The sequence below is a fragment of the Podarcis liolepis genome (genome assembly GCF_965112155.1).
Source record: "Podarcis liolepis genome assembly, chromosome: 15".
Classification (NCBI taxonomy): domain Eukaryota; kingdom Metazoa; phylum Chordata; class Lepidosauria; order Squamata; family Lacertidae; genus Podarcis; species Podarcis liolepis.
This window is the reverse complement of record NC_139566.1, coordinates 32131501-32401554: the sequence shown is the minus strand read 5'-3', so window position 1 is coordinate 32401554 and position 270054 is coordinate 32131501. Positions and strand designations below refer to the sequence as shown.

The 270054-nt window shown below is 45.6% G+C and overlaps 7 protein-coding genes and 1 long non-coding RNA gene across 9 annotated transcripts in view; 4 read left to right on the top strand and 4 right to left on the bottom strand.

Annotated features, from left to right (window-relative positions):
* Positions 1-60177: 60177 nt before the first annotated feature.
* Positions 60178-185633, bottom strand: LOC310695094 (septin-2). 2 transcript variants are annotated; one of them, XM_083479069.1, is made up of 13 exons: positions 185622-185633; positions 116127-116178; positions 115235-115334; positions 111659-111745; positions 108093-108216; positions 102003-102137; positions 100599-100716; positions 94687-94788; positions 94131-94276; positions 91712-91795; positions 89041-89098; positions 71328-71419; positions 60178-61440 (listed from the first exon to the last, which is right to left on the bottom strand). In XM_083479069.1, the coding sequence occupies exons 2-12, from the start codon at positions 116151-116153 to the stop codon at positions 71351-71353; spliced, it is 1050 nt and encodes a 349-aa protein (XP_083335195.1). In that variant the 5' UTR covers positions 116154-116178; positions 185622-185633; the 3' UTR covers positions 60178-61440; positions 71328-71350. The 2 variants fall into 2 exon arrangements, with proteins under 2 accessions (XP_083335195.1, XP_083335194.1); XM_083479068.1 differs by lacking the exon at positions 185622-185633 and adding an exon at positions 125279-125406.
* On the top strand, positions 150205-152287 carry CLDN5 (claudin 5). The gene has a single exon (XM_083479115.1). It carries the CDS (start codon positions 150371-150373, stop codon positions 151034-151036), a length of 666 nt encoding a protein of 221 aa, XP_083335241.1. The 5' UTR covers positions 150205-150370; the 3' UTR covers positions 151037-152287.
* CDC45 (cell division cycle 45) lies at positions 176884-199872 on the bottom strand. The gene is made up of 18 exons (XM_083479055.1): positions 199551-199872; positions 196633-196692; positions 195709-195801; positions 194956-195093; positions 194476-194616; positions 194087-194142; positions 192783-192831; positions 191437-191498; positions 189624-189674; positions 188679-188798; positions 187208-187339; positions 184468-184566; positions 183078-183239; positions 182708-182846; positions 181954-182037; positions 180203-180321; positions 178880-178956; positions 176884-177255 (listed from the first exon to the last, which is right to left on the bottom strand). The coding sequence occupies exons 1-18, from the start codon at positions 199599-199601 to the stop codon at positions 177191-177193; spliced, it is 1698 nt and encodes a 565-aa protein (XP_083335181.1). The 5' UTR covers positions 199602-199872; the 3' UTR covers positions 176884-177190.
* An 844-nt stretch (positions 199873-200716) lies between these two features.
* On the top strand, positions 200717-215582 carry UFD1 (ubiquitin recognition factor in ER associated degradation 1). Its single transcript, XM_083479093.1, has 12 exons — positions 200717-201086; positions 202916-203048; positions 204319-204351; positions 206739-206860; positions 207441-207571; positions 209391-209463; positions 209746-209814; positions 210652-210717; positions 211122-211169; positions 212729-212817; positions 214500-214581; positions 215458-215582. Exons 1-12 carry the CDS (start codon positions 201084-201086, stop codon positions 215530-215532), a joined length of 924 nt encoding a protein of 307 aa, XP_083335219.1. The 5' UTR covers positions 200717-201083; the 3' UTR covers positions 215533-215582.
* Positions 204959-206007, bottom strand: LOC310695123. The gene is made up of 2 exons (XR_014519935.1): positions 205528-206007; positions 204959-205123 (listed from the first exon to the last, which is right to left on the bottom strand). It is a non-coding gene; the product is annotated as an uncharacterized lncRNA (long non-coding RNA).
* A 2017-nt stretch (positions 215583-217599) lies between the features above and the next one.
* On the top strand, positions 217600-223042 carry LOC310695113 (synaptic plasticity regulator PANTS). Its single transcript, XM_083479122.1, has 3 exons — positions 217600-217747; positions 219925-220092; positions 222798-223042. The coding sequence occupies exons 1-3, from the start codon at positions 217703-217705 to the stop codon at positions 222921-222923; spliced, it is 339 nt and encodes a 112-aa protein (XP_083335248.1). The 5' UTR covers positions 217600-217702; the 3' UTR covers positions 222924-223042.
* A 2395-nt stretch (positions 223043-225437) lies between these two features.
* MRPL40 (mitochondrial ribosomal protein L40) lies at positions 225438-230201 on the bottom strand. The gene is made up of 4 exons (XM_083479116.1): positions 230042-230201; positions 227581-227664; positions 226440-226595; positions 225438-225965 (listed from the first exon to the last, which is right to left on the bottom strand). The coding sequence occupies exons 1-4, from the start codon at positions 230110-230112 to the stop codon at positions 225656-225658; spliced, it is 621 nt and encodes a 206-aa protein (XP_083335242.1). The 5' UTR covers positions 230113-230201; the 3' UTR covers positions 225438-225655.
* Positions 230202-235174: 4973 nt separating this feature from the next.
* Positions 235175-270054, top strand: part of HIRA (histone cell cycle regulator) — a 61522-nt gene continuing 26642 nt past the window's right edge. Inside the window, exons 1-11 of the mRNA XM_083478993.1 lie at positions 235175-235440; positions 249357-249419; positions 252857-252967; positions 255550-255640; positions 256388-256482; positions 257456-257551; positions 258528-258688; positions 260560-260727; positions 262449-262562; positions 264875-264945; positions 268505-268610. Coding sequence (XP_083335119.1) covers positions 235404-235440; positions 249357-249419; positions 252857-252967; positions 255550-255640; positions 256388-256482; positions 257456-257551; positions 258528-258688; positions 260560-260727; positions 262449-262562; positions 264875-264945; positions 268505-268610 — 1113 coding nt within the window. The 5' untranslated portion in view covers positions 235175-235403. The remainder of the gene's footprint in view (positions 235441-249356; positions 249420-252856; positions 252968-255549; positions 255641-256387; positions 256483-257455; positions 257552-258527; positions 258689-260559; positions 260728-262448; positions 262563-264874; positions 264946-268504; positions 268611-270054) is intronic.

Sequence of the window (270054 nt, the reverse complement as noted above, 5' to 3'; positions counted from 1 at the left end):
GGCGGTTCCATCATTGCTAGAAGTGAGGTTACAGTGAACCAGGCAGAGGGCCTTCTCAGCAGTGGCGCCCGCCCTGTGGAACACCCACCCATCAGATGTCAAGGAAATAAACAACTCTCTGACTTTTAGAAGACAGCTGAAGGCAGCCCTGTTTAGGGAGGTTTTTAAGGACTGGGGTTTTTATTATGCTTTTAGATATGTTGTAAGCCACCCAGAGTGGCTGGGGAAACCCAGTCAGATGGGCAGGGTATAAACACTGGCGGAGGAAGAGGAGTGCGGGGGGAGTGCACCACCCCCGGCAGCACGATCCCAGTGGGGTGCCATCACGACTGCCCCCCAACCCGCTCTGGGCACCACGCCCCCACAGGCGGCACGTCACGCCCCTGGGATGTGCACCAGCCCCGCCCCGTCTGCTCTCCACCCCCCATGAAGCTCCACCACTGGGTATAAATAATAAAATTGTTGTTGTTGTTGTTGTTACTGACAGGAATAGACTAATCTGTCAGTTTCATTTTCTCTCTCCGTTTCTCATTTTTCCACTCTTAAATACAGTGGTCCACATTTCCTCATCAGTTTGCAAAGTAAAATAAATAAATAAATAAATAAATAAATAAATAAATAAATAAATAAATAAATAAATAAATAATACAGAACTTTAGTGTGAACTAACATACACATTTTTGCAAAAGCAATCCCTCCTTAGAGATTTTTGTATACTATTTGAATGCATCTATTCATGTGTGCACCTCTATGCACACTTTCCCCTGGTACATGCGTTTCTGTACACATCACTTTGCTGAAGAACTGCATTGCAAAATTCAGAGAAGTTGTGAATCTCAACCACTTTGCTCAAGAACTTTTGCGTCCGGGTTTTCGCTTTCTGAAATATGGCCGCCCTAAAGAAGCGAACACCAGTGAATTCCACTCCTGTTTCCATTTTCATCAGGGTTCTGCAACATCCCTAAGAGGAAGTGAGTTTTACACAAAGAAGAAGTCTGTTTGCAAAGCAGGCCAAGGTTAGAGCTGCAACAGCGTGCTCACGCCAGAGCAAGAATTTCATTAGGTTATAAATCTAAAAGGGCTCAGGCAGCTGTTCTAATACATCTGTAAATGTCTCTCGTCAACTAATCTGCTTTGGGATGTAGTTGTGGACCTCCAAGGCACTTGCCATTTGGCTGATTGGTAACCTGGCCAAATCGCAGCCTGTAAATTCTCCTTGAAATATGACAGGAGCTTTCACAACACCATCTATTGTCCAAAGCAAACAACATAATCACATCCCCTCCCAGCCCAGCCACACCAACGCATGAAAAAGAGACACAGAGAGGAGGTGAAAAGAGGACTAAATAAGATACACAACCAAACAATGTTAGAAACTGAGATATATAAGGTAAAGGTAAAGGGACCCCTGACCATTAGGTCCAGTTGTGATCGACTCTGGGGTTGCGGCGCTCATCTCGCTTTATTGGCCAAGGGAGCCGGCGTACAGCTTCCGGGTCACGTGGCCAGCATGACTAAGCTGCTTCTGGCGAACCAGAGCAGCGCACAGAAACGCCATTTACCTTCCCGCCGGAGCGGTACCTATTTATCTACTTGCACTTTGAAGTGCTTTCGAACTGCTAGGTTGGCAGGAGCAGGGACCGAGCAGCGGGAGCTCATCCCGTCACGGGGATTTGAACCGCCGACCTTCTGATCATAGAATCATAGCGTTGGAATAGACCACAAGGGCCATCGAGTCCAACCCCCTGCCAAGCAGGAAACGGCAAGTCCTAGGCTCTGTGGTTTAACCCACAGCACCATATAAACTAGGTGCCAAATGGCTCCTTAAACCAGGCTTGCAGTCGCCCAAACAGAACGTTTAGTTGCCATTTTGGGGCCAGACGGCTTGAAATGGCAAAACATGAATTTGTGTTGTTGTTCCTGAAATACATTCTGATTGTGCAGATAAAATATAACTGATAGGATTCCAACGGATGTGTTGTTAGTATGTGAAAACAGACAAGATACAAGGATCCCCAGGGAGACACCTTCAGATGGTGGCACCCAGGCACCTGCCGAATTTCAAACACTGCAACCAATCACAGGGAGTAATGAATATCCAGCTGGCACTGGTACATTGTGGGAAATCAGAACATGAGAAGAGACTGCTGGATCAAACCATCACAGCCTAGCACCCTGTTCTCACAGTGGCCAACCAGATGCCTCTGAGAAGCTTACAAGCAAGACAGTGCTCTACCACCTGAATTTTCCAGACGGCCTCCAACAGTGGAGGTAGAAGAAGAGTTTGGACTTGATATCCCGCCTTTCACTCCCCTTAAGGAGTCTCAAAGCGGCTAACATTCTCCTTTCCCTTCCTCCCCCACAACAAACACTCTGTGAGATGAGTGGGGCTGAGAGACTTCAAAGATGTGTGACTGGCCCAAGGTCACCCAGCAGCTGCATGTGGAGGAGCGGAGACGCGAACCCGGTTCCCCAGATTATGAGTCTACAGCTCTTAACCACTACACCACACTGGCTCCCATAAATACATACATATCATGGCTTGTAGGCACTGACAACCTTGACCTCTATGAATTTGCCGGTTCCTCTTTTAAAGTCACCTGAGGTGATGGCATCTTGTGGGAGCTAGTTCCATACGTGTTGTGCGAATAAGTCCCTCCGTGGGTCTGTTCTGAATCTGCCAACACTCAATCTGCTTCAAAAGAATGGCCAAAGGCCACCGAGTTCTCTGTCCTGCTGTCCCCAAATGCAGAACACAAAACACAAACTCACCTCCTACCCACTGAGGGGAGAGCTTGTTGGAAAAAGCAGGACCCAGCCAGTGGCACCTCTCCAGGGCGCTTGGGGCCAAGCAATGACCCACTGCTGGTGCCCCATAGATCAAGGACTTTGATGGGGAGTCTGCCCTGGGTATCGTCTAGGTCAGCGTTTCTCAACCTGTGGGTCCCCAGATGTTGTTGGACTACAACTCCCATCATTCCTAGCCAGCATGATCAGTGGTCAGGGATGATGGGAGTTGTAGTCCAACAACATCTGGGGACCCACAGGTTGAGAACCGCTGGTCTAGGTGCTTTGACAATCAACCCCTCTTCCCAGGGAACTCTGTGAGGAGAACAGGGGCCTCCTCGCCATTCTCTCCTCCCTTAACAAACTGTGCTTCCCAAGTTTCCTTGGGGGGCTGACAAAATGGTACAGGGGTGCTTTAAATGCAGGGTGTGGGCCTAGTTAACTGGTGACCTGACTCAGAATGGGCTGAAGAACACAGCATCTCCTAAGCCAGGTGCTCCTATAGCATAATTGCAGCAAATCCCAGCTTCTAGGGATTTCTGATACAGTGGTACCTCGGGTTAAGTACTTAATTCATTCCGGAGGTCCGTACTTAACCTGAAACTGTTCTTAAGCTGAAGCACCGCTTTAGCTAATGGGGCCTCCTGCTGCTTCCGCGCTGCCGGAGCACGATTTCTGTTCTCATCCTGAAGCAAAGTTCTTAACCTGAAGCACTATTTCTGGGTTAGCGGAGTCTGTAACCTGAAGCGTATGTAACCTGAGGTACCACTGTACTTGTACAAACTTTAGAGCTGAAGCGAATTTCTTGTAATTCAAGCAAGCTGTTCGGTGCTGTGAATCAGGAGAGGGTAATTATGTGATGCAACAGCTGTCATGCAAGAGGAAGTTCCTGGGTCTTGGAACACTTCCCAGATCCCTTCTCCTTTCCTACTTCTGAACAGCCGCTCTAGCTCCATAAAAAAATAGTCTATTTTTAACCTCCCTGATGATGTGTTGTCAGGAAAGACCATTTTGCCGGCGTTTTGGCTTTCTCTCCTTCCGACGCCTTCAACCCCGTCTCCATTCACAACTTTTGAAATCCAGCTTTCGTAAGGGATGGCTTCCCAGGAGTCGAGAGCGATGGCTCCCTCCAATAGCGAACAAGGGTGGTGAGTGCCGATGGACATGGAGGCAGAACATGTTTGATGACAAACCAGAGGGCCGTATCAAGCAGGCTGCGAGGGAGGGAGGGGAAACACCCGAGATCAAAATCTAATGATCTCTAAAGGCAGGAAGCAAAACTGCCCCACTAAAAATAAAAACAGCCCAACAGGACTGAGCATTCTCAAGAGCCACAAAATGTTGCCAATTGGAAAAGGAAAGTGGGAAAATGGGAGGGTGTAGGAATGGAATATTCTAGAAAAGGGGCATGGCTAGCTGGCTGGCAGAAACCCTGAGCAGGAAAACTCCCATAAAGTGTTATACAATATAGAAGAGCATTTCATGTAGGTTTCATTTGTGACATACCCAAAATACTGCAGTCGTTGGCAGTGTCCGGGCAGAAATCAGCAAAATGGCTTGGAAGATTCGGACGTTGGACGTATGGCAACCCAACTTTGCCCAAAAAAGCTCAACAACTTTTGTGTACAGATTTTCACTTTTTGAAATACCTTGGAAGTCGAACGGAATCCATTCCGGGTCATGTGGCCAGCATAACTAAGTCACTTCTGGCAAAGCAGAGCAGTGCACGGAAATGCCATTTACCTTCCCACCAGAGCGGTACCTATTTATCTACTTGCACTTTGACATGCTTTCGAACTGCTAAGTTGACAGGAGCAGGGACCGAGCAACGGGAGCTCACCCCGTCGCGGGGATTTGAACCGCCAACCTTCTGATTGGCAAGCCCAAGAGGCTCAGTGGTTTAACCCACAGCGCCACCTGCGTCCCGCAAAATATAAATTTTGTTAAAGAAAACAAATATGGTTTTCCAGACCTCTCCTTAAAGGGAGGCTCAAAAGATGGTGACAAAAGAGAGGGCCTTTTCAGTTGCGGCTCCCCATCTACTAGAGCCTGCCACCTGTGCTTGCATTCCTCGCCAACCCCATCAGACCCCCACCAAACTCAACACCCCTCCCTTCACATCTCCCCCAAGCTCTCTTCCCCTCACAGTCCCTTAAAGCCCCCACAACTTATTCAATCCCCATCCCCATGTCCTCACAGTTCATCTGTGTCCCTCCATCCCTGATCTATTCGAAACTGTTGTTTAAAACTGCCATTTTAATACCTGCCTTCCCACTTGCTCCCCCGCCCAAATCCCAGATCGTGATGCAGCACTACAAATCCTCCAGTGGGGGGCTACGTGACGACAGCCTTACAGTTTTTTATATATAGGAAGATATGCAAGATAAAGATTGGAGGTGTTGTAGGAAAACGTTGGTGCTTTATGTGCATTTTCCTATGGGATGATGTATTTATGATTATTGTTTTTAAACATTACGTTGCTTGGAAGGCTGTCAGGTAAACAAAGGACTAATAAATTTAATAAATAATTTTATTAAAAATGTAAAGGGGTGAGATGAGCGTACTGCCTCTCCCCGAATGACCTTAGGCTACAAAGAACACTGCACTGTTATTGTTATTATTATTATTTTTATCCCAGCTGCTTTTGCCCCACTTGGTACCAAGCTGATTCCGTCTCGTGCATCAGATAATTCTCTCTAAGGGAGCCCTTTGTCCACCGAGTCAGCAGCTGCCTCAAATGGAGCGGGAACAATCCAGGCATTCTGCCCCAGCCATCTTAAAAGGACACTCACTTCCTCTGAGTGCAAAACAAACCAGTGGGTGTGTCCAGCAGTTATTTTCTTTTCGGTCCGAAGTTATTGGGTTGTAGTCTATGCTAGTCCTACTCAGAGTAGACCCACTGAAATCAAGGGGATTAACCTAGTCATGCTCATGACTTTCAGTGGGTCTACTCTGCATAGCCACAAAGGCTACGCTGTTCCTCCATGGTTAGAGCAGTGATGCCTCTGCTGGGAATTACAGGTAGGCAGTGTGCTCTTGTGCCAAGAATTGTAGGTTGGAAGGAATTCAGAGGGTCATCTACTCCAAGACACTGCAATGCAGGAGTCTATGGTTCTCTGTTCCTATTTTGGCAAAGTAATAATCATAAATAGGTAAAGGTAAAGGGACCCCTGGCCATTAGGTCCAGTCGTGACCGACTCTGGGGTTGCGGCGCTCATCTCGCTTTATTGGCCGAGGGAGCCGGCGCACAGCTTCCGGGTCATGTGGCCAGCAGGACTAAGCCGCTTCTGGCGAACCAGAGCAGCGCACGGAAACGCCGTTTACCTTCCCGCCAGAGCGGTACCTATTTATCTACTTGCACTCTGACGTGCTTTGGAACTGCTAGGTTGGCAGGAGCAGGGACAGAGCAACGGGAGCTCACCCCGTCTCGGGGATTCGAACTGCTGACCTTCTGATCGGCAAGTCCTAGGCTCTGTGGTTTAACCCACAGCGCCACTCATGTCCCAATAATCATAAATAAATAAGAATAAAAATGTGCACCCCACCACTGAAACCATTCCATTGTAACTACCCAACCTCCCAAAATTTCAACACCTCTCACAATGGTTTGACCACTTTCCGTTTTAACAGTACAAATTCTACAAACAGCCTCCATATCTCCTCAAAATCATTTCTCCTGCATATTCCCCGTCTTACCTTAACGGCACACGTGAATTTGTCATTAATAGCTATATCCCACACCTCTTTATGCCATTCTTCCATTTTATATTCACCTTGCCCCTTCCACTTCCTAGCTATAACAATTTGTGCAGCTGTCAATAAATTTGTGAGCAGGTCCTTCATAGCCTGCCAACCTTCCACCCCATCGTAAATTGATAATAATGCTACCTCTGGACTTTTGGTCAGCTTTAACCCAGTGATTTCTGTTATCTCCTCAAATACCCTTTGCCAAAATAATTGTACACATTTACACCCCGACCACATGTAAACATGTGACGCAGGTGGCGCTGTGGGTTAAACCACTGAGCCTAGGACTTGCCGATCAGAAGGTCAGCGGTTTGAATCCCTGCGACGGGGTGAGCTCCCGTTGCTCGGTCCCTGCTCCTGCCAACCTAGCAGTTTGAAAGCACATCAAAGTGCAAGTAGATAAATAGGTACCGCTCTGGCGGGAAGGCAAACCGCATTTCCGTGCGCTGCTCTGGTTCGCCAGAAGCGGCTTAGTCATGCTGGCCACATGACTGTACGCTGGCTCCCTCGGCCAATAAAGCAAGATGAGCGCCGCAACCCCAGAGTCGGTCACAACTGGACCTAATGGTCAGGGGTCCCTTTACCTTTAGCTTTTACACATGTGAACATAATTCCCTGTTTCCTGACATCCCCCTCCTCCCTGGTTATGTTATTATTATTATTGTTGAAGATATTGTATACATCCCAGCATACTAAGGGGCTGTTTGTGGTTTTCAACCCTTTTTTGCTTAACCCGCCCCCCCCCCAAAAAAATCCTGTAATCTGTTGCAGTAGAACCGCCACCCGCTCTCCCTGCCCCCACACAAAATGAGAAAGAGAAGAGAGGGGGAAAACTAGTAATTCATTTAACAGTTGCCACATTTCGAATTACAAAACTTCCCAAAGGGAGGCGGAAAACCTCCAGCTTTAAACAGACCAGCTGATGATGAAAGCCCACATAATATTTCAACAGAGCAGATATATAAGCATACAGCACAGGCGTTCTCTGCACAACAACATCTACCATCCAGGAAATTGGATAAGGAAATGAGAAAGTAGCCAGGAGCTCACATCAGGCTACTGACTTCTCAGGCAGACAGGCCTTCTCACCTCCCTAAATGTCACTTTTAATACTGGACTCTGGTGCTCATCCCAAGAAGCAACCAATGAGTTTTAGCCCTGTGCAAATTAAAAACCCTCTCCCTTTTTGCAGAATTCTGTTCTTCCACTAGAGGGGTGCACCGGACTGCAATACAGACAGCTAACACCTCCCCGTCCCTTGTCAATCTTCCTTCTACTAAATTAGCCAGACCATTGTTTGATTATTTTCCAAACAGGGTTCTGTGGAAGGCTCCCCAGGATGGTCTGCTAGCTAGGGATCATGGGGGTTGTAGGCCAAAAACATCTGGAAGGCCAAGTTTGAGGAAGCCTGCTCAAAAGTAATCTTACATAACACATCTGCATCTATACTTAGTGGAGAGGAAGCAGCCAGCCTGCCTTGTTGCATAGTTGTTCTGTTGGGATTTTTAATATACTTCAACTGAGAAAATGAAAGCTCAGCTGAGTGATTTGTGACCATTAATGTTAAAAATCCAGCAACGGGGAATTTCTGCAGTGCCCTCCTTTCCCTGATGCCCAAAGCACATGCTTATTTTGCTTAATGGTTAATCCAGCCTTGCATCTAACCCTATATTATCGACAAAGACTGGCAGCAGTTCCCCAGGGGTCCAGATGCAGTCCTCTCCCAGGTGGGGATTCAACCTGGGCTCTTTCGCCTGCTTTGCCACTAAGCCACTGCCCTTTCCCCGTAGCTCCTCTGACAATGATGCAATGGCTGGCCCAGTGCTGGATATACGTATAAGCTAAACAAGCTGTAGCTTATGGCAGAATCCGAGACCAGGGAGAAGAGTCGGTGGAAGAAGACTGGAAGAAATTTAAAGACTATCTACAGAAATATTGTAAAATTAATGAATGATAGAATGATGTTGGATAGCAACTAAGGGGTTTCCAGCTGTAACGATTTAAGGGAATATGAAAAAAGGGTTATAAATGGGTTCAAAACTAATGGTAAGGATTTGCTGAACCAATAAATTGAAGTGGAATACAAAAAAGGGAGGTATGAGGAGGTCCGGGAAATAAGTTAAAAGAAAATAAGTAAAAGGAAAAATGTATGTTTTTAACTGTTTTTATTTTGTATTTTTCTTTTTTTCTTTTTGTTTTTTACTGTTATATTCTAAAAAAAAATTAATAAATATTTTATAAAAAAAATAAACAAGCTGTAGCTTAGGGCCCCACTCTCTTGGGGGGAGGCAAAAAAATTAAAGGGGGAAAAACTGGGTGTACATTTCCAAAATATAACATTAAAAACAAGTAAAATAAAACCTACATACAGCAACAGTGTTTTGTGTTGTGTAGGCGCCTATGATGTAAGAAAGGGTTCCTCAAACTCAGCCCTCCAGATGTTTTTGGCCTACAATTCCCATGATCCCTAGCTAGCAGGACCAGTGGTCAGGGATAATGGGAACTGTAGTCTCAAAACTTCTGGAGGGCCGAGGTTGAGGAAGTCTGATATAGGTAATGTGCCCCCAATCATTTTAAGTTAGAGCTTATTAATTATTTCACTATTAATATATTTCTTCTTAATTGTATTTCACTATTAATATACTTCTTTGTATTTCAGCTCAACAATTGCTTTGATAAAATACATATTTTGTTATGTGCAAATGGCTTTAGAACTTTTAGGTCCATAAATTACCATTTAGCATGTATTCAACACAAAAATCAGCAACAATTTGTTGTTGACAAAAGGACAGCTGGACACATAAAGGGCCTCATTACCTTAAGTAGCTTAGGGCCTCATCAAACCTAAATCTGGCCCTGGACCATAAAGAAGGCTGATCGCAGAAGAATTGATGCTTTTGAATTATGGTGCTGAAGGAGACTCTTGAGAGTCCCATGGACTGCAAGAAGATCAAACCTATCCATTCTGAAGGAAATCAGCCCTGGGTGCTCACTGGAAGGACAGATCCTGAAGCTGAGGCTCCAATACTTTGGCCACCTCATGAGAAGAGAAGACTCCCTGGGAAAGACCCTGATGTTGGGAAAGATGGAGGGCACAAGGAGAAGGGGACGACAGAGGACGAGATGGTTGGACAGTGTTCTCAAAGCTACCAGCATGAGTTTGACCAAACTGCGGGAGGCAATGGAAGACAGGAGTGCCTGGCGTGCTCTGGTCCATGGGGTCACGAAGAGTCAGACACGACTAAACAACAACAGCTTAGGGCCTCATCAAACCTAAATCCGGCCCTGAGCAGGCCCAAGGCAAGTCATGTATTCCAATTTCCACGGTGGAGATGCAAAATAGAGTTGGGTTTTTCCCCCCCTTCAAGGACTCCACAAGAGTTGGCCTCCCTCCAGCTGAAGCTGCCCGTGACCTCGAGGGGAACAAATTTTGGTATGAAGTGACAAGTATTATGTTCCTGAGCCAGCAATATCAAAGCAGCCGAACGACAACAAAAAGACACGCACACTGAGGCCCGGACACATAATACAAACGTGGATCCTCCTTTCCGATCCAGGGCAAAATGAAAACAACCGCCCTTTTGTCTTCTATCCTTGGCAGAGTGAAATCAAAGGAGCCTGGAAGCGCTTTGTCTCCATCTGACATGCTGAGTGCAGACATGTTTGGGAGGTGGCAGTTTTATGAAAGGGTGAATTATTTTACCCAAACGAGCCGTCGGTCAGCTGAACTGTACACTTGAGGCCCTCAGTTCTGGGAGCACAAGCCTTATATTGAGTCTTTCAGGCCCTTGGGTCCAGGGAAGGGCTGGAGCTCAGCGCCAGAGCACATCACATTGCACACAGAAGGTCCCAGGTTCAAATCTCGGCATCTCCAGGTAGGGCTGGGAACGTCCTCTGCCTGAACCCCTCGGAGATCTACAATTTCCAGAGTGTTTTATCAGTCAATGCCTCTTCCCAAGGAATTCTGGGATTTGTAGCGATTTAAGAAGAATAGGGATGCAGGTGGTGTTGTGGGTTAAACCACAGAGCCTCGGACTTGCTGATCAGAAGGTCGTCGGTTAGAATCCCTGCGACAGGGTGAGCTCCCGTTGCTCGGTCCCTGCTCCTGCCAACCTAGCAGTGCGAAAGCACGTCAAAGTGCAAGTAGATAAATAGGTACCACTCCGGCAGGAAGGTAAACGGCGTTTCCGTGTGCTGCTCTGGTTCGCCAGAAGTGGCTTAGTCATGCTGGCCACATGACCCGGAAGCTGTCTGCCGGCTCCCTCGGCCAATAAAGCGAGATGAGCACCACAACCCCAGAGTCGGTCACGACTGCACCTAATGGTCAGGGGTCCCTTTACCTTTACCTAAGAAGAATAGAGTTTTCCTAACAACTCTCGACACCCTTAAGAAATTACATTTCCCAGGGGAATAAGCTCTGACTGTTTAAAGTGGCGTGATGGTGCTTTAAATGTATGGTGTGCCATTTTGAATATCATCATTGTTTTCTAACATAAATCTCTCAAGTTTCTTCCACCATGTACTCGTTGCAGCCCACATGCTCTTAGGGTTAATCAATAAATAAATCTGAACAAGACTGGTGAAAATTTAAGGAACTTTGGAATAGTAAACAGAAGACAATTAACTACAGTCTTTCTGCCATTTTTATGAGAAAGTATGGCATCTTAAAAAGCAGAGACATCACCTTGCCGACAAAGGTCGTATGGTTAAAGCTATGATTTTCCCAGTAGTGATGTGTGGAAGTGAGAGCTGGACCATAAAGAAGGCTGATCGCCAAAGAACTGATGCTTTTGAATTATGGTGCTGGAGGAGACTCTTGAGAGTCCCATGGACTGCAAGAAGATCCAACCTATCCATTCTGAAGTAAATCAGCCCTGAGTGCTCACTGGAAGGACAGATCCTGAAGCTGAGACTCCAATACTTTGGCCACCTCATGAGAAGAGAAGACTCCCTGGAAAAGACCCTGATGTTGGGAAAGATGGAGGGCACAAAGAGAAGGGGACCACAGAGGACGAGATGGTTGGACAGTGTACTCAAAGCTACCAACATGAGTCTGACCAAACTGCGGGAGGCAGTGGAAGACAGGAGTGCTTGGCGTGCTCTGGTCCAGGAGGTCACGAAGAGTTGGACACAACTAAACAACAATGGCTTCACCCAAAATGATCAACATTTTGAAGCTCAGAATAGCAATATTAACTTTATCATAAGTTCACTTCTTTTAATAGGTATTTGTTACTCCACTTCTGTACTTAATATTATTTTAAAAGATTTGGACAAGGATTTATCCACAGGTTATTTTTAATAACATTATGTTATTCTATTTCGCAGGAGTTGCATTCTCTTAATCTCCAAATGAAATACTTTTTTAAGATAACAATAAAGGCAACCAAAATGGGGAAGGTCTGTGCCTTCCTTCTCGTCGCACTTAACATACAAAAAAAAAATGAAGAGTGTGTCGCTCCCATGGCAACCATTTGCTTGCTCCCAATCTCAGCGTGTGCCTCTTATTTGGCAACCGCGCCTCACACTCCTCCTAAAGAACTAAGCCCTTGGCACTGCCAACAGATGTCAAAGGCTTTGGACTGGGCTCCCTCGCTCTGCGTTACACCAGCGACCCTGTTTGCCCTCCAGAAAGGTCCACTGAAGGCTCAAAAGGAAGATGGCACTCTCTCCAGTGTTGCCTCGGTGTCAGCATGGCACTGACAGTTTCCCTGGGTGCTGGGTGGGCACGCTTGGCACACAACTCTAGAGCTAGCAATGACCAGACTTAAGCCACATTCGCACCGTACGTTGGATTTCCCCCCCAAAAATTCTGGGAGCTGTAGTCTGTTAGGGGTGCTAAGAGTTGTCAGGAGACCCCTGTGTTTCCCTCACAGAGCTACAATTCCAGAGCACACTCGGAAGAGGGGTTGGTTGTTAAACCATAAGGGTTTGAGGATGGGTTAGTCTACGCCAGTGATGGCCAAAATTGGCCCTCCAACTGTTTTGGGACTACAACTCCCATCATCTAACAGGAGCAGTGGTCAGGGATGATGGGAATTGTAGTCCCAAAACAGCTGGAGGGCCGAGTTTGGCCATCACTAGTCTACGCTTTCTCCATCTCTTTTTCTTTCTTCGCCTGAACTGCAACGGAAATCATCCTTCTTTCTCAACGCCAGAATGTCACAACTCTGCCAAGTCTGTTGCTCAAGCCCGCTTCATTTGGGGTCAAGAAAGTTCTCCTTTCTCAGTATTCGCCGTTCCTCTTTCATTCGAGCATCATCTATGCAAATAGCTATCTGAATTCTGCAAGAGCCCAAGGTTTCTAGAAGCACAAAAACTATTTTTACGGGGATGGGAGTGCAACTAAGCAGGAAAGCAACTCCTGAGCAGCCCATTGGTGGCAGTGCAGGGCCAGTTGGCATGGAATTGTGACGGACGTTTGGAGTGGTGGAGGCAACGGAATGGAGTATCCTGAAAGAGGGTGGTGACTGACCAGTGCAATAGCAGGTCAGGAAATGCAACAGCTGTATACTGTCTGTACTTTGTTATAGAAGAAAAAAAGTTTGTCAGCAGCCTGGAGGACTTCATTGATCGACAAAAGAGAAATGTCATAAATAAAAATAATTAGTGACATGGAGGCTTTTTAATTAAATAGGAAAGGGTGGTGATCTACAGCCCCCCCCCAAAAAAAAAATTATTATCATTGGTCTTAGTATTACATTTGTAAGTTGCTCTGGGTCACTTTTGTGAGTAAAGCAATTAATAAATATTATTGATAATAATAATACCGGAGGCCTTTCCAGTGTGTAAAAAAAGGGCTGAAAATGGACTCGATTCCAATACACATATAATTAGTAGAAGAAGAAAGAACTACCAGATGGAATTAGTTTAAGGAAGCTCATTTCCTAACAGCTAAGCAGCCTAGAAATTCCAAATCTCCAATGTACGAATATTCAGCAGAGGCAGAACATAAAAACATCATGGCTGGCAGCCAATGATAGCTTTAAACTCCATGAATCTGTCAAATTCTGTTTAGAAGAGCTCTGGTGGATCAGGCCAATGGTGTCTCTAGTCCAGCACCCTGTTCTTACAGTGGCCAACCAGATGGAGAGGCCAAAAGCAGGACTTGGATACAGCAATTGTCCTCTTGCCCCTCGTGATTCCCAGCAACTGTTAGTCAGGGGTCTACTGCCTCCGATAGGGGAGTTGGAACATCGCCGCCCTTGTGGCTGCTAGCTATCGGTAACCTTCTCCTCCAGGAATTTGTTTCACCCTTGTTTTGGAAGCCATCCAAGATGGCGGTCATAGCGACATGGATGTCGTGGATGCGAATTCCATCGTTTAACTCTGCGCTGTGTGAAAAGGTCTGTCCTTCTGTCTGTCCCGTCTTCCAACGTTCAAGTTCCTTGTATGGCTCCAAGTTCCAGTGATTTGAGAGAGGCCTTTCCAGAATTATAGGGACAGAACTACCAAAATTGTATAGAAACTTATTCATGTATGTGGCTATAGCAGTAAGAATGTTACTTGCCCAAAAAATGAAAAGAAGAAGTCCCAGTGAATGAAGAATGGGTGCAAAAACTGAAGTGAATTTGGATAAGCAGAAGATATTAAAAATGAATTTAAGTACCGTATTTTTCGCCCCATAAGACGCACCGGCCCATAAGACGCACCTAGATTTTTGGGGGGGAAATAAAGGAAAAAAAATTTATTTCCCCCCCAGGTGCGCTGCGCTACACCAGGAGCTTGGGGCGTGCGGAGCTCAGCGCGCCCCAAGCTTCTGCGTGCAGGCAAGGTCTCCGCTAGCGTGGGAGAGCAGGGCGCCTCTCCCAGGGCTAGCGGACTCCTGTGCTAATCCAGAAGCTTGGGGCAAGCTGAGGTCAGCGCGCCCCAAGCTTCTGCGGGTGTGATGGCCTGGGATTCCGATTCGGAGGATGAAACAGAGGAATCCCAGCCTGCACAAGAGTCCCCGCCTCCAGGGCCGGCTGAACTGGGGCAAGGCCTAGATGCTGAAGAACCTGCACCTGTGGCAGTGCATCAGGAGCTGGCCCCAGGTGAAACCCTTCTGGCCCCAGAGAGGCTTGACGACTCAGTGGCCACAGGTGAGCCTCCTCCAGGGCCCAGTAACCCTTCGGCCTCTCCTGATCTGCAGAGGCTTAGGGCAGAGAGGCGAAGGGAACTGGTTGCCCCCAGGAGGAGTGCTCGCCTTAAGGCCAGAGGAGGCGGGGCTCCTGGGGGCCGGGACCGCCCCTGGCCTTAGAAGAGGATAAAAGCCCAGTCAGCCCGGCCCCAGGTTGCGGGAGCAACGTCATTGTTGGCTTCGGACCTTCCTGTGTTCCTGATCCCTGCTCGGCCTCCTGTTCCTGACTATCCGGTACTCCTGTTCCCTGCTCGGCTTCCTGTTCCTGACTATCCGGTACTCCTGTTCCCTGCTCGGCCTCCTGTTCCCGACCACCCGGTGTTCCTGCTCCCTGCACAGCCTCTTGTTCCAGCGTTCCTGTTCCCCGCCCGGCTCTCTGCCTCGGACCTTGCCCCTCTTCGTGTGGACTCTGCTACACCCAAGGTACCTTACCCCCGGGACCAGCACAGTGTGCCGGCAAGCAGTCCGCTAGCCCTGGGAGAGCCGCGGGGCTCTCCCAGGGCTAGCGGATCGCTGCACTATACCAGGAGCTTGGGGCGTGCTGAGCTCAGCGCGCCCCAAGCTTCTAGGTGCGCGCAAGCAGTCCGCTGCCGCCCCAAGCCTCGCGCACCCGGCAGGAGGTCCCACCGGGTGCGCGAGGCTTGGGGCGGCAGCGGACTGCTTGCGCGCACCTAGAAGCTAGCAGTCCGCTGCCGCCCCAAGCCTCGCGCACCCGGTGGGACCTCCTGCCGGGTGCGCGAGGCTTGCAGACACTCGCCCGAAGCAGGGGGAGCCCTCCCGAGGGCTCCCTGTGCTTCGGGCGACAGGCTGCCGCCCCAAGCCTCGCGCACCCGGTGGGACCTCCTGCCGAGCGCGCGAGGCTTGCAGGCATTCGCCCCATAAGACGCACCCCGATTTCCTCTTCATTTTTAGAGAGGAAAAAGTGCGTCTTATGGGGCGAAAAATACGGTAATCGCAGAAAGAGAACGAAGGAAGTCAAGTTTTTAAATGATTGTAAAATCAGTGAAATGTATATATCTGAAAAGTATAAATAAAAAAAATAAAATAAAAAGAGATGTTTTTGGTTGGGAAGTGAGTGAGGAGAGGAAAAGAATTTGGTTCAGTTCACATTCCAAGATGAACCTACCAAACAGACCATTTCTGAAACAAAACACGATCTGAAGCACAGCCATCCTTCAATGTTTGCTCTTCCCTGGATTTGCAGTGCAGTTCTCAACCCAAGTAACAAGTGCAACAATGCATCTACTGGGGTAAATTGTGCCTAAAAAGGCATATATTCATGACAATAACATACAAAAACGTGCTGTGCTAGGGGGAATTGCGTGCAAACAGGAGATTATTGGGAGAAATTCGCCTAAAAATGCTGGTTAATTTTCATGAGGACCTTTTTTTAAAAAAAAAATGCAGACTGATGTGGAAATGTGGAGAACTCAGCTGCAGATCACAGACATCCTGCCTCCAGCCCAGCCCAAGCAGACAGAGGTTATTATGTGCAAGCAATAAATAAATCTGTATTTAGGCAAGGAGCCTAAATACATGTTGCAGCAAAGTATTTCAGAGGAGGCCTGCGACATACCCTCCAACATTTCCCTGATGAAAATAGGGGCATCCTATTTAATAATAATTAATTAATAATTAACGGGTGGCGCTGTGGGTTAAACCACAGAGCCTAGGACTTGCCGATCAGAAGGTTGGCAGTTCGAATCCCCGCGACGGGGTGAGCTCCCGTTGCTCGGTCCCTGCTCCTGCCCACCTAGCAGTTCGAAAGCACGTCAAAGTGCAAGTAGATAAATAGGTACCGCTCCGGCGGGAAGGTAAACGGCGTTTCCGTGCGCTGCTCTGGTTCACCAGAAGCGGCTTAGTCATGCTGGCCACATGACCCGGAAGCTGTACGCCGGCTCCCTCAGCCAGTAAAGCGAGATGAGCGCTGCAAGCCCAGAGTCAGCCACGATTGGACCTAATATTCAGGGGTCCCTTTACCTTTATTTAATAATAATAATAATAATAATAATAATAATAATGGTAATAACAATAATATTTATACCCCGCCCATCTGGCTGGGTTGCCCCAGCCACTCTGGGCAGCTTCCAATATATATAAAACATAATACAGGGCAGCCATATGTCCAGAATTTCCTGGACATAGCCGGTATTTGTCCGTCGAAAATAGTGTCTGGGCGGAATTTTCAAAAATCCAGGCGTAAGGCAGCCCATATCAGAAGTGTTGATTTTTTTGGTGAATTTCCCAGAAAAATAGCTTTAAAGAGCTCAACAAGTTTGCGCACACACACGCACACACACACACACACAAAGCTTTGGTGTCCGGCTTTTCACTTTTTGAAGCATGGCAACCCTAACATTACAAAACATTAAGCATTAAAAAACTTCCCTAAACTGGGCTGCCTTCAAATATCTTCTCAAGGTTGTATAGTTACTTATCCCCTTGGCTTGGGAGTCGGATATTTCCACACCCCCATATTTCTCTGATGAAAATAGGGACATCCTAAGGAAAAAAAGGACACGGGTGGCGCTGTGGGTTAAACCACAGAGCCTAGGTCTTGCCAATCAGAAGGCCGGCAGTTCAAATCCTTGTGACAGGGTGAGCTCCCGTTGCTCGGTCCCTGCTCCTGCCAACCTAGCAGTTCGAAAGCACGTCAAAGTGCAAGTAGATAAATAGGTACCACTCCGGCGGGAAGGTAAACGGCGTTTCCGTGCGCTGCTCTGGTTCGCCAGAAGCGGCTTAGTCATCCTGGCCACATGTACGCCGGCTCCCTCGGCCAATAAAGCGAGATGAGCGCCACAACCCCAGAGTCGGTCACGACTGGACCTAATGGTCAGGGGTCCCTTTACCTTTACCTTTAAGGAAAAAACAGGACATTCCAAGAACAAATCAGAATACTGTTGAGGGCAGAAGAATGCAATGGAATTTGCAGCCCCCCCCCCCACTCTGCAATGTTTTGTTGTGAGTCTCACTTGTAAGAATGCAAGAGCAGCCCCACCGGATCAGGCCAACGACCCATCTAGTCCAGCATCCTGTTCTCACACTGGCCAGTTAGATGTTTATGGGATGCCGGAAAGCAGGACCTGGCTGCTACAGCAACTCTTCCCACGTTGCTGGGAATTGCGAGGCATACTGCCTCCGACAGAGCACAGCTACGTTACCCCGTTTCTGTGGGGCAACTGGGGGAGCGGGCTGTTGCCTCCACGCTCTGCTTGCCAGTTTCCCAGGAGCATCTGGCTTTCCACTGTGGGAAACAGGATGCGGGACTTAATGGCAACTTGGCGTGATACAGAAGGGCTCGTCTAATATTCAAAATTCCTAATGCAAGCTGAGTTGCATGAGAAAGCGAGCTCACCACAGCCTCAAGAGCCCCTCAAGAGTCAGCACGTGAATCAATCTTTTCACATCGAGAGAGTGTGGGTGTGAGGATGCATCGGTTTAACACATTTATATCCTGTCGTTCTCCTGTCACAAGTGGGCTCTGCAACAAAATGTTGCAGCACGACAAAAATGAAAACAAACAACAACAAACACAACAGCAGCAAACAAACAAACAAAACTGTAAATAGAAACAACATCAAATCCATAAAATGGGATTCTCCGAATCCCTTCACTTCCCTCCCCTGGTTCCTTAATTTTCTTTTTCAACTGCATAGCATTTCTACTCCAAATTATTTTTCTCCCTCACATTTCTTACACTATTTCTAAAATTACAAGTGTTCTTAAAATCCTGCCAGCGTATTAACCTGTTTACAATACTTTTGTAAGTACATAACAAACATTTCCCATTCTTTTTAAACTTCTTGTCCTCTTCATTTCTGAGCTTTCCAGTTAATTTAGTCCATCTAAAAATAAAAATAAAATGTTGCAACGTGAAGTGCTGCAGTTCTGCATTCTAGGCACTGAATTCTATTCCCGTACCTCCATCTTAAACTTTTACTTTCTCCTCCTGCTTAAGCCCCATGAAATCCGCGCTTCCATCTCCATTCCCCCAACAAACACCTCTCGAGGCCCCCAAATATATGATCTGACTGGCATCAAGAGCGTGAACAAAGTCTGCATGCAACTCTGGAAACTCAGAAGTCAAATTTTCTTTAGGTGCGGGAAATTGTCAACAGAGCAGAAGGGAAACATAAGCGCTTGCACACTTTCCAAAGATCTCATGTTGCGCAACTTATTTTACCCGTTTTTGCCAAGGAAGAAAAAGAGACCTTTCAGAACGTCGCTTGGTCTGCCTGCTATAATTATTACTTTAATCTGGTTCAGCAAGGCCAGTGAAGTTCATAGCTCCCGGGTTCGGAATACAAATCTGTCCAGCTTGAAACACCCGGTTACATCCAGTGTGAACAGAGTGCCATTTTCCTGAAACAGTTCTCCAGTGTCATGGACTGGCTGGACACAGAGGGATGGTGGAGACGCTAGCTGGGCCACCCCCCAAGGGATGAAGGCTCAGAGCCCAGGGATTGGTCGTGCAACAAGGATGAGTGGTCAGAGGGAGAAGAGGGAAGGAGCAGACTGGGAGGACAAGGTATCAGAAGTGGCAACAAGGTTTAGTGAGCAGGAAGTGGCTGTGGCAGAGAGACCTCCAGAATCAGAGGCAGAAGTGGAAGCATAAGAAGAGGGAGGCTAAGAAACAGAGAGGAGTCAGGCTGGTGAAGAAGCCAGGGGGTCTCCCCCTCCTGCTGCAATCAGCTCCCTTTCCACCAGCCTGCCAGAACCAGAAGAGGTATGAAGAAGGAGGAGCAGAGGCAGGTGCTCTGGCAGAGTCTCAGATTGCTTGGGAAGGACCCAGGAGATGAGGAGGCTTAGGCAGCTGTGGGAAGGTGTGGACCTTCATGTCATGAAATTCTACTTAGTATTGATCCAGAGTAGATTCCAATGTATATTTAGCAGAGTAACAACTTAAACAAGTTGCAGGATTCCCATGTATTTCATCCAGCAGAACTTTACCGCTACTGAAGGCAAATGAGCATAATGGTTACAAGTCCAATACAGTGGTGCCTCGCAAGACGAAATTAATTCGTTCCGCAAGTTTTTTCTTCTTGCGAGTTTTTCGTCTTGCGAAGCACGGTTTCCCATAGGAATGCATGGAAAATCAATCAATGTGTTCCTATGGAGACCGTCCGGGGACAGAGGGGAAGCGCCGCGCACCTTCCCCTCTGTCCCTGGACCTGTTTTAAAGCAAGGGAAGGGGCAGCGGGGAGAAGATCACTTCTCCCCGTTGCCACCCCTTGGTTCAAAAGGGGTCCAGGGAGAGAGGGGAAGGCGCGCGCGCCTTCCCCTCTGTCCCCGGAGATTGCGGGGCTGGCAACGGGGAGAAGCGATCTTCTCCCCGCCGCCCCTTGTTTCAAAAGAGATCCGGGGACAGCGGGGAAGACGCGCTGCGCTTCCCTGCTGTCCCCGGAGCTTGCGGGGCAAGCTTCGTTTTGCGAAGCAAGCCCATAGGGAAATGCGTCTTGCGAAGCGGCTAAGAAAACGAAAAACTCCTTCGTCTAGCGAGTTTTTCGTCTTCCGAGGCGTTCGTCTTGCGGGGTACCACTGTACATTCAGGATTGGCACTGCCCATAAGAAATCCAGTTGCAGCAGACTTAACTTAAACTTACAATAACTTACAATAAGTATAAACCTTAACACTAAGCATATTGTGTACAGAACACCACACCAGAAGGCAAAGAGATAGAAAGAGAACATGAAACCCAGGCTCCTTCTGGTCCTATTTTTATAGGCAGCATGACCTTGATTAAAAGAGATAACAGAACCAGTTTAAATCAGCTGCACTTGGCTTCTCTGAAGGAATAACCAAAAAATCCTGAACCTTCTGCTTGCTCCTTTCACACAGAGAAGCTTCCAGAAACCTCCAGAACCCGCTTGAAATCAGAATAGGAAAGATCTCTACACATCAGATCAGTACTTTCTGCACTAAGAAATGCAAACTGACACTTCAGTCCCCATAACTGCCTCATAGGCGCAAGAGCTTCCGGGAAAAGTTGCTCTGCTCATTCGGCCTGGCACTACTGAACAGCTTTGTTTTGCCTAATAAACAGTTAACATCACTTACTCCGTGTGATTTATTGCTGGCTGGCTCCTGGCATCCAGCTCAGAACCTCCAAAAAGAATTCATGCTCTGCCCATGTTCAGCAGACACAATGCCCTTTGTAGGTGCAAGTGGGAAAACATTTTTTAATGCTACCCAACAACTCTCAGTGATCACTGTGTAGACTACAGGAGATGGCCACTTCAGCATTGTCCTCCCCCAAAAAGAAAATGGATCACCAAACAAAAGAGAGCACAGATTTGCCTGTGCTGATGTGGGAAGAGAGATGGGCATTTAGAAATAATCAGTGTGATTTATACAGAACTGCAAAACTTTGCTCCCTAGTGGGGAAGACTATGTCCAGGTGACCTGCTCAGTCTGCTGACCAGGTGCAGCTTTCGTTAGGGGTCCTCAGGGCTTTTTTTCAGCCAGAACCCACCGGAACTCAGTTCTGGCACCTCTCAGGGGGGCACCATTGCCATCACAGTCGTACCTTGGGTCCCAAACGCCTTGCGAGTCAAACGTTTTGGCTCCCGAACGCCACAAACCCGGAAGTGAGTGTTCTGGTTTGCGAACAGTCTTTGGAACCAGAACATCTGATGCGGCTTACACAGCTTCTGATTGGCTGCAGGACCTTCCTGCAGCCAATCAGAAGCAGCACCTTGGTTTCCGAACGTTTTGGAAGTCGAACAGACTTCTGGAACGGATTCCTTTCGACTTCCGAGGTACCACTGTATAAGAGAACAAGGGAGGTGTCCATGGTGAATTCCAGCACCTCTTTTTCTAGAAAAATAGCACTGCAAGTCCTTTATCTTGGATCCACCAGTTGCTAGAAACAACACAATTCTTTGGTTCTTTTACCGGTGTGGCACCTTGCCTGAACTCCCTGAGATATTGACCTTGGACTGACTATGTCTGTGGACCACATTTGGACAAGCATATTGTCAAGGCAGAGACATGGGTGGCGCTGTGGGTTAAACCACAGAGCCTAGGGCTTGCCGATCAGAAGGTTGGCAGTTTGAATCCCCGCGACGGGGTGAACTCCTGTTGCTCGGTCTCTGCTCCTGCCAACCTAGCAGTTCTAAAGAACATCAAAGTGCAAGTAGATAAATAGGTACCGCTCCAGCAGGAAGGTAAACGGCGTTTCCGTGCGCTGCTCTGGTTCGCCAGAAGTGGCTTAGTCATGCTGGCCACATGACCCGGAAGCTGTACGCCGTCTCCCTCAGCCAGTAAAGCGAGATGAGCGCCACAACCCCAGAGTCGGCCACGACTGGACCTAATGGTCAGGGGTCCCTTTACCTTTATTGTCAAGGCAGCTATGGCAACAGCTCGCCTCTCCAAAACAGTATGGGAGAATGTGATGCTAATGGCCAATACCAATATGAAGGTCAACCAGGTTTGCGTGCTGAGCATGCTACTTTATAGTAGTGAGACGCGGGCAACTTACACCCCCCAGGAGCGATGCCCCCACCAGCATGGCCGGTGGCTGAGGATCATGGGAATCGGAGTCTAACAACATCTTGGAGGGCCACAGATAAGCCATATCAGAAGAGGAAACAGCAGAGTTCGTGGAAGGGTCATCATTGAAATAATTGATTTTGATTTCCCAAAAATAGTCTGAAGAAAGACGTTGAACTTGGAGCGCCCGGGAGGCGAGGCGGCGATTGCATGGCAGAAAAAGGATATGACAGCCACAAAAGACAAAGGCAAAAGCCACATCCAGAATGAGAGATAAAGAGAGAGGGTGAGATGCACTCAAAGAAAACGGTGTGTGCCAGATTATGTTTTGCTAAATGGCAACCCTGATGGAGAAGAGGGGAAGATTCAGAAGTCAGCACACTGCTGGAAGGAACAGCCCCGTAAGTGTGCTTAATTAGGGAAAGGTCTCTCCATGGCACCTGCGTCAGAGAGATGGTTGTATCCGAAGCGACAGAATCAGGCTAGCTAGGAGGAAATAAAAAGGGCGTCAATCACGGCATGTCAGTTTGGGGCACAATTCTGAAGTGGTTGAGGGCTTTTTTGCTAACAGGGTGCATATCACCATTAAGGTTTTTCTTAAAGTTTCTTCATGATACAATATAGGAAAGTGATGTAAGTAAAAAAAAAACCAAAAAACAGCTTCAAAAAGTAAAAAATAATAATAACAGAGTAAGGAGTCCTCTCTTAATGGCAGCTCTCGCCACCCACAGTAGGTTGTATCCCCTCACAGGTCTTATCTGGGATGTTTCCTTTCTCCTCTCAGTCTCTCACCATGGGGTACCAGCATTTTCCTGCCTCCCACCAAGGCCCCTCCATCAATCACTTACCACCTCCATGAGTGTACAATCCCTAGACCCTAATAAAGGCCCTGATCAGAGGTCACCAAAGTAAGAGATGAGGAAGCGGAAAAAGAAAGAAAAAAAAGAAAGAAGCAAGAAATCAGAGAAACGAAAAGAAAAATAAAATTCAAAGCACAATTCAAAGTGTTGGTGCTGATCTTTAAAGCCCTAAACAGCCTCGGCCCAGTATACCTGAAGGAGCATCTCCACCCCCATCATTCAGCTGAGGTCCAGCTCTGAGGGTCTCCTGGCAGTTCCAGACAGAGGGCCTTCTTGGTAGTGGCGCCCGCCCTGTGGAACGCCCTCTCATCAGATGCCAAGGAAATGAACAACTATCTGACTTTTAGAAGACATCTGACGTTTTATTTATTTAGGGAAGTTTTTAATGTTTGAAGTTTTATTCTGTTTAATATTCTGTTGGGAGCCACCCAGTGTGGGCGGGGTTTAAATTATTATTATTATTATTATTATTATTATTATTATTATTATTATTATTATTTATTATTATTAATTATTATTATTATTATTATTATTTAAAAAACAATAAAGAAAAAAGCGAAATCTGGGAGTTATAGCTCTGGTAGAGGAACTGGGGATCTCCTGATAACTCTTGGGCCCTTTAACCAACTACAGCTTTGGGTCTTTTCAAGTGCGTTGCCATATTTCCAAAAGTGAAAATCCAGACAAAGTTGTTGGGGGGGGGGTTGCAGGGGGAAGAGTTGTTGAGCTGGAGAGGCCCGGCCAGATGGGCGGCGTATAAGTAATAAATATTATTATTATTATTATTATTATTATTATTATTATTATTATTGGTTTTTTGCAGGGGGAGTTGTTGAGATTTTTTGTTTTGCAGGGGGAAAACATCTCCCTGGAAAAAAAAGACATGTTTTGGGGCTTTGGGGGGTTTATAATGCATTTTCAAAAAGAAAAATCACACTACTTGCCATATGTTCAGGTTTTTCTGGACATTTGGCTGATTCAGCAAAAACCCGCCCAGATGCCATTTTGCAGCCCAGATGTGTCCGGCAAGACCCAGATGTATAGCAGCCCTAGGTATGAGCCCACTTTAAATGTCCAGTGCAGATGAGTCTGTGGGCTGCAGGTTCCCAACTTCATCTTAAACCACCCCTGAGAGATGGAAAATGAAACCAGCCACACTCCCCCCTTCTCCCTTCCTCCCGCCTGCCACAAGAAGTCCGGAAACAAACACCTCAAAGTCCAAAATGCACATGGCACAACACAGTTTGAGGCCAAACATGCCTGTTCTGAGTCTGTCCAAAGTTTTCCCTGGCTGAGTAACAGAGAAGCCGTGTAATGGCTGATGGGTCTTGAGTTTGAGCTTTCTTGGCAAGTGTCAAAACACACACGCCCCTTTGCTATATATTTTGGCTCTCCCCCTGCCCGGGACGTAAATGGCTGCGTTCAGATTCAAGTCCACACCCTGGCTGCTGGAACATCTTAAAAAGCATTCAGTTTGCCTTCCTTATTGGAAAAACAAAGTTAGCAAGGTGCTGCAAACTCTTCATTGAAAGAGTCTTTTCTGTGCCTTTTCCAGCTTTTGTTGATGGATTGACCAAAACTGTACCAGTATTCCCCATAAGGCTGCACCTTAGCTTGTCTCTCCGGCTAAGAGGGAGCCCTGAAGAGACTGGAGGTGTTGAGGTACTTTGTTTACGTTGCTCAGGCTCCCCGCTTAACAACTGACGCACGCAATAGCGCATCAGCCGCCACTTTTCTGCACAGCCAGCCCCAGAGCTTCAACTCTAGTTGAGAAGAGAGTTGCATGGAAAGAGATCAGGAGAGAGAGCTGGAGAGCGGGGGATGGGTGTTTAGAGGCTTTCTAGAGAGTGCTTCCCACTCACGCAATTTTCACTTATGGTCATGGGGTCCTGAAACATAACCCCTATATAAGTTGGGGGGTAATTTGCAGCCATCTCCTGCCAGGATGAGGCCTGCAAGCTGCATGCATAGTCTTTAATATAAGGAATAATAATAAAGAATAATAATTTATTACTTATACCCTGCCCATTTGGCCGGGCCTCCTCAGCCACTCTGGGCAGCTCCCAACAGAATATTAAAAACACGATAAAACATCAAACATTAAAATCTTCCTGATACAGGGCTGCCTTCAGATGTCTTTTAAAAGTCAGTTAGTTGTTTATTTCCTTGACATCTGATGGGAGGGCGTTCCACAGGGCAGGCGCCACCACCGAGAAGGCCCTCTGCCTGGTTCACTGCAACATCACTTCTCGCAGGGAGGGAACCGCCAGAAGGCTCTCGGAGCTGGGCCTCAGTGTCTGGGCTGAACGATGGGAGTGGAGATGCTCCTTCAGGTATACTGGGCCAAGGCTGTTTAGGGCTTTAAAGGTCAGCACCAACACTTTGAATTGTGCTCGGAAAGGTACTGGGAGCCAATGTAGGTCTTTCAAGACTGGTGTTATGTGGTCTCCCTGCAGTCCCTAATCACTTAGCTATTTGCCCATCCTAAGTGGGAATATGTGCCACCACCCATAGAGTCTTTTATTCCTCCCATCTATACACAAAGACTAAAAGGAAAAAACAACAGCGCCTGGGAGCCACCGCTATAGTTGTTTACCAAGTAAACGATCCCGCTATGTCCTGATATCTCCCCTCGATGGAGCAGCCAGGAAGCATCAGGGGGGAGAGAGGTTTGGAGGAGAGAAAGAGAGAGAGCCCATCAGCAATTCAAATCGAGCCTCGCAATTAAAAGTCCTGGTACTGGCTGGAGCCTGCAAGCAGCTGTCCAAAAGGACAAGGCCTCCAGCCTTAAAACAGGAAAGCCTTTCACTCGCCGCCAGTGTGGGACGGCTTAAAATAATACTGCCACACAGCATCTCGATGGCATGCAGCCCTGCTCAGTCACACACACCGAGCAAAGGGGGGAGGCACTGGAAAAGACAGCCGAAGAGATGAGGAAAGCTGGGATCTTTCTTTTTCCCTTTTTCTTTTCCCCCTACTGGGCTTTGTTTATTTAAACAGTTTTTATATGCGGAGTCAAAGCTCGGGAGCTTTCCCAGAGCCTGAGTGCGCATGGCGGAAGGGCGGAGGTTTCATCAAAGCTGCAGAGGGAGGGAGGCTTGTTTTCAAAAGATGACAACATCCCCGCCAGTCTTCCGAAGACAAAAACAGGGACACGCTCAGAACGCCCTGATCCTCATACTGAGCGTCGCTGCTCAAGCCTCACCCTTCGCTGTCATACATTGCTGAGGTTTGTTTAGGGTTCCTTAAGCTATGGCTCCTCCTCTTAAATACAAAAAAGGATGAGGATGCTAGTCCTCATGGTTCTAAATAAAGGGTAAAATAAATAAACAAAAAGGGGCGCGGGTGGTGCTGTGGGTTAAACCACAGAGCCTAGGGCTTGCCGATCAGAAGGTCGGCGGTTCGAATCCCCGCGATGGGTGAGCTCCCGTTGCTCGGTCTCAGCTCCTGCCAACCTAGCAGTTTGAAAGCACATCAAAGTGCAAGTAGATAAATAGGTACCACTCCGGTGGGAAGGTAAATGGCGTTTCCATACGCTGCTCTGGTTTGCCAGAAGTGGCTTAGTCCTGCTGGCCACATGACCCGGAAGCTGTCTGCAGACAAACACCAGCTCCCTCGGCCAATAAAGCGAGATGAGCACCGCAACCCCAGAGTCGTCCGCGACTGGACCTAATGGTCAGGGGTACCTTTACTTTTACCTAAATAAACAAAGGGGAGAACATTGCAGTCCAAAGTCATAGGGACTTACGGATGTGTGTTATACTGAGCCACATCACTGGTCCATCTAGGACAAGCAAGACCAGGAAGAAAATGTATTGGTGTGGAACAGCTGAAACAAGGAGCGCTCTGTCACTAACCAGGAGACTTGGGGACCCTGGGGTGCTGCACATCCCTGCCTCCCATAAAGGGTAGGGAGACCAACCTGACCCCATCCATCTGTCAGTGAAAGAGGAGCTGCTCTGCTGCTCGCTTTCCTCTTCCCTCCCCAGTCCTCTTTCCTTTCATACCATGCCTATCAGATACAAAGGTTGCCTTAACTTTTAGCATATGTGCAGCACTTGGAAAAATTTAGGGGCTATGTGTTAAGCACTTAGGAGTGCCTGTCGCCAGCTATCACTGTCCCTGGATCAAGTCAGCATGGGCACTGTTTTGCATGCTGACGTAGATTCCCATCTTGATTACTGCAATGATTTCTACATGGGGCTACCCTTGAAGGCAGTCCTGGAACTGCAGGTAGGGCAAAATGCTGCCACCAGAGTATTGGCTGGCATCTTGGTGTCATAAAGCACTTATTTTACAGTGTCAGAACCGGCTACCTGCATGCTCCTGGGCCCAGTTCACGGTATTGATGCCCTGAATAATTTAGGACCTAGATACCTGGGAGTGGGCCTTACCCGGTATTAGCCAGTCCAGGCTTTTAGATCTGCAGAGGGAGTCCTTATTTTTGACCCACTGCTTTGTTTACCATATTTTTTGCTCTATAGGATGCACTTTTTCCCCTCCAAAAATTAAGGGGAAATGTGTGTGCGTCCTATGGAGCGAATGCAGGCTCCTTGGCTTCAGCGATAGCAACGCGAAGCCTCCGAAGCGCAGAGGGGGCGCTCCCTCCGTGCTCCGGAGGCTACACGTTGCTTTCCCTGAAGCCTGGAGAGCAAGAGGGGTTGGTACGCACTGACCCCTCTTGCTCTCCAGGCTTCAAGGATAGCCGCCTGAAGCCTTTGGAGCGCAGCGGGAACTCACGCTGCGCTCCAAAGGCTTCGGGTTCCTTTTGCTGAAGCCTGGAGAGCAAGACTCTCCTGGCTTCAGCAGAGAGGGAGAGCTTCGCAGCGTCCCTTCCGCGAAGCGGGAGGAGAAATGGAAGGGGCTCCATTTCTCCTGCCACTTCGCTGAAGGGGCGCTGAGCAGAGAGGGGGAGAATTATTTTTTCTTGTTCTCCCCCTCTAAAACAAGGTGCGTCCGATGGTCGGGTGCGTCCTATAGCGCAAAAAATACGGTACTTGCTCAAGTTGTCTCTGAGCAGTTTGAGCATTCCTTCCAGATCTGTTTGCACAAAGCATACATGGAGGTTAGATTATATCCGGTCTTTAGTGAGCCTTCGATCTCATTTTCTTCTGGGGTGCTTGTAGGATCAATGAGCATGGCTCCTGATTTTGACTGCGGGGTGTTTATAAAACTTCCCACTTGTCATTTGTTCACCCAGCATTACTCAATGCATTTTCCCGTTGCTTTCCAAACTGAGTATTTTCTTAAGAAGTGGATGTGTTGGGAGATCTCTCTGCTTTGCTCTTGAATTCCTTCCGCCAGATAGTGACAGTTCGGAGACAACTCAAACATTGCTTGCTGGGTGGGAGGACACAGGATTCCCAAGACTCTGGAGATGCTCACAGATGCTTACATTACTGATGAGCTTCCGTCGCTTAATTAAAACACATCTGTTCTCTCAGGCTTTTGGAGGGCTTAGCTTTCCGAGAGTGGCTTGTGTGATTTATTGGTGCTGCCGATTTGTGCCTCAGCTGCCATTTTGTTTTAAACGCTGTGTTTTATTTCCGGGATGGAGACACAGCCCTCTGGTTCTCCATCTGCAGTGAACGGCAGCCTACAAAATTTATAACTGCAAGGACATTATAAAAAGGAAGGACATTAAAGTCCGCAGGACTTACAGCCCCTCCAAGTGTCCCTATTTTCCAGGGACAGTCCCAGATTCACAGAAGCCATCCCAGTTTCTGATTTGATCCCAGAATGTCCCACTTTTCCTTAGGACATCCGTATTTTCATCAGAGAAATGTTGGAGGGTAGGGAGTTATGCGACCCCTGAGCCAAGGCGATAAGTAACTACACAACCTTTAGAAGACAACTGAAGGCAGCCCTTTATTGGGACGTTTTATAATGTTAAATGTTTTAATATATGTTGGAAGCTGCCCAGAGTGGCTGGGGCAACCCAGACAGATGGATGGTGAATTATTATTATTATTATTATTATTATTATTATTATTATTATTGAATAGGGTGTCCCTATGAAATCAGCCCTGTGTGCTCACTGGAAGGACAGATCCTGAAGCTCAGGCTCCAATACTTTGGCCACCTCACGAGAAGAGAAGACTCCCTGGAAAAGACCCTGGTGTTGGGAAAGATGAAGGGCACAAGGAGAAGGAGACGACAGAGGGCGAGATCGTTGGACAGTGTTCTCGAAGCTACCAGCATGAGTTTGACCAAACTGCGGGAGGCAGTGGAAGACAGGAGTGCCTGCCGTGCTCTGGTCAATGGGGTCACGAAGAGTCGGACACGACTAAACAACTAAACAACAACCATGTTAATCAAAGAAATGTTAGAGGGTATACATATACTCTAAGGTAATTGTGTAGTGAAGGCTGTACCAGGACTCTGTACCGAACTTAAAAATGGAAAGCGTAATGCAGTTGGTCAACAAAAAAGGTTTAAAGACTCTCTCAAGGCAAATCTAAAAAAAGTAGTATAAACACCGACAACTGGGAAACACTGGCCTGCGAGTGCTCCAGTTGGAGAACAGCCTTTACCAAAGGTGTCATATCTTTGAAGACGCTCGAACTCAGGACGAAAGGGAAAAACGTACTACGAGGAAGGTATGCTTGGCAAACCCTCACTGTGATCAACTCCTGCCCAGAAACCAATGTCCCCACTGTGGAAGGACGTGTGGATCCAGAATTGGCCTCCACAGTCACTTACGGACTCACTGCTAAGACTGTGTTCATGGAAGACAATCTTACTTGGCTACGAGTGATCGCCAAAGAAGAAGAGGAATAGCAGGAATGGGGACACTCAGGCCTAAAGTCCATGTGTGGCCCTCCATATATTTCTATCTGGCCCTCAAGACTCCCCACAGCCACATCCCTCTTTGTACTCTTCTTGGGTGTTTCTGCCCAGTCAGGATGTGTCCCCAAACTCTGATAATGCGGGATGGTGTGTAGAAAATCGCCAAGCATCCAAAGGCAAAATTTTCACTTGATTTCCCTCCCACCCTTGCCTCTGGCCACAACTGGTATGTGGCCCCTGCAAGGCTGCCCAGACGGTTGTGTGGCCCTCAGACTGAAGAAGTTTTACCTCCCTAAGAGTAGAGGCTTAATCCATTTGGATGTTGAGTCCATTTGACAGTTTGGGAGGAATACTTCTATACCTGCTTACTTGGGAGTACAACAGCAGGCACTGGGGCTTACTTCAGAGTAGACATGCCTAGGGTTGTACTGTGCCTCTCTCTGAAGGCATTTTGAAGTAATAATATTAATTCTCACCCAGGTTATATTCCAACCAGCCCCAAGCCGTTGTAATAGGGCGGGTAGACACTCTCAGAGGCACTACATTTCATTCTCAAAATTTCTGTTTGGAAAAACTGGAATATAATTGCCTGCCTTACCAGTAGAACTGAGTGAGGATTAGCACTCAGCGCTTTAATAACTGCTGATGAAAAGAGGACGTATTATAGTCACCATCTTCAGAGGCATCATCATCACAAACTTGCCTAAAGCGTGAGCAAGATTAAAATTAAGAGTCGGAGCTGATTCAGTGAATCTGTCCATTTTCATGCCTCACTTTTCCTGTCTTAAATTCAGTTTCTGCATCAGGTTTTTTTAAAGCCCACATGAACATTTCTCTGAATTTTAGGGTGCATTCATTTCCCCTAATATATCCATTTTTTTCTGCAAGCAACTCCTCTCTCTCTCTCTCTCTCTCAGCTTTTACATTTCTGTCCCACCTTTCCAAGGAGCTCAGGGTGGCATCCATGGTTTTCCTCTTCACCATTTTTATATGCACAACAACCTTGCGAGGTAAGCTTAGGCTGGGAGTCTGTGACTGACCCAAGGCCACCAAGCCACTTTTATGGCTGAGTGGAGATTCGAACCCTGGTCTCCCACGCCCTAGCCCAGCACTTTAAATGCTGCACCACACATAATGCGTATCTGTACATTATTTGCACTAGTATGTGCATTTGTGTGTACACTTTCTCCCAAACAGGGGTGGCAACTGGAAGAAAGGATTGTGGGGGTCTAGGTAAGCCACGCCCTTCTTAATCGATCACATAATGCAGTGCACACACATCCGTTGAATGGCGACGCCCATCAACTTGGGGGTGGGGCCTCAAATACTTTATTGTGGGGGACAAAGCCAGAGGGCTGAGCAATATCTGGTTTTCAACATCACAGTAAATCACCAGCTAAACATTGTGATTTACTGTTATAGCAAAATGTCTGAAATCAGGATGGAGCTCTGTAGAGGCACGGGCTGGATTCAAGGTTTTTCCCACGTTGCGATTTTATGCATAGAACCAGTGTCGGATTTACGTACAGTGGTGCCCCGCAAGACGAATGCCTCGCAAGATGGAAAACCCGCTAGACGAAAGGGTTTTCCGTTTTTGAGCTGCTTCGCAAGACGATTTCCCCTATGGGCTTGCTTCGCAAGACGAAAACGTCTTGCGAGTGTTCCGATTTTTTTTCCGCTTCCCCCCCCTTTTTTCTAAGCCACTAAGCCGCTAATAGCCTTTTAGCTGCTAATCCGCTAAGCCTTTAATAGCCGCTAAGCCTTTAATAGCCGCTAAACCGCTAATAGCGCTAATCCGCTAAGCCGCTAATAGGGTTGCTTCGCAAGACGAAAAAACCGCTAGACGAAGAGACTCGCGGAACGGATTAATTTCGTCTTGCGAGGCACCACTGTATAAGCTAAGCAAGCTATAGCTTAGAGCCTCACTCTCTTGGGGGGCCCCCAAAAATTTAAAGGGGAAAAAACTGGATGTACATTTCCAAAATATAGGATAAAAAACAAATAAAATAAAACCTGCATACAGCAACAGTGTTTTGTGCTGTGTAGGCTCCAATTTGTTGTGTGCAAATGGCTTTAGATACCTATTAGGTCCATAAATTACTATACAGTGGTACCTCGGGTTACAAACTCTTCAGGTTACAGGCTCCGCTAACCCAGAAATAGTACCTCGGGTTAAGAACTTTGCTTCAGGATGAGAACAGAAATCGTCCTCTGGCGGCGCAGCAGCAGTAGGAGGCCCCATTAGCTAAAGTGGTGCTTCAGGTTAAGAACAGTTTCAGGTTAAGAACGGACCTCCAGAACAAATTAAGTACTTAACCCGAGGTACCACTGTATAGCATATATTCAACACAAAAAACAGCAACAATTTGCTGTTGACAAAGTACAGCTGGACATATGAAGAGCCCCATTACCTTCAGTACCTTAGGGCCTCATGAAACCTAAATCCGGCCCTGCACAGAACATACACTCACCCATGATTCGCGATACAGCGCCGGGTCGATAATTATGACACCAATATCCCGATACGGATTTCAAACCGGTTTGGGGCGATATATTGCCCAGCCCTATTCCCTGGAGAGAAGGATTGCTAAACCACTGTGAGGATTGGAGAAAACAGTTTCCCTTGAAGTTCAGCAGCACGAAACAGAACTCGCCCGCCATTCTCTTGAAACTGAACTCCTTATGGTTCCTACATGCTTAGCTTTGGAGCATACAGATCAAATCAAATCAAATATCTTTAATACGGTCAGTGACCAGGAAGCAATTTATAAAATATGACATTAAGAGTAGTATTGTGCTACAAGTAGCAGTAAAAAAATATGGCCAATTCTCAGAATTGGTGCTTATATTTATGACCAGGTTTCGAGTTTTAAGTTTTTAAAATTCTGTTCAGGAGTCGCTACTGTTTATTATCGTTCCTTCGATGTTTACAGTTTGGACTCCTTTGTAGAGATCATTGCTCGTCTTATTCTTGTTGCAATGTAACAGTACTTTGCCACGGACCTGTTAATTTCGGGCTCTTTGTCAGCTAAGAGGTGTCTGATATAGGTGTCGTCTGTACTACGAGGTATTTTCCTCAGAATCGGTTCGATCAACTCTTTTCTTGAGTCTCGATATAATGGGCAGTATAAGATGACATGCCCAATGGTTTCGACTTCATTGCTGTTACAGGGACACAATCTTTGTTCGATCGGTATTTTATTGTATCTTCCCTCTAGAAGAACTGAAGGGAGAGCGTTAAAGCGGGCCCTGGAAAATGCCCATCGGTGTTTAGCGTTGTCTAGAACTTTGAGGTAGTTTGCTAGATGGGGCCTTTGGGAATTGTATAGAAGTTTATAAGATATCGGAAGTTGGTTAAAGTCATACAGAATTCCTTCTCAGTGTCCTTCTGCAGAGTGACCTTAGGAGCCAATCCTGATTCACCTCCTTTCATGCTTATTGGCTCCAATCAGGGCAAAGGGGAGGGAGAGACTTTTCAGTGGCTAAAGTGCTCCCTTTTGTGCTAACTTGTGGTTCTAGGATGCTGGACACAGGACCCCTGCTACAGAAATAGTAAGGGGTCTTCAGGCCACTAGAACCCCAAAGCACTACACCTTTGATTCCCAGGCCTGACCTAAAGGTAAAGGTAAAGGGACCCCTGACCATTAGGTCCAGTCACGGACAACTCTGGGGTTGCGACACTCATCTTGCTTTACTGGCCGAGGGAGCCGGTGTACAGCTTCCGGGTCATGTGGCCAGCATGACTAAGCCGCTTCTGGCAAACCAGAGCAGCACATAGAAACGCCCTTTACCTTCCCGCCGGAGCAGTACCTATTTATCTACTTGCACTTTGACGTGCTTTCAAACTGCTAGGTTGGCAGGAGCAGGGACTGAGCAATGGGAGCTCACCCCGTAGCGGGGATTCGAACCGCCAACCTTCTGATCGGCAAGCCCTAGGCTCTGTGGTTTAGACCACAGCGCCACCCGCCTCCCTTAGGCCTGACCTATTACAGTGGTGCCTCGCAAGACGAAAATAATCCATTCCGCGAATCTCTTCGTCTAGCGGTTCTTTCGTCTTGCGAAGCAACCCTATTAGCGGCTTAGCGGATTAGCACTATTAGCGGTTTAGTGGCTATTAAAGGCTTAGCGGCTTAGCGGCTAAAAGGCTATTAGTGGCTTAGCGGCTTAGAAAGGGGGGGGAGCGGGAAAAAATGGCAAGACTCGCAAGACTTTTTCGTCTTGCAAAGCAAGCCCATACGGAAATTCGTCTAGCGAAGCAACGCAAAAACGGAAAACCCTTTCGTCTTGCGAGTTTTCCGTCTTGTGAGGCATTCGTCTTGCGGGGCACCACTGTATATGTTATTGTGTGAAACCAAACCTTTGCCTCCGGGAAAACTAACCAGTGGAAGAAAAACCAGGCGGACCTCTCTGAACCAAGATTTTGCAGGAAATGTATTTCCACTCCTTTGCCTTAAATTTCTCTTTGGGATGCTTGTTCAGTTCACGCCTTACCTGTTCTACCGGACCTAGAAGCTCAGAACAATACTCTTTCAGGCTACAATCACACCCTTCTCTTTGTTACTCCCACAAAGTTTCAGGTCACCTCCACACCCAAAATCCATCCCCAAAACAAAGTTTCCTTCAAGTTGGGCAAACAGAGTTTCATCTGCTCTAAGGCACCATCTAATCCTTATATAGTTCACTCCACTCAACAACCATATATCATTGATTCATTTGGTTTATCCGTCTGCAGTCAGGTTCTCACCCTGGCCAATCAAATCCTTCAGCTTCCAGCTACCCTCTAAGACAGGGATGGGGAAACTGTTCTGGCATCCCATGACTGACAGGTCAAAACCCAGGCAGGCAGCTGTCAGGTGCTTGGGAATCGCAGCACAGGAAGGATTTCCTCCCTCCCACACCATTGCCCATCACAAAGGATATTCCAAACACTGAGCAAGCATATTCCCCTGGTTATCAGCTGGCCTTTACCAAAGACAGAGCCGTTCGTGTGGCAGGCCCTGCCCCGTGGAACTCCTTGCCACTAGAAGTTTGTCAGGAGTCCTCCCCGTTTTCCCTTAGCTATCTTCTGAAGATTGTTCTGTGACAAGAACTTTTGTAATAGCACGTTCAGACGCTGTTGCAGACCTTACTCTGATGTACCGGTACTTTGACTGCATAGTTCTGTATCCACTACATGCTTTCTATAACTCAATAAAAAAATCATTTACCAAGCAAAAATTGTCCTCCCCACACAGGCCTTTGGATCGGGAATTTTTATCAGCTGGTTTTTACTGCTGTTATTGTAGTTGTGTTCTGTTTTTCAGTTACACACATACACACACACACACACACACACACACACAAAAAATGTTGTTTATAAATACAGTCAAATCTTGCTTCTCGAACACCTTGGCACGCGAACATTTCGGCTCCCGAACGCCGCAAACCCGGAAGTGAGTGTTCCAGTTTGCGAACGTTTTTCGGACACTGAACGTCCAACACGGCTTCCGGTTGACTGCAGGAAGCTCCTGCAGCCAATTGGAAGCCACGCCTTGGTTTTTGAATGGTTTCGGGAGTCGAATGGACTCCCAGAATGGATTAAGTTTGAGAACCAAAGTACCACTGTATTTAAATTAAAAAAAATAGATTTCAAACTCATTTATTTATTATATTTCTACACTGCCCTTCATCCAAGAATCACAGGGCCATCCACAGTATAATAACACAGAAATACATACCATAGTAACAAACAAAAAGAACACCTCTCTCCACCAACAGTTTAAAAGGCTGCAGATTGTTTAATTAGCCCAAGGCCTAGTTGCAGAGGAATATTTTTCCCTGGCACCTAAAGATATGTAGTGAAGGTGCCAGGTGAGCCTCCCTGGGGAGATCATGCCACAAACAGGGAGCCACCACAGAAAAGGCCCCGCTCTCGTGCTGCCACACTCCAGACATCTCACAGAGGAGGCACAGGCCCTGAAGCAGGGCCTCAGATGATGATTGCAGGGCCTGGGTTGGTTTATATGGGGAGGGGCTGTCCTTGAGGTATTGCGGCCCTGAGCTGCTTCATATTGCAAGCTTGAGGGCAGGCAATGGTCATTATTCCTGGTATTTGCAATTGGTGTCTTTTCTTAGCGGCAGGAGCAGGCTAAGTGCTTTAGAGACAATAAAATGTGCCCCAGTTCTATGCAGAGCACAACCCTGAGATCAGCAAAGATAAAATCTATCCTCAGACCCTGAAAATAGCAGAGCCGTCGCAGAGACTATGGTTGGGAAGTTATCAGGAAGCAAGTTAGAGAACCTGGTCAGAGCCTTTCAGCTCTCGACGTGCTGAATCTTGCTCTCGCGCCATTAAGATGACAAGCCATGTGAATCACATTAGGACATCTTTGACAGTTGAGGGACATTTGCAAAAACCACCCTTCCAAGAAGAATGTGCAACAGTAAACAGGCAGCGCTTTTTTTTTCCTTTCTTTTTCTCTTCCTCCCTTTGCTTCGAGGCTAAACATAGTGCTGACATTTTAAAAAAAGCAAAGAACACACAGACCACATTACTGACCACAGGGGAATTACGCTGTGTACTGAGGAACTCCCTGTCAACATGTTCTCACACACACACACACACATACACACATCCTGATGGGTTTTGAATTGTAGATGTTGGAAGGGACACCAAGGGTCATCTAGTCCAATGCAATGCAGGATAAACATGAGTTTCTATTTTGTTCTTTTACAAATTTATAATCCGCACTTAGTACAACGTATAACTATAAAGCCAACAAAAGATTCCCCAAACCTCACCCAGCTGTCAAGTGACTGAGGTCACTGATGTTTTCAACTGACAGGTGGGAGGGCAGGGTTCAATCCTGCACTGGCTGTGCGATCTTGATCCCAGCGAAGAACAGGATCCTGAAGCCAAGGCAGCAAGGTTTAATCGCCACTCATCATCTGAGAAGGGATTAAAGCCCTGTGCAAAAGCACCCTTTGAAGCCACTCTCGTGAGAGAGCTACTTCAAATAAGCTTCAGCAAAGGGTTTCAGACAGCGCCTCTGCTCCCATTTGCTCAAACAGGACTGCGGAAACCGTCTTAAAGCTGGTTGCCAAACCGCTCTCAGAAACAACCTTTCCCCACCCCACCCACTTTAAAAATTGGGGGGAAGTCTCGAGATTTAGAGAAATCTCATTTTACGGATATGTATTTGGTATTGTAATAAATTTATACTTGCATCTTAAAAAGCAGAGACATCACCTTGCCAACAAAGGTCCGTATAGTTTAAGCTATGGTTTTCCCAGTAGTGATGTATGGAAGTTAGAGCTGGACCATAAAGAAGGCTGATCGCTGAAGAATTGATGCTTTTGAATTATTGTGTGGCTGCCACAAGCGTGGCAATGTCACTCCCCCCTCAGGTATGGCACCCAGGGTGGGCCGCACCCACTGCACCCCCCCTTTCTCCGCCTCTACAAACAAAAGCAATAATCCCCCCTCCCACAAACACATTTAAAAAGGGTATAGGATGTTAATAGGCCAAAGGCCTAGTGGAAGAGGAATGTTTTCGCCTGGCGCCGGAAGGTGTGTATTTACGGTTGCCAGGGCCCTGGGGTCTTCTGCATGCAACCACTGAGCTATGACCCTTCTCCTGAAGTATCAACGAGAAACCTACAGCCTTCAAAATATTGGACCCCAGCTGCCATTATCCCCAGCCAACACTATAATGGGAATTGAATTGATGCTTTTGAATTATGGTGCTGGAGGAGACTCTTGAGAGTCCCATGGACTGCAAGAAGATCAAACCTCTCCATTCTTAAGGAAATCAGCCCTGAGTGCTCACTGGAAGGACAGATCCTGAAACTGAGGCTCCAATACTTTGGCCACCTCATGAGAAGAGAAGACTCCCTGGAAAAGACCCAGATGTTGGGAAAGATGGAGGGCACAAGGAGATGGGGACGACAGAGGAAGAGATGGTTGGACAGTGTTCTCGAAGCTACCAGCATGAGTTTGACCAAACTGCGGGAGGCAGTGGAAGACAGGAGTGCCTGGCGTGCTCTGGTCCATGGGGTCACGAAGAGTCGGACACGACTAAACGACTAAACAACAACAAAATCAAATAAAAAATGTGTTTTTTTTAAAAAAAGGAATAAATGTATAAACGGGCGAGCATTTTGCCTGAACCCACCCCCTTTGAAAGGATGCTTACAAAAGGCTACTTGAAAGTGACAGCAATCACCGCTTCAAAGACATGAATCACTTGACATCACTATGACATCAAGTGACTGACAATTGAGCAGCCCCACCCACTTGCCCATTTTGGCCCAATAGGGGTTGGGAAGATAAAGATCTCACCCTCCAGCCTGGAAACAATCCCCACCTCTGAATGTAGACCATACTTTGCTCAATGGACCAATGGTCTGACTCAGAATTCTACGTTCCCCCCAAATGTATGCATCTGAAATTGCTGGAGAGGACAGAACGAGGAGAGGCAAATAATGGAAAATCCAATTAGGGTAAAAAGTACTTAGAGTTTATATTCTGCAAACGGTTGGGTCCCATGTCAACAACACAGAGCATGGACGAAAAGCTTCTTCCCCCTCCCTGTGGGCCGTTTTATCCATTTGCCGGATTAATAATTCAAGGGAGAAGAGCCCAGCAGTGGCTCCACGATGCTGTTGGCAAGGCTTTGATGAGCAGGCCTCCAGCCGCTGTGACATGCATTTCCTGACCTCCTTTTTGCCACCGACTCAAAGGCAGCAGAGGACAGATATTGTTGAGGTGCATTTTCCACTGGGGGGGGCGGGAGAAGCCTTCCCATGTGCCTCACACAGGCCATCTGGCCAACGACAGGGGCTTCTGCCGCAGAGCCGCTTGGACAGATGTGCAGAAGGAGGTGAAGCTGGCCGAGGTTGAAAACCTTCTGACCTACACCTGACCCAGCCTGGCTAATATCCCAACTGTTGTCTTGTTCTGAGAGGCAGAGCAGACAGGCAGGCTGCATTTGGGCACAAGGAAGCCAAACAGGCAGTTTTCCAAGAGAGAAGGAAGATGCATTTTTTCTTTACTTTTTGGTGTTCCTCTCTGACCTAGAAGCAGATGAAGAAGAAGCAGCAGTAGCTCTGAGCTTTGGGAAGGGCCGATAGCCAAATCGTCTGACCGAGTAGAAGGCAGATTCTTGTGACAGGCTTTCCCCCAGAGCTTTGCAGAGCTAACAGATGACTTCTCTGTGGCCAGAGTCCAAAGACCTACTTTGTACAAATATTCAGGAGTTTTCACAGGCCTGGGCCAAGCAGGGGCTGGAGAGGGCATATGCCCCAAGCAGGTTATGGGGGCAGCAAAACAGCATGTAATATCAAAAGCTGCTAGGAGATCAGACACCCCAAAGTGTCCCTATTTTCCAGGGACAGCCCCGGATTTATGATTTAATCCCGGAATGTCCCGCTGTTGCTTAGGACGTGCATATTTTCGTCAGAGAAATGTTGGAGGGTATGGAATTATGTGACACCCTCAAAGCCAAGGAGATGAGTAAACTATACAACCTTTAGAAGACATCTGAAGGCAATCCTGTATAGGGAAGTTTTATAATGTTTAATGTTTTATTGAAGACAGGAGTGCCTGGCGTGCTCTGGTCCATGGGGTCACGAAGAGTCGGACATGACTAAACGACTAAACAACAAACAACAGTGTTTTATTATGTTTTTATATATGTTGGAAGTTGCCCAGAGTGGCTGGGGCTACTCAGTCAGATGGGTGGGGTATACATGGAATAATAATAATAATAATAATAATAATAATAATAATAATAATAATAGGACATCCCTATTTTTATTCAGTGCCGGATTTACGTATAAGCTAAACAAGCTATAGCTTAGGGCCCCGCTCTCTTGGGGCCCCCCAAAAAAATTAAAGGGAAAAAACTGGTTGTACATTTCTAAAATATAAGATTAAAAAAAGAATAAAATAAAACCTACATACAGCAACAGTGTTTTGAGTTGTGTAGGCTCCTATGATGTAAGTAACCAGGAAAAATAAATACAGTAAATGGACAAAAGTGTAAAGATTCACAAAATGTTTAGGGGTATGTGTGTCCCTGCGTACCCCCAGAAAAAAGCACTGGATAGATAGATAGATAGATAGATAGATAGATAGATAGATAGATAGATAGGAATATATATATATATATGCATGCAATGGGAAAATATGGAATGGCTCACTGATGCAACATCATCTAAGCTCCCCACAAACAATTCAGAATGGATGCTCCTTAAACAGTCAACATCGTCTAATCTCTTTGCAAACAAATCAGAATAAATGCCCAAGGCACAGGTTATCTGGAAGCACCAGTGAAATCAGACAACTTTAACTTCCAGCCTCTACCTCTTCAACCAGCTGCTTCCAAACCTCTAGTCATCTTCTCCTCTGCTTGCTGCAAAGGCAACAGAGAAAAATTGTCCATCTGAGACCTTGTGGAGCCACTGGCATTCAGTGCACACAGTATCCTCTAAGGTAGTCCAATGGCCTGGCTTAGTATAAGGCAGTTTCTGAGGTTCCTAAATATTGCCGCTAATAATAAATCAAGTTCCTTTGTCTAGTATAAGGGGAGCAGTTTTCAGTCTCCTTGCATTTAAAGGTTTGTTCCAAGCTGACTTCTGACACCTAAACACAACCTTAATCTTTGCCCGCTGAAAAGGGAGCAATGTATTTATCACATTACTCTGGGGAATCCTGAGGTAAACAGCTGGAAGCTTGTCCAAGCAGAGCACATCTGTTGTGGCTTTCTGTCTCTCACAGCTGCTTCTTCTAGGCCAGTCACTTGAAGAACGCAGAGTCCAGAGAGAAAAGAAATCCTAATAACTACTTGCCTCTGTGGGGAGGGAATTCGCCACTTGGGGCTGCCAAAAAAATACCCTCTACCCTGGAATACTCTCACCTGCTGCCCAACTTCTGAGGACAACCAAGAGGGTCTCCCCTCTGCTGATGTTTACACCCAAGAGGATCTGTAGGGAAGGAGGGGATGTTGCAAATATTTGAGGCTTAAGTCATTTAAGGCTTTAAACACTAGTGTGAGTACCTTTAAAAGGTCAAGGGACCCCTGACCATTAGGTCCACTCATGGACGACTCTGGGGTTGCGGCGCTCATATCGCTTTATTGGCCGAGGGAGTTGGAGTTTGTCCACAGACAGCTTCCGGGTCATGCGGTCAGCATGACTAAGCCACTTCTGGCGAACCAGAGCAGCACACGGAAATGCCGTTTACCTTCCTGCCAGAGCGGTACCTATTTATCTACTTACATTTCGTGCTTTCGAACTGCTAGGTTGGCAGGAGCAGGGACTGAGCAACGAAAGCTCACCCCGTCATGGGGATTCGAACCACCAACCTTCTGATCGGCAAGCCCTATGCTCTGTGGTTTAACCCACAGCATCACCCGCGTCCCTTGTGAGTTCCTTTAGGGCTGCCATATTTTGAAAAGTAAAAACCAGGACACCCTGAAGTTGTGAGCTTTCCCCCCCCAAAGACCCCAATGTTGTTGAGCCTTTCACAACACAACCAGCCTTTGAAATCTACACTCCTCTTAATTTTTCAAATAATGTGTACTCTAAGTAATGCATACAAAAATACATATATTGAAAGAAAGTGCTTTGCAAAAATGTGTATATTGGGCAAAAATTGCACCAAACATGTATATATATGAGCAGAAATTAGCAGAAATATATTAGCACTAAAGTGCTGGTGAATTTTCACAATAACTTTCTCTTTAGAAAAAAAAGAAAAATGCAAACTTAGAGGTGCCTTAAAATGTTCTCCCACCTAATCCTAAATAAAATCCCACTGGGAGTAAAACTAGGACAGCAATAATGTTTAATGACCTTAAAAAAAATAAAAAAGGTGGTACTTCACTACTCATTCATCATTTTTATAAGTTTTCTTCAAAAGTGTAATTGTTCAAAAGTGTGAATTTAATTTAGCAAGAGATAAAGTATTTCAATGCTCCGGCCATGAGCCACTGATGATATCATTAAATAAAATAAAAAGCAGAATATAACTACGCTAATATTTACATTAACAGTCCTACAATCCATAAAAACCCAAGGATCGATCCCTGCATTTCTTTAGCCTATAATACCGTTCTTGAGATAAGCCATCTCACAGACGGTTCCCCAGATGGTCTATGCAAAAGGCAATCCTTTGATGGCATGAGTCATCGTTACAAAGAGTGGGTAGATCTTGCAAAAAGGGGTGGAAAAGAAGCCTCTCCAAATATAGAGACAGCCCTGTGTCTAATCAGGAGGCGCAGGAAAGTGGGACACACCGATAGTCAGAAGTTCAAGGCTAATTGGGAAAACAAAATCTACTGCATATTTCAGATGCCCACAAAAGACAACAAAGCTTGTACGGCAGAGTTTGTGGAAGCAGACATCGCCTCCCCACCTTCTCCTGACAACTCCGAAATTTAAATACATGTTACTCTCCTTGACATTATTTTCAAAGTCATTTTTTATACAGTCATACCTCATGCTACGTCCGCTTCATGTTATGTTCTTTCAGGATACGTCCCGCGGCGACCCGGAAGTACCGGAAAGGGTTACTTCTGGGTTTTGCCGCTCGCGCATGTGCAGACATGCAAAATGACATCACGCACATGCGCAGAAGTGGCAAATCGCAACCCACGTGTGTGCAGACATGCAGCTGCAGGTTGCGCTCTTTTCATGTTGCGAACGAGCCTCCGGAACAGATCCCGTTCGCAACCAGAGGTACCACTGTAGTGTCACATGCTTCTCCGCCGAAACACAACGGACTAGCTGCCCGTTCCAAAAGGAGTGGTGCCCTCTCTGGGCATACCAAGGCCCCATCTGCGCTATACATTTAAAGCAGTATCATACCACTCTAAGTAGCCCGCCCAAGGAATCCTGGGAAGTGTAGTTTCTTAAGGGCGCTGAGAGGCGTTAGGAGACCCCAGTGACCCTTCAGAGAGCGAAAATTCTCAGAGCGGTTTCACAGTCAATCCCTCTTCCCAGAGAAATCTGGGTATTATTGCTCTGTGAGGGGAAGAGGGGGTCTCCTAACGACTCTCAGCACCCGTAACAAACCACAGTTCCCAGGATTCTCTGGGGGAAGTCAAGACTGTTTAAAGTGGTGGGGTGGTATGGATGAGGCCTTTGTCCGATGCTGTTGATGGGACAGTCTCTTCTGTGGCACTTGAGGGCAAGTCAGCCCATGGAGGGCAGGTCAGGTGGGACACACAGCTTGGTACGTCCAACACATTGCCAAATCTATCTAGATTTATGTCTGTAAGATCAGTGGTGCTTCTTTCAAAGAAAAGGCTTTTAATACTGCAGTGCAGTATCTGAATTTTAATAGACCTGTTTTTTAAAAAAAATATTTTATATGGTTTTAATTATCTTCTATTTCAACAGTGGCATTTTCAGCTATTGTCTTTTATGGGTTTCCAGCGTTCTGTATTTTATCCAGGTTGTCCTGACTTTGGTAAGCCACCTTGAGTTTCAGACTGGAGAAAAGGCAAAATATTATTGATATTAATAATAATAATAATAATAGGATTGTTGTTATTCAATAAGGCCTCTCCCTGAACACTGGCAGAGGAAGAGGGGTGCGGATCGCCCCAGGTGCCATCAATGGGGGGAATGTGACAAAATGCAACTCAACACTGCCTGTGGAACCAAGCATGGTTCAAGTCACGACGAGATGTGTCCCCTTCCCAGTGATTGGCCAGGCTCTCCCTGCCCATCCTGTCCATGTCCCGCCCTTGGGGGAGGACCCTGCCTTGCCTAGTGAGCAGAGGCACAGCTTCGAACACGGCCACACACAAGCACACACACACACTGAGGGGGGTGGCATTAGGCACACTGCCCTCCTGCCTGCGACTCCCAAGTCTACCCCGGGCCGCCGGGGAAAGGCAGGGAGCTGTGCTGCTTTGCCAATGGCCTTCCCCCTTCTTTTGACAGCTTGGGGGGGGGTTGGGAGTCGCGGGCAGGCGGTGCACCATTGCCCAGTGCGCTCCCAGGCTGCTGGAGGAGGGCAGGGCACGGCTCTCTTTGACAGGGGGGTGGAGAGAGGAAGGGGGAATTTCAATGTGGGGTGGAGGTGACAAGGAAATTCTGCCCCGGGTACCACCTGACTCTTGCTATGCCACTGCCCCTGACTTTTGCCTATGCAATGTGAGCATGGCACATAAATCTACCCAGCAATTCTGCACAATCTCAGGGTGTGTTCATATTGCCACTTACTCTGCTTCCAGTCCGACTGGAAAACTGGACGCAGAGGAAGCCCTAATTTGAACATACTCTTTAACAGTCACCGCACATGCGCAGATGAGCACACATGCGCATGTGACAGCTCAGTGAATAGGAGCAGGGAAACCCAGTATGCATGACATTTCAGGGCACTCCTGCCCTCTCTCAGATATGAACAACACCATGCAAATTCAGCTTGAAACGCATCAGGGGAGAAATGACCTCGCAGCATTTCGAGCTGCTAATATTAACGTGCCATCATGCTCCCTAATTGCCACACAGACAGGTAGTCACACATATTATTGTGCACTGTTTCTTCCTTGAAGTGCATCTTGAAAGAGTACAGATGCCGGGTGTTGCCTAGCTACAAGACTGGTTGCAGATGCAGAAAAATGCCTTCTGTCTCTAGCAACGCTGCTAAACCTATTCTGATCCCACCAAGGCTTCGTGTTTCTCTGTGACTTACTAGCTCAATCCCATTGTCCGTGCCTAGTTGACAGAGGGCCAGTTCTCAAGTTACACCTGTGTAAGCAGAATTAGTGGTGACCTTTCTTTTCCCCCTGAAGGCACACAGGATGGAGGCACACAGGACAGCAGTTCTGAAAAATGCAAGGTCTCCATATTGGTCTGAAAAACAACAGATCTCCCCGCAAAACATTCTGGGGTAATATTGGCATTTGATGTGCTGACCTTTCTGGCAGAGTCAGAGAACCTTTCTTCTGTGTAGGGCCGTTGAGCCAATGGTGCGCAGACATCACAAGATTGTACAGATCTCTGTGAGCCACACAGTCTCTGTGGGTTTCATGAAATTAGGGTTCTTGTGCAGCCTATGGGTTGCAGGTTCCTTACCCCATTGGTCAAATCCAACATGGCAGACATATTGAGGGTGTGCCTAACTGAACATTAGTTGCAAACATAGGTTTCGTTTCCCCCCCCCCAGGCATTTGAGGAGGGGGGATTTAGAGCAGCAGAGGTCCCAACCCTTTCCCATCCACTGTTAACTCTAAGTTGCCCCATCTCAAGAAGTCTCCTTCGCAAAGTTCCCGAAGTGCATTTAGCAAGATACATATGCTTTTGGAAGAAGAAGAAGAAGAAGAAGAAGAAGAAGAAGAAGAAGAAGAAGAAGAAGAAGAAGAAGAAGAGTAGTAGTAGTAGTAGTAGTAGTAGTAGTAGTAGTAGTTTGGATTTGATATCCCGCCTTTCACTCCCTTTAAGGAGTCTCAAAGCGGCTAACATTCTCCTTTCCCTTCCTCCCCCACAACAAACACTCTGTGAGGTGAGTGGGGCCGAGAGACTTCAAAGAAGTGTGACTAGCCCAAGGTCACCCAGCAGCTGCATGTGGAGGAGCAGAGACGCGAACCCGGTTCCCCAGATTACGAGTCCACCGCTCTTAACCACTACACCACACTGACTCTCCACTACACCACACTGGAATTCTAATGGAGGGCAGGAGAGAGATTTATGTAGAAGAAGCAGTAACGATAGCATCATCAATTGGTTCGTCTGACTCAGAATTGTTTATTCCATGGGTGGCCAACATTATCCCCTTGAGATGTTGATAGACTACAGCTCCCATCAACCTCACCCAACATGGCCAATGGTCAGGGGCGAAGGAAACTGTAGTCCAGCAACACCTGGAGGACCACAGGTTCCCCATCCCTGCTCTAGAGCAACCTTCTCCATCCAAGTGTCCTCCATTGACCATGGAGTCCAATGACATCTGAAGGATATCATGTTTGCTACTCCTGGTATGTAGGATACCTATCTATCTTGGTTGTGCCTAAAATGTAGACAGCAGTTACTTTGGGAGCATGTGTGCCTTTAATTGACTTATTTATCCCAGCACATAATTTGAGAATTACTGCACCAAGAACATGGCAGCAGCCCAGCTGGATCAGACAGAAAAGGCCCATCTTGTCCTGCTTCCCAATTTCCACTATGGCCAGGCAGTCACTCCTGGGAATATAGGGTGTTGCTATAAAAGGTAAAGGTAAAGGACCCCTGGACAGTTAAGTCCCGTCAAAGGTGACTTTGGGGCACTCACTTTGCTTCAGGCCTAGGGAGCCGGTGTTTGTTCACAGACAGCTTTCCAGGCCATGTGGCCCACAGGACTAAACCGCTTCTGGAGCAGCAGGACACCGTGACGTAAACCAGAGCGCACGGAAATGCTGTTTACCTTCCTGCCACCTATTTATCTACTTGCACTTTTTGGCATGCTTTCAAACTGCTAGGTTGGCAGGAGCTGGGACAGAGCAACGGGAGCTCACTCCGTTGCAGGGATTTGAACCGCCAACCTTCCGATCAGCAAGACCAAGAGGAGAGGCTCAGTGGTTTAGACCACAGCGCCACCCACGTCCCTGGTGTTGCTGTATGCCAAGTCAGACTAGTCGGCCACCTATCTCAGTATTGTCTACAACCTTTTTTTTTCTTTTTTCATAAGGGCCACGCAAGCTTATAGCAGGTCAGACTATTCATCCACCTTACCCAGTATTATCTACCCTAGTGACAGTCAACGTGTTGTCCTGCAGATGCTTTGGACTACAACTCCCATCATCCCTGATCATTGGCCATACTGGCTAGTGCTGGTGGGAACTGTAGTCCAACAACATCTCGAGAGCACTATGCTGCCTGCCCCTGGTCTACCCTGGCTGACAGTGGTTCTCCAATTTCCCCAGAGGTGCCAGGGATTGAACCCAGCCATAGGAAGCTGCCTTCATACCAAATAAGACATTTGGTCCACATACTGCAAGAAGATCAAACCTATCCATTCTGAAGGAAATTAGCCCTGAGTGCTCACTGGAAGGGCAGATCGTGAAGCTGAGGCTCCAATACTTTGGCCACCTCATGAGAAGAGAAGACTACCTGGAAAAGACCCTGATGTTGGAAAAGATGGAGGGCACAAGGAGAAGGGGACGACAGAGGACGAGATGGTTGGACTGTGTTCTTGAAGCTACCAGCATGAGTTTGACCAAACTGCGGGAGGCAGTGGAAGACAGGAGTGCCTAGCGTGCTCTGGTCCATGGGGTCACGAAGAGTCAGAAACGACTAAACAACAACAACAAGCTCAGCATTCTTCACCAGGCATGGACAACCTGTTCCCCCGTCCAGATACGGTTATACTCCAGCTTCCATGATCCTTGGCCATTGGCCATGCTGCATGAAGCTGATGGGAGTTGGAGTCCAGAAACATCAGGAATTCCAAATCTTGATCTCGATCATGCTGGAAGAACCTCAGGCCTCTCCTCTGGCCATCTTCCTTGGGCTGTGCCCTCCACAACAGCTGGTTCTGGTGCCTGCAAGCCATGCCTTCAGTGAGGATCTTCCTTTGCAGCTTGAGTCCAAGCCAAGCCGCAAAGGAAGAAATGAAAAAAGGGGAGAATGCACGTTCCAGATTCTTTCCTTTGAAGTCAGGTCCCCGAAGACCAGGGTCACAGCTCCTCTGGTTGGTTCCAAAACCAACTGCTCTAAAGCAGAGTCATTTAGCATCTCATAGAAAGTTTGCCTCTTGACTGGAACAAGCGATTGCCCCAGTCTAAGAGAAGGGAATTGAAGTCACCCCTTTCTCTGCTTCCTGGATTTCATCCTCCTTCTCTCAAGAAAGTGCAATAGCTCAGTGGCTGAGCACACAGAAAGTCCCAGATTCAATGAGCATCAGCAAACCCACCACTTCAAGTCTGCACTTATCTGCCGTCAGAAATGATTAATAACCAGGAGAGTTGAAGCATCGCCCCATTCACTCCCTAAGCCAATTGTGACGGTAATTGCAGAATAATAATAATTGCAGAATTGCAGAATAAACTATCTTCTCTCTCTCTCTCTCTGTGTGTGTGTGTGTGTGTGTGTGTGTGTGAGAGAGAGAGAGAGAGAGAGAGAGAGAGAGAGAGTCCGGTTTATAATACCAAATACCGGAACAAGCTTTTCTTTTCTTGCAATTCCTTTAACCTCTGGATTTTCTGTCCCACCAAACCTCGAACACCAAGCCAAGAGACATTAATTCAACTCTTCCTGTATCTCCATTGAGAATGATTCATGATACTGGAAGGCCAAGCCAATCTCAGTTCACTCCCTGGGCTGATGCTGAAGCTTAATCACCAGGAACAAAAAAATCTTTCTCATTAAATACACAGAGAGACACACTCCCAGGCTTCGGTTCATCCTAGAACGCTGAATAGCAAACCCACATTTTAAAAGGCATGCAGCTAGATCAGCCACACACACATATACCATTTTCTGCTAGATGCTAGAAATACAAAGGCGCAAACGAAGCCACAGATAAACAAGTCTTCCTTGATGCGTTCTAGTTACATCACCCCTTCCAAGCTCACATCTCCAGAGAGACGTGTACCAAAAGGATGCTGAAGAGGTGTGGACCACAGCAAGGAAGGGAAGTATCAAAAAGGAAGACAACAACAGCATGCTTTTAATGTCAAAAGAAGGATCCCAGAGAAACGCGGGCTGACTGTGCCATCTCCACCTGCCTGGCCTGTGGTCCTAAGTCTAGATGCATTCCAGTTCCATCATCCCTGGCCAATTGGCATGATGGTGGATGCAACCCAAAAACATGCTGGAGAGGTCACAGATTTCCCAGTCGTGCCCTAAAGCACCACGAGGGTGACCAAGTCGGGTTGTCTGACCATCCACTGGGTGTGGAGCCTTGCTTCAAAACACATGCACCCGCCATGCCATCGCCAGCATCACACAGAGAGTGGATGCCACCAGAATCCATCATGGGATTTTTCTTCCAGCCATTAAAGAGGAAACAGAGCTCCTTCTTCTCCTCCCTGCCTTCCCCAGTGTCAGCTATCGACACAGGCAGACTGGTAGCAAAATACGCACACAAACACATACACTGAACCTTCCACAAGTCCCTCAAGATTAGGGGCTGACAAAGAGGATGAAGGGGGTGGGGGTGGGGTGGAGAATCGGTCCTTCCTTAAATCAGCAAAGAAAAGGGATGCGCCTCTTTTTCGGGGGGAGGCAGCCTGATTTGATATAGCATCCTTTGGGAATAAAAAGAGCCACAACCGAGAAAATAAAATAAAAATCAAAAAAATCAGCCTCACCTGTTTTTCTTCTGCAAAGGGACACGTTGGGAAGCGGCAAGAGATGTCCAGGAGGGGGTCGGAGAGGAGGGGAATAAAACGGGAAGGCATTAGCAACGTCCAGCATCAGTCCCAGTAGTAATAATAATAATAATAATAATAATAATAATAATAATAATAATAATATAGACGCATGAATGCAAACGCACCCATTGCAAACGCCTTACCTGGGTTGACCAGCTTGCTTTTGTATCGTATGGCCGTGCTCATATTTCTCTCTTAAGGGATCAGAGGGGATTGTACCAGATGTAGCTTCCTCCGGAGAGGCGAGCCACCCTCTTTTCCGATCTGCTGCTCTCCCTCCGGTCCTCCCTCCTGACTACAAAAAGGTCTCTCTCTCTCTCTCTCTGCATGCGCCTGTCAGCCAGAATCTGCTGCTGCCGCTGCCGCTGCTGCTGCTGCATTAGAGAGGCTGGCCGAGGGAGCAAAATTAAAAAAAGGAAGGCGGGGCAGGATGCGGCCCAGCCCTGCCCACAGCCCTCAGCCAATCAGAGCCTCGCCCTGAGCCACCCTATCTGCATCCCCCGCCTCCTTTTCCAGCCTGCAAGCGAGCGGCCAGGGCTGGCCGTGTCTCCAGAGCATCCTCCGTTCTCCCTTTTGTTATTAGTATTACTCTTTCGCAGACATCAGATGGAAAAGAAGGGGGGCGGGTAAGCGAGGAGCATGGCTCTGGGCCTCCCTTCCAAGTTGGAAGCCCTCAAGCAGCTCGCAAGGAAACAGGGTCTTCTGCATGTGTGCGTGTCTAGCTGTTGGGTGGTGATAGATGATAAAGTGTGTGTCTGTGTTATATGTGTTTTTATGACACATACTTGCATGCCAGTGTGGAGTAGTGGTTAAAGTGCTAGGACATTGGGACGCGGGTGGCGCTGTGGGTTAAACCACAGAGCCTAGGGCTTGCCGATCAGAAGGTTGGTGGTTCGAATCCCGCGACAGGGTGAGCTCCCGTTGCTCGGTCCCTGCTCCTGCCAACCTAGCAGTTCAAAAGCATATCAAAGTACAAGTAGATAAATTGGTACCGCTCCAGCGGGAAGGTAAACGGCGTTTCCGTGCGCTGCTCTGGTTCGCCAGAAGTGGCTTAGTCCTGCTGGCCACATGACCCGGAAGCTGTATGCCGGCTCCCTCGGCCAATAAAGTGAGATGAGCGCCGCAACCCCTGAGTTGTCTGCGACTGGACCTAATGGTCAGGGGCCAGTGTGGTGTAGTGGTTAAGAGCGGTAGTCTCCTAATCCGGTGAACCGGGTTCGCTTCCCCGCTCCTCCACATGCAGCTGCTGGGTGACCTTGGGCCAGTCACACTTCTGTGAAGTCTCTCAGCCCCACTCACCTCACAGAGTGTTTGTTGTGGGGGAGGAAGGGAAAGGAGAATGTTAGCCGCTTTGAGACTCCTTAAAGGGAGTGAAAGGCGGGATATCAAATCCAAACACTACTTCTTCTTCTTCTTCTTCTTCTTCTTCTTCTTCTTCTTCTTCTTCTTCTTATCTAGGACATTGGGAGGTTGGGGTTCAAATTTGCAGCCAGCCACGAAGTCCACTGGGTGACTTTTGGGTCAGTTACCCTTGCACGGCCCAAACTGCCTCACAAGGTTGTGAGGGTAAAATGAAGAGGGAGAGAAGTGTGCCTTGGCCTCTCTGGAGTGGGGAGGCTGGATATAAATGTAAGAATAAACAAATAAACTGCTTTTTGGTAAACCGCTCTGAGGTTGTTTCTACAATTGAGCGGTATATGGATTTTATTAAGTAAAAAAAAAAAAAAGCAGTGTAAGCCTGTGCGCGATTTTTAAAGCATCGCAAGTCTGTTCTGAATGTTTGAGCGATGATGTGTCAGTCACTAAAACCATCTATTTACTACAGTGACAGACAAAGCAGACATTATGGTCTTAAAGGCAGAAGCCAAAGCTTTAATATCTCTGTTTTGCTAGTCATTGTAACTCTCTCTCCCTCTCTCTCTCTCTCTCTCTCCCTCTTTGTGTGTGTGTGTGTGTGTTTGTGTGCAAGAACTCAAGATACACACAAATGTATGGAAGTTTTTTTTGAGGGGGGGAAATATTGATATTAGAATATAAGAGGATCAGTAAATGAGTAAAGAAACTAACTGATTGCAACAGCCTTATGCAGCAGGGTTGCCTGGGAGTACCAAGTTTCTCTGAATTCAATGAGGCTTACTTCAAAGTAGACATAAAAATGCTCGCAGTGTTTGCATATTAATATGATTATTAAAGTTAATTCATCAATTGCTTTTTAAACCACTGTCTCAAGGTGATTTGCATCTCTCTCCTTTCTTTGGCGATCCCTTGTAGCCGAGTAAGATTAACATGAACAAGGTCTTAACAATGAGTCCATAAGTGACTGTGGAGGCCAATTCTGGATCCACACGTCCTTCCACAATGGGGACATTGGTTTTCCAGGTGGGAGTTTATCACGGTGAGGGTTTTCCAAACATGCCTTCCTCTTAGCATGTTTCTGCCTTTCGTCCTGAGTTTGAGCATCTTCAAAGCCCATGACACCTTTGGTAAAGGCTGTTCTTCGATTGGAGCATTCGCAGGCCAGTGTTTCCCAGTTGTCGGTGTCTATACTACATTTGCATTGAGAGTGTCTTTAAACCTTTTGTTGACCACCAGCATTACAATTTCCATTTTTAAGTTTGGAATAGAGGAGTTGCTTTGGAAGACGATAATCAGGCATCCACACAACATGACCAGTCCAACGAAGTTGATGCTGAAAAATCATTGCTTTGACACTGGTGCTAAAAGGCTCTCCTAGTCACTGAAGACACCTGTTCCTCCAGTGACAGAGTTGCATCTAAGAGCATCTCCAAACTACACACCTGGCAGAGTGTGACCCCATCCAAGGTAGGTCACTTACCTTTCCCTGAACAGTACTTGGGCAGCAGCACTAAAACAGCCCTAGAAGACCAATGTGTGTAACCTAGGTGAGCTATAGGTGACATTTTCAAAGAAAAAATACATAGGATTGTATGAGACTAAGTCATAGAGTAGACCCACTGAAATTAATGAAACTGAGTTAGTCACACTCAACAGTTTCAATGGGTCTACTCTGAGTAGGACTAGCATTAGATACAACCCAGAGGTGCCTGAACTTGTTTGGAAACGGATCAGAGCTTTTATGGGCCTCCACATTGGAAATAAAACTATCTCCCCCTGGAAATAAACTATTTTCCCCAGTCAAACCCTCCATCAAATTAGCAAGGGTTGGTTTCTCCACCTTGGGCAATCTTGCAAATGGGCTATTGGGTTTCAACTGCTTGCATAGGGAAGGGAGATTCTGGCAAAAGAAAAGTGTATTTGGAAAGGGACTTGACTGGCAAGCTTGCTCCTAGGACAAGTCTTGAAGGTATAATATTCCCACACACCCCCACTCCGGTGTAACAAGAGTGGAGGCTGGGAATCCAGCAGCCCTGTACAACTGTGCTCTCCTGGACGCATGGCATGCCAAGTCTATTTTTAAGGCTGGCAGCTTAATCATTTCTAAAACTCAAGCTTGGAAAGGAATTTGCCGCCTCCTCCTCAAACCTGTATTTGCCGAGTGTCGGCAATGTTGACTAGAGCTGTACAGAACAGCGGGTCTTTTGTACAATTCACCTTGTGGGGGGTAGGGGGGTGTTTGACAGCCCTCAGCACAGGTTGGGTTTACATCAGCGATCTGTTGGTAGATCATCTGGGTGACCCATAGGAGATCATCAAGGGTTGCTGTTTCAGCAATAGCAACAAATCCACTCTTCTGCACCTAAATTAGATTTCTGAAATGAAGAAGGCTTGTGGGTAACCAGGAGGGGATATGTGTGTGTCTGTGTTTTTAAGGACTGTGAGCTCAGCTCTGGTACTGAAAATGAGATTGCTAGGCTCAAGATGTGCTCAGAAGCACCCTGTTCTTTAATTGTAACCACTGGGGGCCAGAGCTCATTGGGAATGGTAGGGCAGAGGTCCGGGTGCCTGTTAGTGGGTGGAGCCAAGGAAATGGGGGGTGGAGCCAACTAATTCTGGTTTTGTCGCTATCCTCTCTGCTGAGTTCTACAAAGGCAAACCTGAGACCAAGGAAGATACCCTGATGCAGGGGTAGGCAACCTAAGGCCCGTGGGCCGGATGTGGCCCAATCGCCTTCTCAATCTGGCCCGCAGGCGGTCTGGGAATCAGCGTGTTTTTACATGAGTGGAATGTGTGCTTTTATTTCAAATGCATCTCTGGGTTATTTGTGGGGCATAGGAATTTGATCATTTCCCCCCCCAAAAAATATAGTCCGGCCCACCACATGGTCTGAGGGAGGGACGGTGGACCGGCCCACGGCTGAAAAAGGTTGCTGACCCCTGCCCTAATGGATCGACCTCCACTGATTCTAGCCGACTTCCTTTTGCAGCCCTCTCTGATCGGTAGGTCTTGGAGCTGTAGTAAAAAGAAAAAGGAAAAAGAAAAGTCGATCTACGAAACCTGTGGTGTGCACATCCCTGGCCTGCAGGACTCAGCCAGCCAGTTTTGCATTTTAAAACTGGATAGTGCTGTTTTCTGTTTGTGAAAACAAGGGTAGGCCTGGGATAGCTGTCAGTAAAGCATGAGACTCTAAATCTCAGGGTTCAAGCCCCATGTTGGCGAAAGATTCCTGCGTTGGAACCGGTTTGGCTAAATGACCCTTATGGTCCCTTCCAACTTTATGATTCTATCAGGCACTCAGAACACTTTCCAAGTCACATATAGGTGCCATGACCCTCAAACCAGGACTAATAACAGTTCCAGGGGAGGGTGGAAAATGAGCTGGTCACCTCATGGAGAATCCCGTGAGCCTGTTTTGATTCTAAGGCTGCTGCAATTCTGCACATGCTTGCCAAGGAGGAAGCCCTACTGAAGAAGAAGAAGAAGAAGAAGAAGAAGAAGAAGAAGAAGAAGAAGAGGAGGAGGAGGAGGAGAAGGAGAAGGAGGAGTCCCAACTCAAGAGCAGAGCACTTTGCTTTGCATGCAAAAGGTCCCAGTTCAATCTCCAGGATCTACAGGAAGGACTGGGAAGGAGCCCTGTCCGAAACCCTAACAATAATTGAGTTTCTTGGATCGCAGCTCGGCGGCAGGGCATCCGATTTTCATAACAGAATCATCACAGAATTGTAGAGTTGGAAAGTTACAGACTCTGCTAACCCAGAAATAGTGCTTCAGGTTGAGAACTTTGTTTCAGGATGAGAACAGAAATTGTGCAGCAGCAGCAGGAGGCCCCATTAGCTAAAGTAGTGCTTCAGGTTAAGAACAGTTTCAGGTTAAGAACGGACCTCCAGAACGAATTAAGTACTTAACACGAGGTACCACTGTACCTAACATTTAGAAGACATCTGAAGGCAGCCCTGTTCCAGGAAGTTTTTAATGTGTGACGTTTTGATGTATTTTCAATCTTTGTTGGAAGCCGCCTAGAGTGGCTGGGGAAACCCAGCCAGATGGGGGGGGTACAAATAATAAATTATTATTATTTATTACTATTATTAGTAGTAGTAGTAATAGTATATACGTATATTCATGCAGGAAACTGGTGTGTTCAAGTGGTTCCTGCCATAATCAAATACCACCTTTTTGAAGTGATGCAGCGATTACTGCAGGCCTTCTTCCGTCACCTCTTCCGCATAAAATGCTTCCCTCACGACGAGGCAAAGAAGAAAAGCTCAGAAAGTTGGCCTGTCGCAACAAATGCATGTAACCAAAGCTGCTTGGAAACCTCTCGAGTTCTCGGTTCAACTCAATCAATGGGGGTGGGGTGGGAAAGAAGAAATGGAGTCCATATTGGCATGATTTTTTAAAGGCTAGACAACCGCAAAGCCGTTTGAGTCTCTGCTGCGCAACAAAAGGCAACCTCGCCGAGTCAGATCTATACATTGTTTGACAGCCTGCCACCAGAAATTTAAGTCGGATACAGACTAAATGGATAATTCAAAGCTTGTTCAGGAGACTGTGTCGTGGTGGGTTTCCTCCTAGCAAAACACCACAGAAGGAGAGGCCTGCTGCCTGGATCCAACCAAGGGTTCCTCTAGTACAGGAATGGCCAAACTTGGCCCTCCAGCTGTTTTGGGACTACAACTCCCATCATCCCTAGCTAACATGGCCAGTGGTCAGGGATGATGGGAATTGTAGTCCCAAAACAGCTGGAGGGCCAAGTTTGGACATGCCTGTTCTAGTACAGGACAGGTAAAGGTAAAGGTAATGGGACCCCTGACCGTTAAGTCCAGTCACAGACGACTCTGGGGTTGCGGCGCTCATCTCACTTTACTGGCTGAGGGAGCCGGCGTACAGCTTCCGGGTCATGTGGCCAGCATGACTAAGCCGCTTCTGGCGAACCAGAGCAGCGCATGGAAACGCCGTTTACCTTCCCGCTGGAGCGGTACCTATTTATCTACTTGCACTTTGACGTGCTTTCGAACTGCTAGGTTGAAAGGAGCTGGACCGAGCAACAGGAGCTCACCCCATTGCAGGGATTCGAACCATCGACCTTCTGATCGGCAAGCGCTAGGCTCTGTGATTTAGACCACAGCGCCACCCGCTCTAGTACGGGACAGAGGGAGGGGTAATTTGCAGCTCTTGACTTAATCTCAGAAGACGCCTGCAAGAGATCATTTCAGAGCTATCCTTCCCTCTCTTGGCAGCCTGCTAGATGGGGAGTGAGAGGGCTAAAAAGAGAGGGGGAAAGGGATTGTCCCACCTACTTTTTGCTCTAGTCCCACCCACTTTGGCTTTGGTCCTGCCCACTGCTGGTTTTAGTCCTGCCCACCACTAGCATGTGTTTCCAGAGCGAGAGAGAAAGGCTCCTTCTCCACCACCAGATGCTTGTGAAGCAGATGCTCCCAGGATGCTTTGGGGGAAGTCATGTGTCATGGACTGGCTGGATGCAGAGGAGTGGTAGACATGGAAGGCACCAGCTGGGGAGCCCCCAAGGGAAGACAGCTCCGAGTCGGGGGGGGGTGGTTGGATGGCGAAGAGTGGTCAGAGGGAATAGACTGGGAACAGGAGGTGTCAGAAGGCGAAGAGGCAACAGGATTTCATGAGCAGGAAGAGGCTGGGGCAGAGAGCAGTCCAGAATCAGAGGATGGTCAAGAGGCAGAGTTAAGAGGCTGAAGAAGACAGGGAATCTCCCCCTTCTGCTGTGACCAGCTCCCCTCTCCACTGATCTCCCAGAACACTCAGAGAGATGAAGAGGGCGGAGCAACGAGAGACAAGACGATGGAGCTTCAGATTGCTGGGGAAGGACCTGGGGATGGAGCCTTAGAGAGCAGTGGGAAGGCATGGACCTTCAGTCCTCGCAACTGCCTCACTGGGGCAAGACCAGGCTTCCTCAACCTCGGCCCTCCAGATGTTTTTGGCCTACAACTCCCATGATCCCTAGCTAGCAGGACCAGTGGTCAGGGATGATGGGAATTGTAGTTTCAAAACATCTGGAGGGCCAAGGTTTAGGAAGCCTAGACAAGACCTACTGGGAAGAGTTGCTGTGATCACTAGGTCTGTGCTGTTTGGGTTTCTTTGAATAAAGAGTTCACTGACACTAGAAATTTTCTTGCTGACCTCCCCGTGACTCCAGCTCCTGACATGCTTTTTTAAAAGTGCTATGATACTGCTTTGAATGCATAGTGTGGATGTGGGCCTTCAGACAGAGGCTGCAAAGCCTGTGAGCCAGACCTGGGCTACAAAGCCATTTGCAATGGCTCAGCAGTTCACCACCAACGGCACAACAGGGAAGAAAATCTCATCCCCTCCTCTCTTCCCTGCCAACACCACCAGCACCAAGCAGAATCAGAGCACTCAGGAAACAGTCTATGGGAAGCTTAGAAGAGTTTACATTACTGTGAAGAGAATGACAGCTCATTTCCTCATCAGTGATAGTCCACAGTTTTAATCTACATATCTTTCTTGCCTTTATGGACCCTTTGATTCAGACCGTGGCTGAAGTTCTTCCCTTATAAGGCTGCATGCACACCATATTTCAAGCTCATCCCTCTTCCCCAAAGAATTGTGGGAACTATAGTTTACCCCTCACAGAGGCTACAATTCCCAACCCCCTTTGAATATATGGTGCATATGCAACCTAAGAAATTGATTCCCCACTGACATTCCCTGGGAGTTTAGGGAACTATTTGTATGCTCAGTGTTTAGGTAATCAAAGACAGTGACTTGTTTTTTCTCCCATTGGCAATCCATGCCGAAGATCAACCCAAACTACCACATCAATTTCAATTTCTGGATGCAGCCAACACCCGGCAAGGGTTTCCCCCATGAAAACACAGTGAGACAACTGTATTCCTTATGCACATTTATTTGGGGAAAAGCTCTGGTGAATACAGATTTGCTCCAGAACACGGGATTGGGCTGCAGCAAAACTACAGAAGGGTGCCATCACTTCCAAAATGAGCAGGGGAGAGCAATTGCCTTGCATATCCCATTTCCAGGGATGGCTGGAGCCCATTTGGACTGGTGGGACGCAAGGCCAGGCAGCCCAATGGTAGATGGAGCAACAGGCAAAGCCAACCATTTCTGGTTTTGCCCCCATATTCCTCCTCTTTGCTGAGTTCTACAACACTGAAACTTGAGAGGAGGAAGCAAACATTCCCTCCCCTCTGCGCAGGTTGTAAGGAAGATGGCAAGACAGGTGGGGGCTGGTTGAGGTTGGTGGGGCAGAGCCCAATTTGCCTCAAGGACCAGCCCCAGCTGCCTACTTGTGGGCTTCCTAGAGGCATCTGCTTAGCCAATTGTAGGGGGAGATGATGCTGGACTAGATTAAGGTTATCAATTTTTTTTCAATGAATCCAGGGACACTAAATAAATACATACATACATACTACATGTTCGGGATGTTGATGCTGCAGCGATGGTGGTGGCAGAGCAGCGGCCACCACCTTGACCTCAACCATGTTTCCCCTTCCTCCGAGGCTCATATCGGGCAGCCCCCGAGTTATTGGTTCGGTGGTGGTGGTGGCGAAGCGGTGTGTGGTGGGTCAGGCATGGAAGGTGGAGAAGGAGGGCCAGAGCGGCGGCAGTGAGGCTCGGGTAGCGCAATGCCTCCCTTCTCATCGGAGCAGCCCCAATCCCATTCCTACCTGCGTGCAAGCAGGAGGGGGCGGGGATCCCTCAGCTGGGAAGGGAGGCTTCCCATTGCCTAACTGAGAGATCCCTGCCCCCTCTGCTTGCACGCAAGGTCTGATAAGCAGCGTGAAGCCTCCCTTCACAGCTGAGAGATCCACGCCCTGCTCCTGCTTGAACACAAGTAGTTGGGAGGCTGCTCCGATAGGCAGCATGAAGCCTCCCTTCACAGCTTAGTTGCTGGGGTCAGGGAAGGTGGAGGCAGCCCAGAAGCTGCATCTTAGAGCCCCTTCATATGGGGACTTCCGAGCAGCTCCTGAAACCAGCCCAAGCCAACTGCTCCAGGCTACTGAGACTGCCGCTGCTGTTTTTCCCGGGGACATTAGATGAAATCTGGGGACATTCCGGGGATGGAATTTGTCTGGGAACTTATTTGCAAATCTGGGGACTGTCCCCGGGAAACGGGGACATCTGCTAGCCCTAGACTAGATTGATACTTAGCCTGATCCAGCCAAGTTCTTATACCAATCAGTCCCAGTGACTTTCAAGTCAGAATTAGGTTGCTGCAAAGCTGCACAGCAGTCTCTTCCTTGCAAGTATCTAAGAATGATAATAGGATTTAAGGTGGGTTTGTTTTTACACATTTGTGTTTTATTTTGATCAGGGCTCACCAACGTTTTTGCTAACCGGTGAAAGAGTTGTGGATGCCATACACACAACTGTGCATACTTGGGGGGTGCGGGTGGCGCTGTGGTCTAAACCACTGAGCCTTTTGGGTTTGCCGATTGGAAGGTAGGCAGTTTGAATCCACATGATGGAGTGAGCTTCCATTGCTCTGTCCCAGCTCCTGCCAACCTAGCAGTTCAAAAGCACGCCAGTGCAAGTAGATAAATGGGTACTGCTGTGGCGGGAAGGTAAACGGCATTTCTATGCGCCCTGGTTTCCGTCAAGGTGTTCCGTTGCGCCGGAAGCGGTTTAGTCCTGCTGGCCACATGACCTGGAAAGCTGTCTGTGGACAAACGCTGGCTCCCTCAGCCTAAAAGCGAGAGGAGTGCTGCAACCCCATAGTTGCCTTTGACTGAACTTAACCATCCAGGGGTCCCTAAAAAAGGTAAAGGTAAAGGACCCCAGACAGTTAAGTCCAGTCACAAACGACTTTGGGGTTTGCCGTGCTCATCTCGCTTTACAGGCTGAGGGAGCCGGCGTTTGTCCGCAGTTTTTCCAGCTCATGTGGCCAGCATGACTAAGCCGCTTCTGGCACATTGGAACACCGAAATCAGAGCAGTGCACAGAAACGCTGTTTTACCTTCCAGGCGGAGCGGTACCTATTTATCTACTTGCACTTTTTGGTGTCCTTTCGAACTGCTAGATTGACAGGAGATGGGATAGAGCAATGGGAGCTCACTCCGTCACAGGGATTCAAACCGCCAACCTTCCGATCGGCAAGCCCAAGAGGCTCAGTGGTTTAGACCACAGCACCACCAGCGTCCCTAGGGGTAACCTGACCTTTACCTTTTATACTTGAACACCCCATGCTCATGCCTAACCAGTTGCTGGAAACTGCAGGAGAGGAGAGTACAGTACTCTTGTGTTTGGGCCCTGCTTGCAGGTTCCCCACAGGCATCTGATTGGTCGCTGTAAGAATAGCATCCTGGCCTAGATGGGCCATTCTCCAGCAGGCTCTTCCTACGTTTTTACTAGCATTGTGTTACCATTTCCCACCCCCACCCCACTGACCAAATTTTGGGGGAGCAGGGTCAGCGATTTTCCTGGAGACTTCAGCTGGAGAGGGGAGAGCGGTAGGTATCCTGTGGTCCTCCAGATGTAGCTGAACTTCAACACCCATCTGCCCTAGCCAGTGTGGACAATGGTCAGGGGTGATGGGAGTTGTAGTCCAACCACAACCGGAGGGCCATAAGTCCCCCATCCCCGGGTCTTTACAGATTCTGCCGACGTATTTTGTTTAGTGAACCAAAATAGAAGGATTTAAAAAAACACACGCTTTACTTCCCCTCGTGTCTGTTCAATTTATTACAAAACTGCAAAGGGACGTTTAGTGTCATGATACAATATAAAATAATTGTGAAAATACCATTGTTCTTTCAACCGAGGAAAAACAAAACCTGTTCCAATAGAAAAGGCTGCTAATTAGTACCTGAAAAATTCAAGGCGGATCTTCTAGGAGGCCTCTGAGAATATTTGGCATGTTAAGACATTTGCATGATTTTAAGGCATCGCGGGTAAAAGGATGGCTCATCCTCCCCCATCACTTTAGTGTTCTGTACCGTTTATTTGTATTTTTATAATAATAATAAAAAAACCAGGAAGCACCAAGGAGAATTCTACCCCAGAGAACCAAAGCACGGGTGACAACACAGCCTTCACTGACCTAGCGCCTTCCAGATGTTTTGCACTACAATTCCCACTAGCCCATTGGCTCGGGCTGGTGGAAACCGTACGCCAATACATCTGGAGGGTGTTAGGTTGGCAAAGACTAGCTTACAGAGACAGACATCTTTTTTTAGTGAGAGGAGAATGTTGGTCCCATAAGCACTCAAAGTAGCATCATTCCATTTTAAACAGTCATGAGTTCCCCCAAAGAATCCTGGGAACTGCGGTCTGTTAAGGGGACCGAGAGTTATTAGGAGACTCCTATTCTCAGCACCCTTAACAAACTACATATCCCAGCATTCTTTGGGGGAAGCCGTGACTATTTAAAAGTGGGGTGGTACTGCTTTAAACATACAGTGCGGACGGGGCTGTTGTAAACTAGCAAAAAGTTACACAATGGTTACACAAAGCCTAAACAAAATGTAGTTAGGAGACTGAAGACATTTATGGTAAACAGTTCACCACGTCTTTTAGTAAGAAAGTTGCCACACACACAAAAAAAAGGTATCATGTTAGCCTAGCTAAACAAAACGAAACATGGTTCATCAACCTACTCTCAAAGCCTACTGCATATAAGATGGCATGTTTGCTTTTGAATTAAAAAAATGGAGAGAGGGAAAGATAAGGAAAAGTAAGTCCCACATTATAAGCACGAGCATATTATTACCAACAGGGTGATATAAGCAACATGATTAAGGAGAGGTATATATATATATATATACGGGGAGAAGAAGAGAAGCTGCTTTCCAATATGATCTTCAAGACCGCCAGCTGCTCCTCGTAGCATCCAGCCCTGCGTCCAGGCATGATCCATTGGCGTTTCACTAGTGTCACCGTTCAGTTTCAGATAAAGCACTGACCCATTTTAAGAGCATTGAGTAGCCACTGTAAGAAAAAGAAGAAAAGGCCGTAGACTTCCTTCCACAGGTAGATCACCCTGTGCAAACGAACACAGCACAGATCCATTCTATTGAAAGAAACAGAAAACTTTCCCATGGACACAATTCCCTGGTATTGGCTTTCGTGCTCTCAATGCAGGACATGCCCTCCCCGCTGAAATACTAGAGCTCCCCGCCATCAGGGTTGGCATGCCGCCGGCTCCAGAAGACTCACCTGTTTACTCAAGCATTTCCCTGAACGGAACCTGCAATTTTACGGTTTTGACAGTTTAAACATTTTATTTTAGTTTTACTCTTTGTTTTATTGTAATTTTAATTAAGGATAGGTTAAAGCCCCGTTGGATCTGTAATTGCATATTTTAATTATGTGTTGACTTAATTATGTATTGATTTGATTGTGCATTGATTTCATAGTTGCAAACTACTTAGCAGCCATTCTGGCATCTAAATTAAATAATAATAGAAGTTACTAAACATCCGAGCAGTTCAAACATACAAAGTTTTGCACATGCAGTCTGCCTCCAAATCATGCGAATGATACCAGTGTGTGTGTGGTTTTTGTGTGTGTGGGTGTGCGTAAGCTGCCTTGAGCCCCAGTCTGGGGAAAAGGCAGGATATAAAGATTATCTGTTATTGTTATTATATTGTCAATTTAGTCCTTTCAATAGTTAGGCACCACATACATTTTTATTTTTATTTTAAGAGGAGGAGGAACCTGAAAAAAACCCTATCCTGCCAATTTCCTGGAAGCAGACTAAAATTAAGGGAATGCTACCTAAATTTGCTCCAGGGCAGATTACATTTTATTAGACACAATCCAGCAGCAGCAGCAGCATCTTGTTTTTCCAGTTTCTTTGAGAAAGTGCCAGTTGTGCTGGGTTAGGCACTGTGTCCTAATTGAAAAACAGGGCAAGAGCAAAATGGGAAACGAGGAATCTGAGTCCAGAGATCTTTGGCAAGGGAATTAGGCCAGGGAGGGTCTGAAGAACCGTAAAAAGAGGGAGGGCAGGGCTGCAGACCCACCCTCCCCTCGCCCCGGGACTATCTCAGGTTTCCACTTTGAATTCCCAGATTTGAAAACATCAGCCTTTTTATCCTTCTACTTGGGGAAATATTTTTTTTGAAAGCAGGCTGGCCATATTCTGCTAAATTACTCACCAAGGCATAGTGCAGTTAGAGAACTTTAAGACGGGGTGGGGAATGTCAGGCCCAGGGCCCAAATGCAGCCATCCAGGCTTCTCTATGTCAGCCGTAGAGTTTTAACCAAGCCATACCCTGTTCTCCCCAGAACCTCAATGGCCCTGCTTCACACACCCTGGGGGTGATGAGCGTTTTAGTCTGCAACATCTGGAGGGAACGCTCCCACCCCTGACCTAAACCACTGCTGTTGCTGTTTCAAAGGACCTTTGCAACAGTACACTGTGGGCTCAGCAGCTGCAACCAGCTCTAAATTCTGCTCTCTGTAAATGTTGCAGTCCTGCCTTGACACTGCTGGTTTCCCCAGAAGAGTCGTATTTTTAAATCAGACGTTACACACTGACAGATAAGTGCTGGAACGGCAAAGTTAAGAGGTGGACACCTTAACACGCCTTTATTTATTGCCGAGGCCATGAAAGGACAGGAAGCAGCAGTCAAGCTCTGCCCCACTATGCCTGGATCCAGCCCCAGTTTAGACTCTAGACTCCTCCCAGCTACCAACTGCCATGGCAGAGGTAATCAGAGGGAGAAGCTGTAGCAGCCCCTCCATGGTGCTTACTTCCAGATCCTATGACCTGCTGAATTACTGCCTGCCATAATTCAGGGGAGGGATTTGGGGAAACAAAGTTAGGCTAATGACCATCCCTGGGGAAAGTTAATAAAAAGCTGATAAAACTAGTCAAAACTAATTAAAACTAATAATTCCATATTTTGATGTTAGAACAAAGTTTGCGAGGCACCGCAGCATGCAAAAGAGAGTGCTGGAGGTGGGTAGTCTAAAAGCTAGGCCAGCGTTTCCCAAACTTGGGTCTCCAGCTGTTTTTGGACTACAACTCCCATCATCCCTAGCTAGTAAGACCAGTGGCCAGGGATGATGGGAATTGTAGTCCAAAAACAGCTGGAGACCCAAGTTTGGGGGGAAACTAGGCACTTAAGTTGAGGAAAAACTTGAACCCGCAGTTAGGTCCTCCTTAGGTTAGGGCCTTCCTGTAGGAATCTGGCTGGCCACTGTGAGAACAGAGTGCTAGACTAGGATGGGCCTTTGGTCTGATCCAGCAGGATTCTTCTGTTCTCATCTACTGAACTGCAGCCACAAGCCTTGCAGTTACTCCAAACAGGTTTCACTTTCAGATGAGTACCAGGGCACTCACTGGTCTGAAAGCCCTGGGTTTCTCCTTTCCTAACAGGTTAATAGCTATCCCATCTGACATCTCCACTAAAGCGAAATAAATCTGCTTTCTTCAACCTAGTGCCCCTCCAGAAGTTCTGGACTATAACTCCCATCAGGCCCAGCCAGCAGGGCTGTGCCGACTAGGCCTGGCAGGAGGTGCATTCCAAAATACCTGGAGGGCACCAGGATGGGGAAGTCTGCTTGCCCTGCTTCGATCCAAATCCGTTAAGCTGTTTTATAACGTGACTGAATTGCAGAATTCTGGCAGGAAGCCACTTCATACCCTTGTCTATTTATGCAGCTGTGCTGGGAACATAGTTGAGCAGTCCAGGTAAGAGCAGAGGAAGATGCTAAAATATTTGGGACATTCGCCTCAGAGGCAGGATCGACAGAAAACCAGGGGGCTTACATCACAGCAGGTGCAAGGGTTTGTCACGAATCTCTCAAGACCTAGCACAAGAGGCCAAAACAAAACCCTTGGTCCACTGCAACTGAGTATTATGAATGTAAACGTCATAAGAAGCCCTTGGGATAGAAAAACATACTTGCAGGAAGCGGTGTAGATCAAGCTAAATTGGCTGCCTCTTCGTTGATGAGCAAGGGTTAAATCCTGCTCTGTTCAGCACTCTTTCAGGCTAACTTCCTACCGATTCAGGAAGCTGTTTGCTACCACAATCCCCTGCTAAAACTGATTCCACCATCGCCCCCCATTATTTTAGTAGACCAGTCCATGCAAACCTGCATGGGATCCCCTGCTAAAACAATGGAAAGCTCCCTTTTAGCAGGGGATTCCAAAGCCCACCCAGCCCTGAATCACAAAAATGAAGGCATTGGAATCTCTTGCTAGAACCGGGGGGGGGGGGGGGTTCACCTGCTAAAATGAGAGAACCTTTCCCTTTTCGCAGAACCATGCAAGGTGCTTTGAAGCCCTGACTTTGGGATTTGCCATTATGATGCCATTATGGCACCATGTGATTGATAGGTGGGGAACCCCGCCCACCTTCCAAATTTGGCCAGTGAGTCCAATTCCAATTAGGCTCTGGCCCATGGAGTCAAAAAGCTTCCCCGCTCCTGGCCTAACCTCTCCCACAAGGTTGTTGTTCCAGCTGTCGAACCCCACTCCCTTGCCTCAGAGGACATCAGTCAAAGCTGTTGTCTGGTAGGGAGAAGCAGAAGGGGAACATAAGGGAGGAACACAGATGAGGATAGCAAATGAATAAATCCTGGCGCCATGTTGTTTCTGTCCCCAATACCAGAATGGGGCTCTTTTTATTGTAATAATCGTTCGTAAGCTACTTTGATCACCTCTCAGGGTTATAAAGGAGGATATATTAATCTAGATGAATGAATGAATAAAATATTTTGTAAGGATAAAGTGAAGAGCGGAGTGGGGGGACTACAATCATGTACATCACCTTGAGATCCTTGGCGGAAAGGTGGGGTAGAAAAGAAATTGATGGGTTAATGAATAAATAAAATGATAAGATTGCTAGCCTCCTGTTTGTTTACCAACACAATTCTCCACGTGGGTTGCAAGTGTGGTGCCATCAAGAGAAAATGTGAAATCTGGAAACATTCCCTTTGTACTGAACACATCAGTGACACTGATTGATGTACTTCAATCAGTCACCAACATTCTAGGTATTTTCACTTCCTTGCATTTACAAAATAAAAAGGGGGGAATTTGCAGGGTGAAGCTTACAGAAGTCAAAAGGATACACCACAACTCCATCTGGAAAAGATCACTGAAAAAAATTGTGAAATGACACTAACACCAAAAGGAATAGAGGAGACAAAGAAGCCACCGTTTGTGGAGCCAGACTTTCACAATCATTTAAAAACTGGCAGCATGAGGAGAAATAAAACATGGATCACTAGTCATAGGATATTACTTGTTTTGGCTCTTTCTTTCTTTTTTAAGCACTCCTACTTGAACGGTTTGTGTTCTCTCTTACCTCAAGGATTAAAAGCTTAATACAAAACCCAAATCCTCTTTTAGCACAATATTAGTTATTGTACTTTTAAAATCATACAGCACCTTCCTCCCCCCACTAGCAATGCAAAGATGTTAAGAACACTGACACATGGGCCACAAATCTGGAGCATCGTTTCAGCTTCCTGAAGTATCAGAATGCAACCCTCCAATCTTTAAATGGAAAGAAGCAGGTTCCTAGTCCTCATGATTATGATACAGTGATAAAACTGATGAATGGACAAAAATCCAATGAATAAAAGGGATTTCAGGGCTCTGGGAGGGAAACCTTTTACGCCCTAGATGATTCCCTGCCTTTTTCTACACGGATGCTAACTATCTCCTATGACTCCTACTGCTACCCCCACCATCAAGGTGGCATTGAGATAAACAGAACAGAAAGAACAGAGATAGGGGAGGTTATCCTCCCCGTTTCCTTTACTCCTCCCTTTCATACCGCACCACTTGCCCTCCGGATGAGCAACCAGCGAAACACTACTCATGAGCTCCACTGGAAACTCCATCCCAACAGCTCAATATTTCATGCTTCCCAAAATACTGTTCAACAGTGTTACTTGTTGCCAGCGCCTGTGGGCTAAAGGGATACAGCACAATCTTCCCCAGAATCTATTCGCTGGGTTCTTCATTATCTTCTGAGCTCGGGCAGGTGGCTACTGGCAAGAGGGCCTTCTCCCCAAACAAACCACAAGTGGTTTGTTGTTTGTTAGAAATAAACCATGAGCCACGAGTCGGGCCAACGAGAAGAGCCTCATGGTTTGTTGCTCCCAGTGAGAGGTGGGTAGGAGCAAATTGTGGGATTTTGAGCAGCATGAACTGCTTGTTCGTATTAAAATATAGTTAGGCTATAGAATAAGGAAGCTGTAGAGTTGGAAGGGACCCAAGGGTCATCTAGACCAACCCCCTGCAATGCAGGAATATGCAGCTGTTCTAGAAGGGGATACAACATGCAACCTTGGCGTTTATCAGCATCATGCTCTAACTAACTGAGCTATCTAAGACCTGAGATTTACATCAGGGGAAACCCACTCAGCCGTAAAAACTCAGTGGGTAGCCTTGGTCAAGTTGACACTCTCTGTCTCTGTCTCTGTCTCTGTCTCTCTCTCTCTCTCTGCCAAGCTTACCTCATAGGGCTGTTGAGAATATGAGAGTGCAACATACTGAGCCTCATGCTCCATGGAGGAAAGGCAGGGTGCACACAAGATTAATGAGTTAAGGAGAAAAAGGGTTGCTCCCACCTCACCGGAGCACGCAATGACCTCATGTTAAGGAAGATCACTACCATGTGAGCGTAATCCGCAGATCCAAGCAACCACAAAACACCCAGAAAAATCTTCCCTCTTTAAAAAGCCACAAATCTCTAGGTCTTCACAGAGCATAAAAAGAACCGGAATTTTTCATTATTTCAGCATTACCCTTCGAAAAGACGGAGGAAGCTTCAAGAAGCAAGTGAACCTCATCGGAGCAAATCCCAACACATTTTCTGCAGACGCAACAAAGCAGACGGGCCAGCGTGACTCACGGCGAGGCAGGGGAGCCAGAGCGTTGGGGCAGCTCACCCTGCCTTGGTTAGCAAAACACCCCGGAGGCTACAAGGTGGTTGCTCCAAAAAGGCTAGAATTCTGCCTAAGCTTCACATTCCAGGCATCAGAAGCTACAGACATAAATACATCCTTCCTCCCCCACTAACCCCCCGAGATGACTTTTCTCATCACATCAGTTTGGCATTGGACCATGATTAAAGTCTGGTTGCTAGGGCAACGCCACACATATTTTTCTTTTAGAACCCCACGTATCCATTATTGTAGGGAGTGGGCTGTTTTTCCAGTTCTGTCAGGAGCATGACTAATGGTTTTAAAAGCAAGATAAACCACACGTTGTGATAATACGGTCAAGTTAGGCGAAAGTAGCTCAAGACGCCCCCACCCCCTTAAAAAAAAAAAAGCCAAACACAATAAACTCTTCCATCGTTATGCAGGAACATTACAAGATAGGTGGGATGAGTTAATTGTCACAGTCTTTTCCAGAGTTTAAATTCTTGACTCTGTCCCAAAGACACCCCAGTTGCTATGTTAAATCAGCCTTCCTCAACCTGATGTCTCAGACAACAACTTCCATCATCCTTGACTACTGGGAATGCTGGCTGGGGCTGATGGGACTTGGAGTCCAACAACATGGGCGGACAACAAGTTAAGGCAGACTGCCCTAAACGAACTGAGCAGAATATGAAGGCAATCCAATCTTGCAAGTTTTTAGTTTAGTGATGGGAAATTATTCTTTGCCAAAAAAATCTGGAGGGGGAGGCAGATTTATGTTGCTAATTCTCATTTCCAGAAAGAAAAACAGAAAGCCATCTCTATCACCTTACCGCAGCTATTTCGGCAACACAGGCAGATTGAGATGCCATGAGTTATAATAATAATAATAATATAAAGCACTGGTCTAATTTGGAAAACTCAAAAAAGAAGAAAAAAGGCTTGGGATTGTTTTATTGGAGCCCGCTGCCAAAAAAAAGGGAAGCCTGCAGAGTTGAGAAAGAGATGGAAATCCATCAGCCGACAGCGTGATTCTCTGCTGTGCTGTGCAGACAGGACTGCGCTTTCTGGGCTGGAGGTTGGGCTCCCGGATCCAGTGTGCCAGGAGACATTCCCAGTCTTGCTTGCACTGGTGCTGATGTGCTCATCCACACCCACTCCCAGTGCTCCTATCAGCTCAAAAGAAGTCTGTCAAATGGTAACAGAGTAGGCAGAGGGAACAAGAGTAAAAGCACATCTCAGGCAGTCTGAAAACAACATTCTGGCAGGAGTGGGGAATCTTTTCCATCCCAGGGATGGAAAGCCTGGCTTTGGATGACAAAGACATCCACAGACAGGCTTTTACATCCTCACATACAGACAGGGACATTCGAGTGATGCTTCAGTTCTACTGACCCTAAGCAGGGAAGGGCTTTTCAAGTCAAAACCAGCACTCTGAATTGGGACCCCAAAAAGACAGAGCCAGTTCAATAGGCATTAGTACCAGCTGCTGAGAAAGACTGCCTGTCCCAAACCCTCGCTACCAGTAAGAGTTGACAGCACTGAGCTAGGTGGGCCAATGGAAGGACTTGGTGTAAGGCAGCTATCTATGTTCCTGCTTGCCATCTGTGTTAAACAATTCAGTAGCCTGTAGGCTGCAGTTCGGCCTGTTAATGCTAAACACCCCCCTAGAACAGGGATGGGGAACAGATATTGCTGAACCTCCATCAGCCTCAGCCCACAGATGCTGGCTCCGTGGGCTCCTGAGCACCCACAAAATTCTCCATGAAGTGCCCGGGCTCCCACAAATTTCAGCGCAAGGGCCATGCACGCTGCATGGCACCCACGGCCCAGGGCACCCAAAGTCGTGGGGCAAAGCTGGCACTCCTACCTCAGCCAGGGTGGTCAATGGTCAGGGATGATGGGAGCCGTAGTCCAACAGCATCTGGAGAGCCAGAGGTTTCCCATCCCTGCTCTAGAAGAACACAAGCTAAGGTGTGGCCATGGATAACCCTTATCCAGGCTTCCTGCTACAAATTCTGAAGGATGAATGGTTTCCCACATTCAGCTCTGTGTGTGTGTGTGTGTGTGTGTGTGTGTGTGTGTGTGTGTGTCTGTCTGTTTGTGGATCCTCTCACAGTCACACAATTCTGTAAACATTTCAGTAAGGTTTTGAACAGACTTCTCAAAAGTGCACTACCAATTATTAGAAGTGGGCTTCTAAACACAAGCGGGGGGGGGGGCAAGGCTTTCTGAATACTTTCTTCCATTGAATAGTTTCCAAAGGAGTAGCTGTCTTAATCTGCCCCCCCCCCCGGGGGGGGACACAGGAAGGAGTCTCGTGGCACCTTATTATGATGGCATAAGCTTTTGTGGACTAGAATCCACTTTATCAAGATGTGGACCACATCTGATGCAATAGCATGTCATCCACAAACACTTATGCAAGCGTAAATTTGTTAGTCTTTTTTAAGATCCTCTGGGTTTTTTTTCTTCCAGTAAAAACACTCCTAAGAATTCTGAAATAGCTTGCAACTTAAAAAGAGGTTCTTAACAATGCTACAGGTTTTTTGGTCTTTTGAATACACACAAAACCCCTGTTGTCTTTCTCAACCTTCACTGTATACTAGTCAGAAAGAAGCAAGTCAACTTTGAAAATAGGCTTCCTTTTGCTGGAAAATAGGCCACATAAGGAGGTGGACAAGGCTTGGACTGGATGATTGAATCACTTTTTCAGAATGCCAAATGCTGTGGCGTTTAGACCTCTGATAGCATCAGTGTTGTCTTAAACAGAATTCCAGCTGGTCCTTAACTACTTCCTGGCTGCCATTGTAAGCAGATGGGTTTGATTTTACAAGGTAGCGGGCTTTGGGGTTTTTTGTTTTTAAAGTGTCTTCTTTTATATTCAAAAGCAAGTTTGTGCTCCCCATGTTGGTAGAAAAGGGCTTTTCATATTTTAAATGCAAAAGCAAATGCAGTCTGAAAATAGCTCTGAGACTGGAAGGATTCATGAAGGTCCATTCAAGACCAGGTGGACAGATGCTTCCAATCCTCATACGTTCATTCATAAAGCCCAGCACTGCCTCCCTTGCCTTCACTTGTTCCCTGAATCCTATTTCTCTCCCCGCAACCCCCCTCAGTTACCATGATTATCTTGGAGTTTGGGGAAATAGTGCAGGTGCCATTTTGGTAAAGGACGTTATTACCATTGCTGCTAAAAGCCTAACTTTGTTCCTGTCCAGTAATTTGAACAAAAAACCCCCTAAGTGTTCTTAAACCGCATCAACTGCTTAGCTTCTTGGTGAAATGGCAGGACAGGCTTCCTGAATTGTGGAAAGTGGTTTGTAGCTAGCGAAGATGTCTACAACAACGTAGAAGGGCTGTGTGCGTGTGCTTTTAATGCAAACAGGAAAAGCAAAGGTTCAAGTGGAGGCAACAAAAAACTCCTTATTTAAGGGCTGGAATGTTGGCAGCTTGTCACGCAGTCATAAGGTAGAATATAAACCATTTTTACTCAGGCTTTACATTCCAGAGGACCAGAAAACCAAAGCTGGGTGTCTTAAAATTTGAGCATTCAGCAACAGTAGCAACAAACTTCGTGTGCTTTCCCCCCCCCCCCCCTATGTTTTCGATTTCCATAGTTTAGGGGGAAAACATGAGAAGTGTACCTACCTTTCTGAAGCCAGAAGAGGCCTCCAGGCAGGGCTCGTTCCTGCCAAGCTGTGCAATGTAGCCCGATGGCCCCTCGAGGACCAAAGGAGCCGTATACACAAATCCATTTATTACAGAAAGCTGGAATTTAATCTGATCGTACTGCTTTGCATTTTCTCGTTGACACAAAACTGCCAGCCTAGTCATTCCTCTGCGTGCTTACGGTTGTTGCTCTTTTATTTTCCAAGGAGATGTACCCCCACCACCACTGTTTTTTCATTGCCGCTGCTGAAAATTGACCTGCATGAACTTTTAGAGCCAAGGCCTCCAAAATGTGAAGTGACACCTACCGTCAGTGGCCTGATGAACCGTCTTACTCGTCGCCAGGCTTCAGCCTCATCTGGGCTTGCATGTGAGCAATCATCTCCTGCATGCGACGCAACTGTATGGAGGCAGGAAAGGAAAGAGAATTCTAAATGCCCAGCACAATTTAAACAAGTTCCTAGCACAGTTAAAACAAATGCCATGAAAACCTATCCTGCAGGGTTTGATTTGGCCGGGTTTTTGCCTCTGCTTTGTCAACTAGAGCCCTGGTTTTCAACTAGCTTAGGGGTGGGGGTAACCTGTAGCCCTCCAAATGTTGTTGGGACACCAGTTCCCCAGGCCCACCAACCACACCCCAGCAGGGCCAGTACAGAATCTGGAGGGGCAGCAGGCTCATCACCTCTGAACTGGTGGGTTAGCAAACTGGTGAGTTGCAGCCTGGCCTAAGGCGTGTCATAACAGAAGCCCTAAGGCAGAGAGGTGGCAGTTGCGTTGCCTTATCCTGCTGCAGCCGCTTCTTGCATTTTATCGTGATGGCTCTTAAAAATTACTAACACTTAAAGGAGCTATAATTCCTTGTTTTATTATTTTCATAAGCTACCTTAACTGTAATTCGTCGGAGATCAGGGATATAAAGACATTAAAAATACAAATAGTCAGTAGGGAAAGGAATTCATGGGAGGAAAGGCAGGGGCATTTATAGGAACAGAAAATAGAGAAGGCACCCCGCACATCAAATCAACAGGACTGTCAGCCGTTTTACATATATAATATTAAATCGGGGCTATCAGGAGCACCTGGCATCCTCAGAAAGCTGCCACAGCTTCATCGGGGCATAAAACTAACATGAATAGTTAAGTAAGTAGCACATGAGACTCTTAATCTCCAATTGAGCAAAAGATTCCTGCATTGCAATGCTTGTTTAACCTGGAGGTAGGCTGTCTGAATTGTGCATTGCTTTGTAACGATTTGTTGGGTCTCTGGACCGTAATAAAGATTGATTGATTGATTGATTGATCGATCGATCGATTCCTGCATTGCAGGGGGTTAGGCTAGAGGACCCTCGCGTTCCCTTCCAACTCTACAATTCAATGATTCTATGTTCTCTAAGACACTTTTTTAACAACAACCACAACAACCCTTTTCAGGCAGCTGGGTTTAGCTGCCATTCAAGTTTCCCAAAAGGCTCCCAAACCACAATACAGTGGTACCTCGGGTTAAGTACTTAATTTGTTCCGGAGGTCTGTACTTAAGCTGAAACTGTTCTTAACCTGAAGCACCACTTTAGCTAATGGGGCCTCCTGCTGCAGCCGCTGTGCCGCCGGAGCACAATTTCTGTTCTCATCCTGAAGCAAAGTTCTTAACCTGAAGCACTATTTTTGGGTTAGCGGAATGTGTGACCTGAAGCGTATGTAACCCGAGGTAACACTGTACTGGGTCATTGTGGGAAATGAAAATGGCAGTTCGTCTCAGTCACCTATCATTGCTGCGACTCACCACTACCAGATACATTTTTTCCAGGGTGCTCGGGCAGAGGAAGGTCACTTTGGCCAAAGCCTCCTCAGACCTGGAGCTGGCCCTAGCCAAAGCCCCACCTCTTTTCTCCAAGGGCACCAAGGCCAGTGGATGTGTTCTTTGCCTGCCTGGCAGGAGCTGGTGGGAGTTGTAGTTCAGAACACTGAGAAGGCACCAGGCTGGTGGATAAGGCTGCTGCATGTATTTATACACAAGACTTAATTTCAGTGACCCCCAACAAGGTTGCATTGAATGCACTCTTGGGGGTGGGGGGACACATTTCCTTCGGGAATGAGCAATCGTTTTCAACACTCTAAACTGACAGTATCATTAAAACCCATCTGCTCAGCGGTGCCGGCAGGAGCTTTTCAAGGCAGACTGCTCATTCTACGTTCCATGTAAAGAACTGAAATGATCTGGCCTCGTGACATTTACCTTTACCAGGAGGAAACAAAGAGACTCTCATAAATATTCAGGGCAGAAAACGAGCTCCCTTTCCCCTCTCTCCGTGTGTGTGTGTGTGTGTGTGTGCGCGCGCACACACACACACACACACACACACACTCTCATGCTGGCTGGCAGAAAGTAAAAGCAGCAAGCTCAGCCATCCACAGGAAAGGATGTCTGCTTCAACTGATTTGAAAAACAGGCCGAGGAAAGAGCACGTGAGCAGCCATGATTCAGAGCCCGTGTCAAGGCCCTGCTCAGGGCATCTCCACCAAATGAGATAGAGGCAGGTGATTGGTGGTGGATTGATGGCACTGCTGATGGGGTCCAAAGGAAAGGAAAGCAATATATTCGGCACCAGCTTGGCTGCAGGAGTAGCTGGGAGGCGGCGTACAGGGCGTTATCCAAGAGTCTTGAGGGACTCCGCTCTGGATTTGTGTAGGGTTTAATCCTTCACCTTTTCTCCCCCCAAATATATCCCACAAGGCAGCAGAGGTGTAGGATCAGAGTTTTCCTTCTCCTAGATCAGCAGTTCTCAACCTGTGGGTCCTCAGATGTTGTTGGACTACAACTCCCATCATCCTGAGCTCTGGCCTTGCTAGCTGGGGGTGATGGGAGTTGTAGTTCAACAACATCTGGGGAGCCACAGGTTGAGAAAGGCTGTCCTAGATGAGCTACCTTCCCAGGTTGATGAGCCTCATCTGCCCCTCACCTCCCTTTACAGCTTTCTTGACCCTTGGGCCCACAATCTGCCAGGGGCTGTCTGCGCTTGCAGGGGAAGCCCCTAACTCACTGAGGGTTTGAGACCCATCAACTACCCTCACCTGGTTTAGCTGGCTAATTGAAGCCATTCCTGGGGTGTATCCACTGTCACATGCTGACAGCTTCTAGAAGCCACAAGTGAGAACCGAGTGCAAGGCACCTCCATCGTTCTGCCCGGACACTGAGGTCCAGATGGGCGGAGTATAAATAATAATAATAATAATAATAATAATAATAATAATAATAATAAGGCAGACAAACTAACCCAGGGGCATGACGTGCCCCCCACCAGGGGTACCACCCCTCCCCTAACACCCCAATAATGGGACTATATGGTGTATACAGTGGTACCTCGGGTTAAGTACTTAATTCGTTCCAGAGGTCCATACTTAACCTGAAACTGTTCTTAACCTGAAGCACCACTTTAGCTAATGGGACCTCCTGCTGCCGCCGCCGGAGCACGATTTCTGTTCTCATCCTGAAGCAAAGTTCTTAACCTGAAGCACTATTTCTGGGTTAGCAGAGTCTGTAACCTGAAGCATATGTAACCTGAAGCATATGTAACCCGAGGCACCACTGTATTATAAAACATTCAAATAAACTGCATGCATTTCTAGTCTTATACATCATGGGTACAAGCGGCTATTTTTCGCTCTATAAGACGCACCAGACCATAAGACACATCTAGTTTTTGGAGGAGGAAAACAAGAAAAAAAATTGTGAATCTCAGAAGCCAGAACAAGAGGGATCGCTGCGCAGAGAAAGCAACGATCCCTCTTGCTGTTCTGGCTTCTGGGATAGCTGCGCAGTCTGCTTCGCTCCATAAGACGCACACACATTTTCCCTTACTTTTTAGGAGGGAAAAGGTGAGTCTTATAGAGCAAAAAATAAGGTATTTGATGGAGGGCATGTTTTGACTAGTTGTCCAGCACAACTGAGCCACAGAGATTCCTCCAGTAGCTCATACAAGGCCCTACTATGGACAAAAGGAAAGGAAAAAATAGGAGACAACCAGGACCGCTGCGGAGCCTGTCAGCCGTTTAGCCAACTAAAACTGAGAGAGACAGAAATAGCCACCTCTTAACTAATAAAACCCAGCAGAGGATTGCAGGATGAAGGACCAAGAGAAGTTTCAGGGCCGTGGAGAAGCAAATAACAGGAAGACGTTCCCACGATGCTAAATGCACTCTTTGGTATTCAAGGTATTTTTAACTAGCCACTAATCTCGCTGCGCACAGGCCAAAAAACCCACACACAATCAGAAGCCAGTTTTAATGCTTATTTTTTTCAAGTCTCCCGCGGGAAATGTTTTTTTTCCATGGGACTTCTTTGGGCATCATAAAAGAGACATTCTTCAAGTGTGACAAGCTGCTGCGCCCCAGCTATTTATGGACAACAGATTTCTCCCCCATCTTTGTATTTAGAACAAGTTGAACAATAAAGGACGCAAAATTATTGTCCCCCTTCTCCCCCCCCCAAAAAATTAACAAGAATTTAGAAAACCTGAAAATAAGCCTTCTGTGGGGCAAGGCAGGGGGAATCTAAGAACTTTGAACAGACAACTCAGAAAAGTCCCTTGCTACATGAGAACCAATGCAGAGATTGGACGTTTTTGCCCTGTACCATCAGGTATGAAAGACAGCAGGCCACCAAAGACTCACTGAAGCCAGTGTACTCATGTCCTATTCTGGGCTTCCCAGAGGCAACTCGATGGCCACTGTGGAACAAGGGTGGCTAACCTCACCCTCCAAAAGGGCTTGGAACTGGACACTGAGGTCCAGCTCTGAGGGCCGGTCTGGAGGTTCACTCACTGCGAGATGCAACGTTACAGGGAACCAGGCAGAGGGCCTTCTTGGTGGTGGCACCCGCCCTGTGGAACGCCCTCCCATCAGATTTCAAGGAAATAAGCAACTATCTGACTTTTAGAAGACATCTCAAGGCAGCCCTGCTTAGGGAAGTTTTTAATATTTGATGTTTTATTCTGTTTTTAATCTGTTGGGAACCACCCAGAGTGGTTGGGGGAAACACAGCCGGATGGGCAGGGTATTATTATTATTATTATTATTATTATTATTATTATTATTATTATTATTATTATTATTATTATTACTGCTACTGCAGCTTAAGCTGCAACAGCAAGGAATATTTTTATTTTGTGAAATAAGCACAGTGATCGTGTGGGCACCTGCCTATTCAGCCCAGTTCTGTAACAGGGACAGAAATTTCCCCCACCCTGATAATCTACATGGATCGCCTAAGGAGGAAGCGTGTGGATGGGCATGGGGAGCTCACACCCAATTTGGGGCATACCCAACAGTGGCAAGTGGCCCCCGGAGGGCTTGGCCAAGGATGAATGCAGCCCTCGGGCCAAAAAACGGTTAGCCACCCCTGCACTTTAAGACAGACAAATGAGAAGGCAAAGGCGGAGGACATGCTGTGGTCCAGCCTCCCATGCTGGCAGCTTTTAAGCAGATCTGGATCTTGCTAATGATAAGCCTTGTTCCATGCATTCTTTGAACACTTGCAAACACAGTGTGTGTTCATGAGCAGATGTGCAGGCGCCACCCCCACTATGGATGTTGGTGAATTCTGATGGGGGGAAAACGGGAGAGGAAATTACCAGTGGGTTGCTTATTTGTCCCGTCTGGAACAGTAATAATCTACCCAGCAAACACCATTGGTATTTGCTGTTGCGTTTTCTTCAGTCCACAAACAATACATAAATAATTGCATAAATCACTTACATAATTTCACCATGGAAGACGATTAACATGGGTTTTGGTGGAAGATGAATTGCAGCAGAATGGAAACAGCGCTGCATGTGATGACTACAAGGCAGAACAGAAAACGATGCCTTCCTACATCCCTGTCCCCTCTGCCCCAAGAAGACACCTTCAGACTGGGAAATAACTTTGGAGTACAGCAGGCACAACAACCAAGGTGTGTCCGTTCCTCCTACACACTTTATGCCCACACCCTATCTTTTGAACTCATGGAAAGGGTCACAGTCTGCCAGGACTGGAGAGTCCCATAGCTTCTAATCCCCAGGTTCTGGTTGGCAGGCATTTCTCAGAATTAGCAAGGTTATCTTCTTGACCCCACATCCTAAGCAGCAGAATCAAATCAACATCTCTCATCCATGCAAACAAGAGAAGAAAGTTTCATTGCACCTCAAAGACTTACAGATCAACTGTGGCATGAATGCTTTGTGCAACTGTAAATGTAATAATCAACTGCATTTCAAAAAGCAAGCCCCCTAAACTTGTTAAAACCAGCAGAGTCATAAATGTACCTTGGAGATCTTGTTGTAACAGACTAACACAGTTAACTCCTCTGTTATTCATCTGTTATCAGTGCTAATTTCTCCAAGGGTGAATAATTTCACTTCACATTGAACTTTTATATTTGTGCCCCTGCTCTGCTTACTGCTTCGTGTTAAATATTATATTCTGGCTTTCCCAAATTCCTACATTATCTACTTATTTATCAGCCCTTGGGGAGTTGACAGCAGCCAAGCCTGTACCACATTACGCCCCCTTGTGGCTTCCTTAAGTACAGGCTTGCGTTTATTTTGGTTTAATAATCTGCAATATAAAAAAAGCAACATTTCTAGAAATAGGATATATAGTGAGGCCGAAGAGGGAAAATAGAAGTTGACGTGCACACAGTACAGCCATGCGTGTTAAATTACAGAATATGTTTACTGCTAGCTAAGCACTGTTTATTTATGAGCTGCTCTACATTACTTTAGAATGTCGGTTATTTTCCAAAACGAAGACCGCTTTAAGAAGCTAATGCAGCACAGAGCAAGAGAAAATGCTTTAAGCTAGACGTATAAATGTTGAGCAAGAGACATAAGGTCAGTCTTCAGATCAAAGTGCTATAGGATGATACCTTTTGACCACAAACTTGACATGAGCCAACAGTGTGACGCAGCAGCTAAAAAAGCCAATGCAATTCTGGGCTGCATCAATAGGAGTATAGCATCTAGATCAAGGGAAGTAATAGTGCCACTGTATTCTGCTCTGGTCAGACCTCACCTGGAGTACTGTGTCCAGTTCTGGCCACCACAATTCAAGAAGGACACTGACAAACTGGAACGTGTCCAGAAGAGGGCAACCAAAATGGTCAAAGGCCTGGAAACAATGCCTTATGAGGAACGGCTAAGGGAGCTGGGCATGTTTAGCTTGGAGAAGAGGAGGTTAAGGGGTGATATGATAGCCATGTTCAAATATATAAAAGGATGTCACATAGAGGAGGGAGAAAGGTTGTTTTCTGCTGCTCCAGAGAAGCGGACACGGAGCAATGGATCCAAACTACAAGAAAGAAGATTCCACCTAAACATTAGGAAGAACTTCCTGACAGTAAGAGCTGTTCGACAGTGGAATTTGCTGCCAAGGAGTGTGCTGGAGTCTCCTTCTTCGGAGGTCTTTAAGCAGAGGCTTGACAACCATATGTCAGGAGTGCTCTGATGGTGTTTCCTGCTTGGCAGGGGGTTGGACTCAATGGCCCTTGTGGTCTCTTCCAACTCTACGATTCTATGATTCTATGATTCCAGTAGCGGCCTTTGAGACTTTCTGTTCTAGTTCAGTGGTAGCCAATATGGGTCCTCCAGATGTTCTTATACCACACAGGATAAAGACAGTTTCCTGCATAAAAATCAAGAAGATCTACAGAAAGGAACTGTAGACCCAATTGCTGAACAAAGGAGCGTAATAGACATTTTGAACCTTTCATTTGGACAGAACCTTCCACCACCAACAGAGGAGGAACAACAATTGGGAGCAGTTGGAGGAATACCAGAAAAATAACAAGATGGCCCTGCAATTCCTTAGCTGGAATTGTAATGGGATGAACATGCCTTTGAAGAGACGACAAGTATTCCATATTTTGTATAGAGAACAATTGGACGTGATTTGTTTACAGGAAACTCACATAACCAGAGCCCACAGGAGACTGCTTATGAATAAAAAATTGGGACAAGAATTTATCTCGTCGGACAAAGTGAAAAAAAGAGGAGTTGTGATTTATGTAAAAGAGAAGTGGGCCCCAAAAATGATTTTTAAAGATGAAGAAGGAAGATATTTAGCGGTGGAGATTCAAGCACAAGGAGAAAAATTTTTGATAATTGGGATTTACGCACCAAATGAAGGTAAAGCAGAATTCTTCAAAAAAATTCATGAAACCCTGACGGACTACTTGGAATATAATATGATAATCATGGGAGATATGAATGGTGTAGTTTCTACAAACATGGACAAGACACAAAGACTGATACTTACTAAAGAAGGGAGACTCCCGAAGACTTTTTTTGAAATGACTGAAAACATGGACTTAATAGACATCTGGAGAACAAGGAACCCTCTTGAAAGAGAGGGAACCTTTTTCTCCCAAGCAAAGATGACCTGGACCAGAATTGATCAAATCTGGATTACTAGTGGAATGGCTCCGAAGATTAAGAAGGTAGAAATCTGCCCAAAAACCTGCTCCGACCATAACGCCGTGAAGATGGAAATGAAACTTACAACAACTGGTCAGTTTAGATGGAGAATGAATGACACCCTATTTCGAGATAGAGAGTTCCACTTGAAGGCCCAAAAAACCTTAAAGGACTATTTTGAAATTAATCTAAGGGGCGATGTGGAAAGAAGAGTGATCTGGGACGCAAGTAAAGCTGTGATGCGAGGGTTTTTGATTCAACAAAATTCAATAAAGAAGAGAAAGCAAAAGGAGAAAAGAGAAAAAATTTTGGAAAAGATAAAAGAAGGAGAGAAAAAACTAAGGTCAAAACCAAAGTCCCAGGAGATTTTGAGGGAGATTAAATTGTATCAAACACAATATATGGAATTGATGAATCAGGAGATAGAGTGGAAAATAAAGCAAATGAGACAAAAGACATTTGAGTCGGCAGACAAATGTGGCAAGCTCTTGGCATGGCAACTCAAGAAAAGACAGAAATTAAATACAGTTTCAAGTTTAGAAGTGGATGGAAGGATCATATCTAAACCAAATGAGATAAGAAACTGTTTTGTGAGTTACTTCAAAAAACTTTATTCCCAAGGATTACAAAATGAAGAAGACATAGATAAATTCCTTAATAAATATGGATTACAAAAAATCTCCGCTCAAAGTAAGGTGGATTTAAACCAGAGAATAACAGAACAAGAGATAGAGGGTGCCATTCAGGACATGCAATTGGGCAAATCTCCAGGGCCAGATGGACTGACTTCCAGATATTACAAATCGTTAAAGGAATGGTTGATACAACCGTTAAAGGATGTCTGTAATGAGATCTTAGAGGGAAAAAAGGCACCTGAATCGTGGAAAGAAGCATATATTTCACTCATACCAAAGACAGAGACTGAAAAGACTCAATTGAAGAACTACCGCCCAATCTCGTTACTCAATGTGGATTACAAAATTTTTGCAGACATTTTAGCAAAAAGATTCAAAAGAGTACTGATGGAAAAGATTCATAGAGACCAAGCAGGCTTTCTCCCAAAGAGACACCTCTCAGATAATGTTAGGAATATAATAGACATTTTGGAAAAGTTAGAGGTGAACATAAATACTAAAGCAGTTCTGATATTTGTGGACGCGGAGAAAGCCTTTGACAACATCTCTTGGAGTTTTATGAAAAAGAACCTTCATGGGATGGGGGTAGGCCAAGGATTTGAGAACGGTATGGGTGCGATATATTCTGAACAAAGAGCTCAGCTGATTGTAAATAATGTAATAACTGAGGAACTCAAGATAGAAAAAGGAACACGACAGGGGTGCCCAATGTCCCCATTGCTCTTTATTTCTGTTCTGGAGGTGTTGCTGAATATGATTAGAAATGACCAGCAGGTTAAAGGTGTACAGGTCGGAGCAAAGCATTACAAGTTAAGGGCTTTCGCAGATGACTTGGTTCTAACTTTACAAGAGCCATACACTAGCACGAAAAAAGTGTTGGAGATAATTCAACAATTTGGCCAGGTAGCTGGATTTAAATTGAATAAACAAAAAACTAAAGTCTTAGGGAAAAACCTGACAGATATGGAGAAGAATAAGTTTCAAGAAGAGACAGGTTTGATGGTGGTTAAGAAGGTGAAATATCTAGGGGTTAATTTAACATCTAAAAATTTGAATTTGTATAAGGACAATTATGAAAAATGTTGGTCAGAAATTAAAAAAGATCTAGAAATATGGTCAAATTTGAGATTATCAATGTTAGGCCGAATTGCAGTAATTAAGATGAATGTATTGCCTAGAATGTTATTTTTGTTTCAAACTTTGCAGATTATTGACAAGATGGATTGTTTCAAGAGGTGGCAGAAAGATATTGCGAAATTTGTCTGGCAGGGCAAAAAGCCCAGAATAAAATATAAAATACTAACAGATGTAAAAGAAAGAGGGGGATTTGCCCTGCCGGACTTAAAGTTGTATTATGAGGCAGCAGCATTCTGCTGGCTGAAAGAGTGGATGCTCCTCGAGAATACAGATATCTTGGACTTAGAAGGTTTCAATAATGCATTTGGTTGGCATGCATATTTATGGTATGACAAAATCAAAGTGCATAGTGCCTTTAAAAATCACATTGTAAGGAAAGCGCTGTTCAATGTATGGATGAGATACAAAGACCTGTTGGAAAACAAAACCCCTAGATGGTTGTCACCCTTAGAGGCGAAGGCCCATAAGAAAGTCAATATGGAGGTCGGATGGCCAAAGTATTGTGAGATTTTAGAACAGGATGGAGAGAAACTGAAATTAAAGAGCCATGAAAAACTAAAACCCAAAGTACAAGATTGGCTCCACTATTATCAAATAACGGAGGTTTTTAAACAAGACAGGAAAATTGGCTTCCAGGTGGAAAAATCAAAACTTGAGACAGAATTGCTAGAACCCAATACTAAGAATTTGTCAAGAATGTATAACTTGCTGTTGAAATGGAATACACAAGATGAAATAGTTAAATCAGCTATGATTAAGTGGGCACAGGACATCGGCCATAACATTATGTCAGCTGACTGGGAAAGGTTGTGGAACACCGGAATTAAATTTACGGCATGTAGTGCCTTAAAGGAAAATGTGATGAAAATGGTATATAGGTGGTACATGACCCCAGTCAAGCTAGCAAAAATTTACCACTTGCCGGACAATAAATGTTGGAAATGTAAGGAAATTGAAGGTACTTTTTATCATCTTTGGTGGACATGCCCGAAGATTAAGGTTTTCTGGGAGATGATATATAATGAAATGAAAAAGGTATTTAAATATACCTTTCTTAAGAAACCAGAGGCCTTTCTCTTGGGCATTGTCGGCCAATTGGTGCAAAAAAAGGATAGAACTTTCTTTATGTATGCAACAACAGCAGCAAGAATACTGATCGCAAAGTATTGGAAGACACAAGATCTACCCACCGTGGAAGAATGGCAGATGAAAGTGATTGACTATATGTCATTGGCGGAAATGACGAGCAGAATTCGGGACCAGGGAAAGGAGACTGCGGAAGAAGATTGGAAGAAATTTAAGATCTATCTTAAGGACTACTATAAACTTGAGGAGGTTTAGAATGTCGAGATTCTACAGAGAGAAAGGGTTGCAGTAATATAAGATTAGAATAAGAAAGGACTATGACGAATTAGAGTTGGAAAAAATATTTATAAGTTGCTATAAAATTTGGACACGAGGATGCAGAAAGGGGAGGTATGGGGAAGTCCGAGGAAAGGAGTCTATGAAAAGACATTATGAAACTATACTTGTTTGTTTGTTTGTTTTCTTTTTTGTGTTTGTTTGTTATAAAATTTTTTTTGTAAAACTAATAAAAAATATTATAAAAAAAAAAAAAAACAAAAAAAAAAAAACAGATGTTCTTATACCACAACTCAATCACTGGCCATTTGAAATGCTGAGGAGGCTTGATGCAAATTACCCAAGAACATCCAGAGAACACCACGCTGGCTACACCTCTGTCCTAGTTCAACCTTCTCCCGATGTTCCTCAACTACAATTTCCATCATCACCCCTGGCCACTGGCCATACAAGCTGCAGCTGATGGGAGCTGGAGTGCAAACACCTCAAAGGCACCAGCTTGGGGAAAGCTTACCTAACAAGTGTATGATCTAACAGGTGAACACGCCAACATGTGTGGTGCCATGGTGCGTGCACACAAAAACACCCCCCAAAAAATGTTGGTAGGACTTCACCTAGAAGAGTTGCTCTGTCTCTGGTAATGTGGATGAAGAGACCATTTGAAGCACATCTGTAATGGTCCTAAAGGCAGGGGGAGAGAAGCACTGGTGTGGAGAGTCTCCCTACAAAAGGTGCAGATCCGAACAGCAGTAAAGTGGAACCTTAGAGAAGCCATGGGAATGGCTAACACACACAAGGATTTTCAACACTTAACGTTCAGTCAGACATAAACAAACAACCCTATTAATTTTTTTGTTGGGGGTGGGGGAATAGACTAATTGTAACAAATAAGGAGGCTAATTGTTTGTAACACAAGGACAGTAGACTGATTGTAAGACACAAGGACAGTAGACATAGCATCCTATGGCACAGTGAAGACTAACAGGTCTACAGTAACAGAAGCTTTTGTGGACTGGCATCCACACTGATGGAGGCATGGATCTAAAACAAACATTGGTGACATCTCATGGTTAACAGTGGAGGCTAGTCCATAGGGTGACTGGGGCACTGCACCACTAACCTTAGTCTGCCCTCAGTATGCCAACACCTGCTTCCTCCTCCTCCTCAGTCTCAGCCCTTGTAGAACTGAGGTAGATGACAACAAAACCAGAATGAGTTGGCTCTGCTTGTCATTGACTCTAGCTACACTCATTCATGCTCTAGTTCCTCCTACTGTTGGTCACCCTGCCAGTCCCAAATAGGCACCAGCCACCACTGGTGGCCACTGAGGAGCCATCTTAACTCTGAGAACTAGCTTGGATAAAGCCAATTTTGGCTTAGCTAAACCTAGCAGTAAGGAGGTCCAGGGGGTACTCCTGTCCCGGAGCCCACACACTTGTATGCACTTGCTAAACCAGGATTTGGCCTACTGTGTCATGCAAAGTAGCTCAGTATGTATATATAGAATAAGATTGTAAACAGGCCATGAAATGCAAAACACACAGCTTGTCGTATTTCTATTTGAAGCTGAAATATCCTTCTTAAAGTGACCAAAGGAGGATAGCAGAAATGTGCTTGATGGCACCTTGAGATCCGCAGAAGGGTAGTCACACTACCAAGTCTCCCTATGAATATCCTTCTTTGCAGACACAACTAGTTTTGCGTCTGGAGAAAAGGCATTAAAAAGGCAGTTCCGAAAACAAAAGCCAGCTGCTGGTGGGAGGGCAAAAAATAAATCTACACATGTCCGAAATGATCTTGCAACACGGTCGAAGAAAGCAGGCAAGAGATTAATGGCTCCAACCAGCCAAGCACAGTGTCCTTTGATAAAATCCATAATGATTATTTAGCAGAAGTGATGTCTTGATAATGGTGGACCGGGCACCTGCCCAAGACTTCATCCCCCACCCCCCACCCCCGAGGTTATGTAAACCTTGCAAATCTGTAAATAGAACTTCAAGCATCATTACTGCTCAGAATGTAAAAACAGAAAGGGAAATTGATGTTTGTGTTCTCAGCAAAGGCCAAAGAATGTAAGCCCATTTCCTCTGGTTTGCCCCCTAACCCCCCCAGTCCTCCCCCAACTCGACTCCTCAGCAGACTGCTTTGGAGATAAAGAGATTTCGTGCCACCTTATCTACACAAGACTAAGCAAAGCCTCTTCGGTCCTTAACAGAAATGACAGACAACAGGAATTCAACAAACATTTGTTTTCTTGCAATATCTGTCCAATCCTTCCCAACTTTAAAACAGCAGCTGTTTAGGGCAGGCCTATCTCACAAGGAGATCACCCTCCAAATACAGCCAAAAGCCTTCAACGTATATTTGTATATAAATTCAAAACTAAGGCACAGAGGAGGTCACTTAATCCCTTCCGAAAAGAAACATTAAAATGCACTGGCCTCATTCCTGCAACGGAATCCTGGCTTAATAAGGCAGGATATACATGAGTAGCATGCACCCATATGCCACTCCATTGCTGTCACTCTGCTTGAGCAGCAAACACACCACAAAGCAGCAGCTGACCACGGTTTCCCATTACGCGCAGATTGGAAACCATGGTTAATGGCTTCCTAACAATTCCAAAATTCGAGAGCCAACTTCACTACTTACACTGATATTTCTGGGTACCCAGATGAGTGCCTACCTGCCAGTTTAGGACAACTATTCATGAAGTGGACTTAAAAAACAAGACTTGGTCTGCTTCAATCCAGTGTTTGCAACCAAGGTTAGGAACAGAAGTAGTGTTAGCCACCAACCAGGCAAATTAACCAAATAGGGGATTAGACAAATCCAATGGAGAAGAAGGCTATCAAGAGCTACTAGCCACTATAGCTATGTTCTACTTCCAATGTCGGAGGCAAATAGCCTCTAAATATTGCTAGGAATCACAAGTGGGCAGAGCGATGGCAGTCATGATGTTCTTCAGCTTCCAAAAGCTTTCGCCACAATAAATTTGCTAGTCCCTTAAAGGTACTGCAAGATTCTTTGCGGGCTTTGATACGTCACTGCTTGCGTGGCACACGACACTATGCGAAAACGGGTCACCTTATGTCACAATTGACAGGGAAGCAGACTTGCTTACCTATCAAACTTGTTCTGCGGGAGGTGTGAGCAATACAGATCCAGGGTGCTGCCTAGATCCAGTTCCCCAGCCCCGATTTGTCCACACACAATTATACACGGCATTCCAACCATAAGGTCTAGAAGTCTGCTTGCTTTCAGTTTTAGTTTTCATAATGAAACTTTCGGGAAAGTGGGTGTTGTGCCTACTAACACAAGAATGGGAGGTCTGTAACCCTCCAGATCTTGCTAGACCAGCACTCCCATCATTCCTGACCATTGGCCATGCTAGATGGAGTTGATGGAGGGATGGCAGCCCAGCAACATTAGGAGGGCCACAGATTCCCCACCCATGTTGGGGAAGCTGCTCGCTGTCTGCACTAGTGGGTAGCTGTAGAAACAGGATAAGGGAGCCGACCATCTCACCAAACGTCCTCCCATTCTGCATTTGCACATTAAATGTGCATTCTTAACACGCTCATCATGTTTCATTGTACATTTTATATTTATACAACAAAGAGGCTTGGAAATACATTCGCGAGAGTTCAAGAGGGGAAAAGGACGGGTGGTTTGCTTCTCTGTTGTTTTGCTGACAGTTGCCAAATACCCTGGAACAGGGAAACTCAGCAGGAAAGAGGAGAGTCAACATCAATATTATCACGGCATCTTGCGTGGTAGGTTAAGCTAACAGCTGCTACGTTCACCCAAGACTCAGACTCCGCTCAGAAGTCAAACTCTTGGCAAAGACTTTTTGAGAAATCCACCCAAGGAAAAAGCTTCTAGCCTCTTCCACATTTCAGAATCAGCACTGACTCCCCTATGTGTGGACAGCCAAAGTGGTGTAATGGTTAGTGTTGGACTGGAACCAGAGATAACTCAGGTTCAGCGCCTCTGGCGACCGTGAAGTTCACTAGGTCACCTTGGACCAATCTTGGTCTAATCTACCCCACAGGGTTGCTGTGCAGACAGAGGGGGAAGGAAGAACCATCTGCATCACCCCGAGCAACTATGAGGAATGGCGGGATTAAATGTGATACAAACAAACATGACATCGTTCAGGGGAAGCTAGCAGGCTCGAAAGAAAATAAGAGCCAACACTCTTCCAGTTTACAAAGGCTTCCTCCTACAAGACCTCCTGCCATTAGCAGCCCTTGACAAAATCCTGCTCCGTAAACTACGCAAGAAGCCAAGCTTCCGAGAAATTTGGAGTGCAGTTTTGGAACTAATACCTACACAACCAGAAGCAGTGGGAGAGACAATGCAGGGATGGTGATGTCTCAGATGTAATAATGGTTGTTCATCTGGGACCCCAAAACGGCACTAACCCTTATCTGAGCATGCAAGCCTGACATGCCAAACAATGAACAACCAAAGTGGAAAAGCTGTGATTAAAAAGGGAGGGGGACACACACACAAGGGCTGAGGGAGGTAGAGGAACTGGGAGGCGGACAGGTAATAAGGGACCGCAATATTTTATTTTAACAATGTGAAAATCCTAATCAACTACAGTGGTACCTCGGGTTAAGTACTTAATTCGTTCCAGAGGTCCGTTCTTAACCTGAAACTGTTCTTAACCTAAAGCACCACTTTAGCTAGTGGGGCCTCCTACTGCCACTGCTGAAGCACAATTTCTGTTCTCATCCTGAAGCAAAGTTCTTAACCCGAGGTACTATTTCTGGGTTAGCGAAGTCTGTAACCTGAAGCATATGTAACCTGAAGCGTATGTAACCCAAGGTAAAACAAAGGCTTCCCCACTGATTAACTGGAGGCCAAATTCACCCAAAAATAGCTATTAACAAATTTGTCTCAGGCCTCGTTCTCAAACCTGAATCTAGTCTTAACCACTTCACCCTGACAAAATGTTCCCGCACCTTGTTGGGGGTCAGGGGTGGGGAGAAAGGGGAGGATTCCTACAGGGGGGGAACCAGCATGTCAAAAATTAATCTGGACTGCAAGACTTTTTCTCTGCTAACATGCCAGCTTCCAATGTGAAAGGATTTACATATTTGAAGTAAGGTGGGGAACAGATAGATGGCTGTGACAAGTAGAAACAGCCAGCAGTGGGCGCCAGATGTTTAGCTATCAAACAGAAGCGGAATAATATACAATGGGCCACACTTTTGAAGCGGGCAAGGATATGGGATACCGTGCACAGATCTGGTGGCTGCACTAGGAAAAGTACATCATAGAGCTGGAAAAGATGCTGTAAAGGACAACCAAAACGATTGAGAGACTGCAGCTCCCTTATGAAAAAAGAGGTGCAACATTTGCAGCTTTCCATATTAGAAAAAAAGCTGAATAAGGTGCAGGGAGGCGGACGTGACACAGGTGTGTTAAAATAGGAGTGGTGTGAAGAAAGCAGGTAGGCCCTCACTCACAAGACTAAAATTAGGGGATGATCCAATAAAGCAGAAGAGAGGGCACTTCAGGACAGGCAACAGGAAGAACGACTTCATAGAGCACATAGTTGTAACTGTGAGGTTCACTTCCACAAGGTGTATCAATGTCCACCAACCTGGATGGCTTTAAAAGGGCAGGAGACAAATTCATTCATTTGTATGTGCTTGTGTGTGTCTTTTTATATAATGCTGTTTTACTGGTTTCAGGTTGTGCTTTGGTTTTTTTGTGATATATAGTTTCTTTTTTTAGACTGTACACCTCTTAGAGTTATTCAAAGTATTAAAAGGTAAAGGGACCCCTGACCATTAGGTCCAGTCATGGCCAACTCTGGGGTTGCGGCGCTCATCTCGCTTTATTGACCAAGGGAGCTGGCGTACAGCTTCCGGGTCATGTGGCAAGCATGACTAAGCCGCTTTCGGGCGAACCAGAGCAGTGCACAGAAACGCCGTTTACCTTCCCGCCAGAGTGGTACCTATTTATCTACTTGCACTTCGACGTGCTTTCGAACTGCTAGGTTGGCAGGAGCAGGGACCGAGCAACAGGAGCTCACCCCATTGTGGGGATTCGAACCACCGACCTTCTGATCGGCAAGCCCTAGGCGCTGTGGTTTAACCCACAGCGCCACCCACGTCCCATTCAAAGTATTAAGCGTATATAAATGCTTTTAAGTAAATAATGTGCCTCTGAATACCAGTTGAAAGAGGACTATGGTGCTCAAGTTCTGTTTCTGGACTTCCCGGAAGCATCTGGTTGGCCACTATGACAACAGGATGCGAGACCAAGATGGGCCTTTGGTCCGATCCAACAGGGCTCTTCTGACGCCAGAAATAAGGATTGTACTCAAATGGATTTATTTTTATTTGCACTCATTCAGAATGTCATCAATTCAGCCGAGCGCCTGCTAATGAGATGTTAACTTAGTTTTGCTCGCAAGCTTACCTCCGCCTCCTTCTGCTGAAGGATCCTGTCTTTGTCCACAACTTCTTCTTCAACAGGCCTGTCAGGTACAAGAAATGCACATTAGCATCACAGGCGCTAAAGGACAAGGGTTCAGATCTTGAGCAGAAACATAATGCAGCCAACTAGACAAATTGGTTTTATTAAAAATAATTTGTTCAGCTGGAAAAGAAACCTAGCTCCTTTAATCAGACAGATTTTTTTTAAAAAAATACGTGTTTTCAATGCAAGTTCTTACAAATATGCAGGTGGCAAAAACCGTCTTAGAAGAGGAATTTCCTCCTTTACAGGTGGGAACGTCTCTTCTGGGATTAAGCCCTGCATTATCTAAAAACAGGGATGTTGTTAGACTATAACTTTCAGCATCCCAGATCACTGGCCGTGCTGGTTGAGGCTGATGCAAGTTGGGAATCTGGCAACATCTGATCTAAAAAGCAAAGAAATATGCTTTTTTTGCTTCAGGGCAACTGTTTTATTCATTTACCGACTGCTGTAGATGTAGCCAATTAGAATTCAGACAATGATTTGACCCGAGTTTCCATATTGTAACCCTTCTCCAAAAATGCAAAGGAGGAATTGCCTTTCTGCAGTTTTCTCAAGCCCAGGCAGCCTTGCAGCTGTCACCTTCTCATTCTTCACTCTTGTTTTGTATAAGGAATTTCCTGGATTTTTACACCCTAATTCTGTCCTACACTTCAGTGGAGCCATTTCCTCTGCCTACCCCCCTACCCACACCCTATGGCACCAAGTTATAAAACAAAGAACCAGCCCAGACACACACAGTCATTTCCTTAACTAGAAATATTTCTGCACTCTCGCGCCGAGCGATATCAAAGAGAAACAAGTTTTTTTGTCAGGAAAGGCACAACACGAACAGAAAAGATTCACACACTAAAAACAGAATGGTCAAGGGCACAATATTCACACAGAGGGACTGAAGTGAGTTTAGAGTGGCATCAGGAAGAGGAATTAAGACATTTTTAGCCAAGATAATTTGCCTGGTTATATAAAATTAACACAGAGAGAAGGAAGCTGGGACATTCTCAATCAAGAATCATTGGACTACAGTAGTACTTCTGGTTACATACTTAATTCGTTCCGGAGGTCCATTCTTAACCTGAAACTGTTCTTAACCTGAAGCACCACTTTAGCTAACGGGGCCTCCTGCTGCCACTGTGCCGTAGAGCACGATTTCTGTCCTCATCCTGAAGCAAAGTTCTTAACCCAAGGTAATATCTCTGGGTTAGCAGAGTCTGTAACCTGAAGCATACGTAACCTGAAGCGTATGTAACCCGAGGTACCACTGCACATTTCTGAAGGTTGAAGAGTCAAGCTTCACAGGCATGAACACCACTTGACTGATTCCTCGGCACTCAACAAGCCACAGCTGAATTAGTGAGTTATAACAGCATTGAACACACTGCATTTGAGAGGGCATTTAAAAGTTCTGTCCATATGGTGTTTGATTTGGTTTGGGGATGGTTCATTCAGGCACACAGATCTCAACTTGACATCAATAGATGAACATGTGTGAAAACAGCCCTTTGCCTTTCCAGTGAAGTCTGCAAATAGGGACTCTGAACGTGGACCACTGTGACCATCTGCGCATGCTGTCTTAAAATATACGAGATATGTGCAAGACGTATAGGAATTGCTGTGAGATCTACGCATGAGACAGGGAAGGGGCCACAGCACTGCATGCAGAAGGCTCAGTCCCTAAAATATTTAGTTTAAAACACCAGAAACAGACTTATGCCAGGTCAGATTAATTGTCACCTATTGTCTACAACGGCAACAGTTCTCTAGGGACTTGGGCTTTCCCATATCCAGCTACCCGATCCATTTTAACTGGAGATTCCAGTGGCTGAGCCTGGGACTCTCTGTATGAAAAGCATGTGCTGTACTACAGAACTACAGTGTGTCACAATCCTAGATTATGGATCTCAGGGAGCAGCATTGGGAGAAGATTTTGGTCTGGAGAGCTGCCGCCGGACAGAACAGACATAATACGGCTAGATGAACAAACAGCCTGACGTAGTATAAGGCAGATTTCAATGTTTGTATGCATATTCCCAATATCTATCTAAACGGCCCAAGTCAGATGGGCAACATAAGAATAAAGGGTTGCATCTGACAAGGTCGACCCATTTGCACATACCTAAAGACACCTCCAGAGGATCAGGGGAATCCCCAGGACAGATCTGGGGGGTGCATGGGAGTGGACTCTCCATTGAGCAAGCTGCAGTTCTTGCGGAAACAAGACAAGTTTGGATACAACCCAAATATTACATCAATTACTGAATGAATACTGGGTGGGGAAGAGAGATGTCATATTTCACAAAGCCCTTAGCTGGTATACTTTCTGGAGCTTGCATGTGCGCGCGCGCGCACACACACACACACACACACACACCATCCTAGCTGGATCAGTGGTTTCTTCCCGTTAATTAACACAGAGGAAGCAATTTGAAACAGGAGCCCCTTCCCCTTGGTTTCCGTGTGTGTTTTCAGGCTAGGAAAAGGAAGGGAGAGGTTACGAGAATGAGATCAGCAGATTCAGGAGTTGGGGAGGGGGTTGTTTCTGAAGCTACTTTTAAGAGCAAGGCTGGGCAGAGTCTTAAGCGAGAAAGCACAACTCAAGAGAGAGACTCACTTGCCGGTGCGTTTTAGCCTCTCTGACCGGAAGTTTTCGTAGTGCAAATCTTGAGTCACTTCTTGAAGATCCTGCATGTGGGTCCTGAAACGAGAAACGCAGCTTTTAACTTCCTTTGCCAGTAGCTCCTGAGTCAAATTTTATTAAGTTAGGTTCCTCTCTTAACTGGATAAAAAGAAGCATCACAGCCTTTACAGACATGATTCATGCCAATGCTTTTCACTTCTTGGCCAAAATACAGTTGTACCTTGGATCTCGAACACCTTGGCTCCAAAACAAATCGACTCCAGAACGCTCAAACCCGGAAGTGAGTGTTCCAGTTTTCGAACATTCTTTTGGAAGCCAAATGTCCAACAAGGCTTCCATGGCTTCAGATTGGCTGCAGGAGCTTCCTGCAGCCAATCAGAAGCCATGCTTTGGTTTTCGAACATTTTGGAAGTCGAGCGGACTTCTGGAACAAATTCCGTTTGACTTCCAAGGTACGACTGTGCCTGAAATCCACGTGCAAGGAAATTTATACATGTAATAAAAACAGAATGAAGTTATAAATGGGCAACACAGAACTCAACAAAAACAACTGAGGAGCCCACAAATACATAAATTTGGGCTAAGAATAGAAAATTCAACCACTATTTAAAAAAATAAACAGAAAAATCTTGTTTCAGGCCCATACTCTCCACACCATATGTTTAAAGTACTATTATACCACCACAGAGTCACTGCTTCTGTCAAAGAATGCTGAGAATTGCAGTCTGTAAAGTGTTTGAGATTTGTTAGAAGACCTCCCTATTCCCCTCACTGAACTACAATTCCCAGAGTGGTTTCACAATCAATCCCTCTTCCCAAGGATCTCTGTTGGGTGAAGAGGGGTTTCTCCTAACAACTCTCAGCATCCTAAAACGACCTTTCCCAGGATTCTTTGTGGAAGAAGTGACTGTTTAAAGGTGGGGAAGACTCCATGTCTGAACCCTTGGAGAGCCATTGCCAGTCAGTGCAGATAGTACTGAGCTAGGTAGACCAATGGTCTGGCTCAATATAAGGCAGCCTCCTATGTTCCCCCAATCCATTGTTTATTCTGTGAACTGCCCTGAGCCCTGCAGGTATAGGGTGGTATATAAATTCAATGAATGAATGAATGAATGGTTTTCTCCATTTTTACTAACCCATAATAACTGAAATGCTATATTTCCTGTCTTTTCAATGACAAGATCCGTAAGCTTAATTTAAATCTTAACCGATTCCAAACTTCAAAAACAGACAGTATTCTGTTCCTACAACCCACATCCTCAACAATTCTCTACTGCGGTGATACATATTGGTAAGCTTCGCACAGGTCCACCTGCTTTAGAAAAATATTTATCTGGGATGTTTTCTTAAATGTGATGCTAAGAGGAACTTCCTAGCCTGGAAAGTATCATATGTGAAGGAAGATGGGATTACAGTAGCATGTAAAGTGGATGTACTCTTCCATCAAGTCAGCCTTTTCACTTGACCTACAGACACAATAAAATATAGAATCTGACCTCCACCTTACTTGCAGAAATAGTCTTCACTATCACTGTGGCTTCAAAGGTGAATGTCACATGTGACATGGAAACAATCCAGCAGGGGGAAATCTTTGACTGGAACTTTACCAAGCCAAGGATGTCTAATGGAATCAAATGCCACAGCATTGCTGTAACCCACAAAGCCTGATTAATGGAATTACCCTAGGAGGAATAACTCAGACATTATTAAGAGTCACACAGCTAAGTAGCACTTTTTGGATTATCAGCCCTAACATATTCCTGGAATTTTACTATATTTAGTTTCTCAGCACTTGCTGCAAGGAATGCTCCGCTTGACTTGTTTCAAATCTTTTTTGGTACAATTGCATTGTTAGAGGAGATAACATGCATTAGTCGAGGAGGGGTGAAAGAGAGAAATCTGTACATTGACAAGGAAGCTATAACATATCTTGTGGCTATGATTCAGAACAGATACACACTGCAGAATAAAACTAAAATCAACTTCAATCTCTTGCAAAAGCAAATATTGAAATAACTCAGATTCCAAGAATCCCCCTTGCCAGTCAGAGCTGCAATATGATCAAGATGAATTCTGAAACATCCTGACATTTCAAATTTAAATTCCTTTAAGGATTTCTGCTTCAAAATATGGTACATTCCAATTAAAGCAAGCCAGATTTTAAGCAAGCCACCTATTTCCTAACAACATATTTTTATTGATTATTTAGCCAAGAAACAAAAGACAAAAGCAGTTTCAGTATAAAGAAAGAAGCAGAGTTCTCACGTAAACCTTGCAGCTAAACAGGCGAATATGTTTTTGTGGACAGTATGTACAAGAGGGATCTCTCTCTAACAAACACATTTTGTTAGAGATGCCTGTAGTTTAAGACTAAATAAGGGACTCTACTTACACCAGCATGGTGCGTAACTTCAGGAAATCATTGTGCTCCGGATTCTCGACTTCCACCACTCCCCAGGGATACAGGCGACCTCTGATCTTTTTCCCTTTCACTTCAATAAGTTGGTTGGACCCAATCACAGCAAAAGGAATGCTAGCCTAGATGAGTCAATAAATTCCATTTTATAAGATCATCAATGAATAATGCTGATGGTACGAGTCAACTTGCCACTTAATATACCCTGACTGTTCAAAAGTTTTGGCACAACATTCCACAGAAATCTCCATTTTCATTTATGTTGAAGTGCAAACTTTTAACTCATGGGAAGCTTTTTTAAAAAAAATATACATTGATATATTACCTTTTTTTGCAAAGGTAAAGGTAATTTCTGCTACAGGCTCAGAAACTGGAGTTGTGAGATGTTGGCAAGGGTATTATTCCAACTGCAAAAATGGGAAGTAAATATGCCTTCCTATATACAATAATTATAGCAAAACTAACACCTACGTGAGGAATACATTTAAATTAGACAAATGCCTAATTTAGCACCTGTTGATGTTGAACCCACCTTCAGAACTCGGGTCTGTTCTTTGAATTCCTCGTCCTCATCAGAATCTGCATCAGGTAATTGGTAAATCCTTATGCCATGTTCAGAAATCTCATCTAAAACCTATGGGTGCAGGCAAGCAAGAGACAAAAACACAGGGGCGATTTTTAGTTACATTCTACATTAGGTGTACATACATGAATTCTGAGAGCCTGCAGTGGTGCAGTGTGTTGAGACTTGGATCTGGGAGACCAGGGTTCAAATCCTCGCCCAGGTATGAATCTCCCTGGGTTACCTTGGGCCAGTCACTCACTCTCAGTCTAACCCAGTGTTTCCCAACCGGTGTTCCGCGGCACACTAGTGTGCCGTGAGATGTTGCCTGGTGTGCCGCGAGATGTTGCCTGGAGGGAGGCGGGCGAGGGCGTTTGCTTCCCGGAGGACTTGTGGGAAGCCGCCCCTTCCCTGGGCGACGCGCCGCCTCGCGACTCCGGAGTCAGTCCCGAGGGCTCTCGGAGGGACTCGCGAGCGACGGCGCGGCGGCTCCGGGGCGCGCTCAGCCGGGCCGCCGCGCGCCCCCGCGCAGCCCCTGCTGCAGCTGCCCGGCGTGGAGCGCGACGCGGAGCCGGCCGGGCTTGGAGGCGCCCAGGTAGGGCCGAGCCAGGCGGGGGCGGGGAGGTCTCGGTCTGCTGCGGGCGCAGGAGGGCGAGCAGGAGAGGTGGAGCCGTCGGGTCTCCTGGAAGGAAGCGAGGCGGCGGCTGAGGAGGATGCAGCCCCGTCCCCAGCAACAGGCGCTCCTCGAAGTGAGGCCACAAGTCGGGGCTCGGACAGGGCCTGGAAGCAGCGGCTCCGGCTCTTGGGAGCGGAGAAGGGGACTTCAAAAGCGGCCTGGAGGAGAAAAGCCCCGATGCAGCGAGAGCGGGGAGCGTGCTGCCTTGTCCAGGCCTCCTCGCTTTGTGCCGTCCGCTGCCGGGAGCAGGACACGGGGGCTCCTCGTTCGCATGCTTTCCCGGGTGATCGGTGAGGGTTAGGGTTAGGGTTAGGGTCCCTCAGTCCCTCGCTTTGCTGCCTCCTCCCCCCCCACCCCCAAAGCTTGGAGGTTCCCCGGCAAGGGGGAGGGGAAAAAATTGAAAGTTACACTTTCGTGCGCCCCTCCCGGCGTGACGCTGCGCGCTGACGTCACGGGGCTGTAATGGTGGTGTGCCTCGAGATTTTTTTCATCAAACAAGTGTGCCTTTGCCCAAAAAAGGTTGGGAAACACTGGTCTAACCTATCTCAAGGTGTTGTTTTTGGGATTACCGTATTTTTTGCTCTATAAGACGCACTTCTTTCTTCCTAAAAAGTAAGGGGAAATGTCTGTTCGTCTTATGGAGTGAATTGTGTGGTCCTTGGAGCCGAATTGCCCAGGGGCAAAAAGCAGATCATGCTTTTTTAAAAAAAAAAAAAAGCGAGAAGTGGGTGTTGAAACAAAGCCGTTGATCATTTGCCAATCGGGGAGAGAGATCTGGGACGCTAGAGATAAAGGAGGCTGCCTGGGAGGGAAGAGGTAAAGACAGCAAATTCGCAAAGGGGGGAAACAAGAAAACTAAAGCAAAATCATGCACCCACTGTTGCGTGGGGCCGCAATGGCACAAAAGCGTGGTTACAAAGCACGGATCCACGTGGATCCTCAGGATTTTTGCATTGGGTTACCCCAAATTCACCATCAGATCACATGTCTGTGGCCACAGCATGAACCACAAAAATCATACATCCACTGTTTCGTTCAGAATATTTTTTTTCTTGCTTTCCTCCTCTAAAAACTAGGTTCGTCTTATGGTCAGGTGCGTCTTATGGAGCGAAAAATACAGTAAATTAGAAGAGGGAAAACCGTGTACACCACCTTGAGCTCCTCGGAGAGAAAGGTGTGACATAAATGAAATGATTACCATTAATAATAAATTGTATTCTTATGTTGTTGCCACTCAAACCCCAGAGCTTGCATTATTTCAGCTATTAAGGGATTTGTTCCTAAAGCACTGACCTATTCTTTCATTTTTCTTACACTCCTTCGTGGTGATTAAATTAAATTGATTGCTTCCACTAGCAAATGCCGCTAGATTGCAATATGAAGTTACTGTTTAAACACTATCCCTAGACAGAAAAATAGTTAAGAGTTATTGATTCTTTAGCTTGTTATTGGGGAACGAGGAGTGTTTGGTAAAAGAAAAAGAAAAAATAATTTTGCAACAGGGAATGAATCGGTTTAGCACTGCAAAATTCAGCTGTTATTTGGGAGGGGAAGCAATCGTGACGCACTTTGAAGCTTAACAAAATTATGAATTGGCGTTTCCTCCCGCACAGAACCCAAAAGACTAAGATAATTTTCAATTGTGTAAAATCCAGCAAGCCTCCCAAAGGCATGATTTTGAAGCAACTGGGCTTCTGGAGAGAAAACCCAAGACATCCAGAGAAAATCCTGACTTGTGAAAGGCCAGTAGTTCTTGTTCAGACAACACTAAAAGGTAAGGGTAAAGGTACCCCTGACCGCTATGTCCAGTCACAGATAACTCTGGGGTTGCATACTCATCTCACTCTATAGGCAGAGGGAGCCAGCATTTGTCCACAGACAGATTCCGGGTCATGTGGCCAGCATAACTAAGCCACTTCTGGCAAACCAGAGCAGCGCACGGAAATGCTGTTTACCTTCTTGCCAGAGCGGTACCTATTTATCTACTTGCACTTGACGTGCTTTCAAACTGCTAGGTGGGCAGGAGCTGGGACCGAACAACGGGAGCTCACCCTGTCACAGAGATTCGAACTGCCGACATTCCGATCAGCAAGCCCTAGGCTCTGTAGTTTAGACCACAGCACCACCCACATCCCTCAGAAAAACTACCTTGAATTAATAAGCCATTTACTAAGCTGAGAACAAGCAGCCTTTCCACATGCTCCCTTCTCCATACCAGCATGGTGTTGTTTCTATTGTGGTTTGTGCAAACCACAGTTTCCAGAATCTCTGGTTTAATTTTGTCTTACTAACTGGGATCAGATTCTAGATATATATCCCTGGTTAGTAATCAGAGATTAAGCCACAGTTTCCTGGTTCGAATGGGAAACTGTGGTTTAAATGCACCACAACAGAAGCATCAACGCCAGCGCACAGGTAAAGAGATGAAGCAGTGGTGATGGGCCGAATATGGTACATCTGATGCTCTGAACCAGCCCATTCAGCCAGAATGGGATATGAAGAACGGAAGGGGTCAGTGGTCAATCCAAGCACTAAAAAAGTTCCCCAAGAAAGACTTCACAGAAAGGGAAAGCAATAGAGTTGCTCTACGGCCTTCTGCACCGTCAATCATTAAATGAGATAAACAGCCAACAACATCCAGGCCCAGTCCACCCAAAAACCCAACACACTGGAGAAGGAAACTGTATTCTCTATGCAAATCTCAATACTTCCTTGAGGAGGCATGCCTGACACAGCTTGGTTTTAAAGGCACAGCATCTCTAGCATTTGCTACACAACAGAAAGTCAGTCCCAATGCAGAGGAGCAGGGTGGCATTGCAATTCGCCTTTCACCAGAGGCACGGAACAAGAAAGCCCATTTCTCTGGGCAGAGATCGTAGTGATAAAAGAGGAACAATGGCGGGAAAAACCCAACAAGGGTGCTGGAATAATATATCACAGCTGTTCAGCCAAGTGCTTTCCTGAAAGGGGAAAGGGGGGGAGCAAATCTCAAGGAAAAACAAACTGCTTTTCATATTCCCAACAATGAAGCAACATTTTGCTGCTTCGGACATCGGTTTTATTGGCCCCAGGAGGTTCTGTGGTTCCTAAAGATTAGCATTCCCCGGGGAAATGTGTTAAGAAGTCAAAATCCAAGGTTCCCTCCCCCCACCCCCCAAATCCCCATTCTCATGTAATCATTCTTTTGAGCAGATTTCCTCTTGCGGCTTTGCAGCACACAGCTTGTGAAACTGCCTTCCAATTCTTCTCACTCAAAAGAAGGGTGTTTTTATATTAAAAATGAAAAACGAAGTTTGAAGAATTCCACAGAGTCAAAACAGGAATTACACCAAGCTGGGTTTCCTTGACAGAAGCCCCACAACTAAGCTTTCTGCTTATTCCAAAAAAGAAAAAAAAAACATCTCCACAATTCAGGACAAAAAACAAAGCCCCAAAACCCCCTCGCATTACCTTAGATTGATTGCCAAATGGCAGAGACATCTAAAAAAAGCCTAGCAAAGGCTTCAAAGCTCCATCAGGAGAGGCAGATCCTGACGCCCTGCCTTGATTACAGATTTTGAATAGAGAGATGTTTTTTGAGTTAGAAAAATATACAGTAGCTAAGCTTTCAAAGCTCTGGATCAACATTAAAAGCATTCAATCCTGGTTAAGCTGCTGGTAACAATGGCTGACCCAAGCGGACCAAAGGGCTAAGATGTTTATATTTATTTGTCCTTTAAGTGCTCCTTATTAGGCAACGGTTTTGTTGCAGCTGGTGTTCATTTAAAGCAGCGGTGAGGAACCTCAGGCTGGGGCAGGGGACAATGCAGCTCTTGAACTCTCCACCAGCCCTGCTTCACACCCCAAGTGTTTCAGCGTGGCTGGAATGCATTCTCAAACTCTGATCTTTCCTCCTGCTAGTCTGGAGGACAGGGGTGGATGCATGTGTGTGTGTGTGTGTGTGTGTAGAAACCAACCTACAAAGGTAAAATCTGCATTCATTGCTCCACCCACGTCTGCCTCTGGTCCTGCCTGGCCCCCACCCACATGTCCCCACCCCCACTGGCTGCCCAGAATGGCATGCTGGCTGAATAAGGTTCTCAATCTCTGATTTAAAGCGAAACAAATAGCGAACGTTTACAAGTGTGCATTGTTAAATCTAGACTAAGGGGAATAGTTTCAGCTCATTTGCATTATCAGACAGCAGCCTGGAAAGAGCTCTAGCACATTATACTTTTTGCAACTAATTACTTAATTAACTAATAAGGAACAGGCAATTCCATCTTTATGGAATCAGTATAAAATCGTGGCGCAAAATATATAAATACCAGTGTACCTTTGAAATGTAAACACACCCCAGGCAGTTCCATCAATCAAAATGCTACTTTTTGAATGAAATGACCTACATAAAACGAGTTTGATTCCCACCCTCCCATGATTGTGAAGATCAACAGTCCTTTTCTCCCTTTTAATGCAAGGGAATTTAATTGAAGAGTGGTGTGTAAATGCTCATGATAAGGAAAACAAACAGCTTGCTTTGGTTGCGTTTATTCCTTCCTCACCCCCTGATTTATTCATTACCTTTTTGAAAAATGAAGAGCAATTAAGAATAACGCTCAATCCTGCCCATTTGACAGACTAAAACATGCTGTCCGATTAGCAGGAGAACAGATTGAACAAAAATATTTTTAAAAAAATACAAAACACAAAAGATGCAGGTTTCAAGTGCCATGTCAGAAGAGGCACACCCCCTTCTGCACCAGAAATTAAAGAGACCATCTAAAATGATGCCCATAATAACCAAATTGTGTCATCTGAAAACACAGAGAAAGTATACTCCCCCTCCTCCCTTAGAACAGGTGTTTCTCAGCTGCCTCCCTCCTTATGCCAGACACCCTGTAAATTTAATTGATGGGAAGCATGAATGAAATTCATTACGGAATAAAGGTGGACTGCACACATTCTTAATATAATGCAAGCAGCCTTCTACTCGGCATTTGCTCCGGGACTGCACAAAACAAAACAAAATCAGTGCTCTATCCTGATTCAAAATGGTGTCCAATCATATTTTTTTTTTAAAGTGATATCAGGAACCATAATTTGGTTATGGGATCTCAAGAGGTGTCCAAATGCATAGCAAACAGATACACAACTTTCTAAGGCATATAGCAGATACAAACTCATTGGAAACGGGATGTGGCATTTCATTTTAAAAGCTTATACATACCCTTCTTTTCAGTCTCTCTCTCTCCTTCAGTGTCAAAGTGTCTGCCTTGGCAATCACAGGGACAATGTTGACTTTCCCATGAAGTGCTTTCATGAATTCTACATCCAAGGGCTTCAGCCTGTGTATCAATTATTGGGGGAGGGGGAGGAAACCTCAATAATTATTAAGGGAGTCCTGAGTGAAGATATCCTTGGCAGCATCTTATGGATCATCTGTTACGTATCTAAAATCAAAAAGATCCCAACAAGCAGCAGGGCCTTTGCAAATGCAGCCCTGGAACTCCAGAACACCCTTTCATGGGTGGTTCATTTATCTCCCTCTTTAATTCCACAAACAGAATTAGTCCTCTGCTCTTGTGGTTAGTCCTGCTGCTGATATTGTTTTGATAACCACTGGGTGTTTCTGGAAAGGATCGCCAAACATTGCTGGACCACAACTTCCATTGCCCCTGACCTGCTTATATACTCAGTAGCTTCTTAAGCTAATGTTTTCAATACCATTGAGTAATTTTTAAAACGAACATTTCTCCCATTGAACTGCAATCCCCCAAATTTAGATCTTGATCTCTAACACTCATCTGCCATCACATCAATACAGTCATACCTTGGTTGCCAAACCCCTTGGAACTCATATGTTTTGGCTCCCGAACAATCGGAAACCAGAAGTGAGTGTTCCAGTTTTCGAATGATTTTCACAAGCCGAACATCCGGCACGGCTTCCATGGCTTCTGATTGGCTGCAGGACGCTCCTGCAGCCAATCAGAAGCTGTATCTTGGTTTTCAAACAGTTCCAGAAGTTGAACAGACTCCCAGAACACATTCTATTTGAGAATCAAGGTACAACTGTATAGCTAGCTGGCTGGGACTGATGGGAGTTGGTGTCTAGCAACTCTTAGAGGGCCACAGGTGTCCCCCATCATTGTTTTAGAATGTTCAATATTTTCAATATTGTTATTTCAGTTGGGGGCAGGAGGGTGTACACCATTTTTAGAGTTTAAGCTGAAGTATAACTCTTGTAAGTTAAAGAAATTTCTACTTTTGCTGGCAACAAACAGAACTTCCAAGACCCAGGTGAAAAGCAAAACTACTTACAGTACTTCAAATGTGGGTGGCTGACATGCTTAATTAAACTTTCCATATACACATATGAAAAGACATCGTTATTACAACTTTTAAGTTTCTAGATAGTCATCCATTTTTAATATGTGCCCCTGACAAGTTTTAATAGCAAATCCTCTCTGAAATGGAGGTCATTAATCCCAAAGATGATTTTAATTGAGTTGGCCGACTGACAACAAAGAAACTTGCTTTGCTCGTAAGGTGGTTAAATCTCTTTGCTGGAATTTCCCCAGCGCCTGCTTAACGGTGAAAAAAAGTTCACCCTAGAATGCAAATCTTTTCTTACCCATGTCCAAAGGGGGATATGAAGTAAAAGCAGCAATGAACTCTGTTGTCTACAATATGGCGCCTATTGAGGCCGCTCTCGTCATGAAGGTACCTTTCAAACTGATTGTCAATGTAGTGGATGATGGTCTTGAAACTGCAGTGAGAGAAAAGGGAAAAGGAGGAACTTGTGATGAGACAGGTTTGCATCCAGGCACTTGTGAAATATTGAGTTTCCACTTCTTCTACAGAGCCCCTAACCTTCAAGGCATTCAGAGCATGCTTCCTCATACTCTGTGCCTCTCATTTTTTCTTCACAACCGCTACTGGTGACTGGTGCCCACTGGGGGGGGGGGGCAGGAAGCAGGAAGCCCAACAATAAGTTGAGCTTGAGCCAATGGGATGTGGAACCGATTCAACCTAGTTTTGTCCCCCTTCTCCTTCCACTGATTCCCCTCAAAGAGCTACACTTCCCAAGCAGAGAGCCTAGGACTTGCCAATCAGAAGGTTGGCAGTTCGAATCCCCACGACGGGGTGAGCTCCCATTGTTCGGTCCCTGCTCCTGCCAACCTAGCAGTTCGAAAGCATGTCAAAGTGCAAGTAGATAAATAGGTACCGCTCCAGCAGGAAGGTAAACGGCGTTTCCGTGCGCTGCTCTGGTTTCGCCAGAAGCGGCTTAGTCATGCTGACCACATGATCCATAAGATATACGCCGGCTCCCTCGGCCAATAAAGTGAGATGAGCGCCGCAACCCCAAAGTCGGTCACGACTGGACCAATTGGCAGGGGTCCCTTTACCTTTACCTCCCTCCAAGGGAACCCTGGAAACTGTATCTATGTGTGGGGAATAGGGGTCTGCTAACAACTCTCAGCCCCTTTAAACTAGGTTCCCAGGATTTTGGAGAGAAGCCATGACTGTTTTAAAGTGGTATGATGATGCTTTAAATGTATTGTGTAGATGAGGCATAGTTCTGCCTTTGTTCCTATTTTCCTCTTTGTTGAATTCTACAAAGGCAATACTGACACTAAGGAGGAGGGGGGAGGTGGCTGACAGCCAGTGCCACCCCCTGGACTGGTTTAAAGTACTGTAATGAGGTAAACATGTGGGGGCTGACTCAAGGCAGACTGATCTTGGTGGGGCTGCCGCGTTATGGACATGTTTACAGCGCAATACGCAGCATGACTTGGACACGCGACAGTCAAATGCCAGCAGAATTAAGTACAAGTGAAAAAAGGAAGCCACCCACCCAGAGCAGGAACACTTTCAAATGGCTGACTAATTCTGAGTCACCTCTTTTGCAGCCCTTTCCCTTCCCTCCTTTCTCATGCTTTCCTTTAGGACTAGAGTTATTAGGGTTACAAACCTCATGAAGCTTCATACCTGATGTTTCTCTCCCTGCCAACTCTCAGACCCACCCCAATGTTGGTTCCAAACCTCAGGGTTTTGCGCCTGAAGTTTTTACGACCCAAACCATAACCAAGTTGAAATCTTAGAAGGGCAGTGTTCACAATGTATTGCAAATACATGTTTGTTTGTTTGTTTGTTTGTGTATGTTTGTTTGTTTGTTGCTTTCATTTTTATCCCACCTATTTCTCCAAAAGACATCACCTTGCCAACAAAGGTCCGCATAGTCAAAGCTATGGTTTTCCCAGTAGTGATGTATGGATGTGCGAGCTGGACCATAAAGAAGGCTGATCGCCGAAGAATTGATGCTTTTGAATTATGGTGCTGGAGGAGACATTTGAGAGTCCCATGGACTGCAAGAAGATCAAACCTATCTATTCTGAAGGAAATCAGCCCTGAGTGCTCATTGGAAGGACAGATCCTGACAGTGAGGCTCCAATACTTTGGCCACCTCATGAGAAGAGAAGACTCCCTGGAAAAGACCCTGATGTTGGGAAAGATTGAGGGCACAAGGAGAAGGGGACGACAGAGGACGAGATGGTTGGATTGTGTTCTCGAAGCTACCAGCATGAGTTTGCCCAAACTGAGGGAGTCAGTGGAAGACAGGAGTGCCTGGCGTGCTCTGGTTCATGGGGTCACGAAGAGTCGGACACGACTAAACGACTAAACAACAATAACATTTCTCCAAGAAACTCAAGTTGATATACATGATTCTCCCCCTCATTTAATCCCCAATACAACCCTCTGGGGTAGGTGAGGCTGAGAGGCAGTGAATGGCCCAAGGTCACCCAGTGAGCTTCACAGCCGACTGAGGATCTGAACCCTGGGTCTCTAGGTCATAGCCTGACACTTTAACCACTACACCACACTGGCTCTCTGAATGGGTGCCAAGAATTGCTTGAAGCATAAGACTGTTAAGGGAAGGGGGGACTCCTGAAGGGCAAAATGCTGGGGAAGGAAGAGTTAGGATTTAAAATGCAGGTGGTGGGTTTGGGATCAGGGTAGAGCAGGCTTCCTCAACCTCGGCCCTCCAAATGTTTTGAGACTGTAATTCCCATCATCCCTGACCACAGGTCCTGCTAGCTAAGGATCATGGGAGTTTTAGGCCAAAAACATCTGGAGGGCCGAGGTTGAGGAAGCCTGGGGTAGAGGGTGGATATGGTTCTTAGGTAATGGGCAGAGAGGACCTTTTCAGTGGTGGCATCCCAGTTGCAGAATGCCCTCCCCAGAGAGACTTGCCTGGTATCTACATTATGGCTGCTTTGGCACCAGATGAAGACCTTATTAATTTTCCAAGGTGTTTCAAATGCTTAAGAACATCTGGTGCTTTTTAACACTGTTTTATATGACTGACTGGTATATCTACTTTTATTGTGATTAAATTTTATTGTGATTAACTGCATATTTTTACATCATTTTAGAAAACATTGTTCACTGCCCAGAACATATCAGTTATTAAAGGTATTCAAATGATGTATTATTTTATTTTACTGTATTATATTATTTTACTGTTGTTAGCCTTTCTGAGCCCGGCTTTGGCTGGGGAGGGCGGGATATAAATAAAATTTTATTATTTTTATTATTATTATGTAAATAAATGGATGTTTCCTATTTTGGGAGTTTCTGTGTAAATAGTTCTTTTGAAAGTTCTACTACAAGCAATACTGCACTCACCTACAAACTGAGATTATTTGTCTTCAGTTCCCTTATGACTAAAAACTGTTAAATTGGCAAATCCTCTTCTGCCTCCCACAGAAGTCACATACAAGCACCCACCCCCAAAGCAAAGGGTTCATGGTGAGACGGTGATAGTACACACGTATACCAAGCTTCCTCAATCTTTCTACCTCCACAGGAATTACAAAAAAGTTTGGCAATTCAAGGGAAGTGGGGCTGATGAAATATGATCAGGAGGGAAAACCTCAGCGTGTTGTGCCAGAAAAACTCTACTTAGCGCTTCTCTGTCACTGTAATTTGCTTACGTGCTACTTTCAAGTCCTCACTGCTGTTCCGTTTTTCTGTAAGTGTAAGTCAGCAGTGAATTGTACATTCTACCTTCCGGGAAGCACCTGTTTTCACAGTATCATTAGTTAAACAACTCCATATCCTGTACTATGCATTACAACAGCAAACAAAGCAATCTTTTTTTTTCCATAGGGAAAAAAATGGTTTTTGAGAAAATGAAATAAACCGAATGTTGCCAAAACACATGCCCTCCTTCCACCCAACAAGGCAGCAGCCCAGAAAGACTGGTCTTGTTGTAGCGGAACAAAAGGTTCAGAACAGAGGAAATATCACCTGACACCTTTTATTTAACACAGAGCCACATGACAGGTTTAATATAGCCGCTAGAGCCCTAGAACGGCAAAGGCATTTTTAAAAAGTATATATCACTTTTCTTACATACTCATAGCACGTCGCACTATATTATTCCTGCTATCCTTAATGACAAACCCATAAAATAAGCCGGTATTATACGGTATGACAGATGAGCTGGGCAAATGAGGCCTGAGACTAAGGAAACAATGTTTGATCACAGCTTCCTGGTGAGTATATAGCTGGAATGTCCCCCAATCTCATCGTTCTGCTACGCTAACTCTCAGTTGGGACATAACAATGACGCTGTAGGCAGAATATCAGTCTTCCATTGGATCCTGCCTGAGGGATTATTCCCGGGAAAGTAGTCAAGATCGACTAGCAGATGAAGGTCCAAGTGGTAAGACAAAACAAGAAGTGGCACAGAAGACTGGTCTTCAACAGTGAGTCACACCCTGAGCTCGGGCAAGTTGTGCCAGGAGGCCAACATTTTCAGGGGCATGCTGTGTAAATATGTGATATACTGCTTTCTTAAAAGTATAAATACTTTGAGAAGATAGCTTTTACAAACCCTAGAACACTCTTTTTGACTGTGGAAAGAAAGGGAATTGAAGCCTCCAACGTGGGGAGGTGGGAGAAATAATAGTTTCTACATAGCCCTTGTAATCCTATTCTGCAAATTTAATCCTCTGTTGCAAATTCAACAACAGTAATGCAATGATGGACCATCTTGCTGCCTGCCGCTTGCTCGGCCTCCCTGCCGGAAAAAGTGGGTGGGGATTCAAACTCGCAGGATTCGCATGAAACATTTCCGAAGAATAAACACGGCATCATAACACAATCAACAGGAAGTCCTACTTGCAACACAATAGCCAAGCTAAAGGGGCTTGGAGATCCCACAGAAGGAAATTCCAAGTCAACTATTACAGAAAATGTTAAAAGCGATCCTGCGCAGAAAGACTAAGAAAATCACTCCAGGAAAGTATAATTATTTACCAATACTGTGCAGGCCAAAGCAGTAGGATACGTAGCATCTGCTTGAAATATTGTTTTTCAACCCAACAATCACAAAAGTCAGTTGCTCCCAGTTTACAGCATTCATTGGAGTGAACCTCTACAGGGGCACTGAACTAGGGCTGCTATGCGTCCAGAAAATACCGGACATCGCCGGGATTTCGCTTCCAAAAATGGTGTCTGGGCAGAATATTGAAATTTCCGTTTAAAATGTCTGGGAACACCTGGACATATGGCAAACCATGTCTCCAGCCAGTCACCCCCATGAGCACATGGGACGGATCCACACCAAAGTGCTCCACAATGCATTCAAACATATACGTGTTTGGCTTCCCAGTTAGCTGTCCCTGGGGTGCACTGCCCGCTGTGAGAGAAGCTCCAGCCTGGGAACCGAGCAGCGGCTGTTGTTGGAGACGAAGAGGGTGGCCTTGTCGTTGTGGCTGAGGCGCTCCACTGCCTCCCCCCAAAAATAGGTCAACTGTTTTGTCCGGGTTTTCACTTTCTGAAATATGGCAACGCTACATTGAACTCCCTATGCCAGTGGTTTTCAACCAATGCCTTGAATGATGGTCAGGGGTGCCGCGGGCAACACTGGCCTCTGTCCCTCTTTCCTTCCTTCCCTCCCTCCCTCTGATGCCCTCTCACGTCTCTGCCTCCCAAAGGCTTGCACAGCTGTTTGTTGCAGCCCTGGCTACAAACTCCACAAGCGAATGGTGCCTCTGGGGCTGGCCAGGGAGTGCTGGTTGCCAGGAGCTGAGGCAGCCCTTGCTGTTGGGAATGGACTGACAAGTCACAGGCCCTTGTGGGGAAGTGTGAGGAGGTACCTCTCTTGGGGGCAGGGGGGCATCTCAGAGACCATGGGTGGCGACTGTGGCTGCCCAGAGGACTCCCAAGGAAAGGGGAGGGGAGGCTGAGGGGAACACTCCGCAAGGGAGCGTGTTCGAAAAAGCGTGAGAGGGGGCCAGCTCTGCAGGCAAGGGGTGAAACAGCTGGGCTCCTGAGCCCCACAGGGGTGCCACAGAAAGAATGTAGTTGGTCAAGGCAGCTGTGGACTCAAAAAGGTTGAAAACCTCTGCCCTGTGCATCACCTGATGTGGGGGGGGGGAATGTTCAATCAAGCTTTCTTTAAGGTTCGTGGAGTTTGGGAACTGACTGGTGCACCCAACCCGAGCAGGACTGAACTTTCCACATATCATCTGATGCATGGGGAGGCTCAATCCTGGTTTTTGAAGCTGTGTCTCTGCTGCCTAATCCCCAGCACCGATAGGAAGACATGAGAGTTAAAACAGTTTAAAGTATCACCAAAGCTGTATACAACAGAATGGAAGCCTGGGACAGATGTGAAGATTCAGCATCACAGCCTGAGGAAATAACATACCAGTCTTGGCTGTTAATGGCATCTCCATATCCTGGAGTGTCGACTACCGTGAGACGGAGTTTCACCCCTCGCTCCTCTATTTCTACGGTGGAAGCTTCAATCTGGACCGTTCTCTCTATTTTTTCTAGAAGAGAAATGTCATATAATGTTAAAAGTTTCCTGGCCAACAAAGCAGTAAAATGTTATTCAAACTACTGAGGAAGGGAGGGAATATATAATAGAAATTAGGCTGGAAATGACATCCCACACAAAAGAAAGGCTTCCTATGCCCAGTCTGAATCCCCAAGCATTCCTGTGTGTCCAATGCATGTGCCCAGCCTTTACTGAGAATTCCTCAGTGGCTGCCCTCAAAGAACTCAAAAGTAGCATGAGAATTTTGAAGATTCTGTTGTAGCCACGGAGACCACCCTGTTCCATGTCTCACAGCCACCTGATGGTGCAGAGGGTGAGAATGAAGAACAAGGCATTCTCGCTAACAGCTCCCTGGCTATGGAAACCCTTGCCCCATGAAACCCAGCTGATGCCATTCTTTTTCACAGTCAGGCATCAGGCTAATACAATACTATATAGAAGTGTGTTTCATCAGGATCCTCATTAATCTTTCAGTTTCAGTTTGGCTGCTGTGTTTTTAGGTCACAAAGCACTCTTAAGACCACTTTGACAGTCACGGAGAATCCTGGGAACTGTAGTGCCCACCTCACAGAGGTACAGTTCCTTGCACTCTTAACAAACTACAGTTCCCGAGATTCTCTCTGACTGTCAAAGCGGTCTAAGAGTGCTTTAAATACGTGGTGTGGATATGATAGTATTGCTGCTGTTTGCAATTTGGCAACCCTACAAGCCTATTTGGGAGTTCAACCCAGCTCTATAATCATGTAGTGCAGGAAAGTGGGGAAACCCAACAGGCTCATTGAGAACGCATGTCTGTATAGGGCAGCCTGCTTTAAGTACTCAGGTTGCCTCCCTGTGACTTAGAACTCTGGGCAGTCAGAGGTTCTAAATCACAGGGGTAACTTAAGAGCAGGTCTCCCTCTATAGATGACTGCCTGGGGGGTGGGGGTGGTAGGACTCAGGATGGGGTTAGGGCCAGGAAGGATAGTCATGATGTCCCACTTCCACATAATAGCACTCACATAGAGTGAACACCCAAATAGAGTAATTGTGTTATGGTTAATGGTTGCTTTACTGCCACTTTTCTGGTTTTCTGGTGGCTGTTAGTTGTCCTGTGGTGTCTCAGTTGGGGTGAAACAGTTCAGAAAGCAAGAATGAAGCTGCCTCAGGCATGCAGAACACAGTGAGTGGCCTTTGAGGATCCTGTCAACTGGCTAGTTTATGGTACTTCATTCCAAAAAGCATGAAGCTTTTTTTCTTCTTTTTCTTTTAAGTCATTCCCTAAAGGATAGATAGGCAGAACACTGTGGGAAATTAGAAGACAACCAGGATAGACAATATAACGATTTCAGCGACAAGTGAGAAGTACTTTGAAGTCAAACAACAGAAGCAGTGATGCGAAAAAGAACATGGGACAAAAGGCAGAAAGAAGACAAGTTGAATGGGATATGGAACAATTTGCAACATGCTCCTGATATAATGATGTATGAAAGGTGCAAGCCAGAATATATATTTATTAGGAATGCAGTATTAATTGAACCAATCAGTCCATTAAAAATCCTGGACTCAGTAAATCGAGTTTTGCATCCATGTCAATCCTCCAAACCCACCTGTTGCACTTATAATCTCTCACTGTCTTTTCCTCTGTCTTAGAAGGAGGCAGAGATCCCTTGTCTTTCTACAAACTCCAGCAGATGACAAGGGAACTCTGCTTCATGTCAAGCTGGGGAGATGAAAAACAGTAACTTCCACCTCAATAGTGGGCTAATACTTCAGCATGTCTATACTATTCAGAGAACGTGTCCAGAGGAGGGCAACCAAAATGGTCAAAGGCCTGGAAACGATGCCTTATGAGGAACGGCTAAGGGAGTTGGGCATGTTTAGCCTGGAGAAGAGGGGGTTAAGGGGTGATATGATAGCCATGTTCAAATATATAAAAGGATGTCACATAGAGGAGGGAGAAAGGTTGTTTTCTGCTGCTCCAGAGAAGCGGACACGGAGCAATGGAGCCAAACTACAAGAAAGAAGATTCCACCTAAACATTAGGAAGAACTTCCTGACAGTAAGAGCTGTTCGACAGTGGAATTTGCTGCCAAGGAGTGTGGTGGAGTCTCCTTCTTTGGAGGTCTTTAAGCAGAGGCTTGACAACCATATGTCAGGAGTGCTCTGATGGTGTTTCCTGCTTGGCAGGGGGTTGGACTCGATGGCCCTTGTGGTCTCTTCCAACTCTATGATTCTATGATTCTATTCAATCAAGCATTTCTGCACCCTGGCACACTTTGGGGATGAACTGGATGTATTAGCACATGTGTTAGGCTAAATCATTTGCAACTGCATTCAGAAGCATAATAGTCCTTCTAATAGCAAATTCAGATGGCAAGCGCCAACCAAAATATGAGAGGAACCATGTATATTGCCATCCCACTGGCTTTTGAAGATGTACCTGAACCTTCTGTTTTAATTTCTCCAATGTTTTATTCTCTATTTTAAGTAACAATGTTTGTATAACTGGTTTTTCTAATTTATGAACCCCTTACAATCTTATTTTGGCATAAAGTAGTATAAATAATAGCCAAAAACAGACCACTGAGAAACAAAAGAGAGGTATCTACATGCAGAAATATGAAAATGTAAGAAGGCCACCCACAATTGTTTACAATTAAGAGTGAACATGTGCTATAACCCCAATATCTGCTTTTTAGGTTCTACATGCATTATAAGCCACTTGGAGACCTTTGCGCAAGAAGCAACTAATAATAATGTTGAATAGCAGTTGGAAAAGAAAAGAGCAGGAAGCTGGGGAGAGCAGGATCTTCTGCTTGAGCCTCAGACCCAATGGGCCAAATGCAGAATGTGGCCCTCCAGCCCTCTCTACCCAGGCCTTGAAACTCTCCCAAGGCTGCCCTCCTTCCCTAGGCCACTCCACACACCCTTTCTGCCTAGCTGGTATGCATCTCGGTGAAAGTGCTTCTCACCTGCCCAGGTGGAAGTAGGCTGCACAGTGTAGAAGCCTCTGACTTTTGAGTGGCTGGAATGCAGGCTACTGTGAAGAAGTTAGAGTCACAGCTATGCTCCACCCACTTTTGCCTCTGGCCTGGCCCATTACTGGCATGCAGCCTATGGAAGGTGCTCCAACCCTGGTTTATAGTATCAGGGGAGGGAAGCAGGAGAGAAATGGCTTCCTAGCTAGAATGAACCCCAAACAGACACACTCCTACTAGAAAGTGCAGTTATTTTTCCATCAGAGGTCTTCGGTTTTACACACCTTAAACACTTAATTCATTGATTAAATCTACAGTTTGTTGTTGTTGTTTTTAAATGAAGCTACCGCCCTGATATTTATGAAAAGAAGTCTATCATCATCGGTACATAAGAACAGCCTTGTGCAAGCGAAATATCAGAGGAAGCAAAGCATGTGAAATCAGAAAGCGAGCGTTAGGAACAAACCGATTTACCTGCAGCTCCAGGAATGTAACGTTCAGGATAGAGATCGGTCAGAAATAAACTGTTGATTAAAGTGGATTTTCCCAAGCCAGATTCACCTGTAAATGAGATGGATGTTTAATTCCTGGAATAATTCCGCCCCCCACTTTCATGCAAGCCACAGGTTTATCTCTTACGGCCAGTATCCACCCTGGTTTTATAAGATAACGACATCAAAGGCTTTCCTAAGCTTAGCTAAAGTAAACAGGAAAAACAAGCCTGAGGAAAGTGAGCCGTGTGAATTCTAAATTTAATCCACCTATTTTCATAACGCAACCCATAAGGCCAAATTAAGTGCTCTAATCAAATACCCACAAGACAAGCATCTTTCCAGCACTTTCTCTTCAGTTCCTGTATTTATTTGATTCACGTTTATCTCTTGATATCAAGTAAGTTCATGCATCACCACCACCCCACACTCAAAAAAGCAAAAGTTGGGGTGAATGGCTATGGAGGAAATTTGGTCTCCTAAAATCAGTCACACAGCATTAGTCCATTCATTTCTGAGGTGGTAGCCATCAAAGATGGCTCAAGGTATTTGGGTTGGCTTGAATGAAGGGCAAGGTGTCCCACTCCCCTTTGGACATTCAGAAGCGAGTCTTACTTCAATGCTGGTGGCAAGACAGCATCCTCTATTGCACATGAATGGGGGCTAGCTAGCAGAAGGGGTACTGGACAGGCCACACACAACTGTGTCCACCCCAACAGCTCACTCCCACCATTGCCCCACAGACATAGAAGGGGACATTTTGGCAAGCCTACCTCCACCCTGGGGAAAAAACCTGGAGCCATCTCCCTCTGCCTTCTGTGTGACCCTGGCAACTCTTTTGACATATGAAGGTTCTGACTAGGGAGGGAAGAATCTGCCAGTTTTGGTCCTCTCAGTTTCCCATCTTAAATTTGGTTCCCCACATTTCTGCAGCAATTCGTGGTTTTCGTTTATTTTTTTAAAAAATCCTCACAAAATTCTTCAAAATTTCAGTGCAAACTTCTCCACACATTGTGTACATTTTTGACTTAATTACATATTTTTGCAAGCAGCTTCTCTTAACATAATGCATTTCCCTATCTTATTTTCCCTAATGTATTCCTCTTTATGCACACTTTTACCTAATATATCCATTTTTGGAAGCATTGTTTGGTCAGAGAACCATCCCACAAAATTTGGATTAAGTGTGAATTTCAAACCATGACTGCGTTTCAGTTCTAGTATTCTTTCAGAAAGTGCAAATTTGATAGATTTGGCTTTACTTTTTATTTTTTAAAAATGCAAACCAAATCAAATTTCTCCCCCATTCCACAACTGTGTCTCAAAAGAATTTTGACCATTCTTGTAAGCTTCCCAAGTGCCCTCATAGACAACTTAGAGGAAGTGAGTCAGAGGGAGTTTTGGTGGTGTTAAAACCTAACCGCAGTCAATGTTGGTACAAATGACTTTCCAATAATAGTCTAGGTTCAGTGTCTTAATGACATAATCTCTAACCGCGAGAAAATGTTCTCTCACTAGCAGCTTCCCTAAACAGACCAAAGTGGACAGCACTTGTGAAATAATACACGTATGTACCAACATTTATCGGCCTAGTTGAGACGTAAGTCACCAAACCACATCTAGGAGATTGGGTGCAACTCGCAAACTTGGTCACTTTCATCTCCCTCCCTCCCTCCCTCAGGCACCAATTTCCTCCAACTTCTCTTTTTGGATCCAACTGGGGTACATTTGTATCTGCCCACAACTAGACATGGTCCACTTAAATGCAACCAAAGTTAGGAACAGAAGCAGCAATGGCCACCAGTTTCAATGGCATTAAAAGAGGATTTGACAAAATTCATGTAGGATGAGGCTATCAATGGCTACACCTACAAAAAGGAAAGCAGGAGGAGGAAGGAAGAGCTCACAAGCTTGAGGGTCCTTTCAAACTTTCAGGTATGGTTTGGGTAGCTGCTGGAAGATTACATCTGTAGTGGGCCTCATTTCCAAGCTTCCATTCATGGTGCTTTTGCAGAAGCAATTCCAACACAAACCAGATGTTTAGGTTTGCGTAAGTGAAGTGGAATAAAGAGGTCTGTCATGATACACACGCATACACACAAACCCTGGACTTTCTGCAGTTTGGAAATTGATGGGGAAATGCACTGAAAAGCGTGGGATGGGGGAATGACTAACAGGAAGAGATGAAAACACTCTGCAAGCATACTGTATAAAAATGAATGCAAAATGAATTATCATTGTTGTATAACGGGGTGGGGAGCCTCCAGCCCAAGGGCAAATGCAGCCCTCAAGGCCTCTCCATCTGACCCTCAAGACTCTCGCCAGGCTACATCCTCTCTTGCCAGGTCACTTCCCTCACTGACCCTCATCACACCCCAATTGTTCTTCCCAGGCTGGAATGTCTACTTGAACGGGAGGAAAACTCAGTCGGTAGAACATGAGACTCTTAATCTCAGGGTTGTGGGTTCAAGCTCCACCTTGCGCAAAAGATTTCTGCATTGCAAGGTGTTGGACTAGATGACCCTTGTAATCCCTTCCTACTCTTACGATTTTATGATCTAAGAACACCGGTAATGCCTCCTGCTTGCCTGGTTGGAGGATGGAGAGGGATGTGTGAGTGTATGTAAAAACTAACCTGCTGTACAAAGGTAAAATCTGCATTCAAACACAGATTGGTTTCAAATCATAAAATTATTATTATTATTTAGAAGACATCTGAAGGCAGCCCTGTATATGGAAGGTTTTTTTAATGTTTAATGTTTTATTATGTTTTTATATATGTTGGAAGCTGGGGCAATCCAATCAGATGGGTGGGGTTATAATAATACTAATACAGTGGTACCTCGGGTTAAGTACTTAATTCGTTCCAGAGGTCCGTTCTTAACCTGAAACTGTTCTTAACCTGAAGCACCATTTTAGCTAATGGGGCCTCCTGCTGCCGCCGTGCCGCCAGAGCACGATTTCTGTTCGTATCCTGAAGCAAAGTTCTTAACCCGAGGTACTATTTCTGGGTTAGCGGCGTCTGTAGCCTGAAGCGTATGTAACCCGAGGTACCACTGTACTACTAATAATATTCATTGCTCCACCCACTATTGCACCTTACATCATAGGCCCTCAGAAAGTTGCCCAGAAGAGAACTGCCCTTTGGGCTGAAAAGGGTTCCCTTCCCCTGTCATATAACCTTCCTGCAAGCAAATCCCTATGTGCAAATGGTAGAGGTTGAAACTGGAGTCTTCTCCATGCAAAGAAGACGCCCTGCCACTGAGCTATTTCCCTTCCTTCACCAGCAATGGCAGGAAGGCTGTGCCTCTTTAGTGAGATACTAACTTCAGTGCTCTTTACCTCGTCTCTTTCCCCACCCCACCAAGAACAGGGACAGACAATTCACAGGAAGAAATCCAGACTGAACTAGCTTCCATATGTCAGTTTCAACAATAGATTTCTACACAAACAGGAGGAAGAACTGATGGAGACACACACAAAATAAAGATATATATTTAACAGCCTAAAATAGTCTAATAATGAAGTGCTTATAAAAAAAGAAGGGGGGGGCACCTACCAACCACCATGAGGGTGAACTCAAAACCTTTCTTGACAGACTTCCTGTGGACTTGGTTGGGGAGATTGGCAAAGCCTACATATCCTGCCGAGTCAGAAAACTGAGGAGACGGAGAAAAACAATAAAAGTTGTGAATTCGACATGGAAGTCGGTTGTAACAAAAGCACAGGGGGTTTATGACGAAAGCACACAAAATGAACCAAGAAAGGATCAACACAAATCCGCAGGACCGAAAAAAAGGGGTTTGGTGTTTTGACAGAAGTGGAACAGCAAGAACAATAACTCATGTTTCCTCTTTTCCTGGGTCTCATGTAAATGTTGCATGGGAGGAAATGTTCATGTCACCCCCAAATTTGGAGAACGTGCCCTCTACACATGGAGTGCAGACATCCTGCCCTCACGCAGACTTAGCCACACTTCCTCTTTCGCCACTTCTTGTGTGTGTCGGAAGTGGCACAAAGTTCTCTTAATAACCAAATTACTGCTTAATAACCCAACTCATGTTTGAGAATTGTGTGGTTTATACCCAACTGCTGACTATGCAGCAAAGGATGGCTGCTGGAAGGCTAACCTTCTGCTCAAATCAATGTCATACAGGACTGTACAGAAGGAGCGGGTAACCCTTTCTGGCTAGTGGGCCAGATCACTATATCTCTACCCCAGGCAGGCCAAATTTGACAGCTGACCACCTGGCAATCACACAATGTCACAGTAATGTCAGGTGGTGCTGCGCTTCGTAGCCCCTTTGAAGTCAGGGCTTCAAAGAGCAGCACAGGGGCTGTTTTGAGAGCCCTTAACATGCAGCCCCACACTCACAAGTCAAAACACACATACATGCAATGTTGCTAGCACAGTGTTCTGGTAAGGTCTGCCACAAACCCATTCTACTTACCTTCACTTTCTCACCAGATTGAGACATGTTCTCACACTCCAAATTTCAGAGCCTGGATTGGGGTGGGAGGAAGAGAATAGGAACAAAGTCTGTGTTAAATGGGAAAGCTAAGAATTCATCACATCATTTTTACAGCTATGCCACAGGGAACCAAATAGATGCAGTCCCTCACCCACCTCTGACTATGGAAATACATGTTAGGGAAAAGGACTGTTCTGTCCATTATTTGGTATCATTTATTTTATTATCTGTAGAGTGATGGCAACAGGTTCGTTTTAAGCTTTTTGAGTCCCATCGATAAGTTAATTGAACCAGCTACCAGTGGCTGACTTGCAGCTGTTTTATGCAGAGTTGAATTTTATTCCTAGAAAGTTGCGGGATTGGTTTTAGTGCTGATTTGTCATTATGTGCTTTGTTTTTAATGTTGCTTATTCTGTTGTACGTCTCCTAGAGTGTATTTTATTGGGTGACTCACAAATAATAAATACTGTAAAAAATTTTACTATAATCAAGTTGGGAGCAGCAAACAAAGAAAACATCATTTTGCAAATGAGACAGGAGCGTGGCTCTTCAAGCAGTAGCTTCTGACTCTCAGCTAAAGTTGCAATCTGATTGAAGGGGAAAAGAGCTCACATACGTGCTTCTTGCTCAAAGCTCAGGCCACATGGCTCTCAGAAACCACTCTTGAGTTCCTATACCAATAATTTAGGAATTTTCACCACTGTAACTAAGCCAGAACTAGCAGGTTCTTATGATTCTGGACTCCCAATAGACTTGTCGTGCAGTTGGGTATAAAAAAAATATGAAACCAACTGCTCCTTTATTCAGAACATATACAGAAACAAAGGAGGAGAGACTCAAGAAATTTAATCACTGGCCTTCTTGACAAACACATTTCGTGGCCTGAAAAGAAGGAAGTGACCTACAGACAGACACCTGTGACTTCTGGATGCAGATGCTTTCCTGTTGCTTACTAATGTTCAGTGTTGCTGGCAGGATGCAACACCAAGTTATAATAGAATGCAAGAGGACTGCTAAATGCTTGCACTAGAAAAATGGTTAGAAGGTTGGAGGGAGGGGAATCTTCAGCTTTTCCCCATTGCTCCCCAGCAAATATACAGATCACAAATACATAGATCAACCATTCACACTGCTGGTTCACAGCGCTTGCCTGTTTGTTAAAGTTCCCCACCACACTTTTAGTATATTATTATTATTACCCACGATTCCCCAGCAGGTCCCAACAATCTGAAACTCAGTATTAAAAAGTTACAAGTTACAGCCACAGGAATAGGGTGGGTCCTGAAAACACACAACTCAGGTGTCTGGAAACCAAGACTGATGAGGAACAGTTGAGAGAGTTGGGTATGTTTAGCCTGGAAAAGAAGAGGCTGAGAGGAGATAGGATAGCCATCTTCAAATATCTAAAGGGCTGTCACATGAAGGATGGACCAAGCTTGTTTTCTGCAGCTCCAGTGACTAGGACCTGAACCAATGGATTCAATTTACAAGAAAGGAGATTCCAACTAAACATCAGGAAAGAGCTGTTCGACAGTGGAACTGACTCCCTTGGAAGGTGGTGAACTCTCCCTCACTAGAGGCTTTTAAGCATATGGTCATCTGTCATGGATGCTTTAGTTTGACTAGATGCCCCTTGCGATCTCTTCCAACTCTGCAATACTATGATTCTATGAAAGGCCATGGTAAAGATGTGTATCTTCAGTAGAGGTACAGTGGTGCCTCGCAAGACGAAAAGAATCCGTTCTGTGATTCTCTTCGTCTAGCGGTTTTTTCGTCTTGCGAAGCAAGCCCATTGACGGATTAGCGGATTAGCGCTATTAGCGGCTTATCTGCTGATCGGATCAGCTGATAAGCAGCTTAGCGGCTTAGAAAAAGGGGGGGAAAGGAAAAAAAAACCAGCAGGAACTCGCAAGACATTGTCGTCTTGCAAAGCAAGCCCATAGGAAATTCGTTTTGCGAAGCACCTCCAAAACGGAAAACTCTTTCGTCTAGCGAGTTTTCTGTCTTGCGAGGCATTCGTCTTGCGAGGCACCACTGTAGTCTGCACACAAAAGAAAAGGAAAAGCTGGATATGACAAAGACTGGCTATGACAGCAAAGCCCCAAACTCTGCAATCAGTCTTAAGTGGTGTTGACTGGTGCCCATTGGGACTGGTACGGCAAAATGCAGGAAGCCAAAACAGCAGGTGGAGCCAGAACCAACAAGAGAGAGAGCCAATTAATTATCATTTTGGTCCCATCCTCCTCCTTGCTGAATTCCAGAAGGACAAAACTAAGACTAAGGAGGAGGCAGCTTACAGCCAATACCACCCCCAGGATTGGTTGTAAGTAGGAAGGTGGGGAGCTGGAGACTGGCTAAGGGCAGATTGAGCGTGATAGGGCAGTGCCCCTTCATCCTAACGGACCAGCTCCAGCTGCTCTAAACAGTGCAAGAGGTGCTGCAGAGATGTGCATCACGCCCAAATGTACATTTACTCAGAAGTTAATTCACGCTGCGTTCGTTCAGTGGCACTTAACGTTCATTAAGCATGCATAGAACTGCCACCCTCATTAGGTTAGATCAGAAATAGGGAACCTGGGGGCAGGACTGGAATGCAGCTCCTATCATCCCTGACTACTGGCCGCACTGGCTGGGGGTGATGGGAGCTGGGAGTTCAATGGCATATGTTGGCTAGCCCTGCTTTAGATGATATGTGTGTGTTCTGCAGCCGGCATCTGTTGGAAGAAGCATTTTCTCTTGGACAACAGAGATGAGAGTAGATGGGATCACGTTTGCCATCTGATGTTTTGATAAAACAGTATTTTTTTAAAAAAATCAGCTGCCTAATTAACTAGTCATTAAAAAATAATAATCGCCAAACATGTTTTTAAACAATAGTCTCAACGCAACTCCATTACACGTTCTGTTAAAGACCTCCCCATCCCCAAAAAAGGCAACGCAGCTGTACAAACAGAGTTTTCAGTAGTGCTTGGACTAATGCCCAGGCATCTTTCCTAGAGGTCAGCTGATAGCCGAAGCTGATTTGACTAAGCACCAACGTCCAATAAACTTGTAGCATTCTCAGCCCTCTTTGGAAGCAAAAAATCCAAAACCCATCCTCATATCTTTGTAGGTATGTTTGCAGCCAACCTATGCTACGAGCATCACAGCTGTAGCCTTAAATAAGCTTCATACAGGAGGCCCAAAAAAATAATTAATCCTAAGAGACTAAATGGAGGGGGGTGTTCCCCCGCTGGGCGGTGCTTTCTACCTAGTGCACCAACATAGTAAGGACAGACCTCTTAGTCTCTCCTCTGTCAGTCCGCTTGGTTTCCACATTCATGGAGGAACAGGCTTGTCATCCTCCACTGACAGCATGGAAACAAAATGGGCTTGCAGGGGAAGGAAGAAGCAATCCGTCCTGCAGGGATGTGGGGAGCAGAGCCCTCTTCTGACAAACACTCCCACCCCCTAACTGCTTTGCTATTAGTTAAAACTACACATGGCAGTGTGGAAACAAACACAGTCTTCCTTAAGGAACATCTCAACTAAGCAAAAGCAGACCTGATTCACAAAACTGATCAGCAATCAATGCAGAAGCAAATTTCCATATTTGAGGTACCACTGTACTTGACCCCATGTGGTTTAACAATTTCTAGAGACACACAAAACTGAACAATTTTTTAAAAAATGAAGTACTGGGCATATTTTGATGTTGTATAACTTGGTAAGGCACCATTCATCAAAGCTGATTTCAGAAGGACACATACTGTACCAATAACATTTCCGATCTCACGGGAGCGCAGGCTTTTGAAAATTACACTCAAAGAGTACAGAGATCCACGTCAGTTGGACATGACAATCAAACACTAGCGTCCAAAGTATGTTGTCATCCCAAAAGTCCATTACGAGATGAGGCCCCCTCTGGAAGAGGCAGGAAGGAACCCAGGTCATTTCCTTTGTAACTTCGGGATGCAAAAAGTAAACTTAGTAGCTGGCATCTGAGGACTTCACTCTCCAGTCACAACAAAATGAAAACATTATATAAAGTTTTCAGGTTTGCAGTACACCCAAAAATTAGCCAATGATTTATCATCATGGCTGTAAGAGCATGTGTGTATATAAAAATAATTCTTTATTTATATCCTGCTGCTCTTGATATCCAGAGTGATTTTCTATTTTTTTTCATAGTAAGTTGATTTTGTAATTGGCATTAAAACTTCTTAAAGACTAGAATACTTATTGTGCCATCACAGTTTAGTGCCCTTAAAAATGAATCCATAAAAAATAGGGTAACATTCCCAAGTTTGCAGAAATGTCTATCATTGTGCGAGTAGCCATCGTGTGATGGTGTCTCTTTTAGCTTTTGTAATTCTGAAGTGATTACAAACCAGCTCAGACATCCATCCCTTATTCTTTCAAATCCTGCATGTCTGGCATGTGGAGCAGTGATTATGTCTGTAGATGGTTTTAACTGAGTAAGCAGCCTGATGCATTTTTAATACCAAAACCAAAGACATTTTACAGCCTTCCAAGGGAAGAATAGTTGGACGAAAGCCACAAAAGAGCTTTTCCATCTATCCATTTAAGTTTATTTTTTTAAAAAGGAAAGGGATATATGCAAGAATGAACAAAAAAAACATCCAACTCTTGAGCAGTGTGTTGAAGATCAAGTTTTGCTGCCAGGATCTATACCCAATAGCTTAGACCAGACGCTCTGGGTGGGGATGGAAGCAGGAAGTACTGGATCCATGTGGCATTCCTTAAATGCTTTCAGAATTGCAAAGCCAAGCACAAATCTGCAGCTTATGAGCACAGAGAAAGAAACAGGGGTTAAGATGGAGAAATCCTAAGTATTTAGCTGTATAACTAGACATCAAAAGCCATTCAGTGATAAATGGATGTGCATGTCTGACACCAAGCTCACTCAGAGATGCAATTATGTTTTCTAGTTTTAGGGAATATATATATATATATATATATATATATATATATATATATATTGCTTGCGTGTCATACTTACAGCTTCTCCCGTGTGCGGCTTCATTGCAATTTTGTGGTAGCCTGCACAAATGTCCTTAACCCCCACCACTTCTGTTATTCCTCACTTCCCAATACAACAGCGCAAGCGTGCGTGGCTTTAAAAACCCACACAAAGGATTAGAAAGACAGCTCTATGAATGGCTGCCAAATAGGGCAGGACATAATCAGAAGCCACCTTCCTTCTTGCCAAAGCAGCAAGCAATGAATGGATTTCCCATCTGCAACCTGCAACACCTATGAACATATGGACAGACACATGAAGCTTTTAAGTATTTTAGCATTGGAAAATGCTCCCCACGCCAACAGAAAATTAAATTAAATTTCGATGCCGCTAAATGCAGCTTGCCTTACTTTATAACATTTCCAAACACACAGGTCTTCCTTTCCTCAAGCTCCCAGTTCCAGCTGGGGATTTACACTGCAAAAAAATAATAATTAAAAATGCCCAGGCAGCTGTCAGAGGCAGCACTGCACATATTTCCCTGTTTCCACTTCAGAAGTGAGTTAACAGGGCATTCCTGGGAAGAGGGAGGAAGATACTAGGGGTGCTAATTCTTTAGATTAAAACAAGCATTTAGCATTCCAATGAACTACTGCTTGATGCAAACATGGGGGAGGGGGGGGAGTAGCTCCAGGTTCCCATGATTACTTTTAAAGCTGTATAATAGGTCAAAATTAACCGCATTCCCCATCATCCCTGCTTATTTTTATTTTTGCACCCAGCAAAGACACAGGAGCCCTCCCAGGGACAGGGTCGGCTTTCAAGTACGTGTGATAAGCAAAAATGCACAATGTGTAACTTTACACAGAGAGAGATATGGACTATCATCTAATGTGGAATTTTGCTTGATAGCAGCTTGGGGCACCATCAGGAAATCCCGAGAGTAGATTTTAAATGTATGCAACAGGCAAAATATCACCAGGTGATGCTTTCCACCACTAACTACCCCACCCATCCTGCATATCTGTTCCAGCAGAAAACCGTTTGTTGATTTTTACTATTTTTTGACTGATACAGGAGCCCTGCCAGAAAAAACACAGGAAGCTGCCTTATATCAGGTCAAACACTTTGTCCACCAAGCCCAATAGCTGCAGCACTGTGTCTCAAAAAGTAGTTCAGAGTTCAAGGTTCTTGTGTTAATTTGCAAGGGCCTTAACGACTTTGGTACAGGATAGCTTAAAGACCACCTGACTCCTTATATTGCTGCCCCATCACTGAAGTCTTCAGGGGAGTCAGTTAGTGGCCCCCCATGGCTTGGATGCGCAGCTCAAACTTAGGGTTCTTTGAGCCTTTGGCAAGGAGCTGTTCAAAATAAATCATTTTACCGCATGCCTTTTGTTGCGGTACAAAAAAGGAAGGGAAGTTTCTTCTGCATTTGATCTTGCCATGACAGTGGCATCGCACCATCACACTCATATATGTCATATACTCCATAGACTGATAGGAGATTTTTGTGCCCCCAGCGGGGGCTGGTTTCACCAACCTCTGACTGTTGGCCCAATTCTGTAGAACTCCCTCCCAGCTGAGACCAGACAAGCCTCCTCCCTGTTGAACTTCCAGGACTTAGTGAAAACTGTTTTTACTTATTTCAGCAAGCATTTCAAGTACGTTCTCTGGTTTTATGGTTAGTTTTAACCAATTTTATCTTTTTTTCTATCTTTTTATCCTTACTTTACATCACTTAAGAGACTATGGTGCTAAGAAGTAAATACATAGTTAAAAAACTGAAATGTTTATTATGGTCAAGCCCCATTAAATTAAGTACAAAATATAAAGCAATACATAAACACAACAGAACTAATTGTTTGTTTTTCAACGTGACAAAATCTTCCCAAAAAGAATAAACATCCCTTACCCTTCGGAGGGGGGAGCATTATCAGGGAGAATAAATCAGACTAGGATCTTCTGCATGCAAAGTCTATGCTCTACCCACAAAACAACAGGCCCTTCTACCTCACCCCACAAAAAGAGACTGCCACTACTCATTCCTGGAAGCGAAAGCATTCAGGTTGTGTTCAATAACATTGACCTGGGGAGCTTCTGCATGCAAAACAGCAGTCATTTTCTTGATTTTACTGTTTTATCTCTTTGCAAACCACTTTGCGGTCCCCTTCCAACCTAGCAGTGTATAAATTTCATGAAGATAAAAATAAAGCAAATAAAATGAATGAAGCATGAACCAAGTCACAGCCCACCGACCCCCTGCAGAGAAAAAACCCAACCAGTTGCCCCTCATTCAAGCAGGGGTGTCTTCCGAGGGGGGGGGGACAGTAAATTAAGCTGCCTGTCTTCTAGCTCAGTTGGTCAAGTATGAGACTCTTAGCTGTCAGTTTGAGACCCATGTTGGGCAAAAGATTCCTGCACTGTGGAGGGTTGGACTAGATAACCCTCAGGGTCCCTTCCAGATCTACATTTCTATGATTTTTATACAGTGGTGCCTCGCAAGACGAAAAGAATCCGTTCTGTGATTCTCTTCGTCTAGTGGTTTTTTCATCTTGCGAAGCAAGCCCATTGACGGATTAGAGGATTAGCGCTATTAGCACTATTAGCGGCTTTTAGCGGCTTATTGGATCAGCTGATAAGCGGCTTAGCGGCTTAGAAAAAAGGGGGGAGGAAAAAAACCCCGCAGGAACTCGCAAGACATTGTCGTCTTGCGAAGCAAGCCCATAGGAGATTTGTTTTGCGAAGCACCTCCAAAACGGAAAACTCTTTCATCTAGCGAGTTTTCCGTCTTGCGAGGCATTCGTCTTGCGGGGCACCACTGTACATGCCAACTGGAATAAAATATTGGGGGGGGGGCAGGTAAGCCCCGCCCTGCCTAAACTGATCACATGACACAGCACCCAACCACCATTTGAATGGCAATGCTCATCAACTGGAGGGGGGCAGCCCCCTCAAATATTTTACTGGGGGTGGGTGGGCCCAAATGGGTTGGCTCCTATGAACTGAGTTAACAGTTTGCCCTTTCCCCCCAAAAGAGCCGCTCGCGTCAGGCTGGATTTGATTTAAATCAAATCAATTTAGATCACGATTTAAATCACTAGTCAGTAAGACTTGATTTAAATCATTTTTTTACAGAAAGACTCATTCTTGCATATTTACAACTAGATGAAGGTTTCATTTTTCGAATGATAAATTTTCAGAGTAGTTTTTATAGTTATAGCAAAAATTTCTGATTTGGTTACACTATTAGAAATACGTAGACAGATCATTATGAAATTATTGTGAGGTTTAATAAGTTAACTGCTTATATTTGGACAGCTTTTCTGCTGCACTTTATTGAAAGGAGAAAAATAAAAATTTAAACAATTTACTTAACTAAAACAATAACATTATAGCATATGTATCCATGTTTGTTAACTGATGTGGTTAAGCAATTGAAAAAAACCCTGAGTTTTAGCACACATCAAAAACTTAAAACAAATCCTTATTTCCTGATGAATAACCTTTGGACTGTAATGTAACTTAAACAGAAAACTGTCTTTAGAAAGATTTTTCCTCCAAAAGCATTTTATTTTAAAAATTCCGATTTAATTCTTTTTTAAAAAAATTTAAAATCCGATTTTTTTTATTTTAAAAAAGTAATCATTGATTTTTCTCCACCCTGCCCTGCATGCAAAGTGTTCTTGCAGTGGCCCACAGCCCTTTCTCTGCTCACCCCCCCCCGCACCCCCATAACTGGGCACCCTTTCATTCCCGGATGGATGCCAACCACAGCAGCCCTTCCTCCTCAGCGGGTGCACCAGGGGTGCCAACTAAAAACAAAATATTAGGGGGTCACTTGGAGAACGCACAGAGACGCCATTTGAATGGCAGCGCTCATTCACTGGGGGGGCGCTCAAATATTTTATTGGGGGGGGCAGGCAAAGGGACCTCGGCCCTTAGGAAAAGGGGGGCACCTCCTGCAACGCCCCAGTGGAGGAAGCTGAGGGACGCCGACCCCTCTCGCTCTCCCCCCCTCCCCACTCCAGGGGCGGCTGTCAAGTCAGTCAGCCGGTCTCCCTTCCCCTCAGTCCCCTTCCCTAGACTGGGCTGTGGGGAAGGAGGGAGGGAGGCCTCCGACTCGGGAAGCCGGAGGAGCAGCCGCCGCCGCCGCTACGCCCCTTACCTCGTCCAAAAAAACCTCCTCAGGCACCGCAGTCGGCAGCCAGGCCCGGAGTAAGAGACGGCGCTGGGGGAGGGGAGGAGGCGGGGGACTTCCTCGTCCTGAAGCTCCGCCCGCATCCCACAAGGCTCGGCGGGCCGCTCTAGCCCTTACGCTCTCTGTGTCTGCCCTGGCTGCCGTTGCCTGGGGAAGAGACGGAGGGAGCAGTCGAGGAGAAAGTCCTAGAGTGTCTCTCCCGCTCTCTCTTTTTTTGTTACCTTCCCCCTCCCCACCCTCAGATTCCGCTGAAGTGATTCTTTCCTTGCCCTTGACAGGGATGGGGAGCATAGCTGTCAACTTTCCCCTTTTCTTGCGAGGAATCCTATTCGGACTAAGGGAAGTTCCCTTAAAAAAAGGAAAACGTTGACAGCTATTTTTTTTAATTATTTTTAAATATATATTTTATTCAGGATTTTCTTGTTTTACAGAAGTGTAGTGCCTCGTATTTTTTTTTTCATGTAACATTTTTACAAATCCGTTTCATTGACAGCTATGATGGGGAGGGAGGAGGCATCTGCTGGGGGTTTAATCCTCTTTGCTCGTCCACGTCCTCGTTTCAAATCCTGGAAATATGTGTGTGTGTATGTGTGTATATGTGTGTGTGTATATACAACAATTGCAACAATATGTGTTCTCTCTATATATATACAGTATATGTGTGTGTGTGTGTGTGTGTGTGTGTGTGTGTATATATATATATATATATATACACATAATATATTGTTGCAATTATTATTATATTTTATTTTTAAAATAAATTTCACTGGCTTTTGTGTGACAAGCATATAGCAATAACATCTCTAATCTCTCTGCCCCCGCTCCCTCATTAGGTATCAGGTTATATATACATTAAGGTAACTGGGGTTTTTGTTTTCTTTTATGCTTTAATCAATCCGTACAGATCCTGCAAAAGTCAAGCATGTGAAGTCCTGGGGACAGCAGCACAGAAATCGTCTTATCTGTCATAGATGGCAATAATAATAATGTGTGTAGTTCGGACCGTGCTGTTCGCACTAGCAACGATGCTCTGAAGAATTTGTCTTGAAGACCATTATCATTTGCGTATTGAGTAAATGGCCATATTGCAAAAGAAAATAAATAAATAGCAACAATATATAATGTTATATATACAGGGGTACCTTGGTTTTCGAACTTAATCCATTCCGGAAGTCCGTTTCAAAACCAAGGCATGCTTTCCCATAGAAAGTAACTCAAAATGGATTAATCCGTTCCAGACTTTTAAAAACAACCCCAAAAACAGCAATTTAACATGACTTTTACTATCTAACAAGACCACTGTTCCATAAAATGAAAGCAATAAACAATGTACTGCAATCACACAGTCAATCAGTAGCTGAACTGGGTTCCACACAGTCACACACACAAAAGAGCCGCAAAAACAAAAACGCACAATTAATAGCAAAAACAGACAGACCTCAGCTTAACACTCAAAACCGAAGTGTGACACTCAAAACAGAGCATGTTTGGCTTCCGGAAAAAAAGTTGGCAAACACTTCCAGGTTTGCAGTGTTTGGGTTCCAAGTTGTTTGAGTACCAAGGCATTTGAGAACCAGGGTACCACTGTATATATAACACAACACACACACACAGCCTCTGTTGTGCTCCTTCTGGGGTAGTTTGTCCACCTTTGGCCTTCTCCTGCACAGCCCCCTCTAAAATGAATGATACCTCTGCAATCAATTGAGACTCTACAGGACAGTTTCCAAGAGGATTGGGCCCATAACTTTCACATTTTTATACACTGCCTTGGGAAATGTTGGCAGGACAAAAAAAAAAAAAGATAGGGCTGCACAGATAAGTTCTAACCTTTGAAAACGTGACTGCAGGGACAATTGTCCCCTGATCTCCCCAACAGTAGCCTATTACAACAATGATGTTTAGATAAGTGAAGGTCATGTATGCTTACTCACTAAACTAATCCAGTGCATGTATTCAATTTTTAACTGTTTCCAGCTTGATCAGAAATGTAGACAGAATCTTCTTTGTCGGAGATCTCCTTCTTGTTAAAATTCTCTGGGACCATCTGCACTATTCATTTAAAGCAGTATCTTACCACTTGAAACAGTTGTGTGTTCCCAGAGAGAATCCTGGGAAGTGTAGTCATGGGGAATAGGGATTAAGTCAGACCCTCCAAGTGTCCTTATTTTCCAAAGACGTCCCTGGTTTAGAGAAGCCGTCCTGGTTTCTGATTTAATCCCAGAATGTGCCACTTTTCCGTAGGATGTCCCTATTTTCATTGGAGAAATGTTGGAGGCAATGGTGTTATCCAACCCCCATGCTGTCTGAAGGCAATCCTGTATAGGGAAGTTTTATCAATGTTTTATTATGTTTTTATATATGTTGGAAGCAGTCCACAGTGGCTGGGGCAACCCAGTAAGACGTGTGGGGTATAAACCATATAACACAGGTCTTGAAAGATCTACATTGGCTCCCAGATGTCAAAGAGAAAAATAACTACCAAACTTTTAGAAGACATCTGAAGGCAGCCCTCTTTAGGGAAGCTTTTAACGTTTAATAGGTTATTGCATTTTAGTGTTTTGTTGGAAGCCGCCCAGAGTGGCTGGGGGGACCCAGCCAGATGGATGGGGTATAAATAAAGTAGTAGTAGTAGTAGTAGTAAAATTATCATTATGGAATGGGATGTCTCTATTCTCATTGGAGAAATGTTGGAGGGTATGTTAACTGTTAAGACACTCTCAGAATTGTAGTGCAGGTGGAGAGCAAGAAGCTCCCTCAGCCCTAGAGCAAGCACATGAGGCAGCTATTCTATATGCTACTGAGCTTTGTGCCAAGGCCCCCAACAGAGCAGTTCAACTCTGTCCTGGAGGACCACCCCCTGGTCTTGGACTCCAAGCTGTCTGGCTCCATGGAGTTCCTGGGGAAGTGTGATGCCCTGGAGAGGAAGACATCAAGAACATAGGCTGTGTGTTCAACATGGAGGTGGAGTCGCTGACAGACCATGAGACCTACAGCCCACAGTACCAGCTGGTCCAGAAGAAGATAGAGGTACTCAACAGTAAGGTCTGGGTTAGTTTGCACAAACTCCCTTGCTCCTGGCCATCCCTGGGGATGCTTAGAGCAAAGTCGCCTGCAGGACACTCCTACATTGGAAGTTTTTAAGCAAGCGTTGGATGGCCATTTGCCAGGTATGCTTTAGTGATGAAGCAATGATTCTTCAACATCAACTTAGTTGGACTGAACATGTTGTGCAGATGCCTGATTATTGTCTTCCAAAGCAACTACAGTGGTACCTTGGGTTACAGATGCTTCAGGTTACAGACTCCGCTAACCCAGAAATAGTACCTCGGGTTAAGAACTTTCCTTCAGGATAAGAACAGAAATCACGCAGCAGCGGCGCGGCAGCAGCAGGAGGCCCCATTAGCTAAAGTGGTGCTTCAGCTTAAGAACAGTTTCAGGTTAAGAACGGACCTGCGGAATGAATTAAGTTCTTAACCCGAGGTACCACTGTACTCTATTCTGAACTTAAAAATGGAAAGCGTAATGCTGGTGGTCAACAAAGGAGGTTTAAAGACTGTCTCAAGGCGAATCTAAAAAAATGTAGTATGAACACCAACAATTGGGAAACACTGGCCTGCAAGCGCTCCAATTGGAGAACAACCTTTACCAAATGGGACACTCAAACTCAGGACGCCAGGGAGAAACATGCTGAGAGGAAGGCATGCTTGGCAAATCCACACCGTGATCAACTCCCACCCGGAAACCAATGTCCCCACTGTCGAAGGACGTGTGGATCCAGAATTGGCCTCCACAGTCACTTACGGACTCACTGTTAAGACTGTGTTCATGGAAGACAATCTTACTCAGCAACGAGGGATCGCCAAAGAAGAGTTGTGATTCCTGTATTGCAGGGGGTTGGACTAGATGACAGTTGGGGTCCCTTCCACCTCGACATTTCTCCGATTCTCTTTCTTACTGTGTATGTTGGAAGGGAGGCAGGACAACTACGTGACAAATGTCACCTCTAGCCCTAACAGCTCATTTATTTTGAAGGAGCAGAAACTTCCCTAGTTATAAACAAACTCACCCGGAGACACAGATTTTTTTTAGTAACACGTCAAACTTGCACAAAGAATGGTTGTTGCTTTTCATAGATGAAAATCACCTTTCCAGGATGCTAATTAAAAAACATCTCAAGAAAATGGCACTAATGAGGCAGAGAGAGGGGGGGGGGAAATATCTCTGGATACCCATAACCTTGAGATCATAAATAGCTTAATCGCCTCTGCCAGGAACAGCCCTGCTCTGCAGTGTAATCAAAATAATTAAGGAAAATTAGGGTGGCTTCACCTTTGCACATGGATTCCTTTGCTGGAAGCAATGTTGTTTCTCTTCCTTATATACCGTAACTACAGTGGAAAGATAACACAGTTCACTCCTAAAAAACAAAAGATGATGCAGATACATCAGAGTATGAGAGAGAATGTGGGATTTTCATGTTTGTTTGTTTTTAAATGTAGTTTGCTTATATTGACACACAGTTGCAGAACTCATATTGGCCTTGCTGTTGCAAAAATCAGATTGTACTGTCACCAATATTGTTGATGTGCCGAAAACCAGAATTGGGGACCAGGACGAATCCAAGACAATATCCACAGCAGTGTTCTTCAGTGTTGATTCTCCAGATTTTGGACTACAAATTTCATCATCCAGCCTAGTCAGTGTCCAGGAATGATGGGAGTTGTAGTCCATCAACATCTGGGGAGCCAAGGTTGAAGAACCCTAGTCCAGTGTCTTAAGATATGATGAAATTATTATTGTTGCACACCATCCCAATGGCCATGTGTCCAACTTTATATAGGAAAGTCCTATGTTTAAAGGGTCATCTGGTTCAAGTCCAGTTTAAATATAACAAAGTCAAAGAAGGATGAGACTTAAAGTTGCCCATCAGCAAACTGAACAAGCACACAAATCACTTGGTCCGTCTTCCCTACTTTAGGCATATGCATTGCATTGTATTTATATTACAGGGAGTGTTCCTAAATTTTCATTTGGAGATATAAGTTAGCATATTGCAAATTGTCTGCAAATCAGTGTCCTCTTTGTGATGCAGAGGTGCACAAGTGGCCATTCAGACATTGTTGGACAACACTTCCCATCAACCCTATTAAGCTGCCAGAATTCTCCATTGCCCCAAAATGGAAAACCTTACAGAACTTGTGGCTCTCAGTTTGGTACAAAAGATGTAGTGTTTAGCATTAGTTTAAAAAATAAATCAAAAATTGTTGTTGTTGTTGTTAATCGTTTAGTCGTGTCCGACTCTTCGTGACCCCATGGACCAGAGCACGCCAGGCACTCCTGTCTTCCACTGCCTCCCGGAGTTTAGTCAAACTCATGCTGGTAGCTTTGAGAACACTGTCCAACCATCTCGTCCTCTGTCGTCCCCTTCTCCTTGTGCCCTCCATCTTTCCCAACATCAGGGTCTTTTCCAGGGAGTCTTCTCTTCTCATGAGGTGGCCAAAGTATTGGAGCCTCAGCTTCAGGATCTGTCCTTCCAGTGAGCACTCAGGGCTGATCTCCTTCAGAATGGATAGGTTTGATCTTCCTGCAGTCCATGGGACTCTCAAGAGTCTCCTCCAGCACCATAATTCAAAAGCATCAATTCTTTGGCCATCAGCCTTCTCTATGGTCCAGCTCTCATGTTGCCAAAGGTTCAGATGACCCTGAAAAATATGTGTTTAGTGGGACCTTATCTCATATATGATAAATATATACTCCACAATACAATGTGAAACTTGGCTTTCCAAATGGTCTTAAATACTATTAACTACCTGATATTAATAATAATAATAATAATAATAATAATAATAATAATAATAATAATAATAATAATAATTTATCTGGGCGGCTTACAGTAGAATATGAAAACATGATAAAATGTCAAATGTTCAACACTGCTCTTTTGTAGTTGTATTTATATTATTCTTATTGTGTTTTATGTGTTGGATTTATTTCAATAAATATCTATTTTTAAGTGCAAAATTGGGGAACTTGAGCAGCTCTTGATACTATTACATTTCTTCAGAACCACATTATCCATTCATGTGAACCTGAAAGAAGAAGTGAAAGTAAGGGAAGAGGAATGCTGACAAAGAGTCTGGCAGAAAAAAAGAAACTCACGAAACCTTAATACTGTCTGGGGGAAAACCGAAGAAAGGTTAGGAGCCCTGGTTTTCTAAACTTCTCCTACTTATACAGATTGCTGGCCTCTGGCAGTGGAGACGAAACATAGCCATTGAGGCTAGTAGCTCTTGATAGCTTTGTCTTCCATTACAGTAATCCAATCCCCCCCCCAAAAAAAACCTGCATTTTAAAAAGGCATAGGATGTCAATCAAATCAACCAAAGGCCTGATTAAAAAGGAACGTTTTTTCCTGGCGACTAAAGGTATATAATGAAGGCGCCAGGCAAATTTCACTGGGGAGAGCATTCCACAGATGGGAAGCCACTGAAGAAAAGGCCCTTTCTCGTGTTCAGTGGCGTAGCGTGGGGGGTGCCAGGGGTGCCGGCCGCACTGGGTGCAACTTCTGGGGGGGGCGCGAGTCCAGAGGGAAGGGGAACGCCCCTCGCTCAGCCCGCGCATCCCTCGCCCGCCGGCAGCTTCCCCTCCTCGCCTCGCTCAGCGCCGCCGCCGCGGATGCCGCCCAGACCCCCCAGCGCCCAGGGCCATTTCCCGGGGAGCCTCCTCTGGCACATGCCCCGCGCAGGAGGAGGAGGAGGCGGCTCCGGGATGCTCCCTCCCGCCCCGGGAGGCAGAACGCAACGCACAACACACACACCCCCTGTCGCCCCTGCGGCAGAGCAAGGCAGCCAGACGCGGAGCAGGGAGAAAGGCTCGGGCTCACCTTGGGGCAGCCTCCGTAGGAGGAGGAGGAGAAGCCGCCGCTGCCGCTGCCGCCGCCTCCGTGCACCCCCAGCACCGGGAGAGAGGCCGCTGGCCGCCCGGCGGGCCGTGGTTCCTTCCTCCGCCGGGCGCCCAAGGGGAGGGGGCTTCGGCTGCCTCGGCCCGCGGGGGCTCCACAAATAATAAATTTAATAAATTCCTTTTTTAAATAAGATATTTATTAAAGTTTTCAATTTTATACAAAGAGAAAAATGCAAAAAAATTAGAAAAATATATATATTAAAAACACATAAAATTCACAACTTATTTTTCAATAACATATTTCCCTGACCTCCTCATACCTCCCCTTCTTGTTTTCTAGTTCAAATTATTTGTTCAGCAAATCCTTATCTCATAGCATTACCGCTAAATAACACCTTATTTTCTATCCAAGTTCTTGAAACTTAAACTTTTACTTTAAAAAACCATTTTTTCATAACCTTTTATACCATTACAGCTAGAAACCACTTAATTTCAATCCAACATCATTCAACATTCCTTAATATTGCAGTATTTCTGTAAATAGTCCTTAAATTTCTTCCAATCTTCTTCTGCCGACTCTTCTCCCTGGTTGCGGATTCTGCCAGTCATTTCTGCCAATCCCATGCAGTCAATCAACTTCATCTGCCATTCTTCCTGTGTGGGTAAATCTTGCGTCTTCCAATACTTTGCAATGAGTATTCTTGCTGCTGTTGTAGCATACATAAAAAAAGTTCTATCTTTTTTTAACACCAACTGGCCAACCCAGTGGCGTAGCGTGGGGGGTGCAGGGGGGGCCGGCCGCACCGGGCACAACATCTGGGGTTAGGGCAAATCCATGGGTTAGGGGGCGCAAATCCACAGGTTAGGGGGCGCAAATCCATGGGTTAGGGGGCGCAAATTACTTGCCTTGCCCCGGGTGCTGACAACCCACGCTACGCCACTGCTCGTGTTGCCACCCTCTAGACTTCTTGTGGAGGAGACACACGAAGAAGGGTCTCAGAAGGTGATCTCAGGGTCCAGGTAGGTTCATAAGGAAGGAGGAGTTCCTTGAGGTATTGTGGTCCTGAGCCATTTAAGGCTTAATAGACTTTATAGACCAAAACCAGTACTTTGAATTGGGCCCGGAAACTAATTGCTAGCCAGTGCAGTCGGACCAGGATCGGTATAATATGTTCGAACCGTCTTGCTCCCCTGAGCAACCTGACCACTGAATTCTGCACCAGCTGAAGTTTCCAAACCGTGTTGAGAGGCAGCCCTACGTATAATGCATTGCAGTAATCTAACCTTGAGGTTACCAGAGTGGTGTTATGTACTGAGTTGAATAGGATCCAAAATGCAGCAGTCTGATTGGTCCTAGAACAATTGGATTCAGAATGCAGCAGTCTGAATGGTCCACAGGAGCCACCCAATCCAGCTCCAGGTGGAAGTGAATCCACAACCTGATTGGCCTACAGGAGAATCCCGGAATTAGCCAATCACGTGGGGCCCATTGTGTAAATACAGTGGTACCTCAGGTTAAGTACTTAATTCGTCCCGGAGGTCCGTTCTTAACCTGAAACTGAGCTTAACCTGAAGCACCACTTTAGCTAATGGGGCCTCCTGCTGCCGCCACGCCAACAAAGCCCGATTCTGTTCTTATCCTGAAGCAAAGTTCTTAACCTGAAGCACTATTTCTGGGTTAGCAGAGTGTGTAACCTGAAGTGTATGTAACCTGAAGCGTATGTAACCCGAGATACCACTGCCATGTATATAAAGCAGACATTCTGGGGGAACTTCCATTCCTCTTCACCACTAGAAGCTGAATAAAGAGCATGAAATCCACTCTTGACTCCGAGTATATTTCACAGAGCATAGGCAACAGTAGCTAGGCTATCCCTGTCCAGATAGGGGCATAGCTAGGCAACCAGCCGAAGGTGATGGAAGGCACTCCGGACCAATGAGACCACCTGAGCCTCGAGCGACAGCAAAGGATCCACCCCCAAGCTATGAACCTGCTCCTTCAGAGGAAGTGTAACCCCATCAAGAGCAGGCAACACTGAAGGCATCCAATCTAGGGAACCATCCACTAACAGTGCCTCAGTTTTATCTGAACTCAGTTTCAGTTTGTTGGCTCTCATCCAGTCCATTATTGAGGCAAGACACTGGTCCAGCACTTCCACCACCTCACCTGCAGGTGTAAAGGAGAAGCAGAGCTGAGTGTCATCAGCATACTGCTGACAACGTTCTCCAAACCTCCAGATAACTCCACTCAGCAGTTTCATATACAGTGGTACCTCGGGTTACATACGCTTCAGGTTACATACGCTTCAGGTTACAGACTCCACTAACCCAGAAATAGTACCTCGGGTTAAGAACTTTGCTTCAGGATGAGAACAGAAATCGTGCTCCAGCAGCACAGCGGCAGCAGGAGGCCCCATTAGCTAAAGTGGTGCTTCAGGTTAAGAACAGTTTCAGGTTAAGTACAGACCTCCGGAACGAATTAAGTACTTAACCCGAGGTACCACTGTAGATGTTAAACAACATAGGGGATAGGATTGAGAATTTGTGGTATTAAATGTCAGGAGATTTCAGCAGAAAATGATGAGATATGCACTAACTGTGAACAAAACATTGTGGCCACTCCAAATATTTTGCAGGAAAAGGCAGTACTGAGAGCAGGATAATGAGGACAAATCATGGAGAGGGGTTATTGGTTTGGGGTTTTGTTGTAGTAGTTATCATGGATTTTGTGCTTTTATATTGCACTTTTATGTTGTGAGATCTGCGGATGAAGGGCAGTGTCCTTTTTCCTCCATTGTTCAAAGTTTTTTAGTATTATTATTATTTTCCAGAGTTTCAATACATACATACATATTCTACATATTTTCCTTCATTTATTCCCTTTAGACTTCCCACCCCACCCCACCCTGGCTTCCTATTTTTCCTTTTTATGCTGCATATCCTCAAACAAAAAATTACCACCCGTTATTATTCTATTCATTATTCCGGTTTGTAATTACTTTTGCTTATATATCAATTCCTACTTGTAGACTTATTTGGTTGTTTTACCTCTTTAGGATAGTGTACGAATTTAATAAATACTACCACTACACTACTCATAATGAAGCCACAATCAAAAGGACATCTGGAGGGGCCTTTAAGCATGTGACGTACCCATTTGTGCTGTGAAGACAATGAGAAGGCCGGCTTACTTTATAATGGGCCTAAAGAGTAAAGAACTAATGAATGTGATGCTGTGAAGACAAGGAAAATGCTGGCTTGCTTTATAGTGATCCTAAAACTTACAGACCTAGGGTGAATCTACACACAGGGGTGGGGGGGGGACTATAAATAAGTCAGAAATTAGATCATTATAATTAAAGAAAAAAACCTTATGTAAAATCCCATAGAAAAGTTTTTTGCTCTACACCGCCATCTGGTGTTGCATGTTTATAATGCATTCAAACTGTGTTTTTTTGACTACTGTAGCTGAGTCCCTAATGGATGTGAAACACTTTGAACTCTTAAAACAGGTATGGGAGGACTGTATTATTATTATTATTATTATTATTATTATTATTATTATTATTGCTCATTGAGTTTATATACCACACTATACCCGAAGGTCTCAGGGCGGTTCACAGAAAAGATCACAACATATATAATCAAAATAAAAACAACAACCCAATAACACCCTCCCCCGAGAAAAGATCCACATTTTAAAAGGGTATAGGATGTCAAACAGATAAACCAAAGGCCCGGTTAAAAAGGAACATTTTTGCCTGGCGCCTAAAAGTATGTAACAAACTTCCCTGTGGAATACTCTCCCCAGGCAGGGAGCCACTGCAGAGAAGGCCCTGTTCTCGTGTTGCCACCCTCCGCACCTCTTGAGGAGAAGGCACAAAGGAGGACGGCCTCAGAAGGTGATCTCAGACTGTAACCCTCCAGGCAGCAGGAGAAACACCCCTGAATTCATTGGTTCATCCTTCATGCATGTTGCTTTTCTTCAGATCCCTGTGTTTTCCTCCATCTCTTCAGCCTTCCTGGCTGTGGTACCCTGGCACCACATTTTCCTTGCGCTGCTCTCTGAAGTTTCGTTCCCAGCCAACTTGACGCGCCGAACATACATTCTGCCACTGGAAGCTTTGTTCTCCGAGCTGCGGGAACACCGGTGACATCACACTCTTGTGCCTGCCGGAGACTTTCCTGCTGCTAGCCCAGAGCAGAACATCCCTCCCTAGTCCCGAAAATACTAAGCTCAGGTGGAGAGTGCCAGCTGGACCGGAGCCCAAAACAGATGTGACGGGAAACAAAGAGGGCAGGATCAGAATGCACAGGGGAGAATCCCAGGTTGGTAGAAGTAGTTTTTAACAATCCTTCGTGTGTGTCCCCCCCCAAAAAAAATTTTTTTTTTTAGAACGGAGCATTCTTAGTGTGACCACAAAACGTTTACTGTCATTGGAAAACAAGAGAAGGAATGGAACGGAATGTCCTAGAGGAGGGCACGACTGGCAGACCAGCTGAAATCCTGAAGAGGTGGGCTGCAGCATTTTGTTGTAGGTCCCACCTATAGGTGATTTTAAGAAGTCTGGGTTTGGAAAGTGGCTGCAAGACATTTAAAGAAACTTGAAAGGACATTTACGACACCCACCCCACCCCACCCCCGCAAAAGAATTCCCGTGCATTAACGAAAGAACAATGGCAAGGGAAGCTTATGGAATATGCAGAACTGGCAAAACTAACAGAAAAATTACATGAAAAGGACAAGGAAGACTTTAGAAGAGAATGGGAACCATTTACAACATGTATGAAGAGGCAACATAAATAAATGGACTTATTGGCAGGGTTTGAGTAAACAATCACAACTGTATACAACAAAAAATAAGACTATATGTATTGAGAAAATTTTGGGTAAACAATACACAGGGTGAACAATATGGAAATAAAACAAAACGGGAGTATGGGGGAAGTCCAGGGGAGGAGGGTCGAAATATGAAAAATTGTTAAAGATATATTGTTAGAAGAAGTATACATGGAAAAATCAATAAAAATTATTTTTAAAAAAATATTCTGTGCATTGCAGTTTGTCCCATGCAGAGCTATAATTCCTAGCACCCATAGCAAACTACAGTTCCCAGTATTATTGAGTGTTATGGAATACATATTGCTTTATATTTATGTTTTATACACAGCCAGTGTGGGTTTCACCATGCTTGTTGGTGCAATATATATATATATAATTCCTAGAGGCCAAGATCCAAGTTTGGGGCAAGTACTCTTTGGTGAGAGAACCCCATCAGAGATTTAAAATCACAAAATATGCAGCAAAGTAAAGCATGGAATTATAGATTCTTAGGACTTTGAAATATGCCTTTCCAAGTGTGTTCCAAAACTTGCCTGCTTCTCCAGCATAGGGGAAAACCATACATCAGCTAAGTTACAATTTGGTTTACTTACAAGCTCTTCAAAAGTCTGGTCCATGTGCTTTTCCATACATCAGTCAGAAAAGTTGCACAGGCAGTAAAACTTGGCTAAGTTTCAATGTGGGAAAAGTTCCTAGGTTATTGGTACAGGAACTCAAAAGATGTTTGTGAAGGCCATGTCGCTGAGGTAGAGCAACTACCTCAAACCTCCTCACACACTGAATTCTCATGGGAGACTGGGAACAAAGACTTGATTACCTATTTCCTCCCAAAGTAAGGGAAGTTACGGCAGGACAGATTGCAAGCCACCCCAATCTTCACAGCAGGGTTTCTGTTTTGGTTTCTGTTTTGGAGCCAAGACTGTTGCGTCTATGGAAGAAGCAAGAGACCCTATTGGACTGTAACGCTGGGAACCTCTCCAGTCTCCATCATAGGCTAAGGTTGTGTATGTTTGTAAATAAACCATATATCATAAGGACACCACAGTCTCTGTAGTGCCTGGAAGTCTATCACTTGGTTTTGGAACACATTTTTAAAAGAAAAGCCTGATTAGCTTTTCAGATACCTTTTAATTGAATCACTTTCTAAACTTTCTAAAGAAATGCCTGAAGTAACTGATATTATAATTTGAAGGCTTATTTTCATATTTTGCTCCAAGAAGACCCATTTATCCTAAGTAGAACCCAATAAGGCAAACATGCATGTACAAAATATCTATTTTATGTGATCCCATTGAGATCCCAAGATGAAATTTTGCAGGTAGCTCTTAGAAATAATAATCAATACAAATTTTTGAATTTTTAAATAATTTTTTAAAATTACTTTTTTAAAAAATTAACTTTTGTAACTTAAATTTACAATTTAAAGTAAGTCCATCATGTGACATATCATATTAAAGCCCATGAAGTTCTAAAGAGACTGGTGCTTTTAGTTTTGATGTGTCTCAATTCTGGGCTGAGCTTTTAAGGGTTTTGTGTAGGCCAAAATTGTCGATTTTTTGAAATTTCAAACCCTCATAACTCACAAATGGAAGGAGATAAAAAAATTAAAATTTTAGATTTAAACTTAATTTTTATCATTCAACAAGTGTCAAATATATTAAGAAAATTAAATGACAAGAGGTTTTTTAAAAGTTGGATCACTTGATATGGAATATCCCAGCAGTGAAATATTCCTGCGGTTTCAGACACTTACCCAGGATTTGTGTTTCCTTTGGAAATGAGGCACTGCAGAGACCGTGGTGTATTTATGATACATGGTTTATTTACATACATACACAAACTTGGCCTACGATGGAGACTGGAGAGGTTCCCAGCGTTACAATCCAATTGGCTCCAAAATAGAAACCAGCCATGTACTCTGTCTCCTTTTACAGCTTGTCACAGATTTTGCTAATTAAAGGACCACTGGACGGTTAAGTCCAGTCAAACGTGACTATGGGGTTGCGGTGCTCATCTCACTTTCAGGCCGAGGGAGCTGGCGTTTGTCCACAGACAGCTTTCCGGGTTGTGTGGCCAGCAGGACTAAACCACTTCTGGCGCAGCACAAGTAGTGTTTGCTAACACACCACTGCCAACTGCCATCCTATAAACTCTCGCCTTTTGTTTCCTGCTAACTACCTCTCTAGAGGAAGGAGGGACTTGCACCCCTCTCCTGCTTTGTTAATTGCCCATCTCCCTGCTCCTTTACAGTGGTACCTCGGGGTACATACCCCTCAGGTTACATACGCTTCAGATTACAGACTCCGCTAACCCAGAAATAATACCTCGGGTTAAGAACTTTGCTTCAGGATGAGAACAGAAATCGTGCTCCGGCAGTGCGGTGGCAGCGGGAGGCCCCATTAGTTAAAGTGGTGCTTCAGGTTAAGAACAGTTTCAGGTTAAGAACGGACCTCCAGAACGAATTAAGTACTTAAGCCGAGGTACCACTGTATTTGCATAACAACTCTGCCATTCTCAAAACCAAATATTGATCAATTCTTTTCACGGACCCAGGAATGTACGGTGTCTCACACCCCACCAAATCATAACAGCATTAGCCCCTTCTTTAGTGGTGTCCAAACTTTTTTCAAAGAGGGCCAGATTTGATGAAGTGAAGGGCCAACCAGAGGGCCAACCAAAACGGTTAACCTTTTTTTAAGGATTGAAGCCGTTGAGCGCTTTTTTAGGATTGATGTTGTTTTTAGGATTTTACCCCAGAAAGTAAACTGCCACAGGGGCCAGATTAAACCAACCAGCGGGCCGGATTAGCCCCCGAAACGGACTTTGGACATGCCTAAGCATGTTCATTATATGAGGCTGGTTATCCTGCATAAAGTTCAAGGGCTTGAAGGAAGAACAAATCCCGCATGTTCTGTTCTGTTTGCACCTAGGATGATGCTTCATAGGAAGCAGCGTGGTGTAGTGGTTAAGAGCGGTGGACTCGTGAACTGGGTTTGTTTCCCCGCTCCTCCATATGCAGCTGCTGGGTGACCTTGGGCCAGTCACACTTCTCTGAAGTCTCCCAGCCCCACTCACCTCACAGAGTGTTTGTTGTGGGGGAGGAAGGGAAAGGAGAATGTTAGCCGCTTTGAGACTCCTTAAAAGGGAGTGAAAGGCGGGATATCAAATCCAAACTCTTCTTGTTCTTCTTCTTCTTCATGCTTTGGGGTGTGGGGTGGGGGAAACAAGCCTACATCTCTGACTAGCTGCTAAAATGTTTCCTCTGGAATTGTTTTCTGCCTGCTCAGAGCATCAGACCAGTTTCCTCTTTGTGTGGCTAATGATCAGTAGACCAGGCCATGAGACACTTTCACCACAAGCAAGTCAGGGGTTCGGATCAGAACAAGGAACCCAAAGCATTTGCAATAGAGGCAATTCAGGGACATAATCTCCAGTTGTCTTTTTTTTTTTAAGACAGCCACTGACGTTTTATCTACTTGTTTCATTCCATTTCTTATCCCATCCTTTACCATAGGATTCCAGGGAAAGTTACAATGAGAAGATCTACAATTATAATGCAAATTAAACAGATACAGTCATAAAACAAAACTGTAGAAACAGAAAAAGAAGAAACAACCTTATTCCAGGTGTAAAAAAGCAATACAAAGACTTAACAAAAAATATCTGTTAGATAAACATAATTTAAAATAGGTCCAGTGTTTTTTGGGTAAATATCTTCACTTAAAAGGCTTGTTGAAAAGGAAGGTCTTCAGTATAAATATAACAAAATCTTTCCCCCCCTTTTTAAAAGTTTTCATTTATACTGTTAGATAATCTGTTAGATAAACATAATTTAAAATAGGTCCAGTGTTTTTTGGGTAAAGATCTTCACTTAAAAGGCTTGTTGAAAAAGGAAGGTCTTTGGTATAAATATAAAAAAATTCTTTTTTCCCTTTTTTAAAGTTTTTATTTATGCTTTTCAAGTTTATACATTTCATTAGTTTTACAATCAATTTCACATTTCAAAGTTTGACTTCCTTCCCCTTCTTTCTGCAGTTCCTTAAATTTATTTTTTAATATCTTCTGCATATCCAAATTCATTTAATTTGCTCATTTAATTGTCTACTTTAAATATATACTCTTATGAAACTGCAGTTTCATTACAATATTCTTACAATAATCCTGCTACTGTTTTCATCTGTTTGCAATTCATCTGTAAATATTCAATAAGCCATTTCCATTCTTTTATAAAAAGTTTGTTATCTTGATTTCTTATTCTTCCGGTAAGTTTCGCAATTTCTGCATATTCCATAAGTTTTTGTATTCATTCTTCGTTTGCTGGGACTTCTTCTTCTTTCCATTTTGGGGCAAGTAACACTCTTGGCGCTGTAGTCGCATAAATGAATAAGTTTCGATACAATTTAGATAGCTGCCAAAACAACTTTGTGTCCGGATTCTCACTTTTTGAAATATGGCAAGCCTACTACATACACACTAACCTACTTGTAGCACAAAAATGTACCTTTTACCCAACTGGAATCTTTCCTGCTCATCTTCAAGAAGCTGCTTTCAATCTAGATTGATTCTAGATCCTGCCATCCAGAAGGGTGGGTGTGGTTATTTGAGATGTATTTGAAAACCCTCGGAAGAAGTACCAACATTGACAGATTGGCAACGTAATTTTTTTGAAATGATTGAGTTAGCAAAAATGACGGCAACAATAAGAATGCAATCTAATCAAAATCTCAAACAGGAGTGGAAATGTGTAGAAGAATACATGACCAAAACATGCTCCAACAATAATTTATTGATATGTATAGACTGATTCCACAAAGTCAAGTTAAGCTAAGCAGATATATAAGACTGAATGTTTAATTACCGTATTTTTTGCACCATAACACTCACTTTTTTCCTCCTAAAAAGTAAGGGGAAATGTCTGTGCGTGTTATGGAGGGAATGCCTACAGGTGGCATGCCTACGGATTTCCCTCCTCTAAAAACTACGTGCGTGTTATGGTCAGGTGCGTGTTATAGAGCGAAAAATACGGTATTAAGATACAAAAATACAATCTCAATAATAAAGTTATAAAATAATAACAAGGAAGTCATGCACGGGTGGAGGGAAGACACATGGTAAGAAATGGATAAATGCTGGTGCATAATGAAATGTGAAAATGTGAATTTAAGAATATAATGTATATGTATCATTATGTAAAGATTTAATATATGTAAAGGTAAAGGGACCCCTGACTGTTAGGTCCAGTCGTGGCCAACTCTGGGGTTGCGGCGCTCATCTCGCTTTATTGGCCGAGGGAGCCAGGGTACAGCTTCTGGGTCATGTGGCCAGCATGACTATGCCGCTTCTGGCAAACCAGAGCAGCGCACAAAAATGCCGTTTACCTTTCCACCGCAGTGGTACCTGTTTATCTACTTGCAGTTTGTGCTTTCGAACTGCTAGGTTGGCAGGAGCAGGGACTGAGCAACGGGAGCTCACCCCGCTGCGGGGATCCGAACCTCTGACCTTCTGATCAGCAAGTCCTAGGCTCTGTGGTTTAACCTACAGCGCCACCCGCGCCCCTTTTAATATATGTATTGCAACATTAATAATAAATAAATTTTAAAAAAATTAATGAAAACCCTCCCTTGGAGGAGGTGATCCACACCTTTTTCTCCCTGCACACGGGTAGGCAAACTAAGGCCCACAGGCCAGATCAGGCCCAATTGCCTTCTGGATCCGGTCCACAGACGGTCTGGGAATTGCGGCATGGATCACCAGTGCACACGTTCTTTCCTTCTCTCTCTCTCCCTCTCCCTCCTACAGCGGTGGCGGTGGCGCCTCCTCCCTCCCTCCTCCTGGCTTCTCCTCGCCCTGCCTAGAGGAGGAAGGGGGCTGGGCTTTGTTGGTGCCAGCAGCAGCAGTGCTCGAGCAGCCGCCATTTTAAGCAGCTCCTCTCCAGAGCCCTTTCGCATGCTGCTCATTGTTCCCCCGCCACCGCTGCCGCCAACACCTGCCGCTCACAAGACACAGGTAAGCAGCCACCGGGGCTCGTGGTGCTCTTGCATCATTTCTCCCCCCAAAAATACATTCTGGCCCCCCACAAGGTCTGAGGGACAGTGGACCGGCCCCCTGCTGAAAAAGTTTGCTGACCCCTGGTCCAGATGAATGAAAAAGGGTGTGGTGATTGCAGTTGTGGGGAACACCCACCCATAATGTCATTGGGCAGCTGTGGGTCCACAAAGACACCATTGCCAGGACTGCCGACATCTGTATTCAAAGGGATGTGCTGTGGGAGCAATGCAGAGTCAACCTGCAGCAAGCTTTTCTTTTTGGAACGAAACCAAATTCTCAAGAAGCATTTTCCAGGGACACACACAAAAACACCAATGCGTCTAATTTGTGTGTGTGTGTTATGTAGGGGGGAAAGTATTCCACTGCTCCTGGAATAAAATGTCATGTGCACACAGGCGAAGAAATAAATATTCCTTAAAAGGAAATGAATGGTCAAAGAGGGTGCACATGTAACCACAGAGGCGTCTTTTGTGGCAATCAGGAAATGACTACTGTATTGACCTCTAGCATGACATGTCAGGACTGATAGCAAGGAAGCAGAATGTGTGGAAAGCGCATCCGATGGTTGGGTCTGTGTCCCCATGAGTCATGCGGGGATTTAGTTATTTTTTTAAAATAATATTTTTTATGAGTTTTCAATTACAATCTTGTCATCTGCGGATTTAAACATGGCAAAGAAATACCAAAATAATGACTTACATGTGGGCAAAATAACTTAGGAACATAGGGGTGATAATAAAACTAACTTAGGAACATAGGGATTTCCCTGCTACAGAGTCTGCCCATTGGGTCCACTTAGAATACAGGGACATGGGTGGCACTGTGGTCTAAACCACTGAGCCTTTTGGGCTTTCTGATCTGAAGGTCGGTGGTTTGAATCCCCGTGATGGGGTGAGTCCCCGTTGCTCTGTCCCAGCTCCTGCCAACATAGCAGCTTTAAAGCACACCAGTGCAAGTAGATAAATAGGTACCACTGTGGCGGGAAGGTAAATGGTGTTTCAGTGCACTTTGGCTTCTGTCACAGTGTCCCGTTGCACCAGAAGCGGTTTAGTCCTGGTGGCCACATAACCTGGAAAGATGTCTGTGGACAAACACCAACTCCCTCAACCTGAAACGATATGAGCGCCGCAACCCAATAGTCGCCTTTGACTGGACTTAACCGTCCAGCGGTCCTTGACCTTTTTTTTCACCACTTAGACTGGCTCAGTATATCCTACACTGACTGGCAGCAGCTCTCTAGGGCTACAGGCAGCAGTCTCACCCATCCACACCTGGAGATACTGGGGCAGACAAAGAAGATGCTCTACCACCTGAGCTACCAGGCTTTGCTGAGTTAATTAATACCTGTAGAGCAAGGATGGACAAGCTCGTGCTCTCGACAAGTTGCTGGAGTCATTTCCCTCTTCCCACCAAAGAAACCATTGCGGTTACATGTACAGACACTCTGAGTACTTCCTTTTTTTAGGAATGGCAAATCAAGCAAATTGCAAACGTTTTGCTGGGAAATTCATGAGCACATTACTTCTGGTCAAAGTATTAATTGGGGCACTTTTCCCCATGCTTGCTTATTTATTGATTTATTGCTTTGTTTTATTGAGATTATTATTATTGCAAAAGTAAACTAAAACAATAGAAAAAAGAAAAAGAGGCTACATTAATTAAAAAATAAAAGCAGAGAAAAGAGCAATCACAAAATAACCAACAAATATAATTAAGATTACAAAACTGTATATGTTGATGGAGAAAGTAATTGTTTCCCTCAAGCTAGGATAAATCAAGGTTTCTGGCTTCTGTTGACATGTAAATGTGGCCAGTTACTATTTTGCCTGAGTTTATTGTTTTCCTCTTCCCTCCTTGTCCCTTTTGTCTTGTGTGTCATGCCTTATAGGTTGTAAGCCCAACGGCAGGGATTGTCGTGTTTTAACATTACATTACATATAAGCCACCGTGGAATTCTTTTTGTTTGAAGAGTGGGGTACAAATGATCTAAATAAATATACATATTGTTGTGTTGTTGTCGTTTCAAATGAAGTTAATATGGAGGGCAGAGTTACTCTGCCGAGATCATTTTACTATCGCTCTTTTTCATACCGAGAAGGGGTGGATTGGACCGCTTAAGGATAACGCAAACCTCCTCGTCATCTTAGAAAAATGAGGTCCATGGAAATTAATTGGCTTTATTGTTCTTTTCACAGAGAGCCAACCAACGGCCACAATTGCATCGCCTCGTTTCAGGAAGCCTCTGGCAGCAACCGGAGACCAACCTCTGCCTTGAAACTCACTAGGAAGTCTGATAATTAGTGCCATATACTGTAATTCCTCCAACACAGAGTGAAAATGCAGGTGTTTTAAGGCAGACGGGGCGTGTGTTTTGATGTCATAACGGGGGGGGGGAGCGGAATACTTCTGATAATTAATTACGCATAGGAAAGTTACATAGGGAAGGGTGGAACATTTGTCGTACGGCCACATGGATCAGAGGGCTGGCTGAACGTCAGATGGAGACATCCTTGCGCAACTGCCAGGGCCCCAATTCATGGGAGGGTCTGTTGCTGACAGTGCCGGATTTACGTATAAGCTAAACAAGCTATAGCTTAGGGCCCCACTCTCTTGGGGCCCCCCAAAAAAATTAAAGGGAAAAAAATCTGGATGTACGTTTCCAAAATATAAGATAAAAAACAAATAAAATAAAACCTACATACAGCAACAGTGTTTTGTGTTTTGTAGGCTCCTAGGACTTGCCAATCAGAAAGTCAGCGGTTCAAATCCCCACAACGGGGTGAGCTCCCGTTGCTCGGTCCCTGCTCCTGCCAACCTAGAAGTTCAAAAGCACATCAAGTGCAAGTAGATAAATAGGTACCGCTCCGGTGGGAAGGTGAACGGTGTTTCCGTGCGCTGCTCTGGTTCGCCAGAAGTGGCTTAGTCATGCTGGCCACATGACCTGGAAGCTGTACGCCGGCTCCCTCGGCCAATAAAGCGAGATGAGCGCCACAACACCAGAGTCGGTCACGACCGGACCTAACGGTCAGGGGTCCCTTTACCTTTTTATGATGTAAGTAATGGCCCCCGCTTGCTAGCCTGCTCCCTAAAATATTACTCATTTCTATATACAAATATTGCTCATTTCTATATACAGTGTGGTACCTTGGTTCTCATATATTCAACACAAAAAACAGCGACAATTTATCGTTGACAAAGGACAGCTGGACATATAAAGGGCCCCATTACCTTCATTAGCTTAGGGCCTCATCAAACCTAAATCTGGCCCTGGTTGCTGACCCCTGCCCTGAACTCCTCCTCTCCTCCTCCTCACTTTCTTTTGCCATACTCCTTGCTCAATGTGATTATTTATTTCTTAAGAGCTGCCTCCAACTAAATTCCATTCAGCGTAAACCCCTTGAAAGGAATGTCTCTAAGTTAGCTGTGCCCTCAGTTTCAATGGGTCTGTTCTGAGCGGGGCTAACAATGGAGACCACCCCCAAATTTATTACCCCACTCTTCTTCGCAAAGACACCCAGGACAGCAAACACCAGGCTATGAAAACAATGCAATTAAAAAGAAAATAAACATTTGAAATATTTACAAACCATTAAAAACAAAAGACTTATCTGAAGCATATACATACCAATAAAAATAAAATAAGAAACATATTTACAAACCATTAAAAATATTTTAAAACTATCACACACCTGATAACTTCACTATTGACAGACTCTTTTGCCAGGGTGAACAGGAATTTTAAGTTCCTCTTGAGCATTAATAATGAGGGAGAAAGACACATCTCACAAATTATTATTATTATTATTATTATTATTATTATTATTAAATGTATTTACATCCTGCCTTTCTCCTAAGCCAGGGAAAAATACATTTGGCAATCAGTATAGGTTATAATATTGATATGGCAGCGTGGGAGAGATCTTGGAAAGGAGATTTAAAATTTACAGCATGCTATGCATTAAAAGAAAACTGCATGAAGATGTTGTATAGATGGTATTTGATGACTAGCAAGCTGGAAAAAAATGTATATCTAAATCCAATATATGTTGGAAGTGTAAAAAGAAAGAAGGTACTTTTTTCACATGTGGTGGTCCTGTAAGGTTGCAAAAGCCTTCTGGGAAATTATTTATAATGAATTGGGGGGAGGGGTTAAAATAACTTTTGTTTGGAAACCAGAAGCTTTCCTTTTAGGTATACTTGGAGAAGGGGTGCCAAAAGATAAGAAAAAACCATTTATGTATGCTACCGCAACTGCCCGGATGATATACGCACAAAACTGGAAAGAGGAACCGACACCAAAAATTGACTATAGGCAACTATAATGGATAGAATATGCAGAGATGGCGAAAATTACCAGAAGGTTAAGAGATCAGGATGATAAATACTTTGTAGCAGAATGGGGAAAATTTATTGAATACAGTACATATGAAAACAAACTGTAAACAATTAGAAACATCATCAGCAGTGATATAAACACAAGCAGTAAGGATGCTAAGGGAATTAAAAAGGATAAATGGGTAAAAAGGAGAAATTAAGATATGCAGTAAGAATTTGATAGAAAAATAAGAAACCGCAGAAGAGGAGGGAGGAAAGCAGCAGAAAACATTATTGGATTTGTGTACGATTTATAGTTATTGTTGAATATTGTAAAATGGAAAAAGATATTTAGAAAAACCACAAAGTGACTTACTTCTCAGTAGATGTGTATAGAGAATTATAATATCACCACTTGATTCTGCTTGACGAGTTGCAGTGGGATTAAATCGGTTTAGGGCTTTGTAACAAAACTTCACTTGGGCTGTATATTTTTCATCTTCCAAAGTGATACATCTCGAAAGATCTAAGAGTTTGTCCTAACAAGCAACGGGAGGGAGATGCTTACTAAATGCAATATTTGCCTTTCATTATCCCCCGCCTTCCTTGATAGTCAATGGGGATTAGGTGTTCTTAAAACAATTTTGCCTTCTGTTCCTCTGCTGCAGTAACTCTTAAGTACCGTCTGGCAAAAGATAAAGGCTAACAGAAGAGTAACATTTGGTTGAACAACCAATAATTAGTTGTTGATGTTTAGTCGTTTAGTCGTGTCCGACTTCGTGACCCCCTGGACCAGAGCACACCAGGCACTCCTGTCTTCCACTGCCTCCCGCAGTTTGGTCAAACTCATGTTGGTAGCTTTGAGAACACTGTCCAACCATCTCATCCTCTGTCGTCCCCTTCTCCTTGTGCCCTCCATCTTTCCCAACATCAGGGTCTTTTCCAGGGAGTCTTCTCATGAGGTGGCCAAAGTATTGGAGCCTCAGCTTCACGATCTGTCCTTCCAGTGACCACTAAGGGCTGATTTCCTTCAGAATGGATGCGTTTGATCTTCTTGTAGTCCATGGGACTCTCAAGAGTCTCCTCCAGCACCATAATTCAAAAGCATCCATTCTTCGGCAATCAGCCTTCTTTATGGTCCAGCTCTCACTTCCATACATCACTACTGGGAAAACCATGGCTTTAACTATACAGACCTTTGTTGGCAAGGTGATGTCTCTGCTTTTTAAGATGCTGTCTAGGTTTGCCATCACCTTTCTCCCAAGGAGCAGGCGTCTTTTAATTTCGTGACTGCTGTCACCATCTGCAGTGATCATGGAGCCCAAGAAAGTAAAATCTCTCACTGCCTCCATTTCTTCCCCTTCTATTTGCCAGGAGGTGATGGGACCAGTGGCCATGATCTTCATTTTTTTGATGTTGAGCTTCAGACCATATTTTGCGCTCTCCTCTTTCACCCTCATTAAAAGGTTCCAATAATTAGTACTTATTTACTAACTAGGGATGGACAGATCTGTCAATTTCAGTTTCTATGCATTTCTCATTTTTCCAACCCTAAATTTTGTTCTCCACATTCCCACATCAGTTTTTGTTGTTTCATGGGTGCAGGTGGCACTGAGGTCTAAACCACAGAGCCTCTTGGGCTTGCCGATCGGAAGGTCAGCGGTTTGAATCCCAACCCTAAATTTTGTTCTACACACTTCCACATCAGTTTTTTTGTTATAATGCTATTGTTTGTCATCTGCTTTGAATGGAAAGCAGTCTAGAAATACAGTGGACGCTGAGGTTGCGAACGTGATCCGTGTGGGAGGCATGTGTCTGCGCACGTGTGGGTCGCGATTCAGTGCTTCTGCGCATGTGCAAAGTGCGATTTAGCTCTTCTGCACATGCGCCGAAACCCGGAAGTAACCCGTTCCGGTACTTCTGTGTTCGGCACGGTGCGCAACCCAAAAACGCACAACCTTAAGTGTCTGTAACCGGAGAGATGACTGTACAATACAGTGGTACCTCGGGTTAAGTACTTAATTCGTTCCGGAGGTCTGTACGTAACCTGAAATTGTTCTTAACCTGAAGCACCACTTTAGCTAATGGGGCCTCCTGCTGCTGCCGCACTGTCGGAGCACGATTTATGTTCTCATCCTGAAGCAAAGTTCTTAACCTGAAGCACTATTTCTGGGTCAGCGGAGTCTGTAACCTGAAGCGTATGCAACCTGAGGTACCACTGTAAATTAAACCAAATGTTTAAAAAAAGTAAGTTCTTTCCCAGAGGGAAAGATTTCTCCCCACTGGTGCAAGCAGGTAGTTTTGGACTCTAATCTTCGTGAGAACAGAGGAAGCTGCCTTATACAGAGTCAGACCATTGGTGCATTTCCAACACTGACTGGCAGGGTTTCAAAAGGGAGCTTCTCTATCTTCCTGCCTGGCGCAAGCGACCTCCCTGGCACAGACGGAGCCTTCCCCCTTCTTTTTCTCCTTCCTTTCTAAACCCTGGGAAGTACCTTTGCCCCATGGCACCCTTTCCCCACCGCAGTCACAAGGGGATGAGGAGCGGGCGGCGAGCGGCTTCCGTTCCCTCCCGCCCCGTCGAAGCGTGAGTCACCCGCACGCGTCTTTGTGTTGCCCTGTTTCAACCGCTGCCTCGCAGCCCCCTCATTGGTTGCGAGGGGCCGCTGCCCTCTCCCGATTGGCTACGGCGCGCCTGGGCGGGGGAGGCCCTCCGGCGGGGGCAGCCAGTGTCCGCCTGCCCGGGCATCGCGGCCGCCTCTATAAAGAGGCACGTCGGGGCGGCTTCTGCATGAGACTCAGGCGACAGAGCGGGCTTGCAGGAGCACAGGGAGACGCAAAGAGAAGCAACTCTGAAAGAGGCGACCCGGGCTGATCGGAGGAGAGGAGATCCAGAGGTCAGATCCCACCCCGTCTTTGGAGAAGCGCCGTCGAGACCAGACGCCGGGATGGCGTCCGCCGCGCTGCAGATCCTGGGCTTGGCGCTGTCGCTGCTGGGCTGGCTGGGGGCCATCGTGGTGGCCGGCTTGCCCATGTGGCAGGTGTCGGCCTTCATCGAGAACAACATCGTGGTGGCGCAGAGCACCTGGGAGGGCCTGTGGATGAACTGCGTGGTGCAGAGCACGGGCCAGATGCAGTGCAAGGTGCACGACTCCATCCTGGCGCTCAGCCCCGAGACACAGGCCGGCCGGGCGCTGATGGTCATCGGGGCGCTGCTGGGGCTGGTGGCGCTGCTGGTGACGGTGGTGGGCGCACAGTGCACCAACTGCGTGCGCCCCGGCAAAGCCAAGGACCTGATCGCGGCGGTGGGCGGCGGCCTCTTCGTGGCCTGCGGCCTGCTGGTGCTCATCCCGCCCTGCTGGTACGCCAACATCGTCATCGGCAACTTCTACGACCCCTCGGTGCCGTCGTCGCGCAAGCGGGAGATGGGCGCGGCGCTGTACCTCGGCTGGGCCGCCGCCGCGCTCTTGATGGTGGGCGGCTCGCTCATCTGCTGCTCCTGCGCCCGCAAGGGAGACCCCTCGGCTTTCCCCGTCAAGTACTCGGCTCCCAGGAGGCCCGCCACCAACGCCGCCACTTCCAACGGGGAGTACGACAAGAAGAACTACGTTTGAAGGCGCCCCCGGCAGGGGAACTTCGACGGCGGCCGTCGGAGCCAGCGCAGCGGGGACTTCGCGGGGAGGAGCGGCGGCGTTGGCGCGTCTCTCGGCCTCGCCGTCGAGCTTCCGAGGGGTGATCGCCTTGGCAGAAGACCAGCGCTCCCTCCCCTCTCCCTTTTAAACTGCTTTTGTTTCTTCTTCCCAAGAAAACTCTCTTTTGCGAAGAAAAGGAATCGCGCCCAGGAACTCTCCGTTGCATTTTGGACTCCTCTGGGTTTGGGGGGGGGAAGGTTTTTTGGACCCCCAAATTGTACCGATTTCGTGGCGTCGCTTCTGAAATGGAAGCTGCGGGTGGGAACACACACACACACACACACGGTCTGCTTCTTTTAAATTATATGTAAATGGGAGAATTTGCACTCTAAATCAAGCCGGGCAAAAAAGAAAAGAAAAGAAAAAAATGGGAAAGCCATCCTGATTGTAAATATTCCGGGTGGGGATGGGGGGGTTGCCGTGTTTTGTACTGTTTCAAATGATCCAAAGGGATTCGATGGGTATTATACGCTGAGCAAGCATTGCTTAAGATGTAAAGCTGGTTTCAATCGGCACACTTCATGTGGTTGATAAGGCAGGAGTATTAGATCGTTTTAGAATTGGTTTTTTTAATGGCTCCTCGAATTTGCATCTTTGGAGTAAAACTGGAGTATGGCTGTGATCCCAAGTGGTCTCAGTTCGGCCAGATGTGAAGTCAGTGGGGTTGTGCAAAGGCTGGCTTGAGGGTCAGAGCTTCCCTGTGTTCAAAGGGCAGGGCACCAATAGGGTAAGATTTCCTCCCTACACACCTGCCTTAAAAGTGTTGGGTTTTGTTTTTTAAAAAACTTTTCAGTGTATGTTGTTAACTATTAAGCTGTGTGATAAGGAGGAGAATTTCACACTTGGATTTATTTTTTATTAATGACCGTGTCAGTATTTTTTGCCTCTAAATAAAAATCCATCCCGGTTCCAAAAGACTGGTCAAGTAATCAGTTTCTCAAGGTTTCAATTCCCAGTTTTTCTTTTTTCGTTTACATTGCACTCTTAATTTACAGCCTTGCTTTTGCATAAGCTTCGATCATTTCAGTGGGGTTGACACAGGAGTCAAGACTGGTACTGGATTCTACCGTTTTGTAACCTAAACTTAATCTGTTGTTCTGAGCAGTATTTTCGAATCCAAGATCGTCAACTGTTTTATATATTGTGTATATTTATATAAATATTACAACTGCATGGTGGTTTTTTGGTCATTTTTAAGGAGGGAAACCGTATCTGCTCACGTTTACCAAGTGTCCCTGAAGCCGAATTGGGTTCCTTTTGTCTTTCTTGCTGCCTGGTCTGCTTCCTTTAGTTCTGTAGGAACAACCCAGATGGGGTAAAGGCACTTTCAGACTGTGGCTATTTTGGGGTGGGATCCAGTCATGCCCAGGCAGGTTCAGGTCGTGCAGTGATAATCGAATGGGAGATCTCCTTGTGCAACAAACCTGCTTCCCTAGAGGATCAGGCCAATGACCCATGTAGTCTAGCCTTCTGTCCTCACAGTGGCCAACCAGATGTCCCAATGGGAAACTTGCAAGCTAGACGAAAGTGCAAAAAGCGCAGGAAACTGATAGGAAAATGCATTGGAAACTCTGGGATGGTACTTTCTGATTGGCGCAAAGTCCTCTACCCTCCTTGCAAACAAATGGGGATGAATGTTCAAGTAAAAGAGGTTGCCTGTCAATGTCCTAACAGGTTTAAGACATAATTTTGAGACTAGGCTAGCAGGAGAGAGACCAATGCTTTTCCTCTGCAACCTTTGTGTGCATTTGCGGCTGCTGTCCGACTCTTTTGAAACTTAGCCCAGCCTTCCTCAGCCTCAAGTTGTTTTTCAATCTGGGTGCTGAGTATTTGTTTAGTTTCAAAGCCCTGCTTGGCGGTGCAAGGAGATTAGTTCAAATCCGGCAGGGGTGGGGGTGGGTGGGCTGCAAGCTCAACACTCCGATTTTAATAGCCGCCAACCAACCTCCGTGGCTCTGATTCTTCAGGGCATGAAACTGGCATCTCTTTTGTTGTTCACATGCCATTCTCTGTGTGCCGGAGCACAATTCCTCCAGGAAAAGGTGGGTTTTCTTTCGTATGATTCAAATGCCAGAAGGGAAGCTATTGTTAAAACTCCAGGTTTGAATGCATGTTACAAGAAACGAAGTTGCGTAGAACGGAGCAAATGTTTCCGCTGAGTAAAATTGCTACAGCTCTCTGCTGCAACAGCTACAAACCTATCCAAAAAATCAATATGGCAGCAGGTTGTGACTTCAGGACAGTCTTATCCCTTAATACGGCACGCGGGTGGCGCTGTGGGTTAAACCACAGAGCCTAGGACTTGCTGATCAGAAGGTCGGCGGTTTGAATCCCTGCGACGGGGTGAGCTCCCGTTGCTCGGTCCCTGCTCTTGCCAACCTAGCCGTTCGAAAGCACGTCAAAGTGCAAGTAGATAAATAGGTACCACTCTGGCGGGAAGGTAAACGGCGTTTGTGTGCGCTGCTCTGGTTTGCCAGAAGCGGCTTAGTCATGCTTAGTCAAGCTGTATGCCGGCTCCCTCGGCCAATAAAGCGAGATGAGCACCGCAACCCCAGAGTCGGCCACGACTGGACCTAATGGTCAGGGGTCGCTTTACCTTTATCCCTTAATACAGTCTTTGCCAACCTGGTACAGTCACACCTTGCTTGCTGAACGCCTTGGAACTCCTACGTTTCAGCTCCGGAACAATCGAAAACCGGAAGTGAGTGTTGTGGTTTTCAAACTATTTTCAGAAGCCAAACATCCAGCGCAGCTTCCTTGGCTTCCGATTGGCTGTAGGATGCTCCTGCAGCCAATCAGAAGCCACGTCTTGGTTTTCAAATGGTTCTGGGAGTCAAATGGACTGCTGGAACGCATTCTGTTCGAGAACCAAGGTATGACTGTACCCTCCAGCTGTTTTGGACTACAACTCTCATCAGGCTGTGTTGGATGGGGTTGATGAACATTGTAGCCCTGCAAAAGACAGATGGAACCAAAGGTTGCCTCAGGCTGAAAAGGATGGTGCCAGAAGCAGAAAACATACAGAAAAGAGCGACCAGTATGACAAAAGCGTTGGAGAACCTGTCCGATAAAGAAAGTCAAGCATTTTTCAGTTTAGGGGAGAGACCACTGGTGGGGATGATAAGATTTTAGGCATGCAGAAAAGTGGGGGAAGGACTGTAGCTCAGTGGTAGGGCATCTGCCTTGCATACAGAAGGTCCCAGGTTCAATCCCTGGCGTCTCCAGGGATTGAACTCCTACAATTCTGATTCTATGAAGAGTCTGTCCGAAACCCTAGAGAGCCACTGCTAGTCAATATAGACAATACTGGGCTGGGTGGACCAATGGTCTGACTCTGTACAAGGCAGCTGCCTGTGTTTCTAAGTGGCTAGAAATTTCGGCATCTTTCTGTCCCTTCATTGTCAAAGTCTGGGTCATCCAGTGAAATGGATAGGCAGTAAATTTGAGGCACTGGCTTCTTATGAGTTACTAGATTTGGATCCTCCTCTATCACCTGCCACAAGCTCCAGAGAGGCATCATTTTTCATGGTGTAGGGTCCATGAAGGGTTGCTCTTGTTGGTTACACACACAGGTGTTTGCTGGGATTCTGAGCCAAGTCATACCATTATTTGTCGCTCTCTTTACACTATACACACGCGCACACATTATTGGCAACCCAGTACAGAAAAAGAGATTAGCATGAACAGGGGCATCTTGGAAGTGGTTTACTGAAAAATAAGCTGTGATTTTTTGAGGTTAAAAACTAATAACCAGGACTATTCAACATTATTTGTCCATTAACACAAGGGTAGATTTAATGCTGCTCCCTGGAGGAATCTAACACAATAGCTGCACTCGTGGAAACTCATGCTTAGAGAAGGATTTCACAAGTAGGGTTGCCATATAAATTCGATTTCCTGCACTGGCAGATGGTTGGGCTAAATGGCCTTTGTGATCCCTTCCAACAATTCTATATCCTTCATTACTGGTAGGCCTGTGCAATTATTTTAAAATGTCCCTTTAATTATCTCTTCCCGTTGTTTTAAAATGTTTTCATGTCCCTGTGCACTACCCCGATGTTCTGCGAAACAGCGGTGAAGAACTACTTTGATAAATGAACACAATTGAATATTATTAATGCAAGCGAGAAATCCTTTGCAGAAATGGCAGCTTCCTGTTTCGGACATCATCACTCCATGCCTCTCCACTTCATGCCAGACTAGATAAAGACATCTTCCTGTTTGGTATTTCTAAGAACATAAGAAGAGCCTTGAAAGATCAGGCCAGTGGACCATCTAGTCCAACGTCCTGTTCTCACAGTGGCCTGTGGGGAGCTCAAGAGAAGAGAAGAGTTTGGATTTGTTATCCCGCTTTATCACTACCCTAAGGAGTCTCAAAGCAGCTAACAATCTCCTTTCCCTTCCTCGCCCACAACAAACACTCTGTGAGGTGAGTGGGGCTGAGAGACTTCAGAGAAGTGTGACTGGCCCAAGGTCACCCAGCAGCTGCATGTGGAGGAGCGGAGACGCGAACCCGGTTCCCCAGATTACGAGTCCTCTGCGCTTAACCACTACACCACGCTGGCTCTCTTAAGCTCAAAAGCAGGACCTGAGAGCAAGAGGACTTTCTCCCTCCTGTGGGTTCCAGCGACTGGTATTCAGAAGCATCGCTGCCTCTGAGAGCCAATGTGGTGTAGTAGTTAAGAGCGGTGGACTCGTAATCTGGTGAACTGGGTTCGCTTCCCCGCTCCTCCACATGCAGCTGCTGGGTGAACTTGGGCCAGTCACACTTCTCTGAAGTCTCTCAGCCCCACTCACCTCACAGAGTGTTTGTTGTGGGGGAGGAAGGGAAAGGAGAATGTTAGCCGCTTTGAGACTCCTTCGGGTAATGATAAAGCGGGATATAAAATCCAAACTCCTCCTCCTCCTCCTCCCCTTCTTCTTCTTCTTCTTCTTCTTCTTCTGACTGTGGAGGCAGAGAGCTTAGTCCTTGTGGCTAGAAGCCACCGATGGCCTTTCCCTCCACAAATTTGTCGAATCATCTTTCAAAGCCATTGAATTCTCTTGAACATCCTGGAGATCCCGGGCCACAGAGAGGTTAGGCTGGCCTCGACCAGAGCCAGGGCTTTTTCGGCTTTGGCTCCGATCTGGTGGAACGCTTTCACAAGAGACTATGGCCCTGCAGGATTTGACATCTTTCCGCAGGGCCTGCAAGTCAGAGCTGTTCCACCAGGCCTTTGGCCAAGGCACAGCCTGACCCCCTCCTTTGGCAATCCTCACAGAGCTCTAGTCCAATGGTTGCCATCAATTTGATTTGAACTGATTTTATAATGAATTGATTTTAGAATGCTGTGTTATTTTATTGTTGTTAGCCGCTCTGAGCCCGGCTTCGGCTGGGGAGGGCGGGATATAAATAAAAATTATTTATTATTATTATTATTATTATTATTATTATTATTATTATTATTATTAAAGTGATGGATTTTGACCAGACCCTCCAGATGAAACCCCACAGCAAATCTACTTCAAACCTGGCTGGGTCAACAAAGGGGAAATTACCCAGTCAGCAGGCAAAGAGGAAAAGGAAACGCTCAGTCACATCTGCAGCAGGATGTTTAAGGCAGCATTTCCCCTTCCTGTCCACAGATGTATTTGCCGTGCATCTGCTCTTTGGAGAATACTCCAAGCTCCTCCACCCCATTCTAAGCTAACAATTGCATTGCATGGTTTTTTTTATATAGCATAACACAATCAAAGTAGCTTACAATGATACCATAAACACACACAATGCCTTGCGGCACCTTGAAGACTAAAGGCATGTACACATTAGCAGCTCGAAGCACAATGAGGTCATTTCCCCCCAACCCACCCCGGCTGTGTTTCAACCTAGGTTTCACATTGCTGTACACAACATTACCTGATTTGTTTTCCCGCGCAAAACCTGATTTCCTCCCCATCCTGTGCCTGCAACCTGCAAAACTCTTATCTAGGGGTCAGCAAACTTTTTCAGCAGGGGCCAGTCCACTGCCCCTCAGACCTTGTGGGGGGCAGACTATATTTTTGGGGGGAGGGAAGAATGAATTCCTATGCCCCACAAATAACCCAGAGACGCATTTTAAATAAAAGCACACATTCTACTACAGTGGTACCTCAGGTTAAGAACTTAATTCGTTCCGGAGGTCTGTTCTTAACCTGAAACTGCTCTTAACCTGAAGCACCACTTTAGCTAATGGGGCCTCCTGCTGCTTCCGGAGCACAATTTCTGTTCTCATCGTGAAGCAAAGTTCTTAACTCAAGGTACTATTTCTGGGTTAGCGGGGTCTGTAACCTGAAGTGTCTGTAACCTGAGGTACCACTGTACTCATGTAAAAAAAACGCTGATTCCCAGACCGTCCGCGTGCCGGATTTAGAAGGCGACTGGGCCAGAGGCATTGACTGGCTTCACGGTTTCCCCCACATTGTGATTTCTGCATAACACACACAGAGACACACAAAATGATTTGGAATATATTGCCAGGTCAAAAATTATGAAACCGCTATCACGATATGGACTTGAAACTGGTTTTGGACAATATATCAACATATTGCCCAACCATACTGCTAAGTTTACTTATTGTTTTTAAAAGTATTGCTATATTGCCATATCACAACATATAAAGGAAGTGTACAACCCTAAAACGCCATTCAAAACAATAGGAAGAATTCAACACAATGCTAAGCAGATTGCTCCGTCAGCTTGCCTGATGGACCAACCTTCCCTCTTTCCCCCCTGCAGACCCCTCTCCAAGAGCCAATGGGGTGCACAGAGAGGAAAGCCCCATTGCACCAGTTTAAGTCCTTGCACGGGCTTCTGTCGGTGGGAAATCCCAGAGGATTGCTTCCAGCAAAATTCTACTCCAGAGCAGACCCACTGAAATTCCATCCAAACATTAAAAACATCCACAATTAAAATATACAAGACAACAAGCTAGTAAAAAAGCACATCAATTTAAACATTTAAAAGAGCAATTAAAACAACTTGGTCAAGAAGTTCAAGTTCAGGAGAATGTTGGTCTAAACAGGTGTATCTACAAGAGCCAGGAGCTGCTGCTTCTTCTTTGACGATCACTCGTAGCCAAGTAAGATTGTCTTCCATAAACAGTGAGTCCATAAGTGACTGTGGAGGCCAATTCTGGATCCACAAATCCTTCCACAGTGGGGACATAGGTTTCGGGGTGGGACTTGATCATGGTGAAGGTTTGCCAAGCGTGCCTTCCTCTTAGCACTTTTCTACCTTTCATCCTGAGTTTGAGCGCCTTCAAAGCCCATGACACCTTTGGTAAAGGCTGTTCTGCAATTGGAGCACTTGCAGGCCAGTGTTTCCCAGTTGTCAGTGTTTATACTACATTTTTAAAGATTTGCCTTGAGACAGTCTTTAAACCTCTTTTGTTGACCCACCAGCATTATGCTTTCCATTTCTAAGTTCTGAATAGAGTAGTTGCTTTGGAAGACAATAATCAGGCATCTGCACAACATGACCAGTCCAACGAAGTTGATGTCGAAGAATCATTGCTTGACACTGCTGATCTTTGCTTCTTCCAGTACACTGGCATTAGTTGCCTGTCTTCCCAAGTGATGTGTAAAAAAATTTGGAGACACCGTTGAGGGAATCTTTTGAGGAGTTGGAGATGGCGTTTATAAGTGGTCTGTGTTTCACAAGCATACGGTAAGGTTGGTAGTACAATAGCTTTGTAAACAAGCATTTTGGTTTCCCTGAGAATGTCCTGGTCCTCAAACACTCTGCACTTCAATCGGGAGAAAGCTGCACTTGCAAAGCTCAGGAGATGCTGGATTTCAACATCAGTGCTGGCCCTTGTGGAAAGATAACTGCCAGGAGTGTGCCAATTCCAATAGATTTTCTCTTATTTCAGCAGGGGAGGGCATTCCACAGCACTGGTACCACCGGTGGAAGAAGCCCATCTCTGCGTTACCACAAGATCATGGGTCCATGGCAAAACTACATAAATTGTATGTTTCTGGTCAAAAGGCCACCGAACCCCGGCAAACCTTCCTTGCATGTTCTTGATGGAAGTTTGTTCGTTTAGATTCCTCTGCAGGGGGTGTCTGTCTGTCTGACCTCTTCCCCTCCTTACTACAGTCTTAAGTTACAAGGGAAAGACAATTTCAGCCAGTACGTCATGGATAAAAGTCCCCATGGCAACTGGGAAGGCTATGAAGTTGCTTGGCTACCGGAGCTTGTTATACCATTTTGCCCCTTAAACACGGAGCGAGGCTTTCTGCAATGAATCAGCCCACCAGCTTGCATTGTCTTGTGGCATTTTAGGATCTTGTTTACAACGTACAGTTTTCCTGTCTCCCCGCTTCCCCGGATCCTTTGTGCACATTAAGCAGCTTTTGGCCTGGCATTCTTGCAGAGGAAGAATGCAAAGTTTGAGGTGCTATGAATTCAGTCTGGTACAGGGAAAGAAGTCGCGTTCACTCAAAGACCTGTGCATCCCGTTCCGTTTTTCAAAGCTTCAAAAAGTCTGCTTCGTTTGTTGCATTTATTGTTTCCTTTTGTGAGTCAGAAGGCTTCTTCTTTTGCTGCCTCAAACAGAATCACAAAAGAAGCGAGAGGCTGTAAAACAGCGGCTCCCAAACGTTTTGAAGGAGTGTTCTTGTGCCTGGGTCCTGTTTGTACGCTTCCAGTAGACATCTGGTTGACCCCAGGGAGAAGAGGGGGCTGGATTAGATGAGCCACTGACCTGGTCTAGCAAGACTCTTCTTAAGTTCTCAAGGGTATTAGACAGAGTTAGGAAAGGTAAGGCTATCAGTAAAGCTAAACACAAGGACCATGTTCTATCTCCACTGTTTATCTCCACTCTTCTGCTCAGGTCCTCCTTGTATAAAGGTAAAGGTAAAGGACCCCTGGTTTTGAATTATGGTGCTGGAGGAGACTCTTGAGAGTCCCATGGACTGCAAGAAGATCAAACCTATCCATTCTTAAGGAAATCAGCCCTGAGTGCTCACTGGAAGGACAGGTCCTGAAGCTGAGGCTCCAATACTCTGGCCACCTCATGAGAAGAGAAGACTCCCTGGAAAAGACCCTGATGTTGGGAAAGATTGAGGGCACAAGGAGAAGGGGACGACAGAAGACGAGATGGTTGGACAGTGTTCTCGAAGGAACCAGCATGAGTTTGACCAAACAGCGGGAGGCAGTGGAAGACAAGAGTGCCTGGCGTGCTCTGGTCCATGGGGTCATGAAGAGTCAGGCACGACTAAACAACAAAGGATCCCTGGACGGTTAAGTCCAGTCAAAGGCGACTATGGGGTTGCGGCACTCATCTTGCTTTCAGGCCAAGGGAGTCAGCGTTTGTCCGCACACAGCTTTCTGAGTCATGTGGCCAGCAGGACTAAACCGCTTCTGGCGCAACAGAACACCGTGACGGAAACCAGAGCACAAAGAAATGCAGTTTACCTTCCCACCGGAGCGGTACCTATTTATCTACTTGCACTGGCGTGCTTTCGAACTGCTAGGTTGGCAGGAGCTGGGACAGTGCAATGGGAGCTCACTCTGTTGTGGGGGTTCAAACCTCCGACCTTCTGATCGGCAAGCCCAAGAGGCTCAATGGTTTAGACCACAGCGCCACCCGCGTCCCTCCTCTTTGTGTGCTTCTCATTGGCATCAGGTGTGCCGCTGTGAGAACAGGATGCTGGACTAGATGGGTCATTGGACTGCCCCAGCAGGGCTCTTTGTATGAGATCACGGAATCATAGGGTTGTATAGCATTTAAGAGGTCATTGGCTCCATGTAACTACAATATCTATCTCCTATTAATAAATTCAAATGTGGATCCCATTTAACATAATTCAGTGTGGCTAGAAGTTCAGACACACATGCTGCACATCCCCACTTCCTGAACCAGGGAGGGGTAAACAAATGTTGGCTGTCCTTCTTGAGCTGACCTACTGAACTTCCTGCCATGTGAACCTTATACCCTTAGGGGTGCTGACCTCACTTCCTCTTCCTTCTTTTCTATGCCTCTCTCATGAGAAGAGACATCTCTCTTTTGAATCTCTCTCCATCCGAGATGCAAGAGCAGGGAAGGCTCAGTGCATCATCACACCTTAGTTAGAACAAAGATCTTACCTCTATCAAGTTATCTATTTCCTACAATAAATGTAGCTGTATTATTTTCCAAACTCAAGAATCCCAGTGTGCTTCTCCAGCAGGAATTCAATTTTCCATTCAGCTCCTGTCAGCATTTTAACTCCAAACAGCAAACATGAAAACCCAAGATCTCCTTACTGGCTGTAGGGCATCAATTTGTGGAACTACCGTACCTCTCTTTTTAAAGAATCGTTGGAATTGCAGCTTTTGAGAATACTGGAAGTTCTTTGAAACTTTGGGGATTCCCAAGAGTTCTTGACTGCGAAACCCCTTCCCCCTCTGATTTTCTTTAGATTTTTAGTATTAAGACATCAGGTCAGGTCTCTTGACTCCTGTTGAAAATGAGGAAATGAAAACGACTTCTCTGGAAGCCGTTTCTGTATCGGTTTCAGGAGCATCTCTCATATGGCAAAGGACTTTTCTGAAGGTCTTTTCATAGCGCTCTCCTGCTGGATATCCTGTCTGCATCACTTTTATTAGAAGTAGGATATCTGTTGCATTCGCCAGGATAACCTTTACCCTAATCTACCCATTATAGACCTTTAACGGTGACAATAGCAATCTTTCATTTCGCAGTATAAATAAACCCAGCTGCTATCTCGAAACAGAAGGCAAAAATGAACAAGCAAGACTTGTCAAAAGATTAGAGCAATTTATACTTGCCATATTTCCTGCTATTATTTCTCTGGAAGCGGCTGCCAAGATACAGCCCACTGTTAGCATGTTGACTGTTTTGCTTACATCTTTCCTTCTCTTGTCCCCCCTCCCCCTTTAAATATAACACCCAAATGCAGCTGTGGTGAGTACTCTATCCAGTTAGCACAGCAGCCCCCGTGGGAGTTAATACTTAGGGAAGAGCAGCAACCCAGAGATAGAGCATGTGCTTTGCATGCAGCGGATTCCAGGTTCAATCTCCCGCATTTCTAGGTAGAGATTGGAGCATCCCATCTGAAGTCCTGCAGAGCCATTGCCAGTCGGCGTACTGAGCTAAATGGACCAGTGGTCTGTCTTGGTGTAAGCTATATCCATGGTGGCGCTGTGGTCTAAACCACTGAGCCTCTTGGGGTTGCCGATCAGAAGGTCGGCGGTTCAAATCCCCACGACGAGGCTCTGGCGATCACACAGGGTCCCCAGACGTTTCACCGTCTATTGATCCCTGTGCCACCAGCTTATTTCTCGCTGACCACCCAAGCCCTACCTGGTACAATACTGAGTCCAGCCAGGGTTAAATCGGAACATAAACTTCTGTTTATTTATTGCAGTTTAACAAGCGTGTGGTTTCATAAACAGTATCGGTCAATTACAATCATGGGGTGACTATCCAGACCTATAACTTCCACTACCTGCTCTCACTCACTAAACCACCTCTCAGATATTTACTTGTCTTCCTGGCTCCTAACTGTTCCTGACTCAGCTTATTTCGCTGCACTAACTCAACCTACCCACAGACTCTATCCCAATTCACTCCCACTCCAACCAACCACCCAACTCCCAAGGAACTTCCCCCCTCCCAGAGCTGGTTTTATAGTCCCTCTGACTCCACCCCCTAGGTTCTGATTAGGTAACCTGTTTAACTAGTTCACCTCCAGCACTCTCATATGTTATCATCAAGGGGGTGAGCTCCCGTTGCTCTGTCCCAGCTCCTGCCAACCTAGCAGTTCAAAAACATGCCAGTGCAAGTAGATAAATAGGTACCACCATGGTGGGAAGGTAAATGGTGTTTCTATGCTCTCTGGTTTCCGTCACGGTGTTCTGTTGCGCCAGAAGCGGTTTAGTCCTGCTGGCCACATGACGCGGAAAGCTGTCTGGGGACAAACTCCAGCTCCCTTGGCCTGAAAACGAGATGAGCGCCGCAACTCCATAGTCGCCTTTGACTGGACTTAACCATCCAGGGGTCCTTGACCTTTTATTTCCCCCTACCTTTTTATATATTCCTATACATAGGCACCTACTCCCTGGGGCCCTGGGTGCCCAAGCACCCACAAAATTCCCCATGAAGGGGCCGGGCACCCACAAATTTCGGCGCCAGGGCCATGCACGCTGCATGGCACCCATGGCCCTGGGCACCCACGCTTGCGAGGCCAAGTTGGCACTCCTGTTCCAATACCACCTCTTTTGGTAGACTGATTTTACTACCCCAGATAAAGCAAGTGATTGATTCAAATACATGAAACTATCTTGTATGCAGGCCTGGTTCTCACTGAGTAAAAGTGTCTAAGATGAACTATGTTATGAACCTGGGGGTGGGGCTCGCATGGCTGAATGGTCCTCCCTACAAGAACAAAGGCTGCACACTGAAAGCTAGCAGTTCAGGAGACTAGGCTGAAAGGATCCTATAAAGTGCTAGTGAAGTTGTCACTGGAGCATTGATTCTGATGTAAGCAAAAGGGCACCATCCACACACAAGAGGTTGAGATAACCTCAAGGGTTGTAGAAGTGATATATAAATTTGCAGGGTGGAGACTTACCGTATTTTTTGCACCATAACACTCACTTTTTTCCTCCTAAAAAGTAAGGGGAAATGTCTGTGCGTGTTATGGAGGGAATGCCTACGGGTGGCATGCCTATGGATTTTCCTCCTCTAAAAACTACGTGTGTGTTATGGTTGGGTGCGTGTTATAGAGCGAAAAATACGGGTAGTTGATGCTGAGTGTCTGTTGTGGGGAGGAGGGGATGGGAGAGCAAATAAAAGAGCAGTGACTGCTGGCTGGCACATTGAAAAGGAGAACTCCACAAGTACAACTCTCACTTAAGGCTCCCAAATTTATGGTCCCTGTTTAATCACCCGTTCCTATTTTTGCCTTTTTGGTTCTTGTTCAACATTTTGTTAGTGTCACGCTTCAAATTTCAGTTCCTATTCAGAGTTCTTAGAAGTTAAATCTTAGAGAGATTTACAGGAATCCAGGAATTGCCTCGTAAGGGATTTTTTAAAAAAGCAACCCATGATGGTGATGATTTATTTATTTCATTTACGAATTGCTTCCCGCCAGACACCCCGAAGCAATTTACAATAACATATGTAAAAACGGTTATAACAAAACAATTGTAAGTATAAAAACAGTTTCAAGCAATAACGGGCCATACATAAAATCGATTCAAGTCCAGCAGACAGCAGCTGGGATAAAGATTTTTAGAAGGATTGCATTTGGACCATTGTTTTTTAAGTGTAGAATGAAGGTCTGGTGGTGGAGGGAAGCAAATAAGCAAGGATGTGGCGACAGACGTTTATAAAATTACGTGGTGGAAAGAAAGTGGAAAAACAGCAGCAAGAATCCTTATAGCAAAACATTGGAAGACAGAAGATCTACCCACCGTGGAAGACTGGCAGATGCAACTAATCAATTACATGGAGATGGCGGAGATGACTGGCAGAATCCGAGATCAGGAAGAAGAGCAAGTGGAAGATGATTGGGGGGAAATTTAAGATTTATTTGCAGAAATACTGTAAAATTTCTGAATGTTGATGACATTGAAATGAATTGTGGAGGCTCTAGTAACAAGATAAAAATTTAAGATTAAACCAACAATTAGATAAATTAAGGGCTATGAATTTGCTGAACCAACCTTTAAAAGGGATACAAGAATGGGAGATGTGAGGAAGTCAGGAAAATATGTGAATTTAAGATATAAAATAAGAAAGAGGGAATTTTTGTGTTTTTTGTATATGTGTTTTTTCTTTTTATTATTAGTTTTTAATGTATGTATTTTTGTCCGTATTGTTTTATTTTGTAGTATGTATTGTGTGTTTTTATATCTTTTTTTCTCTGTTCTTGTCCTTGTATTTTTTCTTCTATTGTTAAAACCTAATTAATTTTTTTATTTAAAAAAAAAAAGAAAGTGGAAAAACAGGTGGTTTTCTCTCTCTCTCCCATAATACTAGATCAGGGTTTTCCAAACTTGGGTCTGCAGCTCTTTTTGGACTACAATTCCCATCATCCCTGACCACTGCTAGCTAGGGATGATGGGAGTTGTAGTCCAACAACAGCTGGAGACCCAAGTCTGGTTGGCCACCGTGAGAATAAGAGGTTGAACTAGATGGGCCATTGGGCCTGATCCAGAAAGCTCTTATGTTCTTATCTAATGTGTGATTTTTATGGAAGTCACCATCACAAGCTGTGGGGGCAGCTACTGTGGCTTAGATGGCATTGAAAGAGAACTGGGCAAACTCCTGTAGGAAAAGGGCGTCAGTGACTCAGATAAAGCTCCCAGACAAAGAGGCGTTGTGCTGCTAAGCTCCAGTTGTGGGAACAAGGACAAGGGGGCAGTTGCCTTCATGTCCTGCCTGTGAGCTTCCCAGGAACATCTCATGGGCTCTTCTGCCCCACAGGAAGCTAGGCTAGATGAATCACTGGGCTGATGCAGCAGGTCTCTTGGCATCAGGAACTGGCTGTAAATGATTGTTTAAGGCACAGCAGGAGTGCACAGAATCATCGTATATTTTCGACTTAAAAGGAGACTTTTTAGAAAGATAGGGGAGCTACATCATCCATCACGAAAAGCATCAAAGGGAATGTTCAACAGGGACCAGTGATAACACTGGTTCACATTTTGTGCATCGGTCACAACAGCAGGTGATGTGCTATTTGGAGACAGCGTCACTTATTCTTACTTAGCAAAGATTCCCTCTTTTAACGCCAGATCCCTTCAACAGAAGCGGTTCCTTGCAAGACTGTATACTGCGAGCAACAAAGGAGCATCTGATGTACATTTACCGTATTTTTTGCTCTATAACACGCACCAGACCATAACACGCACGTAGTTTTTAGAGGAGGAAAAGAAAAAAAATATTCTAAACAAAATAGTGGATATATGATTTTTGTGGTTCATGCTGTGGCCACAGACATGTGATCTGACAGTGAGTTTGGAGTAGCCCAATGCAAAAATCCTGAGGATCCATGTGAATCCATGCTTTGTAACCACGGAGGAGGGAAGGAAGGGGAACCATGGATCCTCTGCTCACGACTGCAGCAGATCCCCCCCGCCACCCGCAGGCATTCGCTCCATAACATGCACAGACATTTCCCCTTACTTTCTAGGAGGAAAAAAGTGAGTGTTATGGTGCAAAAAATACGGTATGTTTCACAGACATAATTATGCAGAACACCTTCCATTTTCTTTTCTTTTGCAAGATTTTTCAGGGAATCTTCTTCCTCCAGTCTTCAGGGTGAAACCTTTCACTTGGTCTTCTTACAACGCAGGGCTGCTGCCCTTTCAGGAAATGCCTAGCTGCTTACACTGCCTGAAGAAGTAGGTGCCTTGCTAAACAAATTTAGGATGTGGGGAGGCCATGGGCCCAGAGCCATTGTTCTCTATTTCACTTCACATGCTAGAAAGAGTTCCATTGATCATATACAGTGGTACCTCGGGTTACATACGCTTCAGGTTACAGACTCCGCTAACCCAGAAATAGTACCTCGGGTTAAGAACTTTGCTTCAGGGTGAGAACAGAAATCGTGCTCCGACGGGGTGGCGGCAGCGGGAGGCCCCATTAGCTAAAGTGGTGCTTCAGGTTAAGAACAGTTTCAGGTTAAGAACGGACCTCCGGAACGAATTAAGTACTTAACCCAAGGTACCACTGTACACAGATACTGAGATTCTCTCCTGATCTCAGAAAATCAAGCCAGAATTGTCCTGTTACATTCCCACCCCCATTAGCTCTTTTTCTGTATACAGTGGGACCTCGGTTTAAGAACAGCCCTGTTTACGAACTTTTCGGTTTAAGAACGCCACAAAACCGGAAGTAGTGTCCCGGTTTGCAAACTTTACCTCGGTCTAAGAACGGAATCCGAATGGTGGAAGGGCACCGGAGGCCTCATTAGGGAAAGCGCACCTCGGTTTAAGAATGGTTTTGGTTTAAGAATGGACTTCCGGAAAAGATTAAGTTCATAAACCGAGGTACCACTGTATTTTGATTGCTCATGTTGTTGCTTGGGGGGGGGGGCTTTCTTCCCCGCTGTGTATCAGCTGGAAACTGGATTCCCACATACAGTGGTACCTCGGGTTACATAGGCTTCAGGTTACATACGCTTCAGGTTACAGCCTCTGCTAACCCAGAAATAGTACCTCGGGTTAAGAACTTTGCTTCAGGATGAGAACAGAAATCGTGCTCTGGCGGCGCAGCGGCAGCAGGAGGCCCCATTAGCTAAAGTGGTGCTTCAGTTTAAGAACAGTTTCAGGTTAAGAATGGACCTCCGGAACGAATTAAGTACTTAACCCAAGGTACCACTGTACTGTGTAGTATACTGTGGAAGCAGAGGAATAGTTTGGCACCCAATTGCCAACAATCACACAGGATGCAGAGGAGAAAGTGGAAGGCAGGCCTCACAGTGCCCCATTTCCTGCCCCACCCATGCAGACAGAGGCTCTTAAGTGCAAATAATAAGCAGATCTCTATTCAGGTAAGTTACAATACAGGCCTGGCAGCAGACAGAGTTCAGTAGTCACGATTCAGGAGTTCAAGATGCTCAGAACTGGATGGAAGCAACAAAAGCATCCTGACGGTTTTCACGCCCCGCCAAGCTTTTAAAGATGAGGCATGACCTGCTCTTTAGTGAGACTTTGCAGGAAGCTTGGGATTGCAAACCACACTCCTCCAGGATGGGGAAGTCTGCTGCTCCCACATGATTTCAGGATACCTAAGCCTTTAAAAAGGCCAGCCCTAGACTGCCATGTGCTGCCTTTCAGGATGGTTCAAAAACTACAGCCGGTGCAGAATGCAGTGAGTCGCACTGCTGGTGGAAAGTCAGAACTTATGGCGCCAGTATGAGCATAGCTGCACTGGCTGCTTATACATTTCTCTGCCCAGTTCAAGATCTTGCTTTTCACTTTTAAAGGCTTCTTTCTCAGAACCACAATAGCTGACTGACCACCTTTTCCAACAATGGTGTAGTGATTAGTATTTGATTAGGACCTGGAATAGGGACGCGGGTGGCGCTGTGGGTTAAACCAGAGAGCCTAGGGCTTGCCGATCAGAAGGTCGGCGCTTTGAATCCCCGCGACGGGGTGAGCTCTCGTTGCTCGGTCCCTGCTCCTGCCAACCTAGCACTTCGAAAGCACGTCAAAGTGCAAGTAGATAAATAGGTACCGCTCCGGCGGGAAGATAAACGGCGTTTCCTTGCGCTGCTCTGGTTCGCCAGAAGTGGCTTAGTTATGCTGGCCACATGACCCAGAAGCTGTACGCCGGCTCCCTCGGCCAAGAAAGCAAGAGGAGCGCCACAACTCCAGAGTCGGCCACGACTGGATCTAATGGTCAGGGGTCCCTTTACCCTTTAGGACCTGGAAGACCAGGGTTCAAATCTTCTCAGCCATGAAACTCACCGGGCAACTTTGGGTCCACTGTTGTCTCTTAGCAAAACCCACCTCATGGGTTGTTGGGAGTATGAAGAACATACACCACATCAATGGGACCTAAGATAGTCTGGATCCACATACCTCTGCCCATTAAAAACAAAATGCCTCTTTCCACCATTTAACTCCGGGGAATTTACTTTCATTTAATCAGTCACTCGAGCTTGTCAGGCGAAGAGCGGAGACACCTGCCATTGAGTTGGAAGGAATTCAGGGAGACAGGCAGTGCTTGGTTTGTTTTCATTTGATTTAAAGCTAAAAAAGAAAAAGTACCAGCAAAGGAACAGGAGCAATTACGCCACATAAAGGTATTTCGTCTGCTCTGGAAACCTGGGTATACTACTGCCTTTAGCAGATGATGGCTGAAGTATGTTGTACAAGGCCACTGTGTTCATTCTAGCATACTCTCCAATACTCTCAGGGATATGCTTTGAACACCTATATTTTTCATTCCTGGGATCACTTTGCAAGTTGCATTCCCTCTACTATTTATACATTTATACATTGGTGAAGGCTCTTTGCCTTGTGTGTGTGCTGCATTAATTTACTCTGCATCCGTCCACTAATATAAAAGCTAGAAGAAAGTTTGTTTGCTTAAATAAATACCAGATAAATCATAACTGCTGTATCTCACCAATGGTTTGGAACAGACATCAGTTGGGTTGGGATGTGTCTCAGCATCCAGTCCCCTTGCTCCTCTTATTTATGCAAGTGAGCAAACAAACCAGAAAGCCTTCCACTAACTTCAGCTTTCCACCTGAGACCAGATTTTCACTTCTTGAAATATGGCAGCCCTAGGTTAACAGTCTCAGAAAAAGCCAAGCCATTAAGCCAACTGCAGGCCACAGCTTCCTTCTTTCCACCCTATTTGTGGGCTGAGAAATGGAAAGGGCAGAGCGAACTGTTTTAATGAATTTCTCCACAGAGGAGAATAAATTCTCCAACAAATTCTCAGTGGCAGTAACTACCTCTTTCTTCCTCTAATGATTTTAATTTTTTTGTTGCTGCTATAAAGGCGCCTGTGTTGGCAGCCTGGCCTCCATTTCACATCCTCAGAAATGTCTCGGACTAAGCATCATTGTGAGGCACGGTGGCAAGGGAAATGGCAATTCCAATAAGAGCGGTGGCGCATAGTTGAGAAAATTCTGCAGAAAGTAGCCTTTTTCCAAGAATGGGTTGACAAAATTAAATATCTCAAAAGTGTCACAGAAACCTCCAATGGAAAGCTTTCTTCTTATTAAACACATCAGTCATTCACTCTAGAATCACAGCCAAGAAAACTCCTAAAAGGCAGAAGAGGTACAATTAAAAAGGGGTGTCTGTAGAAGCAGAGCATTTACTTAGGGAGGTTCCTGAAGGCCTGGTTAAGTTACTATCGATGTTCTTGGGAATCAGAAGCCGTGTGCTTCCCCAAAACAGCCAGGATCGTTAATATTTGGTCTTTGACTCACTTCTTTCACTGTGCCAAATTACAAGCGGTAATTATGGAACTGAAATACTTGCAATGACTGGAGCTCAGCCTGCAATCAAGGAAAGGGCTCCCCCCACTGAATTCACATTGTCCTTCTAGTACTTAACACTTATTAATGTTTCCTGTTGGCAAAATTCATATTTCTAGAAGGCCAGAAGCTTTTAAGGCCGCACCGTATTTTAAGGCTTCTCTCCGGAATCAGTGTTGGTCTCCAATTGTGATTATTTTTGCAAGATAGAAAACTGGCCAATGAAGTAATTTTCCATCCAGACTTTTAATGCACGGCTGTCAAAACCGGTTGGCCTAGAGGCAAGCAAAGCATAATTTTAAATGCTTCCTTACCCTATGCACAAGGGCTAAAAATGAAGTATGATTTCTACTATTTCCCATATAGAGAGGGGGAAATCAGTGGTACACCATTACATATCACACATACATGTGACTACTTTTGCTGGTGTAGAATCTACACTGTAAATCATGGGTTGGCAAACTAAGGTCCATGGGCTGGATCAGGCCCAACGGCTTTCTAAATCCGGCCCGCTGATGGTCCAGGAATTGCCGCGTGGATCTCCAGCGCGTGCGTTCTTTCCCTCTCATGGTGGCGCCGCCTCCTTCTCCCGGCTTCTCCCCGCCCTGCCTAGAGGAGGAAGGGGGCTGGGCTTTGTTGCTGCCAGACCCTCTCCGGAGCCCTTTTGCACATCGCTCATCATCGTCCCACCGCCACCCCCTGCTGCTCGCAAGACACAGGAGCCGCGGTTGGCTGAGTGCCCCTCTTGAGCGGCCGCCATTTAAAGCAGCCCCTCTTCAGAGCCCTTTCACGCGCTACTCATTGTTCCTCCGCCACCATTCATCCCCCCAAAAAAATTATAGTCCGGCCCCCCACAAGGTCTGAGGGACAGGAGACTGGCCCCCTGCTGGAAAAGTTTGAGGACCCCTGCTGTAGATGCTATTGGAGTCCACTGGACACTGAGGCTTCTCATGCACTTGTCACATGATAGCATGTCACAGTATGTGAATAGCATTCAGTTATGTGAACTCTCACCAATGGATGAGGTTCACCACCTCAGCTACAGTTTGTGCAATACACCTAAGGCCATGGATCCGTGCACTGGCTCCCTGCTAAGCCGTTAGGAAACTTGGGAGCCATGCTTGCATGTTCCATACTCAAATGCTCTCTGCTTCACTGCGGCTAGGAATTCTGTCCGTTTAGAGCCAGCCATTTTTTGTTTGTTTCTAAAACAGGGTATTTAACCATACAGTGGTACCTCAGGTTACAGACACTTCAGGTTACAGATGCTTCAGGTTGCAGACTCCGCTAACCCAGAAGTAGTACCTCAGGTTAAGAACTTTGCTTCAGGATGAGAACAGAAATCGTGCAGCGGCAGCAGCAGGAGGCCCCATTAGCTAAAGTGGTACCTCAGGTTAAGAACAGTTTCAGGTTAAGAACGGACCTCCAGAACGAATTAAGTTCTTAACCCGAGGTACCACTGTAGTTTGAAACAGGTTCCAGGTCCTGGGTTAAGGTTGGGCAAATTATTTATCAATATTTCTTGCTATCCTGGCTTTCCTCGGAAGAACTAAGGATGGTACTTCTTCCCCTAGCCTAAGACCAAAAGACTGTGGCTGACCCAAAGTCACCCAGTGAATATCACAGCTGAGTGGGGATTTGAATGTGGGGCTCCCCATCGCCTGATGCTTTAGCCACAGTTCTACAACAGAATTGCTCCTGGGAAGCCACATTCCCAAGGTGCGCGTTTGCGTACACCTGAACCAGCATTATACCCGAACCAGCTCAATGTGCATCCTTCTCAAGTATCAGGTATCCTTATCCTGTTGGAAAGTCTAGAAACAACAATACAGTGGTGCCTCGCAAGACGAAAATAATCCGTTCTGTGATTCTCTTCGTCTAGCGGTTTTTTCGTCTTGCGAAGCAAGCCCATTGACGGATTAGCGGATTAGCGCTATTAGCGGCTTTTAGCGGCTTATCGGATCAGCTGATAAGCGGCTTAGCGGCTTAGAAAAAGGGGGGAGGGGGAAAAACCCGCAGGAACTCGCAAGACATTGTCGTCTTGCGAAGCAAGCCCATAGGAGATTCGTTTTGCGAAGCACCTCCAAAACAGAAAACTCTTTCGTCTAGCGAGTTTTCCGTCTTGCGAGGCATTCGTCTTGCGGGGCACCACTGTACATACGTTCAGGTGAAGGCACCTAGTTCACACCTCACACAATCCATCTCTGCCCATTCGCCATAAATGAGCCACTGTTTCCATAAATGAGTCAGATTGGCCAGCTTGCAGCATGAAACAGAATGGAGAATTTCTTAGCTTTTTTCACACACCCTCTTTAAATCTCAACATATTTAATAAGAACGGCCATTAATTAAGAATTGTCTATCAAAGCAAACAAGTACTGTGTGCAGGGGGAAATATTTGGCAGCTCCTACATAATCCTTTGGGAATGTCTCTTTTTGCATTCAGACACCGCAAAATGGAATGCAGATGCATAATAGGGCATAAGCTGATTTGTCAGTGCCTTAACTATTTTGTTTTTTAAATTTCCTGCCGAAGCCAAAAACATCAACATGAACATACAACTACAGTGGTACCTCGGGTTAAGTACTTAATTCGTTCCGGAGGTCCGTTCTTAACCTGAAACTGTTCTTAACCTGAAGCACCACTTTAGCTAATAGGGCCTCCTGCTGCGCTGCGCCACCGCTGCACGATTTCTGTTCTCATCCTGAAGCAAAGTTCTTAACCCGAGGTACTATTTCTGGGTTAGCGGAGTCTGTAACCTGAAGAGTCTGTAACCTGAAGCGTATGTAACCCGAGGTACCACTGTATAAAGAATACTATAATCTTTCCACAAAAGAAAGTTCAGCACTCTCAACCTGCCTCCTCTGAACGATAAAGCGTTGAGTCTGCAGAAATCAAGGTAATTCTTTTTTATATTTGATGGAAGAATGTAGGAGAACAAAGCACCCATCTTCCAACATTCACCAGGAGAGCTACATCATTCTGGTAATTTCCTAGTAATGTCACTTTCCCAGTAGGAATGTTATGAAAGTAATGTTATAAAAGGTTTATAACCTATTGCATGAAACACATGTAGTTGGGCGAGGCATGGAATAATTGCCTGAGATTCAGACGCTCTCTCCCACTATAAGAGCTGCTGCCACCAACGGAAAGCTTTTGATCCTGTGGAGAAATCTTACTGGCGCAATCAGGAGACAATTATAATCAATTCCTGCCTCCCTCTAAAGCCCTCTGTACCCTAAAAATCTGCTGGGGCGGCTTGATATTCTACTGAATAGTATGGAAGGTGACATGGGGGAAAGGAAAAGGGGGTGGAAACTCCTCCCTTCTTCTGATGGCAGAGTACCCTTTAGTAGATCTTTGCTCAGGGGATGTTCCTGTTGCCAGAGCAACATCTGGATTGCTGCTATTAAAGTTTTCAGAATGATTGTTTCAGTGCTAGCCAGGCAAATTGTTTGCCCAGAAGTGCCTGGGTGGGCAAACATGCCTGCAGCTAAAATTGAGCACTAGAGCAGATTCTTTAAAGCCCTAAACCAAGTTAGTATAAGGCCCCCTTCCATATACTTGGACTTGAACAAGCCTTGAGATTGCCACTAGAGGCTTTGATGTCTGGCCCATCATTAGTAAAAGAGATAACCGGCCATAGCGGCACTGAAGTTGTAGAATTCTCCCTGAAAGGAGGTTCACCAAGGTCCCTCTTTCGCTTTTTAAGAGGTTGCTGAAAACCCTTTAAGTGCATCAGGATTCTTACGATTGATTTCTACTGTTTTTATGTTGTTTCCTTTGCTTTTAATGTTGCTGTTTTGTGTTTATTTAAAATCTTGTGTGTGTGTGTTACTTTGTAAACAACTTGGGGGGGAACTATTTCTAAAAGTGGTATATAAATATATTTTCAGGTGCAAATGTGGTGTTAAAACATGGCATATATACAATAACGGTAAAATAAGCCATGGATAACCAGAAGATTAAGCGACGCGGGTGGCGCTGTGGGTTAAACTACAGAGCCTAGGACTTGCCGATCAGAAGGTTGGTGGTTTGAATCCCCGCGATGGGGTGAGCTCCCGTTGCTCGGTCCCTGCTCCTGCCAACCTAGCAGTTCGAAAGCACGTCAAAGTGCAAGTAGATAAATAGGTACCGCTCCGGCGGGAAGGTAAACGGCGTTTCCGTGTGCTGCTCTCGTTCGCCAGAAGCGGCTTAGTCATGCTGGCCACATTACCTGGAAGCTGTACGCCGGCTCCCTCGGCCAATAAAGCAAGATGAGCACCGCAACCCCAGAGTCGGCCACGACTGGACCTAATGGTCAGGGTCCCTTTACCTTTAACTGGAAGATTAATAGAGTAATAAAATTGTAGAGCTGGAAGAGACCCTGAGGGTCACCTAGCCAACTCCCAGCAATGCAGGAATCTCAACTAAAGCATTAATGCATTAAAAAAAAAAAAACCTTCCAGTAGCACCTTAAAGACCAACTAAGTTAGTTCTTGGTATGAGCTTTCGTGTGCAAGCACACTTCTTCAGATACTTCTTCAGATTGCACACAAAAGCTCATACCAAGAACTAACTTAGTTGGTCTTTAAGGTGCTACTGGAAGGAATTTTTTTGTTTTGACTATGGCAGACCAACACGGCTACCTATCTGTAACTAAAAAAAAAATGGAAGAGAACCAATCAACTGCTTTAAAAAAATGGTCATGAACTCTACCGGCAGCAGCAGCCTAAGCACAGAGGGTGTGGTGCCGATAGTGTTGACTGAGAAGACACTGGCCGTAAGAACCAGAAACCCCCCGAGACCAAGCCCCTTTCCACAGAGGGGCTTGCATCCTCCAAGGGACTCACATTCCACCAAGGTGGCTTTTCACATACAAAGTGCGCTCAGTATGAGATCCTGGCAGGGGTGTTGTGTCCCATTTCACCGTTTGAGGAGAAACAGGAAGTGCCGCCCAGCTCCGCCTCTAATTTTCAGCACGTTCTCATAAGATCTCGCAGAAATCCCGCGAGATCATCTTGCACTCTGCGAGAGGAGGTTAAGGGGTGATATGATAGCCATGTTCAAATATAGAAAAGGATGTCACATAGAGGAGGGAGAAAGGTTGTTTTCTGCTGCTCCAGAGAAGCGGACACGGAGCAATGGATCCAAACTACAAGAAAGAAGATTCCACCTAAACATTAGGAAGAACTTCCTGACAGTAAGAGCTGTTCGACAGTGGAATTTGCTGCCAAGGAGTGTGGTGGAGTCTCCTTCTTTGGAGGTCTTTAAGCAGAGGCTTGACAACCATATGTCAGGAGTGCTCTGATGGTGTTTCCTGCTTGGCAGGGGGTTGGACTCGATGGCCCTTGTGATCTCTTCCAACTCTATGATTCTATGATCTCTCGAGATTTCGGTGAGATGCTGCTGGAAAGCAGTGCCAATGGTTCAGCTGCTGCTGCTGCTGCTTCTCTGCCAGGGCAGGCACCTGCGGGAATGCTGCCTCGGGGGCTTTGGCTGCCTGAGGCAGCTGCTTCACCCTGTTTCATGGGCAGGCTGGCCTTGGATCCTGGAGAGGCACTGGAGCGCCAGGGTCTAAGCCAGGGGATGTGCACTAATCAGCAAGGGGGTGGAGCCTTGAGAGGGACAGTCAGGGGCACAGCTGAGATGGTTCTTTTCAGAATAAGCTGCCAGCTCCCTGGTCTCTGTCCGGGGTCCTGAAAGACCTGCTTTCAGCTGTCATCATTGTTCAGATTTATGATCCTTACTGAACCCTACCTTTCTGTTTTCCGCATCTGCACCCTCTAGACCAGGCATGTCCAGCTCCCAAGAGACTGTGATCTACTCCCAGTATAAAAAAACTGGCAGTGATCTACCCATTGTCATTGGAGGTAGGAGGAGTGTGGGTGGGGTGGGTGGATTGCCCAGTTGTTAAGCTATTTTATTTTTTTTAAGGAGTGAAGTGCCCAGAGTTGTTGAGCTTTTTGGGGGGAGGATTGAACAGTTTTTTTACTCCCCCCATAACTTTTTGTACACGATAAGGATCCCGTGATCTACCAGGATCAGCCAGGGATCTACCGGTAGATCGTGATCTACTGGTTGGAAATCCCTGCTCTAGACCATGGGTAAGCAAACTAAGTCCTGGGGGCCGAATCGCCTTCTAAATCCGCCTGTGGACGGTCCAGGAATCAGTGTTTTTACATGAGTAGAATGTGTCCTTTCATTTAAAATGTATCTCTGGGTTATTTGTGGGGCCTGCCTCGTGTTTTTACATGAGTAGAATGCGTGCTTTTATTTAAAATGCATCTCTGGGTTATTTGTGGGGCATAGGAATTTGTTCATTATTTTTTTCCCTCCAAAATATAGTCCGGCCCCCCACAAGGTCTGAGGGACAGTGGACCGGCCCCCTGCTGAAAAAGCTTGCTGACCCCTGCTCCAGACACACCCATGGGCTTCATCATAGAGGGGGATGGAGATAGGGAAAGAAACTGAAGATTGGATGGAAAAAAACAAACAAACCAAAGTACACAATGTTACTGTCATAGACATAGCCAATATCCACAACTTGGATTGAGTAGAGATATTTTGTTGATTAAGCGGTATATAAACATTGCAAAATAAAAATAAACAGAAGCAAAACACTGAAGCATTAAAAAGCACATTACAAATTCTGAATACTGGTGGACCAGTTCATGCTAAGTGAAACCCATGGCACACCCTAAGTATAAAATGAGATGGTCTGCGTTCCCAGTTTTTGTAGTATGCAGATTAGCAAAATATTGGTGTTCACGGCATCATTAGATAGCACAGGGATTTTACATCAACAAAGACATAAAATGAAAAATTTATTTGATTAAATTTTTCAAGAACAAACGTGCATTGGCTACATCTAAACACCAATACTTTAAAATAGGTTTACATCAAAGCTATACAAACCAAACATGGTAGATACAAGATAATTGCTATTTACAAATTCATATACATAAGGTAAAACTCACAGATAAAACGGTATCAAGACCTTACAAAAGGAGAAAGACAAAACTTTAAAAATAGAACACAATCAGATGCATTTTAATGAGTTCTAAAATTGTTCAAGATTCAATGGTTTAAAAAAATTATCCTTCAGCGCCATCTTACCACTAGGACAAAAGAGAAATAAGTGCATCCAGAAATTTGCTCCGATCTTCCATTTTCAATTCAATAACTAAAACAATAAAAGAAATGTCTGTAACGGCACAAATACTGGAGAGACAGCATATCACAGCATGATGGACCTGTTCTATATTACAGTGACAACTTGATTTAAACATTTTCTGGCGGTAATAATAATAATAATAATTTATTACTTATACCCCGCCCATCTGGCTGGATTTCCCCAGTCACTCTACATTGCTAAGAGTCAATTTAGAAGCCACCGCTACCAGTATTAACTGGTAACCGTTGCACATGCAGAATTCATTTTAGGACTAGTTAACCTAAGGGACGTGGGTGGCGCTGTGGGTTAAACCACAGAGCCTAGGACTTGCCGATCAGAAGGTCGGCGGTTCGAATCCCCGCGACGGGGTGAGCTCCCGTTGCTCAGTCCCTGCTCCTGCCAACCTAGCAGTTTGAAAGCACGTCAAAGTGCAAGTAGATAAATAGGTACCGCTCTGGCGGGAAGGTAAACGGTGCTTCCATGTGCTGCTCTGGTTCGCCAGAAGCGGCTTAGTCATGCTGGCCACATAACGCCAGCTCCCTCGGCCAATGAAGCAAGATGAGCACCACAACCCCAGAGCCAGCCACGACTGGACCTAACCTGAGAAAAGCCACTTTTTCCACAGTGGTCAGCCATGTCTGTGGGAAGGCCGCAAGTTGGACATGAGGACAGCAATTCTCTCTTAATGGTTGTTCTCCAGCAACTGCTCCTCAGAGGCACCCTGATGCTATTTCACAGCCATCATGATTAGTAGCTACTGAGAGCATTATCCTCCATTAATTTGTCTGATCCCATTTTAAATATGTCCATGTTGGCGGCCATCACCACTTCTTGTCGTAGAGAATTTCACGTTTAACTATGCCCTGTGTGACATTCTTCCTCTTTCTCAATGTCTCACTCTTAGTTGGATGACTCTAAAACTATGAGAGGGACAAAAGGCTTCTTTCTATCCACTTTATCTACACCATACATAATTTTATGTGCCTCTATTATCTCCCTACTCTTACTATTTTCCCTAGAGCAAAAAGCTCCCAACATTGTAATATTTCCTCATAGTTCATACATACATACATACATACATACATACATACATACATGATCATCAATCAAATCCCCCAATGACTCACACTCAAAGATAAATGTATCAAGTGTTCCCACCAAAAAGCACTTTAGTTGAAAGAATATCAGGTCATTAGTCTGTGATGTGGGGTTATTTTTTTTTCATACATGCCAGTCATCAGTTGGTCTTGTGCTCATCAACTGATGAGTGTGCACGCTTGAAACTTTAAAACTAGAAGCTGCACTACTTGACTGCCAAGAAGTAAATACTTGGAGCCGATAAGCCTTTTACCTCTTTGATCCATCATCCATGCAAAGCAACAACAGCTACTTGGTTTTAGGGCACATCAGTAGGTGAAGCACATTGTTGGCTCCTGGTGAACATTCCAAGTCTCAGTGATGTTTGACTGCCACAGCTCTTTTACAAGCTTACAAATACTCAGTAAAGTACTCAGACTTGCACGATTTTCTCTGAAATGTGCCTCATTAAAAAACAAGTAAACAAAGGCATGCATGGAAAAGCCTAAAAGTTGCTGATGCACTAGTTTATATAAGATATGCAGCATTTACTTACTAGACATGTCAAAATGGTTGTGTAAAGTCCGAGAACTGGTGTTTTCTGCAGCTTTTTCAAATGCTCTTCCGAAAAAGCTAGAGAGGGAGAGAAAAACAAGCATTTTGCATTTCCCCAGAAAGGAAAAGTCAACAAGCATTTAGCCTTTCTCTAAAAAGTACCCCAAGCACCCATTAAATAAGCACACGCACCAAAAATGCAACCATCTAAGGTAGGCATAGGCAAACTCTGGCCCTCCAGATATTTGGGACTACAATTCCCATCATCCCTGACCACTGGTCCTGTTAGCTAGGGATGATGGGAATTGTAGTCCCAAACATCTGGAGGGCCGGAGTTTGCCTACGCCTGGTCTAAGGGCTATAGCCCTTAGATGGTTGTATTTGGTCCTAGAGTGAAGCACTGATCTCCCCCCCCCCCAGTTACAGCCCCCCATACAGCTCCAGAAAGTCCACCAACCCCCAGGAGCAGTTTTTCAGGGAATGTTGAAGGCTGTAGGGGATTGGCAAAATCCAGGTGCCCCACGTTGCACAAGTGCAAAATCGTTTGATACAACAGCTTAAATTTAACAAGCTGCAAAAATGGCAACTGTGCAAACTCAGCAAAGCATTGCCATGCTTCCTTTCCTCCAAGGAGTTTAGGACCCCGCTAACACCTCATTTCATCTTTGCAACAACAATACAAGGTAAGTTAGGCTGAAATAGTGACTGGCTAAAGATCACCCAGCGGATTTCATGGCTAAGCAAGGTTTTGAACTTCAGTCTCCTTGGTTCAAGTGCAAAATGCAAGCCATGCGGGTGGTGCTGTGGTCTAAACCACAGAGCCTAGGGCTTGCCGATCAGGTCGCCGGTTTGAATCCCTGCGACATGATGAGCTCCCGTTGCTCAGTCCCTGCTCCTGCCAACCTAGCAGTTCGAAAGCACATCAAAATGCAAGTAGATAAATAGGTACCGCTCCAGCGGGAAGGTAAACGCCGTTTCTGTGCGCTGCTCTGGTTCACCAGAAGCGGCTTAGTCATGCTGGCCACATGACCCGGAAAGCTGTCTGCGGACAAACGTTGGCTCCCTCGGCCAGTAAAGCGAGATGAGTGCCGCAACCCCAGATTCGTCCACGACTAGACTTAACAGTCAGGGGTCCCTTTACCTTTACACCAGGCTAGTTCTCAGCATGCACCCAAACAACCATACAGAGTTGGCCTATTTCACTGCAAATGCATATCTGCGGTTTCTCCCCACTCCCCTACTCCAGAACAATGATCAGACTTGGAACAGCCAGCTCAGTTTATGGAGCATCTTATCTAAAGGGGCCAGCAAATAAAACTCTTACTTCTTTTTGTCTGAGCTTTCCAGATGAGGCGGAATCCCCACCATGATCACTGTGCCTTGCTCAGTGTCCATTGGTGCGGCCATAACCATCGGCAGCAGCTTACAGCGCTTGTTTTTTGTCTGGAAACCAGAAAGCACATTGATTACATAAACATCAAAGACAGAATCAGAAAACTTCAGCTCTGCTTTTTAAAGTACTGATGAGGAGTTAATTTGAGGGTTAAAGTTATCTAAAAAGGATTATAGATCAAACATTCGCTAGACGTTTTGAGGTTCCTTAGGCAGCAGTAAGCAGACAGACGTTGTTTCCAGTAATCACACACACAGATATTTATTTATACTTACTGCTCTGCTAGGTTTATCAGATTTTATCTTACCCATATTTAAAAGGAACTCACGTGTGCCTTACAATAAAAATAGTTTAAATGCTATGGTAAGTTGCTTAAAGTGCAATTTAATAAAATTCAAAAACAGAAATTGTTACAGCACTATGGTGGATGAAATGCATAATTCTTTTTTGAATGTGCTTTTCCTTGGAAAACCTGGCCTTTTTGTAGATTTACAATGTTCTGCCTTACCAAATGAATAAAAAAAAAATCATCCAACACATGATGCTCAGAAATAAAACTGTCCTGTAGTATTACTCTTCCAATACAATGCCTTGTTTAAGTCAGTTTTTGAGTTAATTTAGAATACACATGAGAAAGCCTGGGGAAAAACAGAAAAATTGGGGGGGGGATGTGGGCTCCCTGCCTTGCTCCTTTCCCCCCGCCCAGGCCCTCACATCAAACTCTAGAGCCAAAGTAAGGAGTTATATTAAATTGCAGCAAATTGGGGGGGGGGGAGAGAATTTAACCCTTTCACCCCTTGCCCCTAACCTAAGAAAAATCGCTCGCCTGAAAGTGCCATTTTTACTGTGAGTAAATTTCCCAGTAGAATCACTGGCACTATTTGCTTTTTAAAAAATCTGCACATTAAATTCAGCTTTATGCTCTTGGAAAAACAAAAATTAAAAAGGAAAGAAAAAGGGGGCAGATCCCCAGGAAAAATCCCACCCAAAATTGCAACTAATGTTTTTTGACTATACAGTGGTACCTCTGGTTACGTACTTAATTCGTTCCGGAGGTCCGTTCTTAACCTGAAACTGTTATTAACCTGAAGCACCACTCCAGCTAATGGGGCCTCCCGCTGCTGCTGCGCCGCCACCGCACGATTTCTGTTCTTATCCTGAAGCAAAGCTCTTAACCCGAAGTACTATTTCTGGGTTAGCGGAGTCTGTAACCTGAAGCACATGTAACCTGAAGCGTATGTAACCCGAGGTACGACTGTACATGGTTTTTGGCTTTAGGTGTGATCCCTGAAATATAACCACCAAGTAAGTTGCAGGCTTACTGTATGCATTGCAAGCCATGACCTTTGTAATTTGGTCCTTAGGAGTACAATTAGGTATCACTTCGGCACACCTCTCTCTAGGAGTGCATTTTAAAAGAAAATTGTGCTGTTCGACATCATGGCGATGATGAGTTGTATCCAGCAGGGCCACTCAACACCCCCCTCCTTTAAATGTGTTCAAGAGGTGTAAGGGAGCTCCTGGAGCAGATTATGTGGGTGTGGGGACTGCAGGACATCTCTGAAAATTGCTCCCCCGCCCCATTCTGCTGTGGGAAGAGGTCTTGTCTGAGCAACGCTGCTAGACGCAGAACATCAGCGTAACTTAAGCAAACCCAGAAGGGGAAACAGAAAATGACTTACAGAACAAACAAATGACTTGAGTAAGTATTTACTAAGCAGGCATAACGATACTGGTCTGGAGAACAGTTTCACATCTGGTGTGCCCTGGGAAGGAAAAAAGAGATATAATTACTAAACCTGCCCCCAAAAGGCAGTAATTTCCATAGACAGGTTATAGGGCAAATGGTCCTTTTAGATGTGTGCCAGAGCTTCTACATGTATACCAGGCCACTGGGTCTTTTTTCTCCCCAACAGATTCTCTTCCTGAGATTCGAAAGGTTCTTGTCAAGCAGTATGCAGGGCTATTATTAAGATAAATAAAAGTTCAGTTGTGCAGCTGCTTTCCTGAAGGTGATTGCTGAATCTCCTGGATCACAAATCTACCACCATCAACGTATACTATTTCACCACAAACTCCCTGGGGCAGGTTGCAACAATTAAAAAATACAGTACAGTGACTGGTATCCTTGCAAGTTTCACTCAAAGCCCTGTTTTCATGCAGAGTCAAATCTTAAGATGTTTAAAAACACTGCACTCTCCTGGGCTCCATAATGCAGGGCCAAACATTGCGGATTTGCAATCAGATTTCTTTACATTTCTTTTAAAAGCACTTCCACGGTCTAATCTAAATTTGGCCCTGAAAAGCTGTAGATACAGCAGGTGTCAAGTGTGTGAAGGTAAAACCACTCGATTTAGAACTTCAAGCTTGTTAACGTAAATTATGTGTTTTAAAAGTACAGCACAGAACTGAGAAACAAGTCCAGGCAAATTTTACCTCCATGAGATAACAGTAAAGGAACGGTCCCTGATTGATTACAAGATTGGTGCAGATACAGCTGGCTATGGTCTGCTGAATTGCACGAAGTTGCTTTTTGGCTAGTTCCAGCCCTTGATGCAACTTGTCCAGGTTACTCCTGAAAAAAAAAGGAAAACAGAAAGAACCTTACTTTACCAGAGAAGAGAAAAACCTGTACTGAAGACTTCTTAATTTATTATCAGTAACCACTTGCTTGGTACATTCTTACAGGATACTGACCTTGAATTTTTGATGTAACAGTTTAGAATGCCTTACTGCCAGTCAGCTGTGGGCAATTTTTTTTAAAAAAAAGCAGATTTGAATGAGCTTGAAAAACTATGTGTGTTACCTGGAAAGACTATCCAAAGCTTTGATGAAATTGTCAGTTCCACTTTCGTCCTTCTCCATGTTCTCCATTAAAGAAGCAGCTGCGTACACCACATCACTTGCTAAAAACTTATTTTTAAAACCAAACTGGATGCTGAAGGTTTGTACTCTTAAATTCTTCATTCTGCAAAACCAAATTAAGCCAACAAAGAGATGTTAAAAGCGTTTTTTAAATCCCTACTGCTGTCTTAGCACTGAACATACTATATACACACACACCATGAAAGTAGCTAAAGCAATCATGAATTTAATGTTCTAAAGGCCATTTCTGGAAGACTACCTAATAACAAAACTCTGTCCACCTGAATCCCTTCCCTATGTAGCTCATGGCAATATGTAGGAGCTTGTCTTTCTCTCAGTTTTCCTTATTCTTTTCCTCTTCCTCTCATTTTTCTAGGCATTTCCCTGCTCCAATCCTCATTTCCTTGGCCTAACACTTAACACTTTCTGCTTGCCTTGACCCTCTCTAGGATTAGATCAACTCAGTTCAGCTGGTGGCAGCTGAAGAACTCTGCCTGCCCTGCCATTTCTGTGATATCAGGGCAGCTAGTTCAATCAACAGTTCCTTTTAGAGCATTACTATTTATAAATAGTACTTTTCTGCCTAGGCACACACCAAAAAATCATGTTTTTTAAAAATCCTGTTACTTTAAAGGTAAAGGGACCCCTGACCATTAGGTCCAGTCGTGACCGACTCTGGAGTTGCGTGCTCATCTCACTCTATAGGCCGAGGGAGCCGGCATTTGTCCACAGACAGCTCCCGGGTCATGTGGCCAGCATGACTAAGCCGCTTCTGGCGAACCAGAGCAGCACACGGAAACGCCGCTTACCTTCCCGCCGGAGTGGTACCTATTTATCTACTTACACTTTGACGTGCTTTCAAACTGCTAGGTTGGCAGGAGCAGGGACGGAGCAACGGGAGCTCACCCCGTTGCGGGGATTCGAACCGCCAACCTTCTAATCGGCAAGTCCTAGGCTCTGTGGTTTAACCCACAACGCCACCAGCGTCCCTCATGTTACTTTAGAAATCACTAAAACAACCGTGCAAATTAGGTTTGTGTTATAATCTCCATATACCACCCTAAGACCCTGAGCTCCTTGGAAGGTGTAATAAATAAAAATATTTGAGAAATAGTAAGCAGCAAGGGCAGACCTGCTAGCAGTGCTTTAGTTTATTTTTTAAAAAAATTGATGAACTGTTCAATAGTTGGTTGAAAGTTTAGTAGAAATCTAAGGGCAAGGGTGGGTTTCTGCTTCTGCTCAGTCCAGACAGGCTACAATACACTTTTAGGCCATCACACAGAGATGAAAAGGTTTACTAAGACTTCCAAATACGTAAAAAAGTGTTTTACCCAAACTTATTTGCAGATTCTTCAATCATCTCCTGTAGATTCTCTTTCAAGGAAATGTCCATAGAGTGGAATTTCTGTTTTACTTGCTTCAAAGGTAAGCTGAGGGAGAGGAGTGGAGGTGGGGAAGAGATCACATTTTCAGTGATGAAGCAAGTCTGCCAAATCACAATCTCTTCATGTTCATTATTAAAAAACTAATAATAATAATAAAATAATATTTTTTTATTTATATCCCGCCCTTCCCGGTTCAGAAAACTGGGCTCAGTGCTGCTAACAACAAATTTAAAACACTTAATTGATGCAACAAAAAACAGCATAAAATACAGTATAAAACGTGAATAACAATAAATTCAGAATTCAAAAATCAATTTGGGGGGAAATCAATCCAATAAACATTAGATGATCACCAGGGCTGGTTAGTTAATGGCTGTTTTCTAACTGAATATAGAACAGTGTTTCCCAACCTTTTTTGGGCAAAGGCTCACTTGTTTCATGAAAAAAATCTCGAGGCACACCACCATGCCAGATGGGGAAAGGTCACTTTTTACTTATGTAAAAAAAAATAAAAAAATAGTAACTTCCAACGAATTCTGTAGGTCTTGTTTCTGAATCATTAAAGCTGCATTTGGGAAGGATTCGTAAGGGCGCACAGCAACTCAGTCCCACCAACTCCACAGCAGGGTTCTCAGGTTCAGTGAAGGGCTCCCTCAGGGGGGCACATATATACACCTGGGCTCCCGAAAAGCTACCGCAAGAGCCCTTCAGGAGTTCACATAGCGCAGGCCTGAAGGCTGCAGCTTCCCACTTAGCATCCCGCCAGAGGAGGAAACCTCAAGTGGTCGACCTGTTTTTTCCCCCTCCCGCCTCCCTTTTGGAGCGCAGAGTTTTGAAGGCCAGCATCAACTCCGTTTTCCCGGATACTTCCCGCTCGAACCGAGGGCTGGGTGAAGCAAGGGCGGCGCTGCGCGTTTTACCTCCACGGCGCAGGGGCTCTGGCTCGCCTTCAGCCACCGCACGACAGCGCTGGCTGCCACTTCGTCCTGCAGCAACAGCTCCAAAACAGCCGCCATGCCCACCTCTCTCCTCCTCTAGCACTACCGCGCGGGCGAGCCTCCGGGGCGGGCGCACAAGGAGCGTGGGCGCCACCCCTCGACGCCGTCCCAAAAGCCGCCAAAAAGCCCTAAAAAAAGAGGAGCAGCAAAAAAAACACACCACACACGGGGGGCGTGTTCTAATTCGCTTCTAACTCCGGGTTAGAGCGCAGCACGTGGAGGATGGGTGGGGAAAGAGAGAGGAGGCGCACTGATAGAACGCCAGGCACGGGGGCCGCCAGGGAGAGCCAGCGTGCGCCCCACCCCGGACGCTCGCGGCCACCGCCGTCCCTCCCTCCCAGGGAAGGCGGGATTAGAGCAAGCGCCCGGGCAGCAAGAAGCGCGCGCGCGCCGGCCCTGCCCTGGATCCCTCAGAACTGCCAGTCTCTGGGAAAGTGGGCGTGGCTTCAGAACTCTCAGGCAGCAGCGCCCGCCGGCCAGCAAGGCTTCCCATTGGGAGGCGCGAATGCTTTAGTGGGCGGGGATTGGCGCAAATATAGGCAGGGCGGGCTGAGAGGAGGAGCCGCCGCCGAGGAGCAGCGGCACCAGCAGCGTTTCCTCTCCCCCTTCCCCTCCCGTGTCAACAAGCGGGGCGCCTGCGCCGGGGGTTTGTGCGTCAGGCAGGCAGCCAGGCAGGCAGACGGCGAGAGCCCCGCGCTGGGCGGCCTCTCCTCGCCGCCGCCCCGCCTCTCGCCGCCCGACTCGCCCGCCTCCCTCCCACGGCACACCAGGCAACGTCTGGCGGCACACTAGTGTGCCGCGGAACACCGGTTGGGAAACACTGATATAGAAGACTACCTTAAACTGAATCAAGCCATAAGGCCATATAGCTCAGTCTACACTGAGTCTACACTGAATGGCAGGATTTCAGACCAGTTGTACCTGGAGATGCTAGAGTTTAAACATGGAACTTTCTGGAGACATTCCCAATAGTCTAGGGGAAAGCACGTCAAACTTTGCCTGGCTTGGCAGCCTTGCTCATGACCTTTACTCGAGCTCCACTACCTTCAGCCATCCAAATGACTCTCCCAATTCTCCTTTTGCCCCTTATGCAAAGGCCTGCATGCAACATTATCCATGCAATGCCTCCTCTTGCTTCCTTCAAAATCCACCTTCAAAACCATTCCTGCAAATCCTTTGTCTCAACCCCCTAGTCCAGGGCCAATGAACTGGATCCAGCTAGTGCTCCAGATCCTGACCTCTCCAAGATCTGTAGGGCACTCCTGTCAATCACCTAACATCACCATGACAGCAGATGAAGTATTTCATTCCCTGCACAATTGGAAATCAAACTGCAAGGGCAAAGGCAGAAGGCTTTGCAGACACTGCCAATCAGCAGATTGGGAATGCCTACAAACCCTGCTGTGGGCAGGGAATCAGTCGGGCATAGGGGCTCCCCATCACTGCCCTAGTCCTCATGCCCTACTGTGAATAAGCCTGTTAACTGAAATCAATGCAAATCCCCCCATTATCCTTTTCTCCATTTTGCTCCCCTTTCTATGTTGTATCTCCTATGATGTGCTTTTTATTGTAAACAATTCAGAACAAGGACCCATTCTCCTGAACTTTGTAAAAGAGCCACACACATTGATGCTGCTATATATTATATACAAACTCTTTATTTATTTAAAATCTCCTTATTAACTCACCCCATATCAGCAAGGAATTCCTGAAGTCTCTTCTGCCCTTGCACAGACCAAAGCTTGAAGCTGGCCGAAGTGTAGCAGGTATTACAGAGGCTTTCATACAGAGACCAATGTTGATAGAGCGCAAGGCACAAGCTAAGACCATCGATAAGAATTAGGAAAAGTAATTACAGCAGGCTGGATCAAAAAAAGCCTGCTATCTTCTAGTTCAAAATGACCTGTCTGGATCACAATGACCTGCTTCAGATATGACAGGGCTGCTTCAATAAACCATAGTTTCTTGGAGCATGAACAAATGGCAACCCCAAGTCCTCCCTCTCCTGCGTCTGGCTGTTGAGGGACTTTCTTGGTTTCGGAGACCAGCTTCCAGAGGGGAAAGGGAAGGCAAGAGTGCTTGAGTTCATTGCTCGCTTGTGCTCCAATAAACGGGTTGCTTTGAAATAGTGCCATTATGTCTGAACTCACATAGCATAGGCCAGTGGTGGCGAACCTTTTAGAGGCTGAGTGCCCAAACTGCAAACCAAAAGCCACTTATTTATTACAAAGTGCCCAAGGTTTTTGAGCTTTTTTGGGGGGACACCCCAAAGTTGCTGAGCTTTTTGGGGGGGAGACACAACAGAAAAATCCCTGCGGATCTTGCCATCTCCTTCCCTCTTCCCCCCTCCCACCCTGTGCACCAGGGCGCGCTCCCCATCTGGCTAGCTGGCTCACTCTCGGGCTACTGCGATGGAGAGGACGGAGCAGCCCTTAGGCCAGGTGAGCGGCGGCCAGGAGGAGAGGGAGAGCCCCAACCCCAGCCAGCCAGCCCAACATCCGTGGCTGCCCGCCTGTTCCCCACCTGTGATCCCGGCGTGGTCTTCCCCATCTCCCTCCCTCCCTCCAGCAACGTCACCGCAGCAAAGGGGTGAGGCTGGGTTGGGCCAGGCATGCAGGGAGGTGGCAGGCACAAGTGCCCTCCTAGCCCAGGTCAGGCCCGCGGGAGGCAAGGGTCATGTGGAGGATTGGAGCTTGGGGGGGAGGGGCCGGAAGGGAATGGGTGAGGCCTGGGTTGGAGGGGGGGGGGAGCTGGGAACTACCACGCAGCACCAAAAAAAGCGCAGAAAAAATCACAAGGAGGGTCAAATAACAAATGCTGTTGCACCCAGTCAGAAACAGCCACTGCCACAGCCAATTGAAAAACAGACCAATTGCTGAACACAATTGCCGGCTACCGGGGGGGGGGAAAGGGGGGGGAGAAAAGGTTCTGGGTTTAAGCAGCAGGCGCACGCAGTAGTGTGGGGAGGAGCAGGAGCACAAGTGTAAAAAACAACAAAGCAAAAGCGCAGATGGGTCGATGGCGCGCGTGCCAGCAGTGAGGGCTCCGCATGCCCATTCTGGGTTCGCCACCACTGGCATAGGCAATTCAACAACTGGTACTACAAACCACTTCACCCAAGTCTTAGAAATATTTCCGCAAAGTAATTTAGAAGGATACTCATATTCAAATGCTATTCTCATGCAGTCAATAGAAAGAGAATTTTCTTCATCCCCGTTGCGATGGTTATGCCGAGATACATGCCGCTGTAGAGACCCAATATCTGTTACGTATTTCATTCTTTTTACAAAGAAAACAGATACAAAATAGTTAGTTCAATCTTTTTCCCCGACAGCTCTATTATCTGCCTTTTAAATATTAAATGTCTTTTGGAGAAAGGATGAGCAAAAAATATATATACTGATATCTACCAGTAGATCTCTAGATGAGCAGATTTGCAAGGGTTTATGTTTGACAACAGTGAAGGCGTTTTCTATGTTAGGTTGGTGAAATTAAGAAAAATATGGGAGAAGCCAGAAGTGGAATTTAGGAAGGGCTGCAAGATTAGTTCTGGTACTAAACACAAATTACTGAGCTCAGCATGTGCTTTGTAGATGCCCTGCTCCTTAACGGTATGAAAGTATATGTCTGCCACCCTCACCCACTGTTTTGCAACTAGCTCTGATTGGTGGAGTGCAGGGTTCTATAGAAAAGGAGATAAAGTTTCACCATTCCTGCTTTCAGGACATTCAATGTGGAAAGAAGTCAATTTATTAGAAACAGCTTGCCAGTAAAATGCATGCTGTAAAATTCCTTTGACATTATAAAGGAATGAAGTCTATTGTCTCTCAAATACAATGCAGCCTTAGCAAACGCTATAAATACCGTGCTTCCCAGAAAAAACAAGTTTCCCAGTTCTTTGCAGATTTGGGGATCGCCCCTAACACATGAAACGGGCATGCCGCTTTAAAAAGTAATTTCTGTCCTACCATAATTGTATACATTAAAGGATTCAATTTGTTATAAAATTATTTAATTCCCTCTTTCTGTCCAGTCACAAGGACACCCAAAGCAGCTAACAATTTAAAAATACCTATTTGAATAGAATATTTACTGCTCACTTACTGAGTGATTTTGTCTTGAATCCACTGGTCTGTTAGTCCAACAATAGCCCACCTAAAAAGCAAATCAAAACAACTGAATCAAGAATTTGTAGATATTCTCTGTCTCTCCCTGCTGAGACTGAATAGTGAACAAATATTTAAAAGGTTCCCCGAAGACTTTAAGGTGCTATTCTATACCTTAGCCTACCTCCATCGTACAACTCCCATCAGTCCAGTAAACATGGCCAATAATCAGAGATGGGATTTATATTTCAAAACATCTGGAGGGCAGCAGGATAGAAAGCTGCTATACATACTTACCTGGGAATAAGTACCATTGAACTTAACTGTATTTTGTTCTGAAATTGTTCTATGGGTCTTTGGACCACAATAAAGATTATATATATATATTTCAGAGTAGACATGTCTAGGACTTCACTTTAAATATTTCAGATAAGCTTTCAGGTACTCACAGGTATGCCTAAATAGCAAGTATAAAATATTTCCCCACAATATTTCCCCAATGGAACATTTGAAGCTGCTTCACACCAACTCAGACTACTGGTATAATTACCCAGTTCTGCCTATTTCAATTGGCAGAAGCCTTCCCAGACCTTTTCCAATTCTGCTCCCTGGATTCCTTTTAACTGCAAATATCAGGAACTGAGGATGGATGATTCTGGATATATTTCTACTGGATTTGAAATTGCTTTGATGTATGAAATTTTTTATTGTTAAATCATCTTGTTTTAAAGGAAGCAATTATTGAATGGAAATAAATAATAGAATGAATGAAAATACGTATAGCTGTGAATGACATTTAATGCCTGTGCCTCAAGGACATTTCCTTTTATATCTGCCTTATTAATACCATACAGCCAGTGTTAGAAACTCAGATATATAAGCTAGGCGCCAAATTGCTCCTTAAACCAGGGTTACAGTCACCAAAACAGAATGGCTAATTGCCATTTGGGGGCCAGACAGCTCAAAAGTTGTATTTTCCAATATGATTTCTGGTTCCTGAAATTCATTCTGATTATGCAGATAAAATATCACAGACAGAATTCTACAGGATGTGTTGCTAGTGTGTGAAAACAGTTGAGATGCAAGGACAGCCCAGGCATGCACCTCCAGGTGGTGGAGATGACAGGTGCCATCCTGGCGCCCGGGCATCTTCACTTGGTCGCAAGTGGCCGATAAAGGTAAAGGGACCCCTGACCATTAGGTCCAGTTGCGGATGACTCTGGGGTTGCAGCGCTCATCTCACTTTATTGGCCAAGGGAGCTGGCATACAGCTTCCGGGTTATGCAGCAAGCATGACTAAGCCACTTCTGGCGAACCAGAGCAGCGCACGGAAACGCCGTTTACCTTCCTGCCGGAGTGGTACCTATTTATCTACTTGCACTTTGACGTGCTTTCGAACTGCTAGGTTGGCAGGAGCAGGGACCGAGCAACAGGAGCTCACTCCGTCGTAGGGATTCGAACCGCCGACCTTCTGATTGACAAGCCCTAGGCTCTGTGGTTTCACCCACAGCGCCACCCGCGATAGTCAGGTGCAAAATGTGCCTGGCGAATTTCAAACGCTTCATCAAATGGAGGGCCTCATTTGTAGAATTCCACCATTGAAAAACATGTTTAGTAAAGCATCAGGGATTATGATCTCACCCCAAAAAACTTGAAATAGTAGTTTATATGACATCCGTAAGAGCATAATGAGAAATGCTTTCAAGGGATTTTCCTCTTTGGTAGAGCAATTGGCAGGGGCATTTCTATACAGGTTGGAACACATCTGAAAGCAAGTCAGCAATACTACTATCACAAACTAAATTACGTACCACAACATATCATTTAAGTCTTTAGACATTATCCATGCCAAGTCAAACATCATCATGGCAGACTACAAGAGGGGAAAAACAACAATTAATACCTGAGTGTGATTGGGGAAGGACAGATTTTTCCACACAAGCAAATGTTTTCAGCATCTAGCAGGGCCAGCGTTACTACTCTCACAAAAGTAAGGTGCAGCCATGGCTTGTTACAGTCTCTTCAGAAACTGAACTAATTACAACATCTGTTAACTGTTGTTGTTCTTTTCTGAAAGCAGCAGCAGACAAGAGCTCAGCCTCAAACTGTACAGGAGTGACCTGAGCTTTCTGCTCCCTCCCCACACCTGCACATTCAGAATACAGCACCACCACTCAGAAGTCTGTCGGGGGCAGCTGAATATGTAACTCATATCATCACCAAGGTTTGGGGGATAACAAGACAACCAACATGCTTATGTGTAATTAACACATGAAGGGGTTAATATCATAGAGTAAGCTGTCCTGCTATGTTAGCTTCCTCTCACCTTGGGAGGAACTAGGTAATCATGCCTCTCTTTACCCCTAGTCCGCCTATGTAGCTCAACATGTGAGGAGGTCTGAGCTGGTTGCTGCAACTCAGACTGCGTGCCACTCACAAGCCAATCTTGAGTTCCTATACCAATATTTAGGAACTTTCACCACTTTGTAACTAACCCAAGTTTTACCGCCTGTGCAATTTTCTGAAGTACAGTAAACGGTCCTTTGAAAGGTTTGTAAGTAAACCAATTTTTAACCTCCCAAATGTGTGGTTTTTTCCTATAATGGGAGAAGAGGGAAGTTTTGGACTTCACAAGGGCATGTTTTAAAGGTCTAGCAGCCTGTATTTCCACGCTATACTTTGCTGCATATTTTGTGATTTTAAATCTCTGCTGGGGTTCTCTCACCAAATAGTACTTGCCCCAAATTAGATCTTGGCATTCAGGAATTTGTGTGTGTGTTCCCAAAATAGTATTTCCCTGAAGTGAAGATGCACTCCCATTAGAAATCACTCTTTTATCTAATTGCTAAATTTATTTATCCCTGAAAAGCAGCATGGTTCAAACGTTTCCCCATTTTCATAGAAAGGTTAAAAGCTACTGCAAAAATGTATACCCAAGAAGAGGGTCAGGGGCCTTTCTAAAGATGTGGCATGACAAAAGAGCCAGAAACACAGAATTAATTTATAAAGAATATACTATGGCGCTACTAGCTGAGCTTCCTTTCCACAAATTAAGGCATCCTGAACTAACTGCTATTAAGTTTTCAAAGTAATAACATCTTCTCTTGAAAAAATGGTTCTCCTTCAAGATCTACTGACACTGATATTTGATACTCACTGAAGTACCGTGATATTCATACTGCTCATAGTCAAACAGAATTTCTTGCCTGAAGAACAGAAAGAAGTCATGGGGTTTATTCAATGCAGCACTAAGTTAAAGGCACCTAGCAATAGAGTTGTGCTGAAGGACTGTCGCTGTGCAAAGGAAAACACAAGTACATAACTGAAGATTTATTTATTTCATAAAATTTATACAGCGCTTGACTAGAAAAAACTGCACAACAAGAATCATCTGTTGAAAAACAAGCTTCTGCTAGTGTAATTGTTGCTTTGGGTTCTTTTGCTCCGCAGCTTTTAAACGCTGCCCTCCGCTAGCACAAGGGCTCTTCCACTAGTGGACAAAGAATGCTGTACTCTAACAATTGTTATGTACAAAAGGTTAAACTTGTAAAAAAATATTTCCACTATGTAATGTGGAAAAAGAGAGCCAACCCAATCAAAAGCACCCCATTGTGTATGCAGAGCTCTTACATGCAAAGGTTGCCCTGTTTATTTTCATGCAAGGAAACACTAGATCTAGCTATATATTATAACTGCTGCCTCCACTGAAGCAACTGGGGAGTCTTTACAGGCCAAAAAAAATTGTGCGCAGGAGAGATCCTGTACCCACAAGAAATACAGTGGAACCTCAGTTTTCAAGGGTCTTGGAAGTCAAATGTTTCGGCTTTGAAATGCCGAAAACCCGGAAGTAACTGCTTTGGTTTTTTAATGTTTTTCAGAAGCCAAACATGCCACGGTGGCTTCCCTTTTGAGTTTCCCTATTGTATTGAGGCTTCCACTTTCAGTTTTCAAACATTTCGGAAGCTGAAGGGTCTTCTGGAACAGATTACGTTCGAAAACCGAGCTTCCACTGTATTTGGATTTGGGGAGGAAACACAGTCCATGAGGTAATCAACAAAGGCTTTCCTACTAAAGGCGACCAATTTCTATCCTTGATAATATCCTTTCATCCAATTAATGCCACATCATAGAATCATAGGCTTGGGAGGAACCCCAAAGGGTCATCTAGTTCAACCCCCTGCAATACAGGAATCTCACCAAAGCACCCATGACTGATGGCCGACCAACCTCTGCTTACAATGTGATTGCCTGAGAGCTATATTTGAACCTATATTTTAAAACACAACTGCTGAGCACAGATCTTTGTCTTCAAGATATATAAGCTAAGCAATTTTTAAAAAAACAGAATCTAGATTCACCTTCTATGATGCACTAACCACGTCAATATTTCAGAGCTTGCAATCTCAATTTTACCATTAGACAGAACAACAGAAGTATAATGTGTATAATCTGAAGACATACCTGCGTGCCTCCCACTCTCTTCTTTGCCGTCTTTTCATTGTTCTTTCCACTATTTCCTGCAGAGATTAGAATAGCAAATTACATTTCCCTTCTCTGTCCTTGTCACAACTGATTATAAAGTAATCCCGCAAGTAGTGCCTGAAAGAACAGTTGCCTACTGAATTCTAACTCCCTGAACTTGTAGTTTTTATGTTTATATAGAATGAAGTTCTCAGAAAAAAACAATAACCCATTTGCTTGCTTAGTGCATCTTCCTTCACTTCCTCATAGCAAAGCGGCTAGTAAATTATGAATGCCTATTTATAAACTTTGCCCTGTGATAGAAACAATTATTTCCCTTTAATACATGGGTATATTTTATTTAAGCTTCCATGATTTAAGGAACTAACCTCTTCAAATCGCCTCCGCTTTCCTGAAGGCTCTGAACCATCACTTTCATTACCAGAATCTTCCTCCTCCTCATCGTCCCTAAAGATATCATCATAGGCAGGAATTTCAAGGTCATCGTCTTGCTTTACCAATAGTTTGATCTAGTAAAAGAAAATGCTTAGTTAAATGAAACATTTTAATGAAATAACGATTCAAGTGAAAGATAATTAACAATCATTAACAAGTCAATAAAACAATTACAATCTATAAAACACTATTAGGTAAACAGCAATAAAAAAATTAACTAAACTAAGCATCACAACTACAGCAAAAGTCATCTTATATGGTGAACAAATCAATATGGAATTTATGATCTATAAAACAAGACTATCTATTGGAATTTCACCCATGCCAGTTTAAGGAGCCAGAGTATGTCCTAGAAGCAAAGGATCCATGTGAATGGATTCCGGTCAACCATTTTCTCAAGAAGCAGAATTTACCTGTGACTCGTTGTAAACATTCACTATATTGATAGGCCTGTGTGTGTCACAGACAAAGAAAACACAGTCTTCTTCAGGTTGAAGGACATCAAGCAGATCGACATTGGCACCACAATTTATGAGAACAAAATACTGGAACTGCAAATAAGGAAGTCATATTAATATGCAAGCAAGACTGTTGTTGTTTATGAAATGCTGGCCCATATCCAAAAGATTAATGCTTCCTTTAGTCTCATATCCTCAGGGCTATTATGAAATATTAGCTCTTTACGTTTCCTGAGAGAAAATATAGCTAATTCCCTGGGACTACAGAAAGTAATTAGTCTTCCTCTAAGTTGTCCGCAACAGAATCTAACATGACACTGTTTATTCTGAGAACTCAGGCCACCCACAGCAATAAAAAGTAATTAACTCCCGTGCAGAATCAGTCGCATGTGGAGAAGGGATATAACTGAGTGATACTGCATCTATGTTGCATACAAAAGCCCTCAGGTTCATTCCTTAGCATCTCCAAGTAGGGTAAGCAAAGGAAATTCTGGAGAGCCACTGAATATTACATTATGTGGATCAATGATCTGGCTAACTCTTCATATGCTAACTCTTCTTGAGAGTGGGCTGGACTACTGTAATAAGAATTATTTGGAAGGAAGCACCAATGGAATTAATAGGATTTCTTCTTATCAAATACACATTGCGCTATAACATGAGATACTAGAAAGGAAATGGACTTTTTTATCCTAATTATGTTTTTACCTGATCTTTATGTTCAAGAAATGCAGTTTCAAGTTCTTGCCATCCAGATACTGGGACTAAAGTATACTGCACATGATCACACTGGAATAAAGCCTCAAAAGAAATGAAAGTGAAATTTTAGAGGAAGAGGTAGGCAAGCCATCACCATTAGTTTAATAATGCAGTTTATGGCTTTTCCTCAACAGCAGTTTGAGCAAGGCCAAACATTTATCACACTGTCATATAAAATTAATAAGATTTAGTTGAAGACAAGCACAAGAATCCAAGCAATCAAAAATTCAAGGAGTTCTGTAAATAAAACATTGTTTAATGATCTATTTCTTAGTACATGTTTTGCACTCTTAATATGGTAAAGTGTCCCAAATAATATAAGTGTGAAAAGGATTTCATTGCTTATTAGCCTTTGGCTAATTAAACAATCTATGGCCTTTTAAACTGGTGTGTGTGTGGTTGTTTTTGTTTGATACTATGGCCTGTATTTTTGTGTTTTTATACTTTGAAGCCTGTGATGCTCAGAAGAAGGGCAGAATAGAAATTTAATAATAATAATAAATCTTCTTATATATACTCCATCTTTTTCCTTGACAGGAACTCAAGGCAGTTTAAAGATAAAACGCTGCTTAATTTAGATATAGTTTTGCTTATCAGGTGACAGTATTTTAATTGCGCACAAAAAAAGGCTGCAAATTCCCAACTCTCCATCAACCAACAGAAACTTTCATGCTGGGTTACATCCAATGGAGTAGATCTATTGAAATAAATGGAAACAACAAAGTTGGACCCATTAATTTCACTGTGTCTACTCTCAGTAGAGCTTAGCTGGATACAATATTAGAAAACTAGACTTCCCTCATCTTTGCACACAGGTCAGTTTACACCCATTTTGACTTTTGCACATTAACAGGACATAAAAAGGAGACTTACTTGGAGTATTTTACAAGCACATAACGCATCTACATCTGAAGCAACAAGTAGCAGCACCCGCTACCAAAAAAGAAAAGGAGAGAGAACATTATAATTAGTGTCTATGACAATAGCACACTACGAAATAACAATCTGTAGCCACTTCATTCATCACAATTTTGGATACAGAAAGAACTTGAAAGAAACTTCCCTTGAAGGTGTTTAAAAAGTATCCTAGTATATGAGAAAGGACTCAGTCTGGCCGCCTCTCCAGCATGCTATATTGCTTGGTAAATGTTGCTTTTCCACACTGCAGTACAGTAGTAGCTCGGGTTAAGTACTTAATTCATTCCGGAGGTCCGTTCTTAACCTGAAACTGTTCTTAACCTGAAGCACCGCTTTAGCTAATGGGGCCTCCCACTGCCGCTGCGCCATGTACTATGTGGTCTGCCTTGCAGCCCCTGAGCTAACTTGCTGCCCTAGCATGGCCAGCAGTGTTAGAAACCAGTTATATAATGTAATCATCAAATGGCACTTTAAAGTTAGGTTATGGTTGCCACAATGGAACATCTAGGTGCCGGGGTTTTTTGTGTTTTTTTGTTTTGTTTTTTGCTTTTTTGCAATTGAACTACTTATTATTAATTTCATTTCTATGCTATTTATATGTTAAAGAACCTATCTCAAAGCCTTTTAAAACACATTAAAACATCAAATAAAACAATCCAGAATAAAACAAATTCAGGCTTTAAGGAAAATATTTTAGATCTTTCTCTAAGTAAAATTTTGCTTACCCTAGTTGCAAACCGGGCATCCAGAGATCTCCACATGTTTGCAGCTGGAGCCATGCCAGTCATAAAATGCACATGGCTATTTTGGAACACTGGCTGGCAGACCATTACGGCTACCCGCCTCAGGCAGCATGCTCCTTACACCCCACCAGGGCATCGGCCTGGATCTTGCCTTGTGCCAAAAGGTCTTGTACCAGCCCTGCCAGTAGGTTCAGTGGGGCTTTTCTCCAGTTAGTCATGTGTGCTAACCTGCACATTGTCTACTACTTCAGAGGTTCACTGAGCTCAACTGGGCTTAGTCCATCCTCAGTAGCTGTTCAAATGGGATGGCTTTCTAAATCTGCTTGGTTTTAGATGCCTAAAGTTTCCGCTTTGTTTCTGCTACAGCAGGCTAATACAGCTGCTCCTCTGTTGTTACCAAACATGAATGAAAACATAAAGCAATAAAATAAAAGGACAAGCAACCGCACTCCCAAAAGGAAAGCCCAATTCATGCTCCAGGTTGGCGTTTGCATTTCAGTACAGTGGTACCTCGGGTTACAAATGCTTCAGGTTACAGACGCTTCAGGTTACAGACTCTGCTAATCCAGAAATAGTACCTCGGGTTAAGAACTTTGCTTCAGGATGAGAACCGAAAATGCACAGCGGCAGCGGGAGGCCCCATTAGCTAAAGTGGTACCTCAGTTTAAGAACAGTTTCAGGATAAGAACGGACCTCCGGAACGAATTAAGTTCTTAACCCGAGGTGGGGGAGGTGAGCTCTTAATTTGTTATTATATCTGCACATTAAGTCCGATTTGGCAAATCTCCCCTGGAAAGGCTAATATTTGATGCAACCGGTCTGGGAAAATTAATGATCAAATGCCTAGATTTGATTTCATCGTAACTGAGAGAATATGGTGTCTGCCAGCAGCGAAATGACTTTTGGATTGATTTGGCATAAACACCAGCGTGTGAGGAGACACTGCAACAATAGGAGAGTCAGCACACAAAATTCACACAGGAACACATCTTTGCTTACTTCAACTCGCCTGTGGAAACAACTCAGAGGCCATGAAAGAAGGAAGGTTAACAACAGGAAGATTTAAAGGAACTATTGGAAACTCGAGGCAGTAGCGATATGAGATGATCAGAGCCCCCCCGAACTTGAAGCATGGGAAGTCCCAATAAAAATTTATAATTTGGCAGAATATTTGGACTACAGTGGTACCTCGAGTTAAGTACTTACCGCATTTTTCGCCCTATAGGACGCACTTTTTCCCCTCCAAAAATGAAGGGGAAATGTGTGTGCGTCCTATGGGGCGAATGCAGGCTTTCGCTGAAGCCTGGAGAGCGAGAGGGGTCGGTGCACACCGACCCCTCTCGCTCTCCAGGCTTCAGGTAGCTCTGCGCAACCCTCGGGAGACCAGCTACGAGGGTTGCGCAGAGCTGCCTGCAGTCCTGGGCTCAGTGCAGCTCTGCACGGCCATCCGGAGCAGGGCGCGAAGTCCCGCCCGGCTCCCGATGGCTGTGCAGAGCTGCCTGCAGTCCTGGGCTCAGCGCACTTCTCCCCATCACCAGCCCCACAAGCTCGGGGGACAGCGGGGAGGCGGAGCGCGCCTTCCCACTGTTCCCCGACCTGGTTCTTCCAGCCCCGCACCTGGGGGGGGAAATAAAATTTGTTTTCTTTATTTCCCCCTAAAAAAACCAGGTGCGTCCTATGGGGCGCAAAATACGGTAATTCGTTCCAGAGGTCTGTACGTAACCTGAAACTGTTCTTAACCTGAAGCACCACTTTAGCTAATGGGGCCTCCTGCTGCCGGTGCACAATTTCTGTTCTCATCCTGAAGCAAAGTTCTTAACCTGAAGTACTATTTCTGGGTTAGCAGAGTCTGTAACCTGAAGCGTATGTAACCTGAGGTACCACTGTATATGATATGTATTTGTATTATTTGGAATATTTAATGTGATTTGATTGGATTGTTAAAATGGAAAAATTAATAAAAAAATATTATTATTATTTTTAAAAAGGTTCTTAACCCGAGGTACCACTGCAATAATAACAACATCGACCGAGGCCACCCAACGGGCTTCGGGGCTGAGTAAGGCCTTCTCCGTCGGGGCTCTCGCCGGGACCTGCTAACACACACAGCCGGGGAGGAGCCCCGCTCACCTGGTTCACGACCACCTCATAGAAATCTCTGCGAAAGTCCGTCAGGAACATGGCCGGGAAGGCCGGCTTTCAACCCCCTGACAGGATCCCGGCGGCGGCGGCAACGGCGGCGAAGGCGAACTGAGGCGGCGATTCGGACTCCGCTCAAAGGAAGGCGCCAAACCCCTTTGGCTTCGCCCATTGGTCGCCGCGCTCCGCATCTCGCCCAATAGGCTCCCCGACCCGCCCACCGTGCGGCCTCTCTGGCGCTTTGATTGGACGCGTGTTCCGCCCTCCTCCGCCTATCGCCCAAACGGGCAGTTCTGAAGCGGACCAGAAGAGGCCTTTTTGCACATTAAGATTGGGCGGCAAGGGGAAAGGAGGTGCAGTCTTGTTCAGTAGGACGTGACGTCCGGTTCCCAGTTGCATGTTGGTAGTGGCAGCCTCCATTTGCGAGAAAGAGTGGCGGAAATGTTGCAGGGAATGGGTGTAAAATTGCATAGGCGTGGTTTAGAGGCTCCCTTTCCTACCAGGGCTTGAAATAATCATTCCTGTATTTTAAAAAAAGCTTGGATCAAGGTTATCACTATTCTCTGGGGCTGCGCTTGCGGGGTGAACCCTGCTAATCTTATTTACATGCTTACGTTGTTTGCTGTGTATAAAATGTATAAAATATAGGATTACATCGACAACAAGGTTTTTCCCCAGGGTGCTGCTTAAAGCTCAAAAAGGGAGGCATAGCCGCTTTCTGCCAAACTTGCCCCGCAAGTGGTCTAATGAGAACCGGAAGAGAGGATTGTGAAGAACACTTCCGTGTCGACCCTAACAACTCTTTGGTCACAAGAGAGGGCGTGCCCATCCACCATTTTGTTCGTTTTAGAAGGGGAGGGAAAAAACCTCGAAGGAGGGAGCCGGAGTTTTCCATTGTAGGGCCAAGCAACGCCGTGGTCGCCATGTTTGATTCGGGCATTGCCTTTCTCTTTAATGTCCTCCTACACTGTAGGCTGATAAATACACCAAAATAGCGCCTCACAAACCCCAAACCCATGCACAACGCTGTGATATTAAAAAAGAGTTGAAATTAAAAACGAGACGTTAAAAAGGAGAAACACGAGAGCCTTCCCCGCCCCCCTTCATTTGAACTTCACCCGGAACAAAACCTTGGCGGACCGAGCCTTCGAATGGCATTCTGGGAAATGTGGTTTTTGTCGCGGTTGTTGTTAATGCCCGAACGAACGTGAGGGGCGCGATCCGGTTCTGGTTTTCAACACACGGAGATGCCGGCTTACCGGGCGTCGAGTGCAAAGGCGGCTTTTGAGTAAAGGTCGCTGATTTCCAGCCCCTGGGAAAGAAGTCCCCACCCGCTTCCCCCTTAGCCAAGGGATTCCGCCCGCCCCCCACCGCCCTTCGCTCCGTTTCCCTCGGCGCCTCACGAGGCTTCCTGTCGGCCTCGAAAGAGGCAAGTTGGCTGGAGCTCCCTGGCACCCGAGGAGACCTCTGCGGGAGGCCTGTCAGTAGCGAAGGGGACGAGGAGGAGGAGAAAACGCCACCATCATGGTAGGGGGCCTTTTTGGGGGGTCTTTCTTTGGATTGGGGGGGACTAATATTGGATGTTGGTGGTGGGAAATGCAGAGTCATCCTGGCTGTAAGGAATTGCAAAAGTACACACACACACATCATCATCATCATCATTTATTATTTGTATGCCGCCTTTGCACAGTTAAAAAACAATACTCAAGGCGGCTTACAGCGTAACAAGATTTACATCATTACAAAAGTCATAAACAATAAATAAACCACATCAAAAAATACACAACGAAATGGGAAACAATTTCCACATGAATCAAAATCTAAAGCTAAGTATACGGCATTCATATCACACTTTAAAATGACATAGGTAAAAAATAACAGCAATTTGAACAAGATCAAAACGAAACTGAGCCCACACACACACACCATTGTAGTTCTGTGGTACCTCGAAGAAAAGTTATTGGGGGGACGATGACAATTCACATTTTTCCACTCAAGTAATAATATACAGCCCAGAAAACCTTGCAAATCTTTTAGCAGGGGCACTAAGAATAAGATCTGTTGTTTGATTGACTTTCTGACATTGCTCAGTTGTTGTTTGTTTATGATTAAAACAAAAATCAAAAGGAAGCCTATCGGTTCACCCGTCTTTTCTGCAGATGAACGTCCACGTGAGCCTCTAGAACGTATTTGGTATAGCTAAGCATTTAGCTCTATCCTCAATATATTGTATTTTATTTTATTGCTACAGCCAGTGGCGAATGCAAATAGGGTTTCTATGCACTTATGCCTTGCAAAATAAAAGTACTGTAAAGCGACAATTGAGCCTCCAGAACTATAGCGACAACACGGGTGAAAACCACAATGGGCGAAAGCTGAAGTGCACACCTCGGCAGTATGTTTAAATGGAACAAGTCGTGCCCAACCCACTTAAAGGTTTAGATTTGTGGCAGCACAGTCCCCGTTTTACTTTTGTGTGTGTACAGCACCGTAACAGCAGTTTGTGCGACGGACAGTAGATTCAAGCAGGCAAGATCCAGAGAAGGCTGGGAAAAACAAAAACCCCATTAAAAACGAAATGGAAAAAGAGAGTTTTGACTAAAAATTGCCCCCAGGTCAAGTAGGAATCTTAACCAGTCAGTTGCCAGACCGGTTTCCTGGGTTCAGGGTAAACTCTATGCAGATTGCAGTCTTACCACGAGAGCAGCTTTTGTGGGCTGTTGTTTATGTATTTATTTACATTTATACAGCTGCCGCTTATCAGAAATTCTGCGAAGTGAAATAATAAAGACAACAACTTTAAAGCGCAGTGTACCATTCCTGGCCTGGGAAAGCCCAGATTCAGTCAGCCATGCTCTAAGAACCTCACTGCTGGAGACTACTGCAATGCGTTCTGTGTGGGGCTGCCCTTGAAGATAGTCTGGAAGCTGCCACTGGTACAGGATACTGCTGTTAAATGGGACAGCGAGATAGAATTATATGTGGTTGATCCTTAAAGCACTGCCCTGGCTCCTCGTGAGCAGCAGAGCTCAATTCAAGGTCTTGGTTCTCGTGTACAAAAGGTTGGAACAACTTGAGGCCCCAGGACTGGGCATATTGCTTTGAGGCCTACTTGTCTCATCAGTGAGTATGTGCTCCATGCTCTGGAAACTTCCAGATTGGATCATTGTAATGTGCTCTATGTGGGACTGCCAGGGATGATGGATGTTGTAGTCCAAGAACACCAGGAGATCCAAGGCTGAAGAACACAGAAGTTGACAGTACTAAGCTAGATAGACAAATGGTCTGATTCAGTACGGCAGCATATTATATATAACTTGCCTCTTCTAATGCATTCTCTTGTTTTTCCTCCCCAGTTTTCCTTCAATATGTTTGATCACCCAATCCCCAGAGTGTTCCAGAACCGCTTCTCGACTCAGTACCGCTGTTTCTCGGTGTCCATGCTTGCTGGACCTAATGACAGGTCAGATGTGGAGAAAGGCGGGAAGAGTATGTGCACATTTTTCTTTTTGAATATTCTCTTGAGGGCTAGATGGTTTTGTGTTTTGCAGGGGGTGGTACCTGAAAGAGCATTAAGCAACACGTGCTGGCTAAGCTCCCCCAAATAGAGAGCATAAGAGGAGCCTACTGGATCAGGCCAATGGCCCATCTAGTCCAGCATCCTGTTCTCATAGTGACCAACCACACGCCTGTGGGAAGCCTTCAGTCAGGACCCAAGCACAAGAGCACTCTCCCCTCCTGCCGTTTCCAGCAAATGGGATTCAGGAGCATTATCTGGGTTATTGAAGTCTAAGGGCCACATTAGGGACGCGCTGTGGTCTAAACCACAGAGCCTAGGGCTTGCCGATCAGAAAGTCGGCGGTTCGAATCCCCACAACGGGGTGAGCTCCCGTTGCTCGGTCCCTGCTCCTGCCCACCTAGTAGTTCGAAAGCACATCAAAGTGCAAGTAGATAAATAGGTACCACTCCGGTGGGAAGGTAAATGGCGTTTCCGCAACCCCAGAGTCGTCTGTGACTGGACCTAATGGTCCCTTTACCTTTACGAGCCACATTCCCTTCTGGACCACCTTCCAGGGCTCACATGCCAGTTCTGGGTGAGGCCAGAGGCACAAGTGGATGGAACAATGAATGTAACATTTTGCCTTTGTATGGTAGGATAGTTTCTACACACATGCACGTGATGACCCTCTCTGTCATACTTCCAGACAAGCAAGAGGTATTTTCTGTGGTCAAGGACCCATTCCATCCGGTAAGAGGGGTAGCCTGGGGAGAGTTCCTAAGGGCCAGGTTGAGAGGCCTAACGCTCAGGTGGGGAGCCTGTGACTCTCTAGATGTTGATGAACTGCAATTACCAACAACCCCAGCAAGCCTCACCAAAGATGAGGGGAGATTTAGTTCATCAACGTCTGGAGGACCACAGGTTTCCCACACCTGACCTAGAGGTTCACATTTGGGTCACAGGCCTGGGGTTCCCCATCCCTGTGATAGCCTAATGTTGAGTCTCACTCCCCACTGAAACGTGTAGTATATAGGATACTTACTCTCTTGGTTTTCACACACCCTACTCTGAATCAGGAGAAGGAAATCTAGGTGTTATGACATAGGACATTGGATAAACTTCTCTGTGTGTTAATGTCTGCAGGCGGGAATTCAAAGGAGGAATATATTCTCGTATTAAAGTACACGCCTTGATTTTCCTGTGCTTGTTTTCCATTGCTATGCCATACCTAATCTTACTGTTAATTTCCTTTCTTCGCAGTAATTATGCCACCCTCTGCTTTGGATCAACTCAGTGAGTATCTTCTATTCAGCGTACTTATGAAGATGTAAAGTACCGTATTTTTCGCTCTATAACACGCACCCGAACATAACACGCACATAGTTTTTAGAGGAGGAAAATCCGTAGGCATGCCACCCGTAGGCATTCCCTCCATAACACGCACAGACATTTCCCCTTACTATTTAGGAGGAAAAAAGTGAGTGTTATGGTGCAAAAAATACGGTATATTCTCTCACTGCAAATGTTTTCAATGTTTTCCAATCCACCTTTAAACAAGACAGGGGTTTAGAGACCCTCATCTTAATTGTTTTAATCTTGTATTTGTATGACGGCAATGCCGTCATCACACCCCACTTTGGTTCAGGTTGCAATCCAGTTGTGGATCCTGACCTACCAGTAAAAGATTAAGGTTATAGCTGGTTAAATCAGTAAGAAGCCAATAGGCATTTTCGATTGGTGACATACATGAAATTGCTCCTACGGTAACGCTACGGTTATTTCCTCTTGACATTCCATCCTATAGGATGTACAAAGGCACAAATAATGGTCACCTCTTGTCCCAACTTCTCCTTGCTCCAGAGTCACACAGTGCTCAGACAAAACTATTTTTCTGGGTCTCTTGCCACCACATTACACTGCTACTGAATTAATTGCACTGGCTGTCAATAAGGTACTAGCCTTCGTTCAAGGGGCTGCTACTGGTGTACAGAGCCCTATACAGCTAGGGACCAGGATGCCTAAAATATTTTCTCACCCCCTTATATACCCAACTGTTATAGGAATTCTAAGGACTCACATATACAGTGGTGCCCCGCAAGACGAATGCCTCGCAAGACGGAAAACCCGCTAGACGAAAGGGTTTTCCGTTTTTGAGCTGCTTCACAAGACGATTTTCCCTATGGGCTTGCTTTGCAAGACGAAAACATCTTGCGAGTGTTCCGATTTTTTTTTGCTCCCCCCCCCTTTTTCTAAGCCGCTAATAGCCTTTTAGCCGCTAATCCGCTAAGCCTTTAATAGCCGCTAAGCCTTTAATAGCCGCTAAGCCTTTAATAGCCGCTAAGCCTTTAATAGCCGCTAAACCGCTAATAGCGCTAATCCGGTAAGCCGCTAATATGGTTGCTTCGCAAGACGAAGAAACCACTAGACGAAGAGACTCGCGGAACGGATTAATTTCGTCTTGCGAGGCACCACTGTATATAAATCATGTGTTCATAAATCTACATGGCAAATACATACATAAGTATATAAACCACATCTGAAATAGTACAGGAGAGCGATCCTGAAGCCATTTTGACTCTTCCAGTGACCTCAAATATTCTCTGCAGTGAGGAAGGAAATGGAAAAAACCTTCTCATTGTCTCTTTGCTCACAAATCCTGCCTTAAGGGTGTATTTGTGCATGAATAGGGTGAGCCTGTGACCTGGTTTCAGGAACTAAGTAGTTAACATCTCAAACGGAATGGCTAGGTTGCCCTGGTAAAGCAATCAAGTGACCAGTATCCTGCCAGACAGGATTTCTGCTGTAGACCGCCCCACTGTGATGTATTTTTGCTGTAGCCCACCTCTCTGTAGGAGAGGGTCTCCTGCAGATATCCCATTAGGAGCTCAGCTCTGTATGATTTTAGGTATTTAGGTCCCAAGCCAATTAGGGCTTTATATGTTACTAATAAGGGACACGGGTAGCGCTGTGGGTTAAACCACAGAGCCTAGGACTTGCCAATCAGAAGGTCAGCGGTTCAGATCCCCGTGACGGATTCAGTCCCTGCTCTTGCCAACCTAGCAGTTCGAAAGCACACCCAAGTGCAAGTAGATAAATAGGTACCACTCTGGCGGGAAGGTAAATGGCGTTTCCGTGCGCTCCTCTGGTTTGCCAGAAGTGGCTTAGTCATGCTGGCCACATGACCCGGAAGCTGTACGCCGGCTCCCTCGGCCAATAAAGCGAGATGAGCACTGCCACCCCAGAGTCAGCCACAACTGGGCCTAATGGTCAGGGGTCCCTTTACCTTTATGTTGCTAATAACACCTGGAATTTGCAGCGCTTTAAGGGCTGGTGTCACATGGTCCTATCAAGATTCCTCACTTACCATCCTAGCAGCCACATTCTGCAATAACTGAAGCTGTCTTCAAGGGCAGCCCCATGTAGAGTACATTACAGTAGTCCAAGCAGGAGGCATAGGAATACTGTGTTTAGTGTGGCGGCGCCTACTCCTTGGAACTTGGAATCCAATCCAGTCCTGTACAAGTTTTGTTGGACGCAAATCATACTGAGTTCAGCGAGGCTTACCCCCAAGGAAGCAAGTGTAGGCTCACAGTCCAAGATTCTCTATGCGAGCTTCCAATAAAATTCTACTGTATTTGATATAATGCAGTGCTTCTCCCCCCCCCCCTATTTTTTTCTAGGCCGGCTTAATATCACCTATCCTATGTTGTTTAAACTGACAAATAAAAATTCCGACCGGATGACGCACTGTGGCGTGCTTGAGTTTGTGGCTGACGAAGGCATTTGTTACCTTCCACACTGGGTAAGTAGACCCCTTGAGTCTCTTCTCAACTTAAAACTTCTACAAGGGCTATATGAAATGAGTTGCCCTCTTGTTTTTTTGTTTTTTTTAAAAAATCATTTCACTATAGCACAGGCTCGTGCTGATGTCTCAGACAAACTGCGGATAGACTGTACATTCCCATCACAGAGCTACAATTCTCAGGGTAGTTTATAATGTTGGTCCCTCTTCCCAGGGAACTCTGGGAATTACAGCTCTGTGAGCGGGAATTAAGGTCTCCTGACAACTCTCAGCAACTTAACGAACTACAGTGGTACCTCGGGTTAAGTACTTAATTCGTTCTGGAGGTCCGTTCTTAACCTGAAGCACCACTTTAGCTAATGGGGCCTCCAGCTATCGACGCGCCGCTGGAGCACGATTTCTGTTCTCATCCTGAAGCAAAGTTCTTAACCCAAGGTACTATTTCTGGGTTAGCAGAGTCTGTAACCTGAGGCGTCTGTAACCCGAGGTACCACTGTAAAGGCCACAGGATTCTTTGCGGGAAGCTCTGAGTGTCTCCCAAGACATCATTTGAGCACCTGTCTTTATTTCCTTTTGACAGATGATGCAGAACTTGCTCTTGGAGGAAGGGGGCCTGGTGCAGGTAGAGAGCGTCAACTTGCAGGTGGCGACGTACTCCAAATTTCAGCCGCAGAGCCCTGATTTCCTTGACATCACCAACCCCAAAGCAGTGTATCCTTTTCGTTAAACCTCAGGGGAAGCCGCAGAGGGTGGTTTGAGCTGTGGCGCCAAGGAAGGAAGATGAATTGCCTTTCTCCACCAAGGAACCTCAGGACCAAATGTGGTTCTCCAGGGCTGTCCATCTGGACCTTGGAGCTCTTCCCAGCATGCACTTCCTCCCCAGGCCACACCCCTTCCTGTCTCTTCTTTGGCCTGGCTGACCCTGAGGGTCACAAAGTCCAGCCCCATGCAATGCAGGAATATGCAGGTGACCCATGTGGGGGTTTGAACCTGGGCCCTTGGCGTTATCAGCACCATGTGCTAACCAGCTGAGCTAACTGCGAGAAGCCAAGTTACAGGGAACCAGGCAGAGGGCCTTCTCGGTAGTGGCACCCATCCTGTGGTACGCCCTCCCACCAGATGTCAAAGAGAACAACAACTACCAAACTTTTAGAAGACATCTGAAGGCAGCCCTGTTTAGGGAAGCTTTTAATGTTTGATGCATTACTGTATTTTAATATTTTGTTGAAAGCTGCCCAGAGTGGCTGGGGAAGCCCAGCCAGATAGGCGGGGTATAAATAAATTATTATTATTATTAAAATAAAAAAATTCCTTCCAGTAGCACCTTAAAGACCAACTAAGTTAGTTCTTGGTATGAGCTTTCGTGTGCATGCACACTTCTTCAGATACACTGAAACAGAAGTTGCCAGATCTTTCTATATAGTGAGAAGGTGGGGAGGGGTATTACTCAGAAGCGTGGTGGGAATGGGTGATGGCAGATAGCTGAGATGAGCCTGTTGATGACTCTTAACGACTGCAATAGGTCTTACAGGAAAAGGCAAGGGGTGAGAAGGTGAAAAATGGACATGAAAAGCTCACGAAAGCTCATGCACACGAAAGCTCATACCAAGAACTAACTTAGTTGGTCTTTAAGGTGCTACTGGAAGGAATTTTTTTATTTTGACTATGGCAGACCAACACGGCTACCTATCTGTAACTATTATTATTATTATTATTATTATTATTGGCAGAGCCTCTGAGTGTACAGAGGTAAGAGTTGCATTGTCTTCCCTCTGGCCTTGCCTGCCATTGGCATGCAGCCCCAGAAGGTTACTTAGGAGAGAAGGTGGCCCCTGAGCTCCAAAAACAGGTGCTATCTGAAAATGAACAAGGGCCAGTTCAGAGACAGCTTCCTCTGATGTAGCCTCACTGACTTCAGTTTGCAGTGGATGCCAGTGACACCGATCTGTGTGTCTCCTTTTCAAAAGCTGGTAACATGCCATGAGCTGGAGACTGAGGAGGGGAGAGTTTATCTTATGAGAATAAGATGTAGGAGAAAGTTGACAGGCCATGTTATTCTAAAGCAGATTTTCTGCACCATGGAGGTTGGGTGTCTATTTATTTTCAAGCATCTTTCCCCCCCTCTGCAGTCAAAAAGGCTCCCAGGGTGCCTAACATAAGATCAGTAAAGAGTAAGTCTCCCCTGTCAACAGGCATAGCACAAAAGGAAAACTAGGGAGGAGGGAAGATGGAAGAAAACCACACCAAGCAAATGCAGGCACTGGTTCATATAATGACCAGCTAGAACAGAAAGCTGTTCAGGGAGAAGAGGAGCCTGACAGAGCCAGACCCAGTGAAGTGTTTCTGCTTCACTTCTCTTCCTCTGCTCTAGCCCAGTGGAATGGCAGCCTGCCAGGTGACAATTGAAGGAGAGAGGGAGCCTCAAGGAGACGGGGAGGGTTAAAAGCAGCTGGTGATGTACCTGCAGTTGTGATATGTAACCTTTTATGCTACCAGCATGGTTTGTATTTCAATTTAACATCCTGTAAAGATTGGAAAACGCTCTCAGAAATTTCGCTTGCCTGACCACCGGAGATGTTATAGCCATCAACTACAATGAAAAGGTAATACATGGCCATTTAAAGCGGAATAAGCTATACCCGAGGAGCCCTGGAGGGAATGATTGGGCATCATAATCTAGAAACTTGTGCATGTATCTATCTGTGCAGTTGCTAATGCATCCAGGGCTGTCTCCTGGTTTTTAAGTGGGTTTTTAGGTGACTTTTAGGCATTGGATTGAATTTAAGAGCTGGCATGGGGCAGGGCAGTGTGCGAGTAAAAGAGTTATAAGACCGGTAAGGCAATTTGATAAGAGATTATACTGATGATCGGCTGTCTTTTTTTAGATCTATGAGCTTCGAGTGATGGAGACGAAACCCGACAAAGCTGTGTCCATCATAGAGTGTGACATGAATGTAAGTGGGAGATGGGCATCTTCAGTCTCACTGACCGCTTAAAACAGGGGTTGGGAACCTTTTTTAAGTCAAGGGCCACATTACTCCAGTGGAAAGCTGTCAGGGGCCAGTGTTCCAGAATAGCCCCCCCTCCCCCAGCTATTTCCCATGGGTTCACATTCCCATTAAAATATATTTAGTTTTTAGTAACTCCGTCCATGTTTCACTTTAATTTTTTTATAGACTTTTAAAAACAGCAACCAAGTTTGTAAACCCATTATCTCTCCTGACTGTCCGAAAGTGAAAAAGCATCTGGTGTTTCCAGCAGAATGATGCAAAAACCGTCAATGCACACAGCTGGATTGCAGGTCCTGCCTTGCAGCTTTTAAAGGCCTCAAACTTCAAAATGCAATTGCAGAGGCAAAATTCAGGATGCGAATGCAGAATGCACGGGCTGCTTTTTGCATTCCCCCCCCCCCCAAGTACCACAAGCCCACCGGATCCCCTTCTCTGTTTTGATCTTCTTGCAGAGGAAGGAGCTACAATTTTGCACAACATCAAAACCCTTCCCCCTTCCCATTGTATGACTGATGGTCTTGAGGGGGGTTCCAGAGGATCCCGTGAAATCTGGCTGCAGGAATAATAGCTTTAATTCTACTTCTGGGGAAGGGCTAAACCACTTTGGTAGATTAAGGGAGGAAGCCATTTCTTAGGCATGTTGTTCTTGTTTCTTACCCTGATTGTGAATTTGATATTGACTCTATACCCAGCCAGATGGGCGGGGTATAAATAATTAATAATAATAATAATAATAATAATAATAATAATAATAATAATAATTTTATTTTATTTATATAGGTGGATTTTGATGCACCCTTGGGTTACAAGGAACCAGAGAGACAGACACAGCACGAGGAGTCCACAGTAAGTGGCCTTGTATATTCTTCTCTCTTTTTACTTGCTTCCCCCCCACAAAAAAAACCCCCACTCAGAAGAAGCTGTGAATGCGACAAATAAATTGATAAAGCTGGTTGTCGAGTTGATTTACTCCTTGCTTTTCATTTCCTTGATTGAGTTGGTCAACAGAGCGGTCATTTTGTTGGAAGATTCAGGATTTCTTCACAAAGTGCATAATTAAACTGTGGGACTCACTCCCACAAGAGACAGCGATGGCCACCAATTTGGATAGTTTTTAGAAAAGGATTAGACCAGTTCACTGTCGGTGGATATATTCCACCTCCACGGTTTCTGAGCACCAGAATTGAGCGGAAAGAGTGCTGTGGAGTCATTGTAAAACAAGTCAACTTGTTTCCCCGCTTGCTTTCCAGGATGTGGAGGCAGACCATAGCGGCTATGTGGGTGACCTGGGATTCCGTGTAAGTCTCTTTGATTAATTAAACTATATTTATTAGCTGCTTTTTAAGAAATAAGAGCAACAACGGTTTTATTTATACCCCGCCCATCTGACTGGGTTTCCCCAGCTACTCTGGGCGGCTTCGAGCACATACAAAAACATTTTAAAAAAGAACTCAAAGCTACTCATAAACACAAAGATTAAAAATAGATATCAAACATCCCACAAATGGGGACTCAACACCCTCTGCATCGCCCCATATGAAGGAAGCTGTTTATAGATATTACAGCGAACCCACTGAAATGTTTCATTTATGCTAAGACTTGCAGCTGTTGAGAATCCAGATTCAGAATATACCGTACTTTTCTGTGTATAACACGCCCCCATGTATAAGCCCCCCCCCCCCATTTTGGGGGACTAAAAATTAAGAAAATGGGGGGAGATTGCACAGAGTTGTTGAGCTTTTTTCGGGGGGGGGGTTGTCGAAAATCACTCAACCGCCTGGGCAACGCTAACACTCGTGCCTTCTAACGTCTGTCCCCTCGCTGGCAGAAGTAGCCTATTGCCCGCCCAATTGCCACAGCAATACCCAATCCACCACCACCCCCTGCCGCAAACACCAATAACACGCTGCAGACCATCTCTGGCTCGCGCCATCAACCAATCCCACGTCACCCCTAGGGACTACCCATGTATAAGACGACCCCCGATTTTAAACATAATTCTTCAGTAAAAAAACCCCAAATAGTCTTATACAGTGGTACCTCAGGTTAAGTACTCAATTTGTTCCGGAGGTCCATACTTAACCTGAAACTGTTCTTAACCTGAAGCACCATTTTAGCTAATGGGGCCTCCTGCTGCCGCCACACTTCTGGAGCACGATTTCTGTTCTCATCCTGAAGTAAAGTTCTTAACCTGAAGCACTATTTCTGGGATAGCGGAGTCTGTAACCTGAAGCGTATGTAACCTGAAGCATATGTAACCTGAGGTACCACTGTACAGTGGTGCCTCGCAAGACGAAAAGAATCCGTTCTGTGATTCTCTTCGTCTAGCGGGTTTTTCGTCTTGCGAAGCAAGCCCATTGACGGATTAGCGCTATTAGTGGCTTTTAGCGGCTTATCGGCTTATCGGATCAGCTGATAAACGGCTTAGCGGCTTAGAAAAAGGGGGGAGGGGGGGAAACCGCAGGAACTCACAAGACATTTTCGTCTTGCGAAGCAAGCCCATAGGAGATTCGTTTTGCGAAGCACCTCCAAAACAGAAAACTCTTTCGTCTAGCGAGTTTTCCGTCTTGCGGGGCACCACTGTACACAGAAAAGTACGATAGATATAATTCCTTTCCAAACCGTAGAACAGCTGCAGTCTAATGGGCAGCCTCTTAAAGACAATCCTCAGTAGAGTTGTTGTTGTTTTTCTGCTTAGTTTCCTTGGGTGATTGCCTCTGGGGATTTCTTGGATAAATTGGATCAGGACTGTTCAGGTGGATAGAGGCGTCATCCTACGCGGGCCATGACTTGAGATGCTCCATTTTACAAGGTTGATGATTTCATGATGATGACTCTGCCTTTCTTATCCCTGCAGGCCTTTTCAGGATCTGGGAACAGGCTGGACGGGAAAAAGAAAGGCGTCGAGCCAAATCCTTCTCCAATTAAACCAGAAGACATTAGGAGGTTGGTTTGCCTTGACGCAATTCTGTGTGTCCTCCAAGTGAAATGACTTGGGCCGTTTCCATCTCTGTCTGCAGCAATGCCATGGCTTCAGTATTTGTGTGAGTTGGATATTCTCGCTTGGAGTGTGGTAACATGGCTTGGAAAGGAAGAAAAGAAACAGCAGCTATATTGGAAGCGGGAAATCTCAGGTCCAGGAGGCAAATGTGGCCCCCAAGCCTCTCTATCGGGCCCTTAGAACTCTTCCCCAGGCCACACCCCATTATGGGTCCCTGCTTCACCTCCTGAGCGTTTTTGCCTGTTTAGAATGTGTGCATTCATCCCTTTTGCTTTTGCTTGTCTGGATGGAGGACAGAGAAGGGCGTGTAGAAGCAGGTCTTTAGTAGTTAGGCTAAGAATGAGCAACTAGCTCAAGGTCACCCTGTTTGAACCCAGGTCCTCTCTGGTCACTGTCCAGCAGGCTAAAGAAGCCCCATGTCACAACACTTCTCACTGTGGATAATATTGTGACCTTACCTTCCCCAAACCTGGCGCCCTCCAGATATTGTGGACTAAAACTTTTATTCATCCCTCACCCTCGGCTGTGCTGGTTTGGGAGTGATGAGATGCGCAGTCCAAAACATCTGCAAGGCACCAAACAGGGAAAGGCTGACTCATTTGTTTACAGCGGCAAGTCTCGTGCAAGCTAGGATAATGTGTTTTGACAACTCTACCTGAGATCAACCTGCGACTTAAAGAAGCCTTGTGAAGCCAAGTATTTAAAATTGCTCATCCACTAGGAACCAGTGAGGGGGATAATTACCGTATTTTTCGGCCTATAGGACACACTTTTTCCCCTCCAAAAATGAAGGGGAAATGTGTGTGCGTCCTATGGGGTGAATGCAGGCAGATAACCGCAAGCCTGGGGAGACCAGCAGGAGTTCCTGCCGGGCTCCCAAGGCTTGTGGATAGCAGCCTGTTCTGGGGGCTGGGGTCGGGGGAAGCTCTGGCTTCCCCCACCCCAGCCCCGCGCCTGGGGGGAAATAATTTTTTTTTTCTTTATTTCCGCCCCCCCCCCCAAACTAGGTGCGCCCTATGGGCCGGTGTGCCTATAGGGTGAAAAATACGGTACTCTTTCAGTAGAAGCCAAGCAAAAGGAGATAGTTGCATCTGGCTTCTGAAGCACACTATCTATCTATCTATCAATCAATCTATCTATCTACAGTCAAACCTTGGCTCCCAAATGGCTCCATTTTCAAACGATTCAACTCCCAAACACCAAAAAACTTGAAGTAAATGCTCCAGTTTTCGGACGTTTTTCAGAAGCTGAACATCCAACACAACTTCCACTGAGTATAGGAAGCTCTCACAACCAATTGGAATCTGTGATTCAGTTGTCGAACATTTCAGAGGTCAAATGGCTTTCCATGCCTACGTTTAGGAGACCCTATCCTGTTCCCGGCCTCCAGCTTTTCCATTCTCCTTCACCCGCCCAACACTCAGTCAACAATCTAAGCATGCTTAGTCTTCATTGAATTGTTTTTGGGTCCTCTCATCACCCTAGCTTAAAAAATATTAAAACCCAAGTAAAAAAAAAAAAATGCCAAGTTTTTCCTTCTTTCCAAGCAGGAGCAAACCCTTAACTTCATAAGGCAGAAGGGAAACGAATATATGAAGTACATGTATCTCATTTGTCTCTTCTGCAGAGGGATTCCCAACTATGACTTCAAAATTGGCAAGATCACATTCATCAGAAATTCTCGGCCGCTGGTCAAGAAAGTAGAAGAAGTGAGTAAAACTGTACCTTTTTCACTTGAGGTTGTCCCCAGTGAAGGGACCCGGGTGGTGCTGTGGGTTAAACCACTGTGCCGCTTGGGCTTCCCAATCAAAAGGTCAGTGGTTCGAATTCCTGCAACGGGGTGAGCTCCTGCTTTCGGTCCCAGCTCCTGCCAACCTAGAAGTTCAAAAGCACACAGTGCGAGTAGATAAATAGGTACTGTTCCAGCGGGAAGGTAAACGGCATTTCCGTGCACTGCTCTGGTTTCGCCAGAAGCGGCTTAGTCATGCTGGCCGCATGACCCAGAAAAACTGTCTGCAGAAGCGGACAAACGCCGGCTCCCTTGGTCTGTAAAGCGAGATGAGCGCCGCAACCCCAGAGTCGTTCACGACTGGACTTAATTGTCAGGGGTTCCTTTACCTTTACCCTTTCTGTCCCCAGTGAAGTTATCCCATTTGCAGAAGGCCTTCCACCTTTATAGTGGAATGTTTTCTCTTCCGTCCTGCTCTGCCCCACCCAGCCCTGTTCATGCAGTGTTGGTTAAGATCAGCACTTAAAAACACCAGCCAAAGAATCTGACAAGAGAGCTGGGGAAGAGATCTTGGTCAGTCACAATACATCTGTTATTTGCACTGCACCCAAGACAGACCCTAAAACTCGTTTCCCTCGTGTAATTTGGCATTTCCAAGCATTTTCAATAAATAAGTGAATAAGCAGAAGTCAGCTCAGCTGAAATCACAGGATCAATGCAAAACTGGAACTACTCATGGGGCCTGAACAGGTCGCTGCCTGAAAAGCCCAGGTCTTCACTTCTTGCATGTCTAATAATGAATAATAATGTGAGTTTATAAAGTAATGTTTCCCATTACCCACCCCTTTGTTTTCAGGATGACTCTGGAAGCCGCTTCATTGCCTTTTCTGGAGAAGGCCAGTCACTCCGCAAGAAAGGAAGAAAACCGTAACTCCCGGAACCAGGAGTTGGTCGGGAAGAATAAAATAACACTGCAGCGTTTCTGACTTATTTTAGCTTTTCTTTTGTAAAAGGACGTTGTATTGGGGGGGTGGCGGCACTCTTGTTCATATGCAACATAAGGACATTCTAATCTGGTTCTGCACTTTCAAATGAAGTGTGGTTCAGTGGGGTTTTACTTAGTAGAACATTGTAAGTTGCGTGTTGCTGAAGACAACTCTGGTAACACTGAGCAGCAGAGACACGAAAAGAATGTGGATTTCTGAAGGCTGTTTTTGATTTATGGCAGCAAAGGGTTCTTGAATAAGTTGCTTTCTTGTATATTAACTCCCCACACTTGGAAAATAGGCATGGTTTCCTTACAGTTTAGGGCAGGGTTTTGGAAGCCTTGTGGGCAACCTTCCAGGGCCCGCATGCCAGTGTTGGGCAGGGCCAGAAGCAAAAGCGACATGTATGAATGACTGGTTTTTGAACTCTTACCTTTGAATGCCTTTGTATGCCAGAACATCCAGCCATTTGATACCTGACCTGCACTGTGAAGTGTTACAGCTCAGGTTCAGGTTTCTTAGCTAGAACTAGATGGAATAAAATTAGTGGCTTACATGCATGTGGAATGGATGGTAAAGGTACGGTTTCTTAATAGTTGTCCTGGTTAAATAAGAAACGCCCTGCTTAAACCAAAGGCCTATCTAGTCTGGCCTCCTGCCCTCACAGTGGCCAGCCAGATGCGCATGGGAAGTTTGTAAGCAGGACCTGAACACAACGACACTCTCCCCTCCTGTGATTTCCAACAACTGATAATTCAGAAATTAAAAAATTCCTTCCAGTAGCACCTTAAAGACCAACTAAGTTAGTTCTTGGTATGAGCTTTCGTGTGCATGCACACTTCTTCAGATACACACTTCTATCTGAAGAAGTGTGCATGCACACGAAAGCTCATACCAAGAACTAACTTAGTTGGTCTTTAAGGTGCTACTGGAAGGAATTTTTTTATTTTTGACTATGGCAGACCAACACGGCTACCTATCTGTAACTGATAATTCAGAAGACAGTGGAGCTAGAACCATAACCACCGTCTCATCCTTCATGAATGTTTCAGCATAAATAAGCAAAGCAAAGTTTCTACCTTCTGATGGCTGAAGAAATGACCACACCATACTGTTGTGTTTTCATATTGTGTAGTTAAATCATGGGTCAGCAACCTTTTTCAGCTGTGGGCACCATCCCTCAGACCATGTGGGGGGGCCATACTATATTTTTTTTGGGGGGGAATGAACGAATTCCTATGCCCCACAAATAACCTAGAGATGCATTTTAAATGCTGTTAGCCGCTCTGAGCCCGGCTTCAGCTGGGGAGGGCGGGATATAAATAAAATTTTATTTATTATTATTATTAAATAAAAGGATATATTCTACTCATGTGAAAACATGCTGATTCCCGGACCATCCGCGGGCCGGATTGAGAAGGCGATTGGGCCACATCCGGCCCCCTGGCCTTAAATTACCCCTGAGTTAAATTAAGTGCTTAGGCAATTACACCACTATGCCTAAGTTGCCATGTGGGGCTTTAGTGACACACTGTAAATTTGGTAGTACAGTGGGAAACCAGTGAATCCAAAAAAAGGACTCATTTAGGCTGCAATCCTGTCCTCAGCCACCTGGGAGAAAGTTCCATTCAATTCAATATTTACTTCTTAGTAGACTGTTAGGATAATATTTTTTTGCGTCTTTCTAGGCAACGACCAAGAGAAGCCACTCTAACCAACTGAGCTCTCCAGACTGAGTTGATATTGTTGAATAATAATATTGTTACTAAATAAGGAACAGGAGTCAAGCCTTTTTAAAAATAAAATAAAAAAGTCGTTTTGTTCTTCTCTGTTTTGCAGAGGCGACAATTATTTCAAAAACACTGGGTGGATAGGGAAAGTGTTTCCCCCCCTTGCCCAACTATCCCCTAACCAGCCTTTCCCCGCCACTCTTAACCCCCCCCCCAATGGCGGAGCCTCAGCCAAACTGCCGCAAACGGGAGCCGGAAGTCGTCTCTAAGCGAACCGCTGGAGCTTTTACCTCTTTGACTTCGACTGCGTCTTGGCTTGCGGACGGTGGCGCGGCCGGGTCAATCCGTCACAAAGCCCCGCCTCTTTACGGAGAGGGAGGGAGGGATGGACGGAGCAGGGAGCAGCATGGCTGACAGCGATACCTGGAGGGTAAGCGGGGGGGGGGGGAATTAATGTGGGGCTCAGAATAGGAAAGCTGCTTTAATAAGCCTTCAAGAGCGACAGTTGTGTGTAAGCCTTTTATAAAGACCCCTCAAAAGACTGCTCTGTTGCGACAGAAGGTGTGCAGGCTGCGGAATTCCTTGGGCCTAATGCAGGTATATGAGTCGAATAGGTCCCTTATAAAGCCATCCAGGTGTTCTGGGACTACAACTCCCATCATCCCTTGCTAGCTGGGAGGATGGGAGTTGTAGTTCAACAACAACAACTGGGGCTGAAAAGAGCTGGGTTAGAGCAGTGTTTCTCCAGCTGCTTTTGGACTACAATTCCTATTATTATTATTATTATTATTATTATTATTATTATTATTATTATACCCCACCCATCTGTCTGGATTTCCCCAGCCACTCTGGACGGCTTACAACATACAGTGGTACCTCAGGTTACAGACGCTTCAGGTTTAAGACTCCGCTAACCCAGAAATAGTACCTCAGGTTAAGAACTTTGCTTCAGGATGAGAACAGAAATCACATGGCGGCAGCATGGCGGCAGCGCGAGACCCCATTAGTTAAAGTGGTACCTCAGGTTAACAGTTTCAGGTTAAGAATGGACCTCCAGAACAAATTAAGCTCTTAACCCGAGTTACCACTGTATTTGAAAACATAATAAAAACAGCAATCCTTAAAAGCTTCCCTAAAGAGGGCTGCCTTCAGATGTCTTCTAAAAGTCTGGTAGTTGTTGTTCTCTTTGACATCTGGTGGGAGGGTGTTCCACAGGGAGGGTGCCACTACTGAGAAGGCCCTCTGCCTGGTTCCCTGTAACATCACTTCTTGCAGTGAGGGAACCGCCAGAAGACCCTTGGCAGAGGACCGTAGTGTCTCAGCTGAACGATGGGGGTGGAGACGCTCCTTCAGGTGTACTGGGCCGAGGCCATTAAGGGCTTTAAAGGTCAGCACCAACACTTTGAATTGTGCTCAGAAATGTACTGGGAGCCAATGTAGGTCTTTCAGAAACGGTGTTATGTGGTCTCAGCGGCCACCCCCAGTCACCAGTCTAGCTGCTGCATTCTGGATTAGTTGTTGTTTCCGGGTCACCTTCAAAGGTAGCCCCACGTAGAGCGCATTGCAGTAGTCCAAGCAGGAGATAACCAGAGCATGCACCACTCTGGCGAGACAGTCTGCGGGCAGGTAGGGTCTCAGCCTGCGTACCAGATGGAGCTGGTAGACAGCTGCTGTGGACACAGAATTGACCTGTGCCTCCATAGACAGCTGTGAGTCCAGTGACTCCCAGGCTGCGCACCTGGTATTTCAGGGGCATGATTATCCCGTTCAGGACCAGGGGTCCGCCCCCTGTCCCCAATAACAGTACTTCTTGTCAGGATTCAATATCAATCTGTTAGATGCCAGCCACCCACCAACCGCTTCAGACCCACACAGGACCTTCACTGCCTTCACTGGTTCTGATTTGAAGGAGAGGTAGAGCTGGGTATCATCAGCAAACTGATGAACACCCAGCCCAAACCCCCTAGTTATCTCTCCCAGCAGCTTCATGTAGATGTTAAAAAGCATGGGGGAGAGGACAGAAGCCTGAGGCACCCCACAAGTGAGAGCCCAGGGGTCCAAACACTCACCCCTCCAACACCACTTTCTGGACATGGCACAGGAGGAAGGAGCGGGACCACTGTATAACAGTACCCCCAGCTCCCAGCTCCTTCAGATGGCCCATAAGGATGTCATGATCAATGATGTCAAAGGCCGCTGAGAGATCTAGCAGGACCAGGGAACAGCTTTCACCTCAGTCTCTGACCTGCCAAAGATCATCGACCATCGTGACCAAGGCAGTTTCAGTCCCATGATGAGTCCTGAATCCCGATTGGAAGGGATCCAAATGGGCCGCATCCTCCAGGTGTGTCTGGAGTTGTTCAGCGGCCACGTGCTCAATCACCTTGCCCAAGAATGGAAGATTTGAGACTGGGTGATAGTTGGTCATGATGGCTAGGTCCAAAGTTGTTTTTTTAAGAAGCGGTTTAATAACTGCCTCTTTCAGCAGGTCTGTGAAGGCACCTGGAACAGAAGAGCACTTTGTTGCAGTTTCTGTGGTCCTCTCTGCCCTGTAGACGAGCGTTGATTCCTTGCTTATATACGGTATTTTGTGTGTATGTTTGGCAGCCCCCACGAGCCTGCAATGACTACTGGTCTGAATGGAAACATTGCAAAAGCATCCCAAATCTGTTCCATTACTACTATACCTATGGGGAAGCGCCTTCCTGTAAGCAGTGGAAGAGAGATTATGAGAACTGCAAAGCATGGGAGAAGACGAAAAGTTCAGAGGCTAAGGTATGCCAAGGGACAAAGCGCGGGTTTGTAGCAATGGAAAAATCCATTCATAGAAAGCTGCCTCTTACTGTCTCAACCATCGATGTACAGTGGTACCTCAGGTTACATATGCTTCAGGTTACATACACTTCAGGTTACATACTCCGCTAACCCAGAAATAGTGCTTCAGGTTAAGAACTTTGCTTCAGGTTAAGAACAGAAATCGTGCTCCGGCGACACGGCAGCAGCAGCTATACCCCATTAGCTAAAGTGGTGCTTCAGGTTAAGAACAGTTTCAGGTTAAGTACGGACCTCCGGAACGAATTAAGTACTTAACCCGAGGTACCACTGTATCTAGCTCAGACTAGTCTTCCGTAGGGTGGGCAGATTTCAGATGTGTCAGATCTATGTTGCTTTTCTTTACTGTAACCTCAGGATTGACCAACTAGAGCCAGGTGCAGATAACACACCATCAAAACTAAATAACAGAGTGGCTCAAAACAGTGGTTTGCCTGCTGCTCTCAAACAATGGTTCAACTCAATCCCACACAGAGTAAGTAAAGAGAAATTGATGAGCATAGAATGGGCGTATTTCTTAATGCCATTGGGTCTGTTTTGAGTAGGACTGGCATCGGAAGCCGCCTATTGTGTGGTTCGTAACGATGGTGAGTACAAACTGGTTTTGTAATACAGGCACCCCCCCAATTTACGCTGGGGTTGCATTTTGGGTCATTGCATGCGACAGTGTAGTGCAAACCCACCCCATCCAGGTTACGTCCTTTTCCAGGTCTGACCAGGCGTGCGCATGCCTGGAATGCATGCAAAAAGGTTATTGTCTGTATGTCCTAACCTAAGCACAACAGAAATGCTAAATATATTTGGTTCACTGTATCCCGTGTTATCCATCCTCAGCAGACTCATTGAAGTTTAACAGACACAATGAACTTGGATTAATTTCCGTGGCTGTACTGAAGTGAATAGATTAGGTGCGAGGAACCTTTGGCTCCCCAATGTTGCTGAACAACTCTCATCAGCCCCAGCAAGCACGGGCAATGCCCAGGGATGATGGGAGTTGTAGTCCAGCAAGATCTGGAGGGCCAAAGCTCACCCACACCTGCAGAACTAGCTGGATACAACCCTTATTTTCAATACCAGAACTACTTTTGCACACAATCTCACGTCTTGCTGCCTCCAAGTTTGCTTTATTGTAGCAGCATAATTTTTTTATCAACTATTATTGTTGTTTATTAGTTCCTTTATATACCACTAAATTGCCAAGGCAGCTTCTAAGCGGTTTACAAGTATAAAATCACTAACCAAAATTGTGTTTTTGTTGTTACTATGGGGAGTCGAAACCCCTTACTGATCTACCGATAACCTAGATATTTAACCAGTAGATTCCCCCATCCCATCGACCATAAGCCCACCCTTGATGTACATCAACAGTGATTGGCAGCTGCTCCCCACCATTTCACACAGGTGCTTTTCCCTAACCCTTACCTGGAGGTGCTGGGGATTGAACCTGGGACATTTTGCAGACACATCCTTCCCTTAATACCGAGGGACATAGAAAGCTGCCTTACACTGAGTGAGACCATGGGTCCATCAGTCAGTACTGTCTACACTGGCAGCAGCTCCAGTATTCCAGTCTTTCCCAGTCCTATCTGGAGGTTGAAGCTGGGACCTTCTGCACCCAAAGCAGGTGTTCTACCAGTGAGCCATGACCTACAAGATAGCTCAGTGGGTAGATCATGAGACTCTTGATCTCAGTTACAGATAGGTAGCCGTGTTGGTCTGCCATAGTCAAAATAAAAAAATTGTGTATGCCATCAAATGCCAACAGTGTCCTTCAGCTCTCTATATTGGACAAACAGGCCAAACCTTACGCCAAAGAATAAACGGACATAAATCTGACATCAAGAATCACAAAACAGAGAAACCAGTAGGAGAACACTTCAATCTCCCAGGACATTCTATACAAGATCTCAAAGTAGCTGTTTTACTACAAAGGAATTTCAGAAATAGACTGGAAAGAGAAGCTGCTGAATTGCAACTCATTACCAAACTTAAAACCATGGAGAGACCTGGTTTGAACAAAGACATTGGATTCTTATCTCATTATACATGACTAAGCCATTTCTCACCTTCTCACCCCTTGCCTTTTCCTGTAAGACCTATTGCAGTCGTTAAGAGTCGTCAACAGGCTCATCTCAGCTATCTGCCAATCACCCATTCCCACCACCCTTCTGAGTAATACCCCTCCCCACCTTCTCACTATATAGAAGGACCTGGCAACTTCTGTTTCAGTGTATCTGAAGAAGTGTGCATGCACACGAAAGCTCATACCAAGAACTAACTTAGTTGGTCTTTAAGGTGCTACTGGAAGGAATTTTTTTATCTTGATCTCAGTGTTATGGATTCACATCCCATTTTGGTCTCCTACATTGCAGGGGGTTGGAGTAGATGACGCTTGTGGCCCCTTCAACTCTACGATTCTAAGATTGCAGACAAAGCTTTCTCTTACCAGCTGGGACCACTGGCCTGCCTGGGTCAGGAACGCCTACCCTGAGATGCCTATCCAGCTCTCCAGGATTCCACAGTTGTTTCAAGCCCTACCTGGAGACCCCAGGTGGAACCCAAGATCTTCTGTTCTGCATAGCACCATGCTCACTGAGGGCACTGTATGAATAATAGTTAACATTATTGTTGATTCTGCCTTTTTCCAGGACTCCCTATGCAAGAGCGAAAGAGAGCGGGTTATGGAGAAACAGAAGTATGCTCCGGTGTGGAACTTGAGGAAAGGTCCTCCCATAAGCTGGTATCTGCCTCTGGATGAAGACAAACCCAAATGATGAAGCCCTGAATACCAGGTGTTGGACTTCTGGGTGATGCCTTCTATGGAATCCTAACACTGTGCTGTATAGAAGAGTTCTCAGCCATAAACCCATGCTCACAGCAACCATATACTTCACTATAGTGGTGCTTGATATTTTTTTTAAAGTACAATCTGTTCTGAACTATTTAGTAAACAGTGTGTTAAAGGGATAATTTTGGGGAGATAACCCCATACTCGCTAGTTAAGAGGTATATTGTCTCCGAACGTGAAAGTACCATTTAACTGTCACGGCTAACGGGCTTTATTTAATGTTGTGAGCTGTCCTCTGGCACCCTGTTTTCCCTCGTGCAACAATGTTCTAAACAGTACCGTCAGAATATCACTGACTTTCAGGACAGGGCTACAATGGACATAATCCTGTAGATTTGTACACGGCGAGTGGAGGTGGTTTAGAAGTTTGTGTGTACAGTCAAAGCTCAGCTCCCAAACACCTCCGTTTTGGAACACTTTGGCTGCCAAACACCAAAAAACCTGGAAGTAACTGCTGCTGTTTTTGAACAGTTTTGGGAAGCTGAACGGCTTCTGGAGAATTTTTTTCTTTTCTCTCCATTGACTTTGCTGACCACCCTTTGATCCCTAGTTGTCGAACGTTTCGGAAGTTGAACGGCCTTCCGGAACGGATTATGTTCGACAACCGAGGTTTGACTGTACTACAAATGCAGCACATACATTCTGAATATGTGATAAAGCCGGGGTGCTAACCTGGTGCTGTGGGACCTGGGGAAGACCTTCATTTGGCACCCTGACATGAGCCACAGACTCGTGAGTTTTCATTTTTTAAAAGGTCTCTAGGCTTCCCATGGGACGCGGGTGGCGCTGTGGGTTAAACCGCAGAGCCTAGGACTTGCCGATCAGAAGGTTGGCAGTTCAAATCCTCACAACAGGGTGAGCTCCCGTTGCTCGGTCCCTGCTCCTGCCAACCTAGCAGTTCGAAAGCATGTCAAAGTGCAAGTAGATAAATAGGTACCGCTCCAGTGAGAAGGTAAACAGTGTTTCCATGCGCTGCTTTGGTTCGCCAGAAGTGGCTTAGTCATGCTGGCCACATGACCCGGAAGCTGTACGCCGGCTCCCTCGGCCAATAAAGCGAGATGAGCGCTGCAACCCCAGAGTCGGCCACGACTGGACCTAATGGTCAGGGGTCCCTTTACCTAGCCTTCCCATGAAGCAAAATGTGCAGAAATCCTTCCAAGGGATTTTTGTGAAATGAAGGAGCCTGGTTGTTCCTTCCTGTCTGTGTTTTTAGACAATGAGTGGTCAGAGCTGTGATTGGTGTGTGAGTTGTTTGAACCCCAAGTGATAGCAATCCCAAGGCCCTAAGCAGCTGCTGTTTCCCTCTTGCCCTTAACGCACTGTTGCAGCTTATTTTCTACCTAACATACAAGAGGTTGGTTAAGCCTCTTCTCACAGGAAATACAATTACAGTCATACCTCGGGTTAAATATGCTTTGAGTTGAGCACGTTTGAGTTGCGCTCCTCGGCAACCCGGAAGTAACGGAGCACATTACTTCCGGGTTTCGCCACTTGCGCACGCAGAGACGCTCAAAATGACACCACGCGCATGCGCAGAAGTGGCGAAAAGTGACGCGCGGGTGCGCAGACGCGCCATCGCTAGTTATGTTTACCCCTAGATGCGAACGGGGCTCCGGAACGCATCCCATTCGTATCTAGAGGTACAGTGGTGCCCCGCAAGACGAATGCCTCTCAAGACGGAAAACTCGCTAGATGAAAGAGTTTTCCGTTTTGGAGGTGCTTCGCAAACGAATTTCCTATGGGCTTGCTTCGCAAGACGACAATGTCTTGCGAGTTCCTGCTGGTTTTTTTCCCCTCCCCCCCTTTTTCTAAGCCGCTAAGCCGCTTATCAGCTGATCCGATCAGCAGATAAGCCGCTAAAAGCCGCTAATAGCGTGAATCCGTCAATGGGCTTGCTTCGCAAGACGAAAAAACCGCTAGACGAAGAGAATCACAGAATGGATTCTTTTCGTCTTGCGAGGCACCACTGTACCACTGTATGGGAAAAGCTTCACCAATATATGCCTACCATGTGTTATGCCACCCTCCCGTGGCAGCTGTTTGGCGACTGGTGTCCCCAGCGCACTCTCAAAATTCAAAACGATTGGTAACCCCATGGGATGTACAATCTTCCGACCTCTCCAGCTTTACAATTCCCACAGTCCTTGTTGTGGGGTGCAGCCCTACCCACTAGGGCTCGAGAGGGGTTGCTGAGAAGCAGGAAAGAACCCTTCCCTCCTCCTCCTCCTCGCATAGCTTTACTTAGAATGTAGACCCAATAACATATCCTAGCTGAACACATTCTGTCCAAGCTGGTGCTCAGAGCAAAGGTGGCTAACCAATCAATTTCCATCAGCCCCAAACAGCATAACCAACAGTGAGGAACAATGGGATTTGTACTCCACACAACAGCTGGCAGACCAGAAGTTGGCTACTAATCAGGAAAAAATGGCGGAAAAAATCATCATAAAAATGTTGTTTATGTCACATATTCTTTGCACAAAGAGAGAAGGATAGTGGATGTCTAGAATGTACCCTATTCTAAAAGGGAGGCTTGCTCTTGTGATGTGTTCTATTTGTTTCTGGTAATTCAGAAGTAATGAATGACCACACATTGTTCATGCCATCGTGTTTTGCATTTGCTGAATCTTCCAGTAGTTCCTTGGCAACGCTTCCGAATCACTGTGTATATACTTTGGTGACGTCGACACATTTTCCTTCGGGAGCCTCATACTTAGGCAGCGGCGGTGAGTGCATAAGCTCCTGTCTCTCAAAAGGGAACAGACCATCGTCTCGCTGAATTGCTGCCTCGTACAGTTCCTCCGATTCAAGGCGCAGTTCTTTTAACGCTGCCTCCTGGGCATCCACAAGGGATTTGATTATAGCTTTCTCCGCCTCATGCTGCTTTTGCTTGTAAAATGACCACTTCTTCATAAGCAGAGCTCGCCTTTCGCTTTCCTCGGGGGAGAGCGGAGGCGTGTCTCGCACCCTAAAAGAGAAAACAAAACACAATTTCCAATTAAACTTTTTATTCCACTAGGCATAGGCCATGGCATCATTCAGAAGGAGAACAAAAGAAAAAACAACAACCATAAAAATTGTCGGACACAGACATGCAATAAAACCACGGTCACGGCTACTAAAATTATTTGTTGCATTAAATAGAATAGAATAGCAGAAGATTCTCAGGTAAGATGTGCCAAATTAAATATCTGAATCCCCTTTGCAGCTGACCACCATTTTGTCTAGTCCCTTCCTAAAAAACAAAACAGTTACAACTTGGGGCCAACCAGTTGGAAGATTTTTTTTTTTACAAGACCTGCACAAGTTCCTAAGCTGTCAATCCTTGTTTCAGAAGGTGAAACTACGAGTGCTAAAATTTCTTAAGCCAAACTGACATTGAATCTCTGGAAAAGAAGCAATTGCAGCCACACTGTTATGCATGGGAATCACTGATGATTACCTTTTTTCATCTAGAAATCTGAACGGTGTTATAAAGTCTTCAATAGGAATTAGTTCTTGAGGGGCTTTTTGTAATTTTTTTATTTTCTTCCTCAACCGGTCTCTTATGGCTATATCTCTCTTTTGATCCACCTTCTTCTTCTTCCTTGGTTCTGCTCTAACGGGGAGAGAAAAACACTTCAAAGGGTTATTATTATAGGCATGCAATATTATCACTCAGGCCAGCTATATGCTACATACCAACAATGACTCTGAACCTTGATGGTTTCGAAAACAGGCTGGACCGAAAACATTTCAACCTATACGTTATATTGCAGGATTGGTGAGCTTGTATCCTTCCAGACATTGGACTACAAATCCCATCATCTCTGCCCACTGGCCATGTTGGATGGTAGTCGGAGTCCAACTACATCTGGAGAGGCAACAGGTTTCCCTTCCCTGTTTTATTTGATCATCCATGAAATACACAGAACTCTTCTTAAATGAACAATGCTACACATGTTTAAGGGACGCAGGTGGCGCTGTGGGTTAAACCACTGAGCCTAGGACTTGCCGATCAGAAGGTCGGCAGTTTGAATCCCTGCAACGGGGTAAGCTCCCGTTGCTCGGTCCCTGCTCCTGCCAACCTAGCAGTTCAAAAGCACGTCGAAGTGCAAGTAGATAAATAGGTACCGCTCTGGCGGGAAGGTAAACGGCGTTTCCGTGCACTGTTCTGGTTCGCCAGAAGCAGCTTACTCATGCTGGCCACATGACCCGGAAGCTGTACGCTGGCTCCCTCGGCCAATAAAGCGAGATGAGCGCCGCAACCCCAGAGTTGGTCACGACTGGACCTAATGGTCAGGGGTCCCTTTACCTTTACCTACATATGTTTATTTGAATATAAGTCTTGCTGTATTCAGCTGGGTTGACTCCCAGGTAAATGTGACTAAAATTTTCGCCTTAGAAACGCCCTGCAATGTAGGAATCTATTTGCCCAACATGGGGCTCAAACCCACAACCCTGAGATTGTCCGACTAGGACCAGGGAGACCTGGATTCAGTTCCCCACTCAGCTACAAAGCTCACTGGTGACCTTGGGCCAGTCACACTCACTCTCACAGGCTTGTTGTGTACCTATAAGATCGAAGCTGACTTGGGTTTTACCTCATAGGTAGTGCTGCCCTCAGTCCAAGAAGTGAAGACTGCCAGTGGTTCGCTCGACCTTGAACATTCCAGATTAGCTGAGAACTAAGAAATAAGCAATATTTCGTTCATTCCAATATTTATATAGCACGCAATAGCAAAGATTACAGGCATCACCCAACACCCCATTTAAATCTAGCTCAGCCTCCTCTATGCCATCTTTGTGCCCCTGGCACCCCAATCGTGGGCAAATTCCAGTGACAAACCCAACTGGAAACCCTTCTTCACTTCTGTGATGGTCATTTCTTCTACTCCTGTTTGCAAATGTTTCAAACCAACTTACTGAAGCTAAGGCATAATTGGGCCCATCAGGTCTTTTTTCATTTTTTGTGTAGCATAGCCACTGTGGGCTGGACTGAGCAATGGTGTCTCACCATTTGCCCAGTGCACAGCAATGTCCCAGGAGCAACCTGAGTATTTGAAACTGTCAATAAGTAGCAACTTGGAAGGTGTCACAAGGGTCATCAATTCCAAGCCCCTGCAATACAGAAAAGGACGCGGGTGGCGCTGTGGTCCAAACCACTGAGCATGGGTAGGCAAACTAAGGCCCAGGGGCCGGATCTGGCCCAATCGCCGCCTAAATCCGCCTGCGGACGGTCCGGGAATCAGCGTGTTTTTACATGAGTAGAATGTGCCCTTTTATTTAAAATGCACCTCTGGGTTATTTGTGGGGCATAGGAATTCGTTCATTATTATTTTTTCAAAATATAGTCCGCCCCGCCCCCACAAGGTCTGAAGGACAACTGACCGGTCCCCTGCTGAAAAAGTTTGCTGACCCTTGCTCTTGGGCTTGCCGATCGGAAGGTTGGTGGTTCCAATCCTAGTGACGGGGTGAGCTCTCATTGGTCTGTCCCAGCTCCTGCCAATCTAGCAGTTTGAAAGCATGCCAGTGCAAGTAGATAAATAGGTACCACTGCAGCGGGAAGGTAAACAGCGTTTCCGTGCACTCTGGTTTCCGTCACAGTGTCCCGTTGCGCCAGAGGCGGTTTAGTCATGCTGGGCACATGACCCAGAAAAGCTGACTGCGGACAAACGCTGGCTCCCTCGGCCTGAAGTGTGATGAGCGCCGCAACCCCACAGTCGCCTTTGACCGGACATAACCATCCAGGGGTCCTTTACCTTTACCTTAATGCAGAAATATTTAGCCTAACATGGGGCTTGAACCCTCAACCCTGAGATCAAGAGCCTCATGCTCTACTGACTGTACTATCCCAGCCTGAATGATTCAGACAAAAATCTTTTTTTAAAACCCCCACCCTGTTTTAAAAATGCACCTCCATGCCCCAGTGCAGTCTACCCTGCTTGAATGGCAAACTGCAGGCCATGGCTACTAATTTTCTTGCAAGGTCAATTTTGGAAAGAGGATGCTGGTCTACACGGATTCTTGGCCTGATATTAGCAGGCACGCCTTTTATGTATCTGGATACACATGAGGAAACATTTTCCTTTTGATGGGTGATGGATGGATCAGCCCTCCCACCCTGCCTTCCATCCAGTGCCGGATTTATGTATAAGCTAAACAAACCATAGCTTACAGCCCCACTCTCTGGGGGGCCCCAAAAAAATTTAAAGGAAAAAAACAACTGGATGTACATTTCCAAAATATAAGATAAAAAACAAATAAAATAAAACCTACATACAGCAAAAGTGTTTTGTGTTGTACAGGCACCTTTGATGTAAGTCAGGCTTCCTCAAACTCAGCCCTCCAGATGTTTTTGGCCTACAACTCCCATGATCCCTAGCTAGCAGGACTAGTGGTCAGGGATGATGGGAAGTGTAGTCTCAAAACATCTGGAGGGCCGAGTTTGAGGAAGCCAGATGTAAGTAATGGGCCCCCAAGCAGTTTAAGTTAGAGCTTAATAATTATTTCACTATTAATATACTTCTTAATTGTATTTCACTATTAATATACTAGGGAGGTGGGTAGCGCTGTGGGTTAAGCCGCAGAACCTAGGACTTGCCGATCAGAAGGTTGGCGGTTCGAATCCCCGCGACGGGGTGAGCTCCCGTTGCTCGGTCCCAGCTCCTGCCAACCTAGCCGTTCGAAAGCACGTCAAAGTGCAAGTAGATAAATAGGTACCACTCTGGCGGGAAGATAAATGGTGTTTCCGTGCGCTGCTCTGGTTCGCCAGAAGCGGCTTAGTCCTGCTGGCCACATGACCCGGAAACTGTACGCCGGCTCCCTCGGCCAATAAAGCGAGATGAGCGCCGCAACCCCAGAGTCGGCTACGGCTGGACCTAATGGTCAGGGGTCCCTTTACCTTTACCTATTAATATACTTCTTCTTACTTCTATTTCAGTTCAACAATTACTTTGATAAAATACATATTTTGTTATGTGCAAATGGCTTTAGATACCTATTAGGTCCATAAATTCGCATATAGCATATATTCAACACACAAAAAACTACCCTGCCCCCTACCTAAGTAAAGAGCTTCCTGCCCCGCTGCGAAGGAGGCTCAGCGCCCCAGAAGCGACAACCTGGCCCAACATGCCTCTTCTCCGCTCTTCAGCGCAGACAACCTTCCCAAGTGCAGCAGCGCACCAGGTCTCTCCGTTCCGGAAGGGGGACACTTCCGGCGTTGCACAACGGTCCTGCCGCCATTGAGGTCCTCCCAACACACGAGCCCTGGCACAAAGGTTCCGGGAGGGGGAAACCGACTCGGTTTGGAGTTGTTTTCCCGTTAATAAAAGAGTTTTATCTCTACAGGTTGTCTTCCATTCTTTTATTGGCTGTCCCAGACTTTTGGGGAGTTCAGATTACTGTATATTAATCTAGGGAACAGTAGAAACCCCAGGCTCCAATTCTTTAGCTGTTGTTGTTGTATTTACTTTGAAGAATCATATCTAGGTACAGATTAATTAAAAAACGTCTTCAGCAGTACATATATTTGCCATTTTTTAAAAGGCGGTTGCAAAGGTTGGTGAGTGCAACAAGTAACAATGGAACGAAAAAGGCTGTTTGCCACTGACCCCCTCCAAAATAATAATTTAAAAATGTTAGCAAGCAGTGCACAGGGCATCCTCCATAATAACACTTCAGCAAAACTCAATTACAGTAGGAGACAAGATAAATAAGACCAGGAAAACTGCTTACATGGCAAGATATAAGAGGATAAGATCATCACAAGTAAGCACAATGTACGTGTTGGGAATGCATTAGTAATACAGATGTTAAGTATTCCTGATTTTTACATAGTATGAGGAAGGATGTTGTGGATTGTCTTCTTCATAATTAATTTTTTAAAAGTTCCAATTTGAAGTTAATTTGTCTGTCTTCGATGTACCATGTAAAATGCACAATTTGGGGGTTAGTGGCTAATTTTTCTATAAATGCAATATGTCACACTTTGTGGTACCAGTTCTAAGCACATTTGGTGCAGTCCTATCAATATCCACCCAGAAGTTAAAAACCCACTGAGTTGGTGGGACTTACTCCTGTGCATAGCATTGCAGTCTAAATCAATTCCCTTTAAATACTTTTAAGAAAGGTCTGTAATCTTATTTTTAATAGGACAATTTCATGTAATGTAAACCGAAAAATGCATTCCACAGTGTTCAATGGGATTAGCTGCCTGGAAAGTCTATATAAGGATTGTAGTCAGTTCATTATATGTTGTAGTCGACTTAGTAAATCTGCATTCATTTGCATATGAGGGGGAACAATATTTGTTGCACATGGGAAAGTAACAGTTCTAAAGCAGAGAGGAGGAACCAACATGATTGGATTGCGACTTTCACCAGGCACAGTCAACATGCCCAATGGTCAGGGATGATGGGAATTGGAGTCCAATAACAGCTGGAGGAAGTCGCATAGCTGTGTTGGCCTGGAAGGGTAACATTTCTTGTTATATTAAATGCAACACTGTTGAAGTCCCTTAATAGTATTCTTGTTCCGCTCAAGAATGTTTTGTGCTGGAATAACATTGTTGCACAAGAGAACGCATAAGGTCGCTGGTAACTTCGTTGCACAATGGATTGGGCAATCTCTTGCGTGAGATTCCTCTGTTGCGCAACATTTTGAATCTCTTTGATAAGGAGATGGGCCAGGCTCAGACCAGTGTTCATAATGTATGATATCTGGAAGTATGCTGTACTGTACTGTGTATGAAAAGTGACTCATGTTTTTTCACTGTGCACTAGTATATGAGAGATTTGTTATAGCATAGCAGGTGCTATAAATTTAGACCAGAGATGCAAAAAATGTGAATCTGATACTGAAAGGTTTTTTAAAATTTTATTTATGGTGGAAATGCACCAAGGCAAATAAATGTTGGATACCATAAGAGGTAATGGAAATAAAAATGCAAGTACAAAGAGAAGACCAATTTATTTATTTATTTTAAACCATACCTGAACATTTCTGAGAGTTAATGTTGTATATATCAGGGTGGGGAACCTTTGGCCGGCAGGCCAGTCTTGGCTGACTAGAGTGTCCAATTTGGCCTGCGATGCCATTTCTCCCAAATCGTTTCCACCTGCCAATCAACCAACATCATTTGTGTATATGACAATCTATATGAATGTTGGCATCAAGCTTTGTTATGCAAATATTGAAAACAATATTACATTTTGACAATGGTTGAATGGGAATAAAAGTTGCAATGATATGTTGCAATGATCAAGTTTAAGAAGGTCAACAGAAGCAGAAACATATACAGAATTGGGAATCCTTTATTATATTTTTGCGCACAGCAGCATATTCTTCAAAAAGTGTTAGATACTTTATGAGATGTTGTAAAGTATATAAATAAAGTTTATGTAATTCTATGGATTATGATTTGGGATATATGAGATTCAAAGACTTTATTAGTCAATTTTTAGGATGATTAAAATAGAATTAATGCAGAGCTACCTGCACACTCTTGGTCTCAGTTGTGGTTAAGTTTAATTGAAATTAAAACAACTTACTTCTAAGTAAACATGCACAAAATTGTACAAGTCAATAATTAGTCAAGCCCTTCATAAAATCATAGAATTATAGAGGAGGAAAAAAGACAAAAGGTTTATTTATTATTTGTTTCAGGTGGGGTGTGTCTGTGCTGTCTCCCTGTCCTCTCTCAGCCTAAAGTCTCCATCTAGACTATGGGGAATAATACCAACTGGGATTGTGAGGAAGTCAACAGTACGTATATAGCAGAGATCGAGAGCCTGTGGTGCTCTTCAGTCACTCTTGGACTCCAACTTCCACCAGCCCCACCCAGCATAATCAACAGCCAGGGATGATGGAAGCTGTAGCCGTGCAACAACTGGAGGTCCACACCTGATATATGAAGGCATTTCAACACCTGCTATATCCAGGATGTTGCTGGGCTCCCATCTCCCAGTGCTGAGGTTCTTGCAGCATTTAGAGGGCTGCAGGTGGGTCTTGAAGCAACTTCATACACCTGTGGCCTTCTAGATCTTGCTGGACTCCCAATGCACTCGGTCCCAGATAGCAAGTCCAATAGTTGGAGATGATGAAAGAGCTGGGTGTGGGGTGTGTCCTGCAACATCTGGAGGACCACAGGTTTCCCAATATGGCAGGACTTGAAGCATCTTCATACCCCAGGAGTGAGGATTTGTGTTGGACTCCCAGCTCCCACCATCTGGATTTGTGTCAGACTCCAACTCCTATCCCACCTGACTGTTTCCCCTGCTGGCAGGGACCTATGTGTGTTGGCAGCCCTGGCAACAATGGCAATATCCAAATGAACCATTTCAGGAACAACTGCTAGGGTGGGGCAGTTGGAGGGGTGTGTGTCATGTCATTTATTTTATTTTGCATCTGGTCCTGATCCAATCCAATCCAATCCAATCCAATCCAATCGGTTGCAGCCTGACAGGATGACCCTTCTGGAATTTGTCACACACATGTGTGTGAGAAAAATTGCCAATCTGTCTGTGCTTGGCTACCCAGAACTTAACAAACCTTTCTTTCCTTCTCCTCCTTGTTTTCTTTTGACAAAGTATTAATCATAAATAAATAAGAATAAAAATGTGCACCCCACCACCGAGACCATTCTATTGTAACTATCCAACCTCCCAACCTCTGGACTTTTCACACATCCTTCCAAACACACGGAGAGAACCTGCAACTTGGCAGAGAAAGAAAGAGGGACAGAGAAAGAAACAGGAGACAACATTTTCCAATTGGAATAAGGCACAATCCTGTATCATACAGCACAGGAGGGACTCCTAGTTGCACCCCAGCCAGTGCCAGATTTACATATAAGCTAAACAAGCTATAGCTTAGGGCCCCACTCCCTTTGGGGCCCCAAAAAAAATTAAGGGAAAAAAACCTTGATGTACATTTCCAAAATATGATAAAAAACAAATAAAATAAAACCTATATACAGCAACAGTGTTTTGTGTTGCCCTGTGATGTAAGTAATGGGCCTCGCCTGCTAGCCTGCTCCCTAAAATATCACTGGTTTGCTCGTTTCTATATATAGGGTGCCTACATTCCGCATGTGCAAATAGCTTTAGATACCGATTAGGTCCGTAAATTTCCATATAGCAGATATTCAAGACAAAAAAACAGCGACAATTTGGTGTTGCCAAAGGACAGCTGGACATATAAAGGGCCCCATTACCTTCAGTAGCTTAGGGCCTCATCCAACCTAAATCTGGCCCTGCTTCTGCCCCATGGTAAATTGATAATAATAATGCTACCTCTGGACCTTTCACACACCCTTCCAGACACGCGGAGAAGACCCACGACTTGACAGAGAGAGAGAAAGAGAGAGAAAGAAAGAAATAAACAAATAGGAGACAGCATTTTCCAATTGGAATAAGGGACAATCCTGTATCCTACAGCTCAGGAGGGACCCCTAACTGCAGTCCAGCCAGTGCCAGATTTACTTATAAGCTAAACAAGCTATAGCTTAAGGCCCCACTCTCTTGGGGGCCCCAAAAAAATTTAAGGGAAAAATTTTAAAGGAAAAAAATAAAGTGAGATGGGCGCCGCAACCCCAGAGTCGATCACGACTGGACCTTTAATAATAATAATAATAATAATAATAATAATAATAATAATGATGATGATGCAACCTCTGGACCTTTCACACACCCTTCCAGACACGTGGAGAGGACCCACCACTTGACAGAGAAAGAGAGAGAGAAATAAATAATTAGGAGACAGCATTTTCCAATTGGAATAAGGGACAATCCTGTATCCTACAGCACAGGAGGGACCCCTAGCTGCACCCCAGCAGCCCACCCACCTCTCGGGAAAGGGGAGCCCAGGCAGCTAGTTGGCTGCAGCTGCTCCCCCCTTCCTCACACTGGATCTCGCCCCGTCCCCACGAGCGAGCGAGCCCGGCCGCCCTTTCCCTCCCCGGCCCCCGGCCTCCTCCCTGGGCGTCGCCTCTTGTTTCCCGCCGGGCCGCTTAGGTCGTCGCCCTCCGCTGACTTCCGGCGTTGCCGGGGAGCCGCCGGGAGCGGGGGATGCTGCCGGGCGGAGGCAGAAGGGGCGGCTGGCGGGACGGGCGGCCGGGATGGAGCTCCCGTGAGGCGGCGGCGGCGGCGGAGGAGGCGGCTGGTGGTGGGAGCGGGGCGAGCGCAGGAGGAGGGTGGCAGCCCATGGCGGCGGGGCGCCGGCTGTGAGGCCAGCGGCGGCGGCGGCAGCGACTCCCCAGCCCTCGCCTGCCTTCCGCCGCCCCCAGCACCCGCAGCTCCCTCGCCAGCCTCGCGGAGCCTGCCCCGACCTGCAGCCGCCCTCAACACGGAGGCCCAGGCACCCGAGCGGCGGGAGGAGGCGGCGGAGGAGGAGGAGGAGGAAGAAGAAAAGGAGGAGGAGGAAAATGAAGCTCCTGAAGCCGACCTGGGTCAACCACAGCGGTGAGCCAGAGGGGGACGGGGGGGGGGCTTCTCGGGGGGCAAGGTGTGCGAGAGCATGTGCAGAGAGCCGACCCACGCACCCCACCCTACGCCCAAGGCGCTGGGGAGGTGCTCCCGAATTCTGTGCATGTGCCCTGCCTCTCGGGCAGGGGGAGGGCTGAGCATGTGCAGAGTTCCCCACACACCTGTTCTCCTGCTAAAGGGGTAGGGTTGGCTCGGAGCATGTGCAGCTCAAGGGAGCTCTGAGCATGTGCAGAGTTTCTCAATCTCACACACACCTGTTCTCCTCCTAAAGAATTAGGGTTGGCTTGGAGCATGTGCAGCTCAAGGGATCTCTGAGCATGTGCAGAGTTCCACCCCCCACCTGTTCTCCACCTAAAGGAGTAGGGTTGGCTTGGAGCATGTGCAGCTCGAGGGATCTCTGAGCATGTGCAGAGTTCCACCCACCCCACCCACCTGTTCTCCTCCTAAAGAATTAGGGTTGACTCGGAGCATGTGCAACTCAAGGTATCTCTGAGCATGTGCAGAGTTCCCCACCCACACGCCTGTTCTAAATACCGTAATTAGGGATGGCTTGGAGCATGTGCAGCCCTTCACGGTAGGGCTCCAGAGAAGCTGAGAAATCTCTGAGCATGTGCAGAGTTTCACACCCACCCACACCTGTTCTCCCCCTTAAGGAGTAGGGTTGGCTCAGAGCACGTGCTGCTCGAGGGATCTCTGAGCATGTGCAGTTTCACACATGCACACACCTGTTCTCCCGTAAAGGAGTAGGGTTGGCCCGGGGCATGTGCAGCCCTCCACGGTTGGGCTCCGGAGAAGTCAAGGGATATCTGGGCATGTGTGGAGTTTCACATACAAACACACCTCCTCTCCTCCTAAAGAACTCAGAGCATGTGCAGAATCCTCAGTTGGGGTCCGGAGAAGCCGAGGGATCTCTGGGCATGTGTAGAGTCACTCCTTTCTTCGTTGCTGAGGAAGCCCCGATGCAGTTGACGGGTGTTCCACAGCACACACCTTGGATCCTGCTTTGCATTGAATCAGGTTGTCAATCTGTCTCCGAAGGGTCTCTGAGCATCTGCAGAGTGGTGGCCCCTTCTCTTTATTACTGAGGTATCCATTGGGCATACCCCACACACTCGGTGTGAAACAGGGGTTCCCAGGGTGCAGTTCAGTGAACGTGACTTTCTCTGAGTAATATTTTTACTTACCGTATTTTTTGCACCATAACACGCACTTTTTTCCTCCTAGAAAGTAAGGGGAAATGTCTGTGCGTGTTATGGAGCGAATGCCTGCGGGTGGCGGGGGGGATCTGCTGCAGTCGTGAGCAGAGGATCCATGGTTCCCCTTCCTTCCCTCCTCCGTGGTTACAAAGCATGGATCCTCAGGATTTTTGCATTGGGCTACTCCAAACTCACTGTCAGATCACATGTCTGTGGCCACAGCATGAACCACAAAATCATATATCCACTATTTCGTTTAGAATTTTTTTTTATTGTTTTCCTCCTCTAAAAACTATGTGCGTGTTATTGTCTGGTGCGTGTTATAGAGCGAAAAATACGGTATTTTATTTCCTTGCATTTACATTCCATCTTACTTCCATCATGGAACCCAGAGTGGCTTAGCTTTAGAAAAGTAGTGGCTCTGCATGCCTTCAGACCATACTTTGGGACATACAGGGCAATCTCTGAAAGTTTCTTAGCATATGCAGTGTTGGAAACTCATATATACGTATACATATAAAGGTAAAGGGACCCCTGACCATTAGGTCCAGTCATGGCCGACTCTGGGGTTGTGGCGCTCATCTCGCTTTCTTGGCCAAGGGAGCTGGCATATATCTTCCAGGTCATGTGGCCAGCATGACTAAGCCACTTCTGGCGAACTAGAGCAGTGCACAGAAATGCCGTTTACCTTCCCGCCGGAGTGGTACCTATTTATCTACTTGCACTTTGATGTGCTTTCGAACTGCTAGGTTGGCAGGAGCAGGGACCGAGCAATGGGAGCTCACCCTGTCATGGGGATTTGAACCACTGACCTTCTGATCGTCAAGTCCTCGGCTCTGTGGTTTAACCCACAGCGGCACCCATGTCCCTGCATATACATATACATATATAAAATACAAAGCTAGGTGCCAAATGGCTCCTTAAACCAAGGTTACAGTTGCCAAAACGGGATGTCTAGTTGCCATTTTGGGGTAAGATGGATCTAAAGAACTGCTGGCGCAAGTCTTTACTGCACTTGTGCAGCTTGGAAAGCAAAGCAACCCCATAGAGCTCTTTGCATTAAGCTAAGTAAGTTTTACAAGATGTCAACTGCAAGCCCTTAATCTGACAGTTTGCGAAAGGAGCAGGGCAAGGAAAGAGCTTTTCTGTGCTACTGTAAGTAGGTGTTAATAGCATACTGCTGCAGTATAATCATACCCCATGACAGCAGTGGGAAACAGGGCCTGGGGGGGTGGAGTGGGGTCATGTTGTTTGAGCCTTGAGGCCATTTTGATCAAGTCATACCTACCTCCCATACACCTGATCAGGTGTGTTGCAGGTAAAGATGTGGCTGAGCAGAAACATGGTTTGCAGGTACTGCAAAGCACTGTGCCCTTGGCTTTACAAACCTTGATGATCAGTTGGCCATTATGTATGTATGTATGTATGTATGTATGTATGTATAAAGGTAAAGGGACCCCTGACCATTAGGTCCAGTCGCGGCCGACTCTGGGGTTGCAGTGCTCTCGCTTTAGTGGCCGAGGGAGCCGGCATACAGCTTCCGGGTCATGTGGCCAGCATGACTAAGCCGCTTCTGGCAAACCTTAGAATTGCATGGAAACTCCGTTTACCTTCCCGCCGGAGCGGTACCTATTTATCTACTTGCACTTTGACGTGCTTTTGAACTGCTAAGTTGGCAGGAGCAGGGACCGAGCAACGGGAGCTCACCCCGTCGCAGGGATTCGAACCGCCAACCTTCTGATCAGCAAGCCCTAGGCTCTGTGGTTTAACCCACAGCGCCACCCGCGTCCCTGTATGTATGTATATGTTGCTTATATTCCCAAATGGCTGTGTGACAGTGACCTGACTTGGCAAGCTCCAGCAATGAGCTGATCCTTGGCACTTGCAGAATGCTGTTCACAGTACTAAGTTCACAGGACCGGAGACCATCAGTTGATCCTTGACACTTTCCACTGTGATGTCTGGTGATTAACAGGTGGGGCAGCCCCATCTTCCTGTCAAATGTGGCCTGGGGCAAGCGGGGAGGTGATAAGGGAGATAATGATTTGGACTGTGGGTCACATACAGTTCTCTACCTTTGCTCTGATATGTAACCGCCTGATTGTATGGTGAAGACAGTGGGAATGTGTATCAGGCTAAAGAAAGGATCTACAGTTTTTAAAATGCTGTTGTTCCTCTTGGGGTGGAGTTTGACCAGCGAGGTTCCCAAGACTGGTTGCTTTGTCATTCAGAGAGAATTAGATTATAGGATGCAAATAAATAGTTCCACTGGACCAAACAGACTGATTGGGTTGCATAGCAAACCTCCTTATTGCATCGGACCAGGCCCAATTTAAATATTATTTACCCGATGCACAGAACACAAGAAAGCGTATAATCTGAGGACGCGGAGCATAACTTTTTAAAAGCCCCTTACCAGGTGTGCATCATCCAGATTTCTGAGCTTCTGCAGTGCTTACAGCACAGTCCTGACCATGTCTACTCAGAAGTAAGTTCTGTTGAATTCATCAGGTCTTACTCCCAGGTAAGTGGGGTTAGGATTGCAGCCTTAAACTTTGTTCTTTGCATACAGCATCAATAAAAATAAGTGTTTTTTTCGGTGGGTGGGGGGATGTGTCTTCTTGGATTAAATAACATCTAAAGTGGGTCACCATTGCTCTGTCCATTTATTCAGCACGGGAGACAAGTGTATCAGAGAGTTGAGCTTTAATCTGGAAGGATAGGAAATTGGATGTCTGTTTGTTTGAGGAGAGAGGGGCGAAGTAATCCACCCCACCTACCACATGCTGCAGAAGTTCAGCTGGATACTGTATCATTTACCTTGTCTCAGAAATATCCCCTTACCTGATGGTCTGCAAAGACAGGTTGGTGCGACTTCTTTTGGTGTTTAGGGTGGTTTAGTGTTAGGATAGCTTGCTGTTGTTTAGGGGTGCTTTAGAGCCCTGCTAGGGACGCGGGTGGCGCTGTGGGTTCAACCACAGAGCCTAGGGCTTGCTGATCAGAAGGTCAGTGGTTCGAATCCCCACAACGGGGTGAGCTCCCGTTGTTCGGTCCCAGCTTCTGCCCACTAGCAGTTCGAAAGCACGCCAGTGCAAGTAGATAAATAGGTACCACTCCGGCGGGAAGGTAAACGGTGTTTCCGTGCGCTGCTCTGGTTCGCCAGAAGCGGCTTAGTTCTGCTGGCCACATGACCCGGAAGCTGTACGCCGGCTCCCTCGGCCAATAAAGCGAGATGAGCACCGCAACCCCAGAGTCATCCACGACTGGACCTAATGGTCAGGGGTCCCTTTACCTAGAGCCCTGCTAGAGCAGGTTAGAAGGAATTCCCAGGGCGCATATGTCCTCAATTTATTCTGGATGGGTACATAGTTCTGTCACTGCCCGTTCTACTATTTAACACTGAGCAGCATTCATTGCATTACCCTTTTCAAATCACTCTTTGTCAATAGCCTAGAATAGTTGGTCTATGAAGCAAGCTTACTTAACCGGAAGCCCCATGCTTTGTGGAAGAGGTTTCATGCTCTAAGGTTGCATCTCTGTGTGGTTTCATATATAATGCTGCAGTTGAGAGCTCCTTTGGAAATTGGTTGTAAAGGCTGATCCGCTCCCACTCTGAAACACACATACACACTAATGAAAAGGTTGGGTCATGTGGCAAAGACCTCCCTGCAAGAATACAGGGGTTGGCATCCCTCGGCTAGGACTTTCATGCCCTGCTGGCCTCTGGGAAGCTCACATCTATGATCTATTCAGACACTGTAGGAAGCAGAATGCCAGATTAGGCCTTTAGTCTGATCCAGCAGGGCAGCCCTTTTTGAGTTAAGCCTGCTTTAGAGGTCTGTTGCTTGTGGATTTCGAAAAAAGACTCCGGCAAAGTCGCTGATATTGAAGAGCACTATTAACCACGCTAAGAATTCCGACTGAAAATGCTCAGAGGCATTGGTTTATGCCGTGGTCCTCTTCAGTGTCTGAGTAATATCTTGCGTTGGGCCTTCATAAAGTGGCAAGTTTTCATGGTTCGCTAAGTGCAAAAGAAGGTACCAGTTCCGAAGAGGATAGGTGAACACAGATGTTTTAGCAAGTGAAAGGAAAATGATTAAGTTTTTAACGTATCAGATGCAGTCTGTGTTCTTGATATCGTCTATCCCTGGGGGGCGGGGAGAGGATGCCTTAAAGAAAATTAGTGTGACTTTTGATGAGAATGCTTTCAAAGTGTCAAGGTGTACTTATTTACTACACTTACCGTATTTTTCGCTCTATAGGACGCACCCGACCATAAGATTCACCTAATTTTAAAGGGGGAGAACAAGAAAAAAAATTCTTTCCCTCTCTGCACAGCACCCCTTAAGCGAAGCGGCAGGAGAAACGGAGCCCCTTCCATTTCTCCTCCCGCTTCGCTGAAGGGGCGCTGCGCAGAGAGGGAAAGCTGTGCAGCGCCTCTCCAGCAAAGCGAAGCCAGGAGAGCAAGAGGGATCGGTGCGCACTGACCCCTCTCGCTCTCCAGCCTTCAGCGAAAGCAACGCGAATCCTCCGGAGCGCAGCGTTGCGTTCGCTGAAGCCATGGAGCCTGCATTCGCTCCATAAGACGCACACACATTCCCCCTTAATTTTTGGAGGGGGAAAAGTGTGTCTTATAGAGCGAAAAATACAGTATCTATCTGCTTTCTTCTGTCATGGAACTGGATAGGGTTTGCCAGGCATTGCCCAAACCTAGACAGTGCCCTCAGTCCAGTGTAAGAAATTAGCCAGGCTCGTTTGTTATTGGCACGGGTCCAATTGTTACCATGTACAGATCTCTAGATGCCAGACTGGCAACTGACATCTCCATCTGGCTGGCCCCTGTAGCAGGTAAGCAGAAAAGCTCATTTACTGCATTCATATCCTGCCCTTTTTCTCCAAGGAGTCCATGGTTCACAGACCACCCCACCATCTCACTTAATCCCTACAGTGACCTTGTGAGGTAGGTTGAGAAGGTTTGACTTGGCCAAGGTCACCCAGTTAGCTTCAGGACTGAGTGGGGATTTGAACCCTGATCTCTCAGGTCCTACACTGGCTTCCTAGAGTACTCCTTTTTGGGTCAGCTATATAAATTAAGTAGGTAAACAAATATGGGGAAAGCAGAATGCCAGTTGTAGAAGGATCTGAAATATTTTACTTGAAGTTAGAATTGGTTTTACAGTGGTGCCTCGCAAGACGAAAAGAATCCGTTCTGTGATTCTCTTCGTCTAGCGGTTTTTTCGTCTTGCGAAGCAAGCCCATTGACGGATTAGCGGATTAGCGCTATTAGCGGCTTTTAGCGGCTTATCAGCTTATCGGATCAGCTGATAAGCGGCTTAGCGGCTTAGAAAAAGGGGGGGGGAACCCGCAGGAACTCGCAAGACATTTTCGTCTTGCGAAGCAAGCCCATAGGAGATTCGTTTTGCAAAGCACCTCCAAAACGGAAAACTCTTTCGTCTAGCGAGTTTTCCGTCTTGCGAGGCATTCGTCTTGTGGGACACCACTGTATTCTGGATTGTTTTATTTGATATTTTAATGTGTTGTAAACCACTTTGAGGTTTTCCCCAAATATTCTTTAAAATACAAAGTGGTATAGAAATGAAATGAAAAATCAAAATAATACCGCTCATTATTATTTTTAAAAAAGGCGCCTAGACATTCCAATGTGGCAAGTGCAACCTAGGTTTAAGGTGTCATTTGGCGATTAGCTTATATTTCTGAGTTTCTAACACTCTTTATGTTCCCCTTGTTGTGACTGTATAGGCTTGGCAGGTACAATTTGTTAGCTAGGCCAAAAGCTATACCTACTGAAATTTTGTTTTCTGCACCAGTGTCAAAGGTAGAAAGAGTTCCTTCCACCTTCTGTTGCTTCTGTGCTTTTTCTTCCTCGTTTATTTCCTCTTTTAAAAACAAAACAAAAACCTAAATATACAAGCAGAAAGAGATTGTGGTAGAACCGCTGTTGTGGCTAGGGCTGGGTTATGGTATATCAGTATAGCATCCAAAATGGCTTTGAAGTCCAAATTGTGATATTGGTTTCATAGTTTTTGACCTGGCCAATATATTGCAAATCATGGGGTGTGGGGGGGTGTTATGCAAAAATTGCAATGTGGGGAAAAGCATGAAGCCAGCCAATGCCTTTACATAGCTCCATCCTTATTTCTGACATTGTGATATATCAGTATATTTCGATGCTTTGTTGTTGTTGTTTAGTTGTTTAGTCGTGTCCAACTCTTCGTGACCCCATGGACCAGAGCACGCCAGGCACTCCTGTCTTCCACTGCCTCCTGCAGTTTGGTCAAACTCATTCTGGTAGCTTCGAGAACACTATCCTTGTGCCCTCCATCTTTCCCAACATCAGGGTCTTTTCCAGGGAGTCTTCTCTTCTCATGAGGTGGCCAAAGTATTGGAGTCTCAGCTTCAGGATCTGTCCTTCCACTGAGCACTCAGGGCTGATTTCCTAAAGAATGGATAGGTTTGATCTTCTTGCAGTCCATGGGACTCTCAAGAGTCTCCTCCAGCACCATAATTCAAAAGCATCAATTCTTTGGCGATCAGCCTTCTTTATGGTCCAGTTCTCACTTCCATACATCACTACTGGGAAAACCATAGCTTTATCTATACGGACCTTTGTTGGCAAGGTGATGTCTCTGCTTTTTAAGATGCTGCCTAGGTTTATCATTGTTTTCTCCCAAGAAGCAGGCATCTCTTAATTTCGTGGCTTGTATCACCATCTGTAGTGATCATGGAGCCCAAGAAAGTAAAATCTCTCACTGCCTCCATTTCTTCCCCTTCTATTTGCCAGGATGCTTAACTGGTGATATATCACGAAGCTGAAAACCAGATATTGCCCAGCCTTAGTTGTGACCTACCTTAGACCAGATCTCGTCTTCCATGAATGCTAGTGCACACTTCCAAACGCTAATAGCAGAAGGCTTAGTTGGAGCCTGGCTATGACCCCTTCAAAGGTGGGAAACCCCGTAACTGTGAAAATAACGAGACAGAAAGCAACCTGGGCCATACCATTTTGGAATGTGTACCTTAGGGCAGTTGATATTGACTTCAGGGGGAAACGGAAGAGTAAATGCTAGTTCCTGCAGCATAATGTACTGTTGTGGTTGGTGCTTGTGTGCGGCGTGCCTTTGGGCTGGAACGCTGTAGCTTGGATAGTTGCGGAAGAAAATTTTGTCCCAAACTACACAAGCATTCCAAACCAAGGCAAGCTGTCATTAGGGAAATTACTATAACTAGGCAACTTGTTCATAAGAATGCTGATTGTAGGGTATTTGGCTAGCAAAGCTGGTTGTAAAGTGATGCCCGTAGAAAATAACGGCATTGATCTGTCCCCATCCAGCCATCATAGCTCTGAACTGCTGTAGTAAGAAAGGAAAGAATCGGAAACCCTCTAAATTAAGTAGTATTAAGAGGCATATCGGGACGCGGGTGGCGCTGTGGGTTAAGCCACAGAGCCTAGGACTTGCCGATCGGAAGGTCGGCGGTTCGAATCCCCGCGGTGGGGTGAGCTCCCGTTGCTCGGTGCCCTGCTCCTGCCAACCTAGCAGTTCGAAAGCACGTCAGGGGTCCCTTTACCTTTACCTTAAGAGGCACATCACACTCCTTCCTAAGTAATAAAACACTAGGTTCACCGTGGAGATGCTTCCAGCAGAGGGAGAAATGCTTGAAGCATGTAGATGTTCTGCGATAAGGGTTGGCAAATTTTTTTGCAGCGGGCTGGTCCACTGTCCCTCACACCTTGTGGCAGGCTGGGGTGTAGGGAGCTGGAAGAAGAGTCGAGGGGGGCAAGTACCGTATTTTTCCATATATAGACTAGGTTTTTTCCCTTTAAAATAATGTCGAAAATAGGGGGCGTCTTATACACGGGGGCATCTTATAGATGGGAAAATATGGTATTCCTTCTCCCTAGCCCCAGCTGCTGTGCTGCTGCCACTGCCACCACCACTGCCACCGCCACCGCCGCGTCTTCTCGTGGGTAGGCAGAGTGAGCTCCTCCACTCTGCTGTCTGGCCCACAGGAGCACCAGGGCTGTGGCATAGCTCAGTTGGTTAGAGTGTGATGCTGATAACACCAAGGTTATAGGTTCAATCCCTGTGTGGGACAGCTGCATATTCCTTCATTGCAGGAATATGATTCTAGCATATTTTAACTCTGAGGTCCTAGCATGTTCAGGCTTTTAAGATCTTTGGAATAAGTTTGTCCTCAGGAAAAACAGAATATACTCAAGCATATTGATTTAAATATTTTAGGGAGGAATGGGACCTCAATGGTTTATCAAGTGCAATCTCCTGCACGAAGCTAAAATCCTTCCCAAAACTATCAGTTTTGGTAGGTTTGCAAATAGTGCTATGAAAACATAGCTGCGTGTACGGTTCCTTATCTTGCTGTTTCCAGACAGCTAATCCCTGTAATCCTAGTGTTTCATCCTTCGCTCATCTGTTACCAGATGCTCAGTCCATGGGGGGAAGAAGGTGTTCAGTAAAGTAGCCGAAACTTCATTCAGACCTCCAATGGCAGGCAGTGGGCAGTAATATCACCAATCCAAAAGATTTCAGAAAACGTTATCATCCAAAATGCACATTTGGATAAACTTTTACTTAGCTTTGAGTCTTTATTCTTTTCTCCCCCCCCCCAAAAAAAAACCAACCTGGAAGGTTTTGAAGGGCTTTTACAATGTCTGCTTCAGTACAGTGGTACCTTGGTTCTGAGACTTAATCCGTTCTGGTCCGTTTCAAAACCAAAGCGTTCTAAAACCAAGGTGCGCTTTGCCATAGAAAGTAATGCAAAATGAATCAATCTGTTCCAGACTTTTAAAAACAACCCAAGAACTGCAATTTAACATGAATTTTATTATCTAACGAGACCATTGCTCCATAAAATGAAAGCAGTAAATTATGTACTACAGTCACACAATCAATCGATCAATCAGTAGCTGAGCTGGGTCCACATAGTCACAAAAACAAAGAGTTGCAAAAACAAAAACAGACCTCAAAATAAATAGCAAAAACAGACAGACATCAGCGTAAAACTCACAACAGAAGTGTGGCACTCAAAACGGTTCTGATTTGGCAATCAAATCAGAAACGTAACACTCCAAACGGAGCACGTTCAACTTCCGGAAGAAGTTCGCAAGCCGGAACATTTACTTCCGGGTTTGCAGTGTTTGAGTTCCAAGTTGTTTGAGTCCCAAGGCGTTTGAGAACCAAGGTTCCGCTGTTTAAGGACAACCTGTGCGCCAGACTGTCACCTAACAGCAGCTATTCTAGCAAGCTGCAGAGCAAAGGGGGAGAATGGAAGCAGGACTCTTCCATCAGTTCTGCTGAAATACCAGCTTCCCAGACTAAGCTGCCTGAACATTTTCCATTCTAGCTGGTCAATATAAAAATCTGAAGCTTCAGAAACAGATGCTTCCACACACTGCCTGCTGCTCAATCCCCATTTTTCTGTTTTTAAAATTTTGTGCCGTGTCTAAAAGATTGTAAGCCTGAGAGCAGGGACTCTCCTGGTTTTCTTTATTGTTCTGTAAGCCTCCCTGACAAACTCTTTGACACTAAAAAGCAAGGTAAAAATGCTTAAACAGACAGTGTAGAAAATGGTTGAATTTCATTCTGTTTGAATTTATTGATCCCTTTTATAAACTGGCGTGTTGCCACCCCCCACCAAAATAAATGTCTTGTGCTTCGATAATAGGTGGACATTTATTGTAAGGTGTTTTTAGCACAGCTCAGTATGGAAAAGAGGCATACAAATTAGCTAAATCAGTCAATAAAAGCATCTTGCTGTTAGCTGAAAAATGTGCGCCATCATTCCTGCAATGGAGACGTTTGGATGCAGGATACAGTGGTGCCTCGGGTTACATACGCTTCAGGTTACATACACTTTAGGTTACAGACTCCGCTAACCCAGAAATAGTACCTCAGGTTAAGAACTTTGCTTCAGGATGAGAAAAGAAATTGTGTTCCGGCGGTGCGGCGGCAGCAGGAGGCCCCATTAGCTAAAGTGGTGCTTCAGGTTAAGAACAGTTTCAGGTTAAGAACGGACCTCCAGAACGAATTAAGTACTTAACCCGAGGTACCACTGTATATGGCTAGCTACAGAAAGCCCTATGCTTAGCATCCAGCACTTTGTTGGACGAGTGAAAAGTCAGCAGAAACCAACAAGAAGTGCCTTCTCTGTCAAGAAGTATTGAAGAAATATTTTACTTTTGCTTTTCTGTTTTCCTTTCAAAAAAAGTTGACATCTTACTAAAGATGCGATTACTTAAAATATTTTGGGAGTATCAGACCTGCTGGATTTGATTACAGTGGTACTTCGGGTTACAGACGCTTCAGGTTACAGACTCCGCTAACCTAGAAATAGTACCTCGGGTTAAGAACTTTGCTTCAGGATGAGAACAGAAATCGTGCTCCTCCGGCGGCAGCGGGAGACCCCATTAGCTAAAGTGGTGCTTCAGGTTAAGAACAGTTTCAGGTTAAGAACGGACCTCCGGAACAAATTAAGTTCGTAACCAGAGGCACCACTGTACTGTAACATTTGAGCTCTGGAAATTTATTTTATCATGCTTGAAGAAGCATTATATTATTTGTTGATTTGCTATTTGCCGAATTTCTGTTTTTCCTCCTTAACTGGTCAAATTTCAACCTAAGCCCCGAGTTTCCTTTTTCTCCTCATGCCTGTGCCAAATAGGGCAGTCATCAATCCCTGTCAGACAGGAGCAAATACCTTTTTTGGCTTGTTTCAACAGGATATAAAAATAGGCCAACTGTCGGGGGAAGAAGAGGGACCAAAGAATAACGCAGCCGCTGCAAATCCAAATAAGTTGTGGTGTTGGTGCTGGGAAGTGAAGCAGCCACCTTGACAGATGCCTAAGCCTTTAGCTTTTCCCCTTTAGCAACCCCCTTTTCTGGGGTTGCGGTGCTCATCTCGCTTTATTGGCCAGTGGAGCCAGCGTACAGCTTCCGGGTCATGTGGCCAGCATGACTAAGCCGCTTCTGGCGAACCAGACCAGCGCATGGAAACACCGTTTACCTTCCCGCTGGAGTGGTACCTATTTATCTACTTGCACTTTGATGTGCTTTCGAACTGCTAGGTTGGCAGGAGCTGGGACCGAGCAATGGGAGCTCACCCCGTTGTGGGGATTTGAACCGCCGGCCTTCTGATAGTCCTTTGGCTGCAAGTCCTAGGCTCTGTGGTTTAACCCACAGTGCCACCTGCATCCCAAGGAGGGAGTAACGCAAGAGAAATGAGGCTGCGTGTCTTGGCACAGTTTATTGAGCAAAGTTTCTTGGCTTAATTCGGAAGTTCACGGAGGTAAAGGCTGTCAGCAGCTACTTAGACACAGTGGCTTTGCTCTGTGTTTGTGCTTGGATTCGGATTGCGCCAGTTGTTGGAAACTGCAGGAGGGGAGAGTGCTGTTTCACTAAAGACTTGCTTTCCGGCTTCCTGCATTCATCTGGTTGGCCACTGTGAGAATGCATTGGACCATGGGCCCATTTAGCTCAGCATTGTCAGCACTGACTGACAGCAGCTCTCCAAGGTTTCAGACAGAGAATTTTTCCTAGCCCGACTTGGAGATGACTGGGATTGAACCTGAGACCTTCCGCATTCAGAGCAGATGTTTTGCCACTGAGTTGTGGCTTTTCTGCAAAAGTGTTAGTTCAAATCTGGCCTCCGTCTCCAGCTATAAAGCAGCCTTTCTATGAGTGGAACATGCCTTCCCCATTCGAAGGGCACTATTGGATCCAGCCCGATGTTCTGTTTCTGCAAAATGCAAATACAGAGAGCTGCTATTGTACTGGAATAACAATTATACTGCACTGTGGGTAACTCTCTTGCTGTGTTTCTTCTTTCTCTTCCCCCACCTTCCTGCCACACACACACAACTCTGATTCCCCTTTGTTTTTAGATTCTAAGCCCCTTGGGCTATGATCAAACTTGTTTATTCTAAAGTGCCATGTGTATAATATGGCGCCAATTAAATAAATTGCATTCACATAACTCACACAAATATCATTCATGTAACTTAATGTTTGGTACTGAGGATCTGTTGGAGGTACTCGGTACCATAAGGTGTGATCTCTTATTTGACTTTTTATCCCACTGGGTTCAAACGATGGAGAAGCTGTCATAAGATCTTCAGATGAGCCACCTTTTGAACAAATGTACTGTCAATTGGTGCAGTGTGCTAGGTATGTTTAAAGGAGAGGGATTTGTCTATCGTGCCTCCCAGCTTAAGGAGGTTCAACACATGCCAACTTCAGGCCTTCTTCTTTGCCTTTTTTGATCCACCATTTTAAAACTAACTTTACAGCCTCTGCCAGCTTTTCAGTTTCCTAAATCATTGGATTTTCTCAGTGGTTGAGTTGTACACTGTCCCGGAATCCGTTGGAAGTGGTATAGACATCTTAAAAGCATGATTTCCTGTTGCTTTTCTAAAAATAAAAGTGTAACACCTGCCATCAGTCATGTGCTGAAATGATGCCTGCTTTCAGAACAAATTTCAAAAGTCACACTCAGTGCCAGATCGCTGTTTGGCTTGGACTGTGCCGCAGCATGGCAGAACATCAACTGGTGGTTTGGATGGCAGGGAGACATTTGGTATCGAATTCACTTTGTGTACAACCTGGCACATTGTGGGAAGAGGCTCCCAAGTCATGTGATTTTGTTCCTCTTACTGTTTTTCAGGGAAGCCGATATTTTCAGTTGACATTCATCCAGATGGGACCAAGTTTGCAACTGGAGGGCAAGGTATGTTCACAGATTATATCCTCTTGAGAAAACTCTGTTTCCAAGTTGATTACCGGTTACCTTGAAAATAAATCATGGATCATGTTTTTTTCAATGCAGTACCAAAGAGTTACATGTGGGGCTGATTGCATGATAACCATTGCAAACCATACATATTTTTTTACTTTGATGCAGAGGTGGAAGGTAAAATTGCATAAGCCATTTCTCATAGTACTGATCTACCCTCCTTTTATACACGCAGAAGTAACGAACCAGTTTGTGGCTTAACGTTGCGTCTGAACCAGTAATCTGCTTCATTTGGACCATGTTTGTTAAGCCAAGGTGTGTCCTTGGCTTTTGTTGGCATAAAACAACCCATGATCCTCAGCTTGGATGTAAAAGTGTGCTGTGGTTCATGGTTTGCTGCTCTCGCTTGTGCAATAGGAGAAGCAAAACGTGATAGATCTTTGCATTTGGGCTAAACTATGGTTTAGCATGAGGTCCAAACCATAAATGAGACTTGCTGTAAGTCTTTCAACACTCATATTTTCTGTAGGATGCCCAATATCGAGACATTTCTTCCTTAAATTACCGTACAGTCAAGCTGCCCTTATTCTGTTGAATAGCGTTCCTGTTGAGATATGACAGGCGGTCACAGTCTGTACTTTCCAGGAACAATGGAAAATGTTTTTGTTCCAACAGGCTTTCCCAGCTGCATAAACGTGTCCTTGCCACGAGTGCGTCTATTTGGCATTGTTTTAGTTTTGTTTAACTGTATCAGTTGTGTTTTTGTGTGTGGTGACCGCCTTGAGATTATTGTGTGAAAGGTGACTAATAAATGGATGACAATGATAATTCATTGCTGTTTGACATCTGTTCAGAGCTAGCTCAGATCTTTGGCCCCTGTTGATACTGTCCTTCACATGGGGAGGAGGGGTTGGAGTGCACATATTATGTTGTGACAGGTGTCTCTCCCCTCTCCACCCGTTACCTGTGAATCTTTGCCTCCCCACTTAAAAGAGGTGAAATAATCACAGATAACGCGCAAATGGCCATTTCCCTTATCCGATAGAAATTGAAGGGAATGGCAGCATTTCAATGGGGACAAAACCTGATACCTTCCCTGCCACACTAGAGATCCAGTTAGGCTTTTTCACACATCACACGGAATGTGGGTGCACTGTATACATGTGTTTATTTGAAAGCGGCGCTTACTTGTTCATTTGTACATCTCAGCTAGCATGTAAGGATACCTGCAGACCGTGCTCTTGCCGGTGGTTACATGTGAATAAATGTTCAGTCCAACTGTTGCGTATAAAGATTGTGTGCTTGTTGAATATGTGTTTTTGTGTGTCTGTGGGCTGTGTAAATCTTGTAAGAAAAGGAAACAGACAACGGGATGTTATTAAAGCACACATTTTAAAATCATGACAAACAACGCCTGCTTGTTATACAACTAATATCGCTCAGTTTCTTCTCTCCCAACCATTTCTTTTCCTTATTAAGTCTTAAAATTAAAAAGTAATAATTTATTATTAGTATCATTGCTGATGCTATTTTAAGTGTCCTTTTTCCAGTGCTCGGAGTGACATGATTTTAAAACTACAGAAATAATTAAAAATCTATAACCTCACCATAGAAAAGAACAGAAACAAGAACTGGCAGCAATGTATAACTGCTAGATCATCATCACAATACAGCTTTGCTTCATATAGATAGACCTTCTCCACACAAGTTTCACCTGCCACAATGAAGGGCATTTTGTTAGCTTACATTGATCTTGACATTGCTCAGCGTAGTTTAAAATGTGTAATTTAATAACAGTCTGTAACTGGTTTCCTTTCTTTGCTTTATTTACATTGGCCGGCTCAACCTGATTTCTGTTAATCAAATCAACAATGCAAGCAAACCTTGTTGCTGTTTCTGAAGAGTGACATTTGATAATCTGACTAAATCGTCTTGGCCATTTCCCTTTCTTAGGTTATAAGTTTGAATAATCATTCTAGCTATTTGTCTCCATATGATGCTGTTTTTGTTGTTTTGATTTCCTCCTGGAATCCAACCTGCAATTACACAGTCCCTTAAACCCTGTCGATTTTAGCAAATCTGGTGCATCTGTATGCTGTGGGCTGGACTGCAACTTTTGCTTCTGCGTAGACAGTTTAGTGTCCTAGGGCCAAGGGCAAATTAGCTGAATGTATTTTGAATGGGAATGTATGGGATAGCTCAGTTGGTAGAACACGAGACTCTTAATCTCAGGGTCGTGGGTTTGAGCCTCATGTTGGGCAAAAGATTCCTGCTTTTCAGGGGGTTGGAATAGATGAGCCTTGTGGTTCCTTCCAACTCTACAATTCTGTGATTCAGCAGTTCTGAATTCTGTGGTTCTATGAAACACCGCTTGGATGCCAGAGTTGTAGACTGTAATCCAGGGGTGTCCAGACTTTCTTCAAAGAGGGCCAGATTTGATGAACGTGCGTGATGGCCCACCAAAGTTGTTGAGCTTTTTTTTTACCATTTCCCCCCAAAGTTGTTCAGCTCTTTTTAGGATTTTACCCCTATTAAATTGACCGGCGGGCCAGATTAGGACTTTGCACATGCCTGCTGTAATCCTATATAGTTTTACTTGGAAATAAGTCCCATTGGACTCAGTGGTGCTTCCAGCCAGTGGCCTTCAACCGGTCAAGGCTTGAGACCCACCTCTGACTTCCAAGCTGCAACATAGGACCCATCTGATTTATAGCTGGTAGCTTTATAGCAATGCATATGATTGAACCCTAAAATGGCAATTCACAGAGCAATATACATAGTGTTACTTCTGCATCACTACTGAATGAAAATGAATCCTGCAGCATGGCAAGAGAAAGGCGTGAGCATGCAGTTGCCCAGAAATAAGCATTTTATTTTATTTCTTAAATGGCTCCTGCCTTCCTCCTTCTACATTGCAGCACTCGTGGAAATTGATAAAATGAGCATTTTGTCCAGTGAACGTGTCCTGGTCCAGATAAGCATGTAGTGCTCTTTTGGTCTGTTCAGCCGAAGCTGGAAATCCAACATGGCGGCAACAGCTTTGCTGAGGACCACCTGGTGTGGCCTATGTCCTGAGCAGATTTGTTGTGTGCTCTATCCAAAGCAGCAAGTGCAAGTATTTACTCTTGTGCAATGGAATTTACCCCCCACCCTCTTGTTACCCCTCCCCCCCCCAAAATCAGTTCTGCCCCCCCCAACCCTCTGGAGCAGATTGGAGAGGAGGGTGGAGAGTGGGCTTGGGGGAGTTCTGCTGTGCAAATGTAAATGGAACTCTGTAGTTGCAACCCACCCACCCCACAGTGTTGCACTGTCAGTCTTTCTCTATTTGATCATCATCATCATCATGGCTGCATGCAGGTAACAAACGTATTCTCTGTGGAAACACCAGCACTTTTCTATAAAATGGTATGTTGATTTCTCTTTGTCCTTAGGACAGGATTCTGGGAAGGTTGTGATATGGAACATGGCTCCCGTCCTCAAAGAGGAAGACGAAAAGAACGAGAATGTAGCCAAGATGCTCTGTCAGATGGACAATCATTTAGGTATTGTAGAACAGGGGAGGGTGGACTTCAGGTTTGTGCGATCCAGGAGAGCTCCAACATCCACCAGGGTGGCTAGGTGCAACAGGCATACTGGAAGGATTAAAGGATTTTGAGACCTGGAATTTGTTTGGCTGCTTTTTAGTACAGTACCAGAAATGGACAGAGCTCACAATCCTTCAGCAGAGAAATCCACTTCTGATTTACCCTTCACCCCCCAGCTCTCGTAATTTCAGACGTATAATTTAAAGGGGCCAGGGCCGGAATTTTGTTCTTTAATAATTGATAGTCGGAAATCCTTGACTGTTTACTGAAAATTGCCCAGAGATATAACACTACATCTCTTATCTACCTTCTATCTATCCCTCCTGGAAAATTACATTTCCATTTCGGTGCTGGTTGGTCAGTAAAGTTCCAGGAATGGCATGGAGTAGTGTTCTTCAACGTTGGGTCCCCAGAAGTTGTTGGACTACAACTCCCATTATCTTTCACAATTGGCTTAGCTGGCCAGGGATGATGGGTGTTGTAGTCCAACAACACAAGGGAATCACAGGTTGAAGACCTCTGGTGTAGAGAACCGTGGGCCTTAATTGCATATCAGAGGATTTTAGATTTTGAAAACTGCTTTGAATGTTACACTAAGCCATGGTTTGGTGTTAAGGAATGACCCATCTCCTTGCATGCTCCCCCCCCCCCCGCTTGTTCCACTTTTTAGAAATACCTTTCTCATGTCCAGAGATGAGTGGGTTGTACTATAATGCCAGATGGTACCCATTCTCAATTGCACCATTTTGTAAAGGACCTTAAGTTATGCAACTGAAATATTTGCTCGGTGACCCATTCATTTTAAAGGAGAACAGAAGGCTGTAAAGATTTAGGTGCTCATACACACCACCACCTCCAGTATGACCCTGCCCACATTGTGAGATCAACATCCATGGCCTTGCCCTTTATCCACCACCAGAACATGTATGTGGGTACAAAAGTAGTAAAGGAGACCTGAAGCATTGAGCATATTGAATCTTGCCATTGGCAGTTAATACCTGCTTATCAAACGAAGCATATTGCTATTGAGTGCATTGATATTTCTTCGCCTCTGATGTTGCTGAGTTTTCGTTTCATTTTATTTTGCTTTCCTGGGATACTGTTTTACAGACATGACATTATGCCGCTTTGCTCGGCTTGTAAGCTATTTTGATCATCGCAGGTGGAAAAAGTTAAATTCCAAACAATAAGTACATTTCAAATACTTGTTTTGTTGGTAACACAACATCTCTGAAGAAAAGCATTGTTTGAAATGTAGGCAATCACATTTCCTTCCCTCTTCATTCATGGTTAGTTCCCCCTCCACTTGTACTGTTTGGTGGGTGCAGCCCCAGTGGCGTAGCGTGGCTTGTCAGCACCCGGGGCAAGGCAAGTAATTTGCGCCCCCTAACCCGTGGATTTGCGCCCCCTAACCCTAACCCCCAGATGTTGCTCCCGGTGCGCCCGGCCCCCCCTGCACCCCCCACGCTACACCACTGTTTCCTGGCAGTTTTATTCTCTTGGCAAACCACTTTTGTAGCTGTCAAGCGGTTTATAAATTTTAGGATTTTTTTTTTTTAAAGGGCATTTTCAGAAAAAGCTGCTCGTGGCTCTCAGCTGTTCCCTCTCAGCTGCTCGCTCCTAGTTTGTGGGAGGGTGGATTTAAGGCGTGACGGGGGGGGGGGTTGCGTGCGAAGAAGGGCAACCTCTCCCCACTCCGCCGCTTTGCTCCACCCTGGCAGGCAGGCTGGCGGGCTGGCTACACGCGACGCGCTCGGAGAGGGCCTCCGGATCGTCCCCCGGGCTGGGCAAGGGCTCGTTCTCACGCAGCGGCTGTTGCGCAGCCTCGCCGCCGCCGCCGCCCTTGCTCCTTCGCGTGCGGGGAAAGGCCGCCGGCAGCCCTGGGAGCGCCTCCCTCCGCGCCTTCACACGCAGCTGTGCCAGCCCAGCAGGCGGCTCCCATCCTCCCCGAGCCCCGGCCGGGCTAGCGGGGGTTGTGAGCCACCTGCAGGGAGCCGGGGGTCCTAGCAGGCTCCCTCGGAAGGTGGAGCGGGGCCCGCCTTCGCTGGAGGTTGGATGGCCAGCTGCGAGGAATTCTTAGCAGGCTCGCTCCACCTCCTCCTCCTCCCGACTTTGCAAGGAATTAGCAGGCTCGCTCCACCTCCTCCTCCTCCTGACTTTGCTGCTGCTGCTGCTCGGCTTTTTTCCTCTACCGACGGCACGCTGTGCCTTGGAGAGGTTCCCGCTTCCTTGAGGGGGGCCGGCCAAACGCGCCCCCCAAAATGTTGCGCCCGGTGCGGCTGGCACCCCTGGCACCCCCCACGCTACGCCACTGTGCAGCCCTCACCTCCCACTGGTGGGACAGAAACACAATCTGTTTCTGCAGCTGAGATCCAGTGCATGAACACTGCAGAAAGATAAAGACTCCATTACGATTATCAGAAGCATACAGAGAGAATTGCAAAGGGTGTGAACCCATAAAAAATACTGTGAACTATTCTGACATGCCTTGATATAAAAATCCACCTTCTTTCCGTTTGTGTGTGTTTCTTCCATTTTAGCATGTGTGAACTGTGTACGATGGTCAAACAATGGCATGTATCTGGCTTCCGGGGGAGACGACAAGCTGATCATGATTTGGAAGAGAGCTGCGTAAGTGTCTGCCCGCCCCAAATTTACATTTTTCCCTGTTCTCTGAACGTTTGTTGAATTATTCCCTGTTTCTTATCTCCAGAGTTCTGTAAACACTTTCTAGAATACAAAAAGCTAATTTTTTTGCCCAGGCTTTCCTTGACCCACGAGGTTGCACCTTGACTTATGTGTCTTAATCCCCTGAGTTCCAGTTTTACTTGCTTTTACAGTCGTACCTCTGAAGTTGAATGCCTTGCATGTCGAACTTTTTGGCTCCTGAACGTCACAAACCCGGAAGTGAGTGTTCCGGTTTGTGAACGTTCTTTTGGAACCCGAATGCCTGACGCAGGTTCCGTGGCTTCCGATTGGCTGCAGGAGCTTTTTGCAGCCAATCAGAAGCCATGCCTTGGTTTCCGAACATTTTGGAAGTGAACCAACTGCCAGAATGGATTCTGTTCAACTTCCGGGGTACGACTATTTATATTGGTTTTGTTTGTTTTAGATTTGTATTTTTGTTCCAATGCATGTTTTTTTTCTATCGTACAGAGTCTACACTGCTTAGAGATTTAAAAAAATATATATTGTGGTTAGGCTTTTGAATAAAATGAAGAAATTAAATAAATACAGGTTCCCTGTTAAAAGTCTCCTCTAAATGTGGGGTGGGGTGAGGTTTTTGTCTGCTAAAACTCATTTCAACTGTTGTGGTGGTTCACAAAGGAAATCTGCCATGTGGTTGCTTTTGGTAACTCTTGTTCTTGTCTTCCATAGGTACATTGGGCCGAGCACAGTGTTTGGTTCCAGTAGTAAACTTGCTAACGTAGAACAGTGGAGGTGTCTCTCAATCCTTCGAAGCCATTCGGGGGGTAAGTGTGTCTGCAACACTGGAAGGTGCTCACAGTGCATTACTTGATCTCTCAACCCATCCCAAAGTTCACTCCCCGTTGTCTGGTCTGCTTTAGATAGATGCTATTTGGCACCTAGTAGAATGGCCAGCAGGGACGCGGGTGGCGCTGTGGGTTAAACCACAGAGCCTAGGGCTTGCCGATCAGAAGGTTGGCGGTTCGAATCCCCGCGACGGGGTGAGCTCCCGTTGCTTGGTCCCTGCTCCTGCCAACCTAGCAGTTCGAAAGCATGTCAAAGTGCAAGTAGATAAATAGGTACCACTCCGGCGTGAAGGTAAACGGCGTTTCCGTGCGCTGCTGTGGTTCGCCAGAAGCGGCTTGGTCATGCTGGCCACATGACCTGGAAGCTGTACGCCTGCTCCCTCGGCCAATAAAGCGAGATGAGCGCCGCAACCCCAGAGTCGGCCACGACTGGACCTAATGGTCAGGGGTCCCTTCATCTTTACCTAGAATGGTCAGCATTGCTTTCCATTGCACTGCTTTGTGCAGTTATTTACATCCTCACTTAACAGGTGGCCGGCTAGATAAAAGGCAGCAAATAACAAGAGTCATACCTTATGAACTCATCAAATAGTCATTACCGCACTTTTCTGTGTATAACACGCCCCCCTATTTTGGGTGACTCCCAATTTCAAAAGATATTGAGCTTTTTTGGGGGGAGGAGTGGAGTTGTTCAGCTTTTTTTGGAGAGGATTGCCCAAAGTTGTTCAGCTTTCTTGGGGGGGGGATGCAGTAAATCACTAACCCGACAGTTAAAATCGCTCGTACCACTTGCTGACCATCGCTCGCGTCTGCAACAAGCAGACGGCTGTGAATTTCAGTTCTCTGAACTCAAAGGGAGCTGTTAAGCGGATGGGTGGCTAGTTTTCTGTTTCCCCTGAGAAATGGTTCACTTAAGGTCTGTGTGTGTGTTTGTTTTTTGCATCCCCTACAGATGTCATGGATGTGGCGTGGTCTCCTCATGATGCTTGGCTGGCCTCCTGTAGTGTGGATAACACTGTTGTCATCTGGAATGCTGTCAAATTCCCAGGTATAACGCAGAGTTCTGACTATCAAGAGGTCATGGTTTGTTTCGCGGGGGCTGCCGCTCAATATGGCAAACCTTTTTGAACAAAACAAACAATCAAACCCGGTTCACCCATATAGCGCTAAGCGAAGCCCATGGTTTAGCACAAATGAGCATCACGTGGGTTCCTGGAACAAGGACTATGCCCTCTCCTGGTCCTGCTGCTGCCCTACTACCTAGGACCAAGCCATGGTTTGGCTTAGCATTACGTTCGACCCTGGGCTCATGGTTTGTCTTGCTCCAGAAAAACCACATGCTGTAACCAGGGTTTGTTCTCAGCTTACTACTTATGATTTGTCTGGGGAAGGCTAACCATGAGCCCAAACTCAGATGTAATGCTAAGCCAAACCATGGCTTATCCCCAGGTAGCATGGCAGTGGCAGGACTGAGAGAGGAGTGCAGGGGCTGCGATCTTCACTCTGGAGACCCACATATTTGCTCATTTGCAGTAAGCCATGGTTTGACTTGGGGCTACATGCAAACTGGGCTACCCTGCTGACCTCATGAATATTACTGACCCCACTAATATTATTGTCAATCTTCCAACGTCTTCTCTTGTCCAGCAAGCCGAATATCCAGTGGGGCTTCCGCAGCTTCCGATTGACTGCAGGAGCTTCCTGCAGCTGATCAGAAGCTGTGCTTTGGTTTTTGAACGTTTTGGAAGTTGAACAGACTTCCGGAACGGATTCCATTCAACTTCCAAGGTACAGCTGTATTCTTTCATATCTCCTAGTTGCATTTGTATGCAAGCGTCCTTTAAAAACAACAACTACTATGAATTCAGCATTATTTAATACCAGCTTGTACCAAGATGTTGTCAGGCTTCAGTAGCATTTTAAAGCTCTCTTAGCTTTATTCAATTAAATCGTTCTCTGAAAAAGTAAGCATGTATTTTTTTATTTTTTTTAAAAAAATCTTTTTATCTCTTTGCTGCATGCAGAAATTCTTGCCACTCTGAAGGGACATTCTGGCTTAGTTAAGGGGCTTACCTGGGACCCAGTTGGGAAATACATTGCGTCGCAAGCAGATGACCGAAGCTTGAAGGTGTGGCGTACCATGGACTGGCAGCTAGAAACCAGCATCACCAAACCGTTTGATGAGGTGTGTGTTGTGTTAGCCGTCTCAACAACTCATCCCGTGAATGAACATGACTGCAGATGTGGGGTAGCTTTTTTAGCACAGGGGCTGCATTCCTTTCCAGGTGGAGGGGCACAGGCCATTGATGGGCAGGGCTGGAGGAAGAAGTGGGAGGAGCAATAAATGTAATTTTAAACCTTCTTACAAGAGATGTCTTTCAAGACCTCCACAAGGGATTATTTATCTGTCCTGTTAGGTTTCCAAGGGGTTGCTCAAGAGCAAGCAGGCAAGTACCTCCCTGCTCGGCTGTGAAGCCTTGCTTTTGATGCAAAATAAACTTTATCTGTCCGGAGCGCCACTCTCCCGTAGCTGACTCATTCACTGGCAGAATCCGTGAGTGGGCAGGGCTTAAATTTTCCCCAGCAAAGTAATTTCTTGACGCCCAGTTATGTGGGTAACGGTGGACCTCTTCCCTTCCCGCTTTGCCCAGGCAAGGTATCCTGGCAACGCCTCGCCTCCTCCGAACCCTGCAGCTCCTCTCCACTGGAGGCGTGGTTACTTTCCCCCGCTAAGGAGGAGCTGCTTTCCATGATCTTTGGGGGCTCTCTGTAATCCATCCGGCTTTTCCTCACTCCCTCCTCAACCGATGGCAGTTCCCTGACATGTCCCTTATGCTTATTCAACCCCTAGCTTCAGATCAAGATGTCAGGGCTCCCAGGTTTGCAGTTCTGGCTCGCAGGACAAATGCAAACCATTGTTTGGCGGTCCACATCCTGCAATCAAGGGGGAGGAGGAAATTACAGTCTGCAAAGAGAAGTGGGCAAGTGTGAGTCCAAGGCACCTGCCATCCAAGACAGGACTTTGCGCCAAACACCCAGGGCCCCACTCAGCCAATTAAGTAGAACGGTCCCCAAACACAGCAGAGTAGTTGAAGTAGTACACATAGGCCCCTAAAGTTGTACATCTGTTAATCTCATATGGTCAAACCTCGATTGTCAAACGTAGTCCATTCCGGAAGACGGTTTGACTTACGAAACGTTCGACAACCAAGGCACGGCTTCCGATTGGTTGCAAGAGCTTCTTGCACTCAAGCGGAAGCCGTGCGGGACATTCGGGTTCTGAAAAACGTTCGAAAACCGGAGCATTTACTTCCGTGTTTTCGGCGTTCTGGAGCTGAAACGTTAGAAAATGGAGCCGTTCGAGAACCAAGGTTTGACTAAAAGCACCTAACTGAACTCCTGCTTCCTGGCCTGTTCTTGATCTGAGCCGAGCCGTAGCAGCTGTCCGATTTTGCCTTCTTCAGTCAGGAGCCTTTGAAATGAGCAGGTGCCATCATTTCCAAACTGAGCACCTTGTGCGGTTTTCTCCATATATATTTGGGTGCATGTGACTGTTCTCTCTCCCACATATAGCTTAGGAATTCAGTGCCTGTTCTCCCCAGTTGCTGCATTCTGAAACTGGGGGTTCACGTAGTATAGGCTTAAGACGGTTGCAAATCGTAACTTCTGTGCCCAACTGAAAACATAAGAACATATAGGGAGCCTCCTGGAAAAGGCTAACGGCCCATCTGGTCCAGCACCCTGTTCTCACAGTGGCCAAACAAATGCTTGCAAGCAGGAGCTGAATGCAACAGCAGCAACTGGTATTCAGAGGCGGACCGCCTCCAACAGTGAAGGTACAATGCAGCATCCCCAGCTAGTAGCCATTGGCAGCCTTATCCTCCTGGAAGCCAAAGTGGTTGGGTGACATGGGCACGTGTGAGTGCCACCCCGGATGATGCCAGTGACAGATAATACGTGTTGAATCTGGTTACAGATAAGGGTGTCATTTATCATCCATGAGCATTTGGCAAACGTGATGCTCAGTCCCTTCTGTGGCCTGGTTTTACTTTTCAGTGTGGAGGAACGACCCATGTTTTACGTCTCAGCTGGTCACCCGACGGACACTATCTCGTCTCTGCTCATGCCATGAATAATTCTGGTCCCACGGCACAGATCATTGAGCGAGACGGGTGGAAGACCAACATGGATTTTGTTGGCCATCGCAAAGCAGTGACAGTGGTGGTAGGTTCATTTATTTAAAAGTGTTTATGAACTGCGATATATTGATATACACACACACACATACATATACATACATATACATACGCACGCATGCGCGCGCGCACACACCCATATATACACATACACACATATACCTCCTGGCAACCCAGCAGTTCGAAAGCACGTCAAAGTGCAAGTAGATAATTAGGTACCGCTCCGGCGGGAAGGTAAACCACATTTCCATGTGCTGCTCTGGTTTGCCAGAAGCAGCTTAGTCCTGCTGGCCACATGACCCAGAAGCTGTATGCCGGCTCCCTCGGCCAATAAAGTGAGATGAGCGCCGCAACCCCAGAGTTGGTCATGACTGGACCTAATGGTCAGGGGTCCCTTTACCTTTACACACATATACATGTATACATACATACACAGAGAGAGAGAGAGAGAGTGGTACCTTGGTTCTCAAACTTAATCTGTTCCGGAAGTCTGTTCCAAAACCAAAGCGTTCCAAAACCAAGGCATGCTTTAGAAAGTAATGCAGAATGGAGTAATCCGTTCCAGGCTTTTAAAAACAACCCCTTAAACAGCAATTTAACATGAATTTTACTATCTAACAAGACCATTGCTCCATAAAATGAAAGCGATAAACAATGTACTGCAGTCACGCAATCAATTAGCAGGCTGAACTGCGTTCCACACAGTCACAAAAACAAAACAAAAAGAGCCACAAAAACACAAACCCAAAATAAATAGCAAAAACAGACAGACCCCAGTGTAACACTCAAAACAGAAGTGTGGCACTCAAACTGGAAGCGTAACGCTCAAAATGGAGCACGTTCGGCTTCCGAAAACAGTTCGCAAACCGGAACACTTACTTTCAGGTTTGCAGTGTTTGAGTTCCAAGTTGTTTGAGTACCAAGACGTTTGAGAACCAAGGTACCACTGTGTTAAAAAACTAAGCAACGTACTGCATCAAAAACAAACAATGTTATTAAACTAATAATAAAACATAAAAACATATAGAAATAAGTAAAAACAGGAATGCAGGACATTCAAACAAATGAAGATACGGCTTGATCTTACCAGTCAGGCAAAAAGCTACACCTTTACAAGATACCTGAAGCAGGTGAGAAGCTGCTACCTTGTGCGTATGGCGGGGGAAGGTTGTCCTATAGTGCAGGAGCAATAGCAGAACATGGCCATTTTCAGGTCAGTGCCCTGTTATTTCTTTAAGGTGTGGCACCACCCCTAGATTTCCCCCAAATGGTCTAAATTACTCCCTCCCCTGATCGTAGACAGAAGTGAAGCAGAACCGAAGAGACAATTGTTCTTATTTTAGGTAATTATTAAGCCAGGTCTTGCATGGGGTGGCGGGGTGTGTGTGTGTGAGGATAACAGAGTAGGCTTCAGGAACAAAAAGTGACAAATGTGCTTATTTTAGCTATTTATTAAGGTCTTGAAAGAGAGCAGGAGGGTAGTCAAGGAGGCTACAGGAGCCAAAGGAGCTTTTTTCCTTTTCCTTTTTCTTGCAATAATTGTATTTCATTGCAGCCATCCCAGAAATACACAGAATAGGCTTGTTTGGAGAGATTTATATAATTCTTTGCTTGGGTCAGGCCTGACATACAAGTTTTAGCGAGGACCAAAAATACCTGCTTGGTCCCCCTTTGCACCTTAGCTCGGCTTCTTAAAGCAAATTAATTTTTAAGAGGACCCTCTGGTTGTTTCCCCCTTCCCTTCCCTAGAAATTCAATCCAAAAATCTTCAAAAAGAAGCAGAAGAATGGGAGCTCAACCAAATCTAGCCACCCTTATTGCTGCTGTGCTGTCGGCAGCAAAGACCGGTCTCTTTCTGTCTGGGTAAGTAAGTCTTCTCTTCTAGCTGACGTGGCCCAGCTCAGGCTGAGGTAGACGGGTGTATCTTGAACAGTGGGCCCCACTCTGGTTCTGCCTTTTAGGACAGATGTATGAACTTAATCAAATTGTGCATAGGAACAGCTGGTTGTAAGCCGGCTGTGCAGAGTGCTGATTGGCTAGTCTTTGCAACCATCATGAAGCCACCTTTCTCCCGCCTTCCTGTCAGGCTGCAGAGAGTGCTGACTGGCTGGCCCTTGTGGAAATCACAATACTGCCATCAACCACCCTGTAGTGGCTGTTTAAAGAAAGCTTAAATGATACTGAATTAGCTGGTTGGTAAGCTCTTGGTAAGAGGTATAAATTATGGTTACCAGATGTTTTTCAGTGAATCTGGGTTCACTTTTTTTCTTTTCTCTTTTAAGCTGAGTAGCAACAGGGAGTCAGTAGTGGGGATGGTGAGGCAAAAGACCCTGGGCCCAAGCACACATGCTTATTGTATAAAGGTGCAAAGCCCTTCTTTTGCACCCTGTGAAACATAAAGGCGCAGTTTCTAAAAAACCGGGCAATGGTACGCCCATGACTCCTGAGCCTCTCCCATCTCCTGCCCTCTTCCCCCTTTGTTTTGACAGATAGGGGAGACTCAGGAGTCATACATGGGCAGCCATTGCCCAGGAGGGGCACAAGGCGCACGCTTTCTCTGCCAGACAAGGTGCAAAGCCAATCTTTCACAGTCTGCGAAACATAAATGTGCAGTATTTTAAAATAATGGGCAACAGCTGCCCACCTGTGACTCCCGAGCCTCCCACGATCAGTCAAAATAAAGGGGGAAGGCGGCAGGAGATCTGTACCGCCGGACGTCCCCGGTTCCCCTTCGGCAGTGGCAGCAGTAAGCAGCCAGGAGCCAGCTGGGTAGCACTGTTGGCTCTGGCTGGTTTCAGGAGCTGCTCGCAGCTGTAGCATCCGCCATTTTTCCTCTCCGGAAGTCCCCATATGAAGTGTTGCGCACAAGACACATCATATGGGGAGTTCCGGAGAGGGAAAATGGTGGGCGCCGCGAGCAGCTCCTGAAGCCAGCCAGAGCCAACTGCGCTACCAGGCTAGCTCTGGGCTGCTGAGGCTGCTGTTGCCATGTTTCCTGGGGACAGATTTGCAAATCCAGGGACTGTCCCCGGGAGCCCTAGTCTAAATAATTTTTTTATTGGCTGAATATGCTAAGTTCCTGAAAGAGAACATGGGTGGTGGCAGGGAACGAATTTCTGTTAGTGGTAGAAGGGGATGTAGTTCCGTTATAGCGCTTCCGCCTTGCAAGCAGAAGATTGCAGGTTCGATCCCCAGCATTGCCAGACAGGGCTGGGAGAGACCCCTGCTTGGAAACCCTGTAGAGCAATTGCCGGTCAGTGTGGACAATACTGAGGTAGACTGGCCAGTGGTCAGACTCAGCATCAGGGCCGTCTTAAGCATATCCGGCGCCGTGGTGCAAAGATTCCTCCGGCGCTCCACCCCCCATTTCCCAGAGTTGTCAACCTTTTCCCAAGCCTCTGCGTGGATCACTCTCCTCCCGCCGGGGCTTGGGAAGGAAGCTGCACGCACGCCAGCCATATAGTTGACGGGGCGCAGGCGTACAGGAGGGAAAGGGGAGGCCGCCGGCAAAGCCGCGCAGCTCCCCTACTTGCTGAGGCGCCCCTTAGAGCCTGGTGCCCTGGCGCAACGTGCCAGTAAACCCAATGGGAAAAATGGTTCTGCTCAGTATAGGGCAGCTTCTTATGTTCCTGTATATTTAGCAGTAAAAAAGCGAAGCTTAGGGGTCTGTCTCTGCTAGTGTGTGGTGCATTATAGCCCAGTTGCTGTTTTACTGGGAACGTCACTTTCCCTCCCTCTCTCCTTCTAGGTCAGGGCGGCCCAACACAGAACCCGTGGGCCGCAAACTGCCTTGTCACGCAGGGAGTGGGGGAAGCAAGGCCTCTAACTAGGCTTTGGGAAGAAGGAAGGATGACTTTAGGACCCTCTCAGAGCCCTCACGCCTCCTTCCCAACGCCCAGCACCTCGCTTACCCGCCTTTGGGAAGACAGCTTGAAGGCTGGGGGGGGGGGCGCGTGGTGTCAGCTGTTGTTGAGGGCCACCAAAAAAGGCCTTGAGGGCCTCATGTGGCCCATAGGTTGTGCGTTGGACCACCTTACTCTAGGTTTTCCATTGTTGGGTATTCAGCTTGCATGAATTAATATGTTTCATGATCTTCCACATGTTGATGGATCTTGGAGAATGGGATGTGAGACTTGTGTATGACAATAACCACCATGCAACTTTCTGTTGTTTAGCTGACGTGTCTGAAAAGGCCTTTGGTTGTCATACATGAGCTGTTTGACAAGTCAATCATGGACATCTCGTGGTAAGATATTATTCATTAACTACGTTTTAAATTCCCCCTTTCCTCTCAAGAGCAAGGTAGCGGCTACTGTTCTCATCACTTCCATTCTATCCTCGCAACAGCCCTGTGTGGTAGGTCAGGCTGAAGGAGAGTTGCCAAAGTTCAACCCATGAGCTTCATGACTTGAGTGGGGATTTGAACTTGCGTCTCTGTGGTGTTAGTCCAGTGATCTAACCACTGCACCACACTGGCTGTCAAAATATGGCTTTGATTGAGACAAAAGATATTTCCTTTGCTGTTCACTGGGAAATAGTGATCTCCCGTTGACAGCAAGCCCAGTCATTCTGCAGTTTCATTAAACTGCATCCTTGTGGTCAACCATCAGTTCCCATTTAATTCTGTAATGTTTGGCTTCCCGAGTTTTCAGCTATTTTTTTTAACAAAATAAAAACATTGTGGTTTACAACATATCCTTGATTTTGTCTTTTGCTTGTGGCTAAGGCACCATGGTAGGGACGCAGGTGGTGCTGTGGGTTAAACCACAGAGCCTAGAGCTTGCCAATCAGAAGGTCGGCGGTTCGAATCCCCACGACGGGTGAGCTCCCGTTGCTCGGTCCCTGCTCCTGCCAACCTAGCAGTTTGAAAGCACGTCAAAGTGCAAGTAGATAAATAGGTACCGCTCCGGCGGGAAGGTAAACGGCGTTTCCGTGCGCTGCTCTGGTTCGCCAGAAGCGGCTTAGTCATGCTGGCCACATGACCGGAAACTGTACGCCGGCTCCCTCGGCCAATAAAGTGAGATGAGCGCCGCAACCCCAGAGTCGGTCATGACTGGACCTAATGGTCAGGGGTCCCTTTACCTTTACTTTAAGGCACCATGGGGAGTGCCTTAGAAACAATAAGAAGTCCAATAGACTGCAGTGCAGTGCAAAAACAAATGGAATAAATTTCTGGGGCTCTGTTCAGGTTGGAAAGGCAGGTGCGGTGACTGGACTCCAAGACATAGTTGACAACGCTCAGTTAAACTATGGAGCTCCTTTCCCCAGGAGGCTATGTTTATGTTCTTATGCCACGTTGCAATGATACCTCCCTGCCACTTGAAGGCGCCGCAGTGCTACTTCAGTTTCAGTAAAAAGCCTGTCCCCTCTCTCCTTTTTCTGGTTGCTCCCTCTGCTGGTTTGAAATGATTAGGTGGTAAGAGAAGCAAAGCTGATGATCTGGGCCTTAATTGAGCTCAGCACGATAATAAAAGGTGTGCCTAAGCAGGAAGTGGGTGGTTAGAAAAAGTGCTTCCCTTCCCCTTTGTTTAAAAGATTTTTAGGCTGCAGATTTCAGCATTGCTTTCGGGGCGGAGTGTACAACCAGAGTAGTAATTCCCAGTGGCTTTTTTTTCTGGAAAAAAGGTGGAGGAACTCACCATGAAGTTAGTTAGTTCGTTAGTTAGTTCGTTAGTTAGTTAGTTAGTTTAGTTTAGTTTATAGCAGGCCCAGTCGCAGCGCCCCACCCCCCCAGGTAGTGGCTAAATGTAAGATGCGATTAATAAACTCAAGCAGACAATGATCTGGATTGGCCACAACTTTATTGATTACAGATATAGGTGGATTTTTGGCTCAGGCATTGGGTTGTATATCCATTCCAGAACAAAACAAAAAGAAAAAAGAGATTATTATTTAATTTTTAAAAATTGAGGGAACTTAGTTCCACCGAGTTCCTGCTAAAAACACACACACACACACCGGTAATACCAATAGTATAACGTAAGACCACAAATTTAGTCCCATTAAAAGGAGAGAACAACACTGTAAAGTGCCCAAGAAGGTTTCGGCAAAGTAAAATGAAACCATCCATAAAACTGATAACGGCAATCAAATGAAGTCTGGCGGAAGTCAGGGTAGGTTTCCATGCCTGGCTTGTTTAGTGAGCGCCCAAGTAAGTAAAGCACGTTAACATCTCCAAGGAAATCTGAGGGTTTGAATTTACATTTTATTCCTGTTTGCTTTTATTAAAAAGGAAAGGGGGGGGGAGGTTTGTTTTAAAGCAGGCTGTTTTCATTGTGAGCATCCTACTTTTTTGTATCCCACCCACCTTCCCAAGAAGCTCATTTTATTTATTTATAAGAAATATTTACTTGCTGCTGATTCATAAAGAAAATACTGAAACAGTTTCACGACAGCTGTACATAATACCATACAATAAAAACCATATGAGAAAGGTGAAATTGGATAACTGTTGTGGAAAGATGTGCTCTGAGTTGCTGGCATAAGCCTGACTGAATAGCAAAGTTTGCAGCAGGTATTTAAAAGCTGATGCAGAAAGCAGCTGCTGAGCTCCAGGGAAGGCTGGTACTGTCTGTAACACACCCAACACATTTTGCATTTGCACACCACAAGCTATCTTTCCAGAAGCTTATCTGTGGTTCTTTTCTGGCGAGTTTCCCTATAAGCTGCTGAAGAACCTCCAGAGTCTCTGGAATATGTTTCAAAAACCGTTGGCCTGAACCTTTTTGTATCCTGGCAAAAAAAGAAGACATAATATAGAAATTTGTTGTGGGAAGGAAGTATTTGAGATGGCTGTCTTTTCCTATTGATCTTATGAATTCTGTAATGACCATTATTTACTCATGTATGAAATACTACGGTATCGATCATAACAGCAGCATAGTCACTCGCCAGTTGTTCCCGCTTTCGCTTGAAATGGTGTTGTGAGTGTTTGGCTGATTTGTCGGTCCGTTAGCACGTTGTTATGGTATAAAGCAACATGGACGGCCAGCTTCCATTTTTGAATAGCTGCACAGGGAATGGTGACAGCACAACATAGGATCAGTAGGGCATGATTTGCCTGCTGCCCCATATACATAAAGCCATTCCTCTGACCACAGTTCCATGGCAATAGACTCCTTTCTTAAGGAGTGCAGCTTGTGCATGCTCTGAAGCTGAACTGTGTAAAACCAAGGCCACCTGAAAAGCACATGCAAAAAAAGGCCAGAACTTAGAGTTTCTCATCCTGCTCCCTGCTGCGGTATTTGAACACCCATTTATCTTCTGCAAGACTTTCTTCAGTAGTAGGGAAGTTAGGTCTGGGTATTCCTGTTGCCTCGATGGCATGAGAGCTTCTGCAGTGCCACTGTTTCCCGCTCCGCCAGGGTCATGTTAGAAGTTCCAGACCTGCCATGTGGAGTTTCACTCTGCTAGCGGTTAACTTTGGCTCATGCTGGCACGAGGAGGGGCTGCAAGGAGGACTTCTCCCACTGTGCTTGGGTCTCCCCATGTTAATCCTGGCATTGCAGGAAGGAGCAACTTCTACAGCAGCTCCCAGGATATGATGAGTACTTGGGCTCAGAAAGCATACTGCACGCTGCTTGGGTTTGCCAAGTTTCTCAGGAATATCATTCAGGATGCCTGATAATTTTGCGGGCTGGTTGATGTGAGAACTTGTGTGTGTGTGTGTGTGTGTGTGTGTGTGTGTGTTTCTGGGCTTGCCAGCAGGTTAACTACATCCCACCAAACCGCTGGTCTTCCAGTTACATGAGCTGTTCTCTCCAGTCTAAGGTACTAATCAAAATCCTCCATCTTTGTCTTCCCAGGACCTTAAATGGGCTTGGCATCTTGGTGTGCTCCATGGATGGATCAGTAGCATTTTTGGATTTTTCCCAAGATGAGCTTGGCGACCCTCTGAGCGAGGAAGAGAAGGTACCCTGCGCTATTTTATTTAAAAAAAAAATAATATTTATTACTTTTCCAACAATTTAAACACTACAAAAAAAGAACAATACAATACAATACACAAACACTACATAACACTAACACATTAAACTAACAAAACAAAACAAAAACAGTTTAAAACACATCAAACAATTTCAATATCTTATCTTTCATTCACTTATCTCAACGACCTCCTCGCACCTCCCTTTTTGTATTCCACTTCTATTAATTGTTTCAGCAATTCCTTTCCATCTTCCTCTGTTTTCTATCCTATAATTATCTTAACACATTCTTGCCTTATTTTTTCCCCTTTAATATTCTATTAATCTATTTATACTTAATTCCTTATAACATTTCTACTAAAGCCATATAACCCTGCGGTATTTTGGATGGGCTTGCTAATTAAGGCTGCAGCCCTAACTTCATTTACCTGGGAGTAATCCCGATTGGATTCTGAGTAGACATGGTTAGAACTGTGCTGATCAGTCGCATCTGGGAGAACCTTTTGTTGCCAGGGTGGGGGTCATGTTGCCAGTTCTAACACATCCTTTGGATCACAGCTGGGAAAATGTGGCAGGTGCACTATAAACAGGTTATGTGCATGTACAGTGGTGCCTCGCAAGACGAAAAGAATCCGTTCTGTGATTCTCTTCGTCTAGCGGTTTTTTCGTCTTGCGAAGCAAGCCCATTGACGGATTAGTGGATTAGCGCTATTAGCGTCTTTTAGCGGCTTATCGGCTTATCGGATCAGCTGATAAGCGGCTTAGCGGCTTAGAAAAAGGGGGGGAGGGGAAAAAACCAGCAGGAACTCGCAAGACATTGTCGTCTTGCAAAGCAAGCCCATAGGAAATTCGTTTTGCGAAGCAGCTCAAAAACGGAAAACCCTTTCGTCTAGCGAGTTTTCCGTCTTGCGAGGCATTCGTCTTGCGGGGCACCACTGTATTCCTGCACTCAACAGATGCCTGTTGTTTTTTTGTGTACATCCCTATGCTTTTCAAGTCTTCTTTGCTTTTTCTGCCATCATTGAAAGGGGGTGTCCATTAGCTCAGCGCAGCATTCCTCAACCTGGCCGCTGGCAGATGCTTTGGAATCACCCCCACCCAGTATGGCCACTGGGCAGGGGTAATGGATTTTGCTGTCCAAAATATCTGCAGGCACTAGGCTGGAGAAGGCTAGCTTAGTAGGGTTGTACATGCTTTGCATGCTCAGTCTACAGAATCATTGGTGTTTGAAATGTCCTCCATCGCTTCATTCAGAAATTCTCATTTATCTCTTGCTTTTCCTTAGTCTACTGTCTTTTCTGCTCTTCTGGTCCCTCCTGTCTGCATACTCTAAACCTCTTTCTCAGAGTCCGTCTCCTGCCTTTCTTTTTGCATAGCACCTGAATCATTTCTAAATAATGGTGAAAGCCGGCAGACAAATGCAGCCGGAA

Coding starts and splice junctions, on each gene's coding strand:
- UFD1 (XM_083479093.1), top strand. Junction 211,170..212,728: donor TGGGTGACCTGGGATTCCGT/GTAAGTCTCTTT, acceptor TTATCCCTGCAG/GCCTTTTCAGGATCTGGGAA. Junction 214,582..215,457: donor TGGTCAAGAAAGTAGAAGAA/GTGAGTAAAACT, acceptor CTTTGTTTTCAG/GATGACTCTGGAAGCCGCTT.
- LOC310695113 (XM_083479122.1), top strand. CDS start 217,703: ATGGACGGAGCAGGGAGCAGCATGGCTGACAGCGATACCTGGAGG. Junction 217,748..219,924: donor CTGACAGCGATACCTGGAGG/GTAAGCGGGGGG, acceptor TATGTTTGGCAG/CCCCCACGAGCCTGCAATGA. Junction 220,093..222,797: donor CGAAAAGTTCAGAGGCTAAG/GTATGCCAAGGG, acceptor GCCTTTTTCCAG/GACTCCCTATGCAAGAGCGA.
- LOC310695094 (XM_083479069.1), bottom strand. CDS start 116,153: ATGTCTCAATCTGGTGAGAAAGTGAAG. Junction 111,746..115,234: donor GTTCACCCTCATGGTGGTTG/GTAGGTGCCCCC, acceptor TCTCATTTACAG/GTGAATCTGGCTTGGGAAAA. Junction 100,717..102,002: donor ATATCCCCCTTTGGACATGG/GTAAGAAAAGAT, acceptor ATTGATACACAG/GCTGAAGCCCTTGGATGTAG.
- CLDN5 (XM_083479115.1), top strand. CDS start 150,371: ATGGCGTCCGCCGCGCTGCAGATCCTGGGCTTGGCGCTGTCGCTGCTG.
- CDC45 (XM_083479055.1), bottom strand. CDS start 199,601: ATGTTCCTGACGGACTTTCGCAGAGATTTCTATGAGGTGGTCGTGAAC. Junction 192,832..194,086: donor AGAGAGTGGGAGGCACGCAG/GTATGTCTTCAG, acceptor TCTGTTCTTCAG/GCAAGAAATTCTGTTTGACT. Junction 188,799..189,623: donor ATTCAAGACAAAATCACTCA/GTAAGTGAGCAG, acceptor CTTTGTAAAAAG/AATGAAATACGTAACAGATA.
- MRPL40 (XM_083479116.1), bottom strand. CDS start 230,112: ATGTTGGGCCAGGTTGTCGCTTCTGGGGCGCTGAGCCTCCTTCGCAGC. Junction 227,665..230,041: donor GCAGGAAGCTCTTTACTTAG/GTAGGGGGCAGG, acceptor CTTATTTCTTAG/TTCTCAGCTAATCTGGAATG. Junction 225,966..226,439: donor AGATTTCTAGATGAAAAAAG/GTAATCATCAGT, acceptor TTTCTCTTTTAG/GGTGCGAGACACGCCTCCGC.